The sequence below is a fragment of the Acanthopagrus latus genome, chromosome 21, assembly GCF_904848185.1.
Source record: "Acanthopagrus latus isolate v.2019 chromosome 21, fAcaLat1.1, whole genome shotgun sequence".
Taxonomy (NCBI): domain Eukaryota; kingdom Metazoa; phylum Chordata; class Actinopteri; order Spariformes; family Sparidae; genus Acanthopagrus; species Acanthopagrus latus.
Window position 1 is genome coordinate 16,831,556 of NC_051059.1, and position 246,850 is coordinate 17,078,405.

Here is a 246,850-nt window from a genome sequence, read left to right on the forward strand (position 1 = left end):
CATCATAACCCAGACTTAATGGAATTCTTCCTTCATTTATTCAAGGTCAAAGCTCATCACTCCCACAGTCCTTTGCATTGTAAATCTTCCTCTCAACATGTCTGAGGGGGAAATTGAGTAATTGAAAATTTCCTGTGGTCGTCGTCTAACTATCAGTATACTGCAAGTGAATAGAGATTCTGTGTTGAAAACACATTAAGCACGAAAACAGCATGAACACATATTATCAGACAAAGTCAACAAAACAAAACCTGATTTTGTCATTCCTGCTGAAGACTTCTAATGAACAGCAGCCAAGATTATTTTCCCCCCAAAGCAGCAGGTTATGGAATCGGTTACTCCATTAGTGAGCCGGCCTTGGTGTTCACAGTTAGCTGTGTGAGAATATTATCCGATACAGCACCAAAACACTCAGCTAGATGGTTTGGTGTGCAGGCACTTATCCATGTCCTGACAAACACATTTCTGTCCACTGAGAGCATAACATAGCGTGGTGTGGGAATGCTTTAACCGCTATATACAGACAAGACACAGCAGTCATGGATGGGTATCGACAAGACTGTTTTAAATGTGATGCAGCCAGTAATTCAGGTGAAAGTCAGGTAAGGGTTCACCGCAACAATGGACAATCAAATGTGCCCAATCAAAACAAGTAAACATGCAGCAAAACCAAATTCATTTAGAGTTTCTGCCAAACTCATTTGATAAGGCAAGCATTTTCAATCAAGAAATACAACGGCAATTAGCTTCCCTTGAATGATTTGTCTCTCAAGACACTCTTGAGTGCTGCCTGGAAACAAACATGTAAATGGCAACATTCCCAATTCAAAATATTCAAGACACAAATAGAAAAGACGTAAGATTGAAAAGCAGTGTTTAATTAGTTCTATCTCCTCCTACAGCAGACAAGAGTTTTGATCAACTCTGAAGATTATAGACTCATTCACTTTTAAATTGACCATCTGCTGGGATTTCTTTCAGGGTTGATTAAAGATACGTCGTAGATTAGAATCGTATTTTTGCAGAGTGGATAGACTCAATTGAGCGATAAGTAAGTTAGGTGTTACTCCATCAATACTGCACTTTAAGGGATGGGATACAGGACTCAGGCGCAGTGAGAATAATAAAATGTCTGAAAATAAGTGTGGAAACTCAAACAGTAACAAGTGATATTGCAGTGATGCCTATCCCTAGGCTGCATCTTTATTATTTTTTCCTTTTTGGTTGATGTACACTATTCTTGTTTGAATAAAATACTGGGCGAACCAGATGAGCCAAGCAGAGCTACGTGCTTCTTTGGTCTGTATTTCACTCAAATGTAATGGGCTAATAAATAATAATAAATGAGCCTGTATAAACCCAAACTTTTACTCATGTATTCAAAAGCAACGAGAACAGTTGTTCAGAACACAAGCTGTATGAAAGGAAAAAAAAAAATAAAGAATGTCATCATAATACAAATGAATTTCAGATAAACTTAATTGAAATACAAGCAAAACAGTAATATAATCGGATTTTCCTGCTTGATAGTTTTCATGATGCTAATTTAATTTTAGGACTAATTTAACCATTTAAAGCCAGGCTCAGGAACTACGTCATTTAAAGTTTTTGGGATATGTTTCTTATCCGTAATTCATTAAAAAAAACAAAGTCTCCAAGACCCTCCTTTACATTAAGGCTTACCTATCTTCTCTGAGTAAAAAGAAATACAGCCAGTACTCCAGAGTGGAAATCATAATGCAGCTGCAGTACTTGGGTGTGTTAAGATCTTTATGAGGATATGTAGTCTGATGTCACCTAGATCTAGGTCAATGGTATAATCAACTCACAAAAGTGGAGGGCCAAGATAAGTTTACTGTGTCTCTTCCAAACTTCTTTCCATTTTCATATTCCATCCTTAAATTTGCATGTCGTATCAGCTCTGTGCAATGTCTTGATTGAGAATTCATTGTTAACACAACAAACCAAAAGTAACTATTTAAACTCCATTCACACTGAGCGATGAATGAAAAGTCCTGCTTAATTGGGTGCATAGCCAAATGAAGGGAAGAATGAATCAAAGTACATGAGTATGAGTGCCTGGTGCACCACAGCACCTTTTTCTGAATGCTTTCTAAAATCATCTTCGTAGAAGTATTGGTCTTGTACAGACATTTTAAATACACAACAAACATTACACTGCCTTTTGCACTGACTACTGAGAAATAACTTGTCTGATATAACAGCAATTGGGATTGATCAGAATAAACAGAGACAGGAAAATAATGACAACAGACAGCACAGTGACCCCGACCTCATAACAGAGTAATAATTGTTTGGAAACAAAGTTTGAATAAAGTTATAAAAGCATCTGTCAGGTTTGCAAAAAAACAACTGCTTGAGCAAGCTTAACCCCTCTGTTTGACCTTAGTAAAACACCTTGTGGGAAGAAAAGTGTTCCTCAAGATATGGAGATACACAACAACTAATAAAATAAAAATACTTCATCCTCGTCTTAGAAGCCAGGCTGTTGTCAGAGATCACTCTGCGAGTCAGTAATGGCAAAAAAGGGAACTCTTTGCAGCATATCACCTCTGAACCTTGCCCTTATCCTAAGTTTTATCCAGCACAGGCATCAGCTACAGTGAACAATGCAACACCTACAGCAACAACAGCTTTTGTAAGAACACTTTAGAAATAACAACCACAAGATTAACATTGGACAATATTAGAGTACCAAATGCATTAAAGCAAGGCATCTGTTTCAAATAAATTGCTCAAGCAACATTAAAACGCACTCGAAGCGACAGTCTGTCAGGTCTGGCAGCAAACAGAACAGCAGTGTGAATAATAAAAGCATGTTAAGATAAGAGATCTGGTAAGCATGAATACTCACTGTGCTGAAGTTCACCGGGTAGCAATCCTCTCCTCGAAAGGTGCACTGCAGCAGCATGTCATTGATGTCATGACCTGTGCGGTTATAGAAATCAGTCATGTTGAACAGTTTAGGCTTGAAGTTCTGGAAGTTTGCCTTATCATTTAGGGCAGCCAGAACTTCAGGCTCAGCCAAGTGTGGGTTGGCTATTTGGTAGTTATTATTGAGGAGGGCCAGGAGCTCTCCCACATGATAGAGGTCATTTCTGGTGATTTTGGAGAAGCGGAACTCGTTGAGGTTACAGAAGGTAACGGATGGGAACGTGAGGTTAGTCGCCGCCACCTCGTCCAGCTTGGTGACATGAGGGTACTCCAGGTAATACGACACTCGATCCATGCAGACCAGCATCAATAAGCCTAGTGAACCGAGGAAGGAAAGAGTCCAGAGAAACCGACGGAATGTCATGTGCCCATAGGCGAATATGTGACTCATGCCATGTAGGGTGGATATGTTAGCAAAAGCTTGCAGGTTGGAGGGCCTGATGCTTTCAATGCTTTCCTCTGAGCTCCCTTTCATGGTTGTAGAGTGATGTTCAACACCGTCTCCCAAGAACTTCAGGTTAAAGACTTTGCTTAGCAACAGCAATAGCAGTATCCAACTGGCAGTGTTGGTTTGGTACACTGTTTCTTTATTCCCTCAAGAAGTGGTAATGTTCTCACTAAGTAGCTACCTTAAAATGGTTGTCAGTCTCTGTGACAGTTGTCTTTTCATCACAATTCACCTTCCAGTGGTTGTCAGCTGTTCCTGTAGTCCCAGGTCCCCCCCCCCCCTTTTTCTTTCAGCCTGCTATTTTATTATCTCCAAAGCTGTCTCTCTCACTCCCTGCTCAGCTGTCCTTTGTAGCGGCACCAAACACAATGACAGCTCCAGAAACACCCACTTCTACCAAAACGCAATGCCTCCTGATTCCTGAGTGGTGTGAAAAGGGACAAGAATACAAGGAACAAGAAAAGAGAGAAAAACAGAGAAAATAGCAGACGTAAGGATAGACGCGAGAAATGAGTGGTGAAGGGGGGGCTGCGATGAAAAGGGCTAGCGTTTGGAGAGAGGTGCTAAGCCTCAGCAGTCAATGGGACCCTTCCTCCTCTAATCGGAGAGAATGCCTCTACATCGCTGTGATAATGGGATGCAATGGTTTTGTGAATGGAGGTAATAAAGAGAGAAATGGCTCACTGGTCCCTCGCTGCCACCTTCCTTTTTGTCTCGGGTCTCTGTTTGCTCTTCTTTTTTCTTCCAGAGATGAAAATGAGGGGGTCAGAGACCTCCGACCAGCCCACCACTGTGCTTGACAACCGGCGTTCACAGCTTCCACGGGTTCCTTATTACACAGATCCTCAGTTAATAGGGAAGACCACCTCTTGATGCTTTATGGCCAACCCCCCAACAGCATAACCACTAAAGCCGCTTCGAGACCTCCAGCTTTAGTCCTGTTAACATACAGATTTATATTCTGCCGTGTGGAGCCTTTTCACTCTCTTTTTCGCTGCCTCTCTCTCTCTCTCTCTCCCACCACTCCCCCATTTCTCTCTCTCTCTCTCTCTCTCTCTCTCTCTCTCTCAGTCGCTCTCTCTCTCTCTCTCTCTCTCAGTCGCTCTCTCTCTCTCCCTCTCCCTCTTTAGTAGTCAGGATCCATCCCACTGCTGAATGGCTGCTTTGCCTGTGTGCCTGTGCTCACAGGGGAAGTCTCTCAATTTGGACGCTACCTTCACCGTGTTATTATTCTCTAAACTGCCCCAACAGCCTACACCAACATGTCTGCTTGCATACAAGACAGCCACAGGTTGCATATTTATTGCATTGACATACGTAACGGAGTTCCAGAAATATCCACGTTTCTGTATTTTCATTCCAATACAAGTAAAGCCAGCAAACACATGACCAAACAACCTGGCTAAATGGTTTCTTTGTTGTTTATTACATAAATAATTATAATAATAAATTATATTATATTATATTATATTATATATATATATATATATATATATATATATATATATATATATATATATATATATATATATATATATATATATATATATAATTTTTTTTTTTTTATGTATGTATTTATCTATTTATTTATTCATTCTTTGTTGCTCCGTGCAATGGACTATTCCCAGCATTCTAAGCATTTCATAGTCTGGCTACAGCAGTCCTTGGACATGGTTCATCATGGTGTGACTACATGCGAGTTTTAGGCTTCACCAGTAATGGAGTGGGTGATTTTATTGGGGTTAAAATGTCAGCACACCATGCTGAAAAAACCTTTTCATTTCTCCCCGGACCAAACAAGATTATCACTCATTGGCTACACACGGATGTCTCATTATCATAACAATAGGTGAACTGCCAAGGATATGACCACAGCCCTTGAGGATTAAATCAATATTCTGCCCTGGTAACCAAGCACAGAGACCATAGCAACCGTTTTGCCACAACATTATAGAGGTATGCAATTCAGATAAAAACAAACATTTTATCCGTTAACTTTGGAGGAATGTTGTGTCAAACATACGTTGTCACCGTCGAGATGCAATTCTAAAAATGCTCACAGAAGAGAATGCAGCATGACAGACTATCGCAATCTTTTCACCTGACAGGCAATGCTGAGACTTAGATTAGGTCAACCAGAACAATGTCTGAGGTATAGCAATTTCCAAACTACAAGACATAAGCCGTTTTCTGCTCCTTCCACCCAACAGAAGTACAGGCTAAAATCAAAACAGAAATAGAGCCCTTTAAAAGGAGACATATTATGAAAAACTCACTTCAAAGGACATTTGAAGTGAGTGAATTAAGTTTATTTTTTGACTGAAATGTCCCTAAACCAAATGAAATGTCTTGTGTTTGCTAACAGTTTAACTTTAGAAGACTACCACAGAGCTAAGAGCCGTGGCAAAGAGGACCGCTACTTCATGATATTTTTCCCGTGTGACCACAACGTTTCAGCTTTTGTAAGCGTGAGAACACTAGATATGGAGGACAAGCCAGTACAAAGCTAAGAGCTATGCATGGGAGATGCTCTATACTTGGCAGCAAGAATCAACACAAAGGTCTTCATCTTGTCCAGAGGATGGCAAGACGCAGTTTTTTTTACTTTATCTTTTATGGAGATCTGTCTGAATTGTGTGTATTTTACTCCCAGAATTTATGCATGCTCAAGGTTGCGTGGATTTTACTACAGACTGCATTATCATCATGGCCTAGTAACTCTACAAGGTCAAGAACTGATCGATATCAGCTGTCTGTGACCTGACTTTAAACTTGAAAGCTGTCAGTTCTGCCATGTTGCTTTTCTGTTTATAAGTCAGCATGTTGAATCAGGCATTAGCTTGTTGCTTGGCTAACATGGCTACTGCCAGTCTGGTGAAATGTTGGACTACTGTTGTAATATTGAGGGTCAAGAGGAACTGTCTGATGAACCCTCATCTGTATATGCACTTGTGTTGCTGTGGTATGTACATTTACATACTCTGAAGATAATAATAGATGTATATGTGAAAAAGGAATGGCCAAAGCTGCAACATTACTGGCCTGCTCTGCAGTGAGGTAGAGGCTAATATGGCTCATATTCCTTCTCTAACGTGCGGTGGCGATGCTTGTGGTTTAGAGGCACGTCTCGTGGTGACATCCATGGTAAAAAAAGTGCAGCTAACGCAAAACACGCTGACCACAGTGAGCAGCACTGGACAGTATGAGAAAAAAAATTAAACAAAAAAATGTACCTGAAAATTAGCATAAAATGTCTCCTTTAATAACTCATAACATCATGACACCTGAAATATATCAGATACTATTCCAAGTCAAGATGTCACTGACTTGATGATGATGATGCTTAAATTTACAAGTTGTTGATGCCTGACTCAAGGCCAGCTTACCCGCTCCTATAGCTGCACTCTGTATTCACAGTCATGACTAGTAATGATTAATGTGCTACAAACACTTAGCAGTGATGGATGATGCTGTGCCCATTTAACATATGAGGCCTTCACTGAGTTTTAATATGTCTTCATTCACAAACAGTGCCAAGTGAGTCAATTTCAGTGACAAATACTGACAAACTATAAAATCCTCCAGTATGGAGTCACATTTGAGATACTGCACAGAAATCCAGGAAGGATTTGGATGAACTGTTATGATACTTTCGAAATACTACTCTACAACGAGAATAAGGTTTAACTCAATAAATCACTGAGCATGTAGGGAGTACTTGAAGATGTATACTGTTGTATTATTTGTGGAAAATACAATGGGTGTCTACGGGTATCAGACACTTGAATTTCATGCTTTTTAATATGTTTTTTCTACCAGATGTAGCACCTAGGTTTTGGAAAAATCATATTTTTCCTATTCAGTTATTTCAAGTAGGTATGAAGGGATATAGTATAGTATGAGGTCCAGTGCAGAGGTAAGTTCTCTTTTTATGGTTATTAGAGTAAGTTAGGTTAATCTACATTTTGCCAACAGATAAGTGCAAATATAAATTAAAAAGACAGTATTACATTTAGTGTTCAGCATTTAGTGTTTTGGCTCGAAAGACTGATGAAATAAATTAGGTACAATTCAGCAACTGAAACCTCACAAATGCAAACTGAACACTATTTAATGAGATTTGAGGCACTGTATTCAAATAATTGAATTCAAGACTTTTCAAGACTTTTAACTGCAAGAAAACACACTCAAACACACTAACAGCAGCAATAATGTCTACAGGACCATTTCCCAGTACTGGACAAGTTTATTAAAACAAATCAAGTCTATTTTACTTGCCTATATTAGCATCTCTACATTGGTTACCTGTAACATTTAAAATATTAACATTAATTTCAAGCACATTTGGGGTTGGCCCCTAATTATGACATCATTATGACATCATTACTAAGCCTTATGAGCCTCAGTGCAGCCTGAGATCCTCTAGCATGAGGCTCTTAATAATTCCCGGGTCAAAGCTAAAAACCAGAGGAGACCGAGCCAGGCAAGCTCTGTTTCTTCTTTTAAAATCTCTTTTTAAAAACAATTTTTTACAGAATTGTTTTCTCCTGAATTGGTTATTCTTCTATTTCTAGTTAGTTTAATGTGTTTCAGTTATTCATACAATGCTTGTTTTAATCATTGACCGAGTTGTAGTCTTGTTTATCTTTTATCTGTAATTATTCCTGTTTATGTCTAGTTCCACCGCCTGTGGAGTGTGGTGTATGCGCAGAGGATTGACTGTAAACTGACTGACTCACCCCATCAGAACTAACTTCAGCATAGCAAACAGTGATGTGTTCACAGCTCCTGGTTTCACAGCAACTGAACAATGACTTAAAATCTGAATATGAAGTGGTTTGTGGTGAATAAACTGATCTGTCATCAGTGAAACAAACCTACAAACATTCATTCACATTTGAATAAATATTCAATATTAGAGTTCTGTGATTGTTGTCATCGTTGTTGCATAAATCTGCATATGACATTCAATTTCCATGTTCAGTAATAGAATGCAAAACAGTCTTCACGCTGACTTATTTGCATTCTCTGTACATTTGGATAATGTTGGCAGAGATTAGCAAACTTAAATTCCAAATTCATACTAGCAGGCATGCCTGTTGTTGCAGATTGCAGGATGAAAGTGGTGGACTTTTCAACAGTAATTGGCTTTCAAGTGGATGGTAGAATGCACAGCATAATGCGGTGAATATTAATGAGGAGGAGTAATATTTGAGGCGCTGCGATGCAATGCTCTCACTTTTTTGGGGGCCTTTGAATTTGACTTATCAATTGATGTTCTGAAAAATTCCTGGCTTATAGATTGGTGGCTAGACTCTTTCCATATAACTGGCACAGTGTCATAACTGCATATACAACTAGTCCAAATCTGTTGGTAAAAGGAACATAACACTGTAGAGATGCAACATAATATGAAGGCTAGTCAACCTTAATGCAACTGAAACAAAAGTGAGGAGCTTTTACTTTTTAAAATCACAATTCACAGCAATGTTTGATATATGTGTCTACCTTATACAGCACTAGATATAATTCAACTCTCAATCATAATCTATGCTCTTCCTTGGCCCTCTTTATTCGATCATACTTTGTGCAAATGCTTTTAGGTAGAAGTAATGTTGAACAAAGGTCAAATTGCTCTTTTTCACATCTAAGAAATGTGTTATATGTCTATAAATCTACAAAAGCTTTGTCTGGGATAATGAGCATTAAAATGTTAAGGGAGAAATTATCAATGTGATCGAGTTCGCACACTGATATCAGGATTTTTGATGGCTCAAACACAGATAAATGTTTTTTTCTTCTCATCAGTTTTAATCTGAATTGTTTCATAACAAGCTTGCCATGGTTTAGCTTGGTTCACAATGCACTCACAAACAATGTGATTCATACTGCGGGTGTGCTGCGCTGTATTTCTGCTGTCACCAAATATGTGTTGCAAAAGCTTTGACAGAGTCCTCTAAACAAAAATTAACCTGATCTGACAAGTAAACATCTTAATTTAATGAGTACAGAGACACAACGCAGCAGCAACTATTGCCGCTCTCACTATGTGGTTATACAAAAATGATGTTGGATATTAATGCGCTATAATTACAACAGTTCAGCGAAAATTCCTATGACAAGCAAACCGCCTTGATATGATGTACAGCTAAAAGGAGCAATTATGGTAAGTCATTCTTTGTGATGCCCAACTAAGTTATGCAGATTTGGCAAGCACCTCACAGGACGGATTGCCCTGTTAGGAACTGAACCCTGCACTAAAGCAGTCGACATTTAAGAGCACATACATCATGAAGTTAAAGATGGAGCAGCAGAGATGCACTGCACTGAACAGAGCAGCCCCAGCAGGAGGGAGCAGAACAAAACCTGAACTACTGATTAGACTGAAAGAACGATCCTTTATAGCAATCCCAGTCTCTAATAACTTTGTTTTACTATATACAATGTTCTGCAGCTTACACAAGTACATTGCAATTCATATAAAGTCAATGATTAGAACTTAGCTAAGATGTGTGTTACAGGCATATTTTTTGCCCTAAATCAGGGTCCACATCTCACCAGTATTTCCCATAAAATGGCCATGCACGTATGGCTGGAGATGCCTTGCCTTCTTCATCAACAATATGTTTTTATAAAGTCACCCAACAAACACGCCCATTGGACTTTTTCATCCATAATTCCGTTTACACAACAGCAGGAGAGCCGCATATGAGGGAAGCTTGTCGTTAATTGTGTAGCCTATTGAAACCAATGAGATATCCAACGGCATCGCAGGACTACATCAAATAGAGGAGGTTGCATCACAATCAGTGTGTTTACAGGACGGATGTAGCCTCCTGTGAATGCAGGGTTACAGCGAGGGCAGACTGTCACCTAGTTTTATTACTAGCAGATGGTGACATTCTTTCAGGTAGTTAAAAAAAAAAATAGACAAAAAAACGCAAAAATGGGATGACCACATATTCTGATTCACCTAAAATGCATTTCACAAATGCTAGGTCTGGGTGACAAATCCAATATCATGATATGTTTTAACACCTTGATATCATTTTTTGACAATATTGTAGGGATGACGACTGGTGCATTTACAAAATATAGACACAATGAGATTTTAAGAAAATACTCTGTAATGTGGATATTGTGATTAAGTGGGTAAAGGCTAACATTGCAGCAAGCAGAACAGATTGTAAGTTAAGAAAATTACTTCGCTTAACTGTTATGCAGCCTTTAAAACCAGGAAACTGAACACTCATATCGTATCAGGATAAACTAATACAAAATCTATGACGATATATTGTCTCATACCATGATATTGATAAGATATCCATATGTTGCCCAACCCTAACTTAAGGTTTTGAACTGTTTGCTCAATAGATGGTAAAATTTTAAAGATCAACATTTGCTTCAGTGTGAATATATTCAAAGAAACACAAACTGTTGTACACCAAACTGTGAAACAACTTGTGTATTCTGCAACTACAGTAAGTAATCAGTGCAGGTATCAAACTGAGCTTTGTTCTCTACAAACCTTGCAGAAAAAAAATAAAATAAAATAACCACTGCACATCGCCTTTAGCAATATGTTGATATGAAGGGCTGCGATAAACAGAGCAGGCAACATTTTTCTTTGTCTGGGACTGTCAGACAGACATAGCCGTGTAGCAGACATGCATACACACTCACCTTTTTTCTTCTCTTCACAGACGAAACAAGCAAACAGCAGAAATCTGCCAGACAACAGAGAAAAAGATGGCTTTCACAATACAGTCAACCAATAGCTGCTATACAACGTGTGTGGCAGTTGCTGCGAATGACCTTGCATAAATGCTGTCGGAGATAAGGATCTATTCATATGTAATCTACTGCTCTATATCTGCTGTGCACTCGTGGAGAACAAATCTGAAGGCATCCAAAACCTTGGACACAGAAATGGGAATGTGCTATGAAGATTATTTAGCAATAATTACATACTGAAATTCTAACACTAATGTATCATTCATCAAAACAAATGCAACCATTTCTTCTAGAAAAATAGTTATTTCAGGTAATCTACCGAGTATCAGAGGGTCAGGTCAGGTTTTTACGGCAAATGCTTTCATATGAAATCTGAAGATAAATAACATGGATGAGTTTCTACTCTGCTACTCATTTAAACATGTCCCGCCCAATACACACCACGATATGGTCAAAAGAGTCATATTGCAATTATTTGCAATTGTAATATGATTGACAATGAGTGGGAATTATGTTAGAACTGTGTTGCAAAAATTTACATCATTATGAATAAGATTTTGCCTGTTGTCAAAATGTTGCAGATTCTTGCCATCTGCATATTGCACTATACCACATTGCAATTTAGATTGTTTTTCAATTAACCGTGCAGCTTCACAGTATAGAAATTATAAAACATAAGCTAACCAGATGTTTGTATTTTTGTGGACAGAAGTATAAGTAACAGATAGAAATGTTTCCTTTTATGTTTTGTTTTGGAAAATTTGAATAAACCTCTGCAACTTTCTACAGGATTTAAATAATTAGTCCAGTGTGATAAAGCTGCTATGGCTACAGCTCCACTGCTTATTTCTGAGTTCTGATGTTTTTGCTGTCACACTACTGTCAATTTACTTTTACTTTCACTCTACAACCCAATAGTCTATATGATAGATTGATGGTGCAGTAACTTCATCACATCTCTTGCTTACCTGCTATACAACCCGACTCTAAAAAAGTTGGGATGCTGCACAATGTGAATAAAACAGAATGCAATAATTTGCAAATCCTTTTAGACCTATATTCAATTGAACATGGTACAAAGACAAGACAATAATCATTACTGTCTTTTGTGCACTCATTATGAATTTTGATGACTGACTCGAGCAAAGTGAGAAGGGAAAATGTGCTGCAATTCTTTGGGAACTGAGGCTGTAGCATTATTTGTGATACGGAAGCATCTGAAAATTGAGTGGAGCCCCAGTAGCATTTTTAAAGCCAATATAACTGGGGAAAGCATTGTTATGATATAATAAATGAGCCTCATGAAGTCCTTTACTGGTGAGAGATGTGTTTGTATGATGAAAGGTATCATTTGTGTTCAATTCCTTCAAGTGCCTTAAATCTCATCAATCAAATAGATAAAATGTCACCAATATAAAGGCGACGACGTACAGTACACACACACACACACACACACACAGATGCATTATCACATAATATGCATTCATCTTTGAATTGTGTTACTGGCTTATACTTTAAACTGGTTTGTCAGTGTGAGGGAACATATCAGTGATGCACCATATGGACTTTCTTAACTGATAACCACTTATTACCTGCTTCTAACGGCTGATACCCGTAACATTTTCACATCTTTGTATTTCAAAAATAGATTCATAACCTGTAGTTCATGCACCCCTGAGGGTACAAAGGCTAAGATATAGCATAGCTCTAATGATATTTATTGTGTTAAACTCAGGCTCAGAACAAGTATGCAAGTTTCAGTTGTGTTTCCTTCGTCTGAACGTAGAAAGAAAAAAGCCCACTCTAGTGATGCCGTGTGTGGCAAGTAGCTATCATGCATCCCTACAAATTTTTCAAGGAAAAAAGAAAAAAAAAACGGTCAAAATTCTCTGACTGCAGCATCTTAAATGTAAAGTAAATATATTTGGGTTGTGGATTTAACAAGATATTTAAGGACTGTATCAAACATTTTTCACCAAGAAAATACACAACAGAATAATCAGCAATAAATATAATCATTAGTTGTAGCCCCAATACCCACAAGATAATGTTAAACTGAAATAAGAAAAATGGTCATGTAATCCAAGTCAGTAGATTCCAACATGTTTTTTTTTTTTTTAAATACAATTAGATGCATTAGGTGTTTGGATATGCTCTTATACCGAATGACTCCAACAATGGCACACTGAGGGACAATTTAAATGTCCAACTCTTCATCCCTCATAATAAAAGAATATCTAGTAAAGGAAATGCTGGCCTGGAGCAGGACCACTTTTATCCCAAATATCAGTATTAAAATATAACACTTATCAAGATGTTCTACACATAAAAGTGTCCAGAATCAAATTTATTGAGGTAAACACACAATTACTAAACAAATGAGCCCAGATACTAAAATAAGAAATCATAAAAACATCAACTAAAATTGAAATACTGCACATTTTGTGTACAAGATCAAGTGGGCCTTTAACCTGCACCACTATGCATTTACTGATGCAAAGTTATTGTCAACGTTCTGATATCTGAATGTGATGAGAGGATAAATCGAGAATGCGCATAAACTATAATCTGCCGACGAAAGCAAAAGAAACAATCATTCACAGAGAGCTGAAAAACTCCTGGGACATTTGTGCCGAAGTTTGTTTGGACTAAATGTAAATGACCACACACTAATTTCAACAAAAATTACCCTGGGCTTTTGAGGCTGGAGGTTCAGCCTTTAATCCAGCCTTGCTCATAATGCCATTTATTTTTTAATAAGCACAGCCTCTGTGTGTGTTAATCTATCTGAAAGCAACGTAGGCCTTCAGGTGGATCTAGAGTGGGCTCACATATACATGGACTATGACTGCTCAAAAGTATTTTTCTGTGAATGTTATGGTATCTAAATACACCTTTTGGTTTAAAATAGATTATAAGCTTCAAGCTACATGGAAGATTACAAAGGATTACAGTGGGATCTACAACAGGTATACATCTCCCATAACAGGATTTCATGCAGCCTAATAACTGGTGCAAGTGTGCCACCAAGTGGACACAATCATTAAATGCAAAGGCGTAGACTCTTACTATGACTCAGCCTCTGTTTATCACATTAGTGCCTTTCAGAGTGTTCTAAAAAGTACCCAAAATGATACTTGAGTAAAAGTATAGGTATCAGGTCTTCAATATTACTCAAGTCTATTTCAGCTATTTTGTCAGATATTGCAATAGTGATATGATTAACAGTTAGTGGGAATGATCATTTTTGTATCGAAATGTCTATTTTCAATGAAAAAAATAATCTATTAAAAAATATTTTATGCTCTTGATTGATTATTGTTGTGTTATGGCAGAGGCATCCCTGAAGCACAACAGTACTTTATTGTAATGCACAAATATTTAACCTTTATCAAAAAATTGCATCTTCTGCAATTTGGATTTTACACTTGACCATATTGTGATTGCAATGACATTTCAATTACTTGTGCAGCCTGAATATGAGCAGTACTTGAGGCAAACTCTTTTAAAGCACCTGGTCTTAAATGTAGGAAAGCCAAAAAAAAATCAATCAACAAAAGTTTCAAAAGTGATTTTTTAACATCAAGGATACTTAATCATCAAAAATACCAGTAAAAGTACATCATACTTACATGTATGGTAATACTGAATTGTATGGGTCAACCAATTTCAGTCTGGCAGCTTATTGGACGCTATATTGAGCTTGTTTTTTTTTTTTCTTTTAACCATGCAAAGGAGCAAATAGGTGGTCAGGTGATCTAAATCAGTCACTAATGACCGCAGCCTACATAAACAGTTTCGGGTGAGTCAGAAAAGTGGGATAGTTATTCCTAAACTAAACCACTACAACTTTGCCAAAGTTCACACATTTAACACAGTTGCAAAAAAAAGAAAGAAAGAAAGAAAATGACTAACGACATATCTAAAAAGAAAGGAAAGAGTTCGAGTGAGAAAAAGGCGAAAAGAAAGGCTAAAAGGAGAGAGACTTACGCGATGTACATCTATAAAGTTCTGAAACAGGTGGGTGACAACAAAAAAGAAGGGGAAGCTTTAACTACTTCGGGTTTTCCTGTCTTAAAAATTTAACCACGAGCCATTTCCCTCCACCTCTTCCTCGACCAAAAAAGGTCCATCCGGATACGGGGATTTCGAGCAGAGCCATGAGCATCATGAACTCCTTCGTGAACGACCTGTTCGAGAGGATCGCCACTGAAGCGTCCCGGCTGGCTCAGTACAACAAGCGCTCCACCATCACCAGCAGAGAGGTGCAGACCGCGGTGAGGCTGCTGCTGCCCGGGGAGCTGGCCAAACACGCCGTGTCCGAGGGGACCAAAGCGGTCACAAAGTACACCAGCTCCAAATGAAGACTTCAACACACTCCGAACAGTTATGACAAATATGTGCATGAGTGGCTTTCTGTTAGCCGGTGGATTTCAAGATTTCTTTAAGTGCATAAAGATTTTTATTTTTTTTGGTTCCATGGTTTGATTCCCTTTTTTGTAACATGTTATATTAACCCCTAGATGGCGTTATTGTACAGCCGTAATTCAGCCACATTGAGCGTCGTCTTTGAGGTAAACAGACGTACAAACGACATTATGACTTGCATACAGGGGGATCTCTATCAGCTATAGTTTATGCAAGCATATTTTGTGCATTACAGCGCGAAATTTGATCAACCAAACTGCACAATGTCATAACGCACCGGCACGAGATCAGTATCATGCTGCATTCATCTTTACCACCTATCAAGGCGGTAAGATATTAAAAATCGGACTGTGATTATCTTGACAGAAACTACGCTATGAGTCATGAACGGTAGGGTAGGAATTTACATTTTTACATCACAATCTTCGTTTTCACTAGGTGGAAAAAATGCAATCATGATGTGACATTTGTTGGGGTCAGTACCAAACAGACATATGTTTTCCCACATCTGGGGAGCAAGATCTGCAGGCCAATGCATCTCTACAGCACGATAATCCTGTTTTGACATCTGTTTTTTTAGCAGTGTCTTGTGAGCTGCATATTCGCCATGTTATGGTTTTGTGCAGCCCCTTCTTATTTATTTGCACAGCACTATTATTAGACAATAATTAGTTCTCAGATTAGGCTTGACAGTCTGAACACAGGGTTTTTTGAAAGACACATAAAAGGAAATTAAATTGTGTCTCTAATCAGGCATGTCAGTTACTTCCCTATCATTGTAATTACTTTAAGAAAACAGCTAGCCCAATACTGTCAGCATAACAGACGACATTGTGACAGTGGATAACAATGTGACTCTTTAGTCAGTGGCCTACATATTTTATCGCTTAATGGATACTGATCACAATAAACGAGATATTAAAATGTTAAATATTATTTTCTGATTACAGGAGACACGGTGATCACACACGTTGTTTTGAATCCACATAGACATCCCACATCTGCACATCATTCTATCCTCCTATATCATTTCTGTGGATTCTTCTGAATAAAAAGAAATAGACAGGGGTGCACTACAGCAGCCATGACAGGTGTAGTATTAACCAGGTGACTGCGACGTGAAAGACTGATAACAAACCTAAGCTAACATAGAAACTAACAAAGCTATAGCTAACAGCAAATCACATAATCTCTACTTGGTTTTAGCATTTTCTCGCCTGATTTTAATATTTCCCCCCTTCGCAATGAATCAGAGACCTCTTAAACCTGATGAGGAAGCTCTGAGAGTCCACTGATGGGACCAGCACTCATACAAGCCTCTTGTATCATGGCAAATTAGTGGCTACAGCTAGCGTGATAACAGCTAGCTGTCTAGCTAGCGGACATCGTTGCACCACTTCAATTACAGGTAAGGCTAACGCTAGCATTTATCGTCAGATTTTTTTCAACATAAAAAAACAACAAAAAACTTAGTTTGAGGACACTCACCGATGTTTTTGAAGATATCTCTAATCTCTAACTTCGTCAAAGTTTCCGTCTGGCTGTGATAAAAACAAATATCCCGCCTGCCTGCCGCAGCTTAAATTAAAAAAAAAAAAAAACACTTAGAAAACTTGATATTGACGTTTCAACCGTTGAAACAAATATGGCGACCGGAAGTAAGCTTTCCCTCAATTTTTAAATTAAAAATCTGAACATAGATAACAATTCTTGAATTATTCTTATTATTTAAGATACATTATTGGTCATTTTTTGTGTTTTACAACATGATAAAATAAGATTATCTGTCTTTGCTTTGCTAAACAAAATAGCTTAAACAACCATCAGAAATTTGTCAAATAAATTCACATATTCATAGATGTCACTTGCACAAAGCAGCCCCTGTGTCCCCCAAACTGTTTGATTTAAAATACGCTGACAGAATTGTTCTTTTTTTTAAAGTGATCTTTATCAACTCTGATGCATTCATCCAAACCTCGACAAAATCCATTATTCAGTTAGCTTTAAAAATTGACATATTTATAAACTGACAGAGGAGATAATGCAACATTGTACGCTTGTTATGTATTCTAATCAGGTTCTTAAAAGACGACACTGTCAACTGAATAGTACTTGATTACAGGATAATCACACTAGCGTTTGCACCAGTCCAATCTGCATAAAATGGAGGAACTGATAAAGGTCTCTCTAATTAGAATGGTGTTTACATCAGGCTTTACATACACCTATTAGGCGACCCTTGTCAACATCCTACTAAGCCGGGCTCACTTTAATAATGCACTCGGATGTGACTCCCACCGCTGACTGTTATTGTTGAGATATCCATTTTAAATGTTTCCCAGTATTCTTGGTAATGATATGAAATCTACAGATATTATTATGAGGGTGATGCAGTCTCTGATGGCAGTGACTTTGTTCATGATTATCATAGCCATTTAGGTTTTGTATCTTGCACCCTTTCCCATATCCCCTCTCATGCCCATGCCAAGCGGTAGTCATCGCTGCCTCCTTTAGGCAGACTGCTATGAACACATTATGGATGGGTGCATTAGTGAGTGATGCAGAGCACAGGCTGGCTTGCCTTGTTTTTGTGTGAGAGTGCATCATTAGAAAATGTTCCACTTGGCAGGGAAGCGCGTATTAACTGCAACCGCAATGAAATGAGGTTGTGATAGATGGTTAAAGTTATACAGGACTATTAGGTTGAAATATGAACCTCTCAATTGTCATGATGAAACAGAGGGCTATTTGCGTGGTGATCAGTGCATTGAGAGACAATTGGAATCTGCAAAGACCCATACAATACATTATAGGTAGTGGGCTCAGAGCCGAAAGAATACAGAAAAAGTAATCATGCTTCCACAGAATAGTTTGGAGCTACTGTTCAATTCAAGGCTCTATAAATTCATTTAGGTTCTCCACTAACATCTCGAGCATCGTGATGAGACCTGGGGGAGATTTGCAAACAGGGTACCTTTTTAGCCCTATTGTTGACGCTGATGAGCCATATATATGGACATAAACCAGTGTTGATTGGCTACCAAAGGCCTTTTAATGGCTTCAAAGACTAAGAGCAGACTGTTCATGTCTCTCTTAATGTGTTCATATGGAGCATCAGAGTCAGTATGATATTTAGAAAATTACAATAACCCAAAGATGTAAATCCCAATGAGACAAATCCATAAATGCAGCGACTAGCCTCCCTTTAGATAGTGTAGCAAGCCAATTAGGCAAACTCATTATCATGTTTCCATGGTGACCTCACAGCTATTCTGCCAAACTTCAGACCCGGTTTCTCTTTAACTCCCCAACATGTGAACTGAAATATGTAAATTGCATATTAATTGCTCTATAGAATATGCTAGACAGGATCTGACTTCCTCTGATAGGAATAACAATAAGTATGACATAAATCATTAAAATAAGAAACACCTGATGGATAATCGAGTGCTCCGATGTCGTGGTGAGGCGCTCTCTAAACTTAGACTTTCTTTGGGTGCACTGACTCTGTCTTAAACTAACAACAGATCCAATTGCAAACCCATTAGCATTTAATATTACTGTAATTACTGTGTACATTTCATTATGTTCTCAGTATATTAAATGACTGCTCAGTGTGGAGGGAGGGCTATAGTTTAATCTCTTTCTGTATTACTGTGTGCCACAGTACTCAAAACAGCATTAAGAGGCACATAATCAGAGGGAACTAATTGCCTATGATTGCATAAATGAAGTGCCTCACTCTCATCAGGGCTGTTGCTGATGTCCAGCCTCTCACCGCCTTGGGAGAGGAAGGCGGCTGACCACAATGCAGAAAAACCTCAGAGAGACAGCTACTGGTGGGTAATGTGAGGAAACCAAAGATTTAATATGTCCGCGGGGGGCTGTGAGGGCAGGGGGTGTTACTACTGCTGATGTTTTTTTGTTGCCATCAGACTTGCCTCCGCTTCACAGAGAAAAAAAAAAAGAAAAAAAAAAAAGAAACATGAATGCCCACCATTTGAGAAATGAATTTATCGAAGTCGCTGTCTTTTTCCCCATTAGTAAGTGTTTAGTTCAGCGTTTTAAATAATTGCGTTACCAGGAATGATATTTAAAATACATTTGGGAGTCAATGAGGCGGGAAAGTGCCTACATGTTTTGCTGATGACACCCGGGCCATTTGGAAGACATCAAAGTAGAGAGGAGGTAGCCCAGATGCATATTATAAACTCATTATGTATATCATTTAAAAGGATGTACTCCAGCCGCAAAAACAATATTCCTAGTCTCTCTCTGGTAATGTGTGTTTTCAAAGTTGAAACTCTTACTCGCCTTCAGTTTAATGTGGCATCTATTACCAAACTGTAACATAAAATAAATGACCTTGATTTCCATACCAGAACAGTCGTTAAGGTATAGATGAGATGCAGCGATGCTTCTGTTTTCAAATGAGAAAAGAAGGTAAGACCTCCCCGCGTATATCGTGTATTCCTTCACCTGTGGTGCACACCGTGTTTTCCACAGAGCTTACGTACATCTTGATAGACTCCAACACAGACATGGGTAAACATACATTAAAATATGTATAACACAGCAAATTTTTGGCACGTGATGGTGATCTCAGAGCTTAAGCCAGTCAGTCTCAAAAGACTCCAGGGTAATTCTGAGCCATCCTTTGCTCGCCATGAGAACCTGTTTCTTAGTGTCTTGTGAAGTTAGAGGATGGGATCAGTGAAATTTCCGCTAGCTCTGGAAAATGGTGGCCCATCAGTCAAAAGAGATGTTTGTCAGAAGCTTAGCAAGTAGGCTTAGCAGGCTTAATTATGCGCCGTCCCCTCCGCCATCAGAACACTACACGTGGGGCAGAGTGACACAGCGGTTGCCAGTCATTCAGCCTAATGTTCTAATGGAGGGAGCCATGTGGATACATAAAATCCATTAAGGCGCTTGAATAAAAAAAAAATAGCTGAAAAAGACATTTTGCAAACACACACTCACAGGAGCTTACAAATAGTGCATTCTTATTTGCTCTTCCTCTGAGGAAAAACTTGAGGCAAAATTTGACCTTAAAAGTTGTTGAAATTTTTAAAGGTCCAGGTGCAGAAATAGGAAAAAATATTTATGGTTATGTTTAAAATAAGAGGGAGTGGGTCTTTTAATGGAGTTCACTATGTTGGACCACCATGTTTCTACGGTAGCCCAGAACAGACAAACCATACACTGCCTTTAGAGACGTAAAATAACGCATAAAAAAGGACGGCGCTTGTTCTCTTCCTCCCACAACGCAAAAATGAAGCCAAAATAAGCCAACAAATCCTCATACCTAAATAACTGGGTAGGTAGACTGCCATTCACTTCCCAGAAAACTTTATTTCCAAAACAATGTACCAGCGACAGACATACTGGACCTTCATTGTAAGCTCACTGTTTGGTTAGATTAAGGCATTAAGATTCATATGTGACATGAACAACGTCCTCGTTGGTGAAAGTCCTGTTCTGGTTTGACTCATTGATCTGTCCCCAACCTCCTCCCTAAGTGGACTTATTGCTCTTAACTATCACCTGACGTCCTCCTTCGCTGCAGTATAAAAATGACAGAAATCATCTTTGGGAATATTTATTTAGTTTTTAGTTTGGCCAATATGGAGGAGGCGGACTTATGACCTGTACTGTAGCTAACCACCAGGGGGCAATCAGAATGTTTGGGCCTTTCTCTTGGGGAGATTTCGTCCATCATTATTGACAGTCATGGTTTTAAGTGCAGGGAAGGGTGAGGTGAAGGGTATTTTGTTATTGCGCCCTTGCCACTAAATCCTACACAACTGACCTTCAAGTCAGCTGTGGCTTTTTAACATACTCTCGAGTTTTACAGTGAAAACCCTCCTGAGAATGGTAATGTTAATGTTAAAGGTTTAAAATCCTGTGACCTCGACCCTTTACTTACACTACTCATGCCCATAACTTTTAGAGTAAAAGAGGTAGAAACATACTATGCTCTGGAATGACTATTACTTGTATGTGCTGAACCTTGAAATTTGTAAATGTAAAGCTATATGTATTTTTTAAAGGACCTTTAGATTAATAAGTTACTGTGTATTTAAAAAATAATAATAATAATAATTATCATAATAAAAAAATTTCCATCACCCCAAGAACAACATGTATTGTTACTACATGAGTTTATTCAACTCATTTGATCCATGCAGCCTGACAGAGACGCTTCACAACTGTGACTTTGCTGAAGGCAAACAGGAGAGGCTCGAGTGGCTGCATGTGAGACATAAAAATAGCATTACTTGTCACACTGCAGGGAGGGTCTCATACCGAATATCAAAACAACTCTGTGAACCAACCCTGTGAACAGCCGGCAGGCACATAGTGGACATTAGCCAGAGAGAGGCAAACAAAAACAGAAACAGAGAGACAGGCCCCTCTTAGATATCGCCTTCGCTTAATCATACACATCTCACGCAACCACTTTTCTCCTTGAGAAGCAAGCCATTCAGCATGTCGCGAGGCAGCTTTGTCTTCACATCCACGGCCTTACGCTCTCTCGAACGTGATGAGGACATGCTGGAGAGATACAAGTACAAGAGGCAGTTGGCCTCCCAACACCTCAATAGCTATATGCTGAAGAAGGAGGCCAGGGACAGGGCGCCACTGAGGTCCAGCACTGCCCTGCCAGCAGCTGTCTGCCATGATCTGGTCGTCCACAACGCCCTATACACAGGAGACCTGGAGGCCCTGCAGCGCCTCTTTCCCAAAGGATCCACTGCAAGCCTCATCATTGAGCCACAAGGAGGGGACATGCGCTGGGTCGCCACAGGGGATGGTAGGAAGATCTGTCTTCATTAGGAGTTAATTCAGGAATTGATATCATTTTATACAGCTATGCAGCTTTATTTAATTTCCTGGTAATTAGCATAAAACATTAAGGACTTTAAAAGGACCCTTTTTTACAGAAGATGTGAAAATGACCTGTGTGTCTGTGTGAAAGAGAAAGTATATCACTGCTTTAAATTGATACTAATATATGAGCTGTATGTAACTGGTACATGTATTTAAAGACACAGTGAGTATTTATAGAACCAGAGCACGTGGAGGTATTTATAGAGGCCATCATATCTCCACCACATAATCTGGATTCAATCATGGCCTCTCACTAAAGACCAAATAAGCCCTCTGATGCCCTGGAAATCAACCTCACAATTTTGGTTGAGTACATAACACTGATAATGGGCCTGTGTAATACAAACTGTTGCGAAAATCACTCCATTTGTCTTCTCTTACGTTTACTGAATGCAACAGAATGTTGTCCATTGACTTAGTGGATTTGCTGAATCAGTGGGTAGGTGACATGTAACACACCAGTCACTGGCTCCAACCAATGCGCTGGCGAAGTTCCCCAGGTCAACCAAAATATCGCATCACACCACCCTGAAATAGAACTGTCTGCACAAACAACCTACATAAGTGCTTATTTGCTTCAGGAGAGACCACCCTTTTGTAAATCTTTAAAGCGAAAAATCTAGTAAATTCCAGTATGGCTTATGTAGCACCTAAGATTAAATGGCGCAAACCAAAGACGTACCGTCAGGACGTGATCGCCACGGCCAAAGCCACAGGTTGTGTCCTGCAGTTTTGGAACTCCCTCCTTGTTGGAGATGAGCTAACGGTTCTCAGCATCGTGGACGACGAGGAGTACAACTACCTCATTGATGCCATTTATGACACCAGCAACATAGAAGAATGGAAGAGCTTCAGATTTAACTACAGATGCCTGAGTAGGTTTATCAGATCCTTTCATTTTATATAAATGTTATGGTCGTACTCATCAGGGTGTCACGGTCTTTTATCGCGTTATTGAGAAGTCAATTGAGTAATGGACAGCAAACCCACTCTGGTATTACTTATATCTGACATGACTGCTGATTTTTTTATCCAACTGGTTGAGCTCAAAGTTGACACTATGCCAAATGTGCTCCCCTGCTGGCAGGACTGTGGTCACTGAGTTATGAGCAGGAGTTGACCACACCGCTTCACATCACAGCCGGTCGAGGCTTCACGGACTGCCTGAGGCTCCTGCTGCAGCGTGGGGCCAACGTAGACCTGGCACCAGGAGGCTCCACCGCCCTGCACGAGTCCTGCGAGAACTGCCAGTCGGAGTGTACCAAGCTGCTGCTCATGCACGGCGCTGATGCCAATGCCGTCTCCGAAGAGGGACTTATGCCTTTGCACTTTTGCACAAGCCCCGAATCCCTGGAGTGAGTAAATCCGAAGTGCATGAAATGATTCATTTAATGCAGCGATTCTTAACCAAGGGTTTTCCAGAGGGTACGTAGAGAGATTTTGAAATAGCCAGGCTGATTTGAAAAATGGCTCATGACTAGATATTTAGCAGGCACTGTGGGTAAATGCTAAAACATTTGCTTGTATGACAGGAACACACAAGCAAAATCAACAAGTCAGTGAATTCACACAGTTATGTCAGTTATACCCCAATTTTACTCAATTTTAAAAAAACTTTCTAACATTAGCCGTCCTTGACTTGGATTGAAATGAGCAAGGGTGTATTTATTGCCATTGAACTGAACTTTTGTCATAGAAGAATTGGGTAATTCTTTTTTCCTTCAAGAGTTAGTCTCAATCCGACTCCTGCAGCTCCTGATGAGAGTGCATTAAAACTAGCGGGCAGCCAGAGAAGGTAATGGATAGCTAAAATTGCTGCTTGTATTACAGTGGTCAGAATAGAAATTGATTAAACCCACTTAAAAAAATAGGTACCCAGCCTAACCTTTTATGTTATAATATCCCCTTTTCTAAAAGTTATTGTGTCGAACAACTTTTCAACGTCATGCCTCCCTGCGGTAGTACTGTTGGCACAAACACAGCAGCCTGGCTACCATCCAAAGGAAAAATGCCCGTCTGTTCACTCTCGTTTTACCTCAGCATCATTTTCTTTGCCTTGTCCATCAGCGGGGTTCTTTCTCTTTTTCGAGTTTCTACAGTTATGCCAGTCATTCCACTGCTACCAGGGGATGGCGGCTGAAGAAGTTTTGGTTGCGCAATGATAGACACACTTCTTTTCATCCGTAATTCGACTTTGTTATTTCAGAAGTAATTGGTCTCGGTGACGGACTGAATAGCAAAAGGGAAAACAAGGTTTAACAGGAACAAATCTATAAAGGGAGGAAATGACTTTTCGACAGCCATTACAGTGTGCAATGAATATTTGCATCATGTTGATATGTTAAAGCAAAAAAGTTGCCTGTTGCCAGTTTTAAATGGCAAATACATTTTCAACTTCGGTACAAATTCGGCTTCTTTAATTCTACCTTGCAGATGTGCCAAGTATCTCCTTCAGTTCGGTGCAGCAATCAACGGTCGCTCCACAGATGAAAATGACACTCCTTTACACGTGGCAGCCAAGAACGGCCTCCCAGACCACACCGAACTCTACCTGCGCTACGGAGCTGCTGTGGACAAACAGAACGATGAGGGTCTCACGGCCCTGAATGCTGCTTGTACCCAACGCCAGGAGCTGCAGGAACTTCAGCGTTACTTCAAGGTGTGCCAGACCCTGCTGGGGGCGGGGGCCGACGTCCACACGATGGACCAGGACAGGAACACTCCCTTGCACATGGCCTGTAAGAACGCAAATCCAGACATAGTGGATCTGCTGCTGGCTAAAGGCGCCTGCGTTAACGACATGGACTACGGCGGCGAAGCTCCCATGCACAACATCCTGAAGGTGGTGTGCTTCAAGATTTCCCATCAGCCCGAGAGGATTGTCCGCGCTCTGCTCAACCATGGTTCTATCCGGGTGTGGCCGGGAGCTCTGCCCATGGTAGGAAATCAAATGCATTTCAGACAAAACTGGATAAAACGGCATTCCAGATTGGTCTCTAGAAGTATATTGTATTTGCTGTATGAACCAATTACTCATCAAGGCGGCTCATTCCCCGTAATTAGCAAGTGCCGCACATCTAACGCCTCTAAAAGAGTCTTGAAACACTAAACTGTTCCTTCCAGACCTCACAACTTCACATTCACATCATTCCCATTTCATGACACAACATGAAGTGTTGCACTCTCTGCGGGAAACAGACTACAACTATCAGTGAACCCACGTGCACTAGACAAAATGCCTGGTTCCTAATTAGGCAAGTGTTAATAGGAGATTAATTAGCACTAATTGCATAATTTCCAGTTAAACCCCTGGAGGGAAGACCAATCTGTTCATTTCACAAGTGTTTAATTACTTTATTTCTTCAGTTCTATGCAGTCACAAGCTCGCTCAGGAACTTAGATGACGATTGTATGGATGCTGTCTCTTTGCTCGGCGTTGTGGCGTTCTCTTTTAGGTCATTAAGCACTGCTCTGAGTCTCCACGCACCATCGAGGTTCTTCTGAACGCCTACAGTCACCTCAAAGTCACGGACACCTGGGTGGAGTCTGTGTCACCGGAGGTGTTCAAGGCAAGCTCAAGAAATAATGGAATTGTGATTATGGTTCAACCACTGTGGGTGTTTCATGATAAATATTTTTTTTTTTCCTATTGTGCCAAATATCTTATTTCTTTAAGTGGTATCTTCTCTCTCTTCTTTAATTTCATGGTCAGATTTAGCATGTTTACGGCACATTGTCTAGACATCAGTGAGAACACAGAAAAGAGATGATTAATATTTATTTATTTAACACCTGCTGTACTGTGTGTTAAGCTTAAAAGAAATGGCATTGGGATCCCAAGTTCCTTTGAATGATTGACTTCTTGCACAAAGAGTCACTCAGCCCTCTGTGCTCATATTATGAAAAGTAATCAATAATTACAGATCCTACAAATTCAGAGCATTTTTACGTCTAGAAAAAAAAGAAGCCTATTTTTCTTGTCGTTATGGTACCACATGCTACACTTTGGACAGCCCTGCCAGAAAAACTCCATTAAAATCTATTCTATTTAATGCTGATAGTTTACCAGCTCTTAAACTTGAGGTGACCCACCGCATATATTGAAACTATGGCCTTCAAATACAGAGTCAATTTATAAAAACATCATGATGATTATATGGATAATTTAAAATGTAGAAAAAGATGTGATGTCTTCTGCATATTGTGCCGGATGTTTAAAGCTGTCCTGGGCAATATTCAGTATTTGTAAGGGGATAATAATCTACAGCAGGCCGTACCTTATACTACATTTAATCACTAACTCAATGTTTATTTAATTATTACTGCTTACTAATGTCAGAGCACCACTTTGATTGGCTGTGAAGTGAGACAAATAGTACGAGCGCTGCACCAAGTGATCTCATGTCTATCCGTGCTGTCATCCGCCCAGGAGCACAAAGAGTTCTACCAGTCGATCTTCTCTCTGGCGATGACTCCTCGCTCCCTGCAGCACTTGGCACGCTGCAAGCTCAGGACCTTCCTGGACAGCCGCGTACACAAGGTGGTCCCCAAACTGGGCCTGCCCACCTTCATCAAGGACTACCTGCTGCTGGGGTTCAGAGGCTACATCCACTGAGACGGGTGTTTGTGTGGCGAGCGAGTGCTGCTCGCTGCGGCTGTTCATAACATAACAAGAGTTCAGATCGTGATTAAAAACAGTGACATCAGCTGCAGCACCATCTTAGCTCTCCACATATTTTTGAATAGGCTTTTTTTTTTTTATGAGGGAGAATCAGCTGCTTGTTCTCTGCCTCTCTGATTCCAGATCAATCTTCTCAGCACGTTTCACCACAAGAGGGAGCTATAGACTAGAGTTGATAAAGAGTGAGAACAGGTATCTGATTGAGTGTTTTATATTCCATTTATTGTCACATTGTTATTATTATTTTTTACTTCTTCACTTGATAGTAGAGATGCTCAGATGCTTTGTATTTTTATACGTAATGGTTTTCATTGTAGTGTGATGTTTAATGCGCAGAGTGCGGATGTGTGGCACACTGAGGATGCCATAAAGTATTTGCATAAATAATTATTCCCACCGATACGATTGTAATTAGGCGTTTTGTATCAAAAAACAAGCTTGATATAAAATAAAACGACCCACCCTGGCTGTGAAATGTAAACATTCTTTTGAATTACTTCCTTTTTTTCTGACATCTTCTCTCTTTTTTTTTTAATTATTCTCCCTCGTGCTTTCGCTTGTAGTTTGAGAGAATAAGACAAATAATGACGAGAGATAAAAAAAAAAAAAGTCAATAAAAAGAAAGTATCATCTAAACAATCAAAAATAGAAAAAACATTTAAGAAACCGGATTTTTTAAAATTGTATTTACAAAGGTAAGCAGAAAAAAAAAAATAATGACAACTACATTAAAACACGTTGAACACGTTGGTATTTGTGCGTTAATCAAAAACATTCACACGTTCGATTATTCAACTTCAACTTGGTCATCTGACACAAGCTTTGACACAACGAGCCGGAGGAGCTCAGTAAAAACTTCAAGCATTTGCGGGAGAAAAGTTAACAAAAAAAAAAAAAACGACGGTTATCTGCAGTCTTATTTTATATTTTATTTTTCAAAGAAAGAGACAGCAGTGACAGTTTCTAAATCACCTCTTGGGACAATTAAAACATGGACTGTGTTGCCAAACATTTTGCAGGAGGCCTGTATTCAGACTTTTATGTAAAACAAAGCCGCGAATTAAAATAGACCCGAATGAAGAAACATGCTGTCTGAGCGTAAACTCCCAAAGATTCCTTGATTTTATTTTATTTTTCTTTAAGAATAGAGAGTGTATGAAGGGGCTGTGTCACATCAGCAGAGAGAGAGAGAGAGACGGAGGGGGGAGAGGAGCCTCGACGAGAAATGGTTTCAATAGATCAGAGAGAGGTGCTGCTGAAGTCACATGCAATTATAAGAATTAGCCTGGCCTGGCCCTCCACCGCTAATCAGAGTCGGTGGTGATATGTTTATGTCCTCTTTGCAATCAGACGACCAGTTGGAGAGCCCGGGCACCCAGGACTCAATAGGGCTAATCATCATCAGTCCCCATTGCCATTTAAAAGGTGAAATGATCTGCGATTAAACCAGTGCTTAAAGAAAAGAGAACAGTGAGATGTTTTTTTTCTTTTTCTCTTCTCTTCTCTTCTCATGCATTTTTGATCAGGGATGAATTACAGCTCCAAAAGCGCAGAGCAAACTAAATAATGTGAAATAATGTGTACGTCGTTTGATTTATTTGAAATAATAATAAAAAAAAACGTTCATACATTGGCGTTAAAGTTTATTATTCAGATGTGTTTGTATGTGTGTGTTTTTTTGTTTGTTTGTTTGTTTAAATCAATCGAGTTCAAACATATTTGACTTTGGCCCCTGTGCGTCTGCTGTTGACCTCTGGCGCAGAGCGTCTTTTTTTTTTCTTTTTTATCTGACTCCAATTTACGCGCAGAGGATCTCTCTCCGGGGAACAATTGTTGCTGCACTTCTTCTTCTTCTTCTTCTCTCTTCTCCCCCCCTGCTTTTGTTTTTTTGGGGCCGCGGTGAATGGGACAGAGAGCGCAGAAAACATCTGCCTCTCCTCCTCCCTCCTGACTCTGATGCCCATCGGCCCCAATATTCCGACAAAAGCCGCCGTTGTTTTACGCTGCCCCCCCCCCCCCCCCTCCGTTTGCATCCAGAGTAATTACTTATCATCAATCAAAATTAATAATAGCTGATTGGGTTGGTGTGGTCAACGATTATAGAAGGGGAAGGACCGGAGCAGTCCCTCTCGCACCGTTTTGCAGTCAATGGTGAACCTGGCAAAAGGGGAGGAGGGCTTGAAGAGAGAGGGGTAGAGGAGGAGGAGGAGGAGGAGGAGGAGGAGGGATGGAGGGGGGGCGACCCGTCTATTTGGTCTCCACTGGGAAACTACCGCCTCTCAAGACGGCCAAAAAGTCAGAGGCTGAATAAGGAAATGAAGCGTAATTTGAGGAAGATGGATGAGCCCCCAGGGAAACACCCCCTTTTCATTCCTCTTGTATTGCAGATGATAACCAATGCGCTCTCTCCCTCTCCCTCTCTCTCTCTCTCTCTCTCTCTCTCTCTGCGCTCACACACACACACACACACACACACACACACACGGCTGCACGGAGGGGAGGAGTTGCCGGAGAGGGGAGAGGTAGATAGAGAGAGAGAGAGAGAGAGAGAGAGCGTGTGTTTATGTCTCAGTGTGTGACAAATAAGAAGAGGGAAAAAGGTAGCGGCGGGGCACACAACAAAAGCGACCCGGCCTGACTGACGCTGACAGAGGGGAGAGAGAGAGAGAAACACACCCCGTCCACTCCAGTGCGGGATGACAGCGCAGAGGCAGGGGATCTACTTTCAATCCGCCAAGTCGTCTTTGCGCTGAAAGTTTGTTTATTTCATTTTATTTTATTTATTTTTTTTTTTTTTGCGCGTCGCCAAAAGGAGGAGAGGAGAGAGGAGAGAGGGGACACCTGCTTTTCCAAGTTTTCCACCCAAAATTAAATTTAAAAAAAAAAAAAAAGACAAACAAAGAAAAAAGTGTTTTTGCCTGCGAAGATGCAGAGACCAGGAGGCCAGGGGACGGCGTTCTCAATCGACTCCCTCATAGGGACCCCTCAGCCCAGACCCGGACACCTGCTCTACACGGGCTACCCCATGTTCATGCCGTACAGACCTTTGGTTATCCCGCAAGCTTTATCCCACTCGCCCCTATCGTCTGGTATACCTCCGCTCGCACCTTTGGCTTCTTTCGCTGGACGCCTCACGAACACGTTCTGTGCCAGTTTGGGACAGGGGGTGCCGTCCATGGTGGCGCTCACCACGACGATGCCGAGTTTCTCCGACCCTCCGGACAGTTTCTACCCGCCGCAGGAGCTCCCGGGCCCGCGCCTGAGCGCCGCCGATCCCGGAGCGAGGAGGCAGGAGAGCCCGCACTCCGAGGAGCTGCACGGCCGGGACAAGGGCTCCGATCTGCTCAACTTCTCGGAAACTTTTCAGACGATATCAGGTGAGCCGGGCCTCGTTACTTTCTCCACGTTATTTCGTCAAATCCACAGCTGTAGGCTGCTGCGTAAAAAGTGGCCACCGTGCGTAAAATAAACCACGGCTTACAGTAGAGATGGGTCGCGTTTGGTGTCAGAAATGCTCTCAGATTGATAGCAGAAGCCACATTGCACTCACTTTTGTCAACGAAATATAATTAATGCAACATGTGCTTATGGTCGAAATTCTCTGGGATGCCACCTGATTGTATTTGAGCTGAAGAATGTCAAAGAACAGTTCACTGAAATTATAACTGCATTGTTGAATCACTGATAAATGTTGAGCCGTATTTGTATAATACTTGTGTAGAAGTGTTTTTGTAGGCAGGGGGCTGAATTAAGTTGCCAAAAACGCAGTTAGACGCGTAAAAAGAAAAACTTCAGAGCACAACTCAGTGTCCACAGCTGTAAGGCCCGACATGAGGTCAGTCAGTGTTTCCACTCGTGTGAAACATTTTCAGCACTTGTTTCTTCGCTGTTAACGTCTCCAGAGAGAGAGAGAGAGAGAGAGAGAGAGAGAATGACTGATGTGTTGTGAGACATTGCGCAATGCTCCCTTTTGTTGGGCACACGGGACTCATGAAAGTGTGTTTGTTTCTCCTCTCCGCATTTCAAGGCGAGACCAAACTGTACAGCTCGGACGACGAGAAGCTGGACCTAAAATCGGCGGACGCGGCGTGCAGCGACCGGGAGGACAGCTCCGCGGACAGCGAGAACGAGAGCTTCTCTGACGGGAACAACTGCGGCTCCCTGTCCCAGAAGAGCAAACTAAAAGCCGGCTCGCAGGAGGCGCTGCCGACCGGCGGCTCGGCGGGGAAGAGCCGGAGGAGACGAACAGCTTTTACCAGCGAGCAGCTGCTGGAGCTCGAAAAGGAGTTTCACTGTAAAAAGTACCTTTCCCTGACCGAACGCTCGCAGATCGCGCACGCACTCAAACTGAGCGAGGTGCAGGTGAAGATCTGGTTTCAGAACCGCAGGGCCAAATGGAAACGGATCAAGGCCGGCAACGTGAACAACCGGTCGGGAGAGCCGGTGAGAAACCCCAAAATCGTGGTCCCCATCCCGGTGCACGTCAACAGGTTCGCTGTGAGGAGTCAGCACCAGCAAATAGAGCAAGGGACCAGGCCATGAGACTGAGACCGAGAGAGAGAAAACACACAAATGCTACTAATAAAAGAAACACTTACATTGACTCTATGTTCCGCTGATCTTGTCGAACGCATGAAGCACAAAAAAAGAGGATGGATTCGATTATTTTGTCTTTGAGAGGTGAGACTGAGCAGAGAGGAAGATCAAGTATTTGGCAATACGCTGTCATTTTTATTTATTGTCCTGTGAATATGTAAATATAAATGGGTTAAAACAAAAAAACAACAACAACAAACAATTGGTACAAATGGGCACTATGAGATGAGACTGTAAAGATTTTTTTAAGTATTTATATGTAGGGCCAAACTGTTCTGTTGGGTCATGTGCATGTCCTCATTTGGTGAATTCTTTCGTTTTTGTGTTTTTTTTTCCCGTACGATTTGTTGACCACATTTGCATGTAAAAGACAGTTTTTTCCCCCACATTTTATTTTATTTTATTTGTTTGGCGGCTGTAGGATCCCACCTTTTACAGCTATTTGTGCAAAAAAAACAAAACAAAAAAAAAAGAAGAAGAAAGAAAAAGATGTGAAGGAAATAATGACCAAACAAGGGACACCTGTAAAGTATATTGACCTAATAAATCGCTTTATACGAAAAAAAAAAAAGTTGGAATCCACACTGAATCGTTATTGTTCAGGGAGCAGAGGAGCAGCGTTCACATGGCGGCGAAAGGAGAAAAAAAAATCTCCAGGATATTTGTTTTTATTTCGCTTTAAACGAGAAATGTGGCCTAAAGTGTTCAAATATAGCGATTCATCTGGAATAACAAGCGTTCCCTGAGAGTGCAGTCAGGAGGCTGTTTTCTGTGATAATGTTTAACACATTTAATATATATTAAAAAAAAATCATCACGTTTTATTTATCTGTAAGAAATCATTTTCAATTTCATGATAATAATATTCATGCACAATTTCCGAAATCATAAAAATAAAAAAATGTAAAAAAAAAAAAAACCCTGCAGGTGTTTCAGAGCAGCAGCGTTTCACTCTGACAAGTTTCAGGTCTTTGACACGTTTGTGAATTCAAGTCGCAAATTACTATCATTATTATTATAAAACACTAAATGTAAATGGTAGGCCTTTTTTTTTCTTCTTCTTTCCTTCTTGTTTTAATAGCAGCAGTGATTGATTCCTCTTTAGGAAGCCATGTTGTCTCAAGTGGACTGATTGATCCCCATTAGACTGGAGACATTCAACACCCTGTAATGAACTTATCCATCAGTCACTGCAGGGAGGGCAACCGAGCAGAAGTGCAGCCTTCACTAATCTGACACATGGACATCTATTATTTTTGGTGGAAAAAACAAAAAAAAAAAACAATTAAAAGCTGACTCTCCTGTAAAAAGAAATTCACCCCCCAAAATTAATAAGAGGTTTAAGATCCAGCTAAAGAGACAAAGCTCTGTTGCATGTCACATGATAAATACAAGGCTCTTCTTGAATAATGTCATTTTCTACAGAGGTCTGACATTTACTCAAAAAAATTTTAAAAAATAATGCAGATACCTGTTGAGAATTCTTAAGAAATAAAAGTGTATTGTAATGAGGTTGGAATGATACAAATGAGAATGTTTTGTGGGTTTTAACACGACTGTGAAAGAGGCTTCCAAACAAGACAGGGAAAAAAAGCCTTTACATAATAAATGAAATCATTTTAGATCTTTTTTTTTTTTTTCCTATAGCACTAAATGCAGCTGCCCGCTCACTCAGACCCAACATGGAAAACTTACATGGCAACGTAAGAACTGACAGAGCTGCACTATTTTAAAATAATCTGCAACTGAAATCATGTCTGAACACAGAACTATATCCCGTAACAGGAAAACGGGGGAAAACCATGCTGGATGTTTTATGCAAACTTTCGTATACGTGGTTTCTCTGAAGTGTCTCCAGAAAAGGCTCATGTTGGAATAATTTCCCTTCAGGTTGGATGAGAAAAAGTGATTTAAAAAAAAAAAAAAAAAAGTTTCCACAATAGACTCGAGCCTCGAGCCGTGTTTAACCTGTCGAAGTGTGATGACAGGACGAGATTCTTTATTGTTAATATTTCATGGAATGAGTCAGCCCCTTTTCTAAATCAGTATTTCGCCCCAAATATGTAGGGTTTTGTTTTTTAAGATGAGCGTGTTTTACTAAACCCTCTTCAGTGCAGCAGGAAAAAGCAGATCCTGATCTCACTCGTGGATGCACACACACTCAAACATTTGCCTTTACACCTCACTTTTGACCTCAAAAGTGCACAAATAGACATATCATGACCAGGGCACTGCATGAGTAGTAAAGTTTTATTCCACCGTCCACCTCATACATCAAGACTGTGACACTTGGATGGGGATTCAAGGAGTGATGAGATCGTGTGAGAGGGGGGGGGAGGCAGGCAGTGGAAGTTTTTATTATGGTCCCAAGAGCTGACTAAGATAGGCGGTCAATTCCACGACGCCGTGCCAGAGTGCAGCGAGCTATTTCGGTGCCCATGAGCCGCGCGGTTGGTGGAGGAGGTGACGACGAGGAGCCGTGACACAGCTCAGATGCTGAGTTCATGACGGGTGTTATCATCAGGATGCTGCGAGGGGAGCTTTGTGTTTTCTTTTTTTTTTTCCGCTGGTGTGTGCAGGATAAGAATAATTACCGGTGACATCTCGTAGGATCTCTCTTTTTTTCTGTTTTACTTTTTTTAAAATTCAAAACACTCAAAAATGAATTTCTCCTCGCTTTTTCTTTTTGCAAATGTGCTATTCGTTTATGTACCCCTGTTCGATTAAAGGCTGTACATCTGCAGACAGTATCTGGATCATTCTGTCATTCTGCCCCCTTGAATCACAAATTGAAATATCAAGAAGTTCTCTCCAGCAAAGACATTAAACCATTTCCACATTCCCCACCTGGAGAGAGAGAGAGAGGGAAGAGAGAGAGAGAGAGAGAGAGAGAGAGAGAGAGAAGGGAAGAGAGGGGGGAAATCATTACTCGTTGGTTGTGTGAGTGCAGGCTGCTAAGCGCCGACTGGAGGCCCCTGACTTCATGGGAGGGTCCGGACGGTCGTGGCTACAGTGATGTATGGGCAGATGCATCAAATCGCACAAGATAAACAAGCGATGAGTTTCATCAGGGCCATCATAGCTTTAATTTGGCTGCCTAATGAGTCAGATCTAGTGGCGGAGATAAGAGTTGTCAGAGGCCCGGCTCTAATGAATTTCTTGCCACTTGTAATCAAGGTTGCCTGTCTGAGGGGGGATGATTAATGGAACCCTGGAGGATTCCCTCGGCCCTCAGCCTTCATTACAGCTAATGCATTCTCAGGCAAATTAACAGAGAAATGCAGGCAAAAGCCAACGGGGTAGGGGAGAGGAAGAGCGAGGGAAGGAGAGAAGGGGAGAATGGGGGAGAGAGAGAGAGAGAGAAAGAGATGGGAACAGAGCGTTTATGTAAGACAAAGGAGAGAGAGAGAGAGAGAAAGAGGGGGAAGAGGGAGAAGAGGGTGAGGAGGAAGATGGCATGGTGGGTATGAAACAGCCAGGTTGGCAGCAGGAATCCACTGATTAGCAGAGATGGAGATGAGGATGGAGACAGGAGTTTGTGGCAGCCGGGGAGGGCAGGGAGCAACACGGATGTACTGGTCAGACATGATGGAGCTGAAATTGATGAATGGATGTTCAGGTCTTAGGGGAGGAGTAGGAAGGAGATGAGTGGATATAATTACTGGTTAAAGAGGTTAAAAGGGTTGAAGGGAGGAGGAAGAAACTTATCATGACAGACACACATGTAGGACAAACCACCTTAAAGCAACATTTACGTTGCAGGCAGGCACCTCTCACTGACTGCCTGCTAAACAGGCTGTTAAAGTGGCCCGTGGCCAAGCAGCTCCTACATGTTATGGAAATATGGATTTAATGTTTGCAAATATGGTCTCGTCAGGTCTTTGTGTACCCATCCATCAGCCTCAGACCCACCTCTGCAATCTTGGAGGCAATTTGTCTGAGAAGAGGTGGGCGGCAGAGAGCCCTCCTCACTGTTTAGCATGCCCTGATGAAATATCAAAACACACAGCAGTGCAAGCAAGCGCTCCAGTCTCAGCGCAACAAACACGAGTGGCCGAGGTCTGCCGGGGCGTGAGGCATGGTAATAAATTACAGGACACGATCTTGTGGTGTTTTTTGTTTTTTTTTTACTCAAGAGATGTGGTACGAATAGGATTCAGTTTGGGTTCATTTGAGCACGGTGGTAAGATTCTGACATTTAAAGTCCCACGAAATGTTTTGACATCAGAACTAAAGCTCAACAATCAACAGTCAATTGCATTTAAAGGTTTATGTCAAAGAGGTTGTTTTCAGAGAATTATCACCCGACGCTGCAGTTCCCCTCAGACCTGAACCTTTGGAGCTCTCGTATTAGCATTGTTTTGGTTTTCTGCCCACACTTTTTCCAGGCTTCCAGCGGAAAAGAAAGCTCTAAAAACTCACCGTATAACACTTTCCTATCACCATACAGCAGACAGAGAAAGTTAGGGACTTCGCTGGTGAACATGTTAGGGCATTAAGCAGCTAAACAGCCAGGTATGTCCCTCCGGAGGTGGTGGAGACCAAAAATAGAGCTAAAAGGCGAGCAAAAATTGAACTTACATTTGTCATAGGGACAAAAGCAGGATTGCTAATTAATGCTGATGTAGCTCCTTATCCACTAAATGTGTAATCAGATGTTTGCTAACAAGTTCTCAATATTAACTTCAAAGGTGATGACAGGACAGTTCTCCTAAGTGGCAAGACCTTTGTCATATATTTTGTTGAGTACTGATCTTAAATGTTCAGAATGAAAGAAGTCTGCAATCGTATTAAAGGTAACATTTCATTTGGTTGCTTGCTGCTATAACTTCCAGGAGAGAGTCAGGACAATTAGCCCCCCTCTCGCTCCCTCACGTTCAGAAATCTGCCTACAAGCGCCTCAAAAGCGTTACGCTGTCATAAAATATCTTGCTTGTTCAATGAATACAAAAAGAGACACATAAAAATGGCAATTCCTGTTTTGAGAGGGAGTTAGCTGGTGTAACTTTTTTGTGTTAGGCTAGGCTAATCACCTGAAAGTGACAAGACCTTTGTTGTATATCTTGTGGCATTATCCTGCATGTTGCCAACAATGCCCACACCTGGAAAAATATGTAATTCAGGGTAGGCACAACCATACATTTTCATTTTGGTCGCCTGTCACTATAACCACTGGGAGAGAGTCAGCGACTGTCGGAGGAATTCGGAGAACAAGACTAAACATAAAAGGAATGGAACATTGACCCGTCTATGAACATTTCATTTCCAACAATGGTTGTTTAACTATGAAGACTACAACTCCCAGGATCCCACACTACTTTTGTTCTCTTTTTGATTTAGAGACCCCTACTGGCATAACTTACACACTGTGCGTTTCAATCTTTAGCATTATTCATGATGAAAATCACAATAGTGAGAAAAGCAGAGGGGGAAAAAAAACCCAAAATGACAGAAACACTTAATGTGAAATAACCAAAATAGGACAGTGTGCTCACGCAGGACCCCGTTACCACCGCTATGGAAGCTGATCAATGAAAATAAGTTTTCAGGGCCTTTAAGCGCGACTCGGTGCATTGTGGCTCCGTGTCACTCCGGCGCAGAGGGAGGAAGAGGAAACACTAAAGAGAAACCAGGTGATAAAGCGCAAACAATGCCGGCCAACAGGGAGAGGAAGGGGATGAAGATATGCTGAGACAAGATTAGCAGGAAATAAGAAGTGGATTAGTGAGGGCTTGACTTCTCTGAACACTGAGACCTTTCACTTTTCCCCACGGTGTTGTGCTGCCTGACACTAAGCCCGGCTCTTTATCTTAATCCTCTTTCAGCGACTGTGGGGGGGGGGTCCCACAAGCAGGAAGTGGAGAGGTCGCTTTACTTACCTCGAGACAGGCTTGGTCGAGTGATCCCTGACAGAGTCTGTTACGGTGATATTGAGTTTCTCTGTGACGTTTGATGACGGCAACACGCAAAAAAGGGAGAAAACATGAAATGGCTCGTTGAAGTGATAGTGAGACTTTTAATTTGAAGGAGTCCCACCTCACAAGTCAAGCACTGGCCCAACGTGCACAGAGGCAACAGGAGGCGTGATGGATGACGAATGAACACGAACACGAGAAAAATGCGTCGATTTCCCCTAAATTCAGGGAAGGCTACATCGTTTTATTTGAGTGTTTATTAATAGGTCAACAGTCAGCCAAGCATCCAAGCATACAACATGTTACTCTTTAGCTTTTGCTTTGTTTCACGTTCTGAACGTAAAAGGAATTACAATAGGAAAATTAACTTGGAACAAAAAAAAGAACAAAAAAACAAAACAAAAAAGATATTTACATACTGCATTATAAATATGTCAAATGTACATCATTATACACAAGTACCAAAGATGGTCGGTTAATGTCGAAGACCAAATGGAAGTACCTTAAAAATATGCCTAAAGAGAAACAAACAAAAAAACAAAAAAACAACATATCAAAATATGGTTCGTGGGTCAAGGGGACTGTTGACCTAAAACCGGTTTAGTATGTTTCTCTAGGAGGAGGAGCTTGTCTTCAGATAAAAGCATTAAGCTAATATGTACACTTTACGTTGTGTTTGGGGAGATAAGACAGGCAGGCTCTCTAGTGTTGCGCTTCTTCAGCATCTACAGAATGTCAATGAGGGTTCAGGTAGTCACTATACACATCAAAACTCCTCTCGGACACTGAAGTGGACTTATTGAAATAAGTTGCAGAAGTCAAGTAGAAATCGGAAAATAAGGCCAGTACCAGGGTACAGTACACGTAACTTTGAAGGTATCTGGTTGAATTTTTGGCCGGTTCTGGGATGTCTTTGTAGAAATTGTTTGACATTTTGAGAAAAACTGTACATTTGCTTTCTTGCTGAGTGTTAGATAGGAAGATTGATACGACTCTCACACCTGTGTGCAAAGTTTAAAGAGACAGGGTTAGCTAGCGGAAATGTGCCAACCCATCCTAGTTGCCATGATATAATGTTAGCAATGGCAGTGTGGTTTTGCCGAAATTAGATAGTAAATTAACATAATATATCCTGTTTGTTTGATTCATACAAAAACAGAAGTGTAAAAATGAATATTTGTGTTTTTAAGAGGGAGTTAGCTAGTAAACCTTTCTGCTAACTAATCGAACGATTTGCTAGGATACGTCAATCACCTCCTGGCTCCAGCTCCATATGTAAAGATATGATATGTGCATGACATTTCCAAATTAAAACTTCTGAAAAAACAAGCTCAACCTTTTGTCCTTAATTTTTCCAACATGCCCTCTTTACTAACTTAAAAAGTGATGATATGTCAGTCCTCTAAAATGGCCTGAATATCAATAAAATGGAGGTTTAAATACATAATATGTAACATTTCCACACCAAGCTAACTGCTCAGATAGGCTAATCATAAAGATGTAACATTTATGGATTCAAATGTGAAAAAAAACAACTCCACTTTTGATGTATATTGTGTTGAGTTGAGTACTTACATTATCTCAAATGTTTCCAACAAACTTCAAGACTTAAAAGTGTTCAAGTTAAAAGTGTTTCATTTGCCTGTTGGTATAAGAGAGTCTGAGAATGAGGACGGGAGTCGGCTAAATGTACGGTGAATAAAACTTTTAACACAATTGTGTCCTTTTAATTTTGATTTGAAAGATCCCTAGTGTTATAAATTATATGCTGTTGTTTAATTTACAGAAAAACATAAATCTAAAAATAATAACTTAGCTGTTAGCTAGGCTAAGCTTATCACTCCCTGTCTCCTGCTCTCTCCTAAACACTCAGAGATGAGAGTGGTATCGTTCATATGATCAAAACCTCCGATCAAGAAAGCAAATATTTCCAAAAATGTCAAACTACTCCCTCACAATATCACTATCTCATCTCCTGGATTCACAAACATCCTCTTTCGACCACATATTCTTTTGCTGTGGGCTCTGACGACAGGAATACTGTAAAGCAACAACAGAATCATGAAGATATAAGGTACCAAGTTGAAAACTTGCTCTGTAAACATATACATCCTGCCTTTGTAAACTCATAAAAAATAAAAACGCTTTAAAATCTTTAAAAATGGCAGTTGAGTAAAAGGGATAAAACACTGTAGACATTGTGCCAACTCCACCTGAATTCACTTCTTGACCAAGTCCCTCTTACTATGAATGCATTGGCTTATCACGTCTGAGGAATACTGTACATTTGTGTTAATGCAAAGAGAGTCGAAACCAACAATGTTCCCTCTAATGAGCTGCCTCGCTCATCTTAATCCCTAAATGTCGCGCTCACTTGAACGTATTCTGTTAACGCCCTGCTTTTAGACTGACAGGTTCTCAGGATGGGGGAGGTTCAAGGAAAAGGTTGTTTGTTTTTTTTAAACCCTAAAAGTCAGAATCAGTTCTTATAAGGAACGAGGTGAAGGAACAAGAACTACTTTGTTTTTGTTTTTTACAGATGTCTGTACATTGAAACACAGTTACGTCCCAAAATATTCACTGAAGGTGTGTCTTCTCTCCAGTGTCCTTTCTCCATTGTGAATGAACAGAAATGCCCAGTCGCTCTCTGCTGCTGCACACGGTTAAAGACGAAGACGTACAAAGCACACAGTTATGTATGGATGCACACGCACACACACACATACTCACAGCACCATATTTGTATTTCACAGCAACAAAAGAGGAAAAATACTCTCAAGGGTACCAATTGTACAGCTTTTGGCCACAGGAGGGTGAAGAGATATATTCCAGTACGCTCGTGGGTTTTAAAAATTGTGTGAAATCTGGGTCAAACAATTATCAAGACAATCTGGTCAATCGGAGGATTACTCCAACAAAGACATCATAATGGTACAATTTCCCTGTTTCAATCAAAACCTTTGAATCTGAATGAATTCTGATTGAAGAGGCACGCTCACAAAACCATGTGGCTCAGTGGTCGTAAAACATTAAGCCGCTTAATTCCGTTATAGTCATGGACACTTTTACTGGAGGATCACGATAAGGGTGGCAAAAAGGAAATGACTCACTTTCACCCGAAAAAAAGGAATCGTGCAATCAACTCCTTTATGATGATCCAAACCCATTTTCCTGTGAATTAAGTATCTAAATCATTTGGACTCTTCAACCATAATTGCTTTGCCTTTGTATATGAATAATATGTCAAGAGTTTGATAGCTGTGTTGGAGACATGCATCATTACTAAAGCTCTAACAGCCACTGATATCATGGAAGATTTAGTTTCTTTCCCACATCATTGTTTTGTCACTTGTAAAACTATTCCTCACAGTTTTATGTTATTATGCCTCGGCTTGGAAAATTTGGGGGAAGTTTCTCATTCGCGTTCATTACAAAATCAGCTCGCGTCGCGGAGGAGGGAAGACATAAAAGGAAATGTTCAAGCATTAAGGAAATGCTTTTCGTAGGGTAGGTATGAATGCCAAAGTAAGTCATTTGTTTGGTTGACGCTTAAAAAACAAAAACACAAAAAAAAATAAAAAAACAAAAAAAAGCTTAAAGCTGATCATGATCATTTCAGACCAAGATTGAATGAATTCAACAAACAAAACAAGAAACAAATAATAATATAAAACACTGTACAATGTCCGAACCCCCAAACACCCACTTCTTCTTCTTTCGGGCGTAGTGGAATTTTCAACAATGTGTCCATCCCTCCTGATATCTCTCCGCTGGTACCGATTCTGGGTTACACAGTGTGAAACAGAGGAGGAAGTACTGGGAAGAGGCGGGGTGGGGTGGGTGGGCTCGGGGGTTTTGCGCATTCGTCTGCTCTCTCCTACATGATGCTGATGCTGCGGTTGAGCTCGCACTGGGCGTTGTTGTTGTTGATGTTGGGATTGGGATTGCGGCGGCCCATGTTGGGCGTGGCCACGGACGTCAGGCTGCCTGTGTCGTTGGGGCAACCGTGCTGAAGTAAGATGTCCGCGCATTCCTGGCTGCCGGCCCGCCGAGCGTAGGACAGCGGGGTCTGGCCACGAGCATCTCGACTCTTCACGTCCACGCCGTACTGCGGAAGAACGCCACAGGTGAGGAAGACAGGTCAGGCACAAGGTTTTGCATATTTTGGGGGAAGTTGCTAGACATTTTCAGGCATTCATCAATACGTTTTTTTGCAAATGAAAAACTCTTTGTGACATAAACACAGTTGAACTATTTTCCTACTCAGTGCACAGTTAGCAGCTCGTTTGAGTTTTCTGCATTTTTTCCCTCCCGATGATGATCCACAAGGATCGCTGTCTTCTTGGATCAGGCAACGCAAAAACATTTGGATGACTGAAGACATCAATTTCAACTTATCCCCTCCTTTTGAAAACCCTTTTGAACATAAGTTCGTAAAACCTAAACCTTGGTTTTTCTCCCCTTTTCCATTTTCTTAAAAAAGCACTGAAGTGGTTTGACAGTATGTGACAATATCAGGCTTACAGTATTATTTTGGATATTCTTGTCCCAATACTCCATTAAAACAGATATTAAAGCTTATAATTATGAAATTATCTGAGATATCTTTTTTCCAGACACAAAAGTGAACATTTGATTTGATGGACAGTCTCGGATCTCTTGTCTTGACTTTAAATGAGATTTTTGCCATGTTAAACACTATCCTCCGCACAAAGAAATGAAACGATTTCTACCATGCTGGTTTAAATAACGTGTTTAATTTACTTATTCTTTTTTTTTTTTTTTTTTACCTCAATATTTTTTTGGCCTTTTCTGGCTTTATTGACAGTATAGCTGAAGAGTGTGACAGGAAACAGGGTAAGAGACGGGGAGTGACACGCAGCAAAGGGACCCGGGCCGGAGTCAAACCCGGGTCCACTGCAGAGCCACATGGGTCGTGCACGCTACCAACCGAGCTAAGCAGCGGCCCATGTTTCACTTATTCTATTGCATTTCATTTGCAAAAGTACTCTGAACCCCTCCTGTCCCCTTTCTGAATGACCGTTGCTGAGATCTGCTCTGTTTGCTTTGTCAGCTGTCCTAAGAAAGTATTTTCACAGTTGCAGCTACCATTCCAGAAGCTCTATTTGAAATTTGTAGTTTTAGCAACCTCACACTTAAAATGTGTTTTTTCCTCAAAATAGACCACGGTCTGGGCCAAGAAAATAACTTGGATTCAGCATTTCTCCCCTGGAATTCATTTGAATCAGCGAAGAGAGGGGATTTTAAATAGCCCTGAAATCACCATGTTGGGAAATCAATATTCCACTTTATTTTATGGGTGTGTAGGCTGTTGGGTGTTTCTTGGAAAGAAGTGTGTAATCAAGTATTAATTGTAGCTGAGACAATTGTTTTGGTTAGTTTAGTTAGTTGTGTGGAGTTTGTAGGCAATTACTGATTCCCAGAGGAATTTCCCTGAGGGAGCTGAACCTTTTAAATAAAACTTGCAGGAAGACAAACAAAAAGCAAACAGCTAACACTGAAAAGTAAAAATCCAAATCATAAACATTTTTAGACACTTGGTGTCTGGGAGGGGACTTGTAATAAAACCCTGGCACATCTGGCAGGGTTTAAAGGGTTAAAGACCTTGTTGTTCAGAAAGATTTCCCTTCACACTTAACCTCCTAATTAAAACTCCTGTTTGTATTACGGTGCTGCTGCTCACTCATCATATACTGACGCTTCGGGACCACTAATCAACTATCTCACAAATCGGAGCTTTAACTTGCGCGAACACTTCACGCGCACAAAAACAATGTTCGACCCGACTCACCCAGATGAGGAGCTGTGTGATGACCACGTTGGCCATCGCGCAGGAGAGGTGCAGAGCTGTGCGTCCGTCTCCGTCCCCGTAGGTCTCGTTAACCTCCTCCTTGGTGCCGTGGGCCAGCAGCACCACCACCAGCCTCAGGTCGTCCTCCACCACCGCCCGCAGCAGCTGCTGCCCCAGGGGCACGTCCGACTGGGGCAGTCCCACCACGAACAGCTTCTGCTCGTACTTGGCTCGGATCCAGCGCTCCTTCTCCTCCCTGGGGAGAAGGAGATGACAGGGACGCTACAGGTCAGGCGGGGTGAACCGCGGTGAACATGTTACGAGCAATTTAGCACCTAAGTTAAGAAGTTTCTTAGTGCATAACTCATAATTCAGAGGCAGCTATTTGAAGACCGAACTGTGTGAAAATGTAGAATGTGGACACACAAGGGAAGCATTACAGTAATTGGCCTAAGAGACTCACTGGTGTAAAGTGACATTTCAAAATTATTAGAGCCCAGGAAAGCCACTAGCCTCCACTATCACAGTGGGAAATAATACAGCGAGATTGGCTGCAGAGATGAGAGAATGCCAAAGGGTATGACGCTCTGGGCAATATTCCACTTTCTAGTGATTACGGTCGACAGCAAGACGGTTAGAGCCTGGCCAGCTTTTCTAAAGGTTACACATCTTGAACAGCATGTCTGCTGCGGACAATACAGGAAGGAGGGGGATGTATTTTTATCAGCGCTGTCGGCTGTCAGTCTGAACCGGTGGATCCCCTCCACAAAAGAGGCAGTGTGTCTCCGGGCCCCGGCCTCCCTTGGGGTGGCTGGGCCCTGAGTCAGATCGATGGGGCTGAATGGCAGCCAGAGAGGGACGGTGGGACGCGGGGCTCCTTCACTCCGGCAGCCTGTGGCAGAGAATAGAGACCGACGGAAGGCTCCGTCCTCTATCGCCGGGCCAGAATTCTATCTATTGCTCTACATCTTGACCCCCCGTTTCATTCTCTGCCCACATACAAACCGTCCAAATAAGAAAAGGAAAAAAAAAAAAAATCAATATCAATATGTGAATGACTGAGCATGCCCAGTGTGGCACTAACCCCCGTGACCCTGTCAGCCTGTGTGATAAGGGGAGCAGAAAGAGGCCGTTGTTTGGATTTGCGGGTGACTGACAGAGAGGAGAAGGTTTTGAGCGGATAAGTTGAATCGGCGACGCCGGCTGGAGTGACAAGGCCCTCGTGGGACTCGCTATCAACAGGCCGAGGCCCAGCAGCGAGTAGAGACTGACAATCTAATTCACTTCAATTCTATTTCATCACAATCACAGTGACAACGAGCTCAGACAATACAACTTAATTACCAAAATCAACCTTTTAGATGAGCAACGGAACATCACGTCCACACATTATCTATTATATTAAAGGGTTAGCTCACCAAAATTACAAAAAAAGGATTTTTCGACTGTCATGGCTCACTACTTCACTGTCGCAGATATACTTGCAATAAACAATATTATTTCCATTTTAGGACCATTTTATGTCACTGATATATTGATAATACCATAGCAAAGTAATGCTGAATTTGAACTTTGAATTGCTCAATTCAATAAATAAAAGTAGACAAGCACAATCTCAAATAGAAGTTTTAAATAAAATATAAAAAAAAAGCATATATAATTCTGTGCTGAAGTTTCATAATGGTCAGGAAAACTTCTAGTGTCACGTTTGCTAAAATGTTATTTATATTCTTAAGAAACAAAATCTCACAATAGGTAACACTGAGGTCAGAAAAAATGTTTGAGGTCATTCCATACCATTTTCGTACCTCTGTATCGAATATGGAAGCAAGCAAATTTTAGATTTTTCTCAAGAGATGAACAGAACACGGCTTGCGTACTGTGTGTTAAGAACAACAGCACCCAGGCAATTTCACACATCTAGCACTAGGGGATCGATCTCGATAGGTAAGTGACTTCGTCAAACATCTGGGCAAAACAACATTGTATTTGATGGAGACTGTTTTCAGCTGCGGATGAATGAATACACATTTGGTGGCTTAGTGAGTTGACAGCAGCAGGACGTTGCTTGTGGGTTTACCTTAGATAAAAAAAAATAAATAAATAAAAATACAATGCCCAGGTTCTCCATAATGACAGTGTGACTCACTGATGTGTTTTTAATAGTTTTTTGGACAACAGTGAGGGGCTGAATAAGGCACAGAATTAGCTACATTGAGCTTTGGCTACTCATGGTTGGTTTGGTCTGTTAATGGGATGTGTTAAGAATTAAGAATAGGCATTTTGCCTGCCTTATCCTTTTAAAAAAGCGGCAACATCTCATTCCTGAAACAACACTCTGGTTATTCTAGATCCTCAAAACCTGCTCGAGTTAAACCAGAAACTGTCCACTAGAGAAAGTAATTCTCTTTTGTAATTTGTTTGAACCGACCCGGAGTATATCTCCGCATTTTCAATTACAGCAGCAGTTTTAACAATAGTGACCGCTTCAACATTAGTCACTCTCTCTTTATTACGACCTTAGCGGCTAGGTGTCAGGGCTGCCAACTTACCACAGACAGCAGCCATTTTCAGACTCATATGTCAGCTGCCAGGCTCACTTCACGGAGCAGTCTGTCTTGCACAGAGGAGCCTGGCACCGGCCCAAACTACAGGAGTTAAGGATGTGATGGAAGAGGTACATGTCTTTATCAGAGACCAAGCGCAGAATGATTAACTGCAAAACACCACCAGGAGCTCGTAAAAGGCAGCCCAACCCATATGTTAAGATAGTCTTGAAGCTATTGCGCCTATAAGCATGCGGCTGCATTTCTGTTTAGACCTCAGAGAAAATGCAGAGGAGAGAGTCCTTTACCCCACCAAACCATAGGAAAATCTTTTCTTTAGGATGAAGGTATTATGTGGGCAACAATACAGCCCTAATGGCAGGCAATTGCAGTGGCTCAGAGTTTTATGGTGTAAGACCTCCATCAATCCCTGCTCAGTCATTATGTGCGGACAAGCCTGTTAACAAATCAATTGGCCTTAGAGCCGGCGGACTGCTCGGAACAGGAAGGGGCCGTCCTGCCCTCCCCTCTTATTTCCGGTGAACTCTTTCAATACAAGAGGAAAAGAAGTATGTCAGAAAACTCTACAAGCAGCTGTAATCCTCAAGGCAACAACAAAAATTTTTTAAAAAAACAACAACAACAACAACAAAAAAAACTACAACTTTAAACAAGAATCTGAGCGTGGTTAAAAACTGTCGAGCTGTTGTCCAAAGTTTGTTTCAGACAAGCCAGATCATGAATGAGATGCTGAATCTGTAGAGCCCAGTGAATTGATATGAGCTAAATGAGGCAGAAAGTTAGCACCAAGACGTGAAACAAAAAGGCTGAGGAGAGCCATTAAGAAGACGTCAACATCTCAGAAAGGAGCCCTGAGGACACTTTGTTATCCTCGGCTACGAAATCAGCCCCGAGGACCTGCGAGGAGAAAAGGCCTCACACTCGCTGCTGATGCTGAGCTCTCAATTCAACCACAGTTCTCTTTACATGGTTCGACTTTAAGAGAGAGAGAGAAGACGGAGAAAAAAAGAAGAAGCAAAAAGCGACGAGGCAGTGTTTTTTTTGGAAAAAATAAATAAATAAAAAATAAATCCTTAGCCGCTGCCACTTGAAAGACAGAGTGTGAAAGGAAGTGGAATGGTAATCCCGCCTCTGTCTTTTGTTTGAAATAGAAAAACAATCCAAACAGAGGTAGGGTTTAGACAGTCAGGGGGGGAAAACTTGAGACCCTTGAAAAGGACACTTCCTCACCACAGGAGGAAGAAAAATAAAATCAGCAGATTTAGCATGTCAAAGCGCCTGGACGGAGAGGGAGGGGAGGCGCAGAGGGGAAAGGAGAGTGAATTTTCACAGCATGGGGGGATATTTAGGAAATTGAACTGATGGTTACTCTTATACACACACATACACACACACACACACACACACACACACACACACACACACACACACACACACACACACACACACAATCCAGGCAAACAGACACCAATTTCCCCACCCTTGCTTGAGCACATACTTGTTCTAAATTTCTCTGTTGCTTAGGGGACAGAGGGGAGTTTAAGGTTCCCAATAAAAATGCCTGTGTCTCTTTTAAACTGAAAAAAACAAGAGCCGTTTGCTTCGCCGCAAACTCCCTCCATTATCCTGCAGCTGATGATCGCTGTTCAACTTTTCTATCGCTAAGAAATCTTGGGGCCAAACATCAAAATGCTCACAGAGACCAAAGTGGAAATGGGCTCCTGTCCAGAGCTGGTGTCTCCTTTCATTTGCCCACGCAGAGCCCACCTAGATAAAGGCGAGCCTTAACAGTAGAGAAAGGCCTCTTTTATAATTCTATTAGAGCTCTGTCCTTTCAGCTCTCCGTTGAGCAATGGATCCTGACCCTGACTTAATTAAGTGGCAAATGGCGGAATGATTCTCCTAAACCCAGCCCACGGAGTCAAGAACACATGACTGAATTCAAATAAAGAGGGACAAACAAGGATAATTAGTCAAGCCTGAAAGACAAAGGCAAAGGGGAATTTATAAGGAAGGGAAGGGAAACTGAGACGGCGGGGGTGGAGCCAGTGGCGGAGTCGCCACAGAATGACCAATCTGACTGCCCGCAATAAAGGTGCATTGGTCCATAGGAAGAGGAGGATGTCCGTCCCACCACTCGAACCATCTTTCAAACACACACTGAGTCCTCCTAAACAATCAAAGCTTCTCCGGCTCCTCCTACTCCTCCCCGAGGATCCAAATTCACTGCGGACACATCAAATAGACGCAGTGAAGGGGAGAAATGGTGGTGGTGGTGGTGGTGGAGGGAGGGCCCGGGGTCTGACCAGCCTGAACAGACCTCACAGTGGGGGTGGGCAACTTGTATGGGACCGATTCCCATGCAGCCAGCAGCTTCACTTCCACAAACCGAGGGGAGGGAAGAGACAGAGAGAAAGTGAGGAAGAGGGACAGCGGCAGAAAGACAGAGAGGGGGCTCGGAGGGGAAACGACAGAGATGGAAAAAAAACAGGGAAAAAAAGAAAGAGAGAGCGCACACACACAACGGGGAGAGAAAGCTGGGGCCCCAAAGCATCAAAGGTTGCTAAGGGCGAGAAATGAAGGAGTGACACAGTAAACGCCGCGGCGAAAAAACTGCTAAATAAGGCCCCCCCACGGTCCAGCGGGTACAGTGTAGTAGACGGGGCTCCGAGAGGAACAGCTGCGAAAGAATTAAGACAAATATTTTTACAAGTGGAATACGTACCACTCCCCCCCCCTTTTTCGCTCCCGTCCGCACAGATGAGCGGAAATTCAAAAGGTTGTTGTGTCGGGGCTCTATAGAGAGGCCAATGGGAGAGCATCTGGGGTGCCGTGGGGCAGGCGGAGGGACGAGTTGAATATATTGTGACATTAATGAGGTTGTCAGACTCCTCGTGATGGAGTGGCTGTGTTTTTGTGCCAGCAAGACTAACACCCTTAAATGCTCATGCTGTTAACCCCTGCTGAACCCTCGCCTCTCACACAAAGCTGAGGGGACGATAACACATGCCCTGCTTATGCATGCAGCCTGCTTCACGTATGAGCACGTTCAAAAAAAAAAAAAAAAAGGGACTGTCTCCGATCGGTTTTCCTTCATTGGGAAGATTTTGTAATGCTAACAATTTCACAACTGAATTGCACAGTTGAGTAGACCGTGCCATTATGAAATCAGCCCTTCCCTCTACCTGGCTCTGAAAAAACCCAGTGGCATGTGGGCAATTAGTGGCTGTGGTACCACTTCTCCCACACAGGGCTAATTACTGACCTGTGGGTTTCATTTAGAGAGAGAGAGAAAGGGAGAGAGAGAGAGAGAGGGAGAGAGAGAGAGAGGGAGGACATGGGAAGACCCAGTCATTCATTTGTCTTAATTAATTACTCTTCTTCCACCAGGGCTCCTGGCAAGGCCGGCTATTCTAAAAAGCTCTTTTGAGAGTTGGCGTTCCAGCACTCCTAACCTGTGAGTAGCCCCCCCCCACCAACTCCCGTGTTTTTGGAGGAGGACAGAGGCCACTGGAGCAGAGTGAAACTGAATGGGCCGGTGTTGTAAACGCGACAAACAGCAGCTCGGGAGCAGCGACGCCACCGCCGGAGCGCAAGAGGTTAAAAAAGGAGGCAGCGGGGCCAGGTTTGGAGAGGTTAGCGGTGTGATTCATTTTTATTACCACGCAGCCCCTGCAGGCGGCAGGAGTGGCAAATTATTTCTGAAACAAAGTGGAGGGCTCTCATCAGAGCTATTACCTGCCTGTGGCCGAGGGCGGCGCGGAGCCTACAGAGGGTGACAGTGAGAGGCCTGCGTCAGTGAGGGATAGCCGTCCACATCCGTCCACGCTCCAGGACATCTCCCCCAAATGAGAACTGGTGTCTGTGCGTGTGTGTCTGTTTCGCCCTGAGTGTGTGTGTGTGTGTGTGTGCCAAGAGAAGATGAGGGTAAAGTTAGCTGCTGGACCCCCCCCCCCCCAAAAAACAGTATCCTTCCAAACGGTCTGTGGTGTTTTCTATCACGAATACGCCAAGCAATTAGAGGTGACGTGCAAAACACAACAACTCCCGGGTGCTAATTAAAAGAACAACTCCCCTCCAATATGCTGACTGCAGAGATCAGCCACGACACACAAATTTATGATCCCGGATGTGACTACAGCCCAGCCGGAGCTGACTTCCACTTCTAATGCATTCTGCACCGCTTTTTTAATTAGGCCTGTATGAATGTAATTGTAACAAATGTCCTTATTAATGGTTAATAAATCATACATTCTTTACGGATCAGTTGTAAGCCATGAATAAAAACAACTTCCTCAGGATGCGGGAAAATCACTTCTAACATTCTGGAAAGACGATCTGGACCCAAGTCAATCAATATTAGATAAATGATACCACCAGCAACTGCAGATCTCATGATTAAAGGCCTTCGTATATGAATTATCAACCTCTAGAACTGTAGGTGATGGCTTATTAGAAGGTGAAAAACACCTAAGCATTAATTAATCGATGAAAAACTCATACTATCAAAAGTAGAGTACCAAAAAATGTCTCGTCATCCCATACCAAATTTCAAGACCTAAGGGTTTAATTTCCGTGTCAGTGAGCCAATAAGCATGCAGCATGCTTCTTGTGCCAAGATCTAATTTTGCTGGTGGATTACATTCAGGAGGCTGTGAGACAGGGCTCACCACCTGTACGTGAAATGTAATCTTTCAGGTGAAAGTGGAACTCTACTAGACTTTAGGCCGAGCTTTTGTGTCGGGCTGGAAGACAGTTCTTTTGTTTATGTTAGCGGACTCTATTTCTATGCTAACATTAGCTGCCTCGCAAAGAAATCCACAGCGCGCCAGCATTAAACAACTTGAACAACCGCCAACAGGCTTGTAGGCAACTGAGAGAGGGTTGCGTTACACTCCTTTCACATATGACCGATAAAAGAGGGAGTACATGTATATAATACATGTAAATTGCTCCAAATTGTTTTACCATTGCTCTTGCTTTAAAGAGAGACACTGAGACTAAGCTAAAAAAAATCCTCCACAGGCTTGTATAGGCAACTGAGAGGGACGAGCTCAGATATAGCTAATACAAAGTTATGAGTACATGTAAACTATAACAATTTGTTACATAGAGCTGCTTTAATGACTCATAACTGATGTAAAAAAGTGTTAGCATATAACTGAAAACCAATTCATACCAACTTGACTTCATAAAGGGCGCTGTGCATTCTTCTCCATGGTCTAAAAGCAGGTGATGCACAATATAAGCGCATATGCACAGATACAAACATGCTTCTCATTACAGTGCCTGTAATCAGTCTGACATACGCCTGCAATCCTCAGCATTGCTGTGCGGCTCTGCGTACGACAAATCTATATATTGTGTTCTCCCGATACAGAATATCATAAGCCAAACCAATCTTGTGGATGAACGCCTTTAAGTTAAATCTCAAAAATGCGAGGGCTAAAACTAGTCTTGCGGGAGACATTCAATCAGACAGTGAGTTGATATTCAGGTAGTTACTGAATCGTTTAGATTAGGTGTCACTAATGTTTAGTGGGACTTGGGAGCCATACACTGCCTGCCTGGGTGCCATCACAAAGCTGCTGCATGTCACAGATGTGACACAATTAAAATCCTCTCATATGTGCTCCGCTCAAGTTAAGAGGAGCTTGCGCACAGATGGGGAGTCATGTCAGGATTTATGGTGTTAAAAGAAAGAAGTGGGGGAAAAAAAAAAGAAAAAAAAAAAAGCCCACATCCCATTAAGTTGGTTGTAATTCATCATTCGTGATAAAGCAAAAAATAATTTCGCAACGTTTACCCCACAAGGGTACATTGTTCTATCAGCAGCAAAATCATCAGCATCTCAATAACCAGTGGCCATGTGTGATATTTACAACTGCTGTTTTTTTGTCTGAAGATTAGTTATGCCGCAAATGAGATTTATTGTTTGACAGCAAGAACTAATGGAGGTGCTGCTGCGGGATAAGATCGGATTTTTTAGACAATGAAGAACCTTCCTGCCCGAGGCGACGTGGGACTGACAGTGGTAGGGAGAGGAATCAACATCAATAATCTTTCATCAAGTCCACAGCGGAGCACTTTAGCACAGATACCATTCAATAAATAACTGTAGGCCATCATTCAGTTCTGAACTGGCCAGAGAGCGCAGGATGAGGACGAGACCTGAGACTACCAAGGGGATGGAGACACAGTGAGAAAATGTTCATTGGCAATCTTTCAAGTTTTGTAAATGATCATAATAAGTGCACATTAAGAGACCTCTCACAAAAGACTGTAAGATTAGTTTTGTGCAGAGCATTAATGGTAAACCTGATCTGCTGACAAAAATCCTTAAAGACGCAGTGTGAGGGCCTAAAAATGTGCCATGTGTCAACTTAATACACAAAACAAATATGTATAACTGCTAACTGTGGCTACCATTAGCTAGTTAGCTAACTATGCAGCTAGTGCTCCTATTAGCCATCTCCTTTTGAAGAACAAAGTGGTTCAAGGCTAGCTAGTTAGCATGCTAACTTCAGTCGGCTAGATATCTCTCAACGAATGTCTTTGAAACATGGTCAAAACTTTTATTTTGTCTCATTCTGTATATAATTACAATACATTTGTGAATGTATTAAACTGAAATTAGTACATACTGCACCTTCAAGTAAACAATAAAATAGATACAAGAAAGCAATGCCTTCATAAACAGAGCCATTAATTAGTGTGACTGTTAATCACAAATCAGGGAGAAGCCTCAACGGCGGCCATTTTCCTTCAACTTCACACTCAGGGTGGAAAGCTCAAATGCCCTTTAAATGAAAAATTATATAAACTACCAATAGTTTCCATTTTCACAGCTTCCTCATATATTAGCAACTAGATAGGTAAAACTGCATATTTAATAAAGCATTAGATTCCATTACCACTTCCAAGCTAGCGATGCCGTTTGATAGTGAGATGCTACAATATAATATCAGCCCACATCTTGGACACATTTATTCATCCCTGACGCACTCGATGCAATCAAATGGTGATATCAGCTAAGAAGTAGTTGACTGCCAATGTTAGCTAATATGCAGTCAAATGTGTTGTTTTACCTTGAAATACGGCCCACTATCCCTCAGGATTATCACTTTCCATTGTCTTTTCTGTTGCTAATCAATCAGGAAGCAGTGAAACAATAACAATTTGTCTGGTACATTATTAGGGTCAGGTTTGGCTGATATTAGCCTTCAGTCAGTCAAGTTGCTCATTGCTAATATGATGGTGGTTCTTCTTTCACCATATACAACGCATGCTGTAAATACAGCCTGTAAAACTTGCAAGTCACATGTTTAATATGAATAGATTCTTCACATCATAATCCACTGGCTTTACTTATACAACTCTTTAAAATCTCAAATTGCTCCGAGAATGCTTCTTCTACTTCTACTAAGCCTGCACATCTCCTAAATCAAAATTTAAAAATTCAGCACTTAATCTGTCACCTAAAAAAACCGTCCACATCAAATTTGGCAGAAATATTTCAAAAGTTGGGTATCGTGCAAACAAATGAACATGACAGGCCAAAAACAGATCTGCTGCCTAGACTGCTAAAATGCATTATCTGTGTCAGTTAATGTATCAAACACACCTGCTATCAAAATACATCGACATGGACTATGTTATATCAACAACATCTTTACTAACAAACTAACAGCATGCCACTTGCCACTTAATAAAGCCTTTAAATGGTATTCACAATATATTTGTATAGAGCTGTAGTCAGCTGCAGCAGAAGAAGCAGCAGTGAACAAAGAAAACCAACTATCGTAACAAACTTACAGAGCTGTGATGTTAAAACAGTCCACTGGCAGCGGGGAGAGCCTACAGACAGTCTTTGCTGTGACAGACAGAGTGATGACCCGGCCCCGTGTGATGGATATGTGACACGGCAGCTTGGGGCCCGAGGGCCTGGCTCTTGGGGTGGGGTTTAGCCATAATGGTGTGCTTAATTACCTGCACAGCCACACAGCAGGTCATTAGTCAGACTGGGACGCTAGGTCTCACCTGTCACCAAGAGATAAACAATCCTCCTACCAGATCTGGGTACCTCAGAGGAAAGGGAACAGATAGTAGCCGGGGTAAGCCGGGGCAGGGCCGTACGGGGTGAGCAGCGGAGTACAATTTCAGAAACGCATGTTAAAAAGACGGAAAGCTACTTGTTTGTAAAAATCTTTTAAAAAGTTCTGAAAAATTCTGCACTGTTCATTAAAACATGCACTAGGACACTGAGCGGGAACAAAAAGAGCTCTGGCTTGTTTCAGATGCGGTTTACGCTGAAAGATGTTTTCTTGATTAGCGCTTACATGTGAAGTGACAAACTTGATGGATTTGGAGCCAGACAGGGCATTTATCAGGTGCGTGCGAAATGATGTCACACACCACACGCTTTCATGAATTATGGCCTCCGAGTCAGGTTTGGAGAGGGACAGGATGTTCTGTGGTGCAAACACTAGATGTTTTACCCTACAGCTGAGAAAAGGGAGGGATATAGATGAAAAAAAAGAAGAAGAACTGACTCCATAAAACGGAGGCCTTGTGATCAACGTGTACCTGATGGACTGATGCTCCAACATAAAATACTGTGATCTTGGCTCAGCAGAATGACATTTATGGACCCCCGGTGCTTCTTATGGAGCGTTTTGTTGGCGTGAACTGCCGGTGCTGAAATGTGTGTGGCTAATAAACGGCAGCTAATGGAGAGAGGACGGTGCTGCCTCCTCATTCTATAATCTCTGCACGCTTCATTAAGCAGCACCTTTATTTGTAGAGGGATGCTTACCTGGTGCTGTCGCTCCCCGGCTTGGTGTAGTTCTCAAGCGCGCCCTCCCACACGCTGTTGGCCATCGCGTTACCGATGGCCGTCATCACCATGCTGAGCTCCACCGGCCAATCGTCCAGGTCCAGGGAGCGGACGCGGGACAGGTGGGTGCCAAGGTTTCTGTGGATGCCCGAGCACTCGATGCACATCAAGGCGCCCAGGTTCAGACTGGCCCAGTCTGGGTCTGGAAGACAAGAAATAATTAGAACAATAGAGAAAGAGAAGTAAGAAGAGAAGCTTCATGAATTAGACTGAATTCGAGTGTGAGCACACACATTCAGTGCAGCACTAAACCGTTCAAAATCAAATGTGTTGGGATGTTTGCATACAAAACTCTCTCTTTAGCGACCACACGATGCCTATTTCAATGAGAAATCAGCTGCTGTGGTGCGTTTTATACTCACTAGGTGCATCACAGTCCACACAGAAGCTGTTCCCCCTCACATTCCGTATGGACTGAATGGCCATCGCATCACTTTGGCTGCCTAACCGAGACTGCGGGAGAGGAGGGGAGAGAGAGAATGGGTCACCAGGAACTAATTATTTGAAGAGTAAGAGAAATCAAAACAATTACAGCTGGACCAAAATCAAAAACGACCAGCGAGCAGAGGGAGGCAAGAGCTTTTTCAAAGTCTTTCGGAAAAAAAAGAGAGGCAGAGGAAATATGAATATGAAAATGAGGCCGTGTCTCCCCAGTATGCTGACACAAGCCGTGTTCTATCTCTGATGTCTGTCAGTTCTAATAAGAGATCCCCCACACTGCGGTGCACCTGTCTGACAACCTCCCACATGTGACAGCTTGAAGTGGGTGAGGAGGGGCGGGGGCGGGGGAGGGCGAGGACGCAATACGGGTTGGAGAGAAGAAGGGGGAAAAGGAGGAATGTAAATGAAGCAGCGGAACTGTAGGGCGATGACGACACTGTGATTAGACGCTAATCTCCAATCCTGTTGAGCCCGTCTTTCACACTCTTACCTTGTTCTTTATGCTCTCACACGACTGCAGGCTGGCAAAGATCTGGCTCTCGATGGCTTGGACCCACAGCTCCCGCTCCTCGTATGTGGACGCCTCAAAGTTCCACGTCTGGCCGGTCAGCGACACAATGATGAACTCAAAGTTCTCCTCTTGCTCTGGAAAACACAAATAAACGATAAATTAGCACTTAGCAACGTGCACATCGGCGCTTTAAAAATCTGACTCTGCAAGTCAACGGTGATTGAAGCCCATCCATGCACGAACGCATGATGGAGCGGGCTTCTGTTGATTTCAGCAACACTCAAATGATTTCTTGGCACGACCTGTGCCCCCGACTGCTGCTGTATTGTTCGATGACGGCTCAAAATCTACAACTCATGTGGACATTTTTAACCCTTTCAGCTGGATGGAGTCAAAGGACTGGAAAGACCAACCAGACCAGTTACCAACAGCAACACACAACATCACCTTTTTAAAATAACATTTGTGTCTTCTTATTTTGATGTCTTAAGCATCGTATTTGCACTTTTATTCAAGCTGTAAAACTGGATAAACTGTTGAGTCAGTGAAAAATGTATTTTCTTGGCAAAAGAAAAATACACATTATTCTTAATTGATTGATTCCCAGAAAAAGAACCCATCTGTTACATGACAACAGAAAAAAACTTCAGTCTACTTCTCATGGAAAGAGAGCAGCTTCCTAACTCTCCCACCCAAAGATCTTACAGTGTGAGGAACAATGTGTATTCCTGTGGCAAATGTGTGTTCATAATTCATTTTCTTTCGTTCAGATTGATCAGACTGATAGCAAATGCTTTATTGTTCAATTTCAGAACAAAACATGGCGCTGTAGCTGTTGAATGAATCTGAGAATTCCCAGAATGAGAGCAATTCTAGATGCAGATTGTATCATCTGTTATCAACTCTGCACTATTTAGGCCACTGTATTTGTTGTTGAAATGTACCTTAGAAAATCATTGTTAACTTCTACCTCAACATTTTATGTTCACAGCCTGGTACCTTTGACTCAGCCTGTGTCAGTCAGATAACCTGAGCACTGCATCATCTAATATCAATATCACCTGATTTACATTTTTTGTGTTCCAGGTCTGATCCCAAAAATCTTGGTTTTGTGTTTCCCTGCATTTCTCTGAATGACTTCTGATGACTTCCACAATGCTTAATTCTTCAGTGCATTTGTTTTTTTTATTATTATTTCTTCTTACTATTATTATTTATTTATTTATTTACAAAAGCAAGATTTTGCTCCAAACTGTCTTTGAACATTGTGAGCTGGCTGTGTTTTTTTTCCCTCTGTATTTAAGTAAGATTTATGAAAATGTCACCTGTCGTGTTCTAACAAGAGGTCTGACGCGACATATGTTCCGACACATGCTCTATAATGCCTCTGCTGCTCGGAAGCAATTCATTAACTGCTGTACAGTACAATGTGACTCGTGTAACATCTCTGGTCTGTGCACATGCTTGAGCTCGTAGCCAAATGATTTGTAATTACCTAATTATGTCTATGCAAATAGTCATCTCATTTGCATAAACCATGTTTGGAGGACTGGAGGCAAGTAGACACAAGGGGAATGTTTTTTTTTTTTTTTTCCTGAGTAGCTTTGTCATTATTTTTTAATAGAAGTTACATTAAAAAGAAAAATGGGTTAACTATACTTCTAATGCGATCCTTCTCTGACTTTCTGATGCGCGCGGAGACGTCGGATGATGAATTAACTCTGTGTGAGTTGGAAAATGACGGCAATCTGATGATGATAGGATCATCACACAAATCATCTAATCAAAGACGCACTTTATATTAATAATCAATTCACCCTCCTTGGTGTGCGACACAGCCCTGTGCCGTTAAATGACAGATGTCTGACGGACGGCACTAATGTAGCAATCCCTGTGCTGCGGCGGAGGGCCACCTCTTCAGGCGGAAAGCGATAATCCAATTAGCTCGACACCGACTTCAATTATCTGATTTAGTTTGTGGAATCGACGACAGGTCACAGAGGATCAATAAACTCTTGGAAGACTCTTTATTTAGACCTACAGTGAGAAAATCTTCGTGGGGGGGGGGACATTTTTAAAACACTGGTGAGGGTTAAAATACAAAAATCTCTGCTTGATGGAAATAAAAACTGGCGAGTAAAAGATAACAAATATTGGAAGAAAGCTTGATAAATTGGGAGTACACAAAGCAGAAATCAATATTTCCTCATCCAATATAACTGGAGGTACAATAACTAATGCATCTGATTAGAATTTGTGCTTTCCCAGACTCAAATGCTGTTGCTACTTGTGTTTTTCATCTTTTTTTTTTTTTTTGAAAAACCTGAACAAAGCTAATTATTCTGTTGGCTGCCCAGGCAATAAATTGGAGGCATTAAAACACTTTCATTATGGAGATTAAAAAAGCAATGGATGGCTGCTTTCTTAAACTGATGAGTATACAAGGGAAAACAAATCTAATTCTCCATGCATAGTAATGCACACGCCAGACGTACTGTAGCCACTAAAGAGACAGAGGAAGAATGTGCGGCAGGAATCTGTACGTGTGACATAGGTGTTGTCATCACACGTGACTCCATCGTGCCGATGCCGCCATTTAATGCCGTCCAGATTGTGGCGTTTCGGCTCCACAAAGCTGAAGTGATCCTGCTCCATGCGAAGCGTGACGCAGAGGGTCAAAGTGGTCTTCTCAGACACCCTAAATCTGAGCGCGAACAGTGTGTCAAAGGTATCACAGGCCGTCTTACGGGCACCTGCCATGATGAGCTTGCAAAAGGGTCATTAGCGCCTCTGCTATCGCTCAGCGGTCGGAGCCAGTGCATGGCCGGCAGAGGAACGATCACCTTGTCACATTAACACGAGCATTAACCTCCTGACCAGATCTATCCGCGAGCCTACAATCAACAAGTTCTTTGCCAATTAGAAATAAATTAACACTGGCTCTGCCAGTGGGCGGACAGGGAGGAACACAATTTAAAGCCAACGGAGGAGCCAACTGTGAAGAATGAGCGAAATATGATTTTCCTTAATTAACATGGCATAATAAAAAGGAAATTAGAGCGTAATGGCCACAGAGCTACAAAGAGGAAGGAGCAGATGAAGACGCACATCTTCGTCCACAATTTACATGGATCATAAAACTGTTTTGGGACACCTCTCAGTCACAGATGGTATTCATCAAATGCTTTTTGGCTTCTAGCAGGAAAAATTTAATAAACAGAATGTGTGGAAGATAATAAATAATTACTTCAAGACACAGAAATGGAGTAAATGGCACAACCTTAGAGTAAAATATTGCATTTTCTACTCCACTATATTTATCTAACAGCTATAATTACAAGTTTAAACATAAAAAAAAAACACATGATACTTGACAGATGATTGGAAGAGCCATCCGCCAATCAGATTAACAGAGGGAGAACACTGCCATCAGTGAAGCCAGTTGGTAAATCAAGCGACAACATCTTTTCTATCGAGGCCTTCAGTGACATTCAGTAACATACTCTCTTCAGTCCTGGTGCAATGGATGCTATATCAGCATTTAGGCTAGCCGCTGTAGGAGCCGCCAAGGTTGCCTCAATCGAACAGCCGCTTCGCCTCTCTTCTCATCATCACATCTGAACCACGGTCATAGCTGCCAGTAGTTTTTCACAGGATGCTGATTTGTCGAAACCACAACAGTTCAGCCGAAAACAGCTAGCTTGAAGCTGAGCAAGATTGAAACTTCCTCACAAGGTAAAAACCAATGGTTCCTAACCTTGATCCCTGACTAAAATTGGGGGATCATGTCACCATCGAGATGTCTACTGTTCAACCAAAGACGGATACATTTAAAAACAAATTTGTTTTCTTTTCTGCCTTCCTAATGCATTTAACATCTTGTGGCCCTTTGAAGGGGGTCCGGCCTCTATGTTTGGAACCATTGGAGTAACGTACAGAACTGTATATTAAGTACTGGTGCCACCTCAACCAGCTACAATGGTAAAATGCAACTTGATACAACAATACTACCATTTTTAGCCCATTTAGCTGACACATACATCTTTACCTTCACTAAATAGGCTTTTATAAGCAGGACTGTCACTTGTGATGTACTTTAACATTCTTGTATTGGTACTTTTACTGAGGAAATGGATTTGATGACCTATTTTTGATCATTCAAAGAAAGTCTCTCCCTTTTTTAAAGTCCCCCTCCAGTCAAAAATGTGTCTTTCTTCTTGCTCCTACAGATAAATGTTGGAGCTCCAGCATGTCGAATGGTGTTTGTACAGATTACAGCACATATACAGAGAATGGACCTTACAGCAAAGTAGGAGACATCTTGTGTTCAGCAGGTAAATAAAAATGTTAGCATATTCACATATTGTAGAAGGAATAGGTGTCACTTTAAGTATTTCAATGTGGTAATTATACTTTTCCCAGCAAAAACCATGTCCGACACAGTAAAGATTTTTGCCTGAACACATGTGCGGAAGGGATCTTTAGAGTCATTCAGCTGCCGTATAAAAGGTGTTCGTTTGACCTGAAAATCGAAGTGGGAAAAAAAGGTTGACCCGAAGACGGTGATTCCTCTCGCTGCGTACGGGCAGCAGATGTGCCGCCGAGGACCTGCGGACCAGATTAGCACCGCGGGGGGTTTGGTGCTGAGCCCAGCTGTGCCGTCTATACGGCAGGCAGCATCTATTCTGTCTAAGCCTCTCAAAAATCTCTGGAGACCAGTGTGAAGAACCCACAGCAAGCAGTTCTTAGCCTTGAGGACTCCCCCTTTTTTTATCCACTTGGCTGAAATTATGGCGAGGTGCAGAGGTCTACGCAAGGTGAGCTATTGTTTTGGTGTGCAGGACGTGTTGTGTTGTGTTGTGTCGTGCCGTGTCGTATGCATGCATCAGGCAGTCACTTAAAGAAGTGCTCGCCGTTCCCGTGAATTAACGAGCAGTTGGGAAGAACAGGCCAAGGCGGTGCCATCTGTAAATGTCACAGGCACTGCTTGCTCATTTTACACATCATTAAAGCCAATATTCCTAACCTGTATCAGAGCAATCAGGAGCAGGCCATTACTGCGACAGGGGCCCCAGGGGAACCACGACCAAACTCAGAAAGAAGAGAGCGGGAAGGGAGGGAGGGAGGGAGAGAGAGAGATAGAGCACACTCTTTATCTATCTGACACGCACACACACGAGCGCTCGCGTACACTTCTGCACACTTCCACATGCACATGCTCAGACAAAAACACGGAGCCCAATCCACCTTCCAACAATAAACAAACACATGAAATCAGCACCAGTACCACTACCCTAATAGCTAGTGCATTTAACAACAGAGCCGAATGAAAACAGGGCCAATTATACATGTATCTGTGGGCAGTGTGTACGGAGCCCAAATGAGAATCTTGTTATTCCTTTCCCTCCATACTGTGGCGCTCAGAAAGCTAAAGCCATTACAAGAGTGGAGGCTCCAGGGACAGCTTTCGGAAATGAGAGCGAGTAAGGGAGTGACAAAACAAAGTATTGAGATAAACACCCACCATTAGCACAGGCAGTTAAACCTCCATTTCCTAATCCTCAGCTGGACTCCAGAGGATATTAACCCTTAGTTGACTAAAGGTGCAGGACAAAGGGATGCTGGATTAAATCACAAAGACCATATATAACTTTAACACCGCTTGTGATTGACGACACAACTGAGCTTGCAATGAAAAAAAAAGAAAGACCGTGATTTTCTGGTTTCAGTCGATCTGTAGATGAGTCGGGAGCAACGAGACTGGGCGTGTTTCTCCCGCAGGAACTCTCCCCGAGGGACCGGAAACCTCTGGAGCAACAGTTCAACCACAGAGACCAGGATCTGATTCCAGAACATAATTTTGCCCCCAAGAAGTCCCTGAGCAGGGGGTAGTACCTCAAAAGTAACACCAAGGGTGAACGCTTAATGATAACAGGGTTAATAATAAACAGAGCCTTTCTGTATATATATACTTATACCATGCAATATAAGTTTCATAGAGAAATATTACTAAAACACTACAAAACTGGAAATGCATGTGTTTTAACTGCTGATTGTTTGAGTAGCCGATTGGTGTTTTATTCTAACCACCACAATTTTTTAAATCTCTATGGCCTCTAAGAAGTCTATTTTTTGTCCGAGCAACACACAACCGATGTTGTATAGTTGCATGACGTGTCGCTTTTCCCGTACATCATCAAACTAATTTCCTTAATCTTTAGATTGAGGCTGAAGGAATCAGCTTCTTGAAAAGTCGTTCGTGAGGCTTCTGCCACATATCGTTTTCCTAAGATCTAACCCTGCAAAACTTGTGCAGTGTAGGGTGTGAGGCACTCAAAAAGCCTAAATGATGAATAAAAAGTTGAAAACAAATAATTAATAAAAGAGAAATATGTGGTTACTTGTTAAATAACCAGCATTGTTGAGGCAGTCAGACAATGTCTTTGACTTTAAGGCGGTCATCTTGTTGGTCAAGATGCTGGATTCCACTTAACATCATTCAACATCGCTGCAAACTGGTCTGGATTTCGGTAAAGGAATCTTGTCATTACTTTTAAGAACTTGACACACTTAATTTTGATTAGTGTATAAACAATTTGTCATTGTCCAGTTAGAAGTAACTACATCTCTGATCCCATTGGACCCACATTATTTCATGCATGATGCTCCCCGGCTTTATCCAATCATAAATTATCTTTTTCCAGCGCCCTCCGTCGTCTGTAGCCCTCACAAAGGTTTTTCCATTGGAACCAAACTGCTGCTCAACTTTTAGCTCATTTAGAGGTTTCTGACATTTTCTTCGTATTCATGTGTACAATTAAAGACACCGGTAGACCAGCAGGGTCGCAGCAGTCGATTCTGTTCTACATTTTTGAGCAACGCGATGTGACAATTACTTTAAACAACTGTGTTAATATATGAGTTTTGTTTTCTAGTCAAATGTAATTTAAGTGTTGAGGTCACAATCTCCACCAGTGTCCCTCCCACTACACATTCATGTTAACATTTTGTTCCACTGATTTCATACGGACAGATTTGACATTCCACAGCTACCAAGGGACCAAAAAAAGGGAACAATACCTCCCTCCTTTCACTGGAGAGTTCACTGTCTCTACCCTTAAAAACAATCTCCCCGTCCTCCTCTAATTGCTGACACAATCCAGTAGAGGAGTCCTTTCAACCTCTTAACATTTAATCAATACAAAATTGTATCAACAAATTGTATCAACAACTTGATTAAAATCCATTATTATCCATTAATCCATTATCCATCTCTTATTAAGTAAGAGGTTTATCAACCAGTTAAAAGTTTGATATCATTAAAAATGTAATTCATCCGACCACATTACAAACACAAAGCTCTGCAGCACATCTGAGTTTGTTTTAGTTTATAGAGTCCATGTTGCAGTATGAGTAAAGCTTCCTTTAGTTTTTTATCCTCTTTTAGAACTGTTGTGCTGTTACAATCAACCCCATATGATTGGGTTTGATTTGATGTCTGTCTGCTTCAAATGTAAATAAAGACCATAACACCTTCTTTACATTAAATGCATCCAGGCAAGCGCTCAGCCCTCATTTCCTCCTGATTTCTGTGACCTTAGCGTGAGTAAATATCTTCATCCACAAAACTGCGAGAATCAGGAAGGGAGCCTCTCGTCGCGATCTCTCACAATCTCCCTCTGCTCCTGCACCTCCATTTCTGCTCACATCAGACGAGCTTAAAAAACACTCCCTCCCCAAAACAATGAGCATTTGATACACTTTCTTTAAAAGAGAAATACATTAATGATGCTCCCTGACAGTCTGCATTAATCAGAGGGGGCTCCCCCTGAACACAACTCTTTATCGGCCATCGATTTTCCAGTGGGTTTATGGCGAGCGACACACCGAGAAAGCTCGTCGCCGGGCGGCTGCTGGGAAACACATTACGGGGCTGTCAGTTGTCTCGCCATGCATCCTGCATCATTCTTTAAGCACATGAGAAGTTCATTACAGCACACAGCTCTGACAGTGCATAGGATATTAGGGACTGTGTCCGTTGTGCATATCCTCTGTGGAAGTGCAGCAGCACAGACATTCATGTAGACATACATTATCCAAACTGATTAGAATTTAAGCTTTACATTGAGTTTAAATAAATGCATTCTAAAGCTTTATATAGGTTATTGGCTCAAAGTTTGCCAAAAAGGTGTTAAGTGATTTAGCTTTTCTTAATAATGTAAAATATGAATAAAATAAGCAACATCTAAAAGCCTCCTTAAGTACTGTAGTCCCATATTTGAAAATGATAGTGCAGCAACAGTTTCTGCAGGCTTCCTCCTATATCCTACACGTCCCATGTTGACCGAAATGATTCCTCACCTTAAGACACGCGACGCTGTTTTGATTTATGATGCTTCACAACTACTAAAATTCAATTTCAGCCTGCATTGCACGCTTCTGATTGCCCCGTAAATGAGATAAACTGATGGCAATTTATTCAAGGATCCCCACCTCTCCTCTCTTCTCCTTTTCCCTTTCTTCTCCTCTCTCAACAGAAGACACAACTCACATCCCAGACTTGGCTGAATCCAATATTTAAGCGATACGTCTGTATTGCAGAGCATTCAGCAGAACAGACAAGGTGATGCTAATAGAAAACCACCTCGCACAGGACGGCGAGAGAAGACAGAAAACAAGTGTGTGTGTTTGATGACGTGAGGAACATTCAGAATCTGCTTCCTCGAGTCTGATTGCTCTCAGATTTTCCTCCTCGGAAGTAATCCGACTTCAATTATTCCTGTGTGAGGGCAGTTATTGATGAGATTTGATGATGTTTGATAATGCCAGCCATCACTCACTCCAGGCTTTAATGCGACTGTGTAACGCTGCCAGGAGGGTCTCATTAAGAGCTAAGTAATGCCAAACGTAACAGAAGTAATGGACATTACTCTTCAAAACTATCCTGGGAACTGCTGACTGCGTCTGCACGTGCATCGCCTCAGTAAGGGATCATACCAGTGATCAGATTTGAGATTTCACCGATACTTCTCCAACAAGGAGAGAGCACTACTTATCTGCTGATGATGTTCACTCTAAGCAACAATGTGTCCAACGGACCCATTCAGACTTTAAAGAGAAGCTGTCAGAGTCCATGATAAAAAAGTATAATGATTATAAATGCTCAGCCCCATTTAGGAGGCGTCAATGCCATTGTTGTTGTTATCCAGCGTATCAATCTTGTTGATTGATCATCCCGCTCCGGTGACATCAGTTTTATGGCCTCTGAAATGCATCCCAGTGTTTTCACAATGCCATCCAATTAGGGCACTCCATTCATCATTGGGCTGGAGAATCATTATTAATTGGGTGGAGAGCCGACTGCCACTCCCCTGCTGAGGAGGGCCACGGCTTCTGGAGATCAGGGCCATTCAGACGACGGTGAAAGAAATGGGGGGCTGCGAGGGTGCGCCGCGCAGGGGGCCACAAAGAGACACACAACTACACACCTTTAAGTACTTCACAGGCAGAATATAGAAGATTACACACTCTTTGTTCCACAGTGACTGCAGAAATCTCTGAAATCGAATCGGGGTCAGTGTGTGGCTGCTTTATTGACTTTACAATCCCAAATAAGTAAATGTATATAGCACATACCTCCACCAAGTCCCCTTTTGTACTCATTCAGAGACACTAGCCCACTAAATACGCCTGATTTTACACCTACAACAAGATCCACGCTTTACAGCAATGTTAAATAAAGTGAGAAAATACCCTGAATCTGCACCACAAGTTTATGAGGTATATTCTGGGTTGAGAAAACATCCTTCTTCCAAATGTCATGGAAATACGTTTTGTAGTTTTTGTGTAATCCTGCTGACAAACCAACCAACCAACCAACGGACAAGTGTGAAAGCACAACCTCCTCATCGAAGGTAAGGGCTACGACCAATGATTATCTTTATTGTGGGTTAATCTAATAAATCTTTAAATCTGTTATACACCAAAGTTCTTTGGTGTATAACATATTGGGCTAAAATCAGTCCCAAAGCCCAAAATTACCCCCACAAATGTTTTGTTTTGTTCACAATCCACAGACACTAACTTTACTGCCATAGAGGGGAAAATGCCCAACTTAAAAAAACGAAAACAAAAATCACTTAAACCAACTAATCGTTTATCAAAATAATGGGCGACTAGTTTAACAGCTGACAACCAATCGATTTATTGCTGCAGCTCTGATGACAGGTTTCTGTTAAATTCCACCCAGACATGTTTTTCTCCTTCTTCTTTAACATTCCTGTACTTCAGTCGGTGACACGAACTCTAAATGACTCCTCGGATGTACATAAATTCACCTAACGCTTACTTCCACCTGCATGAAAGCTGCACGCCTAAGAGCTTTAGAGGTTTCCACTGTCTCCAAAATCCTAACCACCTCTTTGCAGGCACACAGACCAACCAATATGAGCACTCGTGCACCTTGAAGGACAGCAAATAGTTTTACTTCTCTACACTGAAATTTGAGCAAAGTTATTCAGATGATGTGACACTAGTAAATCAGGTATCATTAAACCACTGCAGGAGAGGACAAACCTCAAAGGGTGGAAAACAAAACTGTGATGGAAAAATGTTTTCATGTGTTAATTTGAGAAACATTAGAATCTCCCCACTGATCCACAAACATATTTCCTGCTCCTGCTGTTTTTAGTCTCGTCAGTGGACCAGATGTCAAAACAAAATGAAAACTGGTCAGTAGTAAGTCCCCCCCCCACCATTTTGGAGGATTGTTTTTTTTTATTATTTCAGAAGTTTTGGTCATGTCAAAATCATAGAAGAGGGCCAGGGTTGTACCTTCATTGCCTGCAGATAAGCCGTCTGGCTTTGTGATGCCCGTGCTCTTTTTCCGTCTGTGTTTCTTGCGGTTGGCGTGTGGCGAAGGAGGTGGCTCAAGTTTAGGGCTCGTGGCGCTGCCCACACTGGAAGTCGCAGGATCGCTCATTCCATTGGCTGAAAAACACAGACAAGGAAGACACAAACATTATTTTTTATGTTGAATAAATGTGGTAGTTATTCTTCTTATTCTGTAGTTGAATCTTAAAATGTATCACTGTTTAGTATTCATGGTCACAGTTTCAGCTTGGCTCCAGACTAAATGGGCGCAACCTTCACTCAGTAACACAATGAAAACACTATGGAGCTGTATAAACCTCCGTGAATGCACCTGTCCAATTGGTTTCCAAACACAGAAACATTTTTTTAGGTTGATTTACCAGGAAATGATGCACAATAGCATAACATTTTTAAAAAGATGTAACATGCAGTCAGGAAAATGACATCTTCTGCAAATTATATGCAGTGGAACTGAGTTCTTCGCGAAAATTACGGTTAAACAGTCATATTTATTGCTGTGATGAGCCATGATATCGATAAAGAACTGCGGAAGAGCAAGTTTCCAATTTAGAAATTGAAGTATTAACTAGAAATTGCTCTGGCAGAGTGCTACAGCATCATGTTGGCTCTGGATGAAGATATTTTGTGTTTAATGAGGATTGTGGTTTGTCTACTATTAATTGCAGGAGGACTGAAACTGCTAAAATCAAAAATAAATACAGAAATGACTCAATTAAATAAATTAATATGCCATTAAATGCACCAAAAATAATCTTAAAAATCAGTGTAGGCATTTATTAATTTAATCACTGAGTCATCTATTGTTCCTTTATGTATTTTTGACTGTGGTGGTACAGGTCCTGCATAAAGAAAGCAACGTATCACAAAAGCAACCCACTTATAAATTTAATGGTCAGAGTATAAGAAGGGGAACATTTGAAAAATGTGATGCTATTCCTTTTACTAAAAACTAAGCTGACAGCTTCAACTCAAGCCAAAATGTATGTGCCATTATGTATCAAATGTATGAATGCATGAATCACTGTGAAATGACAATGAATAATGAATGACATTATCGCCTCTTTCAAAGCTTCATGCAAAGCAGAAGCGGACTTGTCACATCCCAGAAATGCGTCTACATCAGTGAAAGTCAGAAAAAAAAAAAAAACAGCTTTGAATGCTCCAGAAGTAACCATGAGGGCTGCGGCATCAGACAGGGTGAAGGACAGGTACGGGGCCATCAGTGAACAAATGGTTACCTAAGTTAGCCTGCAGCAAAGCTCTCTATATGACTGTCTGAGAGTGACAGGGGGCTAAGAGCCGGCTTTGTTTCTTGTAAGTGATTTTATAAATGTGATATTAACCTGTGCTACCGTTGGGCAAAGGGATAGGAGGGATGGGACGGTAGGAGGGGGTTGTCAGCTTGCCATCTTTCTGATTTCCTGACATTTGACATCACTTTCCCTTCTTTCCCCCTCCGGATGCCATTATGAATCTGGGAGCGGGGGCCAGGAGCCTGGGGGAAGCGGGGAAGGGTGGGCCGGTAGATGGGCCCCATATTGCTCTCCTCTTACCACCCTGTGTGGTGCTGGCAGCCTCCTCCATTGTCTCCCATCAAAAGCTCATTGTAGTGTGGCAAACTCCATTCATTTCCCTGTGCACCGTCCCAGCCCCAGGGGTGGAGTGCAGGAGGACAAGGGGCTCAGGGATTATTGCTGTTGTCGTTGCCAGTTGCACATGCTATAATGTGCGGCACTGTGCCATTAGCCAGTGTACAACATTAGGCCTAATTCGGTCATTACCTTTAGGGAGATGGGGCTGTCTTGGAGGAGCAAGATGGGCTCAGCAGGGGATTGAAGATGCTAACGCGGGGGGAGAGTGGGGCTCCGAGGGCCCGGGGACGGATTGTTTGAGCGTGGGCAAAACATAGGCGGCGACACCTGAGATGCACATCGTTATGTCTGCACACTTAGATGTACACAAACAAGAGCATCATTACTGGAGAAAGAAAAAAAATAATTATAACCACCAGCATCTTTTAATTTGCTCGAGGACGAGGGACCGTCCATATTATTTCAGCGTAAATTTTAAAGCGCCACATGGAAAATAATAATAGTGATTATCTGCCATCGCATTAATAAACATAACATTGGTGCGCGTGCTGGACGACATGCATTAGGCTCTCTCTGGTGTTTTGAATGGCAGCACGCAGCCACACATGTAGCAGCTCCTAGTCGAGGCGTCTGTTTCAATTTCCCTGCTCTCTTACAACAGCCCCCCTGAGACGAGTCATTAGCTGGCTCAGACAGCTGGGGGCACAGGGGTCCTCCATGTGCCTCCCCCCCCTTCCCACCACCTCCCACCCTCTGCTTCCTCCTCCCTCTCCATCCCAGCGTCTGTCCCGCCAGCACAGCTCCGTATGGCGGGTGGAAGACTCGAGCTCCAACCTGCCTCCGACATGACAGCCAGCATTTGTTTAATGTCGCTTGAGGTTAAAGGGGAGGGCTGCCCCTCAGGGGCCCCAACCGTGTCATAAACACCTCTAATTATCAATTTCTGCCCCTAATGTTGTGGAAAATGACCCCGGTCCCTGCTCATCCTGCACCTGAAACATATACGGCCTGACACATCGCCCTTTGTTTGCACCAATCAGGCTTTAAGAAGTCTATAACGGGAAGGTATAGAGGCGGGAAATGGACAAAATGGCAGCACAAATCACTGAGCAATAACGCCCAAGCACCTGAAACATAATGGCTTTATATAGAGTCTGTAAGTGGTTCTCAGCTCTAAACTATGCATGACTGGTGGATTATATTTCTTAAGCTGAGAAGTTAGAATTGGACTGATTCTGCCTTCCCTGTGGCATTATTAGCTGGCTGTTAGTGTGTACGAGGGCCATCAGGACCAAGCTGGGTAATGAAGCACACTGGGGATCAGGAGTCTCTTTCCCACTCAGCCAAGATCACCTGGGCAGCAGAATAGGTATCAGCCTAACCTGTGATTACAGTGTATTACACTCCCACCACGGAGATGACAGTTTAAACATGCTTCAGGATGAAGTCTGTGGGTGAGACAAAGAGGGGGCTGCTAACAGCTTCCTGCCTTTACCAACGCCACACTGAGAATGAATGAGAATGAAAAAAAGGGGTGAGAGAGAGCGAGCGAGGGAGAGGCATTGGGGGGGGGGGGGAGTCATTTCATTGTTATTCAAGAGGCTCCGGGTGAGGAGCACTGTGATTCCGCCAGGCCCCTTGACATGGCAGCCCTGCCTGTCCTCAATCAAAGCCAACGGCTGCAATTAATGGCAAAAATTAGAAACAATCACCGCCTCCCCCTTATTATCCTCAATTAGAGCGTACTAATCAAGGCCTGATCGCGCTCTACTGCTCTCTCCAAACTAAATGTCAAACTTCATTACGGCCTGGCGTAGAAATCAAACGCCCCACATGCTATCACCCTCACATCGGGAGGCCAAGGTATAAAACACGGTGCTGCAGGAAAAGGCTATCTATGCATTAACTAACTGTGTCCTGATATGCAAACTAAGAGGAGGAAAAGCACCTCTATATACACGTTACCATGCAGCAGAAGAGAGTTGAGGTGTATTTGTGTTAAAGGAGGCAAAGAAAAAGGAATTTAAACTTTTAATGAAGGACTACAGGAGGTCAGTGACGACAAAATAATACTGTGACAATTAGCACAGAATTATGATGTTTAGAATTAAAACAAAAGGTATGTGAGGTAAAGTATTGCTTTTTCCATTCGTGGTGCAACTAACAGTTATTTTCATTATGGATTAATGTTTTAATGTGTTTTACCCAATAAAAAAATAAGAAAATTGTAAAAAATCTAAATCCTAATTTTCCTCCCAAAGCCTAAATTATGTTTTTCAATTTGCTTGTTTTATACATCCAACAGTTTAAAAACCCACAAGGCATGACATTTTTTATTTTTTTATTTTATCACATATGACAGAGAAAAGCAACTAACCTAGAGTTGCAACAATGAATTGCCAACTATTTTGATAACTGATTTATTGTTATGAATCATTTTGTAGAATAATGGGTCAAAAGTCTCAGATTCTGGCTTCCGAAATGCGAATGTTTTCTGGTTTCTCCTCTGACAGTTAACTTGATGTATTTTGGTTGTGGACAAAACAAGATAATTCATAGATTAAACAACTAAACAAGAAATCGAGAAAATTAAGAAAATAATCGTCAGATCAGTCAACAATGAAATACTTGCAGTTAGTTGCAGCACTTTAAGGGACAATTTGTAGTTTTGGAGAAGAAATTCCAACTCAGAATTTTAATATCTACAATATTAATGAGGTATCAATAATATAATACAAACTCAGATATATAATTTGTTTCCATAACTGAGTAAACAAGCTGTTCTCAGAGGAAAATAAGGTCACCAGAGTGCTGTTTGGAGTTAGAAAGATGGCAGGGTCCGCCAAATATAAACAAAGTAAAACACAATTTTTTATGCCTAAACAAGCTAAATAAAAAGTCACCGAACACCTCCCTCTTTTAGAAAGTGCACCTTTAACAGACCCTGACATTTGAGAAGTGACGTGAAACAATTAATCAAATACAAAAAATAGTCAACTAATTGTTTCAGGTCCCACAATGTAATTTTCTTAATAGATTAAAATCATATTTTAGTATGAGAATTTTATTTTGAGGGGGGGCTGCAAAAACTGTGAAGATGTGGTGATCCTCAAACAATGGCACTGAATTAACACTGAATTAATAACTGAATCATTACTGATCTATAGGAATCTTTTGCCTTCAGGAACGCAACATTACTCACGCTTTGACCAAGACTTTCAGTAACTGTCATCAGCGAGCCCGTCACATTGCTCAGGCGCCCGTTTGAGCATTGTGCTTTTAATTCAGCTGTAAAAGATTGAGGTGCACCAAGGATAGCGGGATCTAAACAAGCACCCGGTGCATTAAGAATGGCCGCCTTTATGAATGCAAGCAATAGAAAAAAATTGGGCCGGGATTTAATCAAAAATCTGCGCTCAATATTCAAGAGACGTTACTACCTCTGCTTCTGCCTTTGCTCAATAGGTTTTACAAATGAGGACATTCTTTAAATAATATGGAAATGGTTACCTGGGCTAAGACGCATTCATTCTCCAGTGAATCATCAATCTGCTGTTTTTGCATCTCAGAATCACATTTTATGTTAACCTGCAACCTTCACCAAGGATAATGGAGTGATTGGGCTCGGTTGGAGTCAATTCAAATGGCAAAACATGAGCACCCTCCACCGCGGAACACCCTCTATTGATTATTGAAGGCGCATTAGGGATGAGAGGTAAGAGGGGGTCGCGTTCAATCAAGTTTATGTTTTCCTGATAGTCCAGTCACACTTTGCAACTGCTCTGCCGCTGTAATTCAGATTATTAAAAACAAAGATATTCACAGAAAGTTTCTCCTTAAACTGTCCGCGCTGACTATGCACTGATTACAGAGACCCTCCCTCCCGAACGGCGAGTCACATATCTATCACTTGACGCAACGTTCTCCGCCATTATTTTCAGCTCATTTGCCTCATTCGAGCTCATTTGTGGTTACCTTAAGAGTAGCATGAAAATAATTGAAGAAAATAGAATAATGGAGCAAATTGCGGATCTGATTTAGTTGAAGACTGGATGCTGGTTAATGAGCTATGTTAATATTGAGGACTTCTCAGTTTACCAAACATGAAAATGGGGAAAAATTCTCGGCCTCTCCTCCTTTTTTTCTCGACACAACGTTTAGCAAATTATTTGTCCTCTGCAGACCGATCACAAACATCCGGCACGAAGCCCTTTTTTTCCCCTCATCTCCCACACGCGGACGCAAAACACGCTCCACGGAAAAAAAAAAAAAAAAAACTCACATATTTCAGCGAGGAACACACACACACATACACACACATACGCTCGCGCTCATTTATTTGAGGACCCCACGAATCTAAGTAATTCTGCTTTGGGCATGCTGCTGATGGGAGACAGGGGTAGGGGGTGATGGAAGTGCCTGCGTCCAGGCAGAATTGATCGTTTGGCAGCTCCAAATGAGAGACAGGCTTGTCTGCGGAACCACGAGGGCCGTGCAGTTGGACTCCAGCAGCGCTCGTAAAGTGCGCTCTTTAAACTGCCGGGGCCCCTGGGAGCCCATGGGGAGGGGGGGAGCCGCCGCCGCGCTAATGAGAACTACCAGAGTGCAAACATGCATGGAAATGACTGTTATTCTGTTGATGTGCATTTAAGTGCTTTTTTACTGCCAACCACAAAGAGAGGGAAATAACTGGTGATGAATGGTACCCCCAAAAAGCATTCATTTTCCTCTTCGGAAGAAAAGAGAGGAAAACAGACGAAGGAGGAGGAGGAGGAAGGGGGAGGAAGGGGGGGGGTTAAGAGTAAGACGGAAGGTAAAGACAGGATGGGGGGGTGGGAGTGGAGGGTGTGTGTAGACATGCATGGTGAATATATTATCTTACTTCACTCAAGTACAGTGACAAGGTGCAATGTGACACAGTGAGCGGAGACGCATCGGTGGCAGAAAGTTAACCTTCACTGTTCACTCTCCTCCGAGCGCGCTGCTTCTATCAGCGAGCGGCAGCCAAAAAGGTCACAGCGATCACAGCCCTGATCACCTAATTATGAAAATGAGGCTTCGTTTCCACCTGGAAATGGCATCTCCATCACGCCATACCTCTAGATCAGATCATTACATGTATGATTTTTTTTTTTTTTTTGGGGGGGGTGTTCTGCGCATCGATGAGGACGAAGGGGATGTGGAAGGTTTTCTTACGGGCTCCGCTGCTCGTACTGGTGTTGATGGCTTCATTCCACTGGTCGGCACTGGACACGGAGAAGGAGCGCTGGTGCATGCCGTCTTTGCTGCCGCCGAACGCCGAGCCGCCCGTCTGGAGGGATGTGCTGCTGTTGGAGTGGGGAGCGCCTGGAAAACAAGCGACAAACGCACGAGAAAATGAATCCCGCTTTCTCGTGCTGTCTAAAAATCGTTTGAATTGTCAACTGAGTGTGGTAGGAAACAGAAAAAAAAACAGCAAAAAGTCTGCAGAGAAGTGATAATGGTGTAATTGAGTTAACAGTTTTTGGTAGTTTCTACAGCACTGCTGCAATGCTGCTGCCGCCTTATTTGTGCACATCCCTCTGTCAAACAACCCCCCTCACACACACACACACACACACACACACGAAACTCCTCTCCCTCCGCCTCTGCCTCTAATTAGCCCTTAATTAACAAGATACACTCTGAACGCTAATTATCTCGCCTCATCCCTCTGACTGCCACATCGATCTCCACTGGCGTCAGCAGGCGTTCTCTCCCTAACTTCCAATCAGGCGAGCCATGGACGCCTGGCTCTCTTTACTAATTCATGGGTTAGGCTGCGCCATGTGGGGTCCTTCCCTCCTGTTTGCGAGCAGTCGCTACAACACGTCCCCTAACTACTCTGCAAAACTCATCGATTCACTCCGAGCCACGTGAGGGGAGTCGCATTACCTGCTCGAGCCTTTCCAACGTGAATAAAACTGTTGAGGAAATGCAAGTCAAATTTGTCAAATTTTAATTCAACTAATTCAGAGGGGGAACATTATGCTATTAAGAAGACACTTTTTTATGACTTCTACGAAAATATGGGTCGTTTAGAAATAAAATTAACAATCAGAAAAGTTCATTTTGATCATATTTTGTCAGGCTACAGAACTCCATTAGAAAAACAATGTGATTTAATGAGCTAAAAACAGACATTTTGCTTTGGCACCGAAAGGTTAACATCTTAGAGATTTTGTTTAGGGTAATAAGCCGTATCTCTGATTTTCTCAACAATGCCTCCTCATCTTACAGGTATCACACATCAAGGCCTTTTATTCAATAATTACGAGAGAATATCAGTTTCTGATTGAGGTGACAATAACAGAAAATATAGAGTGTGGGTCGTGTGTAAAGTAAACTAAGCGGCACGGGTGCTTGTTAGGATAATATGTCCTACTCATTATCTAGAGTAATAAGTGTATCAAATTCACATAATCATGTCTAATTAGTATCAGTAATTATCTTGTTGGGCCCAGGAATATTAATCTTCAGGTCCCAGAGGGGAGGGAGCAGAATCGCAGCGAGAATGGGAGAGAGAGCGAGGGAATCACGCTGAGGAGCGCCGACTAAATTAGCATGCTGAAATCAGAGCAGAGGAGGAGGAGGAGGAGGAGGAGGAGGAGAGGAGGAGGAGGAGGAGGAGGGGGAGATGGAGGCGAGGAGCATGGGTACTGGAAAGAAAATGTGAAACTTCGTTTTATATAAAAAAAAAAAAAAAGTGATGGATGAGAATAAGCTCATGGCATCTCTAAAAAAAGTTTATTGTGATGTTGCTTTTATGGTTGTAAATAAAGACAAAAGGATCATTAATAATGTGTTTTTAAAAGAAGCCAATGGCATCATCCTCTAAGCCTCCATATTACATAGACAAAATGTCTAATCGTCTCATATTTTAGAGGCAAATTCTCCATTTTTTACTATAAAGAGCAACATTTCCTTATTCCCAAAGTTTGACTCTTGGACGCCTTTCAAAAAAAAAAAAGAAGAAGAGGAAAGAAAGAAGTGTTAGATAACTACCAGGCAACTTCGATTGATATTTAAAATTCAACAATCAGGTCTAATTGTCAAATTGGATGCTAATGATTAATGAATTATACATGGCTGTATCCATTAGTCCCCAGAGACCACTCCTGCATAAAGGGGAGGATAATGTAATTACAGTGGAGAAATAATCAGCTTGTGGCATTAAAAGAGCACTGTACTCCAGCAGCTCCAGCCAGGCCTGACTCCTCTATGTTTCACCGCTTCAGCAGTGGCACCACGCTGGACGTACAACGACGGACCTGACGGCAGCAAATTGGGGTCCGAGGGAGCCAGTTTGATGCCGAGCGTCTGTGACTTGGGTGACTTGAGCGACAAATACAAACACATCAAGCATTGTTTGACGTTAATCCGATAAGTGTTTGTTCTAATAATAGAGACTATGATGCAACAGATCATTTAAGGCAGTCAGCGAAATCATTCTCATGATTTCCTGACATTTCAGTGAATACACTGAACCTGACTCTTACCTCCTCTCCTCCATTTTTTGTGTGATAAAAATCAACACATATGAGGTCATTCACTGTGAAATTTCATCGAATTTAGACCGTATAAAAAAGTACATTTGTTCAATTACTGCACAAGTACAATTATAAGCACACTTAACTTGAATATTTGTATTTTCTGCTACTGCTCACTTCAGAGGGGAGGGTTCTACTTTAACACTGCATCATTTATCTGACAGCTTTAGTTATGGGTTACTGCTAATTAAGATCTTAATATGAACCTAAAAATATCAACTATTTGTACGATTTAAACAGCATAAACTCGCTCTTACACAAACAATCACTTTATATAAAACTATCAATAGCCATTTGGTTGCATGGCTGCTTTTACTTTTGAAGGAAATGCATCTGTAATTTTTTTTTTATAGTTTTAATCCTTTTCGGGGGGAATTTTGTTAACATCACTTTTACTTAAAATACAAAATAGTGCATCTAGAAGCTGTAATCAAAATTATCATTAGCGAAGGGAGAAGTGAAGCTTTAGCGTTTAATAGTCAACTCCAGTGCAATTCGTATTAAAATTAATGAAAAGGTAAACAACAAAGCGCCATTATGTGTATAAAGAGATAACGTGTCTAAAGAGATAACTGAGGCCATATAGCGAGCTCTGCAGGCGATCCAGGGGCTGGGGTGTTAAGTAGAGGCGATGGATTAGCGGGGAGCGGCGCTGCCTTGCTCCTCATTTCTCTTTAGGCCGGGCCGTCAGTGGGTTGATGAGCCGTGACGAGGCCTGACCCCTCCGTGGAGTTGTTGCCATTATGTACAAGTAGTGGGATAATGAAGCATTCATGGTAATGTGGGCCGGGCAGCACATCATCTGCGGCTGTGTGTAATCTACCAACATCATCCTGACCAACGCCCAGACGCCCCCACCAAACCCCCACACCCACCCCGTCTGCCTCCACCCCCCGATACTGCTGCTGCTGCCGCCAGTCCTCACATCAGAAGGCGCTCAGACGCTCATATTCATAACCGTGAATTACGTAGTTTACTGTATGCATCAAACCAATATGATGATATCACCATATTTCCTTTACTTTTCCTGATATTTTGCCTTTTTGTACAATTTTAAAATTATTTCAAAATGCATAATCTGGTCTCATGTTGTCAGATGATGATGATGATAGACATTTACTGGCTCATAGCTGCCGTTATGTTACACTGTTAATATGAAATTGATGATATCTTGACGTTGTCTCCCGAGATGAAGCTGAGCAATTTTTAAAAAAGATGCAAATGAAAGAGATCTTGATGCCAATTATGACCGAACAAATTTGAGATCACGACATCTATATCTATAAAAAAAATTGAAAGAAAATGCTAACAAGCAAATCTATCTAACTTTGTATATTGTGTGATTAGGGAAAATACGAATGCCAGGCTGGATTCTGCAACCATAGCTGTTTGCTATCAACTGCTTCTTTACTCGTAAGGAGGCAACCAGATGAACACATCAAGAAAAGACGCACAAAGCCCAACATCTTTTCTGGATTATTTACATGATATTATCATATGTTTATTAGTCACAAGATTACAATATCTCGGTCTTTAATGTCATGGTTATCGTGTACGTTGCGATATCGTGACACCTCGACCTCTACACTTGTCAGATTAAGGAATAAATCAGCTACTTCAAAATGTCACTGACATTATTTAATTAGATGGCTAAAAGTACTCGATAACTGACTAAAACATCCAGCTTTTACCACTGTAAGTGGTAGCAGTAGGAATTAAAAAATGACTGAACCTGCTGTAAAATAAAAAGCGCATGAATATTAAAGAAACCATCACAGATATACTTGTTGTTTTAGGGTTGGGGCTTTTTGAGCTGTTTGTTATTAAATTATTTGTTGTGGTTTGTGTGTAGCTATACAATACTGTTGGTTGTTTCATGCGAGTTGTTTGACTGAAATTTGAAATTTCAATTGAAATTTCAATTGATTGATTGATATAACCTCAATTTGCATTTTTGTGGTCATCTTTTTTTTTCAGGACTTCAGAAAGATGCACAACCACTTTGCGGAAACTAATGGGAATCAAAAACCTCGACAACTGCATGATAAGAATGACTTGTTTGAAAAAAATCTTGCAAGGATGTCCACTTTTACGTGTTTTACAGTGTTATAAACTGGTTCCAAATCAGCTTAGAGTTAAAAGTGGACAGATTTAAATTACGACTGATGGGGTCAATGACAGGGTACTAAAGCTCAGCTAATACGGTTAATAACAAGATAAGGTAAATTCACGTTACAGGAGCTCAAGGGTCAGAAGTAAAAGGGATATAAGACACGTAAAAAACAGACAAATATTGAAAAAATACTACCATAAAATAAAAAAATAAAGATTATGTTAACCTTTCACCAACACTAGGCAATAAAAGCTGGGGATCACCAGTCTACAGCAGCTCAAAGTGGCCTGGCTGCACCAGTGCTGGCACCATCAGCGCCTGTTGGTCAGCGACTACATGGCAACTGGTTCTACAGATCACAGCTTGAGACAAATTACGGTACACTGAGGAGGGAATGAGCTCAACTCCTCTCCTACATGCGTCTCTCTCTCTCCCTCTCTCCCCCACAGGATTGATTCAAAGTGACTGGGCCCATTAATACTTTGTACAATGTATCTGTCGCCGGTGACACGGCAGGATGCGTGTTAACAGGGAGGATCATATTTAAAATGGTTCCGCTCAGCACCCAGCAGAAGAATTAAACCTGGCCCGCTTGGTGAACTCGTGGGCGCATGCGTTCTCTCATTTGCTCTCTGTCTTCTTCAGCATCTCCTCTTCATCTTCCCATCTCTCTCCCCCTCTCCCCCCCCCTCCAACCCCATATCCACTCCTCCCCTCCTTCTCTCCGTCGCTATCCCTCTTCTCCCAGTGATTATAAAGGTCTTTAGATCTAAGGGATGAATGAATTACCAAAGGCACAGACAAGGCTTGTGATTTGGACGCCGTGAATGAAAAATTACCCCTTTGTTCCCTTCATCAATTGCACGTCTAATGAAATCAAAATCCCGATCACATAATCAGAAGAGGGTCCTCCACCCAGAGAGAGACCTGATGTGATTTGTAACCTTTCTTTTCCTAAATGGAGATTAAGGCAAATCTCCCTCGCATTGTTCCCTGATGCACGAACGGATGGCAAGCGAAGATCTTGGGAATCTGTCACTGAGGACAAACAACAGGGGGAAAACGACACTGTTGAGTTTGAAAAGAAAAGAAAAAAGAAAAGAGGAACAAATGAGCTGGGGCTGTTTTCCCAAAATCCTGGCTTGTATTTCAAGGCCCTTCTACCTCCCCTCAATCTCACTCAAGGTTAACAGTCTGTGGGCCCGAACAACCTCGATCCGACGTCCTCTGCTCTGTAAACTCCTACATCTTCCTGCTCCAGCGGTGGCAGCACCTTGGCCAGGTTTAACAGCAACCTGCCTGGACAGAGCTAATGCTCCCTTTGGCTCTGTGCCCACTTCTCAGCCAGCTAGCTTTAGCCTGAGCGATGGGAAAACTCAGTGCATATGAAGGACCCCGCCTCCCTCTGGGGATCGCTTTGCTAATTAGTATTAATTACTCTTAATCCTAACCCCTAAATCCAATCACTGGCTTCCTTCTCTACGAGCCTGCCAGACTCTGCGCAGCCTCCAGTGGCACAGCTCTCTGGGAGAAGAGGGGGATCTATTTTTAAACTTGAAAAGGTGGAAAAACCCTGGCACCGTTTTTCTTTCTTTTTTTTTTTTTGGTTGCTTTGACCCCCTCCACCACTACAGGGGATGAAAAATAACTAGGTCAGTGTCGGAGTGGCAAAAAACCCTTTTTAAAACATGTAGCCAATGTTTAAAACACACACTTTTTTTTTTAAAATTCCCTGTTTAGTAATTTGGAGAATTAATAGATTTCTCATAGATGCTCATTAAGTCATCATTTTGTATACTGTGAGGCAGCTAATTTGCATGAATGAACCGTACAGAAAGTAGATAATTAACCTGTTGGGACACATTTTTATGATTAATCACAAATTGAGGACATGGAAAATGAGTACAGTAATAAAAGACATATTGAGTCACCAGAACCTATTATACCTGGGATATGTTTTTTCTTCTGGGTAGGCATGAAGTATAGGAGAAATTCATAAGATTCTCAAATGTATAAGCCAGTCAAACAGCCAAATCCATCAACCCACTTGTCAACATTGGGATTGGCTCTAACTATCTTATATGAGTGGGTTGCATGTTTGTTACGGCCGGAACGTAGCGAACGTTAGCGTACACGGCGTGTTTACATTAAGGTAAGTCATGCTAGGCTAAGCTAAGCTACGTCCTGAGTTTTGGTGGGGATGCCTGAGCATTAGCATAGAGAGCAGAAGTAAACCTTTGTTTTATGTCAATTATCATTTTGTAATTATCCTTACGAATACGTCATGTTGTAAAAGTAGTGCAGCAAACATGAGTAGATAAATGGAAAAGCCAAATATTTTTGATGGTAAGTTCATCGCCTCAGTCATTGATGTTCGTTAATGAATTGTTGATTGGCTTTTGATTTTGGACTGTTGGCTGGACAAAAAAAAAGTCTCTGAGGTCACTTTGGGCTCTGGGAAATTGTGATGAGCATTTTTCAAGGATTTTTAAAAACTAAATGATCAGTTGTGACAATCATCGGCAGATTAATTCATAATGAACAAAACTGTTAGATACACTAGTAGCAGTCACAGAGTGTGAGCAAATAAATTGTGTCAGTCAAAAATACACAATCCAGGATATCTTTTATTAATATTGATTAGAGACTTCATCGGGCTATATATCTTGTGTTTTGCTCTGCGATGACACCTGCATTGATTACAATAAACTGTCTGGGGTCAAGACTGTAATATAATTTTATGAGCCTCACGAAACATTAAGTGAAATTTTTTATTATCAGTGATCCTTGACTCAGTGTGCAGCCACTTCCCAAAATACTTTTAGTTTGTGTTCTGACCTCAACTACAAGACTTGACTTGAAGCCTGAACAGTATACAACAGTCCCAGTCACACTCATAGAATCACTCAATAATGTGTCTGCAGTAGAGTCAGAACATATAAAATACAGTCAATATAGTAAATTGTAGCTTGTATCTGAAATATCTAAATTGCAAACTAAAACACATAACTTTTTCTTCTCTGACCTTCAGCCTTACAATAAGGACAGGAAGTGGTACCTGTGTTTCCGATGCCCAGCTGCAAGGTGCTGCGGTCCTTGGTCAGCCCGTTGGTTTTGGGACTAGCAGTCGGGGCCACGGTGGCCACCGCTCTCGGGGGCCGCTTCCCGGGAATCTTGACTGTTGTCCTCAGCAAGTCAATCTCTTTCCCGTGAACGTTCTGCATGTAGTCCTGTAAAAAGTGACAAAAACAACATGACGATAGTTGTCGACGGTCTGCACGCTCCTCGAGCAAAAGTCCAGATAATTTCAAATATTTCCCCTCGATTCAGGGGCCTGATTACACACAGCAGACCGACGAGAATCCAGGAATTATGGAAGAAAAACAAATTAAAAGGCTATTCAATTTCCATCCCCATTAGTCACAACCCATCCCAGACCTTCCACTAAGGGTGTGTGATAGTGGAAAAATGATTGTAAAGCCATTATACATCACCTGTGCCCACGCCTCTCCCAAATAGCGAGATGTTAGGCTTAATGAATGCAAACAGTCTCATTCTCTTTCAATTTGGGCATTTGATTTGGTTTAAAGCGACTACTGCCCAAATGTGGGAAGCCGAGGTGAAAATCATCGGGCTCAGCACAAAAAAAAAGAGATCCAAATAGAGGCGAGCTCGGCCTTTGCCGTCCCCCCACCGGCTTCTTCGCTTTATTACCGTGTCATAAAGCACTCATTTCTTTCCCAAGCCTCCTCGCTAATTACCCAGTGAGCGCTCTCATTTCATTTTATTGCTGGAATTAACAGCCAGATCGAAGCGTGCAAAGCTATTAAGATGTGTGATTAAGCCACATTCAATTAGTTTCTACAAACAATTTAATTGATGTAGCAGATAGAATTAACAGAAGGTGATTGTGTGGATGGCTTGGCTGACTGCGAAATTAAAGGTTCCCCTCTTCCACTCTCTCAGTCTGCCTCCCTCCCTCGCTCCTTCCCTTCCCTTCCCCTTTCCTCAATCTCTCTTCCCTCCTTTTTTCTTACTCCTTCTCTGCTCCACTGCTCAAAATGAGCTCGAGCTGTTACCGCGCTAATGTAACTGTCTCCCCGACTTCACCTCCCTCCGTAAGTCAACAGATTCATAGATTCATAGATTGCCCCGATGACCTGTAATAGCTGTAATGATCAAGAGATGGCCTGTTCACTCAATTACATACATCACTGTAGCACAGTGCTGCTCTGCTAATAACCGCTTGTAAATTAAACCACTAACACACTGTCAGTGCAACAAGGCCACACACAAGGTTCACGTCTAAACTGCTGGGCTTGTGTTCAAAGTTTGAGCTGCCTCCTCAGACACAAGGTGGGGTAACTCTTTAAACTCAGGTCCTTTTAATGAGCATAAATAAGAAACAAGGCCATTATAGACTGTTAATATTAGCAATGGTGCACATGTGATGTTATATTGCAAGACATTATAAGCACTTCTGACCTTAAGAACATTAATACGAGCCTTAAGAGTGTCTTAACATTTCACTTAGTGTATCTCATCAGTATAATGTCTTTGCTAAGCTTTCTGTTGCATTATTAAGAGCAACACATATTTCATCATGCATTCATAAACGTTAAGCGATCTTTTTTCAATTAACAAATTGAAACTTCGAATGGAATTCTTACAAGGCACTTCTTAACAATTTAAAAAAATATTTTTTTTATTCACTTTGGCCAAAGCAGAAAACCGAGACCAGTCAACCACTGCAGGACCCAGGAAGCACAGGGGTAGGAGGCCCAATTCATTTGGGTTGTATGGATTTGATATGTTGAGCTCTTTGAGGTGGAGAATTGTGTCTTGGACAGAGTTGAAGAAGTGTCCGCCCAGGTGATACCTGTGACACCTGAAGAGTCATTTGAAGCTGGACTGAATGCTGACTGTACACATTTACATTGAACTGAAAAGGATGGCTGTTATCAAGCAGTGCTTATGAACCTCTTACAATGTAACAATCAACATGTTTATGATGCTATTATTAACGTTTGTAATATCTTATAAGGGCCATTTTCCTATCAACCAACGCTTATATCCAGGATCTTCATATAAAGCGTTCCCCACGGTGTCGCAAATTACCGAAACATCTCAAACATATACAGGCTTGAGGGAGTCAGGGAGTGATGGGTAGGGATTTTTAAAAAAAAAAAAAAGACGGGCGTTCCTGACAGTGGCACCCGGCTCCTGAGCTGCCAGCCAGCCGAGTGTTTAAGAGGTATTAGCGGCCCAGCGGGATTCTGACAAAGACGGATGTGGGAGGCTGGTCAGGCTCTGCTGCCATGCAGTGAGAACCATTATAAATACAAGCCAGCGTGGAGTCTGGGCGCGGCGGCCACGCAGCAGCGCAGCCATGTCTCCATTAGCCGGCACCGGGGATGGGCACCGTGGGAGGGGAGGGGTTTGAACGTGGAGATGACCACTGGGGCACCCCTGTTCCTTAATACTAAGTCACAGCTAATATAGCTATTATATAAGCCTCTGTGGGAAATCATGGGCCTATATGGTTTGTAATCCAGTTTGTAGCAGTCAATGTAATCGCATCGAGAGAAAAAAGTCGAACATTAAAACCTCCAGCAGCACCCCGAGAGTACAAACAGTAGTGTAATAAGCACATAAAGCCGATTGGAAAAGAAATGGGAAAGGCAGAAGAAGTGGGAGGGGGTTTGATACTCACATGTAAACTGGGGTGGTAAGTAAGGACGCCATTATCACACAGCGTGACATATTTCTTTTTCCACTCCTTGTTGAGGGATTTGCCACTTCGCTTCAGAAGGATTCCCTGTAAGAGACAAGGCATCACGGTGAGCATATGCTCCTCTCAGAGCAGCGTGGTGGATGATATGAGCCATTATGGCTGTTAAATACCATAACACAGCATTATTATGGTTATTACAGATCGGTATGAGCATTTTCTCCTTGTGCAAGTCGCAAAAAAAGCAAACACGCATCAATTATGACACAGTGTGGAATGATTTAATATACATTAAAAAAATGTAATTAAATCCCCTTAAACTTTCATTCTTTATTCTAATTTGTGGCTGAAAGCTTTGAATGACGTGGTTTTTTTTTTTCTGCTGTGACCACTTGAACCTCCAGAGTTGGCCAAGTTCCTCTGGCACAGACCATTCAGAGAGAGAGAGGGAGAGAGAGAGACAATCCAATTTGCCAGACCTCCTCCCTGCATTCATACACATAACATGCTGAACTCTGGAAGACCTCTCAATCCTGGGATTAGGGAGTGTGATCTCCCCTCTTCAAAGCCCACTCAGCTCTTATTCTATTCTACTTTATCTTGCAGGGGCCTTTTAGGGGCCTCAGATGGTTTCCTTATCTGCTGAGTAAATCCACTGGTAAACAATGCAGTTCCTCCGCTGGAGGTGACCAAACGCTGCTGAGTGCAAGGGCCAGGAGGCTCTCCGGGGTTAAATAGTGAGGAGGGGCCCGCTTAATTAGGGGATTAAGCAGGGGCAATGTTTGTGCTTTTACAGCCAGGGCCTGTGTGTGTGTGTGTGTGTGATCTGAAAAGGGGGGGTGCAGGGGGTAGTATTTTGCTAGCCAGGCCCATCCTGCAGGCTTTAATCCTGATTAACACATCAGGCAGAGCTGACCCTCCGTGACCTGGGCACCAGGCTGTTTGCCGACAATCATCCTAATCCGAGCCCTGACTCATCCGAGGAAGCAAATGCTGACTGCTGGCAGCATGCTGGGACTCAGGAGTTTGGTGTCCTTGATATTTCATCCCAAAAACTGCCTGTTTATAGCTGCTTACTGGTGCAGGAGCTCAAACATACTAACTTTTCTCTAACAACACAAGTCAGCACAAGTCAATTACTTTCTAGTTTCTAATTTACTTCGGATAACTATTCAATTCTATTCTGCAGATGAATTAACTGTCGACCAGCCTTTAAATGTTTACTTTATTCTTTTGGAACCAGATTCATTAATCTTTTATCTTATATTCTTCACTTTGTGGCTTGAGGAGATATTTTCGTGATTTTACACTATAAAAATAAAGGCTTGAGTCTGGAAGTTACAGAGTTTGTAATAATATTTTCTGATGTTATCCAAAAATCACATCTAAAAGTCATTTTCAGAGGCCGCTGAGAAACAGAGCAGCCTTAACGTCGCCTGGATGTTGCCACAGCTTAAATTCTCTCATCCTTGAGGGCAGCAAAGGGAAAAAAGGAAATTAATATGTATATGTTGAGTATAGTTTGGATTATAACTATTTTTTTTTTTTATCACTTCAAGTATGAGCAAAGCTTAGCACAAATCCACTTAAATCTAACGTATGAGGCTACATACAGCACATGTGTTCTTAATGCTTTTCTTATTTTTCAGTTGAATTTTCATTTTTTCTCAAAAATAAATCAACTTTGTGAACCAGTTAAGGCACGATCAATGTGAAATCAAATTTGGATTATGTTAAGTGAAGCCACAGGACAAAAACAAGTGTGGTGCTCTTCCTTAACTTACAAAATATAGTCATTAGTCACTAATAAAACAGACCTGGCATTCACGTAAAAGTCATACAACTAGATGTAATATCAATGTGAAAGCCTTGGTTAGCTCTTTTGTAACTACTGATACTCGCGATGATTTCTCAGGAAGACACAGTGTCCTTCAATCAATAAGTTGCTGACTGCCCAGACTCTCCTCAATTTGGTCGATAAAAGAACTGTAAACACTTTTTAAATGGCTCTCTAATCATACAAAGCAAATGATCCAGTCACAGGGCCTCTGGCGACTTTATAATGCATGTTTTACAAGCAAATATGTTGCTCATCTTGTGGGCCTCACTGGAGCATAAATAAATCTATACGCGCAATCAGCGGCAAGCTTTCATATATTTATCAGAGCCGCGAAGCAGATCGATAAAGATACCGAGACAATAATGTGAAAATCTTTACGCGTGCCGACTAATTTTTCTGCTTTTATTTGAACGGCTGGCTGTGATGTATCTTTCAACTGGAAGCTCGACAAACGATTCCAGGTAATCCATCATAATTGTTCCGTACTTTGCCACGCTGAGCCGTCTGCCATTTTTATGTGATAGTTTGACATCACATGGCGACACTGAACCACACAGACACACACACACTGACAAAGAAGATGAGTGTGTTCAGCCTGTGCGACATAAGGAAACAGGCCGATCGTCAGACGCAGTCTCTGTGTCCACACAATTGTCATATCGCCACAGAGGAGATAGTGTCTGTCCTCGTCTTTTGTCAGGCAACTCGGAGGAAAGCTGCATCCTGCCACTGTGGCTGACTGATAGGCCGGCCCTTTGTGAGGACGGGGGGTTATGTGTGTTGGGTTTGGGATGCGGGGGGGGGGTCGATGATGGGGCAAGAATGCACCCACTGCTGAGGAGTCACCAGCAGCTCCTGAGTGCATTGTTATCCTAACTCACTATTTTTATAGATGGGATGGGGGGACGGAGGAAAAGTGTGTGTGGGGGGGGCATATGGTGTGTAATTTGGCCCGATGGGGTGAGGTGGAAGGGTGATGGTGGTGGTGGTTGTGGTGGGGGGGGAGTGGTAATTAAGCACACATTGACACTTTGATCTCCTTGATTGTGCATTTGACTGGCCTGGAGATCAGCTAGTCACCCCCTCTGTGCCTCCCTTCACAAACTCCACAAGAAAACCCTTTGTAGATAAAGAGGGGGGTGGTTTCTCTTGTCAGAAGTTGCCATGATACTCAGGGAAAACCTGGACTTTAGAGGAGGTGCTCCCCGTAATGTGTCGGGTTAAGAATGGGCGAGTTTACAGTAAAGATTGCTCCGAGGGGATTCTTTTCCCCCCTCGCCCACCTGCACTCATCAGGTGTGCCAGTTTCAGCCGTGAATTACACTAATCTACATTCAAGGCCGAGAGATTAAATAGAAAGGGATCCGCCACCATGAAGTTTTGCATTTCTGTGTTTTTTTCCTGGGGTTGTATCTCATACATTTTCCAGTGTGTTGTGCAAAATTTTAAAATCATAATGCAGCACTTCCGCTTCTGCTAAAAACGTATGGCAGAAAAGAAATGTAACAGACGGATGAAGCGATAGATACTGTATCTGTAACGCTGGTTTCCCCTTCAGCTTAATTTTCTGATTCAGTGAGGGGGTTTGGAAGCGTTACCCTGCCATTACTTTCAGCCGGACCAAAGGCTTAATGGCAATTTTCCTCTAAAGGGAAAGGGGAGGTTCAAAATTTAAAAAAAGAAAAAGAAAAAGGACATTATCTCCTATCATTGGCAGGTAAAGAGGATAATATAAGGATGCTGACCCGTTTTCAAAAGCCCTCGTATAATCACGAGTGATTACCAATCAATGTGTCAATTACTTCTCCTTCGGTTACAGTCGGACCTTTAGAAATGATCCGCGCTCAAAGGTGTAATTCAGTGCTCCTCACCCAAGCAGTGCTTTAAAGCAATGCATGAATACATAAAGGAGAAATATAATGAAGAAAATTTATAAAAAAGATGGAAAAAATTGTAGCTATGTTTAAACACAAAGCACCACAGTATCAGGGAGTGTTACCTGTAGCTGTTGCATAAGAAAGTGTAAGGTGAAATAAACCTTTTTTTAAAAAAAAAAACAGGGGAATTTGGTTGGAGTAAATTGGATCAGATTGCAAAATTAACTAAATATAATAAATAAATAAATAATAAAAATCAGGCTCAAGAGAATTATGCCTATGATATCTAATGACAATTCCAGCTAATCATAGCTGTCCAAGTTGATTATAATGATATGCATGAATAAAAATTCATTCAAAAAATGCGACCAGCACACGATGGTGAGTGATAATAACAACATGGTGTCCACTGTGAAGGAGAGTTTGTATGTTAGAAGGTGCAGTGCAGGATTATTATCCCGATATTATAACGATCGCAGGGACCGTCTCTCTGAAGTGGATTGACATGACTTTACATATCGAGACTAATTTTGCACAATCTTTGACTCAAGACGAACGAGTGAACATCTTTAAAACAGCCCTAAATTTGTAGTTATGGTCCTTTTTAAACCACACAAAATGTTGAGAAGATAACTGTAATCGTGCATGTGAATATACCTGCAGACCCTGACCAACTGTGCCTTCATATATCAAAAGCCATATGCTTTTATTTTGATAGGAGACTTGCACAGAACAAACAGGAACATTTCTTTGCTGAAAACCTCTCTCATGTTTATGTGTGAACCCCTGCCTTCTGGCCTTATTTCTACTGCCTTGTTATGTGGTGTTGTGTCGCCATCTAGCGGTTACAGCGAGACATGACGTCATGACCTGCCCACTGCGATTCAGTCGTTAACACACAGCAAATCCAAGTGTCGAACAGGAAAGAACATCTTGTGACACAAAGGGGAATCATACTTACCTGGTAGCTATGAGAAAATGTAGGTTGAAAAAAAAAATCTGAATCAATAATCAATAAAACTGCTTACCTGTTTGATAGGTATGGCCCTCCCACTGCCTATGCTGTCTGTTTTACTGTCAACGCTCTTTGCCTGTTCACTGGCTTTCCGAGACTGCAAGAAAACGAGAAAGTCAGTCAGCAACTGAGGCGACACAGCGACGGCGAGGCAAAGAGTGGGAGCTGTGGGGTGTGGGAGGAGGTGAGGTTTTTTTTGGGCGTGGTTGTGTGTGTTGGGGTGTGTGTGTGAGGGAGAGAGACTGGGGGTCAGAGGGGGGAGAGGAAGTGGGGACGTGAGGTGAGGGTTTTTTTTGTGTTTTTGAGCGTTTTTTTTTTTTTGTGGAGAAACTTTTGACATTGCAAAATAAAAAGTCTCAAAAAAGAAGCTCGAAATTAAACAGACAAGCAGACCAGCGGTAACAAACAGCAGTAAACACCGACGTGCAAGTCCAAAAGAACAAAAAATCAAAAAAGAGACCAAACCAAGACCACACTAGACACATTTCAACACAGAGGAGACCAAGGACGACCACACATTGAGTCATGACTCAGCCCTGAAACCATTTGTGGAGGGGGGGGGATCCTTCCCTTCTGTTTGAGACCCAGAGCGGGCCTTTAGTGGACCTGCAAGACCAACTGCTGCTATACCAGAGTAGAGCCAGCTGTGCCTTTAGCATAGTCGCGCTGATATACAAGGCTATCGTAGCACGTTACATCATTACAGGTTAAAAGGGAAAAAAGGGGGAAAAAAGGGTTATTTTAAAAGACTTCAGTACAATTAGCTTCCTCCGACCTGCAAAACCTGGTGGAACATAAACATATCAAACTATTTCAGCATCAAAAAAAAAACCAAAAAAAACCAAAAAAACAACAACACATCAACATTTCATATTTCTGGTTATCCCTGTGAGGAGGAAACGGTTAGACAATCACCTTGCATGGAAGTAAATCGGTTAAACTTCCCACCCCAAAAAACAAATAAAGAGATGAGAGGGACAGACATGAGTGTGTATGGTCTCACTCAGAACATGAGAAATGTCCAGTCACCAATGGAGAAGAGGTAGAGTCTGACTTCAAGTAAACCAACTCTGGGTGTTTATATTTTTTCCAACATTTTATTTTTTTTTTTTAATGATGACTTGTTTAGCTTCTATACAGACACCATACAAAGCAAGTCACAAATTCACTTCAAAATATTCAACAGATTGAGCCAAACATTGCAGTTCCCACAAAATATAGGATGGACAATAAAGGCATTATTTCATATACTCCTTATATGTATGTACTTTTTATAGAGTACCATTGTAAATAAAATACAATACAAGATATACAGCAGTCTATATTTTTTTCGTCAATCCGTTCATGATAGAAAAGCGATTATGCAAGAGTTCATAATCTCTGTACCAAACCTAAAATTGAGAAAAAAATGAAAAATAAATAAATGAATTTTAAGAGGAAACAATTGAATGGGGAAAAAAATAAATTAAATAAATAAAAAAAGGAAAAAACAAACGGTTAGGTTTAACTACATTCATACAAGTCGGTGCAACCCAGTTTCATTTGTTGGCAACGTTCAGTGTAATATCTCTCTGAATATAAACCCTCTCTCTCTACCCTGATTTTTTATGAAGGCCTTCATAAAATTACCCAAAGTTACTCTGATCTAAAATACCTCTATGATAATACATTTATACCACATGTTCAGTTCCATTCAATACTTCAAAAAACTTGCTGGAATATAAGAAGGAATAAATTAAAAAAAAAAAAAAAGGACCAAAATGAATGTAGGAAAAAATCTAAAAAGAAAGAACCAAAGAAGGAAAAATAGACAACTTGGCACCTCTAGTCCTTGAGTCCTCATTTATGGCAAAAGGCAGTGTGATGTCATGTAAGGAAAGTCCTTTGGGCGGCTGGATTAACAGTTCCAAGAGTGACTTGACTGTACAGCGTGTTTTATCTATGGGATGTCGGAATGAGAGTTTGGGGTTGGGGGTGGGGGTCAGTTGGGGGTCAGGGGGTGGACGGGGCATTTCCAGAAGAGTCCCTACGGTCTGTCTCACTTCGTGATATTTTCGACAGTCTACTCCGAGTGCGCTCAAACACCCAGATGGACTCGAGTTTAGGCAGCGCTAGACGCTTATGTCCTATGGTTTCCGTTTAGTGCAAGTTCCGTGCATTACCCTAAATGCGGTGAAGCACCGAGGGTAACGCAATCTCTTCTCTATCAGGATTGGCAAAGCAGGGGGACTCTTTTTCTTTTTTTGTTCTCTCTTTTTTTTTTTTTAAGCCATCGTGCTCTTCTAATTCGGAAGGAGTTGGAAAGCCCTTTTAGTTGAAGAAAGGTTGGAAACAGAAGCACAAATCTGCAAATGTTGAAAAAAAATGGTTATTTTTTTTTTAATTTATTTTTTTTAACGTTTGTTTGTTTTGGTTATGTTTAGGTGGAGTCCAGCGACAAGTCAAGGGACTACAGAAAAAAGGGGGGGGGAAAAGGGAAACAACTAATGGCAGACATTAATACGTGGATTAAATGAATGTGAATGAATGAGTGGGATGGAGTTAAGTATAAAAAATGGCGCGCTGTTCATCTAAAGTCTTAAACGGTGTGCTTTTCCACACAAAAAAAGGGACAGAGACAGCCTGAAGACATCAGGGAACCACAGACAGACTACAAAACAGATTGTTTATCGAGTTATTGACCATGGAAGCACTAGGAAAGAATAATGTGTATACTGCGCTGACACCTAGTGGCCAAAGACAGTTATGGTAGATACCAGCTTGAAATGACTGAGTGGTGAGAGTGGTGAAATTGATTTGTGAGGGCGGTGAGGAGACGGCGTGATAGGATCTTCTGTAGTAAAGCTTTGAGTTTTATTCACTTACTAAAAAACAAAAACAGAAACAATGCAGTATTATAGAAAGATATTTTTCTTTTTAATGGGCTTTTCTGATAAACTACATCTGATATTTTTGTAATCAGATTAAAACTAAGTTAAGAATCTTATCCTTAATTTCAAGAGTCCCAATGCCAGTGCCACAAAGGTGACAAATATTACTTTTATATCTGATTACAACTGGACTGGATTTATTCTCTTGCAGCATTTTTTTTCCTTCGCTGTGACATTAGAACAAAATACCTTGTGTGTAATGACTAAAAGTGAGTCTGATATCGATCTGTCAAAGCTTATCTACTGATGACATTAAGGCATATTGTCTTTCTTCTCTCGAAACTCCCTCCAAAAAAATCAACATAGAAGTGAACTACTTACAGGAGTGTGGCTAAAAAACAGGACAGGCTCTTTGAATGGCAGCCGGACTTTTTCGGGAGCTAACACAGATGTGAATTTGTTTTTCTGAAAAAACGGACAGAGCTAGGGAAGGGACATCCTCGATATCGTTGATGAAATATTTTCTCTTTCTGTTGTTTTTTTTTTTTTTATTCGGAAAATGGCAAAAAAAAAGGGTCGGCACTGCGAGTCTTCCTCTCCTTAGCCCATCACGCTCTTCAAGTGTCACTGAAGAAATGTCGCCCCGTTAACTTTTCCGTCCCTTCCTCTGCTTCCTCCTCCTCCTCCTCCTCCTCCTCCATCTCCTCCTCCTCTCCTCCCTCGCCCTCCCTCCTCCCACCCTCGGCTCGCTGCTCCTCAGAAGGTCATGAGCTGAAACTCCCGCTCGGCTTGCCACTCCGGCACCCACACCGGGTAGGTGGCGTGCTTCGGCATCTCCATGACGCGGACGGGGAGAGGCTCATTTCTCTGGTGGACATGGTTAGTCACTACCTAGCAGGGGGGAAGGGAGACAACAAGGGGAGCTAGCACACAGCCTGTACTGCTCGGAGGCCACAAAGCCTGCGGCTTCCACAGCAGCTGGGGTAACAGGGTGAAGGCAGTAGGAGGAAATAGAAGGAGGGGGATAGATAGGGAGGTCAGAGAGGGAGTTAGTTAGAAAGAGATGAGGGAGGGGAGAAGAAAGAGGAAGGAAGGAAGTGAGGGGGGGAGACAGTTGGAGGACGAGGGACTTTTCAGAAGTGGGGGGGGGGGGGGGGTAGATCTCACATAGCCTGATCTCTGAAACTCACAAAGCTCCAGCGGAAAAAAAAATTGAAAAAGAAAAGTTGCAAAAACCTTTGGAAAAGCTGACTCAACCGTTTCGGTCAGTTTGAAAAACACACTGTGGATTTTTTTGTTTTTTGGGGGGGGGTACAAACAAGCTCTCCGTGGAATCACTTCATTGATTTGAAAGAAGAACAACACCATTTTTGGTAGCTTTTTTCAATTTTTTTTTTTTGTACAAAAACCTCCTCCTCCCTGAGCTCGAAGAGGACTGAGGTTCTGGCTACGTGAGATTAGGAGAGGCTTAGCAGCAGAGAAGAAGGCTGGTGTAGGAGGGAGGAGAGAGGAGGAGAGGGGGGAGCAGGCTGGGTAGAAGAAGAGGGCAGAGGCTACAAGTAAAAGACAAGCTTAGGATAGCTAAGGAAATTAGAGTGGTTAGTGCACACATGGTTAGAGCAAATACGACAGGACATGGGGGTAAAGAGCAGGCAGACAGGGGGGTCGGGATACTGGTGTGAATCTCGAGATAGGATTTGGGGCCAGTGGACAGGTAGAAGTAAGTGAGGGGGTGAGGCTCTGGGAGGGGGGCAAATATCTAGACTCAACGAGGTGGTTAGTGGCCGGTTGAGCCTGGCGTGTCGGAGGATGCGGGGCATGCGTTATTAGCAGCGTGTAAACAGGGCATTGGCCGGCTTGGGCTTTTTTTTTGTGTTTAGCTCGGTCGGGCAGGAGAAGGGAGGTCACTGCAAAGAAAGGATCTAGTAAAAATAAGAGGGGTGGGGGGAAGGGAGGGGGGAAGGAGGGAGGGAGGGAGGTCAAAGATTTAGACAGTGCAGAGGGCCTATAGTTCGTCATGGGTGAGATGAGAAACTTAATCCATGTGCACTTTACTACATCCAATTAGAAAAGAAAAAGAAAAAAAAGACATGAAAAAGAGTTTTTTTCCACAGTGTTTATCTTTGATATTTGCTTTAAAGAAGATTTGTTTTTTTGAGCATTTTTTTGGGGATCTAATATAATTTTTCTCTATTTAGTCTCATTCTCCTTTGCCCATCGTGCTGTGTGAACAAGACGCTTTACTTTTGCCTGCATCTGAGGCAAGGAGAGCTGATGCTTCTTTTTTTTAAAATTGTTTTTAAAATTTTTCTTTTCGAGCTACCTGTCTCCCTCTGGTGGACAAAGTGTGCCTGGCAACATGCCTCCTAGTAGTGTGAGTGGGTGTTGCTTTGCATCAGCTGTCGCATACTTACTGTGAAAATGTTGGAGCGGCGCTTTGACTGCTTGCGGATGGGCGTGGGCGTATTGGAGGCAGCGATGGTCTCGATGCGCATCTCCCGCTGACTTATGCTGGGGGTGGAGGGAACAGAGGAGGAGTAGTCGCTGAACGCACCCCCACCATTGGCCGCCTGGGGAGCCGAGAGAGATTAAGAGGAACAGACAGAATCAGAGGGAAAGGGTTGGGGAGAGAGATTTCAAGCGAGGGAGTCAGAGAGGTAGAAGGAATAAAAAAAACAAACAAAAAAAAAACGATAAACAAGCAGGTCAATTTAGGACACGGCAGATTTGATTCCTCCTCGTAATAAAAAAAGAAGTTATCACGAGTTATGAGAAGAGTTACATAAACCGAGTGTGCAGGAGAGGTCTTTACATAACAGCGACGAGCTCTCATTCGTGTTGAAGCAACGAAGGGGTGTAACAGGAAGTCTGCGATGATCTGGATCTTACCTGGTTAATGTGAACAGAGGGGATGGATGCAGAGGGGACTGATGAGTGGCTGGGAGAGTTGGGGAGAGATTTGCACGGACCGATCGAGAGCTGCTGCTTTTTCCTCATGGCCACGACCTTCTGGGCAACTGGAGGAGAGGAAGGCAGAGACACGGAGACAGACTCATCATTCAAGGCTGCTAAGTGCGGATATAAATGTAATTGGGCTGTTTAATTAAGCAAAGAGAGCACAGAAAACCAGAACCATCTGTGGGCTGTTAATGGCGTTACCTTGTTAAGTGACAGCGGATAAATGTACCCAACATAAGCTCAGTTGGAAATCTTCCTTTGAAAGCACAGTATTCTTGGTTTTCAGAAGACTTGCATGATGACTTGTAGTCAGTTAATGATGACATCACTTCTGTGTTAAATGCTACAGACCTGTGATCACTTAATGGGCCCGTTTATCCAATTGCGTGAATATTATCCACCGTGTCCATTTCTTGGTTGGTTTGTCAGCAGGACTGCACAAAAACTAGAGATGGCTCTCGGCCCACAATGGACTCCATTAACTTTTTTGTGCGAATCCGGATAAAAAGGGACGGATCCATTATTATAATTTTTTTTTTTCTCAGTCTCAAGGTTTTTTTTTCAACATTTTCGTTCATTTCTCAGGAAATACTGCAAAGATATTGATGAAAATTAAAAAAAAAACACAAGATACTCTAAGCCCGGAAATTAGTCTGGAAATCTCCCGTTACACCAATCCATTTTCACCTGGCTGAAACACTTTGTTTGTCCAGCACTTTATTGTCAGCCAACTGGTTTGATACCACATTTAATCCTCTGGTTCTATACAGATACCTTCATACACTCACTACGAACTAATGTAACTGCTACCCGTGGCGTGTCTGGCTGGGTAATTTTTCTCCTTTAGAATGACTCGTTACAGGTGAAACATTCAACGAAAGCACATCCCTCCAGAAATGTTTTAGGTGCACTGCTCCTTTAGTATTTTGGTTGGCAACTGTCGTCAGGGTGGGCTTGCGCAAACCATCTCCAGGGGAACGCACAGATGATTCAAGTATTTCTCACGTTGTGAGGGGTAACGTCATTAGAAGGACGGATTTCAGCCTGAAGCCCGATGACTTCATCGAAGGGACTCACTCCAACACGGCTTCAAAAACAGGAAAACGTTTCCATCAGGCAATTCGGAACGTCATGCGACCCTTATTTCTTAGATTTTCACTGGAGACCATGAGATATTTTAAAAATGTGACAGTTGCTGTTGTGGATGTGAGCACACGTCACTAAAGTCAACTACGGTGCCTTACGACTACAGGTTTGCACATACACATATACATTCATACATTCCAATAAAGTCTCCATAAAGTGCTAAAAAATACACAGGATACCATTTTCCTCTTTATGAACACAACACTAGCAGTATATAAATCAAACGCTCAGCAGAGTAAGCAAAGCTAATTCCAGCCAGACAAAGAGTGAGCGCATTATCACAACCACCCTCGGGCTATTTGTTTTCCAGTCAGGTAATGGGCAACATACTGCAAAGTGGATTCTACATATCTCTGGGGAGAAAAAGGTACCTCTATTTTCCAAGAAAAAGTAATCACACAAAATGATGCTTGTAATTTTTGGCCCCCCCCCCCAAAATGTTAGCCAAATGAGACTGTTGTCATCGTCTGAACGGCCCGATTCGCCGTGCAATCGGTGCGGCTCGTCGTTTAATTCACGGCACACTACTCGAGCCAGGGACCGGGCGGAGGGAGGGAGGGAGGGACGTGATGTTCACGGCTGCGTGACGTGAATTAGCACTGAGGGAAAGAGAGATGATTTGAAGTTGCGCTGACAGCTGGGACCATAACGCCCGGCTGCCTGCTGCAGCATGGCAAATAGAGAAAGAAAGGGAGGCGAGAGTGATACGCAGCGACTTCTCCAGACAGCCGACACTCCTTCATCTCTTTTAATTATTTCAAATTGGGCTTCAGGAAAGCAATTAAGGCAGAGAGGGAACACAACGTGCCTGTGCATCAAGTCAATGAAATGCAAAGTGAACGTTGTGATACATATTCAGATGTTTTGTGAAGGGATGACAGGCTTTCAAAGGAGCAGCAGCCTTAGGGGATAATGTGAAGTTTCCAAACGACAGTTTCATTACTTCCAATTATGGATTCGGGGGGAAAAACTTTAGAGTTTCCAGATACTTTTAAGACAAATTAAGAGGGCGTCTCACCATTTATATACATTCGAATATTACTTGGCTTGGAGCTCCATATCTGACGAGATGACCTCTTACATCATGATTTCAGCTCCAGTGATGGATAACTGCGGTGTTTGACAATCACTTTCAATTTACTTCGTTGTTAATTGAAGAGGGCCCGCTGATGTTCACTGAGTGCACTGCCAATCACTGGATGCTGAGCACAACACATTAAAATATTAACGCGTACATACACGACTCCACCTGAGTTGGCCTTGCACGAGCATATTATGCATTTTGTTATAAATAACTCACAGCAGGAGGAGTGAAGAGGAAAAAAATATATAGCCATATTCAGTGAATTTAGCACAAATTATACTTGTGTTTAATGGAGTGGCACTGAAGTTGCAAAAAGTTGAGTTGACTTCTTGTGGGAGGGCACGGCCTCATAGTTTTGAATTTAACAACAATTTGACCACTTTTATTGAAATGGGAGGACATTTTAGAGGCCATGTATCCCAGCTGCAGGGCTCACATTTAGCACCAGCCACCAACTAAATGCTGCTAAAATATTCAAGTGGCTGGTAGATTCGTTTCACTCACCCGGCAAAAAAACAATGATAATCTACCGAGTGGCTGGTCGCCATTTGTTAATTTCACATAGTTTGTGTTCACATCAAGAGTTTGTCAAGAGATCCTGCTGTCTTTCCACCAAAACTCAAGTTTGGAAATTGTTAATCTGAAACGTGACCACTTTGGATGCTAATGTTCGGTCTTTGGGTTAGCCTCGAGTGAGGAACAAAAATGAGGCGATGGGGTGAAAAGGAGGACTGCAACCAACACATTGTCTGTAATAATAATGTTTTTGACAGACTGGAAAAAACGTGTCATCTTTAAAAATGTCAAAGGATGTTCAAATAGTCAAATCACGATTTCGCAAGCTCGCGTTGACATCTTCAAATTGGTTATTTGGGACTGAATCACTTTTGAGAAGCTGAATCATTTACATTTTTGGTACTTTTTATTTTACCTTTGTTCCTGAACAAGCTCTCAATTATAATTCTAGATTTATGCTCCGTCAATCAACTTATTATTATTACCTCCACCGAGGATGTTGTGTTTTTCGGCGGGTTTGTTTGTTTGCTGGTTGATTGGTTTGTCGGCAGGTTGACACAAAAACTACTGAACAGGTTTCCATGAAAACCAATCAAGAGATCTTTTCTCACTGTCTTCAAAATTGCATTTACATTTCATTAACTTCTCAGGGAATCGTACAAGGATCTTGAGGAGAAAAACAAGGGAGTATTTAGGTGATTGTTATGGATGAATGAGTACAGCTTGACGTGCATCCAAATAAAAGTAGATTTAAAGATGTTTGATTTGAAATTGGATTAGGCTGGGCTCAATTCAGACAGACAAATGATCAAATACATCTCATGTGCCAGTAGGGGGTAAATGAGTGAAGTCTACTGGTACTTCTTGTGACCCCCCCGCCCCCCTCACCATCCTGGAAGACTCTCTCCACATTCAGGCCGTAGGTGGAGCAGGTCTCATAATACGTGCAGCGCTTTAGGTCGTTTGACAGCTTTCTGGCCCGCGAGTCATCGATCACTCTGGGGTTGGCGGCACTGATTGCATCTAAGGAGGGAGAGAAAAAAAATGAAACACTCAGACATTTGATCATCTAGTGATCTTCTCTCATTTTGCCACGGTCAACACGTTCCACAAAAAGACCCCAAAGAAATCAAAATAAATCATTTAATAATGAACACAGGCCAAATACTATTTGATTTCTTGGGGTCTAATGATGAAAATGTTCATCCATGTTCATCCTAATGCAGGATAAAAAGTCTATGTGACACAGAAATAAGCTGTAGTCTCTCAGGCTTTGGCTACACAGACAATACTTGTAAGCTGGATCAATTCAAGAGCCGAGGATGATAATAAAAATACAGAATATGAGAGACTTCTCCTTTATTCGTACTTTCTAAGTGTAAAGACAGTGTAAGAACATGGAGTTCTTCCTGTGAATGTGCACATCTCCAGTATGGAGGAAGCAATATCCTGACAAAACATATACATCAGGTGTAATGCAGGCACCTTGTGTTCCCACGAGGACCATGGGGACCTCAGCTGTGTTCCTGTAGCTGGCTAGGCGCAAGAAGTAATTGTAGACTGTCTGGAAGCTGATCTCATCCTCCAGGCTAAAGACGAAAACCACTGCATCAACCCAGGCAGCAAACTGAGGACAGAGCAAGAGGTGGAGTACGGTGAGGCACTGGGAAATAGAAGCTGTCTCATTACTGCATGAGAACATTCACACTTTGGTCTGATGCCGCACCTGGAACAAAAAAAAAAAAATCTTGTCTCTCGTCTGTTGTTACTTTACTTGGATGTTTGAGCTTCACCGTGCAGAATGATGCATGTGCCGAGTTTTGACACTAAAAGGCTGCTTTCATGTTCGTCTTCCGAAAAATGTGCATTTGCCTGCGCGCTCAAGACACGAGCCAACAAGACACTACTCGCATCATCACAACCAGTTTGGAGTATAGTATTTTTCCAAACTTACAAAAGTGACAGATGTAAATTTCCCAAGTTTCAACAAAGTAGTTGTACTTGAGCTTTTTTGAGAAGAAAACTATACAGTGTATGATACAAATCATTAGAAGTATCTTTATTTTTCAATGGTTCAATTGGTAAGAAAGTTGATTTTTGAGTCTCATTCGCAGCTCGCCAAATACTGCTGCTTTGGTGCGGTGGGTGACCCGACCTTCTATCCCAAAGTATTTTGGTTTAAAGAGTTCACTTTTGTTTATCAAAATCTTCTGGCAAAGGATATCAATCCTCTTTTCCAGACTCACAATTGGATGCTTAAGGGGAGACAATGAAGGTGAAAACATTGTTATGCTTGAGACTAGTGCATGAAAAAAACAAAAGATTTGGGGCTATTTCGCTTCCATAAACACATCATCCTTCAGACTAATGGAAAGACTGGAAAGAAAAAAAATGTATGCAAAGTAATGCATATTTAATTAGATTACCTAATTTGAGAATTCAAACGTGAAATATAAGAACATTTGTGAACCAAAGAATAATCATATTACAAAAGTAATGAACTAAGGATGTTTAACGCTGGCATATATCAATATATACTTATATAAATAAAATCAAAAAACATCTACCCATTTGCAATGTTCCCACTTAAAGCATGTTTTTAATGAACGCAGCTTATAATGTGTCCTTGAAATAACTGTTAGCTGTTGCAGGTCTGCTTTTGTTCACGTATATGGACAGAAGGGGGCACTGTAGCAGCAGCCATGGTGCACTGGGTGTCTTGTTCAAAAGGCAGAGAACCAGAACAAGATGGAATGATGAAACATCACTACTGTATCCTTATCTTTTTCTTATCTTATCTCTCTGCATTCCCACCGCGGCCAGAATCTGGGAATCTTTGTATTTGTTGGATCATATACATTCATAATCTCTGTTTAGTTTATGATCCAACGTGGGGGTAGGTGGGGGGGAGCAGTTTTCCCTTGAGCTGAGGAAATCAATTCTAATCACCATCTATTGTAGGAAGGAGTCTAAGCAGAACGCAGAGTAGTAGTAACAGTAACGATCGAGTGATAACTATGCCCCCCGCTTTGCCCTCTTCTTCATTCAGCTTTCACATCTCGCCCCAGACCCCCATCGGGGGAATGAATGGCAAATCAAGCCTCAGAGCCACAACTCTGCTCAGCCTCCTGTGAGTGTGAACATAATGCAAGCCCTTAATTATGCCACTAATTATATAGGCAGCTGACAACTGAGCTGAGCTCGCGTCGAGTCCCCAATGTCTCTGAGCGTAATGCAAACGTAAATTGGAGCTTTGCCAGGCCAGGTATGAGACGCTGCTAATAGAAAAGGCATGGTGAATTCACACCAGGCTCACATGTGACGACGACAGTGAACACTGTGAATGAAGCCACAAGCTGTCAGGTTTGCATTCACTGAATCCGCTGATTAAATCCCATCAAATCCCCTATTGAAGCTGCTGAGGTGTGGTTTAAGCATCAGAAGGCGCGACAGACGTCATTTTCAAGAACAAAAAACTCCAAGAATGACATCAAAACAACACAATACATTTACATACTCAAGTTTCTGTGTTGAAAGGGTGAATGTGCTGCTAGCAGACATGGGGCAACATCAGCATTCATTCGGAGTCGTGTGTCTAACATTCACTCTCCTTCTTGAAAAATATGTGGCTCTGTAGTGGCTAAACGTTCGCCTCTATGTTTGCTAGCTAGCCGCTAACTTCATCTGTCTGCTATTTGGTGCTCGGCTGGCAGCGTACAGCAGGTTTTGTAAAAGCTTTGTGGTGATAAACAGCAGCTACATCGGGACTTGAAGCCGTTAAAGGTCGTGAGACTGAACTGTCAAGTTCCGTGTCATAAAATTTAAAACAATAAGCTGAGGGTCGCTACAATGCTGATAAATCAGACAATAAAAACTATCTCTAGTCTCGTTGTCCCTCAAATATCTTGTTACAGATGTGGTTTGATGTAGGGGGGTTTATTTTCAGCAGAATAGATCCCAAAAATATTAAGCAGTGTGTCTCTATGATCATCTGTGTCCTCTAATCGTTGCTTCCTTTTGTCTCTCGTTAATATTACAAACGTTGATTCAAGAAGCTTTAAGGAAACACTTGTATACCTCCATTTTATTTCACTTTGTACTCTCATACTATATACTCAATAAATGTTAAAGAAAAACATTGTACTTTTAACTCAACTGCTTTTGTCAGACAAGTGACTCCTAAGTAAGACAGACTTTAGATGTGAAAACGTGTGATTGACTGATCAAATTTGATCCATTGTTCTAGATTTGCGCCATCAACGTGTATATGACCAACAAGATGTTTCTAACAACCTGAAAACAGCACAATCTAGATAAAGTGCAATCATGCAAAAGGGAATGTCAGAAAGAATCCTCGACGGTTTGCCTTCTGAAAAACCCAGGCTGGGTGAAGAGGAATAAAACACAGAAGCCCCATCCTAAGTACATTAAAGTCCTGTAAATGGGACAATCTCTGACAAAACATGGCTCAAGAATGACTGAGGAAAAGAGGCTGGATTAACAGGAAGCACTTCCTCAATTTACTTCCTTTGGAAAAGCTTCAAAAAGTGAAAATCAAAGCCCACTTTGGATAAAACCCGTAGCTCCATTTTTCTTCATACTTCAGACGCTAATAGGAGCTGTGTTGTCCCTCTGACCACTAGAATGATTTTGGCTGGGTTTACTCATTGATCTGCTGCTGCCCCTTAAGTGCTTTTGGTAGAACAACCACAGTGTGCCGTCACACTGCTCCAAACAGTCCTGCAGAGATGTAATGGTCTGTCTCTAAACAGTTCCCGTCTGCATGGCAGTTTCTGTCTGACGGGTCTTGTGGCTTCAGAGTAAAGAGACGTTTTCTTATCAGGATCAGCAAACAAATCTCACCTGCAGTTCTGGAGGCCCTCCTTCATCTCTGATCAGGAGCAGGTAGCTCTGTCCGTCCACCACTATTTCTTTCTTGAACCTTCCACCTGAGGAAGAGACGAAAGGGTTTTGTTTCAAGGTCATTCTGATAAAACACGTTAAGTGCTGGCGTACATCAACAGACCGCCTGGGGTTTACCGAGAGGAAAATGACTGCAGACGCATTTCACGCTCATTGGTTGCGTTAACAACGACGATGCACGAGACAAGTCAAGTTTAACGTAACAAAATACAGCTTGACATGGCTCATAAAAGTTCAGTGAGTGTAAGTTTAAGTGCACTCCTCAATTTAGACCTCCCGAACGTGTTGCTGCTCGGATCGTACGCCGAGAGGAAACCAGGTCTCTCCGGAGCCAATTATGTGGGCGAGAAATTGCCATTTAGCGTGTCTAATGCACAGCTGCTGAGGGAACCAGTTCAGTGCTACTGTCACTGCACCCCACCATCAGACCTGGAAAGGCCCTGACGAATATCATCAGACTTGCACGTTCAGCCTCCATCACCGCGCTGCATGAGCTACAGCGCGATCGCAGATTGGTTTTCGCAGCACTTACGGCACAACTCATCAGACTTTGCAATGAGACGGTAAGACAAGGAGAATAATCACAGCAGAGAGACTAGAAGAGAGGAAAGGAAGCGATGGGAGATAATAAAAAAAACAAAAAAAAACCAAAAACCCTCATCTTTATTCTGAGCTGGTGTGCCTCAGGTCGCACCATGTCCACGGGATAGTAGTGAGCTAACGCTCAGTCCCCGCGCAGCCTTGAGTTGCTCTCCCATTTTCTTCATTTCTTTCTTAATACAAATGCACATTCCTTGCTGCTAGCGACGCCGGCTGCAGACAAAGAGGAGACCAATGGGAGAACTTCGCCGTAAATTGGATTTTGCATATCATTTGAACGATTTCGCGATCCTGCGGAGATTAAAAACGTTCAAATGAGAAAGTCGTGAGGCTAGAGACGTCCCTGGGAGTGAAAAACAGCGCCTCATGAATATACGAAAAAAAAAATCAGCTGAAAGCAATTTGATGAAATTGAATAATGCACAAACTGGAGTGATCACCAAATGCATCAAAAAAAAAAAAAAAAAAGTAATGCCAAGAGAGGCAGCTGATGTGCAGTACGCAGAATAAAACTACTCCCGGTACGCCGATTTCTTTGAGTTTCATAAGCGGACCTGTTAGCTAAGATGCTTATATGATTAGATAATAGTATGTCAGAGATCAGCACATCAAGCACTGCACATCTCACATCGCAGAAGAGCTGTAAGGGCCATACAGTAGCCATGGCCTGTAATTTCTAATAGGCAGACAGTATTCCTGTCTCAGCAAGCAATACATATCCACTTGAGCCACACTTCCACCCTGTTAAGTCCACTTTAGCCCGCTTGGCAAATAGGGGATTCTCCCAGCCCCATTTTCTTCCACAGGCTCTCAATCCCTTGCTGGATGCTGCTGGTTGTGTAACACAGAGACAGAAAGAGAGAGAATGAGAGATTCATGTACCACCAGCCAGCTTCTGTTTTTTTCTCACACTAAAGTCACAGAGCTTTGGAGATTCAGACAAAGAACTGAGAAACTATGTGTCTGTGTGTTTCTGAATCCTGTTTAAAAAAAAAGGGGGAGAAGAAAAAAAGATGAGGAGGATCTCGTTACACAGAGAGACGGGATCTGAACGACATCGGAGAAAACCAGAGATTTATTATATCACACGCCCAGAGCGGACTGTGGAAAGTCTCTCTCAGCATCTGTAATGAAAGCATACGGCTCTGGCGATGGAATTCGAGGTAAACACTTCAGTTACATAATCATCCAGGACGCGATTGTCTTTCTTTACAGCTGAGGCAACACAATGCATCCACAGGAAAATACGAAGCCTGCGCTGTGAATATGACGAGGAAGACCACCATACTTTTTTTTCCTCATCATGCTGAAAAGCATTTACAACTTATATGAACGCCGTTGGTCAGCCTTCCATAAAGAGAGAGAGAGAGAGAGGCGACAATGAAACCTGCAGACAGCCTACGGAGAGATGGTAAGTTGGGTAGGCATGGTTAACACGCAGTAAGCACACTCTGCTTACACGGAGGCTTAAACCTTGACACAGAGCCACAATCCAACGGAGCTCCATCCGGTGTTGCCATGGCAACACACCCCAGTACCTTTTTTCAGATATCATAGCAAAAGCCCAGGAACAAAACACTGAAGAAACAGCCATCGCTGAACCTTCCTCTGCTGGGCAACGCTTCTGCAATGTAAATACCCTGAGCTGGGCCGAAGCCAGTACACAAGTGCATGAGAAAAGAGAGAGAGAGAGAGACGGAGAGAGACAGAGAGAGAGAGAGAGAGAGAGAGAGAGAGACAGAGAGAGACAGAGAGAGAGAGAGAGAGAGAGAGAGAGAGAGAGAGAGAGAGAGAGAGAGAGAGAGAGAGAGAGAGAGCAGCTGCTAATCACGAGACAGGTATGCTGTAACACAGGAATTTTAAAAAAGGGACACGCGCGCACATCTGAGCCGACATGTTTTCTTGATTACGGCAACAATGCTCGTTTCGTTTTTCTCCGGCGTTTTCTCCATTCATTTCTCAACGACTAATTAAGCTATGAGGATTTTTCTCCCTCGGTGCAGCGAAATGCCAGAAACTAATTATGCGCTTCATGTCTCATATCCTCACTATAATTACACGAAAAAATGAAAACACTGCAAAGACCCTCAAAGATCATCAGTTAACACTGGGTTTTCCCAACATCTTTTTTGGGTCTCTGGGAGGAGGGCTTGCCTTTCAGGCCAGAAACGGGGCATTCTCATTATGATTGAGCTGATAAATTGAAGAATATCTGATCAAATGAGAGGGAGTGGGGGAAAATGATGTGGTGCTCCTTTCCTTACTGTTAAAGACCATGTTAACAGATAAGTTCAGCCAAAAATTTTAATTCAGACATTATCTACTCAAGTCTGGTGAAATCTTTGTAGTCCACAGAATATTTCTAGTGCCTCACAGCAGAAATGGCGCTGCAGCAGTCTCCTAAACAACTGAAGTAGTTTGGGACTTGTTTCCAAATGTGAGAAAACAACCAAAAGATAAGATAAAATGGCTCCATACAACTTTTCTGGCGTAATCCAAGTCCCCGGAGAGCCTAAATTGATTTTAAATCAGCCTATTCTGATGGCAATTCTTTGAGTTTAGTGGCTACAGTGAAGATTTCATCTTAAAAAAGGTTATAAATGACTAACATTTGGCAGATTTTTTTATTCATTGTTGGCTGTTTGGCAGACAAATTTTGGTTGTACAAGTTCCCCTGAATGCACCACCCAGGAACGGGTTTGAGTGCGTGCTAACGCTTTTAGCTTAACTGCTACAGAGAAGATTTTGGCTCAAAAAGATTGTGAATAACTAATTTTCCTGTGGCATAAGGGTGAGTAGATAATGACTGAATTTTCAGTTTTGGGTGGACTCATCCTTTAAACCTGGTAAACTGGTTTGCTTTCCATCGGGACATCCTGGAAGGAAACCGTTTGTGTTTGTGGTGATAACTTCAGCTTACAATCCCAGAGAAATGATCGGTTTTACCTCCAAGTTTCAACAATGAGTCATCTTCACAACCCTAATTTACTGGAAATGTCACGCTCCTTCTTATTATCATCTCCCCAGTTTTAGTGGAGGTGTAAAACGGAAATTCATAAAAAACGAACACAGCCAATTGCCAATTTTGGCATCGAGAAGCTTGATATAATCACAGCATGTTAATACAGACTAATCACAAAAAAATACCCTCGCAAGGACACTCAGCACCAAGCTTCATGTAAATATCCTAATATGGTTATCCTTCTGTACAGTTTAGCAATCAAGTGTCGACATGCTTGACTTTATTCTTGTGGAAAAGCAAACAAAATTAATTTACCAGCCAGCAGGTTCCTGTGTAATTTCATTCATCCACAGCTTCTGAAATCACATCTTAATTTGTGAGGCTGACACGTCACAAATAAAAGGTTTTTGCTCCTCAGCCGTCACGTATTTTATATGACAGTTTGGCAGGCCAATTAGCGGAATGATCTTAGGTCACGAGAGCAAGAATAAACATGCCGCATTAATCTGAATCATGGTGATTTTCCTTGGAGCATCTGACACGTTTATAATCACCAGCAGATTCTTACCTTCAGGAGACTCCTCCTGCACATATGTGCCTGTCAAGTACCGGTGGACCAAGGCTGACTTCCCACTGGACAGATTTCCCACAATGCCCTGCAAGGTTGAGAGCAAAACACTGTCATTATTACTGACAGGCGGAACATGACAGGTACAAACTACAAGCATATGTAGACTTAAAGGGCCGTGATGGTGACATGACGAAACATTCTCGGCACAAGGTTCTTGGACTTTGTGTGTCTGAAGCTTTTAACCTCGCTCAGTACGCTCGTTCACTGAGGAAAACCGTGACGTGTGGCTGACACTTACAAAGAGGAAAAGGTTGGTCGACCTTTTTTTGTCAAGCTGCTGTTTCAGAAAGGTCAATAATGAACCTTTACGCTCAATCGCAAAGGTAACGTTGACGGTTTTAGCCCATTATCTGCTAAACACAGCCAACAACAAAACACTTCTTCAAGACCAGTACAATCAGAAATGAATCATTCTCCCGTGGACAGTGTTAAAAGATTAACGGAAATCAGAGACGCTGCTGCCTAGATGGTAGAAATCAAACAACAAAGCTCATGTAAAGTCCATACGGCTTGTGATTAATGTACAAAACCCTGAGAAACCATATTTGGTGCCTGTGTACGGCTGAAACATTTTGAGGAAAGTCATCACAACATATATTGACTTTGGTTGCAATCCCCCCCCTTCGCTTCCTCTCCCTGGTGTCTAGACCAGACCTGACTACAGCGCCTTCAGGGTGATGCATGGTGGAGGGTGGGCTGATGATGCCAGCATGTCTGGGAAGAACAAAGGCTGCAACATGCCTCATCTCCTCCTTCTTCTCCTCCTCCTCCTCTACCCACCATCGCCCTCTTCTTCTTTGGATCATTAGTGGGTGTTGGAGTCAGGTATGGCTCTAATTATAGGGACGTTTGGGGCGCAGGAGAAAAAGCACCGTTTAAGGCCTTTCCCAGCATCCCCCCTCTATAATTGAAGTATATATATCTATATATATGCACCACGAGGTACCCCAGCAGAACAAACTATGAATAAGCTTTGAGTTTGAGAAAGTTGTAGGCCGCGTGTGTGGTGAAAGCTGTGAGTCAACAACAATTGACTTTTGAATGAACCACTGAACCGCCGCTCCCGCTGTTTTAACGGTTCGACTTTGTGACCCGCTGGTATATTAGCCTCCATGAAGCCGAAAAGGCTTGATCAGCACTATTACAGCACTTTTACTCACCTTTGTAGATCTGATCTGGGAACGTTAGAAAGAGTGCACGTTTGGAGATCAAAAGATGGCAGTAAAATGTGACCACAGTTTAGTGCCACCGCAAGACTACAATACCGGGGGCACAGCTCACTGTTGTGGCAGATGTTTTTTTCCCTCGCCCGATCACCATCTATCTACAGGAAGCACTTTGACCCCCAAGCCAATTATTGTTATTGTAGCATGAGAGAGAGAGAACCGATTTTGGCTATCTTATTAAAAATCCTGCGAGACCACCCTCTTATTAGCATGACCTTGTCACAGAAAAAAAAAGCCGCCATCCTTTGAGCATTTTTGAAAAGGAATGATAGATATTTTGAGACATTTTAATTCAGTCTATCCAAGGTCCATTTAACAAACCCCTGCACTGAAGCTGCCAATTAACACCTCAGAAACATAAAAAGGAAACAGACGTGTCTGAAGTGTTTGAAGCCAAGTTTGTCTCTGTGCTCCCTGTGAATTCTCCCTTTTTTTCATCCCCATTGAAGTTCCCTCTCTTCGCGAGGTGCCACAACAATGAATTTGCCCAACGCGGAAATATTATATCAACTGTCAGAACGCCGGAGTGCCGCTTTTTTTCAAGGCCGCTTGTCTTTATGCGTCGAAGGCATTAAAATCATGTGAGGATGTTAGCTGTGCATTTGGCAGTGTGTGCGCTTCACTGGCGGGTGGGATCAGACCCAGGATGTGTCACTAGTCTAGCCTAAAACTGTCACTCATCTCGCGTCCTGCTGCAAGCCGCCCGGCATCCCCATGCCAACGCATCTCATTAAAAATCACCCACTATGTGCCAGGGAAATGTCCGGCCAACATCTCAACCGCTCCGTCTCATTTGATAGGCAACGCCAGTGTTACATGGACGGAACATGCTTTTTCCCACAGACAGTTAAACCTATCAGTAACATGAAAAAGCGAATCAACAGAGGGGGACTGTTAGATATATTAAAAGTTACTCACCACTTTCAGCTCTGGCACCGACCGACTCAATGTCCATTCCTGGCTGTTGACGAAAGAGTCTGAAAAGAAAAAAAAAAAAGACAGAGAAAGAAATTAAGTCGAGCAGCACTGAGAGGCAATCCATCTGTCGGCGTCCCATTAGACTCCAGCCAGAAGTGATACAGCTTTCACAATGTTTAAACGCTGCTGTATTGACAAGACAACCACAGGGAACGGGGAGAGGCAGGTTTTGCGTCTTGTTTTTTTTCCTGGCCGTGTCCCCTCTTGTTCCACGCTAAGTGAATAAATCAGTTCTTCAAAAATTCAATAAGCGAAACGAGGGCCGGTAACAGCTAAAGTATGGATCGATACTGCATTGGAACAAAAAAAATCCACTTAAAAAATAAAAAAAACAAAAAAACAACAACCAATGAATAGAAGGTGATTTATTTGTTTACAAAAAAGATCCAACAGTAAATAAGACAAGTAGAAAGTGTCTCAAGTCACATTTATCTGACTGAAATGTCTAAAACAGGGAAATACACTTGGTTAGACTGAGTTTTTGCAGTGTGGCTGTCTGCTACCCAACCCAAGGTTTCATGCTGATTTACTGTTTATTACTGTAGGTTAGCCTGTTGAACTTTGCTTTAGCATGTTGTGCGGCTAATGTGGCTACTTTCCGTATGGGGGGACACTGGACTACTGTCGGGACAGTCAAGAGAAGCTGTGTTTTGGCTATATACTATAAAACGAGAGCAGTAGGTTGGATCCTGATAATGGTTTCTTTTCCGTCTATACTGCAGTGCTACCTCAGCAGGTTAGCTAGCTAGTTATCTGTGTTGTTATTCGGACATCCCATTCCTGCGCATTTGACTGTGGTGCTGTTGTATGTTAGTTTTTAGATAGACATGCCCTGACTATAATGATGAAGCTGGGTGTGGAAGGAAAATGGTCAAATACAGGAATCAACTTGCTTGGAAATGTCATGTAACTGATTCGCACCCAGTAGCTAGCTTGCTCCGACTATAAAGTTGTAGTCTATTAATGTTAGCAGCCTAGCATTGAGGTTGATACAACCATTCTGGTCCACAGGTATATGTACACTTGTAAAACCAAAACCAAAACAACCAAAACTTTATACAGCATACTGCGCTGCCCTGCTGGAAAAACCCCACATAGACCGGCACCAAAACTGGCATCGAAACACAACATGCGCTGTTTTTTTTCCAGCAGGGTGTTGAATCACCACATGGGGAATTTGTCATTGTGACAGCACTAAATTGATGGTAGTTTCCAAAGTGACTTCACAGCTACAGTTTATGGATTATCTGTAGTGTGCGCAACAAGTTTTATGATGGATGGTTCTGCTGTCAAATTGATATGACAGTCTGTATATCTACAGTCTTCTCAGGTATTTAGCAGAGTCTGACTTGAGGGATCAATTTTAAAAGTTCAGTGTCATTTTACCTTCAATTTCCTGCACACAAACACTCCACAGTAAACAAGTGGGACTGTGTCATTTGTTTATCGACCTGGATTTGCAGAGTCATGCTATACCAAACTTACTGACGTTGAAAGGTCAAGCGGTTGGACAGATATAGATGATCATAATGCCAAACTTTGTTTACGTGTAAGCAATTGGTCTATACATATTTTTCATTGCACTTAATTCCCAATTAGTATTCCGAACACAAATAATGTAGTCAATCGATTCAATGAGATACAATTCTTTCTGGGGAAGCAAAGGGCCGATTATTTACTTCACCTTGTGAAATTTGGACATCAGCTGCTTTGGCTCTTTTTTTTATTTTTATCTCTGACTGTAAATTAAACATCTTTGGGTTAATGACAGTTGTTTGAAAAAAAGTCAGCTTTGGTTGTGGGGGATTTTCAGCTGTTCACTCAGAAAAGTTTGTGCTAGATCGATCAGGAACGAAACTAATTGTCGATTGCAAATGCATTCGAATAGCGAATAAACAACCTGTGAGTCAAGATTCCTCTCTCACCCTGACTAATTTGCATACATCCAGTTTTGCTGACGTATTTACTATCACACAACTGCCAAGAACAAACTGTGGTAAGTAAAAACACTGCACAGGCTATTTCAATATTAGGTTTTAACGCAAAAAAAACTCAGATGAGATTAACCTAATCCATTTGGAAAAAGACAGCCATTATCAGGCTTGATTCAACTTGTTTGGCTTTCCAGAGACATTTGGAGACTTTGACTGGGTAATCGCACATTGGGAAAGAGCACTCTAAAGAACAACAGAAACTCTCTGAACTAAAAAAAAAAAAAAAAACACAAATGACAACTCCACAAGCTGTGCCTGTTTCCCACAGAGATGGAGTACACTGCGATGTGTCATAACAGCTATTAGAACAAAGACCACCTTCCTGTTTTGGATCATGGCCGTCTCACCATCTGAGCCCCCCCAAGAAGCAGATACCAACTCTAATACAGGAGTGTAGACTCTTCGTCTCTAGACAGCCAGGTGTGTAATACCAGGTGAGCCCCTCCACTTGTCTACAAGATAACAATTAAATAGGGTGTCTTCATTACAGTAAGACCGTTTATTGCAGCAACAGTGTTTTTTCCTTTGTGCCAGAGGCGATTCTGATAAGAGTGACTACAAGACGCATTTCTAACATTTCTTAAGAATTTAAGCTAAAAGAGCACATGACTCATAGCTGAGCAGACCCGAGCCAAAAATTATTTCATCTACTACAACTGTTATTTCTGACCTCCATTTACAAAGAGCCTCGTGCTGCTCGGGCTGTCTCACTTGTTGTGGGAGAGGAGAAAAGTGCATCCCCGAACAGAAGGGCCTTTCATCGAGGCATTGTGTGGCACTGAGTAGTCTTTAAACAGCACGCCTCATGTTAAGTCCTCTCGCTGTGGGTTCAACATGCCAGAACACGAGCGAAGAAGACACCCATCTGATTCAGTTTTACAGCGCAGGAAACCGATCGCAGGTCACGGCTCTCTGGGATGATATCAGATAAGGTTGTTGCCTCATTTCCTAGGATTTCCTGTCACTTAGTCCAGACCTATTTGTCTCAGGGGCATTCTTCATAGTTTAAAGAAGATTTTGATTTATATCATTATATTTCTTTTTTCTTACATTATTGGAGGGTGATGGCAGGCAGCGGTCACAACTACCAATTAGGAAAAACACATTTTTGACCATTACACCACTTTCAAGGAGCCTTTACACAAACTTGGACTGGACCTGTGAGCTGTTCCTGTTCTCACCACAATTGAGCTGAAATCTGTGTTGTGTATTTCTAAAAATTACCAAACAAAAATCTTTTTTTAGGAAAAACTTCTCATGTATTTCTTCTCACAGACACACCCATAACAAATTGTAACATAGAGGAGATGCCTGACTTTTGCCATCCCTGGAGCATGTACAGTACGACCAGTGCGGTATCCTGCTTTTAAAAAAGCCCTAATTGGATCCATGTGCTCCGTCTTACATCATCCTTTAAAAATGAGCATCCCCACATTACTGTGTCCCAGAAATGCCTATGGAAACAGAAAGCCCTGGCACTTGTGATGCCCGGAGAGAGGACACCAGTGTCTTTGTCTCCGCGAGGGGAAAACTGCGTTGCCAGCTTGTTTGTGAGGTTTTTCACTTCACTGCTCACGTCGACTCAGATAAAAATGACCATTCAGTCAGAGGGTAGTGAAGCACAATCACGCCCCCCCCTCCACTTATTCCATTTCATGAGAATAGAAAATGCAATGAGTGCAAAAAAAAAGGTCTGCATATGGTTGTTGGAGGTTGTGTGCGTGTGCGTAAATGCGAGCATTTCTCCGTGCAGTGAATCTGAAGTGGTTTTTGGTACGAGAGAGAGGACAACCTTGAGGTCTAAATTTCCACTCCAGCCCTGACGGACTTTCCAACCATGCTTTCCCACCATCATAAATTACAGAGTGGGAATTTAGCTAGCAATTAGTATTTTCTACTTCCCTTATTTGCCGACCTCATGACCGACCGACATTCCGTTTCTGACTTCTTTTATCGTGCCCGTCTTGACAAAATAGTCCCGTATCGTCCTGTTTTTTGTGTGTTGCTCTCCAGAGCCACTCGCACAGAGAACAGCCCCAGTCAGAGCTCTTATCTCTGCTTTCCCCAGCTCCCAAAACAACAAGCTCTTATTCCTATCAAAGGAGGTAAGTGACAAACACAATCAGCAGAGAACAAGGTAAAAATCTTTACACCATGCCAACCTAATGTGGTCTGGGTGGCCTGCCCTACTTAAAGCTCTTAAAGCCTTGTGCTGTCTGCAGACTCGCATTGATCAGTTCCCTGAAAATAAATTGGACATCCTGGTTCAAACCGGATTCTCATCAAACACGAGATTTGCAAATTGGGTTTTGAGAGGTCTCGCAGGGCAGAGTCCGTGTTGATTGTCTCAGTTTGAAGAGTTAAGAGCGGAAATGTGTCAGATTTGGCTTATCCTTTTCTTTTTCCATGCAAGTGAATTAACTGTTGCAAGCAATCAACCGCGATTTGAAGAGAAATGCTGCCATGAGTTACAAACACCAGAGCCTTCCTCAAACTTTGAACAAACACTTCAGAGTTGCAATGATTAATTGATCGAAGTCCTTATCTATGTTTTTCTTTGTCATTTATTATAGCAAATGAAAAGTTTGAGGTTTTGGGGGAGTTTTTTCACATTATTTCTGACATTTCATAGACTAAACAATGACTCAAATACTGATAGAAATTAGAGCCTGACTGACATCTGCCTATATATTGTCTGATATGTGCTGATATAAAACGTATTGTTTCAAGATTATGAGAGATGCTCCTGGTAAAATATAATTATTTTCACATTGACGTTTCAGTGCACTGGAGTCCTTGACAAGCAAAGGTTTACTGTTGAAGCGTTACATATCCTTCCTCTGTCACCAGTATTTGATTGCAGAATAATTACACTTGAGGAATCATTGTAAAAATACTGTAAATCAGCAAATATATTGGTTTCGGAACTTTTCCCCCTATTATTGGTATAAGCCCCAAAAATCCAGTATTGGCCAGCTTTAGTAATAATACTTAGCAGATTTATCAATAGTGAAAGTAATAATAAGTTACAGCTCTTCAACAGTTTGTAGACTTTCTGGTGAAAAGTTACAGAGCTGCAGAACCACAGTCCTAAAGAACAAGATGTACTCTTGCTAAGATTAGCAGTGGCAGATGCTCAAATGTGAGTTATATTCAGTTATTAACAGATTTCCCTCTGCTGCTCATGGTCCAACTCTATCACTCAGCAATTATTCATATGATATCTTGTTGTCTCCTCATTTCTCCTGCCGCAGTGAGAGGGCATCATGACATGGTTACTGTTTGTCCCAGCTTACTTGAACGTGACTATTTGTCTTGAACATGATCACCTGCTGGGGGTGAGGCTCATCCACTTCTGCAAGTATGAAGGGAATAAACAAAAAGCATCTTTTAAATTGAATCTGCAGATTTTGAAGGAGGCAGACTAATTCCAAACTGCAAAGTAACGCCGATAAAAGAAATATTGTTGGCAGGAATTCAAAGAAAATGGTATCAAATGACACATAGCAAGACACAAAGGGGATTCCATCCTCATGAATAAATCTGATGTCAGATTCAAGATAAAAGATCACACATGGGGGATTTTCTTCAAACTTTCAATGTGTACTGGCAAGTCAAGACATGTCAGAATTAATATGCATCAGTGGGATCTTCTCTGTCTACTGGATCCCGCTGACACCTTCTACCGAGATTTATTACAGAGTTCCATCTACTGTCCCGTTCCCAATATTTCAAAACATCACTAGATACGTGCATTGCTGACCACCTAGGCCTCATGGCCAGCCACCCATCCTCCAACACAAAGACCCCCAGAGAGCCCCCCGTCTCAGCACACGGTTCACTGATCACTCATGCCTCCACAGGCACGACAGAGTGGCTTTGTTCATCCACAGGTGGGGGTGGGGACACACCTCAGACCCCTTACCCTGTATCACCCTTCCCCCAAACCGAACAGCAGGATGTTTAAAGTTATCAACAGGAAACACTTGAACCGACTGTCAGCACATGTGTGTGTGTTTAGTTCAGGGGCGGAGCTTCAGCTTTCTGGATTTAATTTAGGAGCAAACGCTTAGGCAGGTAGCAACAGGCGCTGAGTCCCACCCAGAGCACTGAACAGCTTACTTTACTCAGGCTGATCGGCACACCTACATTCCTGTTGCCTGACTGACTGCAGGGGAATAAATGGACTTGACACTTCACCACAGGAATAGGTAACCTTGGTAACATGTCATGTGAGAAAACAAACAAACTGGTGGCTCAACAAGGTCAACCCCAGGTCCCATTACAGGTGTCAAAGCACAACGATAGCATATGAATGAAAAGTCTGCTTTGCTGGTTCAAAGGTTGGTTAAATGATAAAGAACAGAGGTATATGTGTGACCTGACATTCGCAGAAGGCATTAACTTGTCACAGACAACTAATTAGGTCTTCGAGTGACGGTGTGAAATCGTAGCTTGGCACACAAGACGTAGCAAATCACAGCTGTTAATTCAGATAGTTGCAAATATTTGCTTCTCTCCGCTTGCTCATCGAGGCAACTGGACAAACGCACTCCACTGTCAGAGTTAACCTTTAAACACCGTACTTAAGTCGTCTTCCCTTCTCCTCATCATTACAGCATGTAAGCCCTCTTAATTTAGCCCTGCTAGGCTGCCAAATGCATCCCCATTACAGCCACTAACTGCTGTAATGCTACTGCTTTAAGCTGCGTCTGTGAGGCCAACACACAGCACTACTGGGACTGCGTTGAGCCACAGTGACACCACTTTGAAACAAGCCAATATAAAGTGTTCCTATCAGTCAGTGGTGATTTCAATTTACTCTACTTACCTATTAATTCGCTGAACTTGTAAGGCAAATGAATTACTGAGTGAGTACATGCAACAAGGCGGTGCACATAAATAAAAAACACTGAAGAAACGAAGCACCCAAAATAGAAATTCCAAAAGGACTCTGTGAAACCAGACTTTTTTGAATGCCGTCCAAACTCACAACTCCCCATGTGTTTTTCATTTGCCTGTCCTTCTAAAAAAAAAAAAAGTGTTTCTCTTGAACTGCGGCTTTCTGTGCGGCGAAGGGAGGGGGTGGGCTATAAATGGAGGGAACTTAGCATAGAAATAAATTCAGCAATCTTGCAGGTCTTACCTTGACCTTTGTGGGAGTCAATGCCTGCTAGAGTCGCTATGGAGACTGGCTGTGACTTATTATTCCCATCCTGGGGATACTGGCCAGTGTCTGTGCTCTGGGACAGCTGGCTTTCACATTTGCCACTGCATGGCTGCTCTTTCCTCCTGAAGCGGCTTGCTATGAGCTGCCAAATGCTTAGTTCTTCCTGAACTGGTTTGGAAGACAGTTTTGTTGGACAGAGGGGTACCTCCATTACTTTGACCTTCCCCTTGCTGTGGTACTCAATGTACTGCATACCCCCATCCTCAATCTCCTCATTGGAAGTTGGAAGCATTCTTCCTGTGAGGTACGAGAAAGGCCTCGGAGGCATCGTTGTCTCTTCGGATGTACTTTTAGTCCGCGAGCGCTCCTTTGACTCCGTTTCTGAACTTAAACTAACTTTGTCCCGGGGACGAGTCCTCCTGATTCTCATACTGAAGCTCCGTCTTAGGGAGCTGAGCGTACTTTTTGGAGCATCAGATTTGCTTTTGGGTGAAGATTTTGATTCTTTATCACTCTCCTTGCTCTTATCTTTACCAAAAAGCCTCCAACGAAAGCCCCCTTTGAGGAAGCTTCCTCCATCGCCGCCTGTGTGGTTGCAGCTCCTCTGGCTGTCTATCTCATCATCAGAGCCCCTCTTTCTCAGCTCCAGTACTGTCATACTGACAGGCCTGGGCTTCAAGTTCCTCTGGCGGAACCTGGGGGTCACCTCTGCGGGGACCGAAGGCCGCTGAGCCAAGACAGAATTGAGGCCATCCACAGCCCTCAGCTCAGCCTTCCTGTTCCTGTACTGCAGGTCATTTTCCAAAATGACTGCACTCTTGACGGGGTGCTGGGTCCGGGACTCCGACAGAACTGGACCTGGGCCTGCCAGCATGCACACACTCCGGGGCCTCCGCAGCCGTCTTTCTTGATCAGGTTGAGAATCTCCTTGCTGCTTGATAGAATCGCCATACATGCTCAGTGTTCTCCTACCCAACCGAGCTTCATCCTGACGTGGCCTTCGCAGCACAGCCCGGGGCAGAGAGCTGTGTCCGGCGACAGTGCCATGTTCCCCAAAGTCGAACCCCTTAGCGTGGGCAGAGACAGAGTGTAACACTGAGCTTTGAATGCGTTGCTCCTGGGTGTCTGTCTGAGCAAGTAACTCTGCCACGTCTCTGTCTTGCTGTGAGGAGTTACCTGAGTTTTTGGAGGGCTGTTTCAAAAACCTGTCTGTCCTCATTTTTCCCTCCACCTCCTCTAACTCCTCCTCATTCTCCTCTAAAACTGCCTCCTCTCTTTGCCTCCGAACTCTACCTGTACGGCTCAGGGAGGGCCACCTGTCGAACTCCTGTCGTGCCCTGCCCAGCCTGGGGCTTTTCTCCATTGGCACAATGCTAATTAGGGCTCCTCCTGGCTGGCAATGCTCCACCAGGGTGTGAGTGACCCGGCCCATTCCCAGCTCTGGCACCGGCACATCTCCTTGTGTTTCATTCAGGATTACAGAGATGTGGTAAATGGTTTTCCCCTGCTGCTGCTGCTGCTGCTGCTGCTGCTGCTGCTGCTGCTGCTGCTGCTGCTGCTGCTGCTGCTGCTGCTGCTGCTGGCCAAAAGTTGTGCTCCTTGGGGTCGCGTCCACGGTCCCACTGCTAAGGAATAGCATTGCACTTCACTAACTCACACATAGATCCTGATTCACACACCAATACCAGTGTGCAGCACAAGCCAATGCTCACATTCTGCCTGGGAGTTGTTGAGATTCAGCTCATAAAGTCCTTCATTTGAAGACTAAATTCCTATGCCAGGCATAATCCTTCACCTTTGACATGGGAAAAAAAACTTCAAACAAGTTCGAGCAAAGCCTTTCTGCCACCTGCATCCTCCGGCTCCTTTACTCAGCAGACTCACCCAGGCATTTTGATGGTAGCTGCTCTCTTCTCAAACTTTGTTCTACCTGTCTTGCACGGGCAAATGAACAAAAGAAAAACAGGTTATCCACAGCTTGTTTTGCAATAAAGTCATATTTGTAATGGCTGCAAAAGTTGCAGCTCAACAAAAACACTGAATCATCCTTCCTCTTTGGCGAGTTACGAACTGTGAGCAGTCCTTGTTGTTGGCGGTGCAGACAAACCCCTTAATCTCTGAGCTCTTGCCATGCAGAGCATGAGGGAGTGAGTCTCTGTTTGAACTTTCAGCTGCCTTCCAACCCCCGGGACACATGGAAAACAAGGAGTGGATCCCACAGGCATTGAACACGCCCTCCTGATTTCTCCAGAGCTACGAGTAGCCCCCAGAGACATAAACAGACACAAGTGAGCATGAGGCAGAGAGAGGACGTTTGATTACAGCCTTGTGTAATCAGCTCAGAGACGACCAGCCATGAAGACATAAAAACACGAAAAGGGGGACACTTTCCAATGTTTAAGAAGAAGAGACGGTCGACAAGCAGTCCATTAAATTAATCCACATTTTGGAGACCACCAACTTGTATTAAATTTAAAGGGCTGGCATTCCTGCACTGCTTAGCTTGCACACAGTTTGATCAGATATCTTTGGATAAAAAAAACAAAAAAAAAACAAACTTGCACTGTATAAAAAATATGCTGCCTCTCATTTGTAACATGGAGCATTCACACAACTACACACCACATTTGGCTCCCACCACACAGCCTACACACTGTGGGAAGGCTGAAGCTTAATGGACCGAACATCCTTTACGTTTTCCTGTTCCATTTCTTCGTTTACTGAGGTGTGCTGCTCTGTGATGCATTAGAGAACCAAAACAGAGCCATCGAATCGAGGGCCATGTACTATAAAGACCATAATCTGAGTCAAGTCAGATTCCATTTGCACAACTCTGCAGCACCCTGGTGTGTATAAGGCTGGAACAGTGCCCCTTTGTGGTCGAAGCAAGAAAAGTGTTAGTGTGAAACAAAAGGGGGAGAAATGGTCAGTGAAGTTACATTGATGTCGTTCTTGTAATTTGTAAATTTGTAAATCATTTTTCTGAAACAATGTTTTTATGACCCAAGATCAGAACGAGGTACGAAGAAAAATTAAGAGCAAAAAAACACTTTGTTATTGTACTTGAATCGATTTTTACTTGAGTATTTATTTTTCTGACAATTTCTTTTACTCCCTACATTTCAACACAGGTGTCTGTACTTTCTTCTTATATTTTCAAAACAGGCTTGTAACGTCAATTTAATGCATTTGAGGGGAATCATCGATTTATTTATGACGCTTTACCAACTCAGCGTGTCAGTATTTGACGTCCTGGAAATGGGACCAAAATATCAACCATCTTTCTGTTGCATTTGCCAACAGATCGAACAAATCCTACTGATTCTGCCTTTTGGTTTAATAGCCTTCTAATTATATTAATGTGACGTGAGATTCAGCCAGCTCTGACAAACCCAGAAACAGGTGCATGGTCAGAATTTAGCACTACAGCTGAAGATGGTTTTAAGCAGAGTAAGCGGGAGAACAAGATGACGAGACTGACGGCTCACTCTTAGTGCAGCACCCTAAGGGACCTCTAATAGCTGAATTTGATTGTTATTCAGGTTGAAAGGAAAATAATGCTCTACAAAGACATTAGATAAAACTCGTCTGATTCAAGGCCTTTGCCATTTCGCTCCATTTACAGTACGTGTGATAATGGAGGCGTTTCTCTGTGCATTCTTTCCTTTTGTGTTCTTATCAGCAGCCCAAGTGGTGTTAGAATGAAAACAATTGAAAACATTTAAAGTATTGTTACAGTAAACCCACTGCTTTACTTCTTTGCACATACCGAAAGCACACATAGCAGGCAAAATCAGGGAAATCTTGATGTTTTTCAGAGAGAGAGGATGTTGAATATCATTGGGTAAAATGTCAGGAGGCTTTGATGGTGAAGTTAGATCTCATATTAAGCTGTTGAAGCTCACTGCGCTGGCCTTTACCTGAGTCTAGGAAGCAGGGGTTTGGGATCATCTGAGGCTCATCATCAAGCAAGCGGTGTTTTTCGTTCCACTGAATCTGGTGGTGTCGAGCTTGTCTACGACACCCAAAGCACATCAACATGGTCTACCTTTATCCTCAAAGGGATTTCCCCGTGACTGTAAACAAGTTAAAAAAAAAAAAAAAAAAAAAATCCAGGTGCCTGGAACATCAAGCGTCAGTCCAAATAGTTTGTCATCTTTTCCCCTACTCGCTGGTTTCGTCTTCTCTTGCTTCTGTATATCCCTGCGGTTCAATTCTCGGCTCCAGCATGTTACTACTCGGTCACTTCTGTTCCTCAAAATCTCTTCTTTTGTCGGCTGCAAGACGCCGTGGCGGGGATGTTGCCTCCCATGCAGCCCTGATAATGTGGTTACCAGCAGAAACCTGAGCGGTTACTGGACAGCAGTCTGAGGAAGTGGCCCAGAGAGGCCATGTGTCGTGGGTCACTTGGAGTCGTTTCCTCCTGGTAATTCCTAATGCAGGTGTTTGTTAACAGGGTCCTACATAAGAAACACTGATAGGATTAAGGTTAATCCACTGTCCTGTTGTCTTTGTTGTGGTTCGGTCCGGAGGAAACCTGCACTGTGGCAAATCCTGGGATTTCAAAGTGCTGACAAGGAAACAGAGCCGCTCTTGTGTGCCTCTCTCTGTCTCACAGCTCAGTGTCTCTCCTTCTTGAAACTCTATCTTGATAGCAGCTGGGAGGGCTTTTCAGAAAAAAAAAAACTGGATTAGCATGTTTTGAGGTTCCTGAATTACAACCCCCGCCTCCGTATCTCTCTCTGTGTGAGGGTACACATCTGCCAGATGGTGATCAGATGTCATAACGTGTGTGCTGGCCACTTATCTGTTTATCTGCGTGCGTCACTGTTAAAAACGTGAGTGTGCTGTTGTTGTTTTGCCAACAGGGCTCTTACCTGGCTTTGTCCTTTACCTCCCTCATGCCTGAGGTTGAATTCCTAAAGTCCTTACCAACACAAAGGTTGTTTGTTATCAGTGTCACCTCTATCCACAATGCCTCTTTGGCAGTAAATGTCATAAACAAAATGGATTTCGAACATCTAAAAAGCGCTAACTACTTTTCCAGTGTTTTTGGAAATGCCGCAAGACATGGTAAATAGACCCAGACGGAAACATCAGCAGATATTGTGTGTATCTGTGTGACTGTTTTGCATAACATGGTTGTATCTTTTATTGTTTGTTTCGTTCCCCGCGCCAAGGACATTTCAGAATGTACTTATTTATTTATAAGGCATCTATTTATATTGTCAAGCTGTTGCCTACACAAATGTTTTTATTTTTTCAAAAATCAAACATGTTTTTTATCAAATATTGTTTCCGTTTTACACCTGCGACAAAGATATTTTAGAACACATTTTGTCACACTGTTATCTGCATGACTGTGTTTCTAAATATTCTCCTATTTGATTTTTGTATGTCAGTGTTATTAGCATTTTCATTTCTCTTATGTTATTCTTTGCTTGGTTCTCACTTAAAATCTTGATCTCACTGTGACTTCCTGATTAAATAAAAATACATTTGATTTGGTAAAATTTTCAGAGAAGTTTATAGTTTCAGTGTACTGATATCATAAACATAACATTTTTTGCCTCCGTTACATGTATTTATGTATATATTCTGTGTATATTTGTGTAAATATAAGGAATCAGCCGACATATTGATGTCCAATTCTAAGTATACATACCTTATATATAAATAAATAGGAATACAAGAGGGGAATTACTTGGTATGTCCATTCACAGCAGGCGTAGTTTTATTGGAAGTAGTCATTACCGTCCTTGACATGATAATCTGTCGTTTGGCCTCATCTTATGTATTGAATTCAATAAATCCATGTGTTATTCAAGCATTTTTATTTGAGATGATTTAACACAATAGCACTAGAAACACACGAAGGAACATTGTGGTTAAAGTTTTGAGCCAACCTTTATAATTCAACATCCTCTCTCTGATGCCGCAGCCTGGAGGATCGTAAGTGGCCGAATTGGGAATGGTTTTCTCAGCATCATCAATTTCCTCCAGGGCTCAAGCGATTTTGGGTGGTTGTGATACCTTCAGAATGGCCATTAGCTGGACCGCAGGACTGATACGTCTTGTACAGCAGACGTGACAGATGGAACAGCACTGGGGTATTTATATAAGGGCGGGCAGACACAAACGCTTGGTGTTGTCTAGCAGGTAGCGTGATGCATCCGAGGCGTGTGAGTAAAGCTTACTAACCCCTCGTCAGTATTAGAACATGAGTCAGTGTGAGGAAGACACTCTGCCATGAGGACAGTTTGCTTCCTCTGGGTAACAGGAACGGTCGATGAAGGCGGCTCCCCGACTTAGAATAATGAGCATTAGGCCAGCAGGTGGTCGTAGTCGAACGCTGCCTAATTTTTCTTGTCGGTGAGGTGTCACTGACCTCATTTGCAACTGCAGCACGACTAGCACCTGATGAGCATCCAGCATTCTCCGGGACGGCAAAAGAAAGACGACACCTCTGGCGTTATCCGCTTTCTGAAAGCTCAGGCATGCTCAGCTGCAGAATTCAGAGGTGTTTGTTGAGAGCTTTGCATGACAAATCAGTGTCTGTCAAAGCTAGCGGCAGTGACTCACAGAGTTTGACGAGAACAAAAAACGGTCGCAGGTATTGATGTCATGTGTTCAAATATAGCCTTGTGTAAACACGCGGGGAACCCGACATGAAAAAAGTCGAGGGAATTATTCAGAGGGATCAGAAAATGCCCTTGATTGAAGAGACGTCTGACCTCATGGGACAGAGTAATAGTGATTAGCATCTTCACAGACCAGATACATGAGCTCTGAATCGTTAATTGGCCCTGTATGAGATTCCGCCCGAGGCGTCACGCATATCAAATGACTCCCGGTGCCATCTTTTGGATTTTTAATCTGAGCTGGTCACGAGCACAAAAACGCAAGTAGCTGCACTGCTCTCGGGCAGAGGATGAGAAAACGCCGAGCCTCGGTTCACACAAACACAAGGGAAGCGGTAATAAAAATTCTCACAGAGCGTTTCTAGAAAACACAATTTGAGGACATCGATACGGCCATGTTTAAAACATGCGGCGAATAAAACAGCATTTGAGCTTCCTCAGTGGTGCTGCGAGTCGCTGTGTTTTGGATGGAGACGAACGTGACAAGACTGCATGTTTAAGTTTCCTCGGGGGCAGCTAATTAAAGCGTTTGGAGAGAGCTTAAACCAACCACACCGAGAGGAGGGGAACTAAGTCGGTCCATTGACTCCATGAATGTTCGTGCTCGTCTTTTTTTTTCCCCTGCTTTAATAGCGTTTGAATTATTTTTAATCTAATTTACTGTAGGGCCCCTTACCTCCATTATTATTTAACTGCTTTTCAGCTATTCAGATACAGTTATGCAGTGATGTTAAGCTCCATGGCTTACTGGAGAAATGCATACAGCTATAAACTGTTATCAACTGTTATCAACATGGTGATTCATAGGTTATTATTTACAGTGCACACAAAGCATGTATGGTACAACAGGGCATCCAAAATAACTCTGTCCAAAAAGTGTGTCATATTATTTGAGTGTCGAAACTCACTGAGTAGATCTATCCATAATGGAACAAAAGTGTGACATGTATATCTGTCAGAAGGTTCCCACAATGCAGTGCTCTCTATTGTAAACATGCATATAATGAGTAGTGCATTTGCAAGCATACCATTTCATGGAAGCCATGATTAGTTAGACCCTCGAGAAATCTGACTGTGCGACTGCTACAACGTTTGGACACATTTCCAACACCACAGGAGCTATTTCGGAAGATTGCTGTGCCTGGCTATAGCTTTATCATCTCAGCCATTCATTTATTATGTACTTCTTTGGGTGGGGGTGGGGGGGTGGGGTTTACACCAGAAAACATATACATTTTAACAAATATCAAATACTATGACTGGAGTAACATCATGAATGCGGCAGCTCGTCACCAGCTTGTTTAACTTCAAAAACCTTAACAGTATAATGTGATGCATGATAGGTGAATCATTTCCATAGCCCCAACTTAGTTTGACCAACGAGCCGTCCCTGAGCGCTCCGTAACGACCGCTTTCTATATGAAGATTGAGCATCGACATGTGTCGGCTACCCCAGAGGATTACTGTTATGGTGCCATTAATGTGGATTGCTATATGAAGTCACTGTGCATCTACAATCTGCTTTTTTTTTTGTCACTCTTACGTCTCCCAACTACTGGATTATAAGATGCGTGCCATTTATTCCGCCGAGGCAAATGATCTTATCCCACAATGTTAATGAAAGTTAAAAAAAAGAAAAATATTTGCGTGTCCCTGTTCCGATCTGCTTCAAAATGAAAAAATGTGATGGGCACTTCCTCGGTCCGCGCCACACGCTTCCACCAAATTCAATGAAATTCCCGCCTGCAGTTTTTCCATAATCCTGCCGCAGACCCACAAACCGCACTGCAAATGTAACCTCACCGGCGAAGGTAATTACAGGGCAAGTGTTAATGTTAGGGGTTACAGCTCCACACTTAATTTACCGAATTATGATGACAGTTTCATAACAGTACGGTATTCCCCCGACTGATCATGCCACTGTGGAACAAACAGCTGAAAATAAAAGTCTGTCACTACATCTTGAAGAAAAAAAAGAAAAAGAAGGGTGTTGGGGGGGGGGGGAATAAATTATCACGGTTAATTATAAGTGTGGGGAGTCTCTCTGGTACACTGATGTTTTTCCTAGGTGTGACTATTCAGCTCTCTGTGGCACAATTAAAAAGCGATGTGACCCGAATTAAAAAAAAAACTCACGCGCGGGTCTGTCAAACAGCCAATTCCCTGTGAAAGATCTGAATTATAATTTGATATAAGTAGCACACGCAGGAGTGGTTGTTGTAGCTGAAAAAAATGTAAAACCCGACGTGGGTGCGATGTGAGCCAATCTGTGCATCTGTGCATGCAGGAACACACAAACCGGTACACGGGAAAAACACACAATGTGAGTAAATATGCAAACATGTGCATTTGATTCGCCTACACCCAGTGATTAGACACTGACCCACCAATTTTCAAAAAAGGAACCAGACCCCCCACCCCTTTCACCTCTCCTTCCCTGCTGCCGACACTGAATTAATGCGTGCGGCTGAATAAGTCAGGAGGGATCGTACACAGAGACAGAAGGGCTACAGACGGCAAAGGAAAGTTTATGATAATTGTGCTTGCAGTAGTGGTATTCAGCGTGGGCAGAGAGCCTTTTTAAAATTCAGCTGCACCAGCGATGAGCATACGTCACCATTGCTCCACTGCAGAGAAAATGATAGGTTCGAGGACGTCTGTGGGAGGTTGTGAAAAAATTCCAGACGCTTCTGTCTCTAAAATTCAGGTTTTCGAGCGCGAGTGGTGTGCGTTCGTGTGGGGCGCGCGTGAGAGAGAGAGGGAGGCAGAGGATGGAGAATTTATGAGACTGAATGAGAGAGAGAAAGAGAGAGAGAGAAAGAAAGAGTGACAGAGTGTGTATTAGTTGCGTAACCTCAGCAGCATGAAGACCCCCCCCCTTTTCGGTTAAAAAATGCTTGACATCCAAGATGCTCGCTACTAATTTTCCTGTTTCCTCCGACGGAAAACACAGTGCCAGGGATTGGCGTGCGTTTGCTTTCTTGTACATGCAAACGTACTGTACATGCATGGGTGGATGAAATAGGTGGGAGCTTTGACTTTCTTGACTATCGCTTCCCACAACCATAACAACCGCTCCGCCAGCCAATACGGTATTACTACGTTCAATGTGCCGGATGATGAAATTCACTGTGCAGGAAAAAGAGAGAAAAAAAGTCCGGATGAAGTCGGAAGAGGTCACCGTGAGCGTTAGATGCCCGAGAATGGGGCGGGGGAAGCAAGAAGGGAAATATGTAACTGGTTTTGTAGATGACAAAATGACCAGTGAGGGAACGTGGGAGGAAGCTGCAGCGAGATGCACAGTTTTTACAGGCAGGTTTGTGTGGGCTGGTGGCTCCCAGTCCTCCTCCTCCTCTCCACATTAGTTTTGCAAAACCCCCGCTCACTTCTGGTGTCATCTTTCAAAACTTGCCTCCAAATTCACTTTTATGCAATTGCTCTGATGTGGTATTGAATTCCTGTAATCTTTATTATGATGTAGGAGGGGTGGTAATATCAGGATTATTTTGGGTATGTTATTACACAAGAACACGGAGTGACATACTGAAAGATTATCATCATGGGAGCAGGGGATGAGATGTGCTTGAAACAACTTGCCAAAAAAAAAAAAAAAAGATGATAAATTATAGGTATGATGTCTTCAAATTGCTTGTTCTGCCCAAAAACCTGGAGATTGTTCATTTACAATCATAAATGTCAGGTGAAAAGCAGCAAATCATAATATTTGAAAAAGCTGGAACCAGCAAATGTTCACCAAAAAATGTACTTACATTCAATCTATTATCAAAATAGTTGGGCTGGATTTCCTTTTGATCGACTTATCAATTGATCAGTGAGTTGTTGCAGCTCTAGCCAGAGGCAGGGCATGATTTGTGAGATCCAATGAAGCACTTTAATCAGGCTTCTGTATCATTCAGGGCAGCGATCTTTAACGTTTTTCAGGACCTAGCTGCTAGAGGGATGGAGCAGGGCCTAACTGTTAGCTGCGTTAGCCTCAACTGTTGCAGTTTCTCCACAGAGTCTCTCTTGCTTGATTAATAAACGAAAAGATCGACTGTGGCTCACAAAAATATTGGTACACTTGGAATAATAGTACAGACGACTAGCCAAAATGTTTCAATGACGTGCTGCTGGCTGACAAGTTTGCTGTTACGGATAACTGCAGCACAGTCACGTGATTCATGCGTAGACTACATTCGACGTAGTGTAAATTAAATGTTCATAGACCCCCTGTTGAAGTCCTTCATGAGAAAAACTTTGCATACATATCCGCCTCGCCCGCCCATATCTGTACTCCTCATCCGAAATCACATCCTCCCCCATATTTCCTTTTTCTAATAGCAACATGAAATCCATCATGCACCATCTGGCTTTTCCGCTGCATTCTCGTCTCACCGCCATCCTGCTGCAGTTGTTAAAATAAATGGGACTGCCAATCGCAACATCAGTCAACCACACGCTGACGCGGAACCGAGAGACTATGATGCTCGACTTCACCTCGGTTCTGATTTTTTTTCTACGCCCCCTTACTACTCTTCATTAGGATGCAAGTCATCACACGGGCGGCTTTAATCCGTTCTTTCTGTGGTTTTACATGCAACACCATGAGTCTGCTGTAGAAGGAGCAATACTGCCTAATTCTGTTCGCTCCTCTACTTTCACTCCCTTCAAGGTTTTTTTTCCTTCTTCTTTGCGTGCTGTTCCAAAAAGAAGGGCCAAGAATAGCGACACATTTGGGCACAAGCTCCCATGTAATTTCCCACGCCTTTTGTCTCCGTTCTTGTGCCGCCCATGCACGCTGAGACAATAAGCTGGAAGCTTCGTTTATGAAGCTGACAGCACGGTTTTACAAAGAAGTCAGGAGGAGTGTCATCATTCCTACCGATGCCCCCCGATCCCACCCTGACCAGCGCTAATGACATGCATACCTATGGAGCGACTCCCAGCGGATCTGTCATAGGAGCACTTTTTTGTTTCCATCAAGCTGATACAGTTCATGAACCTCAGGTTCGGAAAAAAAAAAAAAAAACTCCGGTGTGAAAAGATGTTCCTCCCCGATACTCTGCCATGTGTGCTGCAAACAGTTATGCAATCAGTTGTCAACAGATAATGGCTCCAGGATAGTGACGCACCATCGATTTGGTTTTCAATGTGGGATTAATTGTTGCTATGTTCATTTAACTAGCATATCTGTGACTGATGAAAGTCTCAAATCCTCAGCCTGTGAAATAGCTCTGGGAGATTTAGTTCCACAGGTGACTGACAATTAAGCCACGCTCCACCGGTTCAAGTTAAGTGGCACTCAGTGAGCACAGGCACCGTGCTAACTTGGTTACTAACAATTAGCATGGCACGGAGAGAGAGCAGGGGAAGGAGGGAAGGCGGGGAGGCGAACACAGAAATGTACTTATATCTCTATATCAAAAAACAGCAGCTGACAGATACGGATTCCCTCCCTGTGACTTTCACAGGCCTGAAATCTGCAGGAGGCTTCAAAAGAGGGGCTTCAGCGTGAAATTGAATAACTTTAAATTCACTTATAGTGAACGCTGTGAACTTCTACCAGAAATGACATGCCATCAGTATTCTGGATGAGAACATGTCCTGAGTCAGACAGCCCGACACAGACTTTTAGTTCCAGCTCATTCGCCATCTGCAGCGGCTGACTGACGGAGATGTTGAGGTTGGAGAGGCCAGCAGCGCAAACATCTGTATCCTAATTGGTGAAGTTTCATGACAGCTCTATTTGTCAAAGTCCACACAGAGCAGTTATATTACACACTCCTCGTGACATTTTTGGGTGCCCTCAACATAATGACACATCATCCTGTCCCTGCCAGGTACATCGGAGGAGGAAACATTTCATCATGCTCATTGCTTCAGTCCAGCGCGGCGTGGGCACTAAGCAGCAGGTCGGGGTGAACCAGAAACCCTGGATGTTATTAAAGTGGACGCGGAGACACTGAGCGATGGTGCCCCGACTAGTATTTCCTGCAATTTGGCTCTCGAGAAATGAGGCCTGCTGGAGGGCTTTTGTTATAATGTCGACCAAGTCTGGAAGGTAGAAGCAGCGAGATGACTACCCGGGATATAAGGAGGCAAAGACATGACGGCCTCACCGACTCGCAAACGTAACGGAAACTTTTAGAAACAGAAGCTCGTCGTTTGCGTTTTTTTTTTTTCTTTAAACATTAAAATGTGAGAATATCGAAACTGCTGATCAGAGGATCCGGCTCTCCGCAGGGCACCATGATGTGCTGAATGTGCAGTTTCTGTGTCTCTATCTGATAGTTTACCGCAGTGTCTTTGTCGGGTTTTGACACTGACGACAGAAAGATGTGAAACCATTAAAGGAACTGAAGGAACACGAGTGTGTGAGATAAATGCTATGTGTTCAATCTGAGGGGGAAATGGGGGCAAAATATAAAAATGTACGTGGACTTTATATTAACTGATATCATCTAGACTCTCGCTCTTTTTCTCCAGAATTGCAACTCGTCTTGTTCAGGCTTACACCCAGGCTGGAGATTGATTTTTCCAAATGCTGACAAGCCATCTTTATTAGACAAAAGGGAGTTCTCCCTTCGGGGAAGTGTCAGAATCCAGTCAATTTAACAGAGGCACATATCTGCTGTACCAAAGAGATTCATTTAATAACTTCTGCTGCTCTGTGGAGAGTGTCCAACCAAGGCAGCTGCCGTGCAAGTACAGTTAGGACCTTGAAGCAAACATCCACAGGAACGATGCAGTCATCACACTGCATTTGGCATGATGGAAAATGTCCTGTTTCTGCGCGTCACGGAGGCAGGAAACATGCTGATGTCGGGCTTGGGCTGTACTAATTTCAGTCGCTGAGCAATATGCTGAAGGTTTCGGCACCTTTCCACCTGAAACTAATCTTCTGGCAGCAAAGAAAACGGCATCTAAACTGCAATAAGTGGGCATTTAATGAGCAAGAGAGAAATATGCAGCACTTGAGGCCTCTTGAATGCACTTTATAAAAAGAATCTCGCATGCAGAGCATGAACAGTGTCCATTATTATTCTGGATTACTGCCTCATTGAGATCTGAAGTGTCATAACCTCCTACACCTCCAACCCATGCTAACTTTGCAGCAATTGATTTTTCCCCCTGCCACTGAAGTTGATTGTTTTAGACTATAATGCACACAAACACAAACACACACACACACACACACACACACACACACACACACACACACACACACACACACACACTTGTGTAACCCAAAGTGATATATGCTGCCTAACGAGCTGAGAATTTCACTTTGGGGCTACTTGAAAACAATCCTAAAGCAGCGAAAATCACACAAGGCCACGTTCTCCTCCAGGTTCTCCACTACCGCCTCCTCCTCCTCCTTCTCTTCCTCCTCCTCCCTCCTCTGTGTCTCTTCATCTTTAACTCAATCCTGTCCGCCCACATCTCCACCCTCCACCCCCCCATGCCTGCTGAACACTGCATCAGCAGCATCCCCAGGAGGGAGACCTGTTCTTTAACTAGAGCGAATAACGAACGAATAACCACACACACACACACACACACACACACACACACACACACACACACACACACACACACACACACACAAAGCCCACCAAGAGGCACCGGCTTCATCTGCACCCACACTTTCTGGGGAGATGGCATTCTATAATGTGATTGTCTGTTATGTAACCCAGTGTGATAAATAACTGCAGACATTCAGGATTAATGAAATTCAGGGGAAGCCCCCCCCACACTGCCTGCTCTACAGTACTAGGAGAAGATGCTATTTTTACTCTAGGCATCTCCATAGGTACTATAGTTTCTGAGGTCGCAAGGCTGCCCGCCCCTCGGAGGAGCACACACTGCTGCAGTGCACTATTTCTGGGCTGCTGGCAGGAGGAGACAGGTGTGAGCTCTTGTGGAGGGAGAAACCTGCTGAAAGGTGTTATAGCACTCCACCGCTTCAGGGCTGCTGATGGTGGAAAGATGCCGCGTTGTGCAAGAAATATCTAGGAGCCCAACCTGCCCTGTTTCACCTGACGGGGGCAGTTTACACAGTTGACTCAAGGTCAGTGTCTGTAGCTCAGAAGGTGAAGGCTCGGGCAGCTTGCTGTTATTTGTGACTGATTAGCCCGTTTGTCTGTGTTGAGTCTGCGGCCGCTGCTGCTGGTGCTGCATGCCAATGAGATCAGCACAGCAGTGTCAGTTTTGCGCCTCATCACAGTGACAGCTGCAGGATGGCCGACATTATGTCGACATCAGTCTCCCTCCTCTTCTAACACAAACCTCGTCTGTCTGGAGAAACACAGGGCCGCTGCATTCTGAGGGCTGATAAAGAACTTTATGAAGGATGATAGAAAAAGATATCAGAGGTGACTTTTTATCATAATGGATATCAGAAGTGTACAGCAAAAAGAAAATGGACATACGGTACATTAGTATGCTGATGTTGTGTAGTAGAGCAGTGGTTCCCAACCTCATGGCTATGACCCCTTAAAAAGGTCCAGTGTGCAGGATGCAGGGGTCCGCCATGTTTCTAAAGTAGCCCAGAACAGACAAACCAAATGCTTGCTCTGGAATCAGTTCGTCCTATCGTTGTTTGTCCTAGCTTTGACATCATCTGACTTCCTGACATAGGGGAGTTTTTATGCAACCACTAGCATAAAGGTCAGAAAGGTCAGAATCCTAAACAGATCATGTGGCCAAATCGCAATGATATACATAAATAAAGACCTGTCCCTTGTTGGTAAATCCCTGTCAAAGGCAAAGTCAAACGAAAACTAAAAAGCATACAGTTTTGGGCAGTTTCGGGACATTTTGGGAAATGATGTAACAGGAAACAAATGGAATGAAAGCTGAACGGGCTCCAGTGAAATGTCTATGAACAGAAGTGAAACAGGTTTTTCCCAAGGACTGCCACAAACAAGTCCGTGTTCTTTGATGTCGTTCCTTTGTGCTGGTGTGTAGTCAGACTACCTAATGTACCGGGTGCCATTGAACGGGATCAAACAGATGATTAAAGTCCCTGAAAGCTAATAAAACTGCTCAAGTTCAAAATGAAAACAAGTGGAAAAAGGGGGTCACTTCTGAACAATTACCACAAGTGAAGAAGAAAAATGGATGATACCATCATTCGCACTCGCTTCATTCCGACTGCAGCAGATTTAATCATCAGCTCTAACTACAACACGCATGTACTCAGGTTGTTCTGACGCCAAAGCGATAATCTCTCATCTACCGGGAGACAAAGCCTGTCAAAGTTACTGTCAGAGTGAGTGATTATTTTCACCTTTTCGACCGCTATATGACAACGGTGAGGTGATCAGAGTCAAAACTGATTTCATTCTAACGAGTCAATTAAAAGAGTGCTGTTCTAAAACCACCTGATAAGAATTGGCTCCTTGCGGAAGGCGCTGGAGACGGCCTGTCCGTCGGCGATGTTCTCTTACAGTAAACAAAAAGTGTTGCGAGACGAGCGACAATGTAAAAATATTTAGGGGAAAACAAGCGATTGTGTAAGTGTCAATCTTGACAGTAATTTCCTGTCGCTCGAAAAATGGCAAATTAACTTCTTGTGCACACTGTGTAAGGAGGTAAATACATGTTTGCTTGCGAAAATACTTGACAGATAAGCAGCTGCTCTCGGGATTCAGCCTGATTTGCGCCGGCTTTCCCTTCCTCGGCGCCAAGTAGACACTGCTCGGGAAAAGCACACACAGAGAAAAGTCACGACACATGCACATCCAAACACCGCCGACGATCCAGAACTCTGTACGCTCGCTGGGATCTTTGCGGGGCCCGCCAGCCGCAAGTGAACTCTCCGGACTGTTCTAATGTCTGTTCTAATAATAAAAAAATATGTGGGAGAAGGTTTGCTAATTATCCTCTTCACATGTAAATAGCTGCTCGGTCTGCTGTAATCTGCTGTTGCCATCTCCATGTCTCCTACTGGTCCAGCAGTGACTCACGCTGCGATGGATCTGAGGCCTTCAGAGTCATCCATCTATCAAGGTATTCACAAAGCGACGCTTACTCACTCGCGAGTAACGTCACCGCGGAGCCTTGTATGCGTGTTAGCATTATGAAGTGGGAACCCTCCAGCTCATTTTGCGGCATATTAACAGAGGAAACAGCCACGTATTTCAAAAGCTAATGTGCGGCCCACGAGAGGTGCGACTTCGATGTTTCCATTTGGGTCCATCGGCCCTGATATAACCGAGATAAACAACATTACTATCGTTTTAAGATCATTATAGGGCCACTGGTATGACAATATAATAGCATAATAAAGCAAAGTACACCCTCTTAAATGTGATGTTTATCCGTTGTGTCACATTCATGAGCTACTGGCTGGTAACGTCCCCACCATCAGTTTATAAGGCTTTGTGAGTAATGAAAAAAAAAATCTTATTGAGTACGTAGCTGTACAGAGGGCTAAATGCTTTCTGAAGCAATCACTTTTAGAATAAATAAAAAAATATTCTTTTTCATGTGAAAGAAGGTTATATTAAAGGCTGAGTCATACATTTGTACGATCAAAGACCAAAGAAGGGCTGAAAGATTTGAAGAGTTTTCTTTGTTTCGCTGGCACAAAAGGGGGAATAATCAACGACAGGAACCTAATAAATGACAACAAAAGGAAAACTGTATCAGCGTCAGCCATCGGCCAAATTGTTATTTTAAACACTGGTATCAGCTGAGAAAAGAGCTGGTATTGATGATAATAGATACAGCGATCATGTTTATAGTAAACATATGGAAATATCATGCTAATCACCCAGCCCATTCATTATGGTGTGGATCAACTGTCTATGTTTTCATGTAGTTGCCTTTTCACTACTCATTCAGCGTGATTATTACAGCAAACTAGTTAAAGTTAAAGATTCATTTGATTTAAACATTTTGATGATATGGTTGTCATGGGTGCATTTGCTGAATGATAATTGCAAAAGGGAAATCTGATATGGAAACACCTGTAGCCCAGAGCTGCAACCCTAGCAACTAAATTTTCATTTTTAAGAATATTCAGACACTGGAAAATAGAAACACATACAAATAATCACCAACGGTCACACAAAAGCACCCAAGTCATATGTCATGTCATTGTCCGTAACTGCTTATCCCTTTCCATGGGGTCGCGGGGTGTTGCTGCTGGAGCCAACCCCAGCCTTGTCTCAGGGTGAGGGCAGGGTGCTCCCTGGACAAGTCACCAGCTCATCGCAGGGCCCTCACTGATGAGCAATGTGGGGTTCAGTATCTTGCTCAAGGACACTTCGACATGCAGCCCAGCCTTGCCAGGAGCTGGGATTTGAACCAGCGACCTTCCGATCACTAGTCGACCTGCTCTACCCGCTGAGCTACAGCCGCCCCCTAATTGCTAATTGTTTTGGCATCCCTGTGGCCTAAAACACAACAGGCAAAATAATCAAGGTCATGTGCATATATGTATAAGTTGGTGAGACATGTACAATAAAATATGTATGATAAGTCCTTTACTTAAATGTAATGGTTGGCTGATTTGTCTTCCCAGAGAGTGTGACTAAAATAACACCGCTGGGGAGAAAAACTCAAAATGTACGAATGTCAGAAAAGGACATCTTCAATTAAGTACACATGCCACTTGAGGGGGGGATAAGTCCCCTTGCTGTCCCCATCCGCTCAATCAAAGAAGCAAAAAAAAAAAAATTAATGAGAAATTTGGTCAGTGGAGTGATAAGGACAGAACATTACTCTGACACGCTCGCCCTTTTTTCCTTCGGATGCTCCACATGGAACGGATAGTGACCGGAGCGCAGAAGCATCTGTGCGCAGCCCCTGCACAAGGGACAGCTGCAGAGAGCAAACAAATAGCTAATCTGACTTTAGCCAACAACTGAGCGCTGCCTTGACACAATAAACGGAAGAGATCCGTCTAAATCCCGACATAAGCTCTGCCCACGTACTGCGCGGAGACGGGCGTAGCACAACAGAGACCCTCTATTCCTCCATCCCCACCGGTGCTCGGTCGTAATAGCGTTTGCTGCTGCAGTGCCTCTTTTGTAGTCTCCCTTCAATTTGAGACGGCGCACCTATTTTGTGTCTCTGTCGGTTTCACGTCAGGAGGTCAAAAAGTAAAAAAGAAAAAAAACTCTCCTGGTGTGTGTGCGGTGGCGGAGCATCACCACAGGGGGTCACTGTTGCTGTAGGAAAACACTGAGTATATTTAAGCAGACGACCCTAAAATTGTTTGCAGTTATGGGCCCTCCTGGTTGCACCGAGAGGAAACGTAGAAAAAATCTCAAAGATGAACTAATGAGTGAGGATATTTTTCACAATCCCTATTTCCTTGTAGCCATCCAAACACATTGCCTGCTCGTGCTTCCTAAAAACCCGTGCTAAAAGATGAATGTGGTGACTTCATGTTCTCCAGATTTCTGTTTGAGTTTCATGCGCAGATATTTCAGCCTCCAGCCCCACAGAATCGCAGCTCCTCAAAGAGTCAGATCTGCCAGCTTGCTCAGCTCGCTGTGGACGATCCACCACCGGCGTGCACTGAGAGGTTGGAAGACGGATATTACATAAGAAGCTCATCAGTGGGGTAGTGGCCCACGCACTCCGCATCCTCTGGTGGAATCTCTTGCTGTTGATCGGCCTTCTCAGTCAAAGTAAGAACAAAATGGCTGAGGTGACTGGCTGAGGAGGAGGCGGGGGGGGGGGGACTGCAGCAAGGGAGGGCTGCAAATTTACGTGAATAATTAGCCATTAAACAGACGCTGCTGGATGGAAACGAACCGGGCGGCTATATGATTTGGGAGGAGTGGCAGCCGACGTCCTCCCCCCGCTCACTCGACATATTTACAACAGGAGATCAAAAGCGACACAGAGGGGAGCGCTAATTAGGCTCCTGCAGCAAAACAAACATCCTCTATTCATTGCATTGACACATGTACCTATGGAGATTGTTGCAGTTTCCACGTTCACCCAAAACCTTTCATAGTCTTCAATAGTCGAGAGTCACGTTTTTTGTGGGGTTTTTTTGCCACACAAACTGCAGAGTGCGGTCAGGGAGGTTTTCACTGTGGTTAGAGCGAGCACTAATGTAAAAACCACACCATCCTTGACCTTTAACACGCGGCCGCAGCTCTGTGCTCTCTCACTTTCGCAGGATTCGCAGCCCTGCGCGTGTCCCGGTGAGACACAAGAGCAAACTGAGATGCTGCTGCAGCGGCGATCATTTAAAGTCCCTCCACGTGTTGCGACGGTTAACTTCCTGAACAGAGGTACGTTATCTATCTAGAACGTTTCAAGCGCCATTTTAAATGGGGCTGCAACTTAGGATTCTTTTCAGTGGTGGTTAATACGTCTGTTCCCTTTTCAAATGGTTAATGGATAATTAATCGTTCGGCCTATAAAAATGCCAGAAAACAAGTCAAAACAAATCAAAAAGGCCACAATTTCATCAAGTTTTTTGTCTTCAAGTTGCCCGTTTTGTCCTTCTTTAAAGTGGCAACAGACAACTTTTTCCCCCACCAGCATTTTCAAGTTGTATTATTGTTGGCGCCGCTGTCGCAAAGACACCTGGATGATTGTGTTTTCTTCAGAATTACAAATGCCAACAACGCAGGACAAAAACTTGAGATGAAGCATTTGGTCCGTAATAGAAATGGATTGCCAGTAAACCTTCCTCCACCCGGGTGAAAACTGAATAGTGATGATCAGGCTCATGGGGAACCAACGTAAACACTGACGGCTTTATTATTCTGCATATCTTATATCACACTGTGCACTCAACATTTATTTCATAGTTATACGTTGAAGCAGAAACCTCACCCATTGCCAGTTTAAGTGCCTGCAAAAATTTAACCTATTTCAATGATTGCGTAATTCTCTTTAAGTCATTTTTTCAACGTTCACAAATTCCTGAGGCTTTTCTCTGTTATATGTGAATGTTGTTTTGGACTGTTGGTTTAATAAAAAGAGAACCCCTGATGCTTCAGCTTGGTCTGGCAAAGTTTAAGAAGAATCTTTTTTCGATTCCGATCGCTCTTCATTTGAATGATCCGATATTGATTCATAAAATCCCGCGATCGATCTTTCAATCAATGCCTTTCCCCGCTGATGCTTGACTTAGGGTCCAAAAACTAACAAGTTACCCAGTGCAAAATGTGGGTAGATCATCTGTTTGGCGAGTAAATCTAAATAAGCCGACGGATAAAATGTTTGTACCAAAAACAGCCATGTGATTAAAAACTGAGCTGAGAGTCTCTCCCGAGTTCTGGTGTCATTAATCACAACAAAATCCCGTTGATTTCTCCACAGGCAGATCACAAAAAACACAAATCTGCAAAACTATTTGATTAAAATGTCGATATAAATATGAATATTTTTCTGACAATTTACGGCATTAGATGGCTCAGGATTTCATATTTCATATTTCATATATACAAATACAAAGAGAATTCCAATCAGAGCTTGAAATAGGCCAAGCAAAATCTAGATTGATGGGAATATAGTGGAATTGGGACCTTGTGAATAAGATTTGATCTGACAGCTTTACACCTTGGACTTGTAGATCTTATAAAGAGAACTCCAATTGTTAACATATTCGTTAGCTGAGGCCCTACAGAATACCAGTTATCTTTGGGGTTTGTTGACCAGACGACAGAAACAAGTGATTAAGTTGGGCTTGAGGAGATATTACACGATTTATTGATGTTTAGCGTTCAAAAGATGCAGGAATCCTACTGAAAATACTTTGTTAAACCAGCAAATCCTTCCATCTCAGAGGCAGGGACAAAAAGATTGCCATTTTCTGCTTGCATAATCAATTCTCAAAATAGACTTCTTTCTGATGCACTGCTCAGACAATCAACGATCATCCCAGCAAGAGCTCATCTTGACAAACAAGCCTGATGTGGCACATGACCCACTGCACGCTACGTCCTCAAAAGACAGTAATCTAAAAAGTCGACAGCAGGTGAAGAGAGGACAAATCCTCTTCCTCAAGGTGTTCCCCCGATCGTGATGCTTTCACAAACGGCTGTCTGACTGTGTTACGCCACAAAAGGCGGAGGGGTGCGACCCGCTGCGGCCCTTCACAATTCCCAGCAGATGGACGAGGGGTCAGCACTGCTGTCAGATCAGCAGCAACGAGCCCCCGTGTGCTGCATGCGCCTGCCTCCGCTCTCACCGGCCCACAAACCCCTGTTGACTCCACGCCCACCTGCCCAACCATCGCACAGGCAACCAGTTGCCTAGGCAACCTCAAAGCCCTCGTGCCTGTTTAAGTGTCAAGACGAATCCTGTTATACATTTCACTTGCACAACATTTTTCATTTTTCCAGTCATCCATTCATTCATGAACTTATTTCAACATCTGCGCGTCTCTTTCTGGGAGCAAACCTGATGCTCAAGCCTTCCCCGAGTGAAGCTGCAACCCGACATGTCAAACGATGATAAAAGACACTCAGACACTGTTTTCTATCAGTCTTACAGATGACAAGGACTAATGGAACTGCCACAGTCTTCTATCTTTACAAAGTAGGCCATGAGCTGTGGAAAAAAAAAAAAACTGATAGAGATCATCTTCAAATAGCTCCGATAGATGAGTGTAATTTGAATTCCAATTACTGTGTGCTATTTCCACCAAAGCGATTTATATGTGCAGGACTGAAGCCGAAACGAAACACAGCAAACGTCCTGATCAAACTCAATTATCAAACACAAATGACTAAGTAAGCATGGTATCGGAAAAAAGGCAAAGTTTCAGCAAAATAACAAGAGCAGGATCGGACTGTCAGCTGTGCGAATAACGAATTGAGTAATACTAACAAATACACTGATATCAGGTGCCCATGGATCTTGACACCTCGGCATACACCCGCATATTTGATGAGTGACGCTATGTGGCTCGGCATATCGGAACATCATAATTACTTTTTCTCCAGGGCCGTTGTTGAAACTGACCAGTGACTTTTCTGTTATTTCATAGCTTAACGTCTTGGAGAAAGAGACCAGAAAAATGTGTACACGGAGGAAGTTATCCTTCAAAAAAACATGCGTTTAATGTTGGGAAAGGGTTATTTCCACCCAACTCATGCCTTGCTAAACCTAACCAAGTATTTTTCTTGCCTAAACCTAACCAGTAACAGAAAACTGTGAAGACACGGATATTTGATGATAATTCGGACACATCAGTAGTGTCTTAGTTTAAGCCTGTGGTTTTTGATACATCCTGTTTTATTATGAAGTTCTATTCTCGTGTGTCTCTTTTCATTTTCCATTTCCTCCCTTTGTCTGTTTGCTTGCCCTTTTCACTTCTCGCCTGTGTTCTATTAGTAAAGCATCCATTGTATATTTAGGTCCTTGTCTTCTGCTCTCTCTTTGACATTCCAGTTCCATTTTGCCCTTAGGTTGTTCCTGTGTCTCCCTTTCCCATCATCCTGTCATGCGTTTCTGGCTTCCTCACATTATAGTAGTTTGTAGTTTATACTTTGCTCACTTCTTGGATTTCTCAAGTTTGATTCCTGCCTTTGGTTGCCTCCATTTCCATTTCGGATCTGGATTCTCTGCTTTTTTCTGTTCGTAAAAGCTTGCTTTTAGTTAAGTTACTTCTCTGCCTGTGTGTTTGCATTTGGATCCCCTTTGTTGAACCACATAGAGCTGCACCGACAAATCAATTAATCGATCCATTGACCAAAAGAAAAATAATCCTTATTATCCTTATTTGTTCATTTTTTGTCTTTCATGATAGTGAACAAAGAGGCTTTGGGTTTTGAACTAAAGAAATCTGAAGACCACTGTGAGGCGCATTTGTCACCTTTTTTATAGAATATAAACATTTAATCAATTAACCAATCATGAAAATAATCGTCAAATCTACAAAAGATAACACAGAAACAGTTTCATGGAAGTATTCACTCGTTAAACCAGTCTACAGTGATTTTTTTTTTTTTGCACAGTCACCCATCACCCAGCATGCCATGGCAGCTTCGACTCTACACCCAGTGTGACTGCTGCGCTGCCATCCGACCAACCAAGCAGCATTTCCTCCCTCCATGAGAATACAACATGGGTTAGGAAATTGGAAAAATGTCTATCCGCTGTTTTGTGTTTTTTTTTTTTTTTTTAATTTGTGGTTTTGTTTCTCAGAGAGGAGGAAGAAGAAAAAAAAAAACAACCAACAGAAACAGAATCACAAGTAACGTTCAGTGCAGCCCAGCTGCTGTTGCATTCATCAATGCCAACGCTCTGTCAAGGGGGGCGTGACACAAACTCACTATGAAGCACATGCATTCACAGCCACAAACACGCAACCGCAAACACACACACACACGCGAGCACACACACGGCTGGAGGCTGACGCTGTGCTCATCAGTGTCACTGCTGCCGAGCCCCTCGCTGCACAAATCGCAGCGGGAGCGCAGACGATGGGAAGAAGAGAATGCTTACATAAAAGGCGAACATAGAAACAAAGGCTTTATGGGATGCAAACATCCCCCTGGCACGAAAACGCACACAAACATATATACAGCATGGCGGAGCAGAAGTCCTACAAATACTTTCCAAACTGGAGATTAGTGCAAAATCAGTGGAAGTCTCTCAAATCAGCCCTTTTTTTTTTTTCCGAGAGGCCGCAATTTCTACACACAGAACACCACAAAATGGTGGTGCAACACAACTGCAGGCTCAACAATTGCACACCCACAGTCTAAAAAAGACAAACAAGCACCTTTATCAAGACCGGCTCAGTGTTTCCATGGGTGTTGTACAGCTTTATTCCTCATTTCTAGGCTACATTCAACAGAGCACTGCTGTCATGCTCTGCACAGCCGCCCACGTTCACCCTTGCCGAGTGCGCGAGAAAGGAAGAGGAGAGAGAGAGAGAGAGAGAGAGAGAGAGAGAGAGAGAGAGAGAGAGAGAGAGAGAGAGAGAGAGAGACAGAGAGAGAGAGAGAGAGAGAGGGGGGGGAGAGAAAGAGGGAGGGAGGGAGAGAGAGAGTGGGAGGGAGGTAGAAGAGAAAACCTTGCTTTCACAGTGAGATCCCAACGATACATTATGGGAGGACAAACCATATTGCTCCATGCTGTTTTTTTTTACGAACCACTACATGACCAAACAATACTCGCACATATTGTACAAATCCGAGGCAGCATGCCAGGCCTTGATTACTGTGGCCCTGGCTGCACGGCTGAATAGAGGCGAAAAAGAAATCTGTGACACCAAGAGGTTCATGTTCTTGATATAATGGGAACATGTTTACCTTTCACAAACTTCAGCAATTTCCTGGTGAGTTGATTTAAATGAAAAACGAAAACTCCTTCTGTTGAGGAAGCCAATTCCAAAGATTCAGGTACTGTTTATCCCCCAGGTCAGAGCTACATTGATTCTTTTTTTCTTCTTCTTCTTTTTATTGGGGGGAAAAGAACAAACTCTTGCCTCCATGTTTTTCCTAACACATGTGAATAACTCGATGCTTCTATGTCTAGACAAGATTCAAATTTAAAACTCTCAACACTGCAGCATAATTATGAAAAAAAAATGTTTTTTTTTTTGTTTTTTTCCGAGACACAGCTTTCATAATTAGGGAGCGGAGAAAGGAAAACAAAGTGCAGTCGTGTTATGTAAGACCAACAATTTTTCCATACTGAAACCTGTTGATCTTTAAATAGTGCGATGGGAGAGGTGGAGACACGCACTGCGCCGGACTACATGAGGACGCTGAGGTCATGTCCTCGGGATGTTTTTGTGAATTTGATGGTGTCGGCTTGGGAGAAGCCTGCAGCCTCCACACGGAGGGAATTTTAGAAGCAACTTGTTTTAATATAAATATATAATAATGCAACATTTTTCACATTCCTCGTTGTCAAGTCGTCCTGAGTGCAGCTTTTTCCTCTTTTATTTTGGCAGCTTTTGGCTCTTCAGATTTGTTTTTTCTCTTGTCATGAATTATTCCCTGTTAGCTGTTAGCCACTCGGTGTTAGGCTTCAGTCTAAGCTGTAAGGCCGCTACTTGATAAACCTTTGGATAAGAAAATACAAAAACAAATGTATATATTACTGTAACTACATGTGAACAGCGACAGAACATTTACACGTATCTGTGACCAGTGCAACTCAGTGAATCAGTGGCTTTACACATTCTCTCACATGTAAAATGCAAATAAAGACAATGCCCACTGCTGTAGCAACTTCTAGCTTACTATCATGTATCAAATGGATATTTAACTGCATTTAAAAAGAAGAACTTTTAAAATTGTCATCATATTTTATCACCTGTGTTATGTATTTGTTGAGTTGTGCACTTATATTATTCCAAATGTTTTTTCCAATACCGTTCAATCCCAGAGAAATCTGCAATGTGTATTCAAGGTAACATCAAGGTGTGTTTCTTTCGGTCGCCTTTTTGCTCCTCGCAACACCATTGTTGTAAATACAAATCCCAGGTGTGTAACAGTTGGTCAGACGTAATGTAGGTGATAACTACTGACAGACTCATTACCTCATTACAATGTTATGTGTTCAAAACTTGAATGTTGCAGTTAACATGAATATAATGCTGTGATCCTGCCCTGTTACTGAAGCTACATAGTGCAGAACAGGGGGTGACGGGGGTCTGATTGAAATGGGACTCATGTTGGATTCGATGGATCCGTGTTAGGATCTGAAGATCCCTCATGACCGTGACCCATATTAAAGCGGCAGGCAGGGATTCCGTCAGCGGCAGGTCATCAGCAAGGATCAGCTCCTCTCCCGGAATCAGACTCATGGCTCATATTCAACACCGCTCGTTTGTGAGCGCACACAAACATTGCCCCCCTTCTCCCTCATCCCCCAGATGGCCTATTATAACTTCCTGTCCTCGTCCCCTCTCCCTGCAGACCACTGAGCTGACAGGATATGAAAGGTGAAAGGGAGGCAGCGTCCACCGGTTTAATACAACTTGTTTGGACGGTTGTTATGGAAGAAACGAAGTGTGAAAAACGGGAGATAATCAGATGTTTTGGCAACAGCGTTCCACCGAGTGAACTAAAAGTTATTTCTCCGTGCAGCCTGAATTTAATCGGGTTTAACCAACCACGGGGGGAAAAAAATGTTCCGTAATGTAGCTTGCTGTATGCATTCAACCTCCAATGGAGAGAGGACGACCTTTGCTCTCCATCATCGCCAATTAGCCAACCTGTACTGAATCAAAATGACAAGAGGGTCAAAGCGGACACTATCTGATGGACTCTCCATTATCTGCAGCGTGAATAGCATTATTAAAAGAATGAAGCACATGGCGGTGAATATACAAGTACAGTATGAACACACGGCTCCAGCGCATCTTTGGGCTGCTTATTTTTCTGCAGCCAGGTAGCTCACACTCTCATTACATGGAGAAAGATGGCTCTCTGCAGTTCAGTGCTCTTCAGGGGAATAAAGCTTGGAGAGAGACCGTGCACCTCTGCTGCAAATTTGACCTTAACTGCTTTATTTAGGTGGTTGCAACGAAAGGAGAGAGCAGAGGATTTATAAATCTGTGCAGCAACAAATATAAAAGGCAAAGATTAGAGAATAACCGCATTGATCCTGGGTGCAGTTTGATTGCAAAAACACCCTCGGAGTGATGCTTCTCTGCGGCCTGAGGCTAATCCACGATCAGCGGATTTGTTCTTATGGGCATGTTTTCGGACGCCAGATGAGGTAGATGTTGTCTTGTTGAGAGGCAGGGCAGCCTACGTCAGCACCGCGGGCCGCCAGCCAACACCACAGAGCGAGGACGCGGGACAGACAAGCATGATCCGCAAAAAGGCCTTTTCCCTCCAGGATTTTCCTCTCGAGCCTGGCAGCGCTCGGAGCCTGAGAGTCTAATTCTGCCACCAGGCCAGTCTCTGGCATCCTCTCCAGATGGTGGTGAACAGGGGGGTGAACAGGGAGATTAGGAAGAGAGTGATGACTGGTTCCTGACTACACATCCGGTGGATGAGTCCCATTCTCCTCCTCCTCCGCCTCCTCCTCCTCTTCCTCCTGTCATATGCCAGGCATGGCCATGGAGACCGGATGCTCCCCTGTCCTTGTGCTCCAGTGAGGTGTTAAGCTGTTTATTAGTGACATGACATGATGCTGCGGTAGCGCTGTAAAAGTCAGGGCAATACAAACACTACGACAGGTTGCAGCCATTAAATGACGGACCAAAATGGAGAAAATGTGGCCCTGCAAAGTAATGATTTGTTTACTCCTCCAATGTCTTGTTTTATTCGATAAAGAACAAACATACTGGTGTAAAACCCAACAGAAAACTTGCCTGACTGTAATTAAAATAAAATTCGATTGGAGCAACAGATTAACTGCTCTGCTTAATAGCATGCAAATCCTTTCCTCACAATAAAAATCACCTTTTTTTTTTTGTTTTTTACTTAAGCCTCATTGTAGATCAGTATTCGTGTGAAAACAAAAACTCGAAATTATTTAAGGCACCGAGTATGTGTGCACGTGCAAGGGAGAGGGAGAGAGACGGTGATGTGGAGGGCACAGCAGAATGAATGAGAGACAGCAAGAAAAAGACCATAAGAGAGCGTCACACCGAATTTCACACCCCGAGGCTGGCAGAGCGAATCGTCTGGGCCCCAAATGCCAAAATTCAGCTAGCGTGGAAAGAGTTGCGTCAGCTTCGATTTTCTCAAACTTTCTGGAAGACTTTCAGGAAGACACTCCCGCCAAAATCCCGCTATGTGATGCTGAAAGAATGCTAGAAAGCGGTGGGAAACAAAGAATCGGAGACTTCCCGCTTTGTTCGGAAAAGCTGAGACAAGGAAAAGTGGCAAATCTTGCAAAAAAAAAAAGAAGAAGAAGAAGATTTCCCGTGCACAACAATACAGGCTCAAAGTGCAAGTGCAGGGAAGAAATATGAATAGAAGCCGAGATGTGACGAAGGGAAACAGATACATATTTTGTAATTTTAAGCCAAATTGCTATCATTACCAATATTCACCCTCTGCACCCTGAACACAGTTATATATCATCAGAGCTGGTAGTCTTGCTACCAGCATCTCCCCTCACAGTCTCTCTAGGATTACATAAAGGGACGGCAAAAGAGAAAGGGGGGGAAGTGGAAGGCAAAGAGGAAGAAGAGATGAGGAGCACTCAGAACAACTCAGGCAAAAGTTGCTGCGTTGTTGCTACTGTGCAGGTTGATTTATGACTCTCCTGTTTTAAGTATAAGGCTGCAGATCTTACACAACTCCATTCAGCAGGAGAAGCCATGAGCCACACTACATGGTGGCACTGAAAGATTCACCCGTGTTACTTTGTCACATCCTGTGATTTTATAGTCATTACAGACACAGGACAGCAAAGGCAAAGAATGACTGGAGCCGTCTGGACCACAAAAGGACCTCCCATAACGCTGGTGTCCACACTCAGGTCTTTAAGCCAATTACAACACATAACAGCATGTGATGCTACACAAGACGGCCAAAAAGCATACTTACAATAATTATGCTCCTTTGATCTGACACAGCGTCGTGTTCAGGTGTGTATTTAAGTAAATTAGGTCATTTTCACAAACACTGCTTAAAGAGCACGAACAGAATTATAAACAGCACGTAATTATAGGCCGTGTGGTGTTGTTGAGGTGTGACCATAAACAATTTCCTCCCATTGCTCAATCAAAGGAGCGAAAAATGCACTTGGCTACAGTCACATGGGACGACTTTGAATGAAGAATCAGATTTATGGATGTACTGATGGTGAACCCCCTGGAAATGTGTCTTCCTGGCAGTGGTGGATTTCATCGTTCAATGTGGAGATTCAGTTCCCGTCGATCAGTTCAGCGGGGAGAATCATTCGTATCCTTTGTTCGTTCGTTGAGTTACGTTTCCGGTACAACATTGTTTAGTGGTGAATCATGTAATGCACAGTTCTCAGCTCCTCGTTCTCAACCGATCGTGCTTACGGTCAACATGACACTGTAGTTCAAGGCAAACACATAGCTGCAGCTTCAAGATTATGTGTACTTTTAGACAACACAACAGTGTGTGTATTCACCTTGACATTAAATTGACATGTATTGAAGGTAAGCCATGGGTGACAGACTGACTTAACGACAACGATGAGCTATGAACGACATGAATTTTTTTTTTTTTTTTTCATGGAAACAGTTGCTATGGTTTCCTGTTTCTCATTGGCTAAAATTCGACTGCAGTGTCCTAAACTCAGCATAGGATTGGCTGTCTCTCAGTCCTCTTCACCACTCTGATAAGTAAACAGTGAACATCACAGCAACTAGTCTGTGACAACAAAAGAACAAACAGTTCATTTGCGTTTAAGACCGGTTCCTTTGAACTGATTTGTTCACAAACAAGCCATCTTTACTTCCCGGAGGTGTGACTGGTTCAGACCAGTCGTCATTACAGAAGAAATACTGTGCTGTCCATTTGTGCAACAGTCAGATTCTAACTTTTTGTAACTGTAACTCAGAATAGTCCTTCGGTAGCCTCACGCACCCATATATGTGAGTCGTGACAGACATAAGTTAAGTTTTGTAGCTGCTAGCACCCGAGGGCATGTACATACATGCTAAAAGCTAATAAAAGCAAAGGGAAATAGTTTTAGGGTCATCTATGTCTTTTGGCCCCGACTGAAATACTGTACAATCATTCATGTTCAACTGAGTATTAAACTGAATGACCTCACCTCAATCTAGCGCCATCGTGAAGTGAAAATCTGACCTGGTCAGATAAAACATCTCGGTTTAGCGCTAAGTTCCTACACAAATTGAGGAGCTTCCCATCATTCATTCTGTGTTTAGCAAAAAGTGTGCATGCTCACAAGCTAAACTCAGACAGTGGTAACATCATGGTAAACATCTTACCTGCTTAGCACTAGCATTTAACTGCGCAGGGCTAGTGGCTGCTGACTTTCGTCTTGTTCTCTAAAGGCAGGAACACACCGACCCAACTGGTGGACGTCTGAAGCGTTTGGGGAGACTCGGGTGTTCGGGAAACAAATTTGTGCTCAAAGGTGTGCTCAGCTGCGTTGGAGGCTCTCAGAGCCGCGCAGACGTTGTCCTCTCCGACTCAACAAGTGAAGTCTGACGAGGCTGGCTGTCGGCCGTCTGAGCTATTGGATTCTCTGATTAGCGGTGCGCTAGCGAATCAGCGCGATGTGTGGGAGGGGCGGAATACTGTGTGCGCTTTGTTTTTCCACGCACTCCGTTCTGTCGTCATGTTTTGGAGCACTGGCGCGAGACTGGCCGTTATATCCATTCAGGACGAATTAATCTATGTTTGTTTGGTGCATGATTAGTATGCAGCTGTTGTTGTCCGAAATAGTTAAGTTTCGTTTTGATCTAAAGTAAAGAGAGTTGCGTGTATAAACTTCTCGTCAAGCGTCTTTTTTATACACTAGCCACCCGCTTATTGCATCTCGCGAGAGCGCAGAACGTGGAAGCGGTGTGTTCAGTTCAACTTTTCAGAGTTGGTCAGAGAAGAAGCAACAGAGTGGTCGGATAAAGGAAGTCGGCTGTTGGTTTGAGTCTGGGCGGTGTGTGGGGGTTAGAACATGTTTCGATTATATTCTGTGTTGTAACATATTTTGATTTGTGGATATATGAAAACACTGACACACTGGCTCATATTAACCGTAAGCCTTAGTAGTTAGCGGATTCTAGCGAGTAACTTAAGGTAGCATCTTTCAAAACAACAGCAGACAAAAGCTGTGTCCCAATTTAGGGGCCGCAGCCTTCGAAGGACGTGGTCTTCGCACAACATCGTGATTCACATGCATCCTTCGAAGGATGCAGCCCCTGAATTGGGAAGCAGTTAAAGACAAGATTAGCATTTGTGACTAATCTTGGCTATTCAAGAAGCTAGCAAGATGAAAAAGACTGATGTGTTCCTCTAAAACAAAGCTGAAGGGAAAGTGGCCAGAAACATGATGCATGGTATCTAATTTGGTGAATTACAAGTAACCCTGTTTCTACAAAACGCCTTCCTGGACAACCCTAAAGTAATATCAAAAGTGGCAGTGAGTCTTAAACTGCAGTGAGAGACCAAAATAATGTGTTGTACTGATAACTGTAAAATCCAGTCCCTCCTTTTGCCCTTCACAATTACAAATGTGTAATAGAACTCAAATTTGAAAAGAGCACTGGGCTGAATGAATGAGGGAGTGGTGTGATTCTCAAAATAAAATCAGACGATAAGCGGCGCCTATAATTGAGTTCTACAGTTCAACTTTGATTTGTGTTTATGGTTTTGAGAGACAGGAAATATCTGATTAAAACACGATTAAATAAAACCCAGATCAGCACAGATTCATTTCATGACCTCTAATCGTTTGTCATAATCTGTTTCTGTGATATAGAGCTGCAGTACATGTTACATTCCTTTTTACTGCACGCACCCTTTTAGATGTTTATGTGGCCACTTTGTCCGTGTCAATATGATGACAGAAAGTAATTAAGAAATGGAAACAAAGTCCGAAACCCTTCTTCAAGTGCCAAGTAGAGCTTCAAACAAGCTCCAAACCACAGACTGCAGCTCGGCCGCAGGGATCTATCAGTCCATAAAATCAAAGCTAACTGGGCCATGTGAGCCAGTGCACATATGATATGATAAATACTGAATCCATTGCAAATAATTGAAATAAGGTTATTATTGTGCCGAGAAGGACCGAGAAACGTGAATGGGCTTTGCGCTGGTGGGTTCATAGTTATCAGGGATGACTCAATCGCTCGCAAAATGGGCCAAATTATGTGCTTGCGGTATGTTCCCGACGCACAATGAGTTCCCATTCAAGTGTGATGTGACTCCTACTGACTGCTGCCCCATTTTCACCGGCTCGGTGCAGCACCCCAAGCTGCCTGTGATCACACGTATACCTGAGATACACGAGCTGCAGTGTTGTTCTCCCGCTTGTGACGGCACCATCAACCAAGCTGTGTTAGATAAACTGATTGGCTCAGGTCACTAGAGACAAATCTTCATCGGCTTTCGGTAATTTTGTTGCTCCTGTACTGAGCAGACTCTGGTTTTCGAGTTTGTTTTTTTTTTTTCCTCACTCCTACGTCCATGTTCTTGATTTCTAATCCAACAGAAAGTAGCGTCACTGTTAGCAACACATTTCACCGTGCCATTCCCGTCACTTGTGCCGTGCCAGGCTCGAACCGCGACCGCTCGTTGGCGTCCCGACCGTATGGAAATCCTGCATGAAGAAGAGCGTCCTCCACTGCAGATGTACACAATAATTACATGGCTGGCTTAGCAAGAGAAGAGGCGCAGGCGGATTGGACAAATTGCTATGTGTTATAAGTGGGAAGGAAGTAGGCCAGCTGAGAGGATGGCATCCCCATCTGGGATCCTCTCTGGAGGTTATGACTGTGAGCAATCCCCCATGCTCCAGAAGAGGGTCCAGAAAGCCTTGTGTTCCCCTAAGATCTCCTAATACATCATCGGGGCTGCCCTGCTTATAACCTGCCCGGGGCTATATGCTCCTTTCCCTTTTCACACACCATATGTCAGAAATAATAACACTGGAAATCTATTCAGAAGCAAAGGGTAATGTGTCCCCCTTTCTGTGCACTTGATTCTTCCAACAGATTAGAAAGCCAAATCGGCCAAGTCAACATATTAGGAGGCTTATGGGTAGTTTGGCTGCCTTCACATTGAGGGGGGAAAAAAAGGTCTCAGAGAGTAAATCTCTTTGGGTTTTTTTTTACTCAAGAACACCAAGTATTTCTGTAGTTCTTATTCAGTCCTCTTAGACTCATGACACTCAGTTCACCTGCTGTCACACACAGTGTCAGATGGCCGTGACCAGGAAGCACAGCCTGGCTGACACACAGGTGCTGTTTGACCAAATTTAACAGCGGTGTATCCTTCACAACAGTATATCGCTGGTGAGGCAGCTGACAAGCCGGAGACCAATGTTCACAACAACATTTCAACTTTTGTAGGTGCGAAATCTTGGGATATTTTTAACGAGATGCCAGGACAGTTTCTAGCCGTATTAGTGGAACGCAACCAGGTATTTTTGATGACATACCAGGATATTTTCCACCTCTGTTTGTGGCAAATAAAACACATATTTTTGATAAGTTAACTAGATATGTTTGACGAGATGTCACAGCACCTTCCAGTCATGTTTGCAACAGATCAGGGAGCTTTTGACGAGACCTTGGAGCAACTCCAACCGGATTTTTGTGCCTAAACCAGGACCATACGTACAGCATTTCACAACATAAATTTGAAAGTTGAATCACCAAAAACACATAATTGAAACATGAAGTGAATGTTAAGTTTCAACATATCCGTGATTGGCAGGCGACTTGCGAACAGACAATATAACTGTACATCCTGGTATCTAATAATACGGTCACTGCTTTTGTGTCCGTGTGATCATGATGGCCTGTCTTTCTTGAGGCTTACCTGCAAGAGTGATGATGTTGGGAATCCATCAAGGTGGACCACAGGCAGCGACAGCATGAGGGAGAGGAAAAGAAGAAAATCAATGAGATGTTCGATAGCTGTTAAGCTGAAAATAAATCAGTTGGTCAGATCTCAGTGGGTTACTCAATAAGGCAGTGTCGTCCATTATGAATCAATGATATCGTTTTGCTTATAGGTATGACCTAATCTAGTAGTACATGACCCTTGCGCACCTTTCAAAAGAAATCTCCGCCAGCCACCTGACTTTTGGAGGTTTTGTTTCACTGGTGTACTAATTAGTGTGCTCAGTTACAGGTTTAGTGTGTTGACAGTCGCTTATGATGCCGCAATCTGTCCAAGGTAACTCAATAAAGGGAGTTGAATTATGTATCTCAAGATATTAAATGAATAATTCATGAAATCATGACAGAGAGACACGAGTTGTCAGGAAGGGCTTTATCCGGTAGGAGTCCCCATATGGTTGACATTTTCACATTTCTGCAAGATGTCAAAAATAATTTGAAGATGTCTGACAACGCGGATCTGTGATAGACTGAACCTTTTCACCTTTGTGTTGTTGCGTGTCAAACTTGAATAGCGGCATCAAAATCCTACACTTCTATGTGTCTTTTCGAGATCAGATGACATCCCTGTTTCAGCTGACATCATGTCGATGTAATCAAAGACGTCGCTTATTGAGTTTGGATAATCTTGGCCTGTGCAGTTCGACCTCCAGTCGACAGAATCTGCTGACGAGCAGATGCTTAATTGAGTTAGTTGACTCTCCGTCCATCCAATCAATCCGGGCCCCTCTCCCCTCTGCTGCGATCTGACCCGATAGCAACCGGCCTGACACATGACGAAAATCTCAGAAAAAAAATGCCACCGGACATAATGTCAGGAAACACTTTGTGTCACCGCCCCACATTTACAGTAATCTTCTGTCCATTCTGAGCCATCCAGGTCCGACAGAATAACGGAGTACTAGCTCAACCTTTATCTAAACATTCAGGTGCTCAGCTTCTTTTGCTTCTCTGCTTCTTGTGTTTGCAGAATATGGTTGATACTTGGTGAAACAGAACGTGTTTTTCAACATTTCATAACATTCCGAACACGGAACATTTAAAATCTCATGCATAGAGCTCTTCGTGAGCGAGTGATCCAACAAAAATGCGAGTTAGAGTGGGTGTTATTTTCTCCAGATGGACACAAGAGGACAAATGATCCAGGATGTTCAAGCAAGGCTCTGTAGAAACAACCAAACAAACCGAACTGCTTCCATGCTGAGGACAAATGAATGTGTTTAGTGCCTCTTCTCCATTTGGACTCTCACGTCCAATATCTCACTGTCATCAAAAAAAAAAACCACTCCATGTTTGGCTTTGCGGCAGCTGTCTCCCCCCCCCCCGTCCTCAAGACAGTGCAGGCTGAGGTGTTGCATTGCTCAGCACGGGTCATATGCAACCAGAGGAATTTTCAATGAGTCATCAGCATACCAGTTAATTCACACAGTGTGCATCATATAATAGCTCACTCAGTTCTGCCTGCAGTCAAGTACCTACGTAGGGATGTGTTTTGGGACATTGTGACCACCAAGACACGTGTACCAGAAAATTAAAGCGGCAGGTCGTGGAATAAAAGCACAACTGGGAGACATGATGTGGTGGGAGGGCCTGACGGTAGCTTTTATCTAGGGCGGCAAGTGACGGTTACCCTGCCGACAACTTTATAAATCAATTGTGTAACAAACAAAAAAATTAGAAATTAGTGAAAAATGTCTGTGATGATTTAGTTGAAATTCACTGTTTTGTTGATATTTACTTCACTACCATACATGACAAAGAAAAGCAGCAAATACTTACATCTGAGAGTATCACATTTTGGTAACTGATCATTATTTCCATTTAAATTTGATTATTTTCTTGATTAAAAGGGGCTCTATGTGACAACTTGTAGCAATTTGTATGTAGTGTATCACTTTTTTATCGGCCATATGTGAGTGGATTGTAACATGAGGCCTTCCCTATCCCTCCATTATCCATACAAGCCTGTGGAGGATTTGTTTAAGACGTTTATTGCGGCTGGACCGCAGATTTCTCTGTGAAGGATTCGGATTTTCAGCGACAGTCAGAAGGATGTGAGACAATGCATGTTCTCGACTGTGGCGTCTCACTAGTGCATTTTTTATTTTTTTAATTTCTGACTGGGAAAATCCACGTGAACGCCCCCTCAAGTTGGAGCAACAACTCGGAAAGTGTGAAAAAAAATCCTGGAACACGAGTTACCGAGCTGACGTCACGTCACACTGGAACATGGCGGTCGAAAGTAAACACTGGGCCGATGGCAACGTGCATATATGTGGAATACATTTCACGCTTTACATGATCAGTCGCCTGTGCTGTTTTCTTATCAGTCAAATTCTGGAAATAGCTGTCAATGTGTTGTTTAGGCTCAGCGGTAAAATGCAAAACGTCATAGGTGTTCAATCCCACATTCAGACTTGATGCACATGAACACACCTAAATCGTGAGAACGTCTTCCGAGCTCAGGAAGTGAGACTATCAGAGGAGCACATGGATGCGGCACCACTGCCTCTCTGCGCTAACGTCAGTTCAGAAATGGAGTCCACTAACTTAACCGACTTCAAGCACTAACAGAAATTCCACTGAGCCCCATTAATCGACTGGTCCACATTTTCTGAAATTTTACAGACCAACTCAAAGCCAAAGATGATGTCCTCAAATGTCCTCCTCATTTGGTCCACAGCCCAAAGACAGTCCATTCAAACTCATAGAAAAGTAAAGAACACCAGAAAATATGCACATCTAAGAAGCTGGGATCAGAAAACTGGAATTTTAAAATCATTCAAACTGGTTAGCCGTTGTTCACCAATCCATGGCCTCCTGCCCTTCATGTTTTAAAGGGTTCCTTGGCCCGACACACCTGATTACAGTGATCTTCTCGTCATCAAGCTCTGCTGAAGTAAATAAAACGAGCCATTTATTTGAATCAGGTGTGTTTTGGGGGCAGGGAAACATTTAAAACATTCAAGGCAGGTCTGAAAAGCAAACTGGGTGAATCCTTTATCAAAATGGTTGCCGACGAATGTAACTGATGACAACTAATCTGTCAATTGTTCTAACCAGATTTAAATGTTTAGCATTTTTGTATGGAAATGACCTTCGGTAACTGTGAGTGCATCTGTCTGCAATGCATGGTGGTCCAGTGACGGACACGCTACCCTTCTATGCATTTCCCTTCCTTTCACCCTGTGCATGCTTGGAAGTGCTCCATCCCCCCCTCCCCACGTGACCTTAAACAGAACTAAATGGATTTAGAAAAGTGAATGAATTCGGGTTTAAAGGTGACCGAAAGGTTAAAACCTCTTTCGGCGGCAGAAAATAAACCCATGCGGATGTTTCAGAGAGCAAATACTGCTGCGAATTATGCCATCTATACAAACGCAGCAGTCCAGTAGCTCGGGCTCACACAACCTCGGGTTGTGCTGTCCTTTGGGGGGAAACCTCTATCTGATGAGATCTGATCCTTTCTTTGTCAGAAGTAAGGATGTCTAGTCCCGGAGCAACTGCAAACAAAAGGGGTCTGAGCCAGCAGCCTGTGCGATACAGGAACAATTATCTGCACAGAGGCTATAGAGATATTGAGAGGACAGAGTGAAGGGAAAAAGAGGTTATAATCCCAGAAAAATGCTTTAGATTGATTCTGCCAGACAAGTAATGTTAAAGCTCTTCCTAGGCAGCACCCTCGCTACACCAATTCCTGACCCTCCATCTGAACGTGACACCCCATCCAATACCTCGTCCACACAAACCGAAACTCCCATTACGTTCATCTCCTCGGGGTATTGCACTCATCTAACTCCCATTCAGGTCAGGGGCAAAGGCATGTGGGGGTGTGTGTGTGTGTGTGTGTGTGGGTGGGGGGGGGGATTCACACATCCAGAGATTGAACACACACACACACACACACACACACACACACACACTCACGCAGAGCTACTCCAGCCACCTACTTGTGTTACATAACACATGCCACTGCCTACCCATCCGCCGCCAGATCTGCACTCCACTCAGCCACCGACAGAGATGCATCACCGAAGCTCTCGCACGCTGCCGAAGTATTAGTAACGATGCCCTTTCCGCGTTTCTCTGCCTCGGTTTTCAGACACGAAGTCAGGCCCACAAATGTCTAAAGAGCTAAGACTGAGATTTCTGTGGACCGTGATGGACCTCTCCCAAAACGTGACAGTGAGTGTTTTGAAAGTGGACCACTAATCACGGCCAAGCTCCCACTCGCCAGCCCACTGAAAAAGGTAGAATCCTGTTCGCCATGAGCCCTACTGGCACTGTGGAGACCACAGGAAGATTTGTTTCATTGTCCAAACAGACGAAATGTAGCTTTGAACAGGCTCGAGCATTAAGTAGCCGCCAGATTTTTTTTTTTTCCACCAGATTTCATGCCAGATTCTGACACAACAAAAGATACCTTTTGTTGAGTAGTAAAGCCAAATATGGGAAAAGCCACAAATTAGTAGTGTGAGGCCCTACACAAACATTAGTAGCGTGAGTTATCACCCACTTTAAACATATTTCTTGTGCTAAGAGCTCGCAACTGGACAACTAGCACGGAGCACTGCGAGTCAACAGCACGGTGCTGCTCAGAACCCAATTTTGCAGGGGAAATAAATGTCCTGTGAATGTCTTGCAAAATGGAAACAAATGGCTCACTATGCTTTAACACAGCAGCAGGGTGCATCTCTAGACACCAGTTGGTCCAATTTCACAACAGAATGGGCCCAAGAGCACAGCGGGGCCTGAGATGTACTGTGTGGCAACACAAGTGTCATAATTCCTCCTTTTTTAACTGTACACTGATTTATTTGAAGCCAGCAGTTCGTTTCCAGTGCGCAAAATGCAAAATCGAGGCAGAGCCCATCTTCTGAGAACGGTGTCAGGCTGCTGAATGGTGCGCTTTTCATGCCAGACTCCTCAATGAGGGAAAATCTCATCATCCTAAAAACTGGAGCTGTTGAGAAGCTGCACCGACCGACACAGCCCTCAGCGAGACTCTGAGCGGCTTTCATCAAAAAAGAAAAAAAAAACAAAACAGGCACTGCAGAGTGTCCATTCGCACAGAGGACGACACAGGCAGGCTCAGTTTACAGAAAATCGGAAACGCTGCATTTATTTAAGAAAAAAAAAGGACCAAATGGTGCTCGGCAAACACTGTAGCAATCTGGTAGCATTTCTCATCCAAGTCTCCATAGTAACATCACTCCTAACTGGCAAGCCATTAAGAATATGACTCTAACGAATGACTTCTTCAGATTAGAATCACTTCTGGCTTCTGACGGCCGCCGTTGCCCTCTCGTACCCCGGCCTGCTATAATTTTGGCTGAACCCAGAGATAAATGTGCTGTCTCGTTGCCAGAGGCTCCAGTTTTTAACACAGGGCAACCCTCCCCACACTCTCGTCATGATTTATGCATATTTACGTGAATGCTGCTGCAATGGAGTCATTAAGCTCCCTAGACACAAAGAGATATTAACCACGTTGCCTTGGGAAAGTTAGAAAATGATGGCTTTCTGTGCAATGAAAAACTCAGACCCCTAGAACCACACGGGTATGATGCATTACGGCGCCGACAGACAGAACAGACATCAAAGAACTAGCGGCGAAGAAGGCGAAATTTTGTGTTGCCTCGCAAGCCTTTGTCCTCACCAAAAATCTGCACTTAAACACACCACAAAGACTACAGCTGTCAGCCAACTAGCTCATATGTTCTGCATCTGTGTGAGAGGAAGTGACTCTCCACACCACAAGGTGGCGGTAGTCTCTATTCGTCATTCAAAAAGAGAAACTGGCAAACTCAGGACTGCGGATATCTAAACTGCTGTTCTGGTAAAGCAGCGCTCGCCTATTAGTTACACGCCTTAAAGAAACAATCGGAGATTTTCTCCTGCCAAAGGGTCATGCCACTGGTTCAACATGATCATTCAGCCGAATAGCCATCGACAGGCGCCGACGGTGCAGGGACACGCTGCAAAAACTAGGGCCGCAGATGCTGAACGACAGCAAGCACACTGGCCCCGGTGTCTCAGGGCCCTTAGGGGTGGTGATTTCCGCTCACAAAAGCAAAAGCGCTCGCAAAACGGAAAAGAAAATGTTTTCAGACCTTAAAAATGTTCCACGGTTTTTGAAGAATTACCTCATTAATAATGCAGCTCTCAGTCGTGGGCAGCATCTGGTCTATGCGCCGCTCAATTCAAAGCTAGATGTTTGAGCTATGGTTGGAAAAAAAAAAAAAAAAAAAAGTCACATAAGGGGGAAACAAAAATACAAAAGAGTGGACCGACATTCAAAAGCTTAAAGAGGGGCCGCAGGAAGTAAATCCTGACAGCTTGGAGCCGACGTCCCGTGCTAATGGAGGCTATTCTGAAACAACCCCCCCGTCAGAAGTCGGGTCCAAAACGGGAACTCTGACTGTGTTCCTAGAGGGGCTGTTGTACATGCAGTTCACATACCCCACCGCATGACATGAGTCCTGGGTCACGGCCAGGGGGATTCAGCAGTGGAACAGCTTTAGGTTATTCCAGTCGGGGGGTAAGCAGGAAACGGGATGGGGGGGGGGGGGGAATAAACAGCAAACGTGGGTCACATTACACTTCCTCTCCAGTGATTCCCACAGAAAATAAAACATCTCCTCACAACAGAACCCCTCCTCAGAGTTCAGCGATGATTCACAAAACAAAGTCACCAAAAATATCACTGCTGGCTCAAACTTAAGCTGAGTAACAGATGCTTAAAAACTTTGGTTTTCCTACATGTTATTAAAAACAACTGTCCACGGCAGCCTTTTTTTTTTTCTCCCTTCTAATTGTTACAGCTATGACATGTACTTTCCCACAATCGGCAACAAAATAAACTGGGAAAAAAACAAGCGCCTGGCCTGTTGCCTGAGCGAGGGCTTTGAAGACAGCCAGCTCAAGGCCAGAGGACATGTCAGTACACCATCAAAAACAATGACATCCACCGCAGGAATGTAGGACCTGAGTGATAACACTCAGCTGGCACGTGTTAAACAAGCTGTACTGACAAGACGGCTAACCTCAGTAAAGTAGTGCCAACAATGCTTACACTTTTCTCAGTCCAATGAGCACAAATGGAGAGGGAGTGAACGGATACGTACGGTAAGGATGTTCTATTTAGAGACAAACGTGAGCGCAGATGTCAGATTGTTGCATTAACATTCAGCCATGATGTCTGCGAATACCCGAGGGTGGCCGAAGCCAAATGGATTTCATCTTCATGAAAAAAAAAAAACACTTTATAGATCACTTTATGTCAGTGTCACACTCGGTCAGGCTGAAATACTGCTAGGTAAGGAACAATACAGGATTCATTCACACAACAGAACAGTCGCTTTCATGGAGAACCTCACCCGGCCTCATTTGTTGAAAAATTAAAAAAAAAAAAAAAAAAAAGCTTCAACATGTCCTTGAAGATTGACTGATGCAGGAGAGAAAAAACAAAAACTCTGTGACACGTCCCTGAGCCGTTAAGGGAATTACGCTGAATTTCCGCAGCCCTGAAACCTTTAAATAGCACGTTTTCAATTACAGGAGTAACTGACTTGTAACAGCAGGGCTAAAACTAGCATAGTGCATGCTGTGATACAGCCCCACGTACTGAAGGCCACACTTCCTTTATCCGGCATTTTCCCCTCCTCTGTGGAGAAAATGTGCTCCCCGGAGGGAAAGGAAAGTGCCTGTACGACATTTCTTTTCAGGAGGCAACTGAGATTCCTTTTTCCCAAATAACTGGATAACTAACACAAGATCGCCGCTTGCTTTTCTAAATGGCGTTTTATGTGAAAAGCGCTTCTGCGGTCCAGGTTGATTCTTTGCCACGATTCTCCATTCATCCCCAATTAAATGAGATCTGAATCCTCCCACAGCTGAATTTCTGGTCTCAGAGAACCATTTCTATTCTGAGGACGCTTCAGTCTTCACCATGATCCTCTATCCATCCCCAACCTGGATGAGGCCAGAATCTTCCCACAGTTAGTCACGGGACTGCTGGCAGGCTGAGGGGACTTGGAGGCATATGCGCCTTTCCATCTGTTGCTCACTCACTGCTCTCCAAACCCCTTCCTCTGTCAGCAGCCATCTGCTTCCAGCCCTACCCCACTGGCAGGAAACATGAGCACTTCCACCGTAGGATATGGACGTCGCACAAATTGAAAAAAAAAAAAAAAAAGGAGAAGAGAAGAGAAGAGGGAGAGAAGAGCCGATGGCAGATTTAATTGACCGCTGTCTCAGCCTTAAAAACATGACAAGATAATGTTGAAAGAGGGAATTATAAAAGATCACACGGCAAAAAAAAAAACACAAAATAAAAAACTTAAATCTAATCCCGCAACTCATTTTGTTGTTGTATTAACCAATAACTGTTGAGCTGCAATGATTATTATCATCAGGAAATCAATCTGCATCATTAAATAAACCTTTCAGCCATTAGTAAGCAGAAAGACAAATATTTGCCTGTTCAAGCTTTTTAAATATCTAGATTTGATGTGGTTCAATTCATACTTCACCTGGTAAAATGTATATCTTGTTGAAATCATATTCAAAACAAACCAGCATACGACTGCGGCTAACTGTAGCTACCCTTAGCTAGCTGCCATTATTGGGAACCTTCATAGTTTGGTCCGTAAAATGTGCGTGGAAAAAGGAAATGTTTTGTATTTTTGCTTAAAAAAAATTGACTCCTGAAAGAATTATTGTCTGTGAAAGGATGAACTGGTTCATGTAGATGGCACTGAAGGCCACAGTGATGGAGTGCATAATATGGTGAGTTAACAACAGTTAACAGTGTGCAGAGAGAAAACATCAACCATATCACATTACCATATATTCCCAAGATTGTTTTGTCTTGCTTTGATTTAAATCTAAAATCTCTTAAATCCACTTCAGTCTGGCCACCCACAAATGCATGTACAGGCCGGCTGAGACACGTATCTCTTATTATTGTATAGTGATTTTAAATGAACTCAATGGCCATCCCCTTCAATAAAACATTAGACCGGAACTTCTCCAGAGTATCCATTAACAATGTCAGAACATGGCTGAGTGAACAAACAACCCTCCGCTCTCTGCTCATAAGAGATTTGGATGAGTATCCTCGATTATACTAAATGTTCCTTTAAAAAGAAAAAAAAAAAAGCGACCAGCTCATATCCCCCGCTGCCCCTCTGCATTCACAACACAAGAAAAAAATTAGCTGTCCGTCAATGGGTGAGGGAGCGCCTTTGTCCAATAGCACAATGGAGGACATTCTGCTGTGGAGGATAGCGTCACATTCAATAAGCCGAAGCTGAGGTGCTGCAGCAGAGCGAGGGACAGCAGGGCTGATCTAGAAATGACACTCTGACCCTGCAGACCTCCCAGGCCCTCAGACCGAGGCTCTGTTTACAGCTCGCCAGTTCAGCTCATCTCCGCTGACCCGCGGTCAGGAGTCGGGCGCATTTCGATGGGGGTCTAATGGGCGTTCAGAAGCTGCAGATGAGAGAAAGTGTACAGGCTAATCACCAAACAGGGAGTCTTTTGAGGAGTGAGCCATGCGCAGACCCTGTTATCTGGTGTGCATCTGTCAGGGGTGAAGGCTGTTACTACTGCACCCCAGAGAATAAAGCTGTGACGTAAACCTGATGTGAAGTGTTTTTTCAACACTGCTCTCAAAGGATTAAAACATGGCTGAAACCTGATACTCGCCACGCTCAGCACAGAGGTGGTTCAGCTGCAACAGATGCTACGGGGGGATCTGACGATGTCCTCAAGTGAACGGGAAATCAAAAGAAGCTTAGACCTTTATCAATGCCCGCCCGGGAGACATGACATGGAAGCTACATGCACATTTCAGGTGTTCCTCAGATTAATCCGCGTTACGTCACATCAAAAGGCTCAACTGAGAGCTTGACGGTGGTGTTGGACACCTCTGGTGCTTCACTAATAGAAACCAGAATCATTCATTTCGCCAAGGCAGAAGCATCTGAAGTGAAATGTGTGCTTTTTAGGTAATCTAAATTTTCATAAATACTTCCTAGCAGCAAAAAACACGACATCCTAGAGGTCTATTGGTTTAAGATGTATGCTATTTTCCGTTCAGTGTTTGTCTCCAACTATCCTGAAGAGGCAACATGCTAGAACTACATTACAGGTGGCTTTATGCTAGTTTTCCTAGCAAAAAGACTGGGGAACCAGCTAGTCTAGCTTTGCTATACTTGAGATAGCACTTCTAAATCTTGAGAATCAGTATATATGGTGTTTTACAACGTGCAGAAAGAGGTACGTACACCTGCAGTTTTACTGCAAGTCGCAACTATTTCTTGGCAAACAACAGCTGGGAGCAGTGACCTCCTGGAGTCTTGCTGTCGACAGGAACTGTTGTTTTAACCCCCAGTTTGTGTACAGATTAAACAAACGGCGTGCAACACGAGGATGATCTAACTTTAGTTTTTTTTTGTTTGTTTTTACTTTGGATAGAGCCAGGTTAGCTGTTTCCTCCTATCTCCAGTCCTTATGCTAAGCTAGGCTAATAGCCTCCAGCTTCAGGCTTAAAGGACAGCCATGAGTGTGGCATCATTCTTCTCATCGATCTCTCACTAAGAAAGCGATCGATCATATTTTCAAAGATAGCAAGCTATTCTTTAAGAAATAACAACAGTAAGATTTGCTAAACAGTGTTTGCTGACCAGTCAGTATTCTGACAATGATAGGAAACTATAATGCACATATCCAGTAAACATTTCAGAACAGACAAGTTTAATGTCAAAATGTTGCTGGTCACTACAACATTAATGCTTTTCTTGGCGTTTGTTTTGTGCAAACTTGATAGTGATATTTGTGCTGCAAGCACTTGTACTGATTGCAAAATGCTAGAAATTTAAGGTGTTATCCATAAATGCCTCAAAATAATGAGAAAATAATTACTATCTACACGTTTCTGAAGATACTGATCTTCAATTTCACAGTGTTTAAACAGGGCTGCCTGTCTGACTCTGTACATAGAAAGATTAAAAGAGGGAGCCATGGTTGGGCCCCTTCCATGCTCCACAGATGTATTTGTGTGAGCCTTTATTTAGGCACAAGATCTACAACTAGTAAATACTTACCGAGCTACTCTATAAACACCAGCATTCCACATTAACAGCAATTTACATTGACATACCGTGTAAGAGACACAGCTGGTGGTATTGACTGACATTTTCTAACTCTATAACAGTTTCTAATCCATATTCACAGATACGGTTTTGAAAATAATGAGCACATTGTGAGGATCTCGCCTGCCAAATGTAGCAGCGGCATTCTCCTTACACAGATGGCCCGCAGTGACAACTGTAAGCCCAGCTCCTCCAATCAAACTCAGACCCCACGACGACACACACATCTCAACCTCTAAACTGTTACTACTCATTGGAAAATCTCTGTAAACTCAGTTTAGTTAAATTATTTATTATTAGACACCAGAATGTGCCGTCATTGAACCACAAAAGCTGTATTGTACAGAATTTCTGTGGTCAGAGGAAACAACGTTAATTAAGATATTTCGGTGTTGTTCGTCCCAGCAGAGGGCAATAAATTCTGCTTCAGCAGCAACGGAAAATATGCATTATCATCATTCTCTGCCTGTGATTAGCAGATGAGCACTCTGCTCATGCTCTCCTTGGCAATTGACTACAAGAGAGATGCAGTGTGTACCAGGGAGCTGCTTAGGTGACACACAATGCCAACAGAGAGCTCTGAGGCTTCAGTCTGTGTGCAGTTTTGTATCTCTCTGTGTCGTCCCTACTGCTATCTAAGCACACAATGTCCCATTGTGCATTCTTATTAGCCCTTTCTTGAAATCCCAAGCACCCCTCTTGAGCGGCAGTGGATTTAGGCGGCTGCCCTTGCTCTGACATTGGCCTGTCAGCTGGAAATATGAACGTCAGCGTGAGCTTTCGCAGTTGTACGAGGCAACGTTATTACTCAAGATACGAGACGACATGACAACAATGCAAAATCATAATGCTCGGCTCAAGGAAGGGCCCTGAAAAATACCCACGGTTCAGTGTCCTGGAATCACGAACCTGCTGTTGAGATGGCGCAATGCCACCTTGAGGCTAAAGAAAGAGCAGAAAGGAGTGAAATACAACATCACCCTTGTCGGCGATCTGCTGATTTATGCCGCTCGTTTGTGCCAGTCACATCACCGTCTATAGTCGCTTTTGTACTTTATACACCGTACATCCACGCTTTCTACTACCTACATAACGGTATGTAGCAATCACAACTCCCTTTACAAACAGAACCAAAGAAAACTATTCCCAGGGCGTAGTCCTGTTAATGGAACACTCCTCCACAAATGAATAGCTAAAAATATCATTGGAATCACATTACAGATGCCTTGTCTGCAGCTGTCTCCGTATCACAGTGATCTGGATTTTATTCATTTATTCCCCACAAATCAAATCCGTACACAAATCCAGGCTCCGGCTCTGGTTCAAGGATCCGAATGTAAACAGCACTCCCCCCCCAGTATAGCTCTGAGCCGGTGAAAGACACATTTATATAAATAGTTTGTGTCTCTGCATATATTAACCTATCTGCTATTGCAAACAATCAATTATGCAGCACGGAGAAGGTATCCAATATCTTTGCCAGAGAAATGTTGGGTTCATTAACTTGGCCATCTGAACTAGCTCTGGTGTGTTAAGAGAAAAACACAGGGCAAACTTAGCGGTTGAAGTACCTCAACAGTGACATGCACATACATGTTGTGCAACACCGGCGACGCAGAGGTACGGCTTCTCGTTGTTTTATTTATTTCCTTCCCTCTGCCTATGACTCGACAGTATAGCGGAACGGGTTTAACCTGCAATCAGTTGATCGCTGCTGTGGTGCAATCCCCAGTTGGATCCGACTTTCTTGGCTGACAGCTTTAAAAACTTTCCTCTGCAACAAAACTTTCTGCTGCATCATCAGTGTCACTTCACGGAGAGGCTTAATGATGGCCACTGGCAAGAAGACCGGCCGGTGAAATTATTGTGATGATTAACACGGCAATATTGAGATCATCACCACATTTGGCTGACAATGAGAAAGAGCTACCAGTCATTAGACACAGTGCTGTGTAGACTCCATAATCTTTCCTTTCATTTTCCCCATGTACAGCGTTTGTGCCATCCCCTCTGCTGCAGAAATGACGCATGTTGTCCTGTTGTGGGACTAATAAAGACTAATAAAGAATTATCTTATCTTATCTGTACATTTTTTCCACTTTATCACCATGAATGCAAAAGACCATATTCAAGCACCGGCCGTTTTCCTCTGGCGTCATGCTCGGGGTGGGATGCTCAAAACAAAAGCTGGGCTGACGTGATGCTGCTGTGTCACATCCAGGTTTCAAGTTTCGTGAACATAGGGAAACTGAATAATTGTAAACATTTCACCACTTCCTCATTGACCAGCAAATGAAAAGACACTGGATAGTCAAAGTCCTGAGGGTCACATTTCACAGCAAAACAATGTCTCTGGTGACCCTAAGCTAACCAACCACTTCCCAGCTGAAACGACTGTTTGATTAAATCCAGATTATTCCACTTCGATATAGATAGATATATGTCAATAACTTGAAATTAATTTGCACATTATCAAATAGCAATGTTTGGTGGAGTGCTGATGTTAGCTGCTGTCTAACGGATGCTAACTGGTCATCAAATATGTTGTTGGACCTTGAAAAAGGCCTGATGCGCCCACAGAATTTCTCTATCCATCATCTATTCAGTCAGGGAGAAGAGAAACAATATAAGTATTTACAGGACTTGCAACCTGGAACACTGCTGTACTGTGTTTCAGCTTCCCATCCTGAACATGGCCGCCGTATCAGTATGGTCGACTGGGGTCAAAACTGCCTTGAAATGCATCGTAGTCATTATGTACAAACCGCTCTTCAGTATTTCTGGCAGCATCCCACAGTTGGTATAAATCATTCTGTAGCTCAGTATGAGTAACAAGTTCCAACAACAACTCAGTATGTTCCATCGAGGCGAACAGTTACAAAGAGAGTCAATGAGCTGGTTGCTCACATGAACATGGAGCCTATAGTCCTAAACCAAAGAAAAACTTGACCTGACACAGCCACTGAAAAAGACATCTTCTGGACTGGACCACACCGTTGTCCAAGAAATTGCTCTTTTCAGCGAGCCTGAAAAAGAGCTGGATTGATGAAGGTCCAGTTTGCCACATTAGCACCTCCGCCATTGAGTCCCGGAGGTTTTACAGTCGCTTTAGTGTAATGCCAGTAAAGGTTCTCAGTCATTCAAGTCAAAGGTCAAAGACTTTACAACTGAGCCACAGGGCTGGATTAACTGACTGTAAACAGGATTAAGGGTGCAAATACATATCTTTCTTCATTTAAATTACAGCAACAAATAAACTCCCAAAGTTCACGCGCACATGAGCCGACACTGGTTAGCTGCACATGACAGATCTTTGGTGCACGTGCTAACAAAAGAAGCCTCAGTCTGGATCCCTGGTTATGTACGTTTCTGCAAACCAGGGATATGTTTCATGTTCATTTTCCACTTTGTTTATGGTGTGATTACGTATAAGCACAAAACCCACATCGTTAGGCGAAAGATCTTGTTTGGCCTCAAAATACCTGTTTTGGTCTCCTTTACAGTATCCAGTGGTGCCAGGGTCTTTCATCAGAAATATCCAGCAGTTTCACACTTACAAATGTTGAAACAACGCCTCAAACGATGGTCATCAGAACCTTGCCACAATGTCCTCCATGTAACATGTAACGTGAACTCGATATGACATGTTTTGCAGAAATGTCAATATGGTATGTCGCCCATTATGTGTAATAGATGAATCGGTGGTTTGCAGAAACGTTCTGCCAACATTTTAACCTGGAGACGGAGTTGTGTACTTTTTTTTTAAGGAGTGTTTAATCAAATTTCACAGTTTCCACTCTCTGACATAGAGAAACCCTCCAGCTCTGTAGTATTTTCACTGTAAGAGTAATGGTAGTTTCTGGGACTCTGTGCAAAATATAATGAGGCTGCCATCTCTAATATGCTGTGTGCACTGCACTTAATAAGAAATTGAAGGCAACTGGGACCTAGCGGCAAATTTGTCGGCCCCCAAAACAGGTTACCCAGGCCACACTTATTAAAGCCTCTTGGATTAGTGGTGAAGCATCTTCAAGGCTTTAATAGCGAATCAATTTCTTGGTCTTGTCATTCTCACAGCTTATCACAAATTACATGCTTGTCTAATTTGAATCAGCCCCAGCAGACCTGTATTCACAAACATCATTTTTTAAAAAGACAAAAGAGAGACAATGTTATTTTTTTTTCCACAATGGCAATATGAATTGCCTCACAGAAAACTGAGCAGCACCCTGAATATCAATCACTGCGAAAGGAACAACGTGAGGCAATGAAAAAAGTGTCATCGTCAATATGAAAGGTCTCATTAATCAAAAAAAAAAAAAAAAAAAAACACCAGGGAGACCTTAGTAACGACGGGAATTCATTTTGTGAGGGTGTAAGGCTGTAATTTCTATTCACTCCTTCCTCAGCATTTTCAGCTAAATGTATGAGCCACCGGTTCCTTAGCAACAGACTCTGCAATGATGCAAGATTGAAGAGGAACAGCTCTGCAGCTCCACAGTGCAGGTGAAGTCGGCCGATGGCTCCTGTTGCAGCTCTTCAAAGCCCCCCCGGAAGTTACAGTTATTAAGGGGACTGCATCTCATTTAACGGCACGAACAAAAAAAAAAAAAAGGCCACCAGAATCCACATCAAAGCTAAAGCCATGAATTTTTACGAGAGGGACACCAAAATCGGTCACGCCTCTTGAAACACTGTGCTGAGAAATATCAATTCAAACACCGATCTTCCTGCACAAAAATGTCAAAGTTTGCCCGGAATGTGTTAACAATGTGCTAAACAGACTCATAAATAAACAGCAAAAAAAGGGGGGCAGGTATGCTCTGCACTTCTGCATCTGTTTTGTTGTTCAGCGGTGGATTTTTGCTTTTTCATTTAAACACTTCCCTAGTTTAACATTTTGTTTAAGCCTGCAGGTGTGGACACAATACCACAACAATCATAGTTTTGTTTTTGTTTTGTTTTTTATTCCCATGGATGGTCTGGCTAAGTATAGACGATGTGAGATCCTGCTGAGAGATTGCTAGTCTCAAACGTCAACAAACAGCATCAATACGTCAGGAACGATGGGTTTGTTCCTCATCATCTCGCTTCTGTTTAACAATCACACAAACGGGGAGGAAGATGTCACGGATGCTGAGGCTGCAGTAAGACAACAGCACGGTCCATATGTCGCCGTAATCAAACTGTACCAGCGGTATTCAGACATGACCCAGTATTCTTGAACTTGCTGGCTAACCCAAATGCTAACATAGTATTTTTAAATGTAAAGCACCATCTTCCCATTCCTTTTGTTCTGAGGGTTGGTAAAGGGCATTCTGTAGGGGGGGAAGAGGGCTCTTTAACTGAAGCAGACACAACAGCTTGAAGGGGAATGAGTCCACAATAAAAGTCAAGTTCAACACCACAAACATACTTTTTCAAATTTGTGACACCCGAAGCTGGAAGCTGTGGGCGAAGTTTTTTTCCCCCTTCGGGTTGAGTGTTTGCTCTTGTTTCAGGGGGAACAAACAAAAAAAAAACAGATTTGTGAGTAAAGCGAGCTATAACCTTTACTGGATTTTGATGAGGTACATCTAAGAGATAACTCATAAAAGGCTCCAATGTTGTCCCATCAAGACGCTGAATAAAGACGTGCCTTCATCAAGGAGAGTTATGTAACAGTCCTAAGGCACCATAAAAGAAAAAAGGGAAAATCGTCCTTTTCTAAAAAGGTTGAACTGAGACGCGGCACACCAGTTGATTGCTTATCTCCACATGAGGATGCATTCTTTCAGCAAATAACACTCAGATTCTGCCTGGCAGTTTCATGGTCGCGACCGTGATTCAAGGTGATGTCAAGACTCAAAAACATTGTTAAACTAGAATATCACCAAGTAGTGACTGCTGTTAGGTCCCAAGACTCAACATTCCCCTTTTGTACTCACTCATAGATGGCAGCCACCTAAATACAGAAGATCCTTGCAATAGTAACGTGAAATGTCAACAAACGCCCTGCCTTGTAATGTTACAGAGCCTTAGAAAAAAAGTCCAGGATCAACACGAAGAGTTAGAGGGGGCTATTGTGGGCCCAGACCCATCCTCCATCCAGGTTTCGTAGAAATATGTTCAGTAGTTTTTGTGGTGTCCTGCTCACAAACCAACAAACCGACAATGAAAACTAACAGACACAGGTGAAAACATTCCCTCAGCAAAAGCAAAACAAAAAGTATGATATTGAAGTATGTTCGATGTTGGCTACTCCTTCCCAATTAAAGATCTCTGACAATCCAGATGTGTGTAGATAACCATTAATATGTCACCAATAAAAGTTAAAACTATCAATATTTTCCTTAAAGTTGCATTAAAAAGGTGCACAACGTAAATAGGGAGCTTCACCCTGCCTCTAATAGTAGTATTTGTGAGCTAATAAGCTCTGTTAGCCCTGAAATTAAATGTTTACACAGCTAGCATAGCAGCTTTAGACTGGGGCTAGCTGGTTATCATGCTAACATCCCTGCAACACAATAAATAGATGGCAAAACTGTTGCTTCCTCATATTCTCTTGATGATTTTTGTTCATTCTTGAATGTGTTTTTTAGCTAGATTCTCCCATGTTGCCCCTTTTAAGCAGCTTTTCTTTTGAGCATTCAACTACATTTCCCATGACTCTTTGTCGTTTGCATGCTGTCAGCGCTTCACAGGAAGAGTAGCTGCAGCACAAACGAATACGCATTGCTGTGTTTTTGTCAAAAAAAGGGGACAAAATTGTCAAACTGTCCTGCCCGGTGCAGTCAAACACTGGAGAATAACACTTTCAAATCTCTCGGTCTTCCACTGTCAACTCATAATTTCTGCCAAAAAACAAAACTAGCCAAGCTGGTTTAACTGTTACGCCAAATGATTCCCTCAAATCCTGCAAAATGGATTTCCAGCTTAGCTGCATCTAAGAGCAACACGGCGCCAACGAAGATGCTCTCGACAGCGGCTGTGATGCTTCCTGTAAAACCTATGACTGCTGACTTTGATGGACAGTCCACCGACTGCTATGTCACACACACACAGCCATTGATCGGATAAATGGGCGTGTGAGTAGCAGGGAGAAAACCGCTACCATCACTTAAGACGCTCGCATCTGACAGTGCATCATATTCACTCAAGCTGTGCACATGTCTGGTGAGGGGTCGCTGTCATCCCTCGGTGGTCGTAGGGGAATAAACATGTGGACTTTATTAACAGTTTGACACCTGCTGAGAGGCTTGATAACAAACTCAATTATATCCACCTCTCTCTCTGTGTGGCCTCTACATTGTCCAGGGGCCAATCATTAGTCTCATCCAAGAAATGAGTATCAGAAATTAAAAAGGAAAAAAAAACCCAGAAACACCCAGATTGTGGTGCAGAACACTGGGCCATTAACAAGTGGAAAACAAGTATTTGAGAGCTGGTTACCATCACAAGAGCTGGGAAGCTCTTGTGAGTGCCATTTGAACATTTTATTGCTGTAACACTGCAGTGCATGGGGGGCAATTTGAGCAGGACTATGAGACCGACTACGCCCCCCAATCCTCCAAGTGTGATTGTTGACAGTGTCCTCTGCGACCATCACAATGTGTACATAAAAGGAAGGGAAAGGAAAGGAGGACCCCCCCCCCCATCACAACACACAAACATCCACCCCCCACACCTCCATCCAACACCCTTCCTTCAATGAATCAGAGGCAGGAGAAGCCTCGTATGATCACATGATGTCTGCCCCCCCCCTCTTTTCACTCACCTTCGATGGAGATTACGTGCTCTCGGATCTGGTTCTGCAGGGCCAGGTCATCGATGCGCTCGATCAGGTCGTAGATCGCGTAAATGTTGGGGTGGACAGACTCGAACCGATGGATCTCTGCCCTGATGGCCGCTGAGTTGGACAAAACAAACTGCGAGCCCGCCGGGCCGGGCTGGGCAGCCTGGCCCGAGACAGTCCCCGAACCGAACTGGCCGGCCCCTGAGCTCGCGGACGATCCGGATCCGAACTGGGACGGGATGGACTGGGGCACCGGGACGGGAACTGCCACCGGGACCGTGCCTGGAGTGGGCATGGCCGGCTGAGACTGCTGCGAGAGACCAGACACCGGGACGCTCGACTGGAAATTCATCTCTCCTGTGTTTTCTCTCTCTCTCTCTCTCTCTCTCTCTCTCTCTCTCTCTCTCTCGCTCTGGTCTCTGGTGGACTAACTCTTTCACAGCGGCAGATCAGATATGCACACTAGAGATTTTTTTTTTTTTTAGGGGAAGGGGGGGAGAGAGAGAAGGGAGAGAAAAGCTGAAAGCGATGCGAACAAAAGAAGTCCGCGCGAACTGATGGTCTGGAAAACGATCGGCGCAGAAAGAAGACGCATCAATAGTTGGTCGCCGATTGCAACAGAACGCGGCTCTCGCTCATATTATCAAAACTTGACTGTGATTCATTTTCCGTTATTGGCCAGATCTATCCAAGGCCCCCCCTCTTCTTCTTCTTTTCTCCTCTTTCTCTCTTTTTTTTTTCTTCTTCTTCTTCTCCCGCAATGCCTACCACTTGGACACTCCTCTCAGGGCTGCACGGCCGCTTTGGTCAAACCCTTTTTCCCTCAGCTGCTCTGCGCTGTGAAGGAGACAATGGGGCTCGGCAGACTTCAGCACGGCGCGCCCGGGTCCCGCTGCCGTCAATGCGTTTCGCTTCTGCTGCGCCGAAATGAAAATCCGCGTTCAGTCCTCCTCTCCGGTCCAAGTGGTCCCTGCCCAGCGCCCTCCTCCGCATGCTGAAACGTCACCCATCACGTAATTGTACTTGAGATGGGGGAGGGTGTGATTGGATTTGGCGGAGGGGTTGGTGGTGGTGGTGGGGGGAGAAAACTCGCAACGTGCACATCATTATAATAACCTACCTGACAGTTATGCAACCGCACCAAAAAAAATAAAAATAAAAATAAAAAATAATAATATATATATATATATATATATATATATATATATATATATATATATATATATATATATATATATATATATATATATATATATATATATATATATTGCATGCTGCTGAGAGATATAAACCGAGATGCTACTGAAGAGAAACATCCCACGTTCACACTTTCACACGTGTGCGTGCACAGACTGAAATACGGGTCTTTAAGGGACTTCCTTGCACCAAATGTGTGTGTATCCACCTGGATCTCCAAAAATCTACTCGTGTGTATTCATCTGTGACAATATAAGAGAATCCTTTATTGGTTGGCATTATCACAGCAGCAAAGTGGGCAGCAAAACTGTAGGGCAAACACACTTGAAATAAATATGAATATTCGAAATAATACAAGTGCAATTTTAAACCATAATGTAAAATATGTGTATTGTGCAAATCCTAACAAAGGCAACAGTTTTCTTTGTTATTATTATCTCAGGCACACACCTGGATGTCACATTAGGCCAACCCTCCTTCCCAGCGTGCATCATCAGATATCACTGCATGTTTAAAAGGTACTCACATTATGGGATCTTCTAAGCATGTGGTGTGGTATGTGGATCAGAGAGAGGGGGGGGAGGCAGAGCCACCTGCTGGTGTGAATGCGCATTACAACAACAGCTGCTCAAGGCCAGATGACAGTCACAATCAGTCAATGTTCTGGTGGTGGTGGTGGTGCAGGAGTGTTTGTGGTGGTGGAGGAAATACAAACACAGCCAGAGACCGAAAAGCATATTTGTCTATGTGTGTAATGTGCATTGTTGTGTCTGTATTACGTCACAGCTTGAAGTCAAGTGACTTTTTCAGCGCCGGAAAGGATAAAATAACTATGCCAAGATGAGATTTTTTTCATATATATTAAAGATTCATTGAGATATAATGTGAGGAAAAATTAAAGCATTACAGGTCCTGAACTCCCAGGCAGCCCGCAGCGTTTCTCACACATTAATAATACAGGGGCCAATAGCCATTTTTTTTTTATTATTCCTTCCTCCCAGTGTTACAACTGAATCACAGCTTCAACATTAATATTGGTTTTAGCTCAGAGTGATTTCCAAGCCATGTAACAGTAGGTGATTCAGAAAAGGCCTATCTTAGCATTCTTGTTCTGTGATCTCACAAGGCTTAACATAGAGCTATAAGTTTTTGAGTACATGATCTTTTTCTCTTTGTTTTTTGTTTTTCTAATTCATTATGTAACCAAACCTGCTGTGACAGAGAGGATGATAGTGTGCATCTCTGCACAGCTGCAACATGACACGTAACTTTTTATTCTTTGCTTCGGAAGCTCTGAGTCTGAGCAATTATACATTCAACAGCAAGGAGAACCTGCTGTTTGGGAGATCATGATCATTATTCATGATATTTGTGAATTAATGACTGAACAGGTCGAGCAGAACATCCCGATTGAGTCTTCATTTGGTGATTCTGCTTGTGGTGAGGTAGAAGCCACAATGTTGTAGTTGTTGTTTTTTGGTATTTTTCTTTTTGTGGAACATTTAAAGGTAGCAGAATGGTTTTTTTTTAATGGAAGCAGACATTTATATATTGGTCTTTATGTAACACTGAACCACTTCTGCAACACGCTGCACGTTCTGTGTGTCATCGCCAGCCTTCTGCCACCATCTGTTGACCAAATTTGGAACTTCCTCTCAAGAACCACACTAATACGCTCATCCTGTTGCTCCCCATTTTAGTGAACGCAACATTTAAAAGCTCCAGTGATTGTTGAATCTGGCTGTGAAGATTTTTTTTATCAAGACTTTTTTTTAACAAAGTAACTTTTGTGTGTCTCAAACGAGCTTGGCCATAAAAAGAGTTTCATGCTCTTGTTTATTTACATGAATTATGCAGTCAATTCTTCAACTTAGTGTGTACTGACACATAATTTTTGCACTACTATTATGGACTATCATTTCATCCAGCACCTTCTTGGCAAATGGCCGACCCAACATATGACAGTACATGCAAGATGGCGAACAGACTCTGAGTCATTCAATCTCAGCCATTTCTTAGAGCATTATATAATGGAGAATGTTGGATTTTCCAATTACTTGAAAGGGAATTAATTATCTTAATTAGGTTCTAGTCAGGACAAGCCAATTTTATTCCTATAGCCTGAAATCACAATCACATTTACTTCAAGCAAGGAAAAACTCCTCAGAAAACTCTTGGGGTAACAAAATGGCAGAGTCACAGAGAAGGGACCCTTCTCCCAGGACGGCAAGGCATGCAGTAGATGTTGCATGTGCAGAAGAGACCAACAACAACACAGGGTATTAAAATTTCAGTGACAAAATGTCTGATACAAGCTGATTATAGAAGATTTATAAGAGAAGAAGGGAACGACTGAGCCGGCCAATGCGTCACCCAAGTGATGCCAAAGCTGCACCATGATGACCTGGAAGAGGACGGACCACCAAGATAATAAACAGGAAAATATCAGAATGTATACAGGCTATAAGGTTCTACATATATGGTACTTGAGTAAAAACCTTGACGAATCTGATATAAGTATTAAAAGTAGAAGTTAAAGTCAAAAATACATTTACATGTCTGTATACTGTGGGCCAATCAATTATCGGCTTGACCAATTATAGGATCCGATATTGAGCATTTTTCTGATCATAAAAATCAGTGTTTTTTATGTGATTGCTGATAAAATCCATAAATCTAAAAGTGCACTACTCTGGCTCTGGTTTAGCCTGCAATCCGAAAAGTAATCAGTAACTCAAGTAAATAGAATAATGGTAGTGGTAGTGGTAGTGGTAGTGGCAGTGGCGGTCTCAGGATTCTTCAGCAGCAGGGCGGAAAAAATGAAAAAGGGCACCAGTTGTACGTGGGGGCTCTGACGTGCAGAAAGTTGTGACACTTTATTATTGGCACTCTGGCGGCACTGATACACAATATTTGCCAACAAAATGTAGCTTAGTGGAAGTGTAAGTTAGTAAAAAATGTAAGTACTCGAGAACAGTTCCTCAAAATTGCGTCAACACATGAATGTGTAATAGCCAGACACAGGAGCAAACAGGAGGACGCTGTCCTCAATAGCAAGCTCTGTCCTGATTGGATAAAGTGGGCAGGACACTAGAAAAGTTAATTACTCGTTTACTGCATGTGCGGGGTGAGGAGAGACATGGGTTACTGACCAAACACTCCATAATGGTGATAACTGTTGGAATAACGAGTAATTTAACACTGAACACGTCTTTAAACACAGTACTTGAGTCAATGTAATTCCCATCACTTATCATTTATAAGTGAAAGTGCAAATATACTCCAACAGAGAGAAAGAGAGCGTGAACTTTGTGTTTAATTATAATCAAAACCTCATCTCATCTATTTCAGTTTGAAATAAATGTCATTCATCTGAAAATAGCACAAATAATAAGTTGAAGTCTGAGCTGCATGATGATCTCAGCAGGTGGAGTTTTACATTTCCCATTTGACTCATTTGGTTTTCTTCCCTTCTCCAAATGGGCCGGCCGACCAGCTCGAGCCCCGGAGAACTGCCCAGGACCCTGGTGGTCACGATGAATACTTGAGCAGTCGAGTTTCATCTACACCAAGAGAAGGAAAAGAAGTGTGGGAGTAATATTAATGAAACCTGTCTGAATTATTGATTCTCATTTTAACTTGTGGAGATGAGGACTAAATACAAATCTTCAAGCAAGAACCGTCATGTGAATCTTAACAAAGGCCCCTCTATAAAAACCATTGCATTGCTTCACTGACGACAGGATGGAGCCGGACTCAGATTATCGCATATTTATCCATCAACCGCAAACGGCCGCGGGCAATGTACCATACATACGGAATGAAATGAAGATGCATTGTGATTGATCAGATACTTGTAATGCGCGTAAGCAGCTGCAATCAAAGGGAGGAGCAATAATGTCTCATGAGGAATGCAGGAAAGACTTCACATGCTTCCATCTTAAGACTAATCTTATTCAGTAGGCATCCATAGTGCCAGATGATCCAAAATATATACATAAAGCACTGTGAATATGTGGTTAACTCACTGTTTCATATAACACACCCACTTTGTCATTAGTCATTGGTCAACATACAACACTGTTATGATGTTATGAGTTTTCTTTGTAGTTTGCACCTACAATACATCTGAAATATTGTAACAGACCTTGGATTTGTATTTGAGACAGTGGTAGACTGTGTGGGGTGGCGCACAACAAGCCAGTGTCTCCACAAATTTGCTGGGGTTAGGGTTTGCTTTGCAAAGTGGAAACAATTTGTCTGCTGGTATATGATTGTGTGCTTTGGGTGATTTTAAGCTTTTTTCATTAATCAGTTCTATCGTGTATGAGTGTAAATGTGTCTGATAAAGTTAAGGTTCGGTATTCCTTTAAATTCTCCAACATCAAGATGAATAAACTATGTAAAAATCCTGCTTGCATTAGCTGGAGAAGGCACTGTGATGAAGCAAAAATCTTTTGGGGACTTTTTAGTCATGCTCTTTGGACTCGTGCTTCTCAAAGACAGCAATGTCACAGACACGTGAGACATGGCTGTAGATTCACCTCCCCAACAAAGCAGTTAAAACTACTTAAAACTCATCATTAAAGATCAGCAAAATGCAACATAAACATTAACGTAATGGTGTTAATTAAACCATAAATCATCAGATAAGACTTGACACTGACAGGGACCATTTTACTGCACAATAATTCTGTTTACTTTTAATACCGTGAGTAAATGTAGCTGATAATATAAACTTTTACCTACATAAGGGTTCGAGTGGGGGACTTTTCACTATTTTTTTATAGTACTTTTACTTTGGTTAAGGAACTGAAGGTTTCTCTCATCCCTGGGTTTATTTATGATGGTTTATATAAAAAAGGCAAATCCATTAGAAACCTTCCAAACATTAATTCAGGAGCAGAAAGAGAGAACTGGTACCTTAAATCAACTCAGTTCTGTCTGAACTGAATCGACAAAACTGCAGCAGTTGATGAGCAAACTGAACTGGTTGCAGAAGGAAGGGATGAGTCTCTATTGATTCTCTTTTTATATTTAGACACTCTAGTGTGCGATCCAGACACACATCAGCTTTTAAACTACCATCTAAGGACGGAACCAGCGCAGTACACGGAGCGGCTGGCCTTCACAAGTGCAGGCCTCTCAGAGATCTCAGATAGCTGTGTGCCTGGATCAGGCCGGTGACCTTGCTGCCTGTTCTGGCAGAGCTCTTTCGTTCTTCCTCTCACGCTCAGGTTCAAGTTATTAAACCGTCTCCAACACGCTGAGCAAAACTCAGTTCAAACAAGGTCATCCTTTTACTATCCACTTCAATGAGATTCATTCCGAGCAACAAAAACAAGCGAGTTGGTAACTTGTTACAGATTGCATCAGCGTATGCCTTTCACTCTCAAGGCTTTTCACAGTGCCTGATAACAGATCTAGGAACAGGGAGGCCTAACTGATTATTATAGCTGAATGGTAAAGTGTTGGAATTGACTCGACCGTTTCCTGCTTTAGTTTAGAAGTCGCACTGATTTTGTTATAGTGCCTGTTAAGACCCCATAGTTTCTGACCTTTCTCCCAGCTCACTGCAACACAGTTCAGAGCTTGAAAAACAAAACAAACAAACAAAAAAACAATTTGCTGAGAAGACATCTGGGGATTACTGGACACAATAACAAAAGCAGGGACTGTATCTGTACCGTACAGCCTCTCTACAGAATGCTCCTATAGAGATTAAAGTCAAGTCTTGAGCCACATGACAACACATGTTGAATGAGCTTGAACGTAGAAATAAAAACAAAACAAAACAAAAAACATTTTAACCAAAGTGTTGTTGTTGGGGTGCTGGGGACCCTGTGCTCCGTTAAGCAGCTAATATTAGGCTAGTTTTTTTTTTACATAGCACCATTCAGACACGGGGTGATTCAAAGTGCTTTAAAGATGGACATAAATCCATTCAAATAAGACGGTAAAAGTAAAGCAAAAGTTGCCAAACGAAAAAGTTAAAGGTTGAAGAAATTGCATTTAAAAACAATTCAAAACAAAGGGAATCTAATGAATAGTTACAGATATGTTATAATATGTAATTTTTTTTTAAGCTCTGGGCCTGAGTTTTAATAAGCTGACGGTTTAAGCGGACCTCAAGGTAGTCAGGAAACTTGTTCCACAGGTGGAGAGCACATCGAAACTAAACGCTGCTTCACCTTGCTTGATTTTGACTGTGGGAAAGCTGTGCCAGACGACCTGAGGGGCATACATGTAACATGAATTTATTATCTTAACATGTCATGACTTTTCCCTAAGTGATGAGACTTGATCATTAACATGGTTGTTTCAGGAGCCCATTACTGAGAAATAATCTGCAGATTCTGTTTCGGTCTTGGATTTCTGTCATTTGACCTCAAGAGATAACAAACTGTACATGTCTTAATCTGGGAATAATGTTTTGTCAGTCAAATGAATATATGTGTCTATGACGCAACATTTAAAATGTAATACATTATATTACAGTCATTGTTGTATTTTGCAACCTTCATCAAATGTTTACAATAATGTCTATGTATAAATTATATGCAGCCTTCAACTGGAGTGTCATAGAACAGCACAGCGGCAGGGATCTGAACCCTGAGCCTCTGGTTAAAGAACAACTTGCTATTTACACTGTGGCCCTACTGCTCAAGATTACATAATGAGAGTGGAGGTTTTCAAAGGGTTACAGTGACCTTTTGTTCAGTGACTCTGTGAACTGCACAAGGAGTCACCGTAGGCAGAAAATCAGAGACTTTTTTGACGCGATCATTTTGAATGAGGCGATACGTGATGGTGTTAGAAGCAGCCTGATAAGAAGAGAAAGAGACAGAAAACACCCATTAGTCTCCATTAGATGTGTTCGGGCTGTGATACAGTGACCTCTAGTGGAGGATTTGGTTATGAGCGGTTACAAGGATTAAAGGGTCAGTTCACCTAAATTAAAATGAACAAACAAAACAGTAACATTACTGACTGTGCAGTTTTAATGGCCCATATGGCTGTGGTAATTACATTTCTGCCTCACAGTTTGTCAAACACAAATACAACCTCGCAGTAAAAGGTTATTCATACGGTGCGTTACTGACCGTTGATGATGTCACTAGGCAGCCAGGTCATTAGGGACATATTTGTGTATCTAATACATGATTTACAAGCCGCAAAATTATCAAAGGGATATTAGGTTATAGTAACAGCAGGTACATTTAAATACAAATGCAATTAAAATACAAAGGTAAAAACAGAAAGAATAAAATACTATGTACAATATAATACTGTACTACCGTTTTTGACAAACACTTGGAAACTATTTGTTTATCTACTTGGCAGCAACTGGTATTTGGCCTTTCTTAATAGCATTCAGGCTGGAGTGCAAAAATGGGTTGAATGACAGCAGCCCATCATTCGGATTGATTGTGGTCTTCAATAATAAATGCACACTCAAAATAATAAAATGCATTGATTGTTTGTGTGGCGCATGCGTTTATGTCCCTTCCCTCTGTGATTTTTTTTTTTCGGAAATGTGCTACAACTTTGCACTTTGTGTTCTTTATTCATTAATGTTTTCATTTTTTCCCAGCATATTCCCTTTCATGTCTCCTACCGTGAATACAATGCACAATGAAGAAAACACAAGACATGACAAGTTACTATTTAAAAATAAACTCCACAACAGCTGAAGATTAAACCCCTAAACTACCTCCTCTCTGCAGCAAAAAATAGGATCCTCCACACACTGCAGCCTCACATTAACCACACCCCTTCTCATGTTGCAGCAAAACACTCCACAGCGTTTTTTCCCCCCGTTATTTTCCCAGAATGCACCTGGAGAAGCACAGTGACGAACGCGTCTGATGATGGGAAGTCCGACTCCGATTTAAGAGCCGAATCTTTTGAACCTTTTCAGGGTGACGTCCTCCCTCAGTGGCTGATTCATTTTACTGACACCAGCAGGGTTTCGAATCATGTCAGCAAAACAAAAAATAACAAAACAGCAGGTTATCTTTACAAAACTGACCAAACTTTATTTATTATTATTATTTTCATGTTGTGCTGCAAGTAGTATGAAATAGCTACATGCATTCAAAGTAAAGTTAATGTAAATGAAGCAGATTCATATAACGAAATAAAGTCATTATAACAACTACATTCAAATGTTTAAAAAAAATAGACTTGTATCTCAGGCTAACGAGACTTCAATGCAGATGACTACATCTATTTTTGAAAAACTATTAATATGTAAACAAATTCAGAACAAAACGCACAGCACATAAGTTAACGTAACTAAAATTTATAATAAGGTAAATTGACCTAGCTCACAAGACAGCTGTGTTGCGCTAGCTTTCATCTGTCACTGTCGAACGAATCGTCCACGGACCGCCCATTAGCAGATGACAACAACAAAACAGACAGAGCTACTGAGAGGGTGTTAGCGTAGTTAGCTACCTGAGGTAAACAACTGGTGGTTTTGTCCGTGTGTTACACCTTTCGGCCGCAGTTTACCAAATACGACATTTCTAGAGCAGCAGTATGGCTAATCTGTGTAACTAACCATGGTTGTCACCCATTCTAGTCTAGTTTAGTCTAGCTAACGTAAGCTAAGTGGCTCGCTAAGCTAGCTATATGTATGCCAAGCTAAAACAGGTTAGCTAGCTAGCTCAGTTGCTAGCTTGTGAGCTAGCCAACTCGCCCAGACGAGGTGGAGACAAGAACGGGGAGATGCGAGCAAAGTGAGGTAAGGAAACTGCAGCATTTATTTAATTAATTCAGTGCGTGATGTCATTCTTACACAAATATACATTTTAGCTGATTATGTGGGTCGTATTGCGGATTCCTGTTACATTTGTCAAATTCATCGACGTTAGAAATAGCTGTCCTGCGCTAGCCTGACAGCTGTGTTAGCTAATAGCCAGTTAGCCCAGTCAGCGGGTTATTATTGACCAGCTAACGCGCTAGCAGCTGCCGGTGGCCCCTTGTTTGGCACTGTACCCAAGATAAACAGGAGGCCTTCAACTCTGAGTAGGTGTTCTCCTGAACAAAACAGTAAACATACACATTTTCTCTCGGGGAAACCCTAAATGATGGGAGGCCAACAGACGTACAAAATGCTATTAACGGTGAATAGCTAACGGACATTCGCGTAGTCTGTGATAGCAACTTAGCAGGTGAGGTGTTTTATATTGTCACGCTAACAACACTTAACAACTAGTGGTTTGTTCGCTTTGACCACGCTAGTTTTCAATATATGTAGCTTGTCATATCATTGGTGTAGAGTTCTGGCTAGCCAATTAACAGAAAAACATCAACCAATGTGAGCTGTCTACTTCTTCTGGCAGTTCTGAAAGTTTGTCTTTGTCGTACATCAGACAACCATATTAAATGACTTCTTACATATTTAACACTTGACCGTAGCCTGTAACCAACCACAAGGTGACTCAGCTTCCAAGCTCGTAACTCAGTAGACAACAAAGGCGTCAGAAGTTCCTGTGAAATGAGTTCATGTCATGTTGGTCTGTTTTTGTTTGAGCTTAAAAAAATATATATATTGAAAAAGATCCTTATAATGATATGGATGACATATGTACATATCTATGTTGTAGTAAGAAAACACACTTGTAGGCATTCGTCAAGTTTGATGTCTTCATGATTTGAGTAATCTCTCATCTCTCACCAGATTGTATTTACTTATTCAAAATTAAAGCTTAATAAAATGCAAAAAGTTGGATTATCAGTGATCTCATTTACATTCATGTTTTGTATTTTTCCACAGGTTGGCCTTGAATGACTAAATGAGCAAGACAGGCAAGTGCCGAGAACTCTGGGAGATTCAACATGAAGTTGTATGTGTTCCAGGTCAACAATGGCAGCACATTGACATTTGACACTGATCTCGCTGTCCAAACGTAAGAAGCCGGCATTTCACCAATTTTTGTTAGAAGTAGTTGTCAGCACATCTTTGCTGTAGTAACCTACATATATTCTTCCTTTGTCTTAGTGTACTGGAGCTTAAACATGCCATCCAAGCCAAATACAAGATTGCAACTCAACATCAAGTCCTTGTTGTCAATGGAGGGGAATGTATGGCTGCAGAGAGGCGTGTCTGCAGCTACAGTGCTGGCACTGTATGTTTATACAATTTGTTCAGATGTTTTATATTTCCCTTGAGGGTATACTAGCTGTGTATGTAATGTTCCATTTACTGATGTCTTACTGTTGATCTTTAGGAAACCAACCCCATATTCCTGTTCAACAAAGAGATGATCTTGTGTGACCGGGATCCAACGATCCCCAAAACCACCTTCTCGATTGAGAGTGAGATTCAGGTTAAGGTGGAGGAGTCTCTACTGATGCCAGCTGTCTTTCACACTGTTGCCTCACGAACACAACTTGCTCTGGTAATTATTTTTTTATGACATGTATCTCTTCAAGTATAATATAAAATCATGTTAACTTATCAGTTAACTATGGAATACTCCTAAATTTCCCTGAAATTGTTTGTTTGTCTTTTCTCTTTGCCTCTCCAGGAAATGTTTGAAGTTGCCAACAAACTTAGCTCTTTCTGTGAACGTTTGGTTCATGATGAACACCTTCAACACCAAGGCTGGGCTGCAATTATGGCTAATCTGGATGACTGCACTCTGTCTTATCAGAAGTTACTCATGAAATTTGACACGTCGTATGCAAATTATCAAAATGACCTGGAAGAAATTAAGGTCAAACTTACAAAGTAAGAAGTCCTCTAAACAAGGAGGACATGGTATTTTTTTAATTTGCTTATCTTATGAAATAGTTATAAAATAAGAAATGTAACGGTAATGGTAAATAATGCCAATTTAAAATGATTTAATCACAATTGTAGTGCAAACGAATATCTGAATTAGTGGTAAATGCATGCAAGTAATATATAAAGGAAATGATCTCGATGTCTTAATACATGTTTTACTCTGATTACAGATTAGGGACAGCAGTTTCAGTAATGGCCAGGATACCTCTGCTGGAATGTTTAACAAGACACAGCTACAGAGAGAGCATGGAGAAGTCCAGCTCAACCCCAGGAAAGGATTCAGATGAGACAGAAGAAGAAAAGTCCACAGACTCTGTGCTCTGCAGTGATGGTGCAAAGAGGCCCTCCAAGTTATCAGCCTCCTTCTCAGCCTCGGGGATGGCCACGTGTGGACCAGCTGGAGACAAGGAAACAAATGAAATGACTGATAGTGGTGGGCTGAGATCTGCACTTTTGGATGACGATGATGATGACGACGACAATGACGACGATGACACTCCAGAGTTTGCCAACCCGTCCAGCTTCAATGTCACACTATTAGACTGGATCAATGTGCAAGACAGACCCAATGATGTGGAATCTGTTGTGAGGAAGTGCTTTGATTCCATCAATAGGGTGAGTCACAGTTGTATGAATAGACATGTAAATAGAGTTGTGAATAAGTAGCCATGTATTGTGGTGGAAAAATTCTTGACTGAAATGTTTCTTTCAGCTCGACCCACGGATCATTCAGCCCTTCCTGACAGATTGTCGTGACACTATTGCCAAGCTAGATAATCAAAACATGAAAGCCATCAAAGGGCTCGAGGACAGGTTGTATGCGCTAGACCAAATGATTGCAAGCTGTAAGAAGTTGGTGAACGAACAAAAAGAACTTGCTCAGGTACGCAAAGAGAGATAAATACAATTTAACCTGCGGTGTGTATTTTCTATTTTTAATGAATTATGCTGATATGTTCTCTCTGTCTCTGATAGGGATTTTTGGCCAATCAGAAGCGGGCTGAAAACCTGAAGGATACATCTGTTCTGCCAGACTTGTGTTTGAGTCACACCAACCAGCTGATGATCATGCTGAACAACCACAGGAAGCTGCTGGACATCAAAAAGAAGTGCACCACTGCCAAACAAGAGCTTGCAAACAACCTTCAAGTCCGACTCAAGTAAGACTCAAAACCACTTCCTCTCTTTTAGCTTGTTCTATGTTATGCTTACTGATATTTCCCAAATCAAGAGAATCGTGTTTGCAACTTTATTGGTGCTCCTGATTTTGCATTAGATGGTGCTGCTACGTGATGCTTCATGCAGACCAGGATGGCGAGAAGCTTCAGGCTCTACTCAGACTTCTGACGGAGCTGATCGAGAGAGTGAGGGTGGTGGACGCCCTCAGCACGGTGCCCCAGATGTACTGCTTGGCAGTGGTGGAAGTCGTCAGGAGAAAAATGTTTATGCGCCATTACAGAGAGGTCAGTGCTAAATCGGACACTAATCGTGTGTCCAGACATAGAGATACAAAGAGGTGAACTCTTTCGCTTTAATGAGTCTTTGGCTTTTGGGCTTGTTTAGTGCTGAGGACATAATTTACATATTCTTCTCTAATTGGGAGCGTTCTCTTACTTTGCCACCATGATGAAGAGAGAACAGACTTATTATGTTGTTTACTGTTGCTTGACGATTAAGTAAACTGTAAGCCTTTTTTGGTCGTTTGTTGTTTTTTGTCTTTTGGGGAGAAAGCCTGCTTTTCATTTAGCATGGCTGTCCTGTGTCTTTGCCGGCACCCTTTCATGTGGAACATCCTATTTAGTAGGTTCATGAAGGACTCGGAGTGTAACGCAGGTTTGTTGGAAGTTTTGCTATTGGTGAACACTCCCATGCATTAGCATGAGGCTGAAACTTTATCAGCTCTTTGAATCTTTGCTGAAGTCTCCTGTGTGTAAATCACACTTCAACTTATGATGACTGGGGAATAAGCTCATATCTGTCCTCTCTTTCCTCTGATTTAGGATTGTTTGTGTCTCTGTTTTCTTAATATTTTTATGTAGTTGATGCAACAGGAAACCATTTCTGTGTGCACATTTTTGCTTTCATTTTTCATTTGTCCATTGCAGTGTCTTTAAAAAGCTTGATGTTAGCATAGCATAATTGATAACACCTTTGAACTTTAATTACTCTGTTCAGAAAAAGAATTATGAATTTGTTGTTAAAATCTTCACAATTATTCTTTTCAGTGGGCGTATGCACTTGTGAAGGATGGAAAACTACTGTATGAGGCAGAGAAGTTCAAAAGGGAATCCTTTGGGAAACTCTTTAGTAAGTGCCCTTAGAAAACTCTAACCTGATGACTTTTGCATTGTTCTTGTAAAATAACTCGTTCAAACCAAGATCACAATTTGATTATTGTACTTATTTTGTTTCAGGGAAGTCTTTTCTCAGAAATCGTTTGTTTAGAGGACTTGATTCATGGCCTCCAACATCCTTTTGTGTAAGTTATAATTTAAGTCTTTGACCAAGTCGTTATCATGTACATTATTTCCAATGTATTCTAAGCGGTCTCCTGGTTTGCTTTGTTTATGATCGGTATAGACACGAAAGCCCAGAAGGTTTGATGATGAACTTCCAGACATCTCTGTTGAGGACCTGCAGTACTTGAAATCTTGTTGTCCTTTAGAGGTGCAGCCTTTCCTAATGTAAGTCACTGTCCTCAGCTTTTTAACTAGTTTTAAGTATAAACTTGACATTTCTCTAACCCAGAGTGGCCATAAGATAGGGACAAATTTTCTCAAAAGAGTCTTGAGAAAAACTTGTAGAAAATTGGTCAAACCAAAGTAGATCAACACTGCAATTTAGTGAAATTATAGTCTGTAAAATCATACTGCGTGTGTTTGGTGAGGAAGGGCTGGGTTGCTCAGCGGTTCACGAAACTACACATAAAATACACAGATTGTTGTTAAGATTATGTTGAAGCTGAAAATTATTTAATTATTTCTAAAGTTGTTTAGATGGTTTTGGACCCTGAACCCAGTCATTGCAGCGTTAACTTGCAGACCTTCACTGTGACTGTAGTTGAGGAAAACCTCAACCTTGTTTTAAAAAATATGTTCTTTTTTTCTTTCTACAGGGTTCCCACCATGTGTGACTTTGAGCCCTTAAATCGACATGTAGAGACGCTTCACCAGCTGGTCCAAGCTGCACAGAGTGTGGATGAAATGTCTCAAACTATTACTGACCTGCTAAGTGAACAAAGGGTAACAGCAGCTTCTTCAGCAACCTTTTATTTTGTTATTAATAAGTAGAAATGTACATAGCCTGGTTTATGTTCACATTAGGAATTTTTTCTACATTGATACTGAAACAATTAGTTGATTGATTGATTAAGAATGTTTTACAAATGTATCTTTTCAATTTAGTCTTTTTTAAAGGAAAATTGTGGGGAAAAAATAGCTGGTTTTACATCTTAAACATATTAATATATCCTGCTGGATTTGCTCTTTGCAATTTAAAATTAAGAGTTTTGGGGGTTTGGGACTGCAGAGTAAACAAAAGTAGCAAATTAAAGACTTTATTTTGGTATTATGACAAGCATTTCTGACTTTTTTATGGACAAAACAGTTAATTCATGACGATAATCAGCAGATTAATCAATAATGAAAATAATTGTAAGTTGAAGCCCTATTATACATTGCGTGATTTTGCTTTTGTTGAGGTATTTCACCTCTGTCCTTCTCCCTTCATCTGTTCTGTCTTTGCAGGAATCCTATTGTCGGAGTGCTCACAGATCAACTGTGCTGACCCCACAGACTGAGAGCGTACCTGGGACCACAACACCGATGTCCTCCAAAACCCCTCCATCACTTAGCCTTCATGGACCCAGCTGCCAGCCCCTACATGTTCCCGTCCCAGCTCCTCTGGAGGACTTATCCCCAGACAGCATAGATGCACAAACATTTGACTTTGAAACCATTGGCCATCCAAACATGGATCCAGTCCTGCAGCAGGGCTCTCTTGACTTGGATTCTCTAGCAGAGAGCCCTGAATCTGATTTTATGTCTGCTGTTAATGAATTTGTGATTGAAGAGAACTTGACCTCACCAAACCCCATCAGTGATCCAACTAGCCCTGAAATGATGGTGGAGTCACTGTACTCTTCAGTCATCAATGCTATTGACAACAAGCGTATGCAGGACACCACTATACTAGAGAGGGAAAACTCAAGGATAACTGTCCTGAAACAAGCTGTCGACAAGTACCGATCAGCTGCTGAGGAGTCCCATTCCAACTTGAGAAGTGTTAAGGATGACCTCTGTCACTTAAGAGGCATGGTATTAAAAGAACAACATGACTTTGGCTTTGTCTTGAGGAGTATGACCACGGAGGTGCGCAACATTGTGGATAACATCTGCCAGACCCATGAACAGGAACTGAAGGAGCAGCATCAAAGTGAGCTTCTCTCTGTTCGACAAGAGCTTGAGAAGCATGTTCAAACACTAACGGAGGAAAACCAAGTAAACCAGAATATTGTCAGAGATGTCCAACGCGCAATGCTGGAGCTGGAGGGGCTTATGGAGCGCAAAGAGAAAGAACTCACTCAGCTTGAGAATGAGAAGGAGCGATGGGTTGAAACGGACAGTAACCAGAAGGATAGGATCAAGAACCTTGAGCAGACGGTGAATGATCAAGCTGAAGAGATCAAGACGCTGTCAGCTTCAAGAGACTCTCTGACCAGCCAGCTTGAGAATCTACACTTTGAGATCGAACGTAGCCAGCAGAAGATTCGGCAGGAGTTGGAAGTTGTTGAGCAGTCCCACTTAAAGGAGCTCGAGGAGCGAATGAAGGAGGAACACAAGGCAGAACTGGAGACCCTAACAAAGGATAACCAGGAGGCTCTGGAACGTCTGGTTGCTGAAAATAGTGCAAAGTTAAGCGAGGCGGGCGATCACCATGACAGTGTGCTTAGAGAGAAGGACAAACAAATAAAGGACTTGGAGGCTCGTTGTACTGAGCTTGCAGAACTCCGCTGCAAGGTAGAGGTTGAGCTCGCCCTCAAAGAGTCGGAGACAGAAGAGATGAGGCGCTTATTTGAGGAGTTCAAGATGCAGCAGGCTGAGACTGTGAAGTCCCAGGTAGAGGCTGAGACCAAAGTCCTTAGCGAAGAGTTGGCAGGTATCAAAAAACAGCTTCAGGTAAAAAATGAGGAGTATGAAGTGGACCTAGCAGAGCTGAGGACTCTCATGAGGATCGAGAAGGACCACTGCATCTCAGAGTTGGTGGACAGACACGATGAAGAGACCATTTTGTTGCGCAACGAGCTCTCCTCCCTGCAGCAGCAAGCCCAGGACGCTGAGAGGAACCATGCAGAGCAGCAACTGAAACTTAAGCAGGAAGTTGACCAGCAAATTGCTACTCTGAGTGAAGAGAAAGAAAAGCAGTCGAGGGGTTTCAAAGAACTGGAGCAGGAGTTGAGGACTGTTATCAGCAATTTGCAGGCAGAAAATGACCTGCTGTCCAAAAAACTAGAGCAGGACAGACAAGCAGCCGAGAAAGATTTAGAGGTTGTATCTCCAGATGCCTTGAAAGAGTTAGAGCAGCAGAAGGAGGAAATGGAGAAGAGACTGTCAGACAAAATCAGACAACTTGAGAATGAGCTTCAGGAGAGACGATCCTCAAAAAGGTAAATGTTTGATTTGTGTTTTTGTTTTTAAAGTTACAAGCTGAAGTGAACAGGTTTTGTACATTTCATCTGCTTGCATTTAGAATGATACAATGAAAGGAAATGTGGGGATAGATAAGCAAACAATACATTGTACTGTTAATTGAGAATGAACCTTTCCCTTTAGTATTTGTGTGTGTGCTTGTATGACCAGATAACGTTGCTCCATGCTCAGACTTCAAGTTTGTTCCGTGTCTTTCAGTGAAGAGGGCTTGTCGCTGCATGCTGAGGGGTGTGCAGATGCTGGAGCACCTCTGTCTCTAGACTCGGCTCTACAAGAGCGGCTGCAGCAGGAGAGGGCCTCCCTGCAGTCCCAGATGGAGCTCCTGGAGAAGAAGAAGAATGAGGAGATACAGAATCTCAAGACATCATTGATTGCAGAGCAGCAGGTTTGTGTTGGGGGCTGTAAATAGGTGGGCAAAATAATGTCTTGTGCTGTTAAGTGAAGTGGAATCGAACCTTTATCTAATCTCCTTGTAGGCTGTTTCTGCAACTTATCATATATTGCACACATAAGATACAGCTAATGGATTGCCTTAAGTGCATCAAGATCCGCTCAGCTCTTCAGCATTTAGAGGTTGACGGGGAGATGAACATTTTTTCCGTCACTTTTACATCAGTTAGGTTAGTATTCAGAAACACCTTTTTAATTATTCAATCAACATTTTCCAAGCCTCCATTAGAGTAGGTGTGTGTTGTCAGGCTGTTGTACTAGACTGCATTACTTATAACTAGATGAATTTAAAGAGAAACTTGCAACCGAGTGCAAGAAGGATAGGATCAAGAGCAGTGTAGTGCAGTGGTAATATGTTAAACGGTGCTAATTTGCATCTTGACGCAATGCTATGTAGCAGGGAGACTTATTTTGTGAAACCTTTCTAATTTTTAGTCGTTATTGACACTCACTTTCAGCCAATTACATTCAATTTCAAGTTAAGCCTCATAAATCAGCAGGATGTTCTTTCTTTTATTCGTCCATTTTTTTTTTCTGTGCTGGCACCAGTCTGTGTAATCGCTTCATACCAAAAGATGCCCATGGGACAGTATAACGTGGTGTTTTGTTTTTCTCTTCACACAGCAATTAGTTGTGTATTTTATCACTTATTGATTACAAAGATTTCTCTGACTCTCTGTTATGGTTATTAGACCTCCCTTTCTTGCACCACCCCTCATAGTTAGAGCTGGTAAAACACTTGTTTTGCAGAAAATATTACATAATTGAACTGTGATTACTATTATTTGAAATGACAGTTGAGCCAAAATAATTCCATTTCATTTTTGTCTCTTGTTCTTGGGTATGATGCATGGTGAAATGATCAGATAAAGAACAAAGCAAAAAAATCAAACAGATTGGTAAAAAATCAACCAAACAACTGTAACTCCCATGGCTGCAAGCTGATCTGCACAGTTGGAACTTCCTCTCTAAACATTTGTGCTTTGGTTTAAAATCCCTGTTGTCGCCGAAAAATTGCTGTTGAGCTTGTTACAAGTCGGGTAATGGTAATTTTTTGTTTGTCTAGACTAATTTCAACACTGTTCTAACACGCGAGAAACTGAAGAAAGAGCAGATCATCAATGAGCTCACAGAGAAGTTGCGGATAGTTACCCAGCAGCAGGAGAAGGACAAAGGTGAGTGCTGCAGAGAGTAAATCATTTGTTTTGTTGAATGAAAGACGCTGTTGTTGCACATTTCATCTTGAAACCTCTCATACTTAATTCCATTTTTAAGATTAGCCTTTTTCAAGTTGAATGTACAGATTGTCTCGTTTTGCCCGTCAATGTTTCTCATTTATCTGAACTGGTTGCAGCTCTGATAGAAACTCTGTCTGAGGACCGAGCTAGTGTCATGCAGGAGAAGAAACACTTGGAAGAAGAGCTAAACCGCCTGCGCAGCACTGCACTGGTCTCCTCTGCCTTCTTCACCACTAACCCTTCAGCTCAGGAGCTCCCAGAAGCCGGAGCAGCAGCTAGTAGACCTCTGCCTGTAGCAGGGGCTTGTTCCTCTGAGTCCATGGCTGAAACCGACAGACTGGCCTCTGTGGCGGCCATTCGAGAAGACGAGCACGTTGATTCAGCCGTGGAGGCCAGCATGGTGACAGTCCAGTAAGCATCTTTTCCCCAATAAACATGGTTTTGTTGATAGTTAGAGACGTTTTTTGTGGCACAGTTTACATGCACACAAGAAACAAGGTTACTGGGAAGAAACCAGGTTCAAGTAAAAACATATATATTCATTACCATAACCAGTTTAAGGCCTGTGTTGACATGCCTTTACTCTCAGTTCACTTACAGGACAATAGGTGCAAAGGGGAGGCACATATTTTTTTTCCCTTACTGATAATATGCTTATGAATTTTACAAATTATCAGTCAGTGTAGAGACTTGAGTTATTTAGATAGAGCTTTCAGTTTGAATTGGATTTGAGATTTGAACACTTTCATGCAGTTATATACAGTTTTCATCTCTTTAAATCTTTTCATGCTACTCTTACTGCTATGCTCCCACAGTCTCTTTTGTTTGTCATGAACTTGCACTTCCCCTTTAGAAATCTGTTGCATACACACTGTACAGTGTATATAGCCAGGAAATCAAGTTTCATCAGCCGTGATGGAACTCTGGTTAACCAAGTTTTCTTTTTCTGCGACATGATAATGAGATCCGTTTCCTGCAGAAACAAGACAATAATCAGGTGACTGTGTTGAGTGGAAACGTGTTTGTCTCGTACAATAAAAGGTTTACATCACTGAAATACAGCACTCTTAATCTTTAGTGCAGTGTAGATTTCCTGTGTAATTATGCTGCTGTTGTCAACAGCGACAACTAATTCAAAAAGATTACTACAGACATACTTTGTTCATTCAGAGGTTAAGAATATATTTTCTGCATCATCACACTGTGGCTTTTTTTAGAACAGAGTTTATTTGGAAGCAGTGATGAAATAGTCGTTATCTCCTACTATCGAATAACTGGGAATTGAGCTTATTTAGACTGCTGTACAGTTTTAAGAAAATGGTTGTTTATTTTCCTCTACCACTCAGTTTACTGTGTAATTTGATATGCTTTGCACAATTGGTATATACTGTTTACCCCTAGAAAACTTACAGCAGACCTAAGGGTGCCTGCATTTATACACAGCATAGAGCCTTTTGTTATGATGACATGAAGTTAGGATGTCAGTGACTGACAGAAAGAACCCTTTTACTTTCATAAAGAAAGATTTCAGATGGTCATTGTGTAAAATATCCAAGAATGGATGTAGAGACAGGACATTTGACAGGCTAGGATAAGACAGTGTACGTTTTTAATGTATTAAGATTAAGAATTCTAGAGGATAATTTTTTACTGTCTCCAGAATGCATTCAGTGGGAACGTATCAAAAACGTGATGTTTTCTCTCCTTAGTGATAACATCCTGATGTCAGAGGAGAAACAGCGGATACTCTTACTTGAGCGGGTAAATAGACACACTGTATTTACTACCATTTGAGAGCATAAGACACTGTTTGTGGATGCCCCTATGTGTTTAATTAATCTAATATATGTTTCAGACTTTACACATGAAGGAAGAAGAAAACAAGCGCCTCAGTCAAAGACTGGTCAGTTCTTTATCGTCTCTGTAGGCTATGTAACACCTGCTCCACTGGGTGGCAGTAGCATCAAAGAGTAAAATCCCGACCCAGGAGGCCAAAGAGCTCAGTGAAGAAAAATTATTTTTTAGGAAGAAGGTGTAGAGGGATGAATATCAATAAAGTTCAGTGCTTGAAACAAAAACATGTAATATTTGTGCAGCTTCATACTTTAATGGATTATCTTTTATGTATTTATCAGCCCTGATGATTGATTAACAAAGACGGATAAAACTGAAATTCGATAACAGTGTAGTTTAAATATGGTGAAAGTGCTGATTCTATTTACTAAGCCTTCACTTTGCTTATTCCTTGCTTAAAGGTCAGAAGTGATGTGTAGCCAGTATTGTCTTTCCTTCAGTGTAACATGTGTAACGCTGGCCTAATCCTTTTCTTTGTAGATGTCTCAAAGCATGTCGTCTGTGTCGTCACGGCATTCAGACAAAATCGCCATCAGAGAGTAAGTGAATAAAAAAAAATAACACATGGCCTCAACATGCACTTTCTAATGTGGTGGTTAGCATTCTTTTTTTTTTTTTTTTTTGGTTTTCAGTTAAAACTCTGACCACCATTAACGTGCAGTGTAATTATACACATTATTGTGTAATTACCATTAATGTGTTGTCTTTTTTGTCAGCAGTTTGCAGAACTCTGTGTCATCATCCCTTTATATGCATGTCCACTTTCTTTTTGTGCTTCAGTTTCCAGGTTGGCGATTTGGTTCTAATCATCCTGGATGAAAGGCATGACAACTACGTGCTGTTCACAGTGGGTCCCACCCTCTACTTCCTCCACTCAGAGTCTCTCACTGCACTGGACCTCAAACCAGGTCAGTATCGCCTTCGCCCTTTGTGATCATGGTCATCGCTGTAGTGCTAACATTTGATTTTTAATTTACTGATAAAATAAATATTTATCAGGGATGGCTGTTAATTAGAGGCAAATTAATGGATTTCAAATACTGACACCGTATATGTATGCGCATTTGTTCTCCAAAAATGGGGTGTTTTTTTGGCAAGAATTTGCTTTAGAAGTTTCGTACACATAAACATTTATTTGGGATCAACTGGGCTGTTCAATGAGTATTTATTGAACAGGTGGATTTGCTTTTGTTGTTTAGCATCAGGGACATCAAGACGGCCGTGGGTTCTTGGAAAGGTGATGGAGAAAGAATATTGCCAGGCAAAAAAGGTAATAAAGCCAAAACAAATCTTCTGAAGTGTTTTTTTCTTTTTCTAAACTTTTTTTTGATGATTATTTGTGAATCGGTATTATAATATAGATGAAGTGTGGTCATGGAAATATTTATATTTTTATAAATATTTGTAGTGACAGTTTCCACACCGGGTTTAATCTTTCGATGTGTCCAGTGTTTTCTCTTGGCTTGTGGAAGACTACAGTGCAAATTTGGCCGGGGACTGGGTGTCTTCCCCAAGAAAAGTTTCTTCTTTATTTAAAAAAAAAAAAAAAAAGCAATTTCATTTGGACTATTATTTTATATGTGTACAAAATATTGGAAAGCTACAACAAATAATAAATAAAGGTCACATGAAAAGCTTAATGCTAAAACTTGCTAAAGAAGTTCACTGGGGACTAACTACAACCATTTGTTCAGGGAAAACTCATTTAGTTAGTTTTGAGTCACTCCACTTTGAGTGCACCTAAGCCTTTTAATGATAATAATATGGAAAACCCTGGTGTTGCATTGATCTGTGTCAGTAATGCTGTTTGGATTGTTTATGCACCTTTTTTTTTTTTCTAACAATGCTTTCTTCTTTTTCTTGTCTTGTTCAGGCCCAGAACAGGTTCAAGGTTCCTTTAGGAACCAAGTTCTACAGAGTGAAAGCTGTTCCATGGAACAGAAAAGTATAATAGCCAAGTACTGAGCTAAAATGTATATTTATATTGCTTAATTTTTGAACAGAAACTTCACATCATAATACATAACTTGAAAAATCGAAAGACCTTAAAAATGGAAGGAATTAGGATCATCATCATGATACTTTGAGTTTCAGTTCGAAATCCCACCTGCTACCACATTTTTTGTTTGTTTGTTTTTTAAAACCCAGATTTGTTATCGTGGACCAAATGCTATTAACTTTATTAGGGCATGGCCCTATACACTGTGGCATAATGCCATTTGACCTGTGTGTAAAATTGAACAAAATTTGGATGTTAAATATTAGTTCTCATTATCAGCATTTGTCCTTTTGTGGAAAATACTGTGTCATTATCAACATAATTAAATAAAAAAAATTATACATTTATTATAAATGTTTATGGAGGAATGTTCACGGCATGCATATTGATATATTTTCTTTGATTTACTTATCCAGATAAATGTTGTAGTTGGAAATGTAGTTAATGCTGTTTGTTACTCACAAAGCAGTGTGGCCCTCTGTCAATACTGAAATGTACATTATGGCTGACTGATGGATACAGTCGTCTTTGCAATCCTTGAAATGCACTTTCAAAAACAATGCTTTTGTTGATTTGAAAAGGGAAGTTTAATTGAGCTGTCAGAACTAAGTAAATATATCAGCACAAACTTCTCACTATCATAGACTATTGATATGTAGAAAGGAAAACTTTGTGACTGTGTTTCATTATCAGAAGACATTGTACATTACCCATCAAAACACACATGTAACAATAAATGACTGTATTGTAAAAGATAGAGTTTTGAAACAATAAAGGATTGATCCCAAACATATTCTGCTCTTTTATGACTGCTAATTATTGTTGTTCCATATTTGGGGAATTATATATGATGCTAACAAAAGTACATTATTGCATTCACTCAGTATAAGTTTTCTTATATCAAGACAATTTAGATTTCTGTCTAAACTAACAAGGAACCCTTACTGTATTGCTTAGTATGAAATTTAAAAAAAAAAATAGATAAATAAATTTGTGACTTTTAGTACGTATACAGCAAATGACTTTAAATGATGCCTTTTATAATTTTCTCTGGGATTCAAGAGTCATCGTGGAATAGCACAGTATAGTGTATTCATTTGATTTAGCGTTTTTGCTTTTGTGGAAACATTAATGTTGGCACGCTGCTGCAGGAAACAGACTTCAAAAAGGCTTCAAATCGGGGCCCAAGAACGATGCGGCCCTCATGGAGAAGGAAGCCCACCAACATCACTTTCCCAGTTCACAGCGGGGAGCATAGCAGCTCTCCGCCGAGCACTCTCTACCATGTGGGTCTAGGGGTGTTTTAACAATGTTTAGCTCTATTTTCTCCATTTAGCATAAGCCTGTTGTCACATTTGGATGGCTCCTTCATAAATTGATGGTGTGATTCCTACAATTTCGGGACAGGCCTGAATGACAAAATATGCAACACAACATTCGATACCGAGGTGGCTGGCAAGCACCAGCCATGTGCACTGGACAGGCTCTTAGTGTAAATGTTTACAACCCCCCACTGAGCTCAGTGCTGCTGGGAGTCACTCTCATCAGGCTGAATGGGATTTAACATTGCCATGTGTAGTCTCTAGCTAGCTCCACCATTAAAACTGCCTTTGACTCGCTATCAAACTTCTTTTCTAAGACACTTGACTGCTTATCTCCAGCACTGTACCACACAATTTGCTGTTGTTTAGCTGTTTGCATCATAACTTACGTGGTGGTGAAAATCCCTGTTTTTGTTTTTCAGTGTTTATTCCAACAGGAATTTATGATTTAATTCAACATGACAACAGCTGAATCTCATTATATTTAAAACACTATGCTACAAACCTGTTTAACAATAAACAATAATCTTTTTTTTTATGTAGCACTTATCAAAGAAGCGCTTTACAAAGAAATAATTTTAAAAAACACATGGGAAGTGAACAATGGGAAACTAAAAATTGAGATTGTCATCAGTACAAGCTCACATGGTACATATGCAAACCTATATGGAAACATATTACATCACATTTCAAAAAAGCTAACTTTAAAGAGAATACTGATTTTGAGTTTTGCCGTAACTGTTCTATTAATATGTTAAAAAGCTTGTTTTTTGTTGTTTAGTCTGTGAATGTAGCATAAACGCACTCCAACCCTAGTTTGGCTTTTTAAACCCTGGTGTAAAAAATGTTACTAATAATAATTAATAAACTCTGTACCTTGTAAAGCACAAGACAATAACAACATGATTGCTCCTTGCACTTCTCAATTAGAGTCAGTAGTATACTGAATGTATGAACGTTGTTTCCTTTGGACTGCTTTTTTTTTTTTTAAACTTAACACCGAATTAATTAATTCGTGAGGAGAAGATCTTAACTTAACGATATAGCTTCATATAGAAGTTTCTTCAAATGGGTCTCTTTTATCTCTATCATGCAACAAAAAAAGTTCAAAAGTTACCTTAACTTTTATGTACAAAAAGCATAAATTCATCACATGCGCACTCCGATTATTGTTAAAGGATGGATATATTAATGCAGCTCTCAAATGCCATCAGCTGAAATTCAAAGACACATTATAATGGCTTTTCTCCGCATGTCAACATGTGCCGGAGGCGCTAAATTAAGGTTTAGATGAGTAAATGTGAAATATCAAAAATGATGTCAGAGACAACTCACAAAGAATGTCATACAGTCTCAGATCTCGCCCTTTGTCACCGATATCCTCCGTATTTGAAGATAATGCACAAGTTGTATTTGATTTCTCCAATATCTCCGACGCTGTACCAGATAGACGGGCGCTGCAAATAAACAAGCATTATTTGTGGAGTAAATATATGCATGAACTTCAAATGATGGATAAATGAAAAATAAATAGGAAAAGCCTTAACATAACATTTAGATTTTTTTTTCCGAGAATCTAAATGGAACGAGTGTGTTGAAGAAGAGCCAAGAGGCATTAAGGCTGAAACTGCAAACCAAGGAGTAAATCGACTTAATGCCATCACATTTCCACCCTATTCATGCCTAAGAAAAGGGTTAGGGAAAGAGATTAGGTTATATATCTGCTGTCAGGGACTGAAGAGACCAAGAAGAGGAACTTCACCTAAACAGAATGATGATCAAACAGACATGCTTTAACAGACATGCTTCATAATCTCATCCGTTATTGTCCCCCCTCTCTCTCTCTCTCTGCCTTGACTACAGGTTCAGTAGGAAATCTTAGACAGGGGGCAGATTAAACGTGTGATGAAATGTCTGAGAAATATGTGAGGATGCGCAATATAAGGATGCTTGATTTTCTACCCACATGACAAACATAATCACTATTAGTAACACATATCCACATAAATATGATAATTCGAAATTTAAACACATTTTTATTGGGTTCATATTGGAAATCATCACCATCTGATGGCATAGTTTTATGGATAATTACCGCCACAGAGATAATGCAGCGTATGAAAGGGAGGCTTTGAGGTTTCTCCACTCACTGGGAGGAGAGTGCGTAGGTTTTCTTTTTTTTTACTTGTGCATCTGAGCCGTGCCCAAAAGGCAAATATATGTGGAAAGTTTGGTGACAGGCATCCAGGCGTGTGGTTAACAAGATTGCATCTGCTGAGCAGGAAGTGTAGGATATAACTTAACTACGTGTTTAAAAGGGCAAATTATTTTCCACACCAAGTTCGGTGCCATCCGTAATCCCTCCAAATATAGACAGAACTATTTCATTTTCAGTGGGGAAAATAATTATTCAAATACCCCTATAGTGCAAATCCCATTAATTTAGTGCATGGCACAGTTTTTTTTTTTTTGATTTTCCTACACACAAAACAAAAACGGAGAAGAATCCAGAAAACATTCAAATCTGTTGTCTTATTTTGGTAATCTGGCTGCTTACTGACGAGTAAATAATCAATACAAATAGTTCTGAAGTGTCTGAAAATAGACAGGCGATTTAAACTGTAACTAACAGCCATGCATTTTCCAGCTGCAGTGCAGTATTGAGGAAATGACACCAGCTTTGATGGGTTGTATAGCTTTTGAGATGAGCCTCTTTATGCCGCTTGCAGTTCCATTATGGCTTTGTTCGAAAGCTTGTTTACCTGCTGATAACATACACTGGTGGATTCAGGAGCACCGATCCAAAATCTGCTGCCAAAGTCACTCAAGTCTCATTGTACTGCGGGAGGGGAAGAATGAAATGTTTATGCGGAGGGGAATGCAAATGCTAAATGTGAAATCAAACTATGGGACCAATAAGGGATCAGAATAACTTTGCCAGGTTTTATTTTTAGCCCAGTTGCAATGCTAGCTTTGTGGAACACTCTTCAGTTTAGCCTCTGTGCATCTGCGCGCTTAGGTTTTACTCAGTGGAGAAAACGGCGTTCCAATTCCACTAAAACGTTAAAACTGTAGATTGCTATTTTTTTTTTTTTTTTGTCAGATAGTCGTAAGAGAACACAGTCCGATCCGGTCGTGCCGAATATTACTTTAATCAAACCAACAAAAATAAAAATAAAAACCTGCCTGTTAATCAAACCAAAAATAAGCCGCCTAGTTGAGGAGAATACCTGAATCTGGTGCCGTTTTTGTCTCTGTTAATATTCAGTATCAAATAACCAGCAGATCAAAAAACTGCTCATCAAATCTCGTCGTTTTACATCACTTGAATATTTTTTTGGATTTCACTGTTAGAAAAGCTATGGTCTCGGGTCAAAGGAATAGCCCCTTGGTTTGCATATTAAAGGGGATTTGCTAGACCTCTGTTAGCCATGCATCCCCATGCAGGCAGGTCTCCAGGGGGCCAGCAGGGCCCCACAGACGGGCAACTAGGGGGCCAGGTGACCCTGTCTCTGAGGTTAGCAGGAAACACTAAAGAGGGATGGGCAGGGAGCTGAGGAGCCACTGAGTGCGAGTGTGCAAGGCTGGTGATGGCAGCTGTCAATGGTTTGGAAGGAGAAGCAGACAGATTGTGCGTTCTGTTGGTGCAGCCAGTTCGCCACCTGGCAGGCTTTTCCTTGTTAGAACTTCTTGCTGTTTCTGTTCTCATCAGAGAAATGTTTTTCCTCTTATCCTCTGTGTTCAGGGGGGGAAGTTAAATTTGTCAAAATGTTTAAAGATGTTTAGCGAAAAATGCAATTGTTTAAAGTGCGTTCTGTGCAACATACACATACTCCTGCTGCTCTTGTGCGCGATTAGACGCAGCTAATAAAAACGAAGAGGAAAGCAGCTATGTTTATGAATGTGAACCTTTCTTTGGATGACGAGCAACATAATCGAAATATTTAAGAAAAAAAAAAATCGATGACACACAGAATTAGACAACGTAGAGAGTACATGCCTCGTGAGTGCTGACCCTGTGCTGCATTATTCCACTGTGGTTTTTTAAGAAAAGGGGATGTGTTTTGAGGGGCAGGATTTACTTATAAAAAAAATAATCTGTAACTTTCAAATCCCATCAGAGCCGTAAATACCGCTCCATGTCGTTCAGTTGTTAAGAAAAAATGCAAACGTAAAGCATGAACAGCTTAAAAGTACATTTAAAAATCAAATTTGGCAGCGAGTCCTTGTTCCAACAGGATTAAAAAAAAAAAAAAAAGTCTTTCATTTGATATAAATATATGCAAAGAGAGTGGTGTGGTGATCTGGGTGCCAGAGGTGGCGCTTTACTCTGGATATTCTGGCTTGGGCCTGTAAGGGACATAAATTAACATGAATTAACACATGCATGCAATAAGAAAATAATTAATTCAAGTTATCAGTCACCTCTTCCATTCCAGGAATCTGATTGACAAGATAAAGTAATGTGCAAAACTGCTTTTCAAAGCTAACAGCCTGGAGCACCCCTCCTATTAGTTAGTCATTCCCTCAGTATCACACCCGGAATCTGTCATTTCACAATTTTCTCCTATAATGCATATGTGCCGCTCTCACCACTCCACTACAGCAACTGCCATCTAACAAGTTGACACAGAGAATGATACAATTCACGTCCAGTATTCAGTTCCATATACAGCAAGCATCTGAGGCAGACGGGTCAAGAATATGGTACATTCTGTTCTCTCTCAAAATTTGCTTTTTTCCAGGACTCCAGAGAAGCTACATGAAGCTCCCATGATCCCTCAAACACCTAAAATGTGTTTTTTTAAGGATTTAAGACACTCAGCAGGTGTAAAAATAGGTTGTATCAATGAAATTACGCAATTTCTCCTGTATGAATAGTCATACTAGTCTAACGTTACAATCATTAAACCAGCGTCTCTTCAGATGCATTATCTTCTTACACGAAAGACCACGTAATCGCAAAACACATGGAAAACACAATGACATGTACATTCGCCGATAGCATACACGTAGCTTAGCATTCACAGTGAGATCATAAGCATGTTTTTCCGAGAACGTGTTGTCACTGCGGCATTTAAAAGTGTCATATGGCATTTAATATTTTTCCAAATAAAATGTATCTTTACAAACTCAGGGTGCATCTGGAAAGAATATAATATGCTATGCTACAAAATTACATTACATTACAAGGAATCCCTGGTGTTGTGCGCTTTTGAAGCAATATAATGCTGTTTAAAAATGTCATCATTTGAACAATCACTGTAGACATTAATTTTAGCTTGTGCTTGAACTTGATAAACAAGTCAGTTGAAATATTTTAACCTTGTAGCATGCTGTTTACTATTTCAGTTAGCATAGAGTTTTCACACTGGTAAAAGAAAGAGAAAGCGAAAAGAAAGCACCATGAGGATGCAAAGGCTGTTTTCATAACATGCTCACCAAGAAAGATTTTCTTTTCTTTTTTCTTTTTTTTCTTCTTTTAAATAAAATTTGTAATGTATGTAAAAACAGCTGCCAGTATAACTATAAAAAGGTCAGTTAGCAAAGCACCTGCAGTGTTAGCTAGCATAGCCTTTTCTTCACTGGCATAGCAAAAAAGAACATCTTGATGTTCTCCAAAATTCTTCTCCTCTTTATACCAAAATGTCATTGTGTGTAAATTAAACAACTGTCAGTATGGACGTTTGATTAATAGGTAAGTAAGCAAAGCCTCTTGATTTGTTGAAAGGTTGTCTCCTGTGTTAGCTAGACAAGCTGTGTGCTAAAGTTTATCCAGCCTGGTTGTTTAATCTGTTTTAACTTTACCAGCTTCAATTCTCGAGTTGACTGAGTTTACTTAATGTTAAATTGGGGTTGATAGCAAGCTTGTTACGCCAGCTAGGAACAAGGTTAGCTAGTTACTAGCAGCTTTATTTAAATAAGCACTACTGGCATTGTATATGTTGTCAAAGCCAATTTTGTATCTCTTATCATGCTTAATTTATATTGTCTGCATCTTTGCTTGAACATTAAAAACATTAATTTGGTTAGCAAGTTCATTAAGGCAGCTAGGAGGTCGGTTAGCTAGTTAGTAAACTTGTGTATGCTAGTTAGCGCCAGAATTTTCTAATTAGCTTATATTTTTTCCAAAGCTACATTTGTATCTTTAATTGTGCTTAATTTATATTATTGGGATATTTGCTGGACTAATGATAAGATTAAGTTGTTTATCAAGCTTGTTAAGGCAGCCATGAGATCAGTTAGCTAGTTAGTAAGCCTGTGTAGCTAGCATCGGAAAAATGTGTATCTTTAATTGTGCCTTAAATAATAATATGTGGGTTTTTATTAGATTAACAATTTCATTTGTGTAGCTTTGTAGTCAGTAGTCAGGAATCTGATGTATTCTGTTTGTTATTTGCTTTGTTTTATTATAAAAACAACAGCCTCCTGTTTTAACACTATAATATTGCTATTAAATTAGCTTGCAGAAAGTATTAGTTTGTCTGATTTGCCAACTTGATAATGTACAGTAGTATGACCAAAGGAGCTGAAGGGAAAAGCAAGCTGCAAACCCCCCAAAAAAGCACACTTGTCCAATTTGGGTAGAAAGAAAAAAAAAAAAGCTCCAGAGGAGGATAGTGTGCACAAAAGTTGTTCTGTTGCCCGTGAGTGTGGTGTCAGCCGGTCCCAGTCCCTGTGGCCCTCACCGTGCACTGTGCAGGCCTGACGGGAAACTGACTGCAGCTCAGGACATGGCCTCGTTTGTTCACGGTCCCCCCTCTCTGAAAAGAGTTATGCTGTCTGTTTTGAATGGACAAGCGTTTTTCTTTGTGCGCTTGATCAAAACAGAGGGCAAAGTTAGTCAGCAAGTTGCATAGCTTCTGCATTCTGATTCTTCAAGCCTCTTTTGTATGAAGTTTCAGCACAATGTTTTACACTGTGTTTGACCTGAATGGCATGCTGGAGGTAGGAATATATTTTTTTTTGCCCTTGCTACAAAATAGAAAGGGGTAGAATGTGATTTTGCTGTTGGGATATTACTCACGCACGTTTTCTACTGTAGAGCTAAACGTAAAAAACAAAAAGTGATCGTATGGGGTTGAGAAAAGAACTCAGCAGTAATACAGAAAATGACAGAGTGCTGTGTCGCTGAAATATTTATACGCTTTTTATCTGATCTATTTCCTAACCACAAGGTATTTGCCTGTGAATCCCTGGCACTTTTGATATTACCTGAAGGCAAATGGTATATAGATTTATACAAGTTATTTACAACAACAGCCAAGCCATTCCTCTGGAAACTAGGCTGCAGATCAAAGGATTGTTTTGATCTCTACTTAGCATATTTGTTTAACCTAGCCAGTGATTCTGAAAAGTGCACAAGCTTTTCGGTGATATGCAGAGCACCCTTTATCCGTCTTTTTCTTCTGTTAGCTCTGGATTTAAGTACTTTCTGTATTTAGGAGACAACTGGATTTGCCAGCTTTTGAAATTTAGTTGCCCACTGCTAGCAGTCTTGGCACTCAGAAATAGATAACTAGGTATGTTCCATTGCTAATCCTGATCGGCCTTGTAATAGTATTTGTGGACTGTACAGCACTCAATTAGGGCATAATGTGCTATTTTTATTTCCTTTAAGTTGGATTAAATGTGAAAACATGTTTGTTTGTTTTTTTTTCCCCCGGTCTCCATCTACTGTTTACTGTGCGGGTACTTTGCAAAAGTATTGTTTTATACTGTTTCAATCAGTAGCACACTCTCCACACAGGATTGCAAAATGTCAGGAGGAAAAACAATGTCCAAGCGCTTCTCTCTAAAAAAAGATGCCAGGGCAATCAGGAAATTTTCTGGAATGCTTAAGAGAATGCATATGCACACAATGCCCTAATTCTCCCTTACTTTGGGTTTGGGAAAGATGAGCCCAGGTTTATTGAGAGCCAAAAAAGGGGGCAGATGGCTCACAAGAGGGATAAACCTGGGAAGTCATGCTGTAAATGTGTTTTACAGAAAACAATGAAAGGAGCGGACAAAGCGATTGTGGCAAAGTCCTTTGGAAAATGGAAAAGCAGCTCTCTAAGGTCCAGGACCATGGAGAAGCCGGATGAGCCGTCCGAGGAGAGTAAGGAGGAGAGCCTTTCCAACTGCACCTGTGAAGCCCCCCAACTCGGCAAGAAACCAGTCGGTAAAAAAAAAAAGTACCTTATTTTCTTATTTCAAGTCCATTCATACTGCTGTGTCTCTCAGCATTTTTTTTTTCTTATGGCAATGTTAATTATTACTGCAGTGACTTGTTTTTTTTTTTTTTCCCTATTTATTTATATATATATGTTTTTTCCATTTGACTCTCTGGCCTGCCATATCCGGTGAACAAACAAACCACATTGTTGGGCAGGAGAATTCCTTTTGAGGGAAAGTGTGTCTCCGATGATACAGTGTTGCCAGAAAAAGACAAAGCAAAAAATAGCAAATACAAAAACAGTCACAGGTGCATGGGAAAAAGAGAGAAGCGAGTGAATGGTCACTGCGGTCCCCAGGAGGTCTTTCAGTGTTAGCCAGTGCGGTGGGTGGACTTCTGACAAGGACGTTGGTTCGCAGCCAGGTGGAGTGTGTAACTGAGAATGCCTCTGTTTATTCTTTTCACATGCTAATGTGGCTCCTATGTGACTTTAATGCGGCAAAACTTTTTCTTCGAGTTAACATTTTGGTTGTCGCAATACCTGCTCTTGTATCACAGCAGTGGGCTGATTCAAAGGCTCCACGCTCTTTTATAAGGGTTTGGGTCGGTGCCAGGGATGGAGATATATTAGCTATACTGTATGTAAAGGCAGATTTCTACACGGGCGGCATATTTTCATTGCAGACAGGTATGCATTTAGCTTTTGTTATAATGAGTGAGACATTGTCAGTATATGTGTTGAAACTATAATTACGAGACATTTTTTTTTTCTTTTTTACATTTAATTCATGTACATTGACATCACTATGGATTTCTGGAGGAGGCAGGCCTGGAGGTTTTGCGTAGTGTTTATGTGAAGATGAAGCAAAAAACGCTCAAACAAAAGGGACACATGGCTGTTCTTTATCATTTATTCTATTTTATGTAGCGTTTTGGCTCTCGTCTTATTTGAAGAGTAAGTCTATTCTGGTCCATAGAGTGTTAAATGTGGGGCTACGGTATCTTAATGATTTTATTTTTACTCTTCTTAAAAAACTAAAATTAGGCTTCTGACATGCTGTAATGAAACACTACATGAGGGCCCAAGTTCTGAGCAAATGCACCCCTATGTGGACAAAGTAAGAACAGTGGGGTATTCAGATGAAACAAACAGGCTCCTGTCCTCTCTCCTATGCTGCTTCCTAACTTGTTAGTGTAATAAGCTATCAATATTGTGGTAAACAAACTCTAAAATATATCTTAAGCCTTCATTAGTGGTTCACGAGACAGCGTAATGTCTAATCCAGGAGCATGGCGATAGCAATATGGCCTCACACTATGGGTCTCTTCCATACCTTGTAGTGTACAATCTGTAAATAGCTTAAAAGGCATTGCATCTGCCATCTGCACTTCTAGGAACTCTTCTGCATACCCATTAAAACAAGCTGTCTCAGAGGACATCATTCGTATTTCAGCCTCAACCCTGAATTACTGTGTGTTCATTATAATTATAAGGGAGGAGTGTTGCCAGGCTAGCCTGCAGAATGCCAGGTGCACACTTCCATAATCTACCATTTTAAACAACTCAGAGCATTAACAACAGTATCTACATGCTATTCAGCCATTAGTTCACTTTGGCTTTCATGCTAAAAAAACTCACATCAGTCATCCGAGCATTTTGTGTATGCCGCAGCACACATACAGGAAGAAAGTGCAATACTTTGTAGTGTTCCATTTTCCTAAGCCTGCTTAGGTTATGTGACTGAGCCATGCCGCTGTGTGAAATTTTATCCCGATACTGGCACTGTATCCTTGTGAGGGAGTCTTGTAAAATAGGTTTACTTAGCGCCTTTGCTGGCATTTTCCGAAGATAGCAAATGCACAAACACTGTCCATGATCGGATTAACTGTTCAACAAAATGATGTAACTCTTTGTCTTTCTTGTGTGGCATAGGTTTCTCTGCTTAAGTTTAGTGGTCATCCACAAGAGAATGGAAACATTTGAAAATCCAGTCACATCATTATAATCCATATATTATGAATATAATAGATGACAACCTCGGTTAGTCATCCTTTGTCAGATAAATGTGACACTGCAGCTGCCCCGGAGAGAATCACATATATCTGAAAATTCACCAGATTTCTCCTGATACGGTCTCAAGCAGCACAACAACAGTCCTTAATTAACACAAGTCCTAATTTGTAAGGCATTTAATTTTGAACTTAGCCTGATGTTCCTCTCCAGTGTTGAGGCACAGGATTTAAATTGCATGTGATAAGTGTGAAAGATTTTTTAAAGCATCCATGTAAAGTATAAAATACGCAATGCCAAGTACACAGAGAACATGAATATGCACCTGAGGACATAACGCTATACATCCAGAGTCACAAGGTGTGTCAAGACAAAATGTTAATTACACAATTTATGACAGAAATCAGTGGAAATATCTCCATGGATCTCGCTTATTTACATTTTAATTACTACTATTACTTATTCTTATTTTTTGGATGTGACCATAGCAAGCCCAATTCCTCCCCTACACTAGAAAGAAGCAAAATGACTGTTTTCCACTGGAGGTTTAGATGCTTGTTTATCACTTTTAAATACCATCATCTTTGCTGAAATCCCCTCTCAAAAGAACCTTTCACTTGCTGGAATAAATTCAAATTAAAATTTAAATCCCTCTTTGCATTTCTTCAGCCTTTTTTAAAATAGCTGCCTCCTTTTAGAAAGCTGTTTATGTAGTGATCTGTTCATAATCCAGTTTGTTTCTCAACAGCGAAAAACACAGAAATCGTATTATCACTATCTGGGAGAGATGATGCGAGAAATCAGGAAGTATAAATGTCTGGATCTGGGGAAGTTTTTCAAAGTTGTAAAAGCTGAAGAATGTGGCAAAAGCCTTTCAATAAGTAGTCTGTAACACACTGCGATTTGACTTGCAAATGCGCAGAAATATAAAGTACATTGTGCTGCGATAACTCAAAAACATTTCCCCAACCTTGAGCAGAGCTAATGTAGAGATAGACAATGTGTGCTCGTTCGACAAATACACCGCATTTCGCCGTGTTTCAGTCAACATGTAGACAGTTTTTCTCCACATATACTGTAGAGACATGGCTCATCAGAAATGTTGATGCGTGTGACATACAGCTATTGAAGTGAGAATTGGTAGATTAACCCTTTGGCACCATGGCTGACAAGTCATGCAGATCTCGTAAACAGCTCCTTCTAATCTTAGGGGCTGCTCACCTTCCGACATACTGAGACAAACAATATCTAATCAGAAATGTAACAAATATAAACAGAAAACAGGAGACATTTACATGCAATGCCTTTTGATAACAATCCATTTCAGATGTAAAATGACACAGAAGAGGCCATAGGGAAATTTAATTTGCTCAAGCTAGATTGGATTTATTGTTTGGAAACAAATTATAATTGTGTCTCCAGAAAGTTAACCAAGATCTAAACAAAAGGAAATCAATGACCCACCCCCATTAATCACTCAAACGCAGCTACTTGCGCTGAAGAAACTTACTTCATAATCAATTTCTTTGTTTTGCTCAAAGGGCATTTGCATTTTAGTTCATGTCAGCAAGCTTCCTGTATCTGGCGCAATCAAAAATTGCAAGCCATCCACATTAATGGAGTTTTTTTTTCTATTTACTCAAGTGCATATCTCTGAATACTCAAGATGATTTTAGCTTATTATGCAAACTAACCCACAAATACTTTGAAGACAGAAAAAAAAAGAAAAGAAAACCCTGTCAAGTGGCAGACTTAACTTTTTCTGGTGCTTCTCGTGTGTTGAGGTAAAACAGTTCTTTCTCTATGCTACATCATCTGAGACCATTTTTCTTTTAGCTTTAATGACTAACAACCAACCAATATCTACTCCTTAGGATCTTGCAATTGAGCCCCCACAGGACTTCTGAGACCAGACAGAAATGCCTCCTGTTAGTTGTGTCTAGACATACTATTACGGCCACCAAGGTCATTATCAAAGCACGCATTATACACACCTGTTACCATTGTTTAGATGCTCGTTTTCTTGGCTGAACATCCAAGCTCCTATCTGGCCATTTATAGGCGTGTCTGCTTCATTGTCTGCCCGCCTGAGTAGAAAAGATGGGCAGGGACCCCCAGAGACGCCCAGATCTGGACCTAACCTCTCAATGACACAACACAATGAGTGCACGGCCCGCGGACTACAAAAGCCAGCCATCGACTGACCGGTCATGCATTGATTTCTTAGATGTAAGCAATCATCTCAGGGCAGGGGGATGTAAGGAACCAGTAGTGACCACTTATGAGTGATGCTTTTTGTTAGATTAGATGGATGATTTAAACATGTAGTTATATATAAAGAATCCCACATGATCTAGATCCATGTGGCTTTAGGCGTTAGCAGTGCACTGCACCAGTATACAGCCTTATTTGTGATTTTTAAGGTCGGTCATCTGTCACATCTTGTAAATCTGGATCTATGGCTCATTATCTCTGCTCTCATTTAAGGGGAGTGTATGTAGAGTGCAAGTAGTAACCCCCTTGTGGCCTAACTGATACTTCTCATTGGTGCTGATATGGTAAATAATTTAGACCTGCAATTATAATGATAATTATTAACAACAACCATTTTAATTAATTATATTTATGGAAACAACTGACTTTAACGTATTTGCATGAGAAATAGAGCCTTAATTGTTTAGTTACCTGTCACATCTAGTAAAACTGTGTCATCGGACAATAACTAGGACTGTGTATCATATATACGATATAAAGCGTCATCATGATATGAGAGTGTGGGTGTCGCAATATATGATACTCACAAGAGCAATATTACAAAACAAACATTGATATCGTGTTAATAATAAACACAAGATAATGTAGTGACAGTAATCCAGTACATGCATTATAGTTAAGTGATTTAATTTTCTGAACTTGCCAGACTGTTCAACTTGTTCTTGCCTTTACCCACTTAGTCATTATATCCACATTACTGAAGATTATTTATCAAAAATCTCATTGTGTCAATATCATAGATATAGAGATTCATATTGTGTAACGTGATATTATTTGTGGGTCATGTCACCCGACCGTCGCAGTTAGTCACTTCATTTGTTTTTGAGGACTGCCTGATTATTCTATACCCCATGAGAGGAAGATTTAGTGACTTTGGACAATAAAATGCAGATATAACAGAAGCGAGTTCCAAAGGCATCCATATAAGGCAGATAAGGTTTGAATAGGTTTGAGACCTATATTTCTCCATAAAACATTTGATACGTTATTGAAGTGTCTTCAAAGGACACTGAATAAACATATTGTAAGGTTGCCCACGGTCACACACACAGATCGCCCCAAAGGGGATTGCTGGGAAGTAATCTAATCATTTCTTTTAACTGAGACACAGTGACGTGCAGTGTAGATAATGATCCCCATGAAAAATGTACTGTATTTTCAAAAGAATATTCCCTGTCTGCTGACATTAACATAAAGATAGTTCTACGTCCTGGAGCCATATCAACAACATGTACTTATGTTTGCTTCCTTGTATTTGCATATGCAAATATTTTTTTAAAATTTTAATTCAGTCCTTTTATGTGACTTTCTGTGATGAACAAGCGGCATCAAGTGGTTGCACAATGAGGGTTCAGTACCACCAAGAAGAAGCGTTTGTGTCATTTTCGACCGGGCTTAAAGCATTATAGCCGAAATTAACCACAGTTTAATATAGATTTTTACACGTCTATCATATTCAATGGCACAGTGTGAATGTGCATTGTTGTTCGGGTGTACGGGCTGCCATGCGAAATTAGTCGCGTTGCTTTGTTGAAATCAAAGGGGCGGGGTGTTGGAGTGAGGGGGTTTGTTGAAGTTATACTGCTGACATTTTGATCCCGCAGTGCATTAGAAGAATTCAGTTAAACATATTTGTGTAGGTTTCACAGGAGGAAGGTATAGTGCTCAAAACAACAGGGTGCTGTGACCCTTCACTTTGCTTACATAATTTGCAGCAGAATGCGAAAAGCTTTTAGACACAGATGTGACCCATTGTAATACCCTTCTAAATGCAATCAAACACTTTCTACAAATATGAGCAGGACTTTTTAAATGTGAACCCTTGTTTGACATGTAATTTTGTCCAACCCACTCCTCTTTCATTTCTCCATCAGCTCTCACCAGTTATGCCCACATTTTCAGTTGATGAAATAGCTTGACAAAACACTAGTTTATGTTTTATGCCTGCTCTCTCTATCTCCCTTTTTAACAGATTTAACAGATTTGAACAGATGTTAGGGCCAAAAGAAAATGTTGCATTTTGTAATGGTGGTGTGGTGTTAGTCTTCAATATGTCGCTCTCCCACAATTCGTCAAGATTGCTTTACATGACTTGATTCTTTTTGTGTATTCTCCTGATGTTTATAGCTCAGGACACAAAATAATCATCCCCAGAACAAGCTTGTTGTGTCCCCGCAGCGAGATTGTCTGCATTCGCAAACAAAGAAACATGTTATTTGATAAGATGCTTAGATTGTTGATTCTTTTACTTTCATATGTTTGTATGATTATCAGGCACAAATCGTGCAAAAAAGGGGGGAGAAAACTGAGCAAGTCTACTCTCTTTGTATGTCTCTTTCACAGTGTACCATGAATTGGCTCTTGAAGACAGTTAGAAATTAGACTTTCAAATGAGGCATTAAACAAGGTGATGATCAACTGCCAAACCTTAAGTAATGATATTCTCCATCCTCAAGTCCCCAGCCTTGCATAACCAAATGCACAAATCACAGAAAAAAGAACTGAAAATACATTATTATTACATATTGTGTTCACACGTCAGTCCCTGGGGACTGGGGGGGACATCACCGACAGATAAGCATGTTTGGGTGGCCCCTACCATCAGCTGGGGAAGGGCTCCGCTTGGATCTTGAGGGGCGAGGGGGGGCCCCCTCATGGGTATCACTTATTTTAAATCCTGAGCCACACCATACCACCCCCCCTCCCCTCTTTTGCCCCCCTCGCCCCAGGCTCCACCCAGAAGTGTGGTTGCCTTTGTCATTGTAATCTGGCCCTGTTTGCTAAACGCTTCCACTGTTTACTCTCTGCTATAGGGGCTTGTATGAACAGGAGTCAGCAGGACGCAGGGTGACATCACTTTGGCTGGGGGGGTGTTTGAAAAGCTGCATTTGTGATTTCTCGGGGCCCCTTTTCTTCTTTTATTCTCTCCCCCCCCCATCTCTATCCAGGCCTTGTCGAACGCATGAGCTAACTCAGGAGGCTAACATGGCCTACAGGGAGGAATTACACCTAATTACTTGAATAACAGCAGCCTTCCGTAGTCACCAAAAATAATTTCCAGGTCTCTGCCTTTTACTGATAGCCAGACTTCTTGTGACAGAGAAGCCCCGGACAAAAGCTTTTACATTCAAATGGTCCAGGAGAAATGAAACAGACTGACAGGTACAAACATTATAAAGGGGGGGGAAATCAAATTAACAGACAAGGATTTCATATCATCTATTTTTGTTGTTGCCGTAGCGATAAAGTCGCAGACATTGAAACTGGTCTGTTGAGCCATTGTTATCATCCCTGGCCATCTGCTGCTGAGGAGTGACATTCCCTCTCATTTGCATGATGAGTGATGTATGAGGAGCTTGGGAGGGCATATGCCCCGGTCTTATGACAAAGCAAGTGAAAGTTTTTTTTTTCTCTAAACACAGCAAGGATCGATATATGAACAAGGCTGAACGGAGGAAGAAGAACATTTTTTTAAAATTAATATTTCTTTTAAATCACCTGTGAGTATTATGTGCACATGTGTGTGTTTGCCCGCATGTATGTAGCATTTTCAGTAAATCTGTGGCTGTCTGTGCGTGCGTCTGTGCGAGTGTACGCGCGCATGAGTAGAGGCTAGTGCGCGCATCTGCCTTCTTGTGTGCCTGTTTGTGTGTTTTGCGGATGTGGGAGTAGAGCGAGGAGGGGGGTTGGTGGCTGTTGATGTGCAAATGTGCATCATGTTGAAGGGCTGTGAATGGGGAGGTGTGACGTAAAAAGGGACCCGAACGCAGGTGCTTATCTCGAGGCTGTCAAAGGCACAGTATGTCATATTCCTGGGGACTACCTTTCAAAGCCACAGCACCAGCTCAGCTATCAAGAGACTGGGAGAAAATCAAACTTTTTGGATCACAGCACTAGGTTGGTGTCAAAGTTCTTTTTATTTAAAATACTGTCAGTTTGGTCAGTGTTTATCACCACTGATACTGTGTATCGCGTATGTGAACGACAAGCCTTTTAGCTCACGCTGATAGACGCTGTCATGTGAAATCTGAAAACAGGGGCTGAAACGTACAAGTGTTGGAAACTTACTCAGATTTACAGAGATTTACCCAGCAGCTAAACTTGTGTTCTGTGGATTTTACAAGATTATGTGAAGCAGTATTATTCTGGCAATTGTTTTTGAACTGTGTCAGGGAGCATTTTGAAAAAAAAAAAACACTGCACTGGCGGTGAACATTGTTTGCTTGATACAAATCAGTGTTCTTAAAATCTTTGCTGGAAAGCGAGCGCAGCTTCTGTCCAGGTTACAGACAGTTTGAGAGGAGATTAAATGGCTCGAACTGTTTTTTGAGAGGCATGACCTATTTTTGATCATCCAGATAGCATGAGATACTGTCTATCTAGATTAAATTCACAGCATTTGTGTGGAGTATAAGCTTGTCTTAGAGGAGCACATGTTCGTATTGTGTGCAGAGACAAAGCATTGTCAGGTTGCCTGTGGCTTTGACAGTGACAGCTGTACATACAAGACCACTGAGCCTAATGCACTTAAACATTGACTCTGTGTTCCAATAACATATTTGAACAGTCGGTTGAAGTATTTTATTGCATCCTGTTCAGGCTTTCTGTAATTGTGGCAAAGTTTGAAAACTATATGCTAATGTTGAGTGTAGTGCGATAGTAATATTATCTACAAATCAGCTTTTGTTTTTCACTTAGTGGGAAACTTTTAGATTTAAGAAATTCAGCAGGGCAAAAGAAACACATTCTGTTCCGAATTTTTGTAATTATTTGCATTGTTACTGTGGCAAAGTTTAAAACTATATGCTAATTCTGGATGTTGAGTGATAGTAATACAGGCTACAAATGAACTTTTGTGTTATACGTGGGCAAGCCTTAGCTTTGAACAAATTCAGAAGGGGCAAAGCACTCGACAGTTTCCAGAGCAACTATTGATTTAGGAGAATGGATGCTGGTAGGAAAAGTTCATCATTTACTAGTAACTTGCGGCACACTAATGGCTCTGCTTGATGACCCAACTTTAAGTTGATCACTGATAAACAAATTTAAAAAAACAAAAACGAGAGCAGAGTTTGGCCTGCATTAGTGGATGAACTTATAGTCCTCCTGATAAAATCACAACTTCAGTGCCCTATTAAATTTTGATATTTATTCTCTCGAACAACAACAAGAAAAAAACAGAAATTAGCCTGGAGTCAAAAAAAATTGTGTAAACTAACAACATCTGCTATATCTTCTGGTTATATCTATCGACATGTTTTTTAGAGACATTATACTCTGTGATTGAGGTGTTAAATAATTTTTTAGGTTTGGAGTATTTCAGTGAAAACCTTTTTGGTTGTGAAATAAATTGCAACGCCGGTTAACATTCTGCTTGTTAGCCTCCATTTAATCACAACTCCATCAGCTTATTTCATGGAAGCCTCGCATCTCTCAACAAACAAGAAAAAGACCAACAAAAGACGTTAGATAACGCAGCTTTGTGTAACACCGTCACATCTCGCTAATCCTGCGGAAAAAAAGTTTGGCATGTTCTTCAAAGACGATAACATGTGAAGGCAGGACCTGTGAGCGAGGTTATAAAGTTGCACCTCCGCGCTTTGTTTTAATTACAAAAGCAGCACAGACTATGGCAGGGATGTGTGGCAAAGCAGTGATAAGTAAGAGCCATTATTCCTCTCTGCTCCCCACCCTCCGCTTCAAAGCAGGATGTTAGTTGCTACACAACCCATAAATGTAACCTCTGCTCGCCTCCAGGAACTGTCCATGGTACCTGCTGCCCAGAGCTCACAAACTTATTCTCAATGTCTGAGAAAGAAAAACGTATTTAGACCAATTTTGCAAATAAATTTAAATATATAAAGTTATTCTTCTAGTGATCTTTTCATTTCTAATTTCGGAATTAGATCATAAATCAACCACTGTTGGTTGTAGACGATATAAACGACAAAATCGCGCAGGGAAAAAGCTGAGCATACATGTGAATCTGATACATATTGTGTTACCTGTTTTGTACCCTGCTCAAACTTCAGTTAGTTAATCCAGGAAAATGAATTATGTGGATTTAATTCAGCAAGGTCTCAGAAATGATCCATCTGCTGTTGAGCAGCTGGTGAAAGGATAAATGTAATTAATTACTTAACTTTTGAACAGTATTACAGAAAAAAAACAGTGCTGTTTGTGTGTCCTGCTGGAAAAAGAAATGTAAAGCAACAGTGTGATATATACCTTTCAAATTATTTCCTCTCTCTTTAGTTTTTGTTAACATGTTTTATTTCTAATTATCTATTCATGAAGCCTCTAGTAATTGTTCAAAATGAGCCTTGTGTAAATGTATAATCCATGTATTTTTATGAATTTGTGACCATGGTAATATATCACTTTGAAAAATTACTAATAATATTGCATAAATTAGATTTCAGCCTATAGTAAATTAAATATTATAATATATAATTAAGTGCGTAGAATCCTAGATAACCGTAATCCTCATTATATAAATTACATAGGCTTTCAGTGTAATTTTAAATAATTTCTTTCTGCTTTTTTCCTTCAGAAGTGGACTGATCCCAACCAGACACTCTAAAACCTAACAAGGCATTGAATGATCATTAGAACGTTTTGTAAAATCTTGATAATATGTTAGTCGTGTGTTTTCTGTCTCACAGTAAAATTTCAAAATGTTAACGAGGTTGAGATTTATCCAAATAAAGATAATAATAAAACACAAGAAGAGAAACCCTTTCAGTGAACAGTTATATTTGCTTGACAAGGCAAGACTATGAAATGTACCCAAATTAATATTACATGGGTTTTTTTTATTTCCAGCCCCTCTCGTTTTTTAAAAATATATTTCAGAATTTACCTTGATTGTAATGTACCTCATTGGCTGTGGTTTTGTTTGTTGGCCTAACTATAAAGGATCTGCTTATACCCTTGTGGGTTGGGAAGAATTAGGATTTATGAATTTATTTCCTCTGTTGTATTGTTTAAACAGCTTTGGTTTAGTTTTGATCCCTTCCTCTTGCCTTTGAGGCTGTTCCACGGTGTCAGCTGTTGACTGATAGTAAGAGAACTGCCTCACAGTGTGAATGAAAGAAAACTAGCGGTTGGTAAACACTGATAAGGGATAAATAGAAAGCGGTCAGGCAGAGATAGTTCTGTGGGAGCCCAGATTGTGTGCGGTCTGTTAAAATGAGATTCTGAGCCTGTCCTTTTTATTCTTCCTCCCCTCCCCTCCCCTGTGCGGCGTTTGTCTGGAAAATCTCCAGTGACCCGGCTCGGCAGTCCCAGGCTGCAGTATTCTCTTTTTGTATTTGTTTTGTTTTCTAACAAGGGTCAAGTTGGCCAATAGACATGTCCCTGATGCTTATAGACAGCTGTCATGACTTCAAGTGCTTACAATAGTTACATTTTGCATGGATTCATGGTTTCGCACCAATAAGCACTGCAGCCAGAGATTTGCTTAAAGGAACTAAATGTACAAGATTTTTTATAACAACCAGTTTTTCTATGCGCGTTTGTTACCCATCGTCATACGATTTACCTCTTTAATCCTTTAAGATTTTTTCAAAAGCTGAGTAGGAGTGCTTCTGAACATCCATCCATTCATCCTCTCTTAGCTACTGCTATCATCAAGTCAAGGCTACATGTATATATCACAAGGTTATATTAATTACAGTCACATTATTAAACATTTACACTCTCTTTGCTGTAGACCCCGAGGAGTATAAATCTCACTTATCAACTGAAATCACTCTAAACGACCATCTTAATCAATTCTTATTCAGCCTGTTCTTTCTAGTAATCTTTTTTTTTCTTTTCTTTTCTTTTTTTTTTTTTTTACATTTATTTATTTTTTTGGTTCTGGGGGTGAATCCTTGTTTTTCACCATGTGGTGTATTTACACAAAAAATAATTCAGCCCATTGTAGCCCAGCAGCTAATGAGATTGGTTGTTAAGTGAATGACACAAAGGCTACAAAAAAAAAAAAAAAAAAAGCTTAGCGTTTCGGGTGAATATCACAGTGTCCCTGCACACACACACACATACAGCAAACCAAACACACTCTCTCAGCAGCGAGACTCTGGACTACCCCTGTACCCCACCTCGACATCCTTCTGCTCCGTCTCTTCCCCGACGTCACTATGAGAGGCAAAACAAAGGCTAAAGGGGGCATGGTAAGTCGAGCTTGCGATTCTGCCCTGTCGGACATGTTAACATGAGTGCGTTTAGATGTGGGAGACAAGTGATGCTGTTCGTCTCTGTGAGGATGTGCTGTGCTGTGTAAGCCTCAGGCTCAGATAAGTAGCTTCATTGGAAGGGGTCAGTAACAGAGATGCTGTTTTATGTGACTCAGAATAAAATCACCATGTAGTACTTGACGATTCTTAACTTCTGAATTGCTGCTAAAAACTTTTTTCTCTCCGTTTCTTTCTGTAAGCCGCTCTCTTGCCTCGCGCTTAATGTTATGTGCACTCGATGCTGGATTGTGTCGGAGCTGTGACTTTTATCACAAAAGGTTGTTTTTTGGGTTTTTTTTGCGTCTCTGCCTGTATTGTTGTTGATCCTTGAGTACAGCTTGACTCAGTGTCGTCCAAGGATTTATCTAAAAATCACTGAAATGCATAATAGAGCATGACAGCACAAGAGAGGATCCTGTTAAGCAGCCAGACTCAGTTTGTATCGATTGCTGAACTGTTAAAATACTCTCTCAGAAGTGAATAGATGCTGTTTCGACACATTTTGAACGCTGTGCAGATATCATGTACCTTCCCCCTTGGACTCCTCTTTTTGATCTCTGAATAGTAGCACTGGAGGATCATTAGTGATTGCTGTAATACAAAAAAAAAATTGTAAGTGCATTAGCTTATCATGCTCCACTGTCAGGCTGGAAAGTGGGTTAAAGTCCATCGCGTATATTAAACCCTGGACTTAAGTCAAATTTACATTTTGTTAAAGATTACTCCTTTTATTGATGCATATAATCATATTCATGGGCCATCTGCTGATTTGGCAAGCGTGGATCAAACTCACAAAACAGCCCTGCTAACCTTTTAAGTACAAAATAGTCTGGCTTAACTCTGCTCGCCCAGAAGTCTGTGTGTGCGTATGGATGTGTGAGTGTGAGAGATTGTATGGATATTGGATAATACTTAATTTAGATCCTCCAGGCTGCTCACGCCATATTTTATTTTATCATGATCGCTTTGGTAGCAAACCAGGGCTTGTGTTTGAACAACTGAGCAAATAATGTGTGTCTGACAATAAGCAAAGCAGAATCTTGGTATAAGGAATCTGATTAAACTCTTGACCACAGCTCTGAGTTTACATCCGTCACCATGGTCACGTGCAGCACTTCCACCTGGCTGTGATCGGCCACGCGGGTCCTCACCTCTCGAGTGTAATAAAACACCACTTAAGGCTTTTTCCTAGTTATTCAGATTACTGATTTAGCCACAAACTATCTATCCCAGTATGTGTTTCACAGAAATAGGAATTCACCATTGGGCATCCTTACCGCACGAAATACTTATGTTCGACTCATTCCAAACAAAGCTTACGCAGATTGAGAATTCATATGCCAGAGGTAAATCCGAGTTAACACGGATTTATACTGGCATGAGTTAAAGGACTAGAGTTTGTAATCCAGGTGGCCAAGGGATTTTACCATACAGTGGCAAAAATCACTTAAAACTCCCCCAACATCCTAAGCCACTGAGCTCAGTAAGCAGACAGATTGTTCAGAATTGATGACAGCACAACTATATCAGAGCTGGACTCTATGTTTGTGTGTGTGTCTGCGTGTTTGTGCGTATACGCCTGTGTTTGTGTGCACATATGTGAACATGTTTGCTTCCTATATATACTCAATTAGTACTAAAGGGGGCTGTTTAGAATAAGACCTTGACAGATTGGTATTATTTTGCTTCAACAGGGTAGGGGAGGTGTATGGGGAATACTGCCTTCTATCTGCATATATATCAGTGGCATAAATAAAAAGACAGAAACCCCCATTTCAATGGAGCGGCTGACTGATTAGTAAAGTGATCAAAGTCACTGTAATATTCAAATAATTAAGGTTTTAATCGCCTTTTGTTCGATCACCAGACGCAAGGGATAATGGAAGAAAAACAAAGGTGGGTCTCTATATGTGTATGGGTGAATGTGTGTGTGTGTGAACGTGTGTGTGTGTGTGAACGTGTGCACCCGTGTGCACATGTGTGTGGAGGACAGAGGAGCAGAGATAGAGTGGAGTTGTTTAATGACAGGAACAGCTGACTCATTTAGAGAGAGCAGTGAAAGGTAATTAACCCTGGGAAAACTACAGCTGCCATGCGAGCTGTTCACTTCAGCGCAATCTGATTAGGAATCACTGCTCAAGCCCCTGACTCCTTTCAGACACTGTGTGTTCGAGGTAAACTTTTCCCTTTGCCCCGGAGAGCCCCGGAGCACTGGAGACCTGCCTTTTGTGACGGGGGATTAGCTGGAACGGTTACTACGTTTCTCCAAATTGCAGACCACCTGGTAGCATTCATGCAACCTCCTCCATGAAAGGGCCTCCTTGGGCAGGAACAATGAGCAGGATTACTCTGCTCATTGTTACACCAGGCCTGGAACTTCTTTTTCCCCAAACACCTGTCCCCAAATTAGACAGGTTTGAAAAACCCATGTTCATGACAGAATTCAAAGATTCAAACTAACATGAGAGTGGTTCGGCAGACTGGAGACTTGCCAATGGATGAATTGTCTGCCACTCCGGTTATTATGCTATTGATTCATAGTGCAGCGTAAGAAGATACTAATTTTATTTGTGTGAATATTTTGGTGTTCTTAATTGGATTGAAATTCACAAATAAAATAGCATATCATCTAGGCCCCTTTCATACGATAAGGGAACTAAAAGCACCAGAAATTTGGTCAAAAACAGAAATTGGCTCTTTGATGTCAGAAGAAACAATCTGGACTTGGTGCCTCTGTGTGGTCCGGCTCCAGATGAACTCAATTTAGAGGGAAGGCTTCGGGATGACTTTGGAAGGCGATTACAAGATCCATAAATCACCTCGGCAAAGGTGTCACCATCTGACTCTTTTATGGGACTCTTGCTAACTCTGTCCAATAACAAGTTTCCCCTGTAGTTATGCCATCATAACAAATCATTGAAGCGATAGTGGCTAGCCAGGCTCCTAATTGTCTGTTAAGAATTCTGTGAGCTGTGTTCTTTTATTGAAGCATCTCTGTCTTGGAGAAGTGATAAGATGCCAATACGCTCCTCTATAAAAGTACTCTTTGGCAAAAGGCACAAACACTTTGCTTGGCCGTCAGGGTAGCTGTGAGGCTGTTATATCTGAAATCGCAGTTGACTTCAAGATTTTTTACTGTGTCTGCACGAATCCAGAAACCTCTTTCAGGCAGAGGAATGCTCATAAATTGCCGAGAGAATATTTTTCTTTCGGATACATATATATATATATATATATATATATATATATATATATATATATATATATATATATATATATATATATATATATATATATATATACGCACTATTTTTTTTTTTTTTACATAAACTGCAAATTTTCCTTTTACTTAGTTTTAGATTTTTAAACAAACTCATCTTTGTATGTACATTCAGTACCCTATGGCCCTTTATTCAACTAAAAGAAGAATATAATCCATATAAATAAAGCAATTTTTTAAGTGCTGATTAACTGTCAATTTTACTTGGAGATAACCAATGATTCAATGTCGTGACCTTTGAAAATTAGGCCAAGTTTTAGGCATAAATTAGACCTCTTTGTCCCCTCCCCCCTCCTAAAATGTATCTCAGCTATTATTCTAATGTCCAGCTGGGATTTAGGCACAGGGCGTCTAATGGCTCCCTGGCCACCTCAATAAAAAACAGACCAAAAAGAAAAGAAAAAGGAAAGTTGTTTATCTAAATACTCTCTGAACAGAAGTTGATTTTAATCTGTGAGCAGAGCTTAATTTACTCACAACAGACCCATTTGCATCTCAATGAAAAATGCCAAAAGCAGTCCCCTGCTTTCTGTACACACATTTACCTGCTTTCCACAGAGTGGGTGTGAGCACCATCCAAGCAGGTATATTCCTGCCAGCTCACCTTTTCCCTCAGCTAAGACTGGCTGCTTTATGTTTAGCTGCACACCTATAGGGAAAAAATATAAATTTGCGATCGGCTTGCTGTATCCTCATTACAAGGAAATATGAAAGTAAAAGGTGCTATCTCCTGCCGTTTGCTCTTTATTATACATAAACAGAAAAACACTTAGCATGTAAAATTAATGTGAAAATTATTCCCGGGGTAAACTCTAAACACAGAAGTTACCCCGCACATTTACCCTTTTTTTCTCCTTCCCCTAGATCAGAGTGTAATTGCCAGTAATCAGGTCTGTTTGCTGCTGATAAAACCACTCTGAATGCGAGGAACCCTCTTTGTGTGATGACTCAATTATGCCAGAAGTGGCTCATCAAACCTGGCCCATCAGCTGCTTTAATAAATAAGGAGGAAAACTTGCTGCAGGCGCATTATAATTCCATTCATTCCATAATTAAATCCATTCCAGTTTTAACCCTTCGCTCAGTGTGCTTCTGGAAGAGGAAACAAAAACAAGAAGAGAGAGGGGGGGGTGATGGTGATGGTGTGTGTGTGTGTGTGTGTGTGTGTGTGTGTGTGTGTGTGTGTGTGTGTGTGCATGAGGGGTTGGGGGGGTGGGGGGGGTTGAGTACACACCAGACAGTGACCTTGCACAGAGCACCCATCCGTTCCCTATAATTCAAAATGATACTGTTGAAGAAAGGTTAAGAGAAAAAGGCTCATGGAGGAAAAGGATGGGAATCAGTTAAGACGCAGCTCCTGTGTTTCTTTTTTATGTATGCATTGTTTCCACACACAGCCTCAGACAGTAATTATATTAAAAAGAGTAATCTAATCATAACAGTTGGTTGGTTGCGGCACTGACATTTTGAAATCTTATTTTGGGTAATCTCATTTGCCTCTATCATCTCGCCATGTACCCCCCTATCTAAAGGAAATGTAAATAATGTAATTAATTTTATGGTCTCCAGAATCTTACTTTGCTACTCTGGCCTGCTTTATTGGCTCCAAGATGAGGTATCAGTGCGATACCAGTGAGTTTTTTTCTTTCTTCTTTTTTTTTTTTTTTTTTACTCCATCACAATAATGTCTGTGTTAATTACATGAGAGCGTCCCAAGTGCATGGATAAGCTGGGAACAAGGGGGACACAAAGACTCAAGGTCAGTGATGAATATCCACAGCAGCTGCACAGTATTAATATGGTATTATATGAAAATAATCATAATAGCATCACTTACAACAAAAAACAGCGAGAGTGTGGTTAGAGTAATGTCAGGAGCGTCGGGGATGTTTTACAGATATTTCCTCTCCACCATCTCAGCTTGGATCCAGCCTTTTTCTGATAATGGTGCGAGGCAATGGTTATTCATGATTGCTGGACGGGGATGGTCTCTCTCTCTTTTCTCTACCCCCCAGTCGCAGCCCATTCTCTCCTCTGTGGTGGGAATGCTAGCAGATGGGGTTAGGGGGGAATGGGCTGGGCTCAAGGACAGCTAGCAGCCAGATTAACACATAGAAAATCTCATAGACCCCAAGCATCAGGCTGCCTCCTTTTTTCCCCCCTGAGAAATCTGCCCTAGACACAGGGAAACAGCCCTCTGAGAAGCATTATTTGTGTTGGACTTGGGGTGTATGCATGAGGGTGGCGGTGGTGGAGGTAGGGGTTGCATAAATATGATTCAGCAGATGACGAACCAGCTCAAATAGTAGTGAGTCTTTTTTTTTCATATGCTAATGAAACTGAGTGAATAACCCTCCCTCGCTCACCCCCCCCTTTTTCCCCCCAGTTTTGTTTTTCTGGGGAAGCGCTCTGTGAGCTATAATTAAGAAGATGTTGTGCGTGTGTGTTTTTTCTCTGTTTTTTTTTTTTTTTCCTCCAAAGCTAACGGAAATAAATAATTCCATAATAAGATCTGTGAAGTGAAGAGGCTTAATGTACTCATTGTGTTCATCCTTGTTTTCCCTCTTGGATGTTTTGTATTAATTAGAAGCAAGCAATTTGATCTCTGTCAAGCAATCAATTTGCATCGTGCTCCTTATTCCATGTGAGGTATTAATGTGCTCTTTCCACCTCTTTCTGACTGTATGCTCACATTCTTGCCTCCAGATTATGAAAATATCGGAATACAAACCTTCAGGAAGATGGTTTTGCGTCATATTATTGAAATAAGGTGCTCTAAAAAAAGTTAAGAACACATTTTTTAAATTACGTCTGGTGTTTTTTTTTTTTTTTTTTCCTTTTTATTGTTCTAGATAATGAATTACATGATCACCTCCTGAGAGATACAAAGTGTGAAAGCGTCGACCAGGGTGGACAGTGCGGATCTGGCATCTTATCCTACGGAGTGCTCGGAAAACTACAATCAAAGGTAAACACTCCAATGGGGGCATAAGTCCTTCATACAAAGTGAAAATAACTTTTTGTCAGGGACAAAAAAGGGATAAATGATTGTGTAACAGTGTTTTGGATAAGTAGCATACTGAGTGGTGGAGTGTCGCTGCTCCTTTGACCACAGTCATCACAACTCAGGCTGTTTTTTTTTTACTTATGCAGGACTGTGGGAGGCTGGCAGATAAATATACTCTTGAAAAGGTGTTGCTGAGTCAGCTTTCTCTAAAGTAGTGGGCTGCCTTTAGTTTCTGTACCTGATAAAACTTCCTTTGAAACCATAACAGGAAGTTGAGAGAGATCTTTTACGAAGTGTGAAAGAACATGCCGGTGTTTTTGATTATTACTGATGTTAAGGCAGTCATCATGTTCACTGTGTACGTGAGCTTGGATTTCAAATTCAAACATACATGAAGATATAAGACCCTCTGCTTTGAAAAGTACTTAACAGTGACGTTAAGCGAACATTTTGTCAAAAAATGTTAAAGACAAATCTAAAAAAAAATCATCTTTATTGTACTTAGTACTTATGTCTCTGTGTTGAACTTTGGAAAAGTCATCCTTTAACAACGCTGGTTGTTTCTTACAACATTTTATATCAGTGATTGGCAAGTGTACAAAAAATTGTATGCCAGAGAGTAGGCAGAGATGGCGGAGGAAAAGAGAGAATTTAGATGGAAACACACGTCGTTTAGCACTTCCTGGACACAACATGACAACATTTTTAGGCAGAAAACTGAAAAACTGAACAAAATCTCTGACGATCATCATTTTAGTATTGTTTTGTGTTTTGACAGATAAACAATATGTTATTATGAGAATTATTATTCTGGAATAAGACCATTTTTAAGAAAATGTAGTGGCACTTTGTCACTTTGTACAGCGTTTATAACACACTATAATGTAGCAGTAAACGTATATAAAGACATTTTAAGTGTTGACAATTATATAATGCCTTTAACAATTACAACTTCATCACTATATATGGATTAATAAGCATGTTTTTCTGGTTATAGCTATATTGTAAGGTAAGGGAGGTTTATTATATATAGCAGCTTCCACAGAGCTAGCTCACAGCGTGTTTAACAAATTGATTAAAACATTAGACGATAAAAACAACGAAAGATAATAACAATAAACAAACAACAGCCGATCAAAACACATACAGATTAAATGTGTTATAACCGTTTATTAAATGTCTATGCATTAAACTTTGTACTAAATTACAAAGGCTAGATACAAAGTGTTAAAGGAAAGTGTTACTCTTCTGCTTTCATATATCCATGACTAAATTCTTTATTTAATTTCCACTATATTGAAAGTGAATTGTACAAAAGAATTGTCTCACAATGATGATAATAATGATAAAGAAAATGAGCCAGATTTTGTTGGGAATGTGAAATAAAAACGTGCCGTTTGACCCTGAATGTATCTATTTGTTCTGCTTTTGTAAACACGCGGCGTCACATGTTTGTCCATGTTGTTGCCATGCCAGGACTACCTGTTAGTACAGCAGAGCATCTACAGAGGCCTTCCTTGTTGTCTTGTTACTTGTCACTCCTTGTTACGTGAATGAGATAAACAGTAGCCTCTGCTTTGTCACAATCCATTTTGTCATAATTGTGTCTAAGGCGCACGTGTGACGCGCTTTAATAAGAAAAAAAAAGCAGTGCAAACAAAAGGAAGGTTTAAATCTCCAACTTATATAACATGTGCAACTGGATATGCACAAGCATAAGACTGACTATAAACTGAGGCCCCGTTGCTCATTATTAGGTGTTGCATTAAAGCTTCTTTATGAAATTAAACTATAGAATGTTGTAATCATCATACACATATTATTATACATTCAGCTGAAGACATTAACATATACAAAAAAATAAGATATTTAAGTTTAATGGTAAAACACTGTTTGTTTGTTTTTTGCCATTTGAATGAGACAGGCACCTTTAAAACGCCAAATAAAGTAAAAAAACAAAAAACAAAAACATCCCTGGTAATAAACAAGTGTGAGTCATTGGTGATATTTTGCTTCACTGATAACATCATTTGAACTTTGATTAATGTCCATGTTACAATCTGAGGTTGCAGGATGTTGGAGCAACATTTTGCCTTTCAGAACAACAAATTTATACAAAACGTCGAGGCCTGTCTGTGCCGAAAAAGTGTTACAAACTAATGAGGTACATTCGTTTTTACAGAATGTAATCTATAGTGTTTGGGAGTTGTTTGTCTCAATAGGCTGTAGTAATCAAAAGTAATGAACCTATTATGAGCAGGACCTCTGAGGGCCCGGCGTGGCATTAAGAGTGTGGCACATAAAAGGTTTATTAAAGGAAATTAAGGTCCATCACTGCCACACCTGCTCCCCTATTATAAATGTATGACAGGTCAGTGCCTTCAATCACAACAGCAAACGAGAGAGAGGAGTCATGTTTCCCATTACCAGGGAAAAGTAACAGCATATCCTATGACTCACAGATTTCACTGGCCTGTGACCACTATACGCCACCATCAGCCTGGAATAATTATGTTTAATAGGTTTTATTTGGGACCCACAAGCAACAGCCAGCGAGAGTGGATGGATTTTAGCAACTATTTTTGTCTAAACACACACAGTGAGGTGCTGTCCGTACTTTAATGTCATTATTTGGTGTCATTACATTTTTTACTTACCACTGAAACTTTTCCCCCCCCCCTAACATTACACTTTATGTGTTTGCATATTACTGATGTTTTAGGAGCTCTTTGTGATGTTGTTGTGCGCATGAAATTGATTCTTAAGGCGCACCGTTCTCTGGCTAACTGACCAAAAAAACAAAACAAAAAAAGCAACCAATAATCTATAATCTTTTTTGTCTGCTTCAAATACAAGAAATGAATAAAAGCGTTAAAATAAATACAATCTGTATGTTTACTGGCACTCATCTGTACGGCCCCTCTTTTGTTTTTTACAGATGGATTCTGAAGGCGAGGAGCAAACCCTGAAAGCATGTAACAGTAGCACAGGTGAGCACAGCTTTCCGTTCATCACTTTTTAGCTAAACGCACATGCACGCACACGCATACTCCACTTACCGCCATGGGTTAGGGGTATCAGTTCAACAATCCAACTTTATAACTGTCAATTTTATGTATTATCTTACTGGTCTGAAGAGCACTGCACTGCCATTTCATTATTCAGAGGGGAATAACTTCATTAAATTGGAACACTGGCTCAAATTAGTTAAGGAGTGTGTATATATTGTGTGATTGAAAAACCTCTAGACTGGATATGTCATTATGCAAGTGTTCAGGGCCTCTGAGGCCTGCCTGCGCACGCTGGAGCTATTACTACATCTGGGGAAAATTCATGAAAAGTGTTATTATTGGTTGTGCTTCATGGGAGTATGGGGGCAGAACTTGTGAATGAGATTCACGCAGGCCTCTGGGAAAATTGATTTACCCTTTTAGATCATGTTGTCAATGCTGTCAAAGGATGAGCTACCGTTGGTGTCCCAGAGAATGAGCGGACCGAATGAAAAGCTTTTCAGATCAATGACGAGACCACTTCACCATCCTTATGCTGATTATGCCCGATGGTGTTGTAAAAAAGGAATCAAATTTATTGTAAAAAAAAAAGAAAAAAGGGGGCTGCGTGAAGCGCTATTAGCACAGGTGATGTCATCCCTAAAACATTATCTGCAAAACAAATATTTACAGAACATTGTAAAAAATTTTCATTAGCTGAAAAAAGTAGTGAGTCGCCTTGGAGCTTTGAAGATGAATATGTCGACAGATGCTGCGCTACTGTAGTGGAAATGTAAACATGACTTTTTGTCTGTTCTTTTTTTGGCCTTTATTTCACAGGGCTGGCTGAAGGTATCGCTGAGACTCACAGGTAAAACATTTTATGAACACTTTCATTTTTTTTTTCATCTTCATGCCAAAAAGGAAATTATCTTCTTTCCAGATCATATATGTTACTCTTTACAAGCAAAGGTTTTAACAGTCTTAATTTTAATGGTTGGGGCTTTAAAATGAGCCAGACTCCCTCCTTTGTTGACCCTGCTGTGCTTTTTGTCCATTCCCCTCTTCCCTCCAGCCCATATGGGTCCATGGCGAGGAAGAGGAGTGCTCAGGAAGGGGTGCAGGGCGCCCCCGTCAACAAGAGAAAGTCCCTGCTGATGAAGCCCCGCCACTACAGCCCCAGCGAGGCATGTGAAGAGGAAAGCGAGGACCTGGCACCGCCACAGGACAAAGAAGAGCTGAGGAACATTGACACTCCAGCAGGTAAACAGATGTCCTGTTGTTTTGTCTGTTTTGATGAACAATTGACGCTGAATTTTAAAATCCCATCTGTTGCATTCATATTTCCCTCCCTCTGCCATCAGCCAGCAGCCGCAGTCATTGTGCAGTGGAAGTGAAAGACTACACTGCTGGGTCCACATTAGTTGTGTCTCACGTCCACAAATTGAAGTTTTGACAGCTGATCTGCCATGATATTTCTGGCGTGGCTTTAGTCTCTTTTGATGAGGCCAGATTTCAGACCCCTCATCTGTCCTTTTTCAATAGCCAGTCCAAACCCATTGAATCCATAGAATGAAACACTGAATGGGGGAGTGCACCAGCTCACTTTGATTTAAATTAAACTTCCTCCATTCTTTTAAACTGAATTTTTATTGAAGTTGCCTATTGTGAAAAACAAACGAGCCGTCAGCGCTGCTTGGCTTCATGTTTTACCGTTTTGTTTTTTTTACAAAGGCTTCACTAAACCTCCGGAACATTTCATCAACAACAGTTAAAAAATGTTTATTTTCACTTATGCCACTGTCCTTTTCAGGAGAGGAAAATGTTTTCTTTTTTCCTAATGAATTGAATTTTGTGCATTTTGGCAACAATGCCGGCGGTGTACATGTGCATTCTCGCCCACTATAATCTGCACTGATTTGGTATATTTTTAACGATGTAACTAAGCAACAAACGTAATTGTCCCTTTCAAAAGCTTTTGTTAGGCCCTCTAACACAGTCTAATACATAATTAGGCATAATGTCTACAGCTCATTATAGTACACATGTGTGTAGTTAAATGGAGCAGGAGAGTAGCTCACTGAATTGTGTGGATTCATTGGAAATTGAATTTATTTGTTTCCTGGGTTCATATTACATTACAATTATCTAAGTAATTCACTGTGCATCGTCAGTTTTTCCTTTTGTTGTTGTGTGTTTTAGATACTTTTTCAATTTTATCATCCATCAGTTATTGACTGCGCTATATTTCCCTTATTTGAACCTGATATTCAGTGGACAAGCTTTAAAACAAAACAAAATGCTGCCAGAATTTAAAAGGGGGGGAGAGAGAGAGAGTGAGAGAGAGAGAGAGAGAGAGAGAGAGAGAGAGAGAGAGAGAGAGAGAGAGAGCGAACATGGATATTGATAAACAATTTCAGAACATATTTTGCTGTTATTGTCGGATTCGGGGGCTATTTTCTGTAGAAAAACAAAAATTGGAAAAGTGGACTGGAGGCAGCAAGAATTTCTGCGGTGGGAATCTGGTCATATCTGCATTTTAACAAAAAGGGAGAAAAATAAGCCTCTCGTTTGGTCGGGCCACACTGCGTTCAACTCCAGCCAACTGCAGCCCTGCTGCAGAGAGCTGGTAATGGCTATTCTGGAGTACAAACTGTTCACCTGTTCCAACACACAAACCACCGCAGGGATCCAAGTTTTTTTCCTCCATCTCTTTCCTTTTTTCACTGCACTTCTGTGTCTCTGTGTTTGTATGTGTGTGTGTGTGAGTGTGTGTGTGTGTGTATACGTCTGTGTGCTTGTCTGACTGTATGCGGCTGTGTCAGGCCGGGGAGTCCATCTGGATGAAAAACAAAACCCTTGTTGCTTGCCTCATAAATGTAAATACGTGTAACTGGCTTTAATTTTTCATTCAACAGGGTTTGTCTTTAGACACCTCACATATATTTCACAGCAGAAAACTGGTTGTAGCACATTGTAAAAATTGCCTAAGCGCGTATGAAACCTGACATCTGCATTTTATAACGCATAAAATCATATATTAACAAAAAACGCTTTTTTTTTTATTAGCACCACATGATTTAAGCTCTTTTGGTGAGGATTAAGTTTCTGTGCTGCTCCCGTTAATAAGTCATGGCTGTCTGATAATGCGTGTATCGTCATCAGTGTGTGATCTGATTCTCACAATCCATCTCTATCTCAACTTATCGAATCCTACTTTCAGTGGGAGCCACTTAAGAGGATATAGGCCCATGGTCCAGCCTGCTGAAAGTAGTCCAAAGAGCCTTAATCGAGCATAAGTTTGAACGGTTTCGGAGGATCAAGAGAGATTTTGTCGAATCAATCCAGATGATAGCTTTCCATTGTTAATCACTGACCATGACTTAATATAATCAGTGGTGTTAATAAAGTGTTGTTTCAGATGCATTTTGAGGGATAACCCTAACCCTCTTTGTCTGTTGCGCCGATCAGACTTTCAGTACGTAAGGCTTTGCACAATCTTCTGGCTTTCTGCGCATGTGATCTGGATTTATACTAAAAGATAGATGTCAAAAGGTCAACGCAAATTAAATTATTGAGAGCACTTAGCAAATAAGCTAGAGGAAAGTGAATACGATCTAAAATTTAAGAATGCATATATATATGAAAATAAACATATATGTATATATTATTAATCTGCAATAATGGTCACACATTTATCATATAGAGAATCTTATTACACCCGGTAGGATTTTACACCTCAAAAACACACATTATTTCTGACACAGACATTATTAGAAAAGCTCCTCTAACGCTCTAATTTGATAAAACACTCACAATAAAATGATCTGCCAATCTTTCCCTGCAGCATCTGGCATTTTAATGGTCTATCATGAGTTGTTTATATTTTTACACTAAAATGTGATCATCCAGAACATTTATAAAAAAAAAAACTGAGCATGAACCACAAAGCTACTTCCTTTTACAAAAGCGTGTGAAGCAGAAAGAAAAAATACATGTAAACACTTCTTCCTTTCTTTTTAAACGTCCTGTTTTTAGGCACACCCTCAATTTTTCAACTGCTTCCTTTCTCACGAAACTACAGGTGAATTAAAAATACAAATTATTTTCAAAATAAATCCAGATACTTGTATTTTTCACAAATTTCAGGTCAGGTTTGCTAAGCGGGCCATTCATTTTTATGGGCACTGTTAGCTGTTGTGCTGTTAATGTTTTGATCATAACAAAAATTATTGTCAGTTTTTTGACTGAGGTGTACGGCTGGCTTCTTCTAAACTACATCCTGCCACGCAGGCTGCAGCGGCTCACAGAGATTTCTGTCTTTTATCTCCATGTTTGTGGTTTCCTCCATCTGTGTTTTTAGGAATCCTCTTCACTTTCCTTGTTCTCCTCCGTCGAAACAACAATTGTGCGTTTTTTTAAATCAGTTTTTGGTGCAGACAACAACATGTTGCTGCCTAGCCCGCACTCAAAAATACACATAACTATTAAAAACTGATGTTTGCTGTCCACCCTGCGGTAAATCCTTCATAATCTTGTTCTAAATCTACTGTATATTGGGTTGTTTCTCCAATTGGAGACACAGGGGAAGAAGAAAACAATTGTGTTTCTCATCTCTAGGTTTCATGTTCAACTAGCAGACAGAAGGGTCATATATGTTATTCAAAATATACTTGAATTGCCTCGAAATCTTATGATTATCACTTCTCTTGCAATATGTGTTCTCATTAATCCTCTAGAAGGTTATAAAAAAAACATGTTTTTCTCAAGATGTTATTTGCAGAAAAGTAACCTAAAAATCTAAAACCTTTAAAGGATTTAGAGAAGATTATCGAGGACATACAATTCGTATCCTTCATGTGACTGAGAGGTCACAACGGAACATGTTTGGTCGAGTCTTGAAAACACATAAAGTGATACATGTTTTCTTGTTGTTTTAGATGGAAACTTAAGTGCAATCAATGGAGTTGCCACCAAAAATGGCTGCTATGACACGTTGGCAGCGAAGTCCAGTGATTCTCTCGGGTGGTCAGAGGTAACATCTGACGGCTCCCCGCAGTGTGAGCCGGACACATCTGAACATCTGATGGATGAAGATGATGAGGAGCTCCTTAATAATGAAGAAGAAGACCAAAGTCAAGATAGGATGAGCGGTACACCGTCGCCACAGAGTCCATACGAAGACATGAGGGAGGCTGAGTGGGAGCCTCTGTCCCTGTCTGCCAAGATGAACGGCTCCAGCTGCAGTCCCTCCAGAGCCTCTGAAGACCTTTCAGTCAGGAACAGCCATGTGAAAGAAGAGCCTCACCCAGAATTAGGTGGTCTGATGGGACGGGCAAGCATTTTTCAGGCTGAGGCTCTGAGATACAGGCCGCTCCCCACGGAGGAGGACAGTGATGGGGAGGCGGAGAGGCCACCTCGGCTGGACGGCTGGGCGCTGGGGCTCCACGAGAGAGGCCTGGAGATGAGCCGAGGGCGGGTGAACTTCAGCCTGTTGGAGCAGGCCATAGCTCTGCAGACAGAGCAAAGACAGGTCCTACACCATGCCTACAGAGAGATGGACCGGTTCCTCATGGAGCAGATGACCAATGAGAGAAGGCACCATCGCATGATGGAAATGGACGGCAGACTCAATTATCATGGAGGAAAAGGTAATGATATAGATGTGAACTGAAGTCCTACATTGACAATCTCTTAGATTTGTTTGTTGTCTTTGGTGGCACCTGTGGTGATATGCAGTAACTGCATGTGTCTTTTTGGATCCCACTTCCAAAAGGTGGTCTCAGTATGATTTTTATTTTTTCAAGCAGAGACTGGAAAGAAACAGTACGCTGCTTCACACACAACTGAATTGAAGAGCAAGTCTGTTGCATTAGCACGGCCTCAGGTTGTTCCAATACCAGAGTTTTAGTTTTATGCAACTGGTATAGAAACGCAATAACTGAAAAGCCTTTGATACCACAGCAAAAAGGACAGGGTTAGAAGGATAGGAAAAGAATAGTCCGTAGCATGAAAATACAATAAAAGAGTATCTTTTCTTTTATAGAAAGATTTACAACACACCCATCATGCTGGTACAGAAAAAGTCTCATACCACCATATTTGTACTTGTGGATCAGGTTTTTATATTTAATTTTTTGATGGCGTCGGTACTTTCGATACCAGCAAATGCAGATATCATATCATTTTAAACACATGGTCGAAAAAGTATTACACTTTTGACATTTGATTTTCGTCAGTGAGGCCCAACCACCATTCGTCAATAGTGATAGTGACTTAACAGACATGTGATTAAATAAATAAAACATCTTTCATATTACTATTACTATATTACTACATAGTACTTTAAGAATCAAGGGTTATCATTAATGGAACAAACAGTTTGCACAAATATACCTCCATCCATCGTGAATCAGATAGACCACGAGTGATTTAGATGATTTGGCGCTCAGAAAAAAAACATAAAAAGGAATAAAAGAAGCATACGCAGGAGGGGAAATCAGAGGGAGGAAATCCTCTTAAGTACTAAAAACATTTTGGCAACAAGTGAAGTAATAAACAGACTAAAATAAAGAAGAAAAAAATTTTTCTGATGGAATTGCTACTACTCAAAATATTGGATTTTGATAGGAATCAACTGGATATTTAACCACGAGCATAAGTCTTAAATCCTCCTAAAGTACCTCTCGTGTTTCCCTCTGATTCTTCAAATGACTGCAGCTAAATGTGTAATCCTAGATGTAATCTTTCGATGGATGGGCATTAAGAAGTGAATGCTCTGTGTTGAACTGCAGCCTTAACTAAAATGACAGATTAATAGATGCATTTTGTGAAAAAAAAAGTGTCTAGCATTGCATGATATTTCAATCTGTTGACCTATGTAGACGGGAAAGTACAAGAGCATTATATGTATATGTGACTTACTTCTACATTTCTTGATAGAACATCCATGGACACAGCAGTTGCATTAAAGTTATTTACTGTGATTTTTTTTAATGTGTCTGCAGATTCTCCACGTACAGATAAAAAGGATATAAAGTGCCCCACTCCCGGCTGCGATGGCACCGGTCACGTGACCGGCCTTTACCCACATCACAGGAGTTTGTCTGGCTGTCCTCATAAAGTCCGAGTTCCTCCAGAGAGTAAGTCGCACGAGCATTTCTGTGTATACGTGCTGTTTAATGGATGATTTATCCTGAAAAACTGCCAGTTTTAGGATTTACAATCAGTCGCAGTAATTGAAATCCTCTTAGCATGGACCCAAAGACAAGAAAGACCCGCTTATACATTTAGTTCAATTCAAAGATGTGCATGAAACTTTTCAAATAAATTTAAAGGTTTCTCTCTCTCTCTCTCTCCCTCTCTCTCACTGTATCTTGTAATGTGTTGTAATGTGTGAATATTGAATTCCCCCCCCCACACACACACAGGCGATTGTTAAGTCATTTCAATATAACTCAACAAACATTCGACATTAAACAGTAATGTTACAAAAGGAACAGAAAAAGTAATTAACTTTTTCAAAAAAGCGCGTGCTCTTAGACTGGAGGCAGTATTTGCAAATCAAAGGGCTAGCTAACGCAGCATTCAAAAATAAATAGACAACTCCAACAAACTAATTGGAGAATATGTACAGAGAAGAAGTTTCTAAGGATACAGAGCGGACCTTTAACGACGCGCTTGTTTTGAAGAATATAATCAGCTGTCTTGTTACGCTCCTCTTTGCACTAAGCTATTTACATTTCAGCCACATTACAGCATTCCTCACAATGAAAAGAGCCTTTTGCTTTTTTCTCCCGTTTCTGTCTCTGTAGGATCTTTGCTCTATAGGCACTAATGTACCAACCAGTTACATAAATCGCCTGAAAACGTTTGTTTTAGTTCCAAAAAACGCTTCGTATATCTATGTATTTACCATTTGTATAATCTTTAAGCTTGATTATGTCTTCAATGTTGAATTATATTTCTCTTTTTGAGCTTATCTCCTCTCCCTCTCTGTCTTCATCCCTTCAGTCCTCGCCATGCATGAGAACGTCCTCAAGTGCCCTACACCCGGGTGCACAGGAAGGGGACATGTCAACAGCAACCGTAGCACCCACCGGAGGTACATCCACCAGAGAGAGCCATTAGAAAATGTGCACCCTGTTCATAGCTGACTTACAGTATTAGGCTAATGTGTTTGATTTCCACCCCAACCAGTCTCTCAGGCTGCCCCATCGCTGCTGCAGTGAAGGTCTCCAAACCTCAGGACGAGAGCCTGAAGTGCAGACAAACACCTGACCGCTCACCCAGGTATACTGCCAGATAGAGTGGAGGATTTTAACTGCTATCACTGTGGTCACACGTGCAGGAAAATAATTAAAGCAAGCATCCAGAAATCCTATTCAGCTCTGTAGTGGACTGAAGTTGTAAAAGCGTAACTGGGGTTATGCAAAAAAGTGATAAACACTATTATTGTTGAGGGGAGTGTGGGATATTTTTATTCACTGATCCCAGCTGAACAGAGTCTATTTCGAGCTTTCCAAGCAGACATAAGCAACGGTTGCTGGTCCTGTGAGTTCCTCTCTATTAGAGATGATAAAAGAGCAGAACTCTTTGTTCCCTGTGGATATATCATGGGCAGGGTGCCCACTCCTACTATATTAATTAGTCTGGCAACCTGGCTGTGGATCTACAACACACATCAGATCCCAGACTCTATGTGTACAAAAGCACTGGCATCCCTGAATGGCTTAAAACAATGTCTATACTTAACTGCTTAATATGATAATATGAGCTTGTTGGGCACTTGTTATTTCACAAGTTCTGGACGAAATAATGATTTTTTTCTTTTTTGTCTCCTTGTAGAGCCATCGGCTTGATAAAGAAGTTTGAAATGAACCAGCTGAACTACAGGCTCTCCCATCCAGTAGCAGCCTTGCAGACGAGCCTCACAAAAGACATGGACAAGTACAGCCGAATCCGCTTTGATTACGCCAGCTTTGATGCACAGGTCTTCGGCAAACAGCCTCTGATGGGGACCAACCAGGACCAGGAAATGTCACATTTCCCTGATTGTAAGTCTTCTAGATTTTATTTGACGCAGGTTATAGAAAGTGAATAAATTGTCAGATGTTTTTAAGACTCGAATCTTTGTTTGGGCCATTGAATTAGAATTGTTCTGTTTAAGGAAAGATCTTTTTGTATCACATGAATCAACTACTAACTTGTTTTCTATGTGCTATTAAGTTTGAACACCTGGTGTGTCAGTAACTAAATTATTCGCTAATTATTTGTCTTTTAGCACCTCAGCAGTATCCTGGCTTCCTCGGTGCTCCAGGTGGCCGCATGCCCACCTCTGGTCAGCACAGCCCGCCGAGTCAATTCAAAAAAGAAGATGGTCTCCAAGCCGCAGCAGCGACCGCCGCCATCCTTAACCTCTCCACTCGCTACCGGAAGAACATAGAGGCTGTCGCCGGCCGGCCCTTGGCAACCTCCACAAAGGTAATCAAATTAGACCACTTGGAAAGGTATTTAATGTGGTCATTTTAAAGGAACTCTGATTTGTGTATAAAAAGGGAAGACATCAAAAGACAAAATTTGGCAAAGGGAGCTTGGCGCTCTGGTGGCAGACAAACAAGGAGGTTTCTACTCCATAAAGCTTTAATGTACACAAATGAAAATTTGTGTAATCACATCAAAAGAAGAAAATACAATCAGCCTTCTTTCCCAATTACAACTACCCGCATATTTTTTTAATAAAACATGTGGTAGTGTATTTTGTTTCGACATCAGCTGGCATGTAAAAACCCTGAACTGTTGTCTGAAACTGCATCTTGCCCACTGCAGATGGCAGAGGATATTTTGCTTAGTTATATGATCCAGCATAGGCTGTGTGTCTACACCAGCTAGTCTTTAAAAGCATTTTAACGGATTAAGCCAATCAGCTAAAGGAGTTAACATCTGAAAAGTTTAATTCACACAAAATCCAAACTCTTCTTGGAAATATGCGTGTATCCAAAATCTCTTCTGCTGTTATCTCCGATGCGGCATTGTGCTCAGCTTTCACCAAACTCACTTCATGATTAATATTGATCACATTCTGTGGGTTACATACATGCACACTGTACTGTAGATGATTCAAGGTTTCCACACCTACACAGCACAGATCCTTGTCTCCCAGCTTGTTGAGCTGAGAATGTGGCCTTGTACCAGGTACCAGCCCACTGAATGAATAAAACAGTGTTAGCAAGTTAATCATCTGTTCTCATTTACAGCTTAGTTGTCTTGGAGAGATGCACAAAATAAAGAACAGCTTTCAGGTCTCGGGAAAAAAAGGGGGCCATATTTAGAGTGTTAGATGCTATAACTTATCTGCATATGTATATTACACGTTGAAATATCACACGCCAAAAGCACCAAATAGCTGGCCTTTAAAGCGTGAAAACAAGCTGATTTTACTTATTTAAAAATGTGAGATGATTAAATTACATCGTTAATTTAGACACAAAAAAAGAACACTCTGAATTGTATTTTTAAATTGTGGCTACAAGAAATCTAATCTAAAACAAAAATCTAAATAAATCACAAAAAGTCGTGACACCGGTGTTATTTTCGATTAGGAACACACGCCATCAAACGGCCGGGTAATTAAAGTGGACAGCCACATCACAACGTTCACGTAAATTATCCCCTTTAATTAATTTGAAAAGCTCCCCTTTGTTGGAAAAAAAGAGAAAAAAACAATGATCTATAGGGTTTAATGAAACATATGCGTTGAATAATTGGTTTCATTTATGGGAAAAAGGATTTCAGCATTTAATGAGGTAAAACTTTTTAATACCATAAAACAGCCATAAGTCATCATGCTATTGCGTTTCAGTGTGGAAAAAACGACAAACACATCTGTCAGAGGGGGAAACTTATGCCACATTAAGCTTTTTAATTTTTGCTATAATAATGATGACCTAAAACCACCAACCCCACCCTCCCCCCTCCACCACCACCCCCCAGCTGCCATCTTGGTTGTGTGTCCTAGAAAACAGATGACACAGCTGTCACTGAAAAACTACACACCAGTGATTATTTTTTTGTGTTCAGCAGAATTAACGCTGGCTTAGTTTGGTACTTTGTCTGGTGTGAGATAACCACTGTATGTATTATTTAAATGAATTGTTTGTTTGCACTGCGTTTTGGAGTCATGTTTACAGAGGAAATGTTGCCTGGTTCAAGTTTGCCATATCGCTTCTGTCATATTAATGAGACATTGTGCCATTTTATTTGCATTCCTTTTAGCTTAATTAGAAGATAGGTTGTATTTCTTTATCCCATGATTTATTTGTTCTCACATGTTAGCGATGATATGTGAGGCCACACTTTCCTTAATCTACCCTTCTACAACATGGTACGGATTGATTAAATGTTGAGGATTGAACTTCTTGGCCTTCAGGACATGCTCATAGAGGTGGATGAAAATGGCACCCTGGACTTGAGCATGAAGAAGTGCAAGGAGAATGTAAAATCCCAGACAAAAACACCTTCGGATGACCCGCTGTCCCCTTCCGAGTCCGCCGTGGCCAAAGGCGGGAGCGTGCTCATCAGCCCCGCCTTCTACCAGCCGCTGTGTGAGAGAGACAGCTGGGAGAGCCCCGTCCCTGTCAACTTCAGCAAAGCACACGTTTTACAAGACAAAGAGGTAAAAGACACTGACAACTGACACTCTGGATGTCATCTAAAAAATGTAAGACGTGACCGGTGAAGGGTGAGAGTTTGAGGGTCAAATGGTGTGAAGTGTCTGGTGTGGAGCTGTGTCAGCAGACAAAGACATTTTGCATATACACGTGCAAATAAAACTATGAGATAAAAACACAAAAGAACAAAATGGAACATAATGTTCATAGGAGCCAACACCCAACTCTCTAGTTTTCTCTAAAATGCTTAAATCATTTCTCATATTCCATCCATTCAGTTTAGATGTGCATAAAGATTTTCTGCAAGTTTCTTCTGAAATCTCCATATTATTTAATAGATTGTTTTGTTTCTCTGTGAATGTAGCCCAAAGGACTCAAACTCAGTTCTGTTTTTTAAACCCTTTGTGTCGTAAAAAATGATAATAGATTTACTTGTAACCTTGTAACCTTGTAAATAAACGCAACAGAACTAATTGTACATCTCCGTTATTTCTATGATCCACCTATTTGTTCCTAATACACACAGTTTCTTTCAAGGAGTTCTTTATTAAGGATCTTTGTAGGAATTCACTGCCCTGACATAAGGTGGTGCTATTTAATTTCCTTAAATAAAGTTTAAATGCTGTTTGAATTGAAGAAATATTGAGTTTTCTTTTGATCTATTTACTTTGTTAGCTCAAAATGACAGATCAAGCATAAAAATCATTAAAGTAGTCAAATTATGTCCAAAAACAGTTTGGATAAAAAGAACTCAGGGAAAGTAGGTAGTTTTAGTATGAAATGTCAAAAGTAATCAGATTTAGCTTTAAAATACTCCTGTAGCTGTCAATGCTAGTATTAGAATAATTAAAGTACTCAAATCTTCAGTCTAAAAATAGTCAAAGTGGTCGAATTCTGTCTGTGAATAGTGAAAATATTGAAATTCTGCCCAAAAATACTCACGCAAAATGGTCAAATTGTCAAAAATTTGTCAATTTTAGTCTAACAAGATTTCAGTCAGCTGAAACATTTTTGTCAGCTAAATCAGATTAAACGCTAAAATCCCCAAATTTTCTGACAGAATATGAGTTTTAGCTTTAGTCCTGCTTGTAACACACTTGGTAAGAACATTTGTGGTGACAGTTTTTAAGACAAAGCAGCAGCTTTTCCAGTCAGATATTCAAATCTATAAAATATATGAACTATTTTTTAAACTGAGGACCAGCTCTAATCTGGACTCCACATATCATTCTTGTTCAGGGACCTAAATGAATCTTAATGTGGCCTTATTTGGCTTTTCTTCCTTTGTTTCAATACTAGTATTTGTCAGGTGGTTTTAATTCATAGATGACATCAGGAGTTATTACATTTGACCTGCTTTTTAAATCACACAAGACAACATCTGGTGACTGCACAAGCTTGTCTGTGAAAAAAAGAAAAAGGAAAATCCATACGTCATGGCCATACATCATAAATACTTTGTGGATTAAGTGTGACTTTAAATGGATGTATGGTTTACTACAGTATAAGTATCCTTAATCTCTTTCCCTTGCAACCCTGTAACCCTTGAGGGCTTGTGTTTTAAGAGTATTATACAGGGCTTTTCATTAATTATTCACTTTTAGGTCATTGCCGATTGTGGTCTGGTTTGATACTCTGGACAGTTAAGGCCAATGTTTTGACTTGGTCTTTGTCCGCAGGAGGATTACGATCATGCCTCCTTGGAGGACCAGCACTACCAAGGCGACGGCGGCCTGCTGAGTCCCAAAGCCAAGCTGCTATTACGAGACGCAAAGAAAGAGCTTTTGAGGTATGCTAAAGAATGAGGCATCTCGAGGCATCTTTACTCGGTCAGCTGTGAATAATGTGAGCTTCCCTTTTATAGTTGGCAGATGGTCAGTACTTACAATGAAGCACCAAAAAACAATACTTTTGTTTACGTAGGATAGTTGGACATAAGCGAGTGGAAACACACTGAAACTCACCGTGTTACCCATCACTGTAACTGGTATGTCTGCAGGTTCATGCGGAGCAGAAATATATCTATTTGAAAGTGAGTTGTTCTCCCTGTATGTCCTGTACAAGCTTACAACTTTTGACTCTTGTAGTTAGAGTGCATGCTCTGCTGGGTCTCCTCTTGAGAATCAGTAGGACCCCTCTAGTCCCTCCGCAGCACAGCAACCCCACTAAGTGACATTCAGAGTCATTATTACACCGAATGTCGGGCAGTATAATAATAATTTCTCTACTAAACTTCCCGCTGTACTAACTCTTTATTTATTTTTTTTACGTTAATGCCCGTGAAAAGGCTGTCAGTGTAAAAGAAAGATTCAGTTCAAGCTTGGCAAAGTCTGTGGGAAGTAGAGTAATCTGTGCATTAAGTGCTTTGTGCTCTCCTGCAGCTGTCCAACCCCGGGCTGTGACGGCAGCGGCCATGTGACGGGGAATTATGCATCACATCGGAGGTACTGTAATTAATTACACTCTCATTAGCACCAGGCGACAGATATATAGATTGTGTAATGATGTTGATTGTTACAGCCGAAAACTTGTCACATCGCTTGTAAGAGTCCAATTTTTATATGTATGTCACTTTCTTCTCAAAAGCGCGCTGACATGATAAAGCTCTCCCTCGTGAAGAGGCAGTGGAATTGTGTTTTTCAAATAATTTTGTATAAATATGCATTGAGACATTGTATTAAGATTATTCAATTCAGCTGTGATCAAAGAGTGCATTAAAATGACTGTTAGCTCTTTATCCTCTCTAGTGTGTCTGGATGTCCCCTGGCTGACAAAACACTCAAATCACTGATGGCAGCCAACTCTCAGGAACTAAAGTATGTGTTTTGAAAAACTGTTATTGTTGCTAAAGGATTTTTCACGTTGAACTAGGCAGCTTGTCTCTGACTCAGCTCAGGTCAACGCTCTCCCCTTCTCCCTTTGCTTTCTCTTCCTTTCCCTTCTACTACACATTGAGCTTGATTTCTATGTACTCCACGTGAAGTTGTTTGGTATTTCTCTCCATATTAGCATGAATCCGCGTGCTCTCCTCGCAGTCTTTTTGCTGTAAAAAACACCTGGTCTCTGTGTCTCTCAACCTGCAGGTGCCCAACACCTGGTTGTGATGGATCTGGACACGTGACTGGGAACTATGCTTCGCACAGAAGGTAGCAGAGAAAAAAAATCATGGCAACTGAGCATGAAATACATTTGTCAGATGCATGACATTCAGACAGATGGTGAAAGTCTCACTTTATGCTGCAAACATGCTGCACTTTTTGAATTCTTGTGTTTATTGATATATTTGGCTGACTGTTCGTGTTTCTATGCATTTATGTAACATTTAAAAGAGCCATGCGATGTGCGAATGCAGAGTGCAACTTATGCAATGATTAAACATGTATTCATTTAGGTTAATAGATTTATATTTGCAGCTGAAACTCCACAAAGTAAAAAAACATTTTTTTCCCATCACGTTAACCCGTTCTGTCTCCAATCGTCTATAGCTTGTCAGGATGTCCACGTGCCAGAAAGGGAGGTTTGAAGCTCACACCAAACAAGGATGACAAAGATGAGCAAGAGCTTAAGTAAGAGATTTTTTTTTTTTTTTTTTTTGTATTCCTTATCCCATAGTGTCATGTTTTTTTAACAAGGAAACATTATGAGAATGCATCATACTTTTGTGCCGGGGGGCCATTATACCTGCAGGCCATTAAGTTAAACAAAGAAAATAATACTTCTCTTGTCGTAACATTAGTGAATTATGGAAAAGGATTAGCAGCGTGTTTTTGTGGGATTTTTTTTTTTTTTCAGGCTTTTGTATTTGTTCCTATTTTCTGAATGGGGATATCTGGCTTATTACTCTTTACTGAGTGCTTCTTTATAATTGTAGTATATCAAGAAAATGTTGAACTGGCTGCTCTGATGGCAGTGAACTCATTTGCAGCTTAATCGTTGTCTGTCAAAGTGTTATTGGGATAAAGAAAAATAATAATGTAATTGATTTGCATTTTAAATCCAAAGTCAGATATACGAGCCCTTGTTTACTTATACATCTGGACACAGATTTTTTTTTTCTTTTTAATTACTAATGCAACTGCATGAGCTTAGGAATTAGACTGGAATAGATCTCATACACATTAAGAGAGAAAGGGAGAGAAAGGGGGGAGGGTAGCAAATGTCCCTAGATTATTGTAAATAGTGGGCCATATGGCATGCCTCCATTGTCCTGGTGCCTTGCATCAAGCCACCTACCTGTGGTAGTTGTAAGTAATGGGACTGGTGTTGTTTTGTCCTCTAAGTGCTGCTGTGCTGTCGAGTAACAAAATGCTGAAACAGGCTTTTTGCGGCAGCACTCTCCAGCATGTGTGCCATTTGTATCATCTCAGGTGACCTTTCACCTTTATCAATAAGGGAAGGGGTTAGCCACCTCCAAATTACATTCTTTCGCATGAGGGGATACATGACAATTATCTGTAATTCATGTCACTCCATTACTGACCTGCAGAAAACAGGCCTGAATTCCAACTCTTAATGATATTCAGCGCGAGTTGTGCTTATGTTTTCAAGCACAAATATCAGCAACCTCTGAATGAACACACCGAACAGAAGCACTCGTTCTACCTCAAGTTTTAGTGGATTAGTAACTTAGTAGTTAATGCGATTATTTCTAGTTTTGGCGACTTTATTTTTAATCAGCATTTGGCTGGATTAATCAACTTAATGGTTAACAAATCTTCCGGTCTAGTTATTGAAAGAGAGATTTTTTTTTTTAATGATGATGTTGTTAAATGTCTTTGTTTTGTCTGCATGGGGGGGGGACAGTTTTTTTTTAATTAAATGCAAGTTAGTTACATTTTTCCCTGCGTGAATCAGCAGCGTTTACAGATTTACAACATGCACGGCTCTTTGTTTGTTTCTCTGGTAGGTGTCCAGTAATTGGATGTGACGGACAGGGCCATATATCGGGAAAATACACATCCCATCGCAGCGCAGGCAGTTGTCCGCTCGCTGCCAAAAGACAGAAGGAGTCGTCCATCAATGGGCTGCCCTTTGCCTGGAAGTCCAGTAAACAGGAACTGCCCCATTGTCCCCTGCCTGGCTGCAATGGCCTTGGACATGCCAATAATGTGTTTGCCACTCACAGAAGGTGAGGTCGCCTGTCCTCCATTTTATCTCTAAACAATGCCACTGGTCGACATGTTGCATTCTTACGATGGCACCTTTTGCTCTCATTCACTGATGCTAAACTTTGTCAATTTTTTTGTGACATTCTCCCACCTAAAATATGTGTCATTCACGACCTGCTGAACTAGCTTGTCGGGTTGCCCACTGAACGCACAGAGCATCAAGAAAAAGCACTCGGAAGATGAAATGATGACTATCAAACTGAAGGCCAGCAGTGGTAAGCTCCTCTGACATGGAGATACTTTAAGTTTTTATCATATTTTTCAGTTTGAACATGATAAATTAGATGATGTGCCTCAACTCAGGTGTTGAAAACAAAGATGATATTCAGCATTTGGATCATGAAATTGAGGAGCTGAATGAATCCAATATGAAAATAGAAGCAGACATGATGCAACTTCAAACCCAGGTAAATATCCACTCCGGCAAGTTTATAATTTTAAAAGACAAAGTGTTTGAGATGTTCGCTCACTCAATTTGACTGTCTTTTGTACCCCGAAAGCAGATATCGTCTATGGAATGTAACCTGAAGACAATTGAAGAGGAGAACAAGATGATCGAACAGCACAACGACAGCCTCCTGAAGGAGCTCGCCCGCCTTAGCCAAGCTCTCATTAACAGTCTAACAGACATTCAGCTGCCTCAAATGGTACAGTAAGCCTTGACCACAGATATATCTAACCTGTCCTGGAAGATATCTCATTTTTCTATGAATTGTCATTTTTCTGCTGTGCTGTTTTCACTAATAGTCAAACATGTTTTTGTTGCAGGGACCCATCAGTGAGCATAATTTTGAAGCCTATGTGAACACATTAACTGATATGTACAACAACTCGGAGCATGAATACTCTCCAGAGTGCAAGGCCCTCTTGGATAATATCAAACAGGCTATTAAGGGCATCCATGTTTAAGCTGTAGAGCTACCAAGAGGTTTCTTTGACTTGGGATAATGGCACTAGATAGCTCTATTTTACTGAAGAGTGCTGGCTTGGCTGCATGTATAAGACAAGGCTTTTGGAAATGTGTTTGGCATTTCCTGGTAAATACACTGCACTGAGAAAATTACCAGCCAGATTTGTAATGCTTTTACTGTTTCTGCATTCACTTGATATGTTTATCCTGGTGAGATTTTTACCCCCTCTTGCACTTAATTATTTTGTATGGTTTGCTTGATTTTAATCTATACGTGTTCATGTCATTCTTATATTATCGCTATTTATTATTATATTTGTTCATCAGTGTATTTATTTCCCTCGTTTTTATTTATTTCTAAAAATTGTAAATGCTTAATATTTGAGAAATCTGTTCGACTTTCTGCACATTGTAAATTTACATAGAAGCACATTCCAATTTCATGGCATACTTTCGCCATCTAGTGTTGAAAATTATTATTATTATTATTATTATTATTATTATTATTATTATTATTATTATTATTATTATTATTATTATTATTATTAGACCATACGTTGGATCTCCCTTCAAAGTAAAAACCTACCAAAATGATTAAGCATCAATATTTTTAAGCATTGCTTTTGCTTTGTTTATTGGAAAATGAATGTATGGTAAAGACAAAGTGAACACTTAGATTTAAAAAAAATAATAATGATGCAATGCAACTGTACTGTACCTTTATTCCTTCCTAACCAATAACAGCTGATTGCAACCAGGAAGTGACACATAAATGCAACATCATTTGTTGAACTGAATGTCAGATTCTGCTTTGCATAGCGTGCCACAAGAAGAGTGCAACAACAACTACAACAACAACAACAACAACAAAACAAAAAAAATCACAAATCCACTTTGTCAAGATGTCTTTTTTTTAAATATAGATATTAAACTGCCTTCTGTGCACACACTTTGGAGTGTGCATATAGTATGTGCCTAAATGTATATGAATCCATAAAAATATACGAGTACTATGTTTTGTGGTAGGACAGTATTATGTGGATGGTGTCTAATTTATTATACAGTACAATTATTTTCATAGGAGGAAACGTTCCTGATGACTGTTTAAATACTGTTGTCTCAGTAGCTGTAATCTCAGAGTCAGGTTTTGAAATATCACGACTGAGATCGAAAAAAAAAAGTCTGGTGTTTATTTTAACTTTTTGCTAGCATGGAGAAAGGAAAAAAAAGAGGAAGGAGTGATTTAAGAAAAAACATCTACTCCTGTTTTATCTTAAACTGCTTACCAGCCTTAACACTTCGACCAGTCTTACTACAGTTTGAATATTCTTGTAACGCTTGGGGCAGATTTGAATAGTAGCTATTTCAAAACCGAGCTGACTACCACTTAAACTCATGTTTCAGTTTCAATCATGAAGTACAACAAAAACAAAACAAAAAAAAAGGAAAAAAAAGAAATGAAAACATAGACAAATGATAGTTGTTGGCTAATCGGTTGTTTGTTTGCATCAATTGCACTTTTGTATTTAATTATTTTGTGTTTTTAGATCACCACACTGCCCTTGACTTCAACAAAAGAGCGAAATGGGACGCACTATATAGGTCTCACTTCTACATGGAGTTAATCCCAAGATGAAAAAAAAACCACACACACACACAGAAATACGTTTTTTCTTTTCGGCAAAAGAGAAGTCAAAGACATGTAGCCTTGGACATTTCAAAGAAACAAAAGAGTAAAACAGCAAAAGAGCCAAATTACAGAAAAACAGGACCCTATTTTATCCAAATACTCGATTTGTTTTAAAGAATTTTAATCTTTTGAAAATAAAATTGAATCACATTCTTTAAACCTAACAATCCTTTATTTATAAGTTCTTATATTTAATTCCTCTACCACACATTGTTTGCTCAGGAAGTTTTGTGAATAATATTTATTTTTTCCCTGTTAGTATTTGATGTTTTGTATTGTGAAATGCTTTTTTGTGGAACGATATTAGTATGATATGAAAATTGTATTGTATTTTTCTTTTTCTTTTACATTAAAATGTAATGCTTTTTTTCAGTTGGAGTAGTTTGTAAATTGAAACTTCCTATTACTTTTACTATTTCATAATAAACAGATATGCGCTGTGTTGTACAGTTTGTGTATGGTAGAAATAAACTTTTCAAATGGTCTTTGTGGTTTTTCTCTCACAGCTTCAGTCAGTCTCATGCAAACATGTTCTCTACAGAAACATCAGGTGTGCAGTTTCCTTTGGCATTAGCACCACTTTGTGGTCAATTCGAGGCACTACATGTAGAGGAACAGGGAGTGGTCAGTGGAGCTGAGACACTGCTGCACAGCAACAGCTGCTGGGGTCAGAAATAAAAACAAAAGGGGCGTCATGGTGACCAGAACATTTAAGATATTTCATATTTCAATCCAGGATTTCATTGTGAAATCCTGGATTTTACTCATGACTCCTGTTACATAGTGCACAATTCAGTCTTCAGTGTGTATTCAGTTTACAGTTGGAACAGAGGATTATTTTCATCATCAATTACACTGCCAATTGTTCTCCATATTACCTGATAATAAATTGTGTGGTCTATAAAATGTAGGCCCAATGTGACGTCTTCCCATCACTTGTTTCATCACCATCACATAAGACAACAAACGGGTCATTTTCACTTTGAACATAATTGGTTGATTAATCAGCGACATTTCTTGCTGATATAATATCTGTCCAAGGAACAATAGATTAATCAGATAATTGTTCCATTATGTTATGATAATTACATTAATTAAGTCATCCACAGCCGACAGCTCATGAAATACTGCCTGAGCAGTCACAACACTGACACGCAAACTAACAGATATTCAAATAGGATATTAGCATAGCTCTGACAAAAAGGTGTATTAATCTCAATTAATCAAAAGTATTTAAATAAGTGAGTCAAAGGCCTTAAAAAGGGGCGATGAAGTGGCAATCAAAATCAAATTATGCCTTAAAAATTAACACTGTAAAGACAAAAATACAATAATTACAAGTCATGTTAACGTGTCCCATGTAATTCAACGGTTTCACAGCTGCGGGCACTAAACTCCACTTGAACTTGCTCAATGCGCTTTAAGATGAATATAAAACAGTTTGATATGAACCCTTCAAAACCTTTTTTCTGATTAATCAGGAGTCAAACCAGTTATAGAGCAGACTTTTTAATAAACTAATGATATTCAAAAAGGGAAAGATGATATTTTTGTAGCTCATGTGCCTGCTTAGGGTCTACCCTTTGTTTAAAGAAGTGTATTTATCTAAATCAATGGATACTGTAAGTAAATACAACTTAAATCATGCAACAAAAAAAAAAGTTTGTAAAAGGATGCACATCCAACAACATTACACACTAGGTGATGGACGGAAATAAAAGTACAAAAATATAAAAACACACAAGTAGATAATGTTCCCATGAATATTATCCTTCCTCCCCGTGTGACGTTTTGGGCTCAGACCAGACTTCAAACAAGAGGAGGATTTGTCTGAATATGAAGACTTTGTCCGACCTCACTGTGAAGAAGGGCCGGAGCCTGAAACGTCACACCTGGGGGTGATAAATGTTCACGTGTGGAGACGACTGAAAACACAGCCAATAAAAGTGTCAAAAAAAACAAAAGAACATCATAAAAGCATAAAAGCATAAAATACTTACGCCTCGGGAAAGTATCACACGTCATTCGAAAGTTCTCTGAGTTGAATTGAACTCAACTCAAACTCACTAAACCAGAGAAGGTTTTGACTTCATTCAAACTGAAGTAATGTTTGAAGTCTTGTTTTTTTTTATTTATTTATTTTTTTTATTATTATTATTGTAAGTCAACCCAGTCATAGAAGCAGCCCTTTTTTATATAAACTTAAACCTGGCTAATAAATAAAATTGTAGTATAGCACTTTTCACAGACAAAAGTGCCTCACATGGACATTAACATACTGTAAGAAAACAATGATGAAACATGAATAATGAAGCGACCACCTGAGACACAAACATACTCATAATAATAAGAATATTACACAAACAATGAGTAATAAAGACATTAAGTACAGACCTGGTGTGTAAAAGTTACTCAAATGCCTATCTAGGTTTATACGACGCTGTCATGAAAATGGTGAAAATGACACAAAAATGCCTCCCATGACATATTTTCTATCTGTTTACTGACCTTCATTCCACTGAGATATAAGACCCAGTGTGTGAAAAATGATACTGATAAGCAAAGTGTGTCGCAACGACATAGCATTCAAAATGTGAGTCTGCCCGCTCGATGTTGCCACAGGCGTTATTTCGGTCGTGCCACACGGGGCCCTCGCTTCCTGTAACGTATATGCTGTGTGTGCGGTGCAGATTCTGAGAGTGCAGATGTATGAGGTATCATGATGGCCACGTACGGACTCTCTAGGCGTGACCTCGGCTCGCCCTGCTGTAGTAAACAATGTCTGTTCTGATTAAACTCGTACAACAGGCAGGTACAGAGAACAACTTCATGACGGGACTGAGTGTGGCAACCAGTTTTCTGTGTTTGTGTGCTACATTCGGTGTAGTTTTTATAATTTGGGCCTTACTGGGGACACTCAGGTCATGTCCCCATTTAGTGCTGTGATGACCCGAGGAGGAGTTCAGACAAGTCTCTGCACACATGATATGTTTAATAAGCTCACTGTGAGTCTACAGAGTCACTAGCTTTACATTTGTACTATTTTTAGCTGAGTGTTTCTCCATTAACGTCGCATTCCTGGCAGCGTGGACGAGGTTATTAGTCAACACTTTCTTAGCCGAGGTGGGACTCCTGACCTGATACGGCCCTGGTGTCCCGCACCACGACCTAACTATGTGACGCTAAAAACAGGCCCCAAAGGTATTCCATTAGAGAAGGTGCAGTCTTCAATGACTGACAACTTCAAGGAACCCACATTCAACTAATCTGTAGCCTTGTGTGCATTGCGGTTGCGTGTGAGGGCTCCATACGTCGTCGTCGCTATGCAATGAAACCACTGCCTGAGGAAGTAAACAACACCTTAGAAGACACCCTGCAAGGAGAACAGCATTGCAAAATGTGCAAAAAAAAAAAAAAACTGTGCAAAATGTAAAGTGAAATTAAAACATATTGAATACTGCCAGCCGCACTGGCAACTCATCAACCCGAGGAAGCGACTGAAAAGCGGGTGAACACTGCCTTGGTTTAGAAAGTTTCCTGTAGCTTATTTTGCCCACGCAGCCCTCCCCTCCAAAAAATAAGCAGTATTATCAAGAGATGAGGTGAAGCCAGGTCCCTGAAACCTCAACCCAGACCTGCGTCTGTCTGCTGACCACGACTGCTTCCTTATTCAACCTGGAGTTCATCCATTCCCACACAGAAACCAGCTGCGGGCTAAATTTAGGCCTTTTCCTTTGGGGAACTGTTTGAGGTTACCAAGGTGGATGAAGCTTTCTGACGAGCTTTTTCAATTTTGTCCACTCTCGTTAAAAAAGAAATAATAATAAGCTGGCTCCATCACAGTGGACCGGCCTTATTATTCCTGAAGTTTCAAGTGGAAAATTACAAACTAAAGTGCACAAAGTAGAGCCAGATTAAAGCTTTCATTGTCTCATTTCCAAAGCTGACAACAACAACAACAACATTTTAGTCCATGTGGATGTAATTTTCTCTAATTAAAAGTCAAATTGACTACATCTGAATCTAACATGCATAAAAAAAAGTACAGCACATGCACACAAGTAAATGAGCCTTTCATGTTGAAACTAGCTCGGTAGAATGATTGTAATAATAACAAATGCACTTGTGGATATATTAATGATTGATACATTAAATCAAGTCAAAGACGATGCTGTGTTTTGCCCATTTATCATCTGGTTGGTCGGCAGGAGTGCACAAAAAGTACAGGACAGATTTCCACGAAACATGGACACACGAGGGATCGTGGCACAGAACA

The 246,850-nt window shown here is 41.5% G+C and overlaps 6 protein-coding genes and 1 long non-coding RNA gene across 23 annotated transcripts; 6 read left to right on the forward strand and 1 right to left on the reverse strand.

Moving 5' to 3' along the window:
* The first annotated feature begins 14,915 nt into the window (after positions 1-14,915).
* On the forward strand, positions 14,916-15,620 carry zgc:92591 (uncharacterized protein LOC436997 homolog). The gene is made up of 2 exons (XM_037085273.1): positions 14,916-15,157; positions 15,265-15,620. The coding sequence occupies exons 1-2, from the start codon at positions 15,044-15,046 to the stop codon at positions 15,499-15,501; spliced, it is 351 nt and encodes a 116-aa protein (XP_036941168.1). The 5' UTR covers positions 14,916-15,043; the 3' UTR covers positions 15,502-15,620.
* Positions 15,621-15,771: 151 nt separating this feature from the next.
* On the forward strand, positions 15,772-28,740 carry asb10 (ankyrin repeat and SOCS box containing 10). 4 transcript variants are annotated; one of them, XM_037085269.1, is made up of 8 exons: positions 15,772-16,672; positions 16,819-16,973; positions 19,317-19,404; positions 22,042-22,379; positions 23,544-23,811; positions 24,890-25,394; positions 25,912-26,025; positions 26,886-28,740. In XM_037085269.1, exons 3-8 carry the CDS (start codon positions 19,328-19,330, stop codon positions 27,069-27,071), a joined length of 1,488 nt encoding a protein of 495 aa, XP_036941164.1. In that variant the 5' UTR covers positions 15,772-16,672; positions 16,819-16,973; positions 19,317-19,327; the 3' UTR covers positions 27,072-28,740. The 4 variants fall into 4 exon arrangements, with proteins under 4 accessions (XP_036941164.1, XP_036941165.1, XP_036941163.1 ...); XM_037085270.1 differs by having other exon boundaries at positions 15,772-16,656; XM_037085268.1 differs by having other exon boundaries at positions 15,772-16,973.
* A 968-nt stretch (positions 28,741-29,708) lies between these two features.
* Positions 29,709-33,244, forward strand: gbx1 (gastrulation brain homeobox 1). The gene is made up of 2 exons (XM_037083542.1): positions 29,709-30,514; positions 31,165-33,244. The coding sequence occupies exons 1-2, from the start codon at positions 30,064-30,066 to the stop codon at positions 31,677-31,679; spliced, it is 966 nt and encodes a 321-aa protein (XP_036939437.1). The 5' UTR covers positions 29,709-30,063; the 3' UTR covers positions 31,680-33,244.
* Positions 33,245-37,856: 4,612 nt separating this feature from the next.
* agap3 (ArfGAP with GTPase domain, ankyrin repeat and PH domain 3) lies at positions 37,857-169,632 on the reverse strand. 2 transcript variants are annotated; one of them, XM_037083541.1, is made up of 18 exons: positions 168,594-169,632; positions 108,339-108,397; positions 106,132-106,219; positions 101,942-102,027; positions 98,564-98,705; positions 97,967-98,101; positions 94,264-94,391; positions 93,789-93,944; positions 88,518-88,601; positions 83,755-83,859; positions 81,100-81,271; positions 73,557-73,706; positions 66,709-66,864; positions 55,855-56,009; positions 55,286-55,376; positions 54,843-55,065; positions 43,461-43,716; positions 37,857-41,756 (listed from the first exon to the last, which is right to left on the reverse strand). In XM_037083541.1, exons 1-18 carry the CDS (start codon positions 168,961-168,963, stop codon positions 41,526-41,528), a joined length of 2,787 nt encoding a protein of 928 aa, XP_036939436.1. In that variant the 5' UTR covers positions 168,964-169,632; the 3' UTR covers positions 37,857-41,525. The 2 variants fall into 2 exon arrangements, with proteins under 2 accessions (XP_036939436.1, XP_036939434.1); XM_037083539.1 differs by lacking the exon at positions 168,594-169,632 and adding an exon at positions 115,539-117,316.
* LOC119010935 lies at positions 104,377-128,292 on the forward strand. The gene is made up of 3 exons (XR_005072089.1): positions 104,377-104,439; positions 110,661-110,826; positions 128,044-128,292. It is a non-coding gene; the product is annotated as an uncharacterized LOC119010935 (long non-coding RNA).
* Positions 169,633-177,852: 8,220 nt separating the features above from the next.
* On the forward strand, positions 177,853-192,648 carry rb1cc1 (RB1-inducible coiled-coil 1). The gene is made up of 23 exons (XM_037083155.1): positions 177,853-178,557; positions 179,593-179,725; positions 179,818-179,944; positions 180,047-180,217; positions 180,347-180,549; positions 180,777-181,221; positions 181,319-181,489; positions 181,582-181,766; positions 181,883-182,069; positions 182,832-182,913; positions 183,021-183,085; positions 183,187-183,290; positions 183,722-183,848; positions 184,353-186,271; positions 186,513-186,699; positions 187,831-187,939; positions 188,119-188,413; positions 189,712-189,763; positions 189,858-189,905; positions 190,337-190,395; positions 190,637-190,764; positions 191,056-191,126; positions 191,730-192,648. The coding sequence occupies exons 2-23, from the start codon at positions 179,655-179,657 to the stop codon at positions 191,805-191,807; spliced, it is 4,884 nt and encodes a 1,627-aa protein (XP_036939050.1). The 5' UTR covers positions 177,853-178,557; positions 179,593-179,654; the 3' UTR covers positions 191,808-192,648.
* Positions 192,649-198,301: 5,653 nt separating this feature from the next.
* st18 (ST18 C2H2C-type zinc finger transcription factor) lies at positions 198,302-243,058 on the forward strand. Of its 13 annotated transcripts, none has more exons than XM_037083164.1 (23): positions 198,302-198,875; positions 201,167-201,354; positions 219,993-220,108; positions 223,086-223,137; positions 223,978-224,008; positions 224,213-224,400; positions 228,078-228,788; positions 230,145-230,279; positions 231,151-231,241; positions 231,337-231,429; positions 231,985-232,193; positions 232,421-232,620; positions 234,566-234,811; positions 236,486-236,595; positions 237,188-237,250; positions 237,554-237,622; positions 237,890-237,952; positions 238,292-238,372; positions 239,713-239,934; positions 240,101-240,189; positions 240,278-240,381; positions 240,475-240,621; positions 240,743-243,058. In XM_037083164.1, exons 2-23 carry the CDS (start codon positions 201,261-201,263, stop codon positions 240,881-240,883), a joined length of 3,255 nt encoding a protein of 1,084 aa, XP_036939059.1. In that variant the 5' UTR covers positions 198,302-198,875; positions 201,167-201,260; the 3' UTR covers positions 240,884-243,058. The 13 variants fall into 13 exon arrangements, with proteins under 13 accessions (XP_036939059.1, XP_036939055.1, XP_036939061.1 ...); XM_037083160.1 differs by having other exon boundaries at positions 198,303-198,875; positions 201,167-201,341; XM_037083166.1 differs by lacking the exon at positions 198,302-198,875 and adding an exon at positions 199,046-199,068.
* The last annotated feature ends 3,792 nt before the right edge of the window (positions 243,059-246,850 follow it).

What these genes read in the sequence shown, in the direction of transcription:
- zgc:92591 (XM_037085273.1), top strand. Translation starts at nt 15,044, where the DNA reads ATGACTAACGACATATCTAAAAAGAAAGGAAAGAGTTCGAGTGAGAAA. An exon ending in TCTATAAAGTTCTGAAACAG is followed by an intron (nt 15,158 to 15,264) that starts GTGGGTGACAAC and finishes CGACCAAAAAAG; the next exon opens with GTCCATCCGGATACGGGGAT.
- asb10 (XM_037085268.1), top strand. Translation starts at nt 19,328, where the DNA reads ATGTCCAGCCTCTCACCGCCTTGGGAGAGGAAGGCGGCTGACCACAAT. An exon ending in CTGGGTCGCCACAGGGGATG is followed by an intron (nt 22,380 to 23,543) that starts GTAGGAAGATCT and finishes CCCTGCTGGCAG; the next exon opens with GACTGTGGTCACTGAGTTAT. An exon ending in ACAAGCCCCGAATCCCTGGA is followed by an intron (nt 23,812 to 24,889) that starts GTGAGTAAATCC and finishes TCTACCTTGCAG; the next exon opens with ATGTGCCAAGTATCTCCTTC.
- gbx1 (XM_037083542.1), top strand. Translation starts at nt 30,064, where the DNA reads ATGCAGAGACCAGGAGGCCAGGGGACGGCGTTCTCAATCGACTCCCTC. An exon ending in AACTTTTCAGACGATATCAG is followed by an intron (nt 30,515 to 31,164) that starts GTGAGCCGGGCC and finishes CCGCATTTCAAG; the next exon opens with GCGAGACCAAACTGTACAGC.
- agap3 (XM_037083539.1), bottom strand. Translation starts at nt 117,201, where the DNA reads ATGCTATTCCTTAGCAGTGGGACCGTGGACGCGACCCCAAGGAGCACA. An exon ending in GCTGGGCATCGGAAACACAG is followed by an intron (nt 73,707 to 81,099) that starts GTACCACTTCCT and finishes CTTGTTTTCCAG; the next exon opens with GCGCTCCCCACTCCAACAGC. An exon ending in TCACACAGCTCCTCATCTGG is followed by an intron (nt 41,757 to 43,460) that starts GTGAGTCGGGTC and finishes GTTCTTCCGCAG; the next exon opens with TACGGCGTGGACGTGAAGAG.
- rb1cc1 (XM_037083155.1), top strand. Translation starts at nt 179,655, where the DNA reads ATGAAGTTGTATGTGTTCCAGGTCAACAATGGCAGCACATTGACATTT. An exon ending in ATTAAGGTCAAACTTACAAA is followed by an intron (nt 180,550 to 180,776) that starts GTAAGAAGTCCT and finishes CTCTGATTACAG; the next exon opens with ATTAGGGACAGCAGTTTCAG. An exon ending in GCCAGCATGGTGACAGTCCA is followed by an intron (nt 188,414 to 189,711) that starts GTAAGCATCTTT and finishes TTCTCTCCTTAG; the next exon opens with TGATAACATCCTGATGTCAG.
- st18 (XM_037083156.1), top strand. Translation starts at nt 201,113, where the DNA reads ATGGCTCACAAGAGGGATAAACCTGGGAAGTCATGCTGTAAATGTGTT. An exon ending in ACACCTGACCGCTCACCCAG is followed by an intron (nt 231,430 to 231,984) that starts GTATACTGCCAG and finishes GTCTCCTTGTAG; the next exon opens with AGCCATCGGCTTGATAAAGA. An exon ending in CAAACTGAAGGCCAGCAGTG is followed by an intron (nt 240,190 to 240,277) that starts GTAAGCTCCTCT and finishes GCCTCAACTCAG; the next exon opens with GTGTTGAAAACAAAGATGAT.